Genomic DNA, 280,669 nt, shown 5'->3' with positions numbered 1-280,669 from the left:
GTATTCCAGGAAATAGAGGTGATTCTGCACATGTTTTCAAAGTAATTTCACCACAGCCTGAATACATAATTTACTGTCTTATTAACACCTTGACCTGTCAGATATAAAGGCTTGCCTTGCAAAGTCTTTACCGGAGGAGTGGAAATGATATTAAGTTCCTAGCAGACTTTGGCCTAGGCAAATATTCAAATACAACAGATGCAAGCTAAATGTTGATCAAAGACCTGGCGCCCGTTCAGAAGTCCATTTTGTGCTATTGGATAGCTGTGTCGTTGATATAATCTCCTGGTTATTTGACTAGTGCTCAAAATAATAATCTTTTGCTGGGCGCCTAGAAAACCAAAGAAATGCAGCTGGAAATGCTTATTGACTTTCATCAAAGGGGAAATCCCACGGATTCACTCGAAATAAATATCAAAAATTTAATGTTCTACAGGCTGGCTTATCGCATTTTTGGTTCAATAATCACAAACGCATTGAGATAGAATACCCATATAAATGTGTGAAAACCATTTTAAACTTCCAATGTTTGGTAGATGTATGTGTGGTGATTTTTTTCTCTAGTATCAAATTTGAATGTTGACCTGTATTTTATTCTTGGGATCGAAGGTGGATGGTTTAAAATTTACCCAGGGAACGTTCGAGGAAAAGTCTATGTCTTTCAGACTCAACTGAGACGCGTATGATCATGCTAATACTACGAAATATTTTCCGTTTGAAGCCGATGAGCCATGCAATGCTCACAGGCAATGGACATGATATCGTCTGGCACAGAGATGCACTGGTTGAGACTGGAATGGAATATCAAATACCTACATTGCGGGATTTCACTGTCTGTATGTGAATAAGTCACGAAGGTTTCAATCAACTATGCTATTATTTATTGAAATACGTTCTTCCAGACGGTTCTGATGTGAGTGTCAATTATACGCTGGAGTGTCAATTATACGCGGGATTTAATCCTCTACACCTAAGTGTTTTTATCTGCCGTGTTCCCGGTATTGTAATTTTATCCATTTTATTTTATGCAATTGTGTGGTTTTATACCTTTTCACCTTTATGAAGGTTTTATGGTCTCAATTATACGCAGTTCTTCGCCATTATATTCCCACTAAATTTCATTGACGAATCAGTCCAAACTTTTCCCCGTGTAGATGTGAATCCTGGAGGTTGGCATCACGTATGCACCATATGGTCATCAGCTGGCGGGCGATGGAGTATTCACTTCGACGGTAATATTGTCGGCTTTGGGAAGACCTCAAGACGGGCCGGCTTATTCCGTCTGGCGGGAGTCTCTGGTTTTGGCAAAGCTCATATATCTCAAACAACTACAAGGTATTGAGAAAAATATTTTGAAGTTCAATCTATAGAGCAGACGGCTGGGCACTTTCCAGATTCACGAAATTGCTGCGCATTGCCCCTCGATGAATGAGGTAACAGTTTTGCCCGGTCGTCTGGATATTTAGATCAAAGCACATTGTTCCAGGCGTAGCTGCAAAAAAGCACTGAGACAGTATCTGTTACAGGAACTAATTACTATGAACTAATTAAATGTTAGATATTTAAATTTAGATATAGAAACCATATTTGCTCGTTCAAAAACCAACGCTATAAAAATGCAACTGAGTTAAGTAAATATATTTGGAACTTAAAAGACCAGAACATTGAGTATGGAATCGAATGGAGAAAGGTAAAACAAGCTAAGCCATACTCCAATACCAACAAGAAGTGCAACTTGTGTTTAATTAAGTCACAATAGTCGTTATGTGATTTAGTGATCGATCGTTAAAACAATTACCCGAAGGTATAGTACCTCAGAATATGAAAATTGTTTTACAGGAAGACCTTACTCTGGTATCAAACGTTCTCTCATATACAAAAATACAATTCACCAGTGAATTGTATCTTTCTTGTATTTCAAATAGAATATAGAAATGCCCTTTCTCGTTTTAGAGTATCATCACACTGTCATCTTATTGAAAAGGGTAGAGAGAGTGGAATCCCTCGAGAAAAAAGATTATATCCTTTTGCTTGTAATTTCATAGAGGACGAATATCATTTTGAAATGGTATGTCCAAAATATGAAGCTATTAGGAGAAGATTTATTAATAGATTTTATTATACACCTGTAAGTGAATGGAAATTTTTGCTACTTATGCAATCAAAAAATCAAAGTGTACTGGAGAATCTTGGAAAATATCTCTTTTACTCATTTCAAAAACGTGAAAGTCTTGTAACAAAACAGAATGTTGACAGAGAAGAAAATGTGCTTTCATTGTCAAATAGGGCGACTTGATACTGTTTCTTTCTGTTAAAATTTTGTTGTACATAAAGGCTGGTGGCCTATAGTACTGAATAAAGTACATATCTATCTATACAAAAATACATGCAGAACTCTTTGTATAACACCGCACGTGTTTATCTATGCAATGTGAATTTCGTCACAGGCTCGACCAGCGTAAAACTATATATCTGGCTCCATATTACCATTGAAATGTAAATTTTGTATCTGACTTTCATGGCACGTGAAGTGTACTATCTTTCATATCATAGTAATAAAAGTAATTATTATTATATATTACCGGACAAACAGACGTGATCAGATCTGATTTGCCATATGGAACAACAAATGTAGACTTTTGCCTAATCAATATGAGATTTCTACTTTATCGAAGTTACAGGTTATTTTATGGACTTAACACATGATAAAAAACAAAACAGTAAACCAATAAACTTAATGCATTTGACAATTTATTTGTGTAATAATAATAATAATAATAATAATATTTATTTCTTTAAAGCACACTACACATACACATTTAAAATTGATAAAATACCAGCAAAACATGACAAACTTAAATGTAAAAACAATCAAATTATGCTAAAAAAATTATGCTAAAAACGTACATGGTTAGAAATAATGAAAATTTCTGCAGAGTAAAAAACAGTCAAAATACAAAAGGAAAACAATATTAAAATTCTACAGATTAAGTAGCAGAAAACGTTAAAATAAAATAATAAATAAATAATAAAACAAGCATCAGCGGTTACGGTAAAGTTGTGACCCTTCCAAAACATTAGTAATAGTGCTTTACAAATAGATGAGTCTTTAAAATGCGCTTAAAACAGTCAACGGAGCTAGCATTACGGATTTCTGGAGGCAATGAGTTCCACAGAGACGGTGCGCAGACAGAGAAAGCTCTCTGCCCATATGCCTTGTTGAACATTCCACGCGGTGGCACTAAGCGTAACGAATCACTCGATCTGAGATCTCTGGCAGGGGTGTATATCTCGATCAGATCCATGAGATAAAGTGGAGCAACACGATGAACTATTTTAAAGGTTGTCAACAAGATTTTGAATTTAATTCTAGCTTCAACCGGCAGCCAGTGTAGATCAATGAATACAGGTGTGATATTATCAAATTTTCGAGTACGCGAGACAAGGCGAGCTGCAGCATTCTAAAGTGAACGAAGGCGTCCGAGCTGAAATTTCCCAACACCATACAAAAGACTGTTGCAGTAATCCAACTGAGAAGTGACAAATGCATGGACCATCTTTTCTGTGGTGGGTTTGTCCAACAATTGACGGATCTTGCTAATTCTACGCAATGCATAAAATCCATTCTTACAGATGTGGCTGATATGGTCTGACATCGAGCCGTCATGGGTGAGTTTCACACCGAGATTGCGAACTGTAGCAGAAGGGGCAATATCTGACTCGCCAATCCGTAGACTTGAGAGTATCACTGCATCGGATCTGAGACGAGACGAAAACTGAACAACCTCTGTCTTCTCATCATATAAGTATAAGCATATTGGATTTCATCCAGCAGCGGATTTCGTTGGCGCATACCTTGACAGAAACTCGAACTTCATCAGGTCTGCTACACACAACATAAATCTGTGTATCATCCGCATACATCATAGGATTAAAACCATGCTGGACGATGATGTCTTCAAGTGGTGATGTATACAGAGTAAAAAGAATCGGACCCAGAACTGAGCCCTGAGGAACACCATACTTCATATGTGTACTAGCTGATGCTGATGATAGTTTCATAATGTTTACAATACTCGGTGCTTCAGTCTACGTTTATATCGACATCATAAAATTCCAAATTTCTAACGATTTTCAGTGTGACACAGTAGACTGGCCCCCGTCGCTTGGCTTTTCTCGGCAGCAGGTACTGACTGGCCTAGCACGTTCATCCCATGATCAGCGCAAACAGCCACCACTGAGCGACAGTCTGCTGAAGTCTATATATTCCTTCAAGTTACTCTGTTTTGATTTTTATATGCTCACAGGCTAGGAGCAAGTCTACTGTGACATACTCGGGACTCGACAACTATCATAATGACACTGACAGGTATAGTATCAGCTGCCAATCAGCGTGTTCTATATAGTTTGAGAGCATGGCTAAAACCTCTATAGTGGGTCTTCTGTTGCGTCAGAAAACCTTAATTTGAACCGAAGTAATTTTTTTACGAAATCATTCCAAAAACATTACGTACTTCTAAGCATACTTTTGCTGCATTGAACAGGATAAAGCATATACATCAAAATCGTGAAGGTTAATTAATACATCATGTATTTAACTTTGTCTGTAAGACTTCCTTTCACATTTCCTGGGATACCTTGCACTCGTTGAGATAAGACTAGCATCTTGTTCTCTCAACCAAAAGCTGTATCTCCACAATTAAGCGAAAATGTTTTTTTTCGGAGAACTCATATCAGACCCTAAACAGTTACAGGACTGGTTCCAATCACGAGTCTTCTTTGAAAGGAATTTTTATATTTTTATTTTTTTCGAGGTCACAAGATCAGACAACCGATATTAGCAACAAAGGAAATTGTACATGCAGTAATAATTCTTCTGACACGTAACAATATGACGACAAGAAGTTGACTGCTCAGAACTGTACATTGCACACATCATATTTTTCTGATGCACGCATATTAACATGACAAAGAGGCTGAAGCTACTAGTTTACTATGCAGGGATGGGAAAATGAAATAATTCTTTTTTGGCTTAAAATAGCTTTACAGTTCTGGTTTTCTTTCAAAATAAACATTATCCAAAGGGCCAGTAGCTGTAACTTTTGATGATTGTTTCACTATATTAGTTACAAATTCTTCTTTCTCTCTGCAGAGCATCGTGAAAACAATACTTTTCAGCTTACCAACCTCTATTGAAATGCACTGTTATTGTGTACATTTGAATTGTAGCCCGGACCAGAATTCACTTGTCAACGATAACAATGCAGTTTACACATGTACCAGCTGAGTTGACAAGCTGAATACTGTGAGTCTCAACATGCTTTGGGGAGTAGAAGAAGAAACAGTAGTTGTTGTTTTTTTAAATAGTGAAAATGTCATGACAGCCACGGGGTCTTTAATTTAGAGTGGAGTTAGGCTTTAAACCTCTTAGTGGATATTTACAGTGCGGTCAGTGCAAGCCCACAAATGCCTTGATTAGTTCTGGAAGAACAGCAAATAAATTCCATTTTCAAGTGATAATATTCGAACGAACGGAACTGTTCCCTGTTTTCCCAGGTGCCGAAGATGTATGCCAATCAGATGTTATATGTTATACTAGCCCTGAACAAGGACTCTCTTGTCACTATTGCCAACGGTCATCCGAATCCAGATATAGTCAGGATTCCAGATCCTGTCTGTGGGTCAGATATATTGGAGAGGTCAGTCAAGACACGTTTTCCTATTTATTCAGGTATACCGGCACAACAATATGGGTACCATGACATATGCCGTATCTCGATTGCACATAGAGAAAGGCTAGTTTTACTCCGAAGACGCTATGAACGGTTGTATAACGGTCGGTATCGGGGACCGATCAGTGTCTTCGGCGTAGATCGTTGTTGCACCATCTCTCTGTTAACTGTATTGGGGTGGGGCTTAAAAGTTTCGATTTTCGCAGAAATAAGCCTGTGTAAACTTTTTTTACTAAATGATCTTCAAAATGAGCCATCACAAGTGGTAAACTAAGGTACTCAGTTTGAGAGTCCGAATGTCTGTCCCTGAGGCGCATTCTACCTCGGCAAAGTCAACTCAACCACTAGTAAAGTACAGCTGTGCATTCAGCCACCTAATGCTGCTTTCACAAATAACTGTGAGGAGGCGGGGCTGGCGGAATCGAGATTGAAATCTAATTTTTTCAGATCTCCCCTCAATGCCCTAAAAATTGTGAAAAACTGATCACAATGACCTACCCAAAATATTGTTCAAAAGTACAAGACAAGTATGACTTAGATGCTGCTCAAAATTGACAACGCTGGAAGGTTAAAATATTCCATAAAATAAATGTTTTAATCTCTGGGTGTAATAATGGCAAATTTGGTAAAAAGTAAATAATTCCATTCAGTCGCACAATTTTTATTTAAATTAGAGTCTTTACAGTCTTGAGTTATCTTACAATGAGAATGTAAACATTTAAAAAATCAAGCATGGTGACCTTATCTTTTTTTCGTTAATCATTCTCATATGCCAGAATTCAAAAATTCCTCATACTCAAGTCTCCTGTTCTTCCATATCATGTGTTGCTCTCTGGCCTGATCTTGTGTACAAGTATATTTCACTGTCATGAGCGTCATTTGACCCAAACTTTTCTCAGCTTCAACTACATAAGAGTCAGAGATATCTCTCTGTCACTGGCGCTATGCAGTGATATTAACATTGCAGTAGCAGGGCGGCTGTATTAACTTTGATTATTTTGACAATGTTTTTGTCCAGTGTATACATCCGCGTTCTTGTTCTACTCCCCACATCATCTTTAACTGTCCAGTATTCAGCTTGCCAACACAACCTGTTTTATGTGTACCGTGCATTCGTATAACATTGACGATTAAATGACTTGCAGTCTGGACACTAAACTATCACCCAATACATGCATATTTATATATACAGGCTTTGTTGACAAACTGTCGTGTATGTCAGCATGCTGTACGGAGACTGCTGCAAGAAACTATATTTCATAGGAACATTGAAAAAATTATCAACATTTGCAGCTTCTGTCTCGAGCTCGTTACGAGGCCAACATGTTTGGGATTTTTAACGAAAAATCATACATGTTTCGATTTTTCGAGCAAAATTTCATGAAATGTGACAAAATTGTTCTAGATTTTGCTTAATTATTACTAACGTTATTAGATGCATTGGATAACATTGGAGTGTTATTCATTTTTCATTGAATTACCAACCAAACCTTGGAATCGGAAAATGTAAAAAGTAAAAGGGAACCAAAACATTTTCAGGTCCCCCTATAGGTAGAGTAAAACTTTCAAGTTCCCCTCTACTGTCCCAAAATTTTCGAACCCCCTGAATTCCTCCAGCCCCACCGTTTTTTTGTGAACGAAGCCTAATGATGTCTAAACGTCAAGTATAAATGAAAAATCACAGCTAAAAAACCTCTCCATGTAATGTTTCAGTGCCACTTGCACATGTGAAACACGCAGTTATAGAAAACTTGCAGACTTGCTCCAAGTCCGCGGTTTATAAAATTGAAGGACTAAACAGCAGATCGTCGCGCAATGTTAGAGTGTTGCGTAGACCGTGGTGTGAACGCCTTGGCCAGCCAGTAACTCAGCTGCCGATATAAGCCAGGCGACTGGGGGCCCGGGTCGGGGGCCAGTCTAGTAAAATTGCTGTGAACATGACCACAACCCACCAAGTTTGCGCTAAAAGACACAAAGTGTACATGGAAATATACTTTCATTTTCTTACGTACTTGAACGATGCACTACAGGCCACGCTTCTCCTGATTTGGCCTTTGTTCTTTAGAAGTTGAGTCTAATAGTTGTAATTTTGAAGATATTCTATGTCACTTTATCAAAACCAGGGTTGAAGTTTTTAGCAGCTGGTAGAGTACAGAAAAAAGTGACGATTTGCCGCCATCATTATTGCCGGTTTCACATCGATGATCGACTGCTTCGCAGATATGCATTCATTAAACCTACACCTCACAACATTAACAACAGGCTAATTAGACATTATTTGTGATGATTTTTCCAGTTATGATCAAAAATTAATAATGAATATTGATAAATTATTAATATGAATGTTACAGAATAATAAAATCTTGCTTTTTTACAAGCAATGTCGTCTTTTTTTTGTAAATACCTTCTGGAAACCCAGTTGTTGTTACAATTATGATTATTAATAAATTATGATTATGATTAATAAAATCATATTTTACACATTGTAATCTGCTTATGTAAACAACCCTCTGGAAACCCTTATTTAGTTCACAATCTATGCCAAAATATACAAGTGACACCATTACCCATGTTCAGTCTACTGCGAAAGTTTCTACACAATTAACTTATACACACTTTATATCTAGTCTCATCGAAATTTTCTGATCAAAAAATGATATAGTGCGCCCTCAGTGGCATAACTAACTACTCGTTTGTTTGGCCGGCATATTTAAACAAAATGGCGCTCACGCTGGATTTGCAACCCGCAGCTCCAGTCGATAGGTCTATGCTAGTCCCAGACAGAGCGAGAGCTCAGTGGTAGTCGTCACAAGCAACAAGTGTCGTAAGTTATACAGGGTTGGCGCGTAAGTTATACATGGTTGGCGTTCTCTGTTTAAGCATGGAGGTAGCACACAGCCCACAGGTGCCTGGGTTGCCGGTGTACATGCATAGCAACCAATCACCTGTGACACAGCCATGAGCGACATCATGATGAGTGTGGACTGATACCATTATTACTTAGTTATGTACCAGTAGTACTTTTGTGGAGGGACCACAGTCACTCGTGATCTATTCAGCTCGTGGACTATTCGCTATAGACATGTGTACTGTGTACATAAGCGAGATGTTTTTCTCGCCTATGTACACACGTCTATAGGCGAATAGTCGAAGAGCTGAATAGATCGCGAGTGACTGTGGAGGGACCTAGCTCTGCATGGCAGGGCTGTGTGTTACTGGCGTTATACGGCCACCCACCACATGGGAGGCCGTATAACGCCGGTAACACACGGCCATGCATAAGCTAGGAGGGACCGTGCTTTATCGAAGTACCCTAGCCTCAGTACAATGAACATTCCGAATGCCTAGATTAGATCTGAACATCTGAAGCACACGCTATATGCATTCATTGACTTTGATATTGTTGTATCAGTTCCACATGAAAAAGAGGTTATCAAGAGCATGGAGTTTACTATGAAGAGAGAAATTTGATTTTGGAAAACATTTCCATTTTTCCTTGTAGGACGTGTACCTATATTTAAAATATAGGGAGAGGACTAGAAAATGTAGTGAAACACCAATAGAGTCATTTTCCTCATGGATGTCTAGTTTTTACATCCATGGTCTCCTGCAAATGATAATTTATGATTTTAACATTTTAACATAGCACACTTGCAGTACACAGTGAGCTGTGGTGCAGTGAGGGTAGCACAGTAATACATGTTGCTATGGTGATAACAGCTCTGCCACCATTTTTGATTAGCTACTATAGACTGCTATTGGGATGGGTATCCGTCCGGCGTCCGTCGTCAGTCTGTATGTATGTATGTATGTATGTATGTATGTATGTCCGTTTGTGAGGCGTCCGTCCACTCAAATATCTTGAGAACCGCAGTACTCACTGATTTGATATTTGTTGTGTAGATGAAAAATATGATTTTGAGAAACTGTTTTTTTGGTTTTTTTTTATATTGTTGAAAATAGGCAAATTAATGCCAAAAAAGGTGTTTTTGGTAAAAAATCTTCTTCATAACCGCTGGTCAGACAGCTTTGTTATTTGGTATACAGGTCCCTAGGGATAACCCAACTTAGATTTGTTCAAATTGTGATGAAATATGCAAATGTGTATTTTTAAGGAATTTTTTTGTCATTTTGGTCAAAATTTGACTTACATTGTATGTAATTCTTGTACTGTATAAACCCTATCAATTCACCCAGAAAAAAATAATTAATATGATTTTAAATAATTGAATTTTAGTGTGGAATTATCAGAACGTTCAACTTTTTTGACAGTTCATAGTGAAATGCTTACCATCTTGGAGGATTAAAACATGTAAAGGCAACTTTCCTGAATCCCAACTTTGCATATTCTGAACCACCATTTATGTTATCTAAAAGAAATTGCTCATAATAGTTTGTCAGGATAGGGTGGTCAAATAAATAGAGATAGAGAAAGTTCTAATTTCCATTTATGGTTGACTTGGTAAGGATAAAATAAGATTACTTTTTGAGGAAAAAAATAGAGTGGTCAATTAAAAGAGTGGTCAAAGCACAGTCCCTCCACAAACGGTCAAGAAACGCTTTTGTTCAAAGGTGCTAATCACCTACACAGTTGCAACAGTCCGCGTTGCGGTGGACGCAGGAAGCGAGGCAAGTTAGCGTCTTGTTTCAGTGGCGTCTTGTGACACGGTCCCGCTCCGGTATCCTACGATTTTCAGTCAATCAAGCTACTTTATTTTCATCTTTCTGCACTGTTTCGCATGTATTTGAAGACTGGTGAGAAGATGAGTAAAACAGTTTCTTAAAGATCTAGGTCACTATCGAGAAATCTTGGATGATATTTTATGGCTGAGTTCAGCCATGAGGTGATCTTGACCGACGCCATGCATTTCGGAAACACTGTGAATTTTACTCCCCATTTGTTTTTTCACCTTTCATCAAAAAAGTAAGTCATGCACCTCCTAACAAGGCAAAGACTTCGAAAAAATAGGGAATCGTGTTGTGTTGTTATTTTGAGACCTAATTCGACAAGAAAACTAGTCTTTTTTGCCGCGTTTATATTTTCAACTGAAAACAAAATGGCGTCGCTTGGGATCGACGAGTCGTATCTGCATTACATGGGAAAATCCTAAAATGTCTTCCTTAACTCCCTTTTGATATCGATTTAACATGATAATTCCTCAGTTCCAAACTTTGAGAGTTCGATTTGAAATTTTTGATCGTTTTCAACAAAATTCAATGCACAAAATCAAGGAACTCTTACGATGACCTTGTTTTTGCAAGGTGCTCCCGTCGACCGTGCGTCGACCCATTGAGAGTTAGCGTTATGGTAATAGTGCAATGTTTTTTCCGACCCTTTTTTCTCCTTTATCGATCGTTCAGAGGTGTCAAGTGCGGCCCTACCGATCGTTCAGTCTTCTAAAAAGTAGGCAATCAGGTTCATGACGGAATCTGTTCTTTCTTAAAGACACAAGTTACTGCCGAACCCAATGTTTTGGTGATCTTTGGAATTCTCAGACCGCCAAATTTAGAGAATCTAGAAACCCTACAAGTGTTGCGACATTTTGGTGACATGACCTCCCCAAGCCTGGGTGCCAAACTCTCTGCCATGGATTTTCCTGATTGAGGATCAAGTGAGATACAAATCATGTCGTGTATGGGTTTCGTATGTTACCCACGAGAGACCGTGGTCAATCCATCGATGGGTATTTATATACAAACTGATTGTATCGGTTGCTACACTGTGGACATTGGAAGACCACGCAAGGCTTGGGTTTCATAGCAGTACGTGTCGACGAAGGATTTTTATCTTCCAAAATGAAGTCCCAATCAACATGGGAGTCGTCAAAATTGACGAAATCGTCTCCGAACTTGTACATAGTTCACGCTGCATGACTCCACGGCAGGCAGATGTAAACAAACTTTGGCCTTTAGACTCATGCGCAGACAATAATCAGAATGCATTCTGGGAGAATTAAGTTTCTGCTTACGATAATTTTATGCACGTAACTGTTAACACCTCCCGCCGCACGCGTGATAATCCGGGATTATCCCCATCAGTAAAATCAACAGAAAGCCCAATCAAAACCCTAACCATAATAAAAGAAACTGGTGGCGTTTCTTGACCGTTTTGTGGAGGGACTGTGGTCAAAGTGATAGGGTTTTTATGGTAAAGCTGGGCTGTAAGATTCCTCATGTGCTATTTATAGCAATTATGCAATCTGTGTAAACAGTGCAATGAAAGACTTAGTGTAACATGATTCCTTATAATGCTTTTGATGACCTTGAACTTCTTAAGTTACAAACATTTGTCTCTTCAGTGTGCTTTCTCTGAGTACGTACAGTCTCAACTTATTCAACAGAACTTACAATGTTAATTTGAAAGTTAAAATGTGCTTGGTTAATAGGATGAAAATACAGATATAGATAACCAGCTGAAGATTCTTTATAACGTGACAGATATGCTGTTTTATTATGACGTAAATCTTGATTTAAGCAAGTCTTGTTTACTTTAATTAGAATGTAATTAACTCTCGTTTATTTGCTATTATAGACAAATATAGTCTGATGAAATATGCAAATCTGTATTTTTACGGAATTTTTTCCATTTTTGGTTAGGCCATCCTGAAATGAGCTATCAAAGATATCCACCTTCTTCATCAATACATGTGTCACAAAAGGTTATTCTCTACATAACACAGCAGAGCTCTGTCAACTGTTGAGTCGCTTGTTTTTTCAAAACCGCTGGTCAGACAGCTTTAATATTTGGTTTACATGTCCTTAGGATGACCTTAGTGAGATAATTTCATACAGTCAGGAAATACTTAATTTTGTATCCATGTCTATAGTAGCTTCAGGGACTTTGGCCCTATGTTTTATTAGGTTCTCAGTTGTGGAGTGTTGTTGTTTGCAAACATATGGCATGATATTTACAAAAAGCATAGTCATGGTATAAGCCAAACAAGCTGATTTCCATACCATATGTCAACAAATTTGAATATTGGGTTGTTGCACATCAAGTGACAAATAATTTAATCAAATATACACTGAAGTGTCTGGGGATTTATGTATGTGTACAATACACATATTGTTTACATAGATATGTATATACACATACATGTTTACTATACATACGGTTTTGCATATACACATATATCCTGCTTACAGTATATTCATCAGTAATGGAAGTGTACTTGGCTTTCTTTTTTGAACAGCTTTGATAGTGACATTCTGATCTTTTGGGAGATGCATGAGTACGATGTCAGGATATGGTAGACCTACTTGTCACAGTGGACTGCAAGCTGTCAGTGCCATTGGTAAGTTTACCAGCTATTGGTCAGTTTAATGACTATGTATTGGTAAGAATATTGTTGGAGTAGGTTCTATGAATATTTTAATTAACCTTGTACAGGATAGAGATATTTGACACCAGTAAACTCAGTGTTTCATCCAGACAGGGGGATGGGGGATTCCCCCTCTGTTGACATGTTGGCACCCCCTAGTAATTTGTCAAGGGGGGACCAGCCCCCTATGAAATTGTGAAAGTCACATTTTAGAGATACAAGTAGAACACATGAACTGGTGAAATCCCCCCTAAATTTTCTGCTAAAGGGGAAAAAATCCCCCTGTTGATGCCATCCTGGATGAAACACTGTAAACTTGCCTTTGAAAGCTTAGCAATTATGAATTATTGCGTGTAAATGGGACAGGTAATACTTTCAAATCATGCAGTGAAAGCATCATCTTAGGACGGTGATGCTGTGATGATCAAGTTTAGCATGTGCAGACATGCAAATGCACTTCTTGAATCACTGGCATCAACCAACTTTCCAAATGGGTTGTATTATAAAACCATGGAACCCCTACTCCTCCAAGGGAGAAACTTTATTTCATCAATATGCCATCACGATGCATTTCACATATGATACATTCAACTTTTGACTGTGTTCATGGTGTTACAATTATTTACAAATACACGTAATATTTTTTAATGCTTTTCATTTCATAGGTTTGTCCATTGGGACTTTCCTTGGGCCAAATCAGAGGTACGTGACGTGTATTTCCTAAATTGATCCCTTTCCCAATTTTTTTTCAGTTTCTTTTCATCATAATTGACGTTTCAAAACCCTGTCAAATATTCTCACAAACTTTTCATTTTAGAAATAGTGTCAACATGTTTAATTAAAGGGACAAAGTCGGCCATTTTTCATAAATTTTGTTTGATGCGAGATACTACTTATATTGTTTGACATGTTGAAAGATATTGAATGAATGGGTGACCAAGCATGTATTCGACCCCGGTTTTAGACACGATACATGAAACCATCGCGAAAATGAGTTAATGGTCATGACCATTAATTCATTTTCGCGATGGTTTAATAACAAAAATCCTGAATATTTTTCATTTTGTCTGTCTTTCCAGTGCCAAATGTGCCATCGACGATGCTGACCCAGACAATAATGCCATCCTGACCAATGCAGTGGACTGTCTACAGTTTTTAGACATTGAGGTATGGAACAAAAGGAATCAACAGTTAAACTGTTGCAGTACTCATTAAAAGTGTTTTATATATTGTAGTAATGGTAAGCAAAGATTCTCACATGTTCATTCCAGACAGAATCTTGCCACTGACACCAGAACACAGTCCAAGCCACCATGAAAACCATGTTATTGTGTGTCACAGGTACCAATCAACCTAAATATGGCATATTCAAAACACTCCACCCGTAATCAACAAACCATTACACATGTTGGTTTAAGTCCAAGTGTAATAATCAAGGCTACCTATATAAATATGTATATTTTGTAGTCCTAAGCAAATATTCTCTTTGGTACCATGAAATTTCACAACCATATGTGTGAATTTTGGCTCATACACGGAAATTTCTAAAGTCCTACAATGTTCTTATATCACACTGACTACCATACACTGAACTGGCATTGAAAAGGTGACAGAAACAAACTACCTTTTGACACTAGACCTATACTCAAGATCTTTAAAAAGTCATTATTTCTATCATCGTCCATTGAAATTGTCAAAATACTATTTTGATTGGCACTCTAAAAGTAGTATTGCAACAGTTGATGGCAATTACTAGACCTCATGAATGTCATGCACAAAAACCCAGAAAAGCGAAAACTTTCATCTGCAACATTCAATGTAATATTCAGTTGTGATCTATGGCATGCATAGCAAGTTAATTCTAAATATTTAACATTACATTTTCCATTGCCTTCCTATGACTGCCTTCACCTTCCTCTACATGACCTTTGAACTCACAGAATATGAATTGTATATATGCCTTTGCAGCACCCAGTGGGTCAGTTATTCAATGCAACATGCCAGTCTCATCACAAGAGATACGGCACATCAACCACTACTCTAGCTGCTATGGCTGCATTCTGGTCAAAGGCAGTCATCGGCCTTCTGGATCAGGTAAGACACAAAAACCCATTTCAGATCAGATCCAAGCTCTATCTTTAAAGCTCCATAAGCTGTATCTTTTGGCTATTTTTTCAAAACTTTTGTGATGTGGTTTCCCTACACTTTCTGCATTAAATCCCTAAACTGTAATTTAACGTCAGAAGTAGTTAGCATATCAACACAACCTATATGAGTATAATCTCCATTGTTATTGTTGAAAATTGTTTTCAAGTCCGGACTAGAATTCATTTGTAAACAATAAACAATGATCTATACACACATACAAGCTGTGTGGACAAAAAGAATACTCAAAATTTCAGCATGACAAACGGATTAGGGTCATACACAGTAGTTGATATACAGAAGCAGAATACTGAAAAACTTGCCGCAAGTTACAGCTTATGTCCCTTTAAGGTAGTATGCGCCTTGAAAGTGAAAGACTTAAACTTTAGCTCAAACATTCCTCAATGAAACTTTCAACCATTCTCTTATCAAGTCAAGAATAAATATCAGGGGTCACTGTGCAAAGTTTGATACTAGAGAATCAAATTACGTGACATTTACAGATACTTGAAATTCAAAATGGCTGCCATCCTTGTGCTAACTCTACATGGGGGGGGGGGGGGGGGGGGGAAATTAAATTTTAAATTTTTGAAAAAATAAGACATTAAAAACTTTTATTACTTCTAGTAGACCAGAAAAGAATTGTAAAAATTGAGAGTCTGAATGTCTGTCCCTGAGGCATATTCTACCTTAATATACAAAAAAAACAATTGCCTGTCTGAAATATTCCTGTATGTTATAATGGGAACCACAGGAAAATAAAGTAAAGATATGGTGTTTCTGCCAACGATAAGACAAGTGTAAGACAGACAGGATTTTTCTGATCTACATGTAATGTTGGTGGCAGATAATCGCACACATTATGGTGTATTAAGTATAAAACCTACAATATCAGTGTTATTGTGTTATTTAGGGTAAAGAAACCTTTGAGCAATGCAAAATAAACATGTACTTTTAGCCACTGTAAAGCACCATGCTTGATCTGAAGTGTTTTGATCTTTCAGGGTGTTCCGGTGATGACCATGGCAGAAACCATGTCAGATATGCTGGAAGACTGTACAGCCAAGGCAGTGGAGTTTTCAATTGCAGTTGAGGTTGGTAGAGGTGATGTTGATGAAACACTGACAGCCAGCAGTGACTTGGAAGATGTGCGAGGTGTTGATGATGGAATTGAAGGAAATAGGTGTACACATGCAGAGAAGAGAGATGATCAAGAAAGTGAAGACTTTTTTGAAGTTGAATTTGAAGGAACATCTGGAAAGACCAGTGCAGATAAAGAATGGAAGATGGGCTCTCATGCGAATGATATAATCAGAAATACACCCAGTTTGTCACACACAGTGAATGCATTGACATTGACAGCTGTACCAAAGCCTCCTAAATTGCCAGAACTTCCAGAAATTGCAATGACCTCTCTCAAAGGTGAAAGGTCATATCTGGTTGTTTCTGGAGATCACAGTGAAAGCGATGAAGGTGAAAGTGATGACGATGATGATATTTCCTGGTATTTTGGGGGAAAGATGCCATCGCCCCCCAAGTTTCCAGAGATTCCAGAGCTCTCATTCCTGATGGAAAGCAATACAAGTGTCAGAAGGGACAGGATAGGGAATCACGCTACACATCCAGAAGGGCCTGATGGAGGTAGAGGGGGTATTGTTGACATCACCGACAGGGAGGACCGCATTTCTACATCAAAGACCAGTACAATGCTTACAACACATCATTGTAATAATAACACAACAGCCAAGACAAGCAATACAGCAGACTGTCAGTTGCACTTTCACTTTGAACGAAGTATATCAGGTACAAACTCAGGTGCAATGTCAAAAGAAACGGATATCTGTGCCAATGACAATGATAATGATTGTCACATTGCCAGTGATGAGGTTGGTTTGGCCGCTGATGACTTTGATGACGATTTTGAGAACTGTTTTGTTGAAGGTCACTATGAAGAAGGTTCTGTGAGTCAGGGGAAGAAGACAAGTTCAAGGTCAAAACATTTACAGATCGGTGAAACTGACGGTGAACGTCCTTCAGACATATCACATCACTGTCAGCTAGTTACAAGAACAGAAACTAATGATCGACCAGATGTACACTTTCCCCTTGAAGCAAGCTTTACAGAGACAGACAACAAAGATTTCCGTCCATCTGAGAAGCAAAAACTCACTTCAGAGAACTTGGAGAAAATGCTGTCAGAAAAAATGAAAGTAAAGTCTATCGAGAGAATTAAATCTGTTTGCAATGCAAGTAGACATTTTACATCCATCCAAGGCATTGTTGATCAACAAAGGGATACTGATGTTGCCAACAGTACTGATATTGCACAAAGGACTCTTGAAGAGGCTGATTTGAGAGACAAAGTGTATAATAGGGAGGGACAAATGTCAAATTTAAGCGAGTCATCTTCAGCAAATGTTGAGAAATATTCTATGCAAGAAGAAATTATTAGAATTGAGGAAATGCTTAGTAACTTAGAGAAAGTGAAAGATATCAGGCCGTCAACACTCACTGGTTTGCAGAATAACAGCAGACATTTTAGAACGGTTGAGAGTGTTGTTGCAGAGAAGAAGTCGGAAGATCCCATAACCTCATTGAACATCATATCTGCTAAGAGAGAAATTCAAAACTCTGTGGCCAATGAAGGCAAGTCTAGTGTTGGAATTCTAGAGGTAGGTGGTTTTGGGAATCTATCATTTGGGAAACTAGAAGCAGCTGAGAGACCTTCTCTGACCTCCATTAAGAACAGAAGTCGACACTTCCGACCTCAAGATGACATTCCAAGCAGTGACAGTTTGGATGATGGAATCACAGTGGAAGATCAGAGGACAGGACCTGCTGGTATGATCAAAGGGAATCCTACTGACAGTGTTGGTGAATCTGTCAAGGTTACGGATATCAACAAACTAGGGTAAGCCTTTCATTTACAGATCTGCAAAGCCACAAATTACTGCAACATGATTGTTAAATCCAATTCTTCCAGACTCTGTACTCTCAGTTTGGCAATGTTGATGTGTTATGTTTTAAAATCTCAGGAATCCAAACAAACAAACAAAACTTGAGGTTTTGGTGTTCACCTGTGCAGAGTTGAAAAGTTTCTGGTGTATAATTTTCTGAGAGAAGGCCAAATTGTGTTGCTGTGTCACATGTTTGGTGACAGATTTACTGTGATTTTGTTATTTGACTTTTCAGTAATGCTCTCTGCCATGGGAAACGCCAAATGATGGACCTAGCCATTGAAGCATACAAACAACAACGGCAGGAATGCAAGGACAGGGACAAGTAAGAAAATCTATTTATGACTATCAATGATTCAAATTGTAAACTTCCTTTGACAAATCATTGTTTTTGAAATGACAACATAATCTGTTGATCGTCAAGAAGTGTAATATACATGTGTATACTGGAAGATGCTTAGAAAAATGATGTTGTCTCTTTTTGTGTCCATTGTTGAGAGACAAATGCTGCAGTGTTGCATTTCTTTATTCCTTGATGGCTTTAAAAATTGCATGTGATGACTGTATTGTATAAAATTAACTGTTTGTTTTTTGAATGGAATATTCATGAAGCCCAAAGATGTTATTCTAAAACTGCACAAATACTGAAATATCATCGAGCATTACTTGATAATGCTAATATTAATCATTCTTGGAACTTAGTTTCTTGTGTGTAGATATCCTAAAAAATTGTTCCAATACAGTAGAATTTAGACCAGGCTCTAAGTCTGTCATGGTATTGACTAGTTGTGATATTTGATTCAAAACTTAAATAATGTATTCATTGTAATTTTCATCAATAGATTCACCTTTGACCTGAATCTCATTAACATTTGCTGCATCACTGGTCCATCCATGACACAGTGTCGTCTTGAAAGTGGTCTGGTAATTGAGGTTGCCAGCCGGTACCTTCAAATTATACACTCAGTCGCACACAGAGAACATCACGTTCTGGTGAGCTTTTACATGTATGAATGCTTAACAATTAATAATGACTTAATATCTACAGTCATTGTTGTTTCAGAATTACTGTGTAAATTCACTTGTACACGTGTATTGAATCCATATATTCCCAGCCTTACTTACAAAATGCTCAGCGTAGAACTTGCACTGATGTGTAGTATCTCGGAAGCTGATATCCAATTGGGTGGCTGAATCTTACTGTTATAGTAACATAATACAAAAAGACTCCCTAAGTTGCTGTGAATAGTGGCAATCAACCAATCAGATATAACCTTCCAAGTATGCTGCACATCAGCAGTGGAACTCATGTGAGTTTATTTGCAATTCATACTGTCAATAACTTTTGAAACTATCTATTATGCTGACTATTGTATTGTTTGCATATTAAAGGTATACAGTCACCTGTAATCTAAATATGCTCAAATATGGTCAAAGGGGTGTTTCTTGGTATTCAAAATGCCCATGTGAGGGCGCTGTTTTAAAACGGCCACCCGCTTAAAATCTGTGATTGGTTAGATTTTCTCTTTCCATGGCAACTGTGGCAAAATTGGAACAGGTGATGGTATACCTTTAAGTCTTCTGTACCATGCCATTAAAAAAATTGAATTTAATTTCAAATTTTATACCTCTTTGAAAGCTACAATTCCATAATCGATTAAAGCATTAAATCTCACACATTTGCTTTTACAACACAAAGTCAGCCCTTAGTGATTTATTGCTTTGATCTTCAGCTAATCAACGGTGATGTGAAACCCAGCTTCAGACACACTGGTTACAAGGAATCAGTGTTGATATCATTGGTACAACATCCAGCAGACACAGTCGTGGAGAGATCCTGGTTAGATGATGTCATCAAGATACTCTGTGAGGTCGGTTTGGAATAAAAGTATCACAACAGCCGTGCATGTACATATTTGTGAAACCCCCAATCACATCATAATATGAAAGTATGAAAGCAGAGTCATGCAACAGACATGTCATATCTTTTTTAGCAAAATCATAATATATAATATTTTTTTCAAGAGTTAAATTTGTGTAAATAATGAGAAGAGTGAATACCAATGCACAGTTCAGAGCCAATTTTATCACAAGCTGTTTGTGACTTCAAAATATATGACAACTGAAAAATTTCATCTCTTTATCTCCGAATCTTCAAAGAGGTAGCCATCATGGGCTGGACAGTAAAAGGAGTGATGAATATTTCTCTCAGTATGTTGTGGAAGTTAGCTAACGTGGAAGATATTTATGATTTTACGATTTCTGTTTGAGGAAATGCAGTCATTGAGAACATGTTGTGTATACTTTATTTCATTTCAACAGTAGTATATGACCAGTTTGTGAAAGACAGCATCAGGAAGTTTTTGTTTCATATCTGTATTATGTACAGGTTGGAGCTAGTATTATCATGATGAGAGGTACAGCTGATGATCGTCTCCATGACTACTGCATGACTAATGAGATACTTCTGTTGGAAAATGTCAAGTACACTGCATTGCAGGCATTATCTGTTGCTATGGATACCAATATCCTGACATATATCACAGATGCAAGTAAGGTGAGTGAAACCAAACACTCAAAAGTTTCCCAAAAATTAGAAGTTTGGCTGGTGAAATTTGAACAGTACTCTTTGTTCTTTATATGACTGATTAAGGTGGAGCTGCATGTTGCCAACACAGTATTTTTTCAAAGCAATATTTCTTATCAAAGATGACAGGGAAACCCCCTCATACTATATATTTTCAAAAAGCAGAGACTCTGAAGTTTAGTATGATAGCAGTAGTTTACTTGAAGGATGAAGTGGGTCTATATTTGGGGTAAAAAACCTTAATTTTGGTATTAATGATATTTATTAATTTAAGTCAAAAACTTGACACTATTTTCTGAAACGTAATACTTCACTTGAAAGAAGAGTATATGTAGAAAACAATGACTTTTCTGTTTTGCATTATCTATCCTCATTCTAAAATAGCAAGGGTTGAAAGACTGACCCTCAAAATGATTAAAATCATGATTAGCAAAATTGAAATACCTCCTATTCAAAATGTGAGAAATTTATCGCTTTTGTTACATAGCATTTAGAAGAGATAATGTGAAAATTTCAGAAAATTTGACTCAGCCAGAGTGGAGTTATATTCTTCTGAATTCTTGATATTGGGAGAAAAAAGAAACCAGAAAATCAGGTGATTTGCATATGTTTGCATAAATTAACACTTCTCTATCATGTAACAAGCGACTGCTTGACAAGCTAAAAGGTGAACCCAACCAATATTTTAATCTTTGGTGGACAAATTTATTAAAGTTTAATGAATATTTGCAAAAATGTGATTTTTGGTCAAAATACACTGTGTTTGGTGCAGCACCCCCTTAACTAGGCCTGATAAATTTTAGAAAGTACTTGCCCCTTAACAACTTAAAAGAACAATTGATATGTAGACTTTCTATTCCTCTTTTTATTTTGCCATTGGTATCTAATATTTCTTTCTTTCCAATGCATATTTCTTCAAATTTGGAGAAGGGATTCTATTGGACAAAGACTGTAGAGTTACTTTTCCAACACTGCAGAAATTATGACTTGGAGAAAATATTTCAACATGTTCCTTTGTGTTTTGCATTTATTTTAACATTTCAAAGTCAACTCTTTCATTTCTTCAGAAAATTGATATTTGATATTCTGCATAAAATACAAAGAACAAAGTTGTTAGGGTGTAGGGTATTTCTTGTTCTCACTTCACAATTTGGAAGGTTCTATCGTTTTAACTCTTATGTCTGGACTGTACCTGGACAAAGTGAAGAGAAATAGTGATATTAGGAAGTCTTTCAATCTTAGATTTGTAATTTCTTATCTAGCTGTTTTCACTGTACATCATGCTTACCAGGTTGACTGTGGGAAACCAGTTTATGTTGCATGCTGGGAATCAGGGTGGCAGCCTAAGACTGGGTTGAAAACAACCAATTTGAAGAGAACAGGGTACATCAAGCTGACAACAGAGTGTCACATTCAAGTAAGCATAGAGTGTTTACAGTGTACAGTGTACATCACCCTTTACTGAGCAGCTCTGTTTAACAAGGGTAGCTATGTTGTCTTTTTTCAAAATTTTACCTCTTTTGCACCCATTTCAGATTATATACCATGTACATGTAGATGGAGCTATCCCATCAAAACCATGAGATTGTCAAAAGTAACAGTAGAATGATGAGATGGTCATTGATATGCAGTCAACAGTTGCACTGTCATCTTCCCTGTAGATTTTGAATACATTATGCATTGTTGAAAAGTACAAGAAATGAAGCAATTTCAGTATTGTAATGTTTTGTTATTTGTTTAACAAAATCAGTGCCAGCAATGTACAGGTAGTATGAGTTCAATCATTTCATCACTGTCTCACCACAAGGCTTCAAACCAATCCATTAAAATCAGTGCTGCTATACTGCTTGGTTTTAAAAGGACTAACCGTGTCACCTCACGATTTTAGTAAATAATATTTGTTTTCAATGTCAAAGTTTGAACTTTTTTGAATGAAATGGTGAAGAAACTTTAGAAATTGAGATGCAGTGGTCAACAAAAACACATTGCTTACAAAATTACATTCTTTTTTTTCTGTAGACATTAATCCTGTGTGCACCGAGTACTGTCTTGTTGGCCGGTTTGAAGTATGACTTCCTTAACTGTGCACACAGATTGCAGCATGCAGTCACTGAAAGGAAGCTATTACCTGGTGGGGGCGCTATTGAGTTGAAACTGATCCAGTATTTACAGACAGTGTACGGTGAGTGGCATGTTGCACTGTACATGTATATTTTTCAGAAAAGTATTTCCACCAATGGCCATCCATCTGCTGATAAGTCAAGTTGATGCAAGACAGATATGGAAATGATTCCTTGCGATATCAGAGTTCAATCATGAATGTAAAAAATCAATTTTTGTCTGAAAACTTTGCTGAGTGCTTTTGCAGGAATAGGGATATTGTACTTTGTTGTAGCACTTATTTCCTGATTGAAAACTCTAAAACTCATTTCAAGGAGTCCAACCACATGGTCAAGTAATAAAGTCAGGTGCACAAAGACAAAATTTTTTCAGAATTTCTGTCGGAAGTGACAAATATCTCTTTGAGTCGAGTTGACTGGTTTTATTCAGTGGCAAACCTTTAATAACAATCAGCTGTATTCTGATTGTATGAAAACAAAATCAGTTATCTGTACAGTGACTATCTGTAAATGATAGGTGACAATGAGCATGCCGTCATCCAGACTGAGAGTGTCTCATGGACTATTATGTTTGTGCACAAGTAATGTCCCACACCACAGGTGATGACTTTGCAATACAGCGTCTCAATGTTGACAACACGTGTTGATAGCAAATAACCATTGCAGTAATCGCCATAGTATCACTGAATTATTTCATTATTTGATATAGATACTGCCTGTGGTGAAATTGACAATTGGATCACCACAAGCGTAAAAAGAACATGACTTCAATTTCTGTGTTCTGTATTTTCTAGAACTTCATGATATACTTTGAATAGTCATTCATTAGAAGTATCCACCTAAAATATGCAAGTCAACTGTGTGTAAGTCAACTGTGTGTAAGCCATGTATGGTTCAGTTGACGTGTTGAATCAACATGTTTGTCACTACAGAAATTCTGAAAAAATTTTGTCTTTGTCTTTTTTTTGTCTTTTTTTCAAAGTTTGAGGATGCATGTCTTTCTCATACTTAGAAAACTTTATAATGTACGTTTTCATTGAATGGTATTTTTGTTAAAATTTTCAGGAAATGGTAGAATAGGTGAGATACATGGTTATGAGGGCGTCATAGCACTGGCACTGCAAAATGTCTTCCAAGAATACCTGAGCACTACAATGTTGAACACTGGACATGACAGCAATGTTGCTCACATTTATCACTCAATTCACCAAGCTTTGCAAAATGACCGGCCACACGCCTACATTTTGTCAAACCCAGAGTCTGAGGATTTGACAGACATGGTGTGTGATTGTCTTGGTGCAAAGACAGCGGCGTGGAAAGCAGCCTGGAGTCTAGTGAAGCTCATTTTGCAGTGTGATATGCATATTGTAACTGGTATTGAGAACAAGGCTGGCATTCGGTCCTGGATGCACGGGGATAATTTGATAGGAATTTTGTGATTCTAGCTCTGACCATTTTGATGAGCAAGACATGATCATACTATATGGTACAGATGAAGCACTTAATTTGCATGGAGATGTTAGCTTAGAGGTCATCCCAGGACAGATTATCATTTTTGTTGGGAAGGCTGGCAATAAAGTGGAAGCCTTTGTTACATAATATGGAGGTAAATATATTGATTCCCCATTGACCAGGATGTGTATATTATCCTGGATGATTTTGCTATTAAGACTTTTCTGCCAGTCTTCCTCGCAGAGATTGGTAAAGGAACATGATTCAAGTACCTCTCTGTGAAAGGGAGGTAATTCTAGGAGAACAGTTTTCACATTAAAATTGCTGTTGAATAACCCCTCAAGTGGTTTTAGTCTGTGGTCTAGGAAGAGTTCCCAAGGATGTTTTATGTCATCATTTAAGTATTTCTCGGCAAAGTTAATGCATGTGCATGGTTTTGACATCTGGAGCCTTTAATGCCTCCCGAAATTTCTCTCTTCACCTTTCTGGTAATGCTATCTTGACCATTCCACAGAAATTTCAAGACAACCTGGTATTCAAGGTGTTGCTGTTGTCATCCTCAAAACATAATTAAGCTGAGATAAACGGGACATTTTTGAAACTTGAATTTTCCTTGTTAGGATGAGGCGCCCATTTCTTACATGCCCAAGGTTTGTTCAATTTACCTTATAATTGGTCGGACACAATTAAGTAGTGTTGAACTGGCAATGGACTGGGTTCAAGTCTGTGATTTGTGAACATGTGAGTGGGCTGAACGGCGATACTGGGGAGTTTCACCAGAAATCTCATCCTTCAGAAACTAACTCACTTCTGTGCAGACTCAAAGGTAATGCATTCCATGACTACGAAAACCTGACTTTAGCTGCCAACTTTTAAGTGGTTTTTGTGAAATAGAAGAGACATGAGACAAACTGTTGCAAATGATTGTAATTTTTAAGAATTCAGCGACTTGAACCAAGTCTAAGCTGGTAGTTGTGGGAGATGTAGATTCAAGCTCAACAAAGCCTACTCAACAGGTTTAGTAGGCGTGAATAGTCAAAAAAATCTTATATTAGTATCATAATTATGGAATGTTGATGGTATTAATAAAACTGTCATGGTATTACATCAAGGTTTAGCTTCCTTTCTTAATGAACATTATGAATTATACTTGACTAGTCTATCACACATCTAATATACATGTAGTATAAGTGTACAGTATTTGAAGCTCTGGCTTTATTTTTAGTATATTAGTATTCATAATGTTTCATGATTATGATATTAATATAATATTTCTCAGCCTGTGCCCTCCTACTGAAGTTGGGATTTGATGGGTTGTGTTGGCCATTTTATGTCAAATGGTTTTTTCTTCCTGCTTTTCCGCTTGCCACGACAAAGAGCTTCAGTTTTGTCCTGGTTTGCCTTCAGGCTAGACAGGGAGTTGACTACACTTGTACTCCCATGTGTCGTAAAAGATTGCATGAAGTCTCGTCTCAGATCATCAGCAAATACTGCGTATTTACACAGCAATATTTACATTGTGTATTTAGCTACTATAGACTATAGTCTATAGAAGCTATTGGGATGGGTATCCGTCATCCGTCCGGCGTCAGTCTGTATGTATGTATGTATGTATGTCTGTTTGTGAGGCGTCCGTCCACTCAAATATCTTGAGAACCGCAGTACTTACTGATTTGATATTTGTTGTGTAGATGAAAAATATGATTTTGAGAAATTTTTTTTTTAATTTTTTGATATTGTTGAAATAGGCAAATTAATGCCAAAAAAGGTGTTTTGGTAAAAAATCTTCTTCTTCATAACCGCTGGTCAGACAGCTTTGTTATTTGGTATACAGGTCCCCAGGGATAACTCAACTTAGATTTGTTCAAATTGTGATGAAATATGCAAATGTGTATTTTTAAGGAATTTTTTTGTCATTTTTGGTCAAAATTTGACTTACATTGTATGTAATTCTTGTACTGTATAAACCCTATCAATTCACCCAGAAAAAAATAATTAATATGATTTTAAATAATTGAATTAATTAGGAAATCATCAAAGCCAAAATAATTTTAGTGTGGAATTATCAGAAAGTTCAACTTTTTTGACAGTTCATAGTGAAATGCTTACCATCTTGGAGGATTAAAACATGTAAAGGCTACTTTCCTGAATCCTAACTTTGATATATTCTGAACCACCATTTATGTTATCTAAAAGAAATTGCTCATAATAGTTTGTCAGAATAGGGTGGTCAAATAAATAGAGATAGAGAAACTTCTAATTTCCATTTATGGTTGACTTGGTAAGGATAAAATAAGATTACTTTTTGAGGAAAAAAATAGAGTGGTCAATTAAAAGAGTGGTCAAAGTGATAGGGTTTTTATGGTAAAGCTGGACTGTAAGATTCCTCATGTGCTATTTATAGCAATTATGCAATCTGTGTAAACAGTGCAATGAAAGTGTAACATGATTCCTTATAATGCTTTTGATGACCTTGAACTTCTTAAGTTACAAACATTTGTCTCTTCAGTGTGCTTTCTCTGAGTATGTACAGTCTCAACTTATTCAACAGAACTTACTTACAATGTTAATTTGAAAGTTAAAATGTGCATGGTTAATAGGATGAAAATACTGATATTAATTAAAAGATAATCAGCTCAAGATTCTTTATAACCTGACAGATATGCTGTTTTATTATGATGTAAATCTTGATTTAAGCAAGTCTTGTTTACTTGAATTAGAATGTAATTAACTCTTGTTTATTTGCTATGATAGACTTATAAAGTCTGATGAAATATGCAAATCTGTATTTTTACAGAATTTGTATTCTTTTGTCAATTTTTGCCATTTTTGGTCAAAGTATTTGTTTCTCAAAAGTTAATTATCTGATAGCTTTGATATTTGGTATACAGGTTCCTGGGTTTTATCTTAATGTAATATATTTAAATTATGATGAAATCGTCAATTTTGTATTTTTTGCAGCTAATTTTGCCATTTTTGGTCAGGCCATCCTGAAATGAGCTATCAAAGATATCCACCTTCTTCATCAATACATGTGTCACAAAAACTTATTCTCTACATAACACAGCAGACCTCTGTCAACTGTTGAGTTGCTGTTTTTTCAAAACCGCTGGTCAGACAGCTTTAATATTTGGTTTACAAGTCCCTAGGATGACCTTAGTGAGATATTTTCATACATTCAGGAAATACTTAATTTTGTATCCATGTCTATAGTAGCTTCAGGGACTTTGGCCCTATGTTTTTAAATTGATTTAGAAAATCTCTAAACTAAGAACATACTTAAGGTAGTATGTGCCTTCAAAATGAAAGACTTAAATTTTTTCTCACATTTTCCTCAATGAATCTTTCAAAATCATGAATAAAAATTGAGGGTCGCCAAGCAAATTTTGGTACTGGAGAAACAAATGACCCAAGATTTACCAACAGCTGAAATTCAAAATGGCTGCCCTCCCTGTGTTAACTCAATGTAGAAAAATTAAAGTTTCGATTTTCGATAAACTAAGCCAGTGAAAAGTTTTCTTACACCAAGAGCTTTAAAATGAACCCCCACAAGTGGTAGATCAGAAAAGAGTTGTAAAATTTTGAGAGTCCGAACATCTGTCCCTGAGGTGCGTTCTACCTTAGGCCAAAAATGTGTTTGTTTCTCATCCTCACGTGCGTCAAAGAAATAAAATGAAAAAAATAAATGCAAAAATACACGACAATAGTGCATAATACAGTGCTGTATAAAACAGAACTGTAAATACAATTATTGATACTAACATTCCATTCAGAACTGTAAACATATGTCACTGTTATATTAAGCAGACAAAACTGTGCATTGCTGCACTAAAAGTCAAACCACAGAACTGTTGCTGTACAAAAATACTAAAGCAACACTGCTGTGCATTTATCTCTGCGTGCAGTCCTATGTTGTTTTCATGTTTTTTGCAAGTTCTTGTTGATTGAAGAATATTGAGAGAAAAAACCAGCATCACCGCATCATTTTTGAAATATGTCTAGGATGAGAAACAAACTTTTTATTTTTCTTGGCCTCAAGGTGACATGGAGGCTATCTGGTGAAACCAGTACAGAAACCATTGTTCATCAAACAGCTACACAGATCTGTGTAATTAACTAGGTTATGAATTATTATTTAACTTTGGGTCCAAAACCAAAGATGTTGCATTCCATGATGTAATCCCATTCGAGAGAATTAAAGTTTTTTTTTCCAAAGTCCATTGCTAAAGACAGTATCTTTGGCGAAGCATTTATATCACTGTAAAATTTCCTCAATCAGTCTGACAGTCATATGTGTCTATACCTTTTACAAAGGTCCTCCGTTGACAATCAACTCAGCGAGGGAGGTCCTTCAGCCCGTTGGCAAGACACTTTGATCCTTTTTAAAAACACTGGGTTTTCTAACTGTGGAGGTTGTACAGTTGAGGAATGACAAAAAGTTTGTGGTCACTTCATGACCACTGCGATACAGTTCCACTGTTCAGAACTTGGTCTACCGTATTTACAGGGCTAAACAAGATATCCCAGTTCTCCCAAAACGTTCGAAGATGAAGCAGCCACGACCACTGAAATGCATACAACATGCAGCAGTACTCATTCGCAAGCATTATTGCAATTAGACTGAAAGATCCGTCGCTCGAGGGCGCTCTCTAGGCGACGGATCTTCCAGTCTCTGTAGCAATATGAGTTGCTCGAATTTCGCGATTTGTTGGTAACCCAGGGAAAAGTTGTGTTTGGGAATCTTGCTAATTACTTCGTCAATTTACCAGGGAGAATAATACTGTTTTTTTCTTTGACCCTTATGCGACCACCAACCACTCCTGTTGGTGGCTCTCTCAGGTAAAATAGGTTCCTATGCGTCTTCCAAAACTCATGAAAAGGAGCGTTTTTGTGGGAGGTCTGTGAAAACAAGAAAAAGCGGTACTTTTTTACCAAAGGCTGGTCCTTTATGAATCTTAATAAATAATATTCTCAATTGTACAGCCATGCCTTGGCTAAGTGAAAAAAACACGATTTGAACTAATTTGGGATAATTGGATTTTCATATTTTTCAAATTTCTCAAAAGTGTTAGATGACGTAAAGCTGGATGTTGCAATATCGCAAATTATTCATAAAAACAAGTGTGTAATGTAAAAAGAAAAGCAGATGAGATTACATTTGCAGATTAAATCGGCATTACTTCACCATCCAATCATCCCAAATTAGTTACAATCGTGTTAAAATGAGATTGTTGTACAATAACGTCATCATGGACAATATTCTTTTTCATGGACAATACTCTTTATTCCATTACAATCTGGTTACTCAAAGAGTGTGTCGAAGAATTACTTCCGATATTCACTTGTATGTTGAACTGTTCTTTTCAAAATTGCATTTTTTCCCGATATTTAGAAGGAAGCTATAGTAATACAAAAAGCCAGGTGCTGGTACATATCTCTCCAGATTACCGGTTAGTAACTTATTAAAGCTTTGTTTCAAAGCCTTTTAAACGGGTCGTCTTTGACCAATTAACAGCTAGCTCTAATGAAGCAAAGGCCCGTTACCTGTGTGTCACTCTGCATACAGGCAATATCATAGTACTGAGACTGTACTCAGCAGGGTAACTTCTGACATATTTCAGTGTATGGGAAAACAACAGGTAGCATTGATGGCGTTGCTAGATCTGCCTTTGGCACAGTAGATCACCAAATCGTGCTCAACACTATGAAGGCTGAATTTGGTTTAGACAACACAGTTTTTGAATTGGCTTGCATCTTATCTGAGTAACAGATCACAAAGACTACTGATATCCGACAGTTTGTCTGAAAAGTATGGTATCAGATTTGGTGTTCTACAGGTATCTTGCCTTGGACCGGTTCTGTTTACAGCTTATTCGAGTACATTGTTCCACGTCATAAACAAACTGTCATTTATTATACAGTCATGGTGTTGAAAGTGTTTTCACCGAGAGATAATGATCAAACCAAATCACCTGAATGCGTATATAAACGTGTTCGTGTTTGTGATATTCAAAATTGTACGTTTGAACAGAGGTTAAAAAATAATGATAAGAATACAGAAGTTGTGACTTTTGGTACCAAACAACAGCTTGCCAAATTAACTTGTGACCATGTTCGAATTAGTTGTGACAGCATCAAAATTGTTGATAGGGTTCGTAACCTGGTAGGTTATCATGATTCAAGCTTGTCGATGGAACACCGTGTCACCAAGTCAAAAAGCCAGTCACGACTCATACAACCCCCGACGAATTCGTCAATATTTGAATCAAGACATTACTGAAATTCTTGTTCACGCTCTCATGAGCTCTCATCTCGACTATTCGATACTTTAATCTTATATAGCATGCCAAATTAGCTGTTTAGTAAGTTATATCGCGTTCAGAATGATGCAACAAGAGTGGCGAGTGGCATTTCTTTTTTAATAATTTTATCAACTCCACTGATAAGCTTTTATTGAATTGCTTTTTACATTTCAAACATCTTCTCGTCTTTTGTCTATGGTTCTACTCGTATCATATTCTTGTTCATTGCATATTTTTTCTTGTTCACTTGTGAAGCGCTTTTGAATATTTTATCTTCGAAAAAGCGCTGAAAAAAGCCATTAAAATTAAACAGTAAAGATCCACAGGGTAACTGTGGTACGCAAAGAATATTGATCCTTGATTAAGCTGGTTGCTTATAATGAATGACTAAAATGTGAGATCCATTAACTATAACGTGACGCCGCTTGGTTTACGCCAGAACACACATGCACGACACAGACTTTAAAGAAAAATGAAAATCGTAAAATGTTTCTGATAGTTGTTTATAAAGTCGTTATCGCTGATTAAAATCACTGCAGTTACATGTAAGTAGCGGGGGAGTTAAACTTTAAGCTATTTTTTGTTCAGGTTAGATCCGTCGCTCGAACGTGTCAAAACGATAAACAGAATGCCGTTAAAAACATGCCAATATGTATATTGTACACATTGTCACGTTTTAACGGCATTCTGTTTATAACGGCATTCCGTTCTTGTCAAGAAAAGCAATATGTGAACATGAGCAAAAATCACTTAGAGAACTTTTTGTTGAGGATTGTGTGTCCTTACGGCTGCTAGAATAAACAGAAAAATGAATTGAAATACATTATTCCTAAGCAGCGTCTAGCTGTGACAAATAATGGTGGTAAGAAATGCAAAAAGTACGACAATCGACACCTTCCAAGGCAGAATCATGGCATTCCCGCTTACATCACAAGGCTCGCAAGGTGGCGCTGTTACAGGTTCCTCACACGGCTCGTCTTTGAGCAGTTTCATGGCGTAGTCAAGCCAAAATGTTGTGTACTCAGGTCTGATATCCATACGGACGTTATTATCCTCCGTCATATTCGGGAAGAAATGAATGTAAGTACTGATCCTCGTTGTCAAATGCTTTCCATTCAACGTCATTTATGTACTCTTTGCCGTCTGGTTCATTTGGATTCCTGTGAGAAAAGAATTCAACATGAAAACAGAGCGTGGAATGCCTCATGCATCTAAGTTCGAGTATGGATTTTGTCAACGTTATCAACCCTCCAAACCACATACTCATTATTCGTAAACACAATAAAATTGAGAGTACTTAAATTTCAAGATGCAATACCGTAACTTTTGATTTTTTTTGTTCCACTATTTTTGTAAATGTGAGGTACTGTTCCCTGTTCAATTCCCTAAAAATGTTGAAATACGCAGTATTCAGCATGTCATCTCGACTGTACATGCGCAGACTGCATTGTTACTGTTGACTGGTGAATTGTGGTCCGGACCAGAATTCAAATGTAATTAATAACAGTATATTCTACATCTATAAAGGCTATGTTGCCGAGCTCAATATGGGAAATTTTAACATGCATTCGGGAGTAGAACGAGAGCTTGCCATTGACATAAAATACAAAAAAAAGTGAAAAATCGCCAAAAGTTACAGTACTGGCCCTTTAATCACCACGTCACAAATTATGGTGCAGTTCGAAAAGACTTTACCATGTTTGCAGTTCTTGTGGTTATTATTTAGTCGAACCTTACCACAGAGAGTTATTATCGATGCTGATTCGGGTTCACAATCGAATAAGGTTATCGAATGTCTGATTTCTATTATAGAAGCTGTGTTGATAGTATTTGTTTTGGCCATAGAACGTCGTAGGCACACTAACGGAAACATACACTCACAAAAGCAGATCCAGGTTTGACAATCTGCATTACCTGTTTGCTTTTTATCGTTGTTTGTTTCTCAAAATAAACTGAACATGTCTCTCCCGTCCATGTTCGTATTCGTCTCCGATACTCGCCGGGTATTGAATATTCTCATCAACCTAGCAAAGTGCTACCTATTTACAATATACCGAATACTGATACTGTCTGATAATTCTCCCCGAATAAGTATATTCAACCTGCCCATTAACGGAACGTCGGATGAGAGAGGGCGGGGCATTGAACATATATCGATTTTAATATTGACTAATATTGACTGTGTACTTACCCAGACTTGGCAAAATTGGTCCAATACGATGACATCTGTTTACTCAGGAAGAGTTCCTCCGCTGGAATAGTCGTGTTGACGAACGGTGCGGCGTGCATTTCAAGCGTGTGACTGAATACAAACGGGATCTCCATGGCGTGGCTGGCCCCACTTACGTACGAGGGCCCGGTGTAAAAGCTAGGGCGGAAATCGAAAAAGTAGTGGTAAGTCTTTTTCTGATTCTCCACAGCCAGCCGATCTTTAGGACTTCTGTTTCTGCTTTGTCCATTAGACGGGATGTTCAGCTGCATACCAGTAACCGGAAACGGTAAAGGAATTGGAATTGGCAGGGGTGGTAGATCAGTGGGAGGTTGTGGTGGATCTGGAGGAGGAGGAGCGTGAAGACGAGCGTTGGCCACCGTTGGGGCCAGGAACGTTAAATCGCTGAAGAATTCGTTGTACTTCTCTGTCCTTACGTGCCCATTATCAGGATCGTTCCACTCTGTGTACTGGAAAAGAGCGGCGTCTGTGAGCTTGTCTTCGTTTTGCTCGAAGAACAGGTGCACTTGCCCTGCTATGAGAGCCCTAAACACCGGTTCAGCCAGTCCGTCATCGGTTGGATCGAGTGGATCAGGCAAAATCGGCAGCATCAACGTCCCTTCAAAGCTGTTGCTACCAACCATAATGTCGTAGTCTTTAAAGACGCCATTCTGTACAAAATCTTCCACAGGTTCGGTGATGATTTCGTCGTCGGTGACAGGAACGAGTATTGTACCCGCCTGGGCTTCAACAATTTCTTCGTATGTGGCGTCTCTCAGACACTCGACCAGTTTAGCGTGGTCTTCGACATCTTCACATCCCAAATTCTCACCGACCGTTTCTGAAAAACCAATGGTCATATCCACGGGGGGAACGATCCCGGGGAAAAGTGTACCGCTCTGAGAGATGGCTCTGTGGAAAAGCTCCTCTCCCTGTATGAGCGAAGTGTGGGAGAGAATTGAACAGCTAAACCCACCAGCCGATTCGCCGAATATGGTAATTCGATTGGGATCGCCCCCGAAGAAAGCCGCGTTGTTCTTCACCCATCGGAGGGCTAAAATCTGATCGTGAAGTCCGTAATTACCCGGCAGATGCTCATCTTTGGTCGAGATGAATCCCAGAGCACCAAGACGATAGTTTATGGTTACCACGATGACCCCGTACAAGGAAGAAAGTGCGGAACTTTCGTAGAGCATCCCTTGTCCTATGACAAACCCCCCTCCGTGAATCCACACCATGACAGCGTATGGTTCTTCTGGCTCTTCATTGGGAACATAGATGTTCAGCTGCAAGCAATCCTCATCTACTTCTTCGCTTGGCAGGACTTCCTTCATCCATCCTCCGTATTCCATTGGTTGAGGACAAGACACACCGAACTTTGTTGCGTCGAATTCATGATCCGGGTCCCATGGCTCCTTGTCCACCGGTTTGCTGAATCTTAGGTCACCGACCGGCGGCTCCGCGTACGGTATGGCTCTGAAATACGTCACATTAAGTGCCGACACCTCGGACCTAATGCCTCTGACCGGTCCGTGGGTTGTCTCTACGACGAGATCAATCGCCGAAACACTGACGCACAAACCGGCGAGTATCGCCAAGCAGTTACGAAGCGCTGACATGGCGTGGGTTCAATGATGGAGCAGAGCGCCAACTGAAGTAAGATATCGAAATACGTGTTCAAAACACTGAAGGTAGTCCATGATTTACCTTAACGAATAAGTAATTAACCTTTTACCTAGAAAATTTTATCTTATCGAGGGCAAATGCTTTCAAGGTGTCATGTGAATGAGTGAAATTCTGCAAATTAAACGTGTATACAGACACTTTATTCGATTATTTATATAAATGGAATTTGTAGAGAAAGACACCCGTTAGCGATAGTACTTCAGTATAAGTTGAGAACGTACGAACGAATATCCCTCAATCTAAATTAGATAACTTGACTTTCAGTGTTAGACTACTTTTATTCAAAACCCAACTGACCAATTAAACACACCACCAGTGTTCAATTTGGTTTTCTCCGCCGGACTTGGAGGAACTCTGAGATGCGTGTCAGCAACGGGATGGTGCGAGTTCATGTCATCAGATGTCATCGATAACGAATCTTTTAAATGTTGTTTGTTTAACACCTTCCGTTCCTGTTAACCGAAATAAAAACACCTATTCAAGCAGATCTCTCCATGATTATGACGCTGACCCCTAGAATCGTAAAGAAGGTCATCATCTGTATGTCTGGTATCTTTGCTGTATTTGACTATTTGACTCTAGCGCCTGCTTGATTGGTCATATTCTATCATCGCAGTTGTTTGGGGTATCTGTTATGGTGCCTGTATAGAGTTTAATGTCTCGATAGTCGGGAATACATCTACGTTTAAAAGATTAAAACAACAGGCAGTTCAATTAATCTATAAAAGTTATTGGTTCATGACCATTAATTCATTTTCGCGATAGTTTCATATATCGTGTCTAAAACCAGGGTCGAATGAATATATGCATGGTCACCCATTCATTATCTTTCAACATGTCAAACAATATGAGCAGTATCTTGTATCAAACAAAATTTATTAAAAGTGGCCGACTTTGTCCCTTTAATGTCGTATGAAAATAATTGCAGTGGTAATTGTCTCCATTGACTTCAAGTCTCTTGTTACTCTGTTGTAATTTGACCTGTCGCTGGCATTCCCCTACAAGAGGCATCATACCAGTGAACTGTAATAAATTGTATATAAGGCAAATCGAAAATACAAATTACGTTCTTGGTTAAAAAGTTTACCACCAAGTGGTATACTTCGGGTGCATCTCGGGACGAAGGTGTAAAACCAGCTCAATGCCGTTGACATATCAGCCAAGTTGGCAGAAATAGTGGTTACCGCCTCTGAAAACAATGAAGTGCTCGGACAGGGAATATCCAGAGGTCAATACAATAAGAATGCCCGGCAATGGTGGAAGCGCTAAGCTGACTATTTAGACAACCCTGGCGATGAAAAATAGGCTTACTATAAATATCAATAAGACAAACTATGTAGTTTTCCACAAAAAACGTAGAACCGTGTATTTATATGATGAATTGTGTGTGAAAAATCAACCTTTGATTCGGTGTCATCAAGCGTCATTTGTTGGGGTAATTATTGATGAATACCTTACATGGAAACCACATATTACCGAGGTAAATGAAGTAATTAAGAGGAAAGCTGGTATACTGTTTAGATTAAGAACTTTTGTACCGAAAAGTATTCTACTGTTGTTGTACAAGTCATTTATCCAACCATATATTACGTATGGCTTAGAAGTTTGGGGAAATACGTTTTCATCATATCTAAAACAAATTTACATTACGCAAAAAATGTGCATGAGATGTATCACATTTTCTGAATTCAGAGCGCCATCTTCACCTTTGTTTTATGAATTACGTATTTTAGATGTTAATAAGCTTTATAAATTACTTGTCTGTACTTTCATGTTTGATTTACATCATCAAAATGTACCCCATCCACTATCAGATTACTTCCAAGTTGTAGATCACTGTGCTATGATACACGTCAACAGTCAGCCATGACTTTAGTACTCCCTAGAATGTATACTTCTGCAGGTCAATCCTCAATATCCTACACAGGTGCGAAATTATGGAACACTTTACCGAATCGTATCAAATCCTTAACTTCCAGGTGGAAGTTCATAAGGGACCTGAAAGATCACCTTCTACAAGAATATCTTGGTACAAATAAGTTTATTATTTCAACCAAGAGTTAAGGCAAGTCGTATAGAATGACAGACTATGTATTTTGTTTTTCCTTCTTTCTTTATACAAGAGTTTTCACCATTCACCAGACAGTAGCCTAACATGCTTAATAACGTAATATATTACTGAGTAAGCGGGGCTAGGCTTGACTAGCGTAAAGCTATATTTCTAGCTCCATATTGCCAATATACCATTTGCAACTTCTGTTTTTCTCATTGCCTTTTTGTGGCATTAGATGTGTATTTGATGCATAATAATATGGCAATAAAATGAATGAATGAATGAAAGAAAAAATGAATGAAAAAAACTGCATGAAAGGTTTTGACCTCTATTGATCACGGGAAGCGGAGAGATTGTTCCGGCGCTTACAGAACTAACTTCAGGCTGCTTTCATGGAAACTTTGGAAACGACTTAATTGTTTGTCCTGTATGGTTATACGACCAAGCAATATTTACACTGTAATAAAAACCAGCCTGATATCCGAGAAAGCGTGTAAGATTGATACTGATTTCTCTATAATAGTGTACCACCTGATCTTATTGAGGGCGCTGGTAAAATATGGAAATAACCCAAGGAGTCGAAACCTGAAACTGTTTTTTTATTCTTGCAGGTTTTACAAAAGATACTGACAAGAATGAATATAGATAAAAAAAGATTTTTTTCAAAAAGTTTATATGAGTGTGGTCTGGTTACACCGGGAAAAGAACGCCGATTATGGATGCGAAAAAGGGCATTCTTACCATACTATCAAGATTTAACGGTTAATCCCTTTGCGTTTTTTTATAACGATGACCAGAGCTTCTTGTGTACGGTGTTTTTTTTTTCGACCAGCCAGAGCATGATGCAAACTATTTTTTCCGAACTTAAAGTGGAAACATTTTCATGGACACAACTTTGAATGAGGGCTATGAGACGTGTGAGGAAAAACTTTACTCTGTGCTTCACAATTATGACTTGTTATCAATTTAGTGACCGAAATGTGCTCTCTCTCTCTCTCTCTCTCTCTCTCTCTCTCTCTCTCTCTCTCTCTCTCTCTCTCACAATTATGTCTTGTTATCTATTTTGTGACCGAAATTTGCTCTCTCTCTCTCTCTCTCTCTCTCTCTCTCTCTCTCTCTCTCTCTCTCTCTCTCTCTCTCTCTCTCTCTCTCATTTAAACAGGAGAGCATCAACCTGACCGGATTGTACGACGCTGTAAGGGTTTGTTGTTGGTGTTCTGGATTGGATTCTGTGACAGGTGCACTAAAGTCATAATTTACGCTTACCAACCATGGAATGTGAAGTCAGTCAAAAGTTTATTCAACTCACATGTGTAACGCTTCTTTCACATGAAACCATTAGTAATCTTCACTGAGTTCAACTATAGGTTACCGTGACCGGACGATGACATCGATGTCGTTGACTAGCTTTGACCATCACTTTTAGCGCATCATCGTCATATAAATTCTACGTAATTTTCTATGTAATGTGCAGTAGTTTTATTACTCTTTCGTTTGTTTATTTGTTTATTTTATACCTTTTATCGAAAAAGCTATCGATTCATCAATACCTATTCCATATAAAACAGCTCTTTCTGTAGAAAAATATAATTTTTGTGGTAGAAAATAAAATTGGTGAGATCGTAGCGGAGTTACGTAGTCTTCCTTGAGTCTCATTTTATCCTCTTCTTTGTTGCTTTCAAGCTAAACAGTGGCCATTCCTTTCGTAAGCTGTGTGATGTAATATTGGCCTAATTTACGAAGAAAGACTTAAGGACGCTTATAGTCACTCGAGATCACATCAACCAAAAATGCATCGCATTACTAAATGGGCTCTGAACATACTCCTGTCATGTGGTGTTTCAATATTTATTGCAGTTGTCTGTAAGTGGACACTTTTCTCAGACTGGCTTACATTAAAATGAACAATATCTATCAGCATGTCAATGCCCTGTTGTGATCAACATCGCAAGCAAAGTAGTCAAATTGGTGCAGCTATGCACCAAAGAGCAACACTTCGATTTGAAAAGTCCATGAAATACGAGAATTGTTACTTTGTTGATATGGGACAGTAGGATGGCGTTTAGTTCACCCATGTGTCGTTGTTAGCAATAACTGTGAATTTCATCAAATATTATACAAAAGGACGCGATGTGCCCTGCAGATGCGCTCTCAGTACGCCAAAGAGATCACGTGATGGTGGTCCAAAAAGTCCATGCGTACAAATGCGCATGGAAATACACGTATTTCTCTAAGCGCCATTCACGCACACGAGTTTGTACCGTGTTCTGTTCGAATTCCGGGTATGACCTTGTGTATTTGATGTATTGCGTCAATTGACGTTATCGTCTGCATCCTTCACTTTGTATTGTCTCTGTGTGTTATCAATATGTTACAAATTTAAGGTAAAGTGCGTCTCGGGGACATATATGTAGACTCTCTAATTTTTACAATTTGTTTACTGATCTACCACGTGTTCGGGCTCATTTTAAAGCTCTTCAAATGAGAAAAATTTTCAAGGTTTTAATTTTTCGAAAATTTGATTTTTGCAATGCATTGCAACTCAGTTAAATAGTTTTTCGACAATTTCAATGGACGATGACAGAAATAATGATTTAGCTTGAATGTAGGCCTAGTATCAAAATGAAGGTAGTTGTTTCTGTCACCTTTTCAATGCAAGTTCTGTGTATGGTAGTCAGTGTAATATAAGAGTCCAAAAAAGTGTAGGACTTCGGAAATTTCTGTGTATGAGCCAAATTCGCATGTCTGTAGATGAAATTTCATGGCACCATACATATTTAAGTTAGCAGTCTTGACTGTTATTCAATACGCCACGGGGACATTTTGTCGGGCTTGAAACTTTTACAAGTCCTTTCTGACCTACCATGTGTGGGACTCACCATGTGTGGGACTCACCATGTGTGGGACTCATTTTTAAAGCGGATGGCGGCCATTTTGAATTTTAAATATCGGTAATTTTTTTGTTAATTTGTTTCTCTACTACCAAACTTTGCAGGTAATCCCTGGCTTTTATTCTTGACTTAGAAGGAGAGTTTTTGAAATTTCATTGAGGAAAGTTTGATCAAAAGTTTTCATTCTACCTTAATTAAGTAATAACGCCCGCTGCGGGCGGTATACATGAGATTGGGTACAATGTATGCGCAAAATTTAGCACAAACTACTTTTTATATGACATCACAATCTGTGATAATTGCGTTATCAGTTATTTTCTCCATAGTTTTAGCACAATAAAAGGAGAAAGCAGAATCACATATTGAGTGATTGTCATCTAACAGAAATTCAGCGCCTGGTGCCCAGTGTTGTTGATGCGAAGCGTAGCACGCGCATTTGAAGCGACGAATACGACAAAAAGTGACGCCGCTGATTTGGCGAAGCGCAAGCCATAAGTCGCATAAGGCAGTTCTAAACACCGTCCGGGGGGACTTATAGGTTTGGTCATGTCCGTGCGTCCGTGCGTGCATGCGTGCATGCGTCCGTCAGTCCGTCCGTCCGTTCACGCAGATATCTCAGAGATGCCTGGAGCAATTTCATTCAAACTTGGTACAAGGATTACTTCATACGTCATACATATGCACGTCGATTTGTTTTTTCTTGATACGATCCAATATGGCCGCATGGCGGCCATTTTGTTACAATTTTTTCATGTACGAAGCCATAACTCAGGCACATCTCAACCGGTTTTATTCAAAGTTGGTACAAGGACATTGACCTATCCAATATGGCTGCATGGCGGCCATTTTGTTACAATTTTTTCATGTCCTTAGCCATAACTCAGGCACATCTCAACCGATTTTATTCAAAGTTTGTACAAGGACATTGACCTATGCCATGCATATCCACATTGATTTGTTTTGTGATACGATCCAATATGGCCGCCGTGCGGCCATTTTGTTACGATTTTTTCATGTACGGAGCCATAACTCAGGCACATCTCAACCGATTTCATTCAAAGTTGGTACAAAGACATTGACCTATATCATACATATGCACATCAATTGTACTGCATCAAACTTCATGGAATATGGTACCGGTGATAATCTGTCAGAGTTAGGATAGGATGCAAAAATGTTTGGCAGCATCCTGCCGATTAAGTACTAATTGATTCATTTGAATGACCTTTTGTAATTAGTATCGCAGTATTTTTAATCACAGATCTAATTAATGAAGAGGACTCTTTCCTCTTAGAGGACTTGTAATTAAAGTACAAGTGGAGACTGTGTCATTGTCAATGACTTGTTTTCATAAGTATTCGTCTCGTCAAAAGGCAGTTTCAGTGTTAAGAAACATTCTGGGAGATAAAAATGATTCGCTGCACGATTTCAGTCTCTGTAGTCACTTAACTGTAAGTCTGAACAAAGTATAATTATCTGTCACATGCACATCTTGCCTTGGCAACTCTGAGGCTTGTCTTACTGTAGATCGAGCTCACTGAGGGCAATGAACAATTCCTACTACTTACATATTAAAGATAGTACCATGAAAAGTGAAATTATACTTTTAAGTGAAATTCCAATATCATAATTGTTGTCCACATCTGAACTTTCAAATACCCTATTTGTATCAAGTCTATTTGCATCAATCGTCAAACACCTATAAAAGCACAGATTAAGTTAGTTCATCATTGTAAAAAAATATTCATACTTTTCTCATAGACACCGATGTATAGTGAAACAAAATTTCGGTGATATTCTAAAATCCAATATCTGGCACACATATCCTTTTGTAACCACCCTAGTCTAATCAAGTACATGAATATGAATAGTCAAGAGTACATAAATACACAGAAATTACCTATTTTTGTATCGGAAAAAAATATTCATGATTTCCTCATAGACTCCCATACCTAGTGCATGAACATTTTCAGTGAAATTCCAATATCAGATTTCTTGTACACATAATATGAACCTTTTACTGTTATACTCTAATCAAGTACACTTATGTTGATTATCCAACGTCTGTATATGCACGAGCAAATTTTTCATTGGAAAAAAAAATTATTCACAGTTTTATCATAGACTACCATGTATAGTGGACGAACATTTTTGGTGAAATTCCAATGTCAAATATTTTGTACACATATTAGTTGTAACAACCCTATTCCAATTAAGTACATTTGTGTCAATTATCAAATATCTATAAATGCATAGATATTGCTAGTTTTGCATTGAAAAAGTAGTTTTATCATAGATTACCATGTATTGTGAATCAACATTATCAACAGCTGATTATCAATTAAATCCAAATATCAAAATTTTGTACGCACATGCTTGCGCAAAAATATTGCGATCCACCTTAATTTCTATCCAATCCCTTTGAGAGTTAATTTCCAAATTATAGCAAGTCAGTAGGGGAGATTTGAACATTTACAGCTTGCGAGTTTGTAAGGGGGTAATTTGAAAAAACCTGAGAATCTTTTTTTTTGGATTCTATTGCCACTCCCCCTCCAGAGATGTTTGCTCAAGCAATGGGGGTGTCATGAAAATTTTGTCATCTTAAAAGGGGGGTCATCCATTTTTAGGTGCAATGGTAGGGGTTCACTTATTTTGACTGGTGCGCATGACCTTGAACTCTTTCATGTTTCTTTCATTAACATTAACGACAAGATCAAAACGATCTGTCGTACTGAGAATATCTGATTTCAGAACAGAAAATATTATGCAAATTTGTATTAAATATGCATGCATCGTCCAGACAAAAACTAACTTATCGCCATTTATCTGTGTACCATATTTGATTCTGATGAGGTGAGTTTCTTTAGATAACGAGCCCACGTCTTTTTTATTATTTTTGAAAAAGATAAATTTATTGCGACAAAGTCGCAAATAAAGCAAATCTACATAACTGTGAATGTGTCAAAATTACAATGCAACTTGTCTGAAAAAACAAAAATTCAGTCATTTAACTATACAAAGATCATCATATAAATGCATTCAGGATGCATTTTTCTCCTTCAAGTCTCACAAGGCTTGAAAACTTTGTGATAAATCCTCAGCTTTGTTCACCATGTTATAAGTGAAATATAATGTATTCATCCATGAAGAAAGATAACAATTTCATGGCATAACATAGGATTGAAGGGAAACTTTAATTTTATGAAGAGTAACCGAATTTCGAACATTCCAAACTGTGTATTTTACAAAGTCGCGTTATTATCATTTTCGATTCCTGCTATTGCTTATCTTTTGATATCGATATTGTTGTCAAAGTTGTGCTTTCTGACAAAGAAAGAAATACATTTCTTCCAGATTTCTTTCACATATTTACACTCGAATAAGATGTGTTCCGGTGTTTCTTCTTAGCCACAAATGGCATTTCTCATCACTTAAATTGAAAGTTTTGGCCAAGCTTCCTGTGACTAGGCCTCAATGGAAAATCTTCCAATTTAAATCATTTACTGGATTGCTAACAATTCCTGTTGAATTATGACGACTGAATAAAGTAGCTTTGTAACTGTCAGTGAGAGTTAGATTCTCAGCTCATTTTCGACCAATTTGACCTTTGACTGCATGCCATTACTTATCAACTAATTTCCAATAAAGTGACTTGGCTTTGACATTGCGTTTTGTCAGACCATAATTCTGTAAGTCTAAAATATCATATTTTTCTTCATTTTCGATGTTTCAAGTGCTTATTTGTTTCCAGGAATCTGGAAAAGAATTGAGGAGTGTTTCATACTCTGTCTTAATTTCCTCTTGCACATGTCTATTTGTACCTCCTCTAATTTTTGCAATTATTTCCCATTTTCAATCCAATTATTTTTGTTATCATTCCAGGTGTCTTTAAGCCTTAAAATTCTACTCTTTGACCATTTTTGATAAAAGAGGACACTTCCTTCATTTCTTATATTATATCTTATATACCATTGAACTTCACTAAGAAGATTCTGTTTTGATGTTGGTAAATTCCCTCTTGTAAGTCTAAGTGACTTTCTATTCAACATATTCCCATACACCATTGGGATTCGGTTGTTGTTGACTTTGACATTGAGATGGAGATAGTGATAATCACTTTATTGCAGTTTATTGCTATTGATAAGATGGCCGATTTAGGGGTCCCTTTATCCAGATTTTTCTCGAATATAATTCATAAACCACTTTAATTGGAGTGCATTAATTTTTCGTCAATAACGACAATTTTTTGCCCCTTTTTATAACTTTTCGTTTGCCTCTCAAATAAAATTCCACAATTTACTATTTGCTTCATTTAATTATTTCTTGAGAGATCGACCTCACGTCAGCCGATAAGTTTCATGAATAGCGCCCTCAGTAGTTCGTGATACGTTGTACCACCCTTTCTTCTTTAGTAGCATCATGATTATGGCGAGGATAGATATACAGTATTCCAAAGATTTGATAGAACATGGCCACTAAAATCGGCGATTAAATTGACATGAACGCGCCTCATATGTTCATTGAACAACTGTACTGTGCAAATTTAATTGTCAGCTTGCAATTTTCTTCGAGTCCAACTGTGGTTGGCTTTATGACAAAATGTCGCATTTTTAGCATTTCATGGCGTCCGGCGCCCGCATACCGACGCTGAACTGAGACGCCCATTGGTCGACTTTCCTTGACCACGACCCAGCTGAATGACATATATGGTCAAGGTTTTAACTGTTATGATATGGTCAGATAAAGCCGCAACAAGTGAGGTGCTTGTCATCGAGTTTATCATCCCCCTATGTGATTGTGACAGGTATGACAATCGCATAAAGATTACAAATGATGGACAACCGTAGAAGAGGCAATTTATGTCTTATCTTATCACGATGTGCCCGCTTTATGGTATTTTTAAGTGTTGTTTCGTCTCGCCCTGACATTGGAATGTGCCTCGCCTTTTCTAAATTCCTTCATCGTTAATCTATTAAAAATTGAGTTGTGTTCGTCGCGAGTTTTAAATAGCCGAAATCCAAACTTCACAAAAGATTACGGTTAGATACTGTGCTTATAGTAGAGACAAAACGATATTGTTCTACACAATAATGCACTCTCGTGTTCGTCCAATGGAGAACGACACCTTAAGACTCCCCCTCCAAGTACTATTCCGACTTGGAAATATATTTCCTGAATCTTAGATTCCATCATGGTTGAAAAGCACTTCACCTTGTGGTTGTATACATGGTCAGAGCATAATGATGGTAATTATATTTCAATTGCGCTAACGCCAACTTTGCCAGCCTTTGCTTCGGGTATGTAGTTTACGGTCGAATTGCAGCTAATACTCTGTCCAAGAAAATTGTTTCCAAGGCTACAGTCGTCAGTCAGCATTGCTGTCTACGGCCGGTCCTCAATCAACTCAAAGTATACGCTTCGTACAGGACAAGGAAGGGGCCGTGATTGAATGGACTGAAGTGAAAAATTGTTGCTTGTATCTCAACATCACTCAACATCTCATAGTGAGCTGTGTAAACTGATTACAGGCAGAGACATATGCAAATCATATGCAAATGATTTAGCAATATGAGCCGTTTTACTCTACTTTATTTTCATTGCTATTCAGTAAAGGTCTCGGATCAACATAATGCAATGTTTGTCTCTGCGTGTTTCACATTTCACCCCAACACTTCAGCTTTCTGAGTTCTCGTTTGGCTCAGTACTAATTCGATATTTTGCCAGGACTACACAAAGAACTTGTGGTAGTCGGTATAGTTCAATGCATCCAGAAAAAATTGAAAATAATTTAGAATACGTAAACGTTCTCTAGAGTTAAGGTCTCGAGACAGGAAATCGTCCCTTGCAACTATAAGGTTCTCGTTCAGACTATGCATCAACTCCCCTCTAATCTGTGCATTTATACAGGTGTTTTTTGAAAAACCAGTCGTTAAAATTAAAGCGTTTAAAAAGGTAAGTTGAAGATCAAAGTTTCTCTTCAACATAGCGTTATTCTACTTTCAGGTGATAACTAGGATAATGATGATGGCGATGACATTCATATTGATGGTATGGTGTTTGTTAAATCATCCGACTTTAACAAATCATACACAAATACTGTAAAGTTGATTTCAACAATAATTAGGACCGGGAGACATCGAAAAACATATCTGAAAGCATGTAACATGTATTTTAAGACTGACTTTTGTTAGAAATAAACACAAACTAGAAAAAAAAAAACTTCATTGATAACTGAATAATCATTCTAAATAGCACGCATCACAGAATAGTTTGTGAGATTGCTTACATTTGCCAAATTTATAGACAAATAATTGTGCAAGATACGTACAGTTGAAAAATGTTGATCAGCCCGAAGTAAAATAAATTGGACTCGAAACCAAGCATTTTACGATTTGTTTTTTCTCCAGTGAAATTAAAATCAGCCTGAAGCTCAATGCGGAGCTTTCATTCGCAGTACTCTTGTTAAACGTTTCCCTGCCACGAAAAAAGGAAGTTGATTCGGATAGCTGTACTGACTTTATGCATCAAAGGTTGTTCCACTTATTAGATCACCTTTTAGACGACAAACCAATTTCAAAGGTTCTATTCTGAGGTACAATTCTAAGATATCAATGGAAAAGTGTTTTTGGGGAGTTTAAAAAAAAACAAACGGCCCGCACTGAATGTGTAGTAACGTAATCAATGACTGCATTATAACAATATGACCAACAAATGTACAAATCTAGTTATACAATCAAAGAAATTATGAACTATAGAACAAAAAAACACAATCCATCGGCCACCGAAGGCAGTTTAGGACCAAACTAAGTTGAAACCGTTGTCCATTGGGTGTTGAAGATTTTCAATTGTAAGTTTCTGTAACAAAGGATGAGAACAGAAAAACCGTTGTGACAGCCAGAGACATGAAGAGAGAAACAGCAAGAGACAGAGACAAGGATAGTGTCATTGCAATTAAACTTTTACACTTAAATTCAACAAAAGTGCTTTGAGGAATATAATTGGTACGGACTTCAGCCACGTAGAACATATAGTTCCCCGTGACGTCATTTTTAGTCACACAAATTGGACCTATACCCCTTTCTTCTCGATTTTACTTCCGTCAGATATTCCCAAAGATGCGAAATTAAACATGAAGAGTAATCGTGGCGAAAGGAAGGACAGGGGAGAATCCTGACTCACCATTAAGGTTTCGTCGATGCTCCATTGTAATGGGTTTAATTCCATGCCATCGAGGGTTACAGATGAAATTTCTGTGCTCTCCAAACCCAAGATTGTTACGTCATCCAAAGTCAGCTGATCCATGACGTAATTTGAAACTGTAATCTCTCCGTCCACTTGATTCTTTAAAGGAGAATATGTGACAGCTTTACTGAAGTCGTGCAAGCGTACATTTATGCATAAAGTATGGAACCACATACCACGATTGGAACTAATTTGGGATCTATGGATAGTGAAGTAGGCCTAATGTCGTTTTAATCTACAAATGTAATCTCATCTGCTTTTAAGGTATAAACCTAATTATGAGTAATTTGTAATATTGCAACATTCAGCTACAGGGTATACCTAACACCTTTGAGAAATTTAAACAATATGAAGATCAAATTCTCCCAAATCAGTTCCGATCGCGTTACAGTTTCACATATGGATACAGCCATAGGTGTCATACGTAACATACTTATACATACATGCATCAAATTGAATGTAGACGTGAGTATACCCGTATCACACACGCCGCCTGCCCTTCCACACTTACACGCATACACGCATGCATGCATGCTTGTATAAATAATGTATACCTATACTACCTACCATAGGTATGTACGCAGTACTTAATTACATAGATACATACTTACACACATACATACATACATACATACATACAACATACATACATACATACATACATACATACACACATACGTACGTACATACGTGTTACATACATACATACATACATACATACATACATACATACATACATACATACATACATACATACATACATACATACAGACAGACAGACAGACAGACAGACAGACAGACAGACTGACAGACAGACAGACAGACAGACAGACAGACAGACAGACAGACAGACAGACAGAAACAGAAACGTCGCTTACAGAGGACGCGGTGAAGCTTTCCATAAAGTAGTTTTCGTCTTCGATTGTATCGACCGAATCACCATCGTCCCAGAATAGAGAACCGGAAGCTGTATAATCGTCGCCAAGGGCAACTATCAGACCAAAGGGAAGTTCACGACTGAAAAGATGAAATGTGATCATAGAATTCAGTAATCAAGACAAAAAATGGTCGCATCAACAGTAATAGTGGGTAGTATTTAAAAGACGACATCAAATTTTTATTAATTTGTGTAATCAATAATGAGTCATTTTGAATGAACTTAACATAAAACAATAGCCAATAAGATATTATTGTGGATAGAAATTCTCTCGGAATCAGTGTGCAAGAATAACAGATGTCTAAAAATTGATATAACATGAAGAGAATTGAAAAGGTACAAAAATTTGGGAGTGAATTTGGTATTTCTTAAAATTCCAGGCATAGGTGACTATCGGTTCAACATTTCGAACGCAGTAAGCGCTAATAATATCAGGAGATGTTTTATAGGATTGTATCAAGGTGATTTGTAAGATGAGGAAGAATTGCTAACGCAAGACGTTTCTTCAGTGACGACTTCCTACAGTGTCTTTCATGAATTCTGTCTACTATATATAACTAATCTGGAAAGTCTTAAAAAAGCGAATGTTGTCATGCAAGAGCTTTCGGAAAGTGTCGAAATATCTTGTTCCTTTCATCACCCTGTGACAACTGGTAACGGTAAAACACACGAGGAATAAAAAAAAGTTGTAGCATCTTATTCAATTTAAATGACGTAGCTCTTCTTGTGCTGAATTGAAAAAGTGCAATTTTCACAGTGTAGTGGTTGAATGTGAGTGTATCACCTGAAGACGGTCGAATTCGCCGGTTGCTGAGTCGGGATGATATGTCCACCTCTGACGTGTAATGGAATGTAATCCATTGGTGCGCTGAGCACGTTGCTTTTGCCACGGTAGGATAGCGGTACTTCCTGACCCTTGTTAAATGAAAAGAAAGGTTACACTGAATTAATTAACTTAATTAACATCTGTGATTGACAGTGAAATAGAGAATTTACATAGTTAACGATCATTATGACCCGCTTTTATATCTGAAACGTTTTGGAGATCAATATCTTAGGGATAAGCTGCCTTCCTTTGCCCCCTCCTTGATTGGTCTGCCTCTATACATCATACTAAATCCCCCTTCTCTCTCTCTCTCTCTCTCCTCTCTCTCTCTCTCTCTCTCTCTCTCTCTCTCTCTCTCTCTCTCTCTCTCTCTCTCTCTTAAAATCAGTTTGAACACGTTTTAGTGAACTTTCCAGACGTTGCAATTCGCACAAATCGCCAACCAAGACTATAGCTGTGAGTAACGTTAATATGTACCCTATGTACCTAGATCAAGTTTGAACCAAGTTGGTTAGGCAGTCTTGGTAAGGATTTCAGACCATTATCACAAACAGACAGCCCTTACCGCACAAGGTATTTTCAGCAAAACAAACTGACATGCGTATAGACATCACAGCCCTCTGCGGGCGCAAATTTTAACCATAGTTTAATGAGGATATTCGCTTCAGACATGTGCACTAGTCCCTCAAAAAAGTTGCGACAATGGGTACCAAGCGGTAAATTGGGTGATTGGGCACATGATATTAAGTTGCGTTTGTAGATCGGGGTGTGCTGTCTGAAAGTTTAATTTGAACAAAATCAGTCAAGGCATATCTTGGTTGATGGTATTTATTTCAAAATTATGACAAATGGCAGTAGTAAAGAAAGCGTGGACAACTGGGATTAAGTAAGAATTTTACACCCCATTTTATTCATTTATCTACATGAAGCGAAGGAAAAATTAACCATCCATGTAACTAAAGTATGACCCTGACCTATATACGAACTCACGCATGCGCAGCAGTGCATTGTCCTGAACTAAGCGGGCCTGCTGAGCATGTTTATACACGTTCCGAAGGTGGGAAGGTGGGAAATTCCGTGTGAGTCATCACCATCAAACTAGCCTATATAAAGGGACTTTTACACCCGTTGTCAGTCCGGCCGGTCGCGGAGTCTAGCTGATGTTGAACACGAGAGTTCCTATCGGGGCGAACTTGTTCACCTGATAGATAAAATTTTAGTAATTTCCTCTGAACTTAAAATGTGACGGAAGACCATTACTTCAAATAATATGAGACGTTTCAGATGAATGGTACTGATATCTAAAGTGTTCACTCTTTTATCTCTACGTACAAATGTAGTTCCTAAGTCGTTCTCTATTCTATTCCCACCAACAAAACATTCAATACTCATTTCCCCTCCCCGATCTTTATCGATACTTATGATAATATCACAAGTTGTTCTGTTATCTGTTTTCATAGCATAATATCCAACCAAATCGTCAAATTCATCTCCAGTAGCTAACTTTACACATCTAATGAGAACTGTACCATGTTGAAGTATTTTCATATTATCAGTCATCTGTTGATTTACAGTCTGTAAAGTTAATTCAGCTGCCTCATCACCGACACTTTTAGACCCAGTTTCTTTAAAGTTGTGTCCCAAAATAATCTAACTGGAACTCCGCTAGCTGTATACGAGCAATAATTCTCCCCCTCGTTTATCCACCTTCTTAGTGTATTATCTGCCTTCATTATTGTATTAAGAGGACTAATTTTAAGATGAATCGGTATACCAAGAAGTGCAATGTATGGATTCGTAGGAGTAAGCCAACTACGAAAATCTAACAATTTATATTTGTTTACATTGCTATCAAAATAAATCACATTCGGAGTTCCTGGTGGTTCAGCAACACCTCCTGCAATTTCACTATCCAATATATCTAAGATGTTACGCGGCACATTATAAGGCATGAATTTCTGACTAGCCGAATCCCATGTCAGAGCAAAAGGAGTAGAATCATTCGAAGCCTTTGTGGCGTCAATTACAGTTTCATCAATGTCTTTAAGTTCGGAAAATTCTACAGCATGTTCGTGGGATGGCGCCGCGGCATTGGCTAAAACGAAATATTTTTCGCGGTCTTTATAACGAAGGACGTAATCCTTATTATGATTAGCAGCCATCTTAGTATTATTGTTAACTTTAACATCACTCAGATCTTCAAGCTCAAGATTTTGCATACGAATTGTACCTAGACCGAAGCCACTTGGATCAGACATACTCCGTAGGGACCTATATACAGTGAAATTAAAATAATACCTTGTAATATACAATACACAGTCATGGCTTCAGCAATAGGAATGACAGTTCTCGGTGCTGTATTAAATGCAACGGCATTCACAGGAGGAAATATTATCGGACAAAAGCTTTCTGGGAATGGTGAGGCTCTTATTGAAGAGAAAGTCCGACATGATAAAGCATTAGAAAAATTTGAACATGATCGCAACGTCTGGTCAGAAAAAAGATTACTCCAGGCTGACTGGGAAAGAGAAAATCAAGCAAAGGACGCACATGCTGCGGCAGAATTAAGAGATACAGATGCAGAAATCCTGGAAGAAGCAGAAGCGGTGCAAAGCAACTCTACGTCAGGCCGTTCGAAGGGGCAGTTCAATTCTCAGATTATTATCAACCCAGTCCTGAGCAAAAGAAATATGAAATGATATATATTGCTGGAGGATTGGTCGTGGGATGGTTTATCTTCCGATAGGGTTACACCGGCCCCCGCTTCGGGACTACAATAATTCAATACAAAAGCTAATTGGCCAGTTATTGAAATCGATCATGTTCCCATCCTGATCTGTTATCCAGATACGCATTGAATTCATGTAATCTCCCCCTTTTCTCAATGGCATAGAAATTGCTCCGTTTTTAAAATCGTAAGTAACCTTTTCACTTATTTCTCTCGTATCCCGGATGGGAAGTATTTGTAAACAGTTCGATACTTTCCCTGTATGTATCCTCCGGAGGCACCCGAACCAAATGAAACATAATTTCCAGTAACATCGACTACATCTGAATGAACTATATATTTAGTGACTGTTAAGAAATCCACTTTCTTCGGACTAATAGTACTTTTTATAACTGGGTTGTCCTCAGGTTTATCTGAAAAACCAACTACGTTGGCAAAGCTACCTGTAGCATTGAAATAGACTTTAATATCTTTAGCCAAAGTTAGATAAACATGGTTTGTCGGCAGATGTTTTTCAAAATTAATTTTTTGCTTCAACCCGATTGCTTTGTTTAACGTATCGATATTGTAGTTACCTGGACGTATTGATTTAGTCTTCTTCGGTTGGTCACCTTCTTGATATTTTATTACATTATTCGTCGATGTTATGTTATGCCATGAATTATATAGTCCGCACTCTAGCAGTCTTATCTTCGTAAACTGTGTCGTGTCAATGCAAGGGTAAAAATTAACAGTGACTGGTTCACCTGTTTGGCTTTCAATCCAAATGATCATTGTTGTACGTTGTATATATTACTAAGTATAAGTGTTCGATGAATATTATTATTATTCCGAAGGTGCCCATTACACAGTATAAGGTTCTGCAGGAATAATATTTTTCCGTTCAAGGAGATCTTTGGTTGCAACCGCGGCAGCAGTCGCACCGCCTAATTTTGCCAATCGAGTCAAATTTGGACGACTTGGATCGCCAACCTCTATTTTCAGAAATTTGCTGGAGATCATAAGATATCCCATCGCAAGTCCTGCGATTACAATACCATCGTACATTGTGTTTACAACTGTTTTAATATCCATGATTGCTGACTAGTATATAAAATAAAAAATAAAAATAAAAAATATGGGAGTTAATCCATCTCATACAATGTAGAGGAGCTGGAAACCTCTCCCTCCCCCTCCCCCTCCCCTGTCGGAACTGTTCCGGATGGAGCTTCTACGTGCTCTGTTTTTTTCGCTTTCTGGGGAGGCCGAATGGGACAGGGGGTATGTCGAGCACGCCCCCAATATAGTCCTAATGCAGTCAATGAAACTCCCACAATTCCTAAAACAAGATAACATTTATTATACCAGCGTGAATTATTATCACACTGTTCTTTCATTGTAGGCGGTAAGTCTGCTACCGCATCGCTATCATTCCCCACCATTGCTTGGCGTTTCTTCTCCTTGTTTTGCCTGTTCCATTCCGCTAATTTCTTGCCCGCAGCAACTCTCCCTGGATGCTTCGGCGGCATTGTAACTTTCTCTATGTTGCGCTGTGACGGAGTCGGGAAGGTCGTCGTTTGCGGTGTGGAGGTCGTTTCCGTTTGCTGAGTCGGCGAAGTTGAATCCATTTATTTCAGGTACTATATTAAACCCGATTTTTTTAAAATTTAAATGTTTACCCGTAATTAAACCGGTGGAAACTAGAGCAAGTATGGGGCCCCACGTGTACGCTATCCGTCCTGATAATCGTTTTATTTCACTGTTTAGAATAAAATCCTTTTTAAGATCAGTGGCATAGTTATCTCGATCATCGATGGAACTACCTGACTTATTGCGCGGGCTCCTAGATCTATGAAACTTTGAGTGATATTATCACTTATAAGAGAACTGTATTTCGCTTCATAGACTTTAAATGCTTTATTCACCGTTTCATCTCCCCATTTTTCTACGTCAGCAATTGAAATCTCCTTACCAAAAAATAACTTACTTTGTCCACTTGCGATGACACAGAGTATTTTTTCACGCTTTGTTTCTATTATGGATCGAGCGTCTGAAGGTTCCGAAGACCCTTCGGAACGCGTATTTGCCGCTGCCGATGACTTTATTAAATTCTCCATTGTTTGCAGTATGTTATCTATTCTTAGTAAAAAATAAAAAATTCGTTTAAACCTGAATCCGAAATAAAGTATTAACATAGTCTGGAATGTTAGTACCCTAACAGAACCGTACCGACAGGGATTCCGACAGGGATTCCGAGAAAATTCTCCTCCATTTAAATCTATCTGTATATAGAAACACGAATAATGAGTACAGACCTATTCCCAGTTGCTTTTCAATTGAATAAGACGAGCGTACCGACAGTACAGCATGCTGATACCCCCCCTTCCAAACCGGACGGGGGAATAAAACCTATTCTCATGGACTTAGAAATATATGTAACACCGACAGATAAATTTACTTTTCATCCTCGGGATATATTTAAAGATAACGTAATCACTCATCGAACAGCTAAAGAAAGTAATGTCTGGTTGGGCAGTCCAAACATGAAATACTGGGACCAGCAATTAAATTTCGCCGTATGGTGCAGCACTACTGGTTGCGGTATATCATTCGCCCATCTCTTTGATAAGAAATTTCCGCCCCAAATACGATCATTCTGCCGTTTCCATGTATATTTTACAATACGTCGGATCCTTCACGAAATGGGCGTTGCACTTCCAGACGATACCCACACCTTCAAAGCGGGCGACAATCCATACAATCTCGTCCAATATGAACTTCTCTGTACAGAATTTGGAAATATAAGCCCAACGAAGTCCGACTTTCGTTATCGAAAAGGTCAAAATAAGGTCTGGTTATGGATATGAATATTACACTAATCGTGGGCCTGTTCGACAGCCAAAAGCGATATACAACGGTCATGACTTTTTCCTCTCCTCCGACGGAGGCGTTTTCTATACACATACCATTTTTGGAAAGAAAAAACATGTACTGTCCGACAAAGACCGGCCACACTATTATTTCTTCGAAATGATGGATCGGAGGGGACAATACAATAGTTTCATTCCTCTGAAGGGAGACTCGGGACTAACAAAGGCCGGTCTCGCCCGCCTCAATGAAAGCCTTGAAGCCTACGTATATTGCATACTTGGCGCACAAGCAAATATTCGTAGTACCATAGTGGGCGATACTGGCAGTGCAGAGCAAGTCCGAAAAGAATTCGGTGTTCTCCTCGAAGATGAAATTCGCAATACCGACAAAGTAATCAGTTATAGGCGATATCAAGACACAATAATGAATACTGGTGTCAAACTTGATATGGCAGTTTCGCCCAATTTACTTCTCTTACCGTCTGAGATGGTCATTCTTTCGGGCCCGGCAATCTCGGGTTATAATAATGAATTGCAATACGCAACAGAATCTATGGTCTTCGGAGTGAACGGTGATATAAACACGGAAGTTCGAGAAAGTGCTATACATGAGATGGAAGGAGGGGAGGGATCCTGTGAAGTGGCAGGACGAGCCCGGAGCCAGAAGTGGCAGGACGAGCCGGAGAGTCACCACCACCTCACAATGACACGACTCGGTCCCGAAGGCGCCTTCGGAACGCGGGCAGCAGCAGTGACCGGCGCAGACCCTATTCATGAATATGGTAAAATTGGTTTGTTATCTTTAGCAATATTCATTACATTAATGTACAGTATATAGATCCGATGTATGCAACTGTACCATTCAACATGATTGTAACTGGACCGACAAATTCTGGCAAAACGGAATATGTAATGGATCTCCTCACCGGTCCGTACCTAGGAAAATTCGAATATATAGTTTTCATTTGTCCGACATTCATGAACAATAAAACGTATAATAAAAGATTCATTTTCACCGATGACAATGTGTTTGTGTTTCCAGTCGGACTCGATGCTGTGGATGATACACTAGCCTTCGTACGGAACGAATGGGTCGGTACAAACACTTTAATAGTACTCGACGACTGCGCCGCGTCCAAAGATATGAAGAAGCGCAGTGACGTTTTAGTCAAACTTGGTTTCAGCGCAAGACACGACGGACTATCTGTCTGGGTTCTGACTCAACAATATACTAGTATTAGTAAACCATTTAGGGAAAACATACAGATGTTAGTACTATTTTACACACCGAGCAAGACAGACAACAAAACTATTATTAAAGAATATGGAATGGAGGTGTCAGAACGGGAGGCCACGGACCTGGTCAGACAATTGAAAAAGTAGGCCATTCAGTAAACTAGTATTTCATTTACGGCATCCGTACGACATAAAATTTTTCGTATAATATAGCAATTATGGAAGCTGAAGCCGAAGGTGACAACACCGAAGGAACTCTTAGAGAATTATATTACAACCCGAAAACTGGTTTTGGAGGTGTACAAAAATTATATGACGCAGCACGCGCCAGTGGACTCCACGTTACTAAGAAAGAGGTACAGGACTGGTTAAAAACTCAGCTAACTTATAATCTTCATAAACCGGTCCCTCGTACTCGTGGCGCGTTCCGAAGGGGCCGGCGCGTTTTCGTAACATCGATAGACGCTCAGTGGGAAGCTGATCTCGTGGAATTCCCTTCATCATTCGCAAAAGAGAATAAAAACATTCGATACATGCTAACAGTAATCGATGTACTCAGTAAATACGCATGGGCCAGGCCGATACAGTCAAAAACGGCTGATGATACGTTACAGGCGCTACAAGACGTGATTAAGAAATCCGGGAGAAGGCCCGACAAACTTCAGACAGATGAGGGGCGGGAATTTACTAATCGAAAAATGCAGGGGTGGTTGGAGGAGTCGGGAATTCATTGGTTTCACACCTACAGTGACAAAAAAGCTAGCGTCGTTGAACGTTTTAATCGGACCCTCAAGACGATGATGTGGAAATACTTTACATATAAACAGACACGTTCCTGGCTCCCCATTCTACCAGAACTTCTCGAGAATTACAATAACACCGTTCACGGAAGTATCAAAATGAAACCTGTCGATGTAACAGAGGAGAACGATTGGCAGGCATTTTATACACTATTCGGTCCTGAGTTGGCAGCCGGGGGAGTTAACCCTGAATTCAAGCCGGGAGAACGGGTCCGAATTACAAAATACAAGACCACTTTTAAGAAAGGATATTTACCAAATTGGACAGAGGAGATTTTCGTAGTTTCAAAAGTTGTGTACGCAGCTGGCTTGGGAACACCACCAGTTTACAAAATAAAAGATCTGAATGGAGAGGAAATACTCGGCACTTTCTATTCTGATGAACTTCAGAGCGCCCTTTCGGAAGGTGCCGACGAGCTGTACAGAGTAGAACGAATTTTGAAGACGAAAAAATTAGGGGAAAGAAATATTATCTGATAAAATGGCGCGGTTATCCGGAAAGTTTCAATAGTTGGGAGCCAGAGGAAAATGTTATTAGTACTACGTAAGTACTTCGTAAGTTCCTGTGCTGGTTCTTGTCAAGTACTACGTAAGTTCCTGTGCTGGTACTTGTCAAGTACTAACGTAAGTATTTACGAAAGTTATTCAATAAGTACCATGGAAAAAGTCTTAATTTCTTGAAAGAAGAAAGTGTCAGTTTACCACCTCGCTTCCACCCACCTGGCCAAGTATTTATCATGTACTGTCGTAAGTAATGTTCACTTATTGCATCTTTTTCGGCAGTATGTGGATGAGGTGGTACCTCAGTTCCTGAACATATTAAGTTTGCAAGATCTTCAAAGCGACTTCTCATGTTGCCACGGTCCGTTCTTTCGAGCGCCCCTTTTCAGCTTTATCAATAAGTTCTGGTTGAAGTATAATGTACACAACTGACATGAACCATAGACAAGTAACTCCAAAGTCCACCCTTTTCATCATATCAAGTGCTCGTAAGTCAAACGGAGCATTATAAGCACACACTGTTTCACAAGCATTAAGAAGTTTGTGTAGGTTCTTGAGTGAGACTCGACGTTGTTCTAGTTGTTCTTGACCAGGTGGATAATAAGCTTTTTCAAGTTCCTCCTCCTCGAAACCGTCTATTAAAAATCCCTGGCTGCCGCTATCGCGTGAGCTGCCCCATGCAATTCCAAAGTCAAAAGCTTGTGGAAAATCTACTGGTCCGACTGTCTCTGTATCAATCGTTGGATTAAGTATATTCTTGAGAACTTCAGGCGTAAGGGGCTGACTAATTACCAAACATGGAAGCCTGTAGTCGTGGCAAATTTCTAGAAAGTCTGTTTGAACTTGTTGTGAATCTCTTCTAGTTCTTTTAAGGCGGTTATTTCGTACGACCTGGCTCGAGTCAACACATTCCGCCTGCAATAATCCCAAGGCATATCTTTGAATATGATAATGAAACTATGCAAATGGTCAAATGCTCTAGAAACAATCTTTTTTTCTTCCGCTGCCACGCCCCGGATTCTAGAAAAAGTTAGATGTTGAATTATGGAAGAGTCACAAATAATGTAGCGTTCCGAAGGATCTTTCCCAGCCCGACATTGTAAACTAAGAGTATGTTCTATAAACTGATTCTGAAAATCGGCAATCGAAACGTGGGGCCATTATAAAAGTCGGCAATGTTGCTAGAAAAACTAGTGTCAAATTCTGGTACGTGAGACGCAGACAAATTTACTGCATCGTAACTCTTACCACTTCCAGTTGGTCCATTTATGAATATGTATGACATTTTGGGGATACTATATCATAGAAATTTTTTTTAAAAATTTTTTTTATTAAGATATATACGATAAGACAATGACAATCCTTTCTATTTCAGATGCAATAAAAATACTTGAAACCGGAGAAAACATCAAAATTGATGATGGAGGCAAATTAGTATTTGGTGAATATGTAGATCCTATTATATATGTAGACAGTGAGCTAGAAGTGGTTTTCCCCATCGGACCTAAGTACGGTTCGGGAGGAGATCCTGCTACATGCGATGGGGTGTGTGTCCGTTGGCAACCGAGTCTTCAAAAGTTTACTGATTTAATAATATTCCGTACCCTAGGTGAAAGTTTCGATGCAAGCACTGCTAAAAGTTATGCTGCAAGCCTGGCCGCTCACTCCAAGAATACTACTGGATTTTACAATCCATCTAAAGTGTATCAGAAGCGAGGGAGCGAGGACACAGGGCGTGGCGTATTTTAAATTTCGATTTAAAAGAGGGGGAGGGAGAGGGAGAAATCACGATTTCGCTACATGTATTGATATGGTTCAAGAAATTGACTGGCGTTTTAAAACAGTGAGTCCGTTACTACCAGTCCGAGAAAATCCTGCTATTGTACCTCGTAATATCAGGAAAGGTAGTAAGATAGAATTCTTAGCATTTAAACCGCGCTTAAGTAAGCGTGCTCTTTCTTTCACTGTTGAGAGATTAATATTTTGTGCTGCGCCTAATAAACCGAAATTCAAGATGTGGAAGAACTAGTCGACTTAGAAAGATTAGGTGAGATATATAAACAAATAAATGCTGACAAAAATATTATAGTGGATTTTGATGACCTATCATAGAATAATTATTTTTTCATTTTAAAAATTTTTAGGATAGTATATATCATAAAGATTATTATGGCCCGTCAATTACATACAGCATTCAAGGGAGCAGTTTTACGAAAAGAATTTCCTGAAGTCAAGCGAGTCAAGGATATCGGGGAGCTGGTGGATATTGAAGGTATGGTCAAAGAAACGGAACGAAAGATGTACTCTGTTTTTACCGAAATGGAAGTCAAATTATCGGATCCGAAAACTGGTAATACACAACCGCGTTCATTGTATGTTAAATTAAATGATACATACACAAAAGATGTAAGAGGATCGGGATCGGATGTGGGGCAACAATTAATAGATCGCTACGATCGTATGCTTGATACAATTGAAAATGTTGAGGGTTCTGGTCTCGTTCTCGAGGAGATACTTAATTTTGAAGTAATTCTAGTAGAAGTTTTACTCGGGGCTGGGGCTGGCGCAGTCCAACTTCCCAGATGGTTAAAAAATAAGCATTGTGTGAGCGATCTGGTGCTACCTTCGGGCAGCGAGAACTGTTTTCAATACGCCATCGTAGCAAGTTTAAAGTTGGCCGACCCGAGTTTCGTGAAAAGAAATGTGGTCAGGTAAGGAGAAAATGGAATACGTACGCCCCATTTATGGCTGACTACTGTGGGAAGGTATTCCCACGCCCACGCCCGCCGATCTGACTGTATTCAGGCGCTTCGAGCAGCAAAATCCAGGGGTCAAACTTCAAGTATTTCAGATCTACGAAAATGATCCCGCTCCCCCGTCTGACATAACTGTGTTATATAGTGCCCCTGGCGGAACCGTTCCGATAGGGAAGGTGAAGCCGATAGGAATCAAATAGCAAATATCTTACTGATAGTTGGCGAGACGGCGGCCGTTCTCACTTCGTACCAATTACTGCGGAAAATCGCCTTCGTAATTCTCGTACTAATCGAAAGAATGAGCGCAGACGGAAGTGTATTTGTATGGTTTGTAAAAGAGGTTTTAAGTCAACAGAAGAATTAGAAAAACATCAGGTATACTGTGGAACAGACACTGCCCAGCCAGATTTTCCTAAGGAAGTGTGTCAATTTGAAGGACATCGGAAGAAGGTTCCTTCTCCCTACGTCGTCTATGCAGATACTGAGGCAATTATTGAGAAGGGGACCAGCCGGCACATTCCAATTTGTCTTTCGTATGTTATGGTGGAACGGGGCCGGGCCGACCCACTGTTTATGGTAAAAGAACATTCACAGGTCTCTCCTGTGTTACAGACTTTCTAAAGGATATGAAAGAACGGGCCGAGTATTATTCTAAATCGTATTATTGGAAAATAATACCGATGAGGGATCCTTCTAATTACCGGCGCGACGGATGTGATCCAGTCTGTATTGCATGTGGAGAGCCGGCAGGATACCGAGTAGTGAAGGAGGAGGCGACCTTCTATTGCGAAGGATGCCGGCCGTCGAGAACCATTCCTATCTACTTTCACAACCTCAAGGGATACGATGGTTCTTTTATTTTGAAAGAATTACATGAAATCGACGCCGGAGGGGGACCAGAGCCTAAAATCATAGCTAAGACGAGCAATGGAGGAATTATGGGTCTCTCGAAAACATTTATTTTTCACGCCTCAATTGTTGTTGCCGGAGGGAAGAGGGAGATAAAGAGACGTTTCTTTTCTATAAAGTTTATGGACAGTGCTCAGCTGATGATGGGGTCATTGGCGAAGTTGGCAAAAACTGTGCCGGACCACGGATGGACGGCGGTGCCACTTCGTACCCGGACATTCAAAGGGCGAAAGGTTTCTTCCCTACGAATATTTAGACTCGGTTGACAGACTGGGAGAGGAGGAGCTCCCGGAGAGGGGGGAATTTTATAGCGAATTGACGGAAGAGGGGATTTCAGAGTCGATTACGAACATGCATTAAGAGTATGGGACGAAGTTGGATGTAAAACGATTCGTGATTATATGGAATTCTATTGTGAGACTGACGTTCTACTTCTTGCAAATATTTGAAAATTTTCGCGACACATGTTTAGAAGCGTACAAGTTAGATCCGGCCCATTACATGTCAGCGCCCGGCTTGACATGGGATGCTATGTTACTTTACACGGGCAATAAATTTGGGCTCATTCAAGATGCTGAGCAGATGACTTTCGTACAACGGGGAATTCGAGGCGGTATCAGCCAGTGTAATATTCATTACTTACAGACAAATCATCCTGCTTACGTCGCCGAAGGGGCTGGCGGGAATTACGACCCTGAGAAACCGTTAACTGAAATAAAATATCTCGATGCAAACAATCTCTACGGCTGGCAATGAGTCAGCCAATGCCTACGGGCGGACTTCATTGGATGACGATGGAAGAGTGGGAGGAATGGTCGAAGCGGGAGCAGGCTTGGGAGGGTGGGGACCTGGTTCCACCTTTCCACCAAGTTTTCTAGAAGTAGACTTAGAATATCCGCCGAATTACATGAAGAACACAGCGATTTGCCATTAGCACCGCATCACTATGAATTTCCGAGGCAGGGCGGTCGACTGATTACAAGTGTGTGATGGATAGAGAGTCCTATGTCTTACACTACAAGTTGCTGGAATTCTATCTTCGGATGGGAATGAGATTGAAAAAGATTTATCGGGTGCTTGCTTTCGATGAAGCTCCATGTCTCGCGAAATATATCGACTTTAACACTAAAATGAGGGCAAACGGGAAGACAGATTTCGAAAAGAATTTCTATAAGCTGATGAATAATGCAATGTTCGGTAAGACAATAGAAGATGTTCGAAAGTACAGAGACTTTAAATTTGTTTCGGACTGGAACGGCACGGATAGTGGACGTAAAAAGATTCAGAAGTATAATCCAAAGATGAAACATATAACTTTCATAACTTCCGAAGAGGATGGAGATTCCTGCGACAGTGCCCTACTGGAACTGAAAACGGATGAGCATAGATATGTAAAACCAGTTTCATCGGCGCCGCAGTACTCGAACTTTCTAAGCTGCTTATGTATGAGACGCATTACAATTACTTTCGGGTCAAGTTCCCTGGAATACGATTAGCCTACATGGATACTGAGTTTTGTTTACAGTGTACCAATACCCTCCCGGACCCGGACGTAACTTTCAATGATATAGTCCGAGAAGATGTTGAAAAGAATGGTGAGAAGTCTATATATGATACTAGTGGGATGAGCGGACCCAACTTTCCGAAGATTAATAAAAAAGTGATAGGTAAATTTAAAGATGAGTTGAATGGTGAACCTATTCTTGATTTTGTCGGCATACGCTCGAAAGTGTATGCTTTTCGAACTCCAACTTCGGAGACGAAAAAAAATAAAGGGGTGAAAGATGTTGGTGAAAGATGTTGTGTTTTAGAAACATTTGAACTTTGAAGATTATAAAGATCTATTTGAAACTGGGAAGAAGCCGAGCCGGCACAATTTGTACAGTTTGTACGGAAAAGGCTGGAGAAATCCGTAGTGAAAAGCGTAGTAAAATCATGATGGCGCCAAATGATATCAAACGTGTGCAGTTATACATCCAGACACGGGCGAATGGTTGGCAGAAACATGGCCGATAGGACGGACGACGGGTTTAAAATTGTAAAGACTTTAATCTACTATTTTCAATAGAGACCAGGGCATCACTGATAACATAAATGTGGGCAAATATATTATCATTGTGAGCGTCATCGCCACCCCACGCGGTATCTTTCTTCAGGATCTCAAGTTGAATTCCGTCCTTTGTGTTCATACTTTTAAACCATTTCCATGAAACTCAATATCTTTAAAGCTACGCAGATCGATAAACAGACAGAATTTATTCTTCAAATAATCGGCCTCATCTATATCAATTTCACACCAATCTTTATCTTCAGCAAAATACCGTCGCACCTCTCGCCAAAATTGTCTTGGTATCATCTTCTGAGCGTACACTTTATTTGCAATGCCTTCAATCATTACAGACACAGATTCAATGGATGGGTTAAAGAAAAGTTCACTGTTCAGTTCTGACTGATTCTGATTTTTAGTGAAGAGTATAGCGATACCTCTAATGCTACGTCGTGGTACATTTATATTTTCATTGATAACCGTGTCCGATTCTTTGAATGGGATTTTTCTAAAATAATGTATATGCTCGTAAAGGTAACTTTTTCCACCGTTGTAATAACCAGCAGTTGACCTCGCGAGATCGAGGTCAGAAATTGTCTCGTATTCCATTTGAATGTTTTTTAATTTATAATTGGTTGTAATCAGTTTATTACTGACAAGTAATTGGGGGCGGGTGCCAACGTAATTTCCCATTCAATATGACTCCCTAACGCTTTTGGATATGCAACTCCATGGCCTGTTATGAGGGGATGAGTGAGACGAATAGCATATTTTGTTTTATATGTGTCGAAAAGTAAATTATCGCCCACGACGGCGGCATCTGCATCGGCCGCGCCACTTCTCAATTTTCTTAGATTTTCGTTCTGAATTCCGTACAGTGTCATGTTCGATCTCTCCTTTTTATGTTTGAAGAGATCACGATAGCATTCAATGAGGTTATATTTACTCAAATCGGAAAGTGCCTGGCCCTCAAATGTGAGTTTCATACTCTCCACCAAATTTTTTGCAACATTTTGTACTACACGGGTAGTTCCACCTCCCATTACTTCGAGATCAAAAACCAGGTCGAAAGTATCTGGAACTAAGAGTACTCCGCTTTCTAACTTCGGACATCGTATGATAAGTGTCTGGCCTGGATCTGCCTCACTTGGATTATGAGCAATCACGTGATGAGTTCTTTCTGACTTTGTTCCATTCGGTATTCGGTTGGTGAAAGTCGGTGATAATGTTCTATCGTACCCCATTTTCGTGTAATGTATATAGTAGAAGAAAAAAAAGAAAATAAATCACATCTTACATTTCACTTCGTGTATATAATAACTTAGAAGAAAAAATCACATCTTTACATAAATATTTCCGTCTGCCTGAAATATAAATCGATTACCTGTGTCGCGAATCAATCGAAGAACCCAATATTCTTGGAGATGATGAGCCTCTTGGTCATCCTCAGTATCCTGGAATACAGCTATGAATTCTAGTCGCTTAAAGAAGTTAGTCTTTTGACATTCCTTCACGAAAGCTAATATGTTATGATACAGATTATCATCTTTGAGTCGGACACCTGGATTTGCTCGAAGGATATGTCGATTTACCCGCCGGAGTTTGCACCATTCCAATTCGACAGAGAAACCAAACAGGTCTTTATTTTTAGAAAGAAACTTTGCAATATTCTTTTCACCAAACATGTTGATTCCGTAGGGGTGTGATATATTAATACATAATTTTATTTATAATGACTAATGTTAACCAGTTAAAAATATCCATAGCTGTTCTCCAACAAATCCAACAACTGATCCTGCTGTTTTTAAAAGAAAACTGACAAGGGAGCCGATTAAACCTGGTATTGCAGCAGCACTTTTTGTGGCCAATGTTTTTAACCATTCACCAAATTGCTTTACAATTTCTTTCGCTTTTGTATATACTTTGGGCGGACCTGAACCTCCTGCGTTTGCTCCTCCTCCCCCTCCCCCTCCTCCTCTAGTCACAGCCAGGGCAATTGTTGATATTGTCATTCCAAGGGCAGTCAGTATTGCAGCGATTGTAATACCATTTCGTTTAAATAACTCTGTCAGCTTCAGCCTGAGTGACAATTCTGGATCGGAAATTACATCACGAAGAGACCTAGTCGTAGCCAGACTTTCACGTGCCCTCACTGATCTTACCATGTTCGTATTCAATTCGATTGTCAATTTTAGCTTCTCTTGTTATGAGTTCAGCTAGTAGTTTCTTGGCTTTTCTTTTCCTTGGGTGTGATCTTCAGGAATTTCCTTTAACTGTTTTTCAGCTTCTCTTTTCAATAGCCTTATTTTAACTTTTTCGTTGTTAAGGTCGCTAATACGCATATTCGCAATCCTTAATTCATCATTAATAGCTCTATATTCTGGGTTTAGATTGTTCCATTGTTCGATTTTATTTTCAAAAGCTTGTATTTTATCTGCATTACCAGAAGCATCTTGCCGTAACTCTGTCAGTTCATCTTTGTATACACCCATGTCTTCTGGCGTCATATTCTCAGCTGGTATTTTATCATTTTCCACATCTTTAGAATGCAATGCACGTCCCACAAATTCGGGCTCACTATAATTATATACTTTCCTTACAAATTCAGATCCTCCTTCTACTCCTTTTACTGTCTTGAGCGTTCTAAATCCACGTCCTATATCTTTTGATAGCCTGAGTTCTTTATAATACAGCTTTCCATCCCTAATCTTTGCATTCAAAAATAATTCGTTTCGTGCTGCTTCATCAGTAATATTATTCTCATCTAAGAATTCTTTAGCCATTTGTATTCTAAGTTCTACTTTATATCTAGTCGTAGGATCTACCTGCGGGCTCCGCGCGCTTGAGACGGCCTGGGAAGAATCGGCTTCTGCAAAGGTATCATCATCATAGAAAAGTTGTTTCAGCAGTAGCGTCATCATCATCATTTACATTTGCATCAACGATATCCTGGAGTGGTATATTTCTTCTCCTCCTTCTGCCATATTGTATTTCTATATTACTACAATTATTTTTTATCATCCCTTACATATACAGTAAAAATGCACATCTCAGTTGTTGAAAGCGTTGAACAATTGGCTGATTACATAGAAAGAACAAGTGCTGCATATCGACGAAGTTATAAATTAATGGGTCGAATTGATATGGCTCGAATTGATATGGCTCTTAATATTACTAAGGAATTCTTGTAAGCTCTGCTGTAATAGCAGCAATTCCAACAGTTCCGGTACTGTTAGCCTTAACTCCTATACCAGGTGTTGTTATTGATGTGATACAAGGGAAAACGGGTGTAGCAAAGAGACGAGAGAAATATAAACATTATTATGTGCAATATAAACAGCTGCTTACACAAATACAAGAAAAAGGTGCAACCCTTCGGAACGAGGAGGCTCCGGGGTCAGAACTTATTCAGGACATATTTCATCAGGCGCTAGAAATTCAAAAACAAGAAGGATTTAGTCCGCCGCTGGAGCGATATCTACGATATTATGGATTGAATGGATATGAAAGTTAGTTCGCACCGATAGGAACTTCGTGTTCAACATCAGCTAGACTCCGCGACCGGCCGGACTGACAACGGGTGTAAAAGTCCCTTTATATAGGCTAGTTTGATGGTGATGACTCACACGGAATTTCCCACCTTCCCACCTTCGGAACGTGTATAAACATGCTCAGCAGGCCCGCTTAGTTCAGGACAATGCACTGCTGCGCATGCGTGAGTTCGTATATAGGTCAGGGTCATACTTTAGTTACATGGATGGTTAATTTTTCCTTCGCTTCATGTAGATAAATGAATAAAATGGGGTGTAAAATTCTTACTTCATCCCAGTTGTCCACGCTTTCTTTACTACTAATGGCTACCAGGAGCCTCTCGGGATCGTATCGCCTAAAAAATCAAAATATCTATCTATGTCACGGTACGCATTCTTTGTCTTTGTCCGATTTGAACGATTAAGTCGTACACATTGGAAACGCAATCATAATTTCCTCCTGACCATAAATGACAAGTTTAAAGGCGTACATTTTTGCACAAACCCATGTATTCTTCCCCGTTGCAACATTTTTAACCGATGACTTCAAAGTGAGTGCAAAACATTAGAATACACCGAATAAATGAATGAATGTTAAATATGCTTTAATACTAATAATATCTATACTTACTGTATAGTAATCAAACCATCTTGTGTCTGGTACGTAAACATCCACTTCGACCGCACCCTAGAAAATAATCAGCACAAACGATACAAATGTCATCACATTTAACCAAAGGGCGTCATGGAATTGTCTTATGTAGGCCTAATGGGATTTGAACGTATGATGATAAAATGTCGTCTACTTTACAGAATATGGTAATTATAGATTGCCTACAGCAATGTTTAATTACAGGTATTATGCGCCACGAGGGTGAAAAACTTAAAAACGTTTACCCAAACTTTGCACAATGAAACTTTCAACAACTCCCTTCCAAAATCAGAATAAAAATCAGGATCACCATACAAAGGTCGAACTGGAGGAACAAATTGTTTAACATTTAGCGATATTTAAAACTCAGTATGCAACCATCACAGCATTCTCGAAAAACTTTGAAAACTTTAAAAAACTTTGACTGTAAAAGTTTCCTCATCCAAAGAGTTTTAAAATGAGCCCTTACAAGTCGTAGATCAGAAAAGAATTGCAAAAATTTGAGAGTCCGAATATCTGTCCCCGAGGCGAACTGTAACCTTTTCGTCAAGAAAGTTGCACTGAAGTACTTACTTCGTCAAGCACTGGTGATATCATAAGTGCCGGACCCCACAAGAACTGTCTGTCGATGCTCCAAGTTACGGCGTCGTTTGTAAACCTGACATCGTTAGTGTAAAAGAAATATTTCTGTTTACCTCATGAACTTATAATAGAAACATGCTGTAATTTTAGTGCTTGCATCCTAGTACCTCCTGCCTATGTGTTTACTGCAGCGATTTGTTGTTCAGAAGTTATGAATAAATGCTGTAAAAATAAAACGAAACAAAACCAAAGCTACAGAAGCAAGCGCCATTAATTTCAGTCAGTCTGTTGGTATTCTGTCAGTTTGGCTGGCTGTGACATCTGCCCAGAAGTGTCAATGTCTGTCCCTCGGTCCGTCTGTCAATCCATCTGTCTGCGTGTCTGTACATCATACCTGGATGCAACTTGCCATACTCACCAGTCTCTATGCATTACTTACTCATGCATCAGCGGTCTAACCACCGTTGAGCCAGTTGTATGTGAGTAAAAGAATAGCGTGTAGAGATAGGGTAGCAGTGTGTATCGTACGTGCAGAATTTCCCTCGCTTCAGCTGCAAACTCTGGTCCAAAGGACGCTGGGTCCTGTGGCTGCAGAACAACATTTAGAATACAATTTAGAAAAAACACACGATTTCTTTTGCCCTACACTGTTCGATGCACGTTGGTCGTCATGCATGTCCAGCCTCATCATCAGAAAGTAAAACGGTAAGGCCTACACAGAACCTGATTTGGGAAATATCTTGTCAAAAGATCGGGGGATGCATCTTGGAACTTCAATGGCCCTATGACAGACTTTGAAAGGTTACATTGGAAAAGGTGCTGACCGTAAACCAGAGTTTAAGACCAAGACCCTACGTAGTCAAAGAAAATATACACTGTGCGTGCACTATAGAGCAACCATATCTGCAACATTTCTGTTCATATGCGACTGATATATATTTCCCCATTTGAAAGACTACATGTAATGTCATGCAATAGGTTAAATTGGACACACCCTGTGACAGGGTCTGTCCAGGGCCTGTGAAAGACATAGTAATGTGCCATAGTCCGCTTGTAAATTTGATCATATCCGTGTTCTTACCATGAAGTCAATGCCATTGTGGTTTCGGCAATATGGATAGAATGCTCCTAGCTGGGTCCAACGTCGACAGAGATCTTCAGTGGTGTCTTCAAAGAATCCACATATATCGGCTCCGATCTACAAAGTAACAAAATGCAATTCCTTTTTCATGTAGGTCTTTACTTCCTTATGTGAAAGTAGGCACAGCATGTTAGATATTGGACATGGCCTTTGTCATTTACGCCAATTTCCTACAAAATATCACCGTATCACAAAGTATGGCACATCATAGGTACCGTCCAAATCAGCATAATTATCTCACAAAAGAAGACCTAAATTTAAAAGTAGGCTGACCAAACCACGTCTGAAGATCTGTCCGTGACTTTGCTTGCGTTCATATCTGTTCATCAAAGTTCTTTTGTTGTATCTGTCGATACACTGCTTGCTGAAACATGTCAACTGTCGTCTCTACAGATCCTGTGCGAATTCTAGTACCGAAAGCTCATAAAGTACACGGTACAATTTTATGGAAGTTGGTAAGAAGAGTCTTCAGGAAAAAGCAGTTATTTTTTTTGTTTGCATAATTAACTTCTCATGATAAAATACTTCGGAAAACGAGATGGTTTGCAGAGAGATTGTGGGAGAAAGTTCGATCATTCAATGATGATTCCCCTTGCCCGCAAACAGTCAGTGATTAAGAAGGACACAATGTTTAAACATTAACACGATTGACAAGATTTAAGAAACAATGGATGATTTACTAGTATGGATATAGAGTCAGAAATTTATGTCATATACCGTCTAATGAAACATTGCAAATAAATATCGGTATATCTGAGGTGTTAAAGAGAGGGGTTAACACTTTCGTTTAAAACATTCGTTTAGATTGTGACAGAAAGAACAAGAGACCTTGCTTTCGATATTTCCACTGTGAGATTTTAAAGAAAACAAGTTTATTCGGTACTCGATTATCCACAGAGTACGTTTCTTATTTGTAACACAGTGTTTGGGCCATTTTTTCTGACTAACTTTTAACGTCTTTCTAGTCATTTACCCTTTTACTTCTTGTACAGCAGCTTATTCTGTCAAAAGAAAAGTGATAAGGATGTGGATAAACTTACATATGGGATTCCAAACAAGTTGAACTCCATCATACCTGTAAATGCATTGTATTTAAAACATTGATCAACCATTTCAGGACAATAATTACAGTTCTTTATGGTACCTTTCTACTACAACATTTCTTTTCATGAAAGCATTTATTTTCCAAGTCTGGACTTCATGACAATGGAACTTTGGTATTATATGCAAGCTACCACTAGTTTATTCTGTTCACTCTGCCATCAATGGATATTTCAACAATTTAGAGCGGCGATCCTTCTGTGTCATTCTTATGATAAAATACTAAAAGTGTTTATTTAAAAAAATAATGTCGTATCGAAAAACTCCTCTTGGAATGTAGTACTAGTTTGACGCACGGCGGACGAGCTTTCAAATTATCAAATTCTTTGTGACGTCACCTTTCAGCTAGTTTTATCATGCAACTATAATACTATTTAATATCTAGCTCCATGCAATCACAGGGTCCATCAGAATATTCCCAGAAAAAAATACTGATTTCATTCTCAGGGCAATTGTAAGGTTAAGGAAATTAAGCTTATAACAGTTCAAACTGTTTTCTAGCTTTAGATTCTTCATCGAATGAATTGATCACCTTCAGAGTTGTAACCGTGATCATATTTTACCGAGAAGAAGTCAACGTAAATGTTTTGTAAACAATTATGAGAAATAAATAAAGTTTCTCACCGATTATTGACATGTGCATGTGGGGCCAAATGCTGGTATTATCGCCAAGCCAATGACCGCTATACTTGCCCGAGCTCGGAAAGGTGGATCTTGAGACTACGAGCGATCGTTTACCAGGCGTTGAAAGTCGTGCTGCCCTGGAAATGACACACAAATAAGGTTATTTTGTGTGACGTCGCAAGTGAATGAGAATACCTCAAGAATACCTCACGGACTTCCATAGTTATGAAAAGTTTATAGTAAATCGTTATATTAACGTAAATTAGTTCGATTCGGTGCCTAGGAGGGCAATGCCTACCGTGATGATGAGATCGTTGTCCTCAATGACCGGTTCAGTAGAATATTTTAGAAGAATCTAGGAGGTCTTGTCTGCTAGAAGCAGTTTTTGTTAGCATTGTAAGCAATATATCAATTGAAAAAACTTAAGAGAGCTGCATGTTGGTGTAAAATCTTTGTAGACTTGGTGCTTGATTGTTTTAGTGAATAAGTAAATATTGAAGAATTTCTGGAAACACAGCGTTTTGACTTTTAATAAAGCACTGCAACGGTAGTTAGCAAGAATGGGAAACTTTGACCTTGGTTAAACTTCACTCACACCATAAGTCAGAGGCGATGATTGGGTGTCCAGTGTCTGCCTTGAATCCGATTTCAACTGGTTCCATTTAGAGACTGCTAAATTACATTAGTTGCTGTGCTGCCGTGCTTTTTAAAATGTTTTGTAACTGATTGAAAATCGTTGAAAGAATATACTTCTCCATTAAAGAATTATGTAAGGATATTGTCACCCAGATAATCCTACATGTTCTTAAGGTTGGCCCTGGTTCTATGCTTTATGTTTTTCAAAGAAAGGTTTCTCACCTGAGAGATGGTTCGGTTTGGGTCAATCCAAAAAGACTGTGCATGTTGTATTGAGTAGTCGTTGTCGTCGGTGTATTGTACGTCACAGCCGCCATACAAACCGTTTTATCGGCCAGAACGTCTCCATATATCCCTGCAGACAACGTTACATATGAGGTTATTTCATAAATCGGTTGCTTTCCAATAGTTAAAACACTCAATTAAATAAAGTATATTTGATATTAAAGCATACAAGTGTATTGATGGCATATACATATATATTATATATATATATATATATATATATATATATATATATATATATATATATATATATATATATATATATATATTTAACGTTTTGTGCCAGAATTTCATTGCTCTGTTATCATGAAATAGAAATAAACCATAGCAAGCAACGTGTATACCACTCGGATTTCACTAGTTCATTTCATACCCGCACTGTCGTTCTGTGGATACGTCTTGAACTGGTCAAAATCTTTCGGTATACCTTTCGCTAGAGGTGGTTAGTAGTTTCTTTTAATCATTGTTTATGAAATGCAGTGTTAGCGAGATGTTTCACAAATCGTTGACGAGCCGTTGGGTGGATTCTTCTTCATTTATTTTCAAGGTCATAATATTTCCGGAGCTCCTTAGAGTTCCGATTGCGATGCATTCAAAGTCCATGAAGCCTTACGTCAACATCTCTTCTCGATCTACTCACTCGGTTTGTATGGTGGACTTTCCAAGATATTATTGTAGTCACATCCTTTAGTCGACCCCTTGACAAAATTTGCTGGCTCGTTCATGTCCTCCAAAACAAAAAAAATAAAGATTCATAAGCAAAGCTCTTCAATATGTGCAACGCTGATTGGATTTTGAAATTTTCAAAATAACTTATTAAACCGCGAATGACGGACAATTGTAGGGACGAGTAGTTATCGTTTTGGTGTGTAATCGCGTGTGTGACCGATGCATATTCTGCGCACAAATACACTACAAGCGCGCGCGCCGTACAGACTCTGACGATAGAATCAGCACCCGGCAACCCGGGGGATATAGCACCTGCATGCAAAAATGTTAATTAGAAAACAAAAACTACTTAGTAAAATATACTGACAATCCAGAGTCCATCGAAAGCAAGTGTGTCGTGAAAATCCACAGTATGGTCAATCCACCAATCGGCACAGCCAGGTTTGATCCAGTCGGGAAAGACGGCGTGGGCACGGTAATTCTGTCAACATTAACAAGCGCAAAGTGTATGACATTATACAATATATTATTGAGCAGACTGTAAAGTTTAACCAACATGATTAACAATGGTTTTAGAATGAAAAAGTAAAGAGAAAAATGCACTCATGATTCATGATAAAGATTATTTGGACGTTGCAAATACCGAGGAATGGTTTCCAAGGGTCGTTATAGTTGATTACAGGGACTACCTTATAAGTTATCGGACACTTCGTGTACTTCGGCTGAGATATTCCAAATTTAGTACAAGCCGCATTTTAGGAAGCTGACACGACCAAATCGCAATCAGGGTAGTCTCGACACTATGTTTGATACTTACTTCAACTTCACAGTCCCAGTCTCCCTGACAGTCTATTTCTTGCATTATTTCGTCGATATTCGGAGGATCCGGCCACACCTGTGTTGTCCACAACATCACTCATTACTTAAGCGAATTCGAAAGGATACTGCTTAATACAGATTCAGTAAGGGCATTGAGGTGGCATGGAATACAGAGATACATGTGCAAGAAAACTACTTTATGCTAGTAAGATGAATGGTGCCGCTGAGGGCTACAACCATTCATATTGCAAACACCTCAATCATGGAAATCAATCACATATCATATTTAATTCCAGACAATTCATGTATTTTGAACACATGTATCACAATAAATGCCAAAATTTTACCCAGTTCATGATTGTAGATGTTCTACATCGCTTGTTCCTTACCTTTCCAAGGAGCTCCGTTTCACCGTCTTCTTCTGTAATGAAAATACTGCTGGCCGTTCCATTTTCATAAGGTGCGTATGTACCAACGGTCTCATTCACACTGATAGCAGGGTCCTAAAAAACCAAAAGAAATAGATATTGTACCTGGTCAAAGATTTCAGCACCAGATTTATTTTGAGTAAAATAATGTCAATCAGTTATGCTATCGGTATATCCTATGCAAATCACCTCATAATATCAATCAGTTATTCTATAGGTGTGTTCTATGCAAATAGCCACATCCTTCCATATAATATGAAGGTCATTTTTGCTAAACATTATACGGAGCCCCCTTCTCATTCTAACTGTTACTCACCAGTATGGTTATGTAGTGCGTACCCTCTGCTTTCAATTGATGTACGTACTCAGGTAGGCCGGCGTAAGTGTCGGGGTCATAGGTGAAGTCCAGTTGACGTAGCATGTAGTCTATGTCACCATATTGAACGTCCTGTACACGAATGAAACTCGGTAATTCGCAAGAAATTAAGAAAACTATCACCTTTTTTCATAGAGATTTCACAAGGTTCCACCCGTATTGTTTTGTCCCCGTCTACTTTGAACATTAACACTTGAGGTACTATAAAGTACATTTGAGGTATAAAGTTCATGGCAAAACTCATAAATCTCACCAAAAATATGATAGATGATTTCTGTTTGGTAGGGATTCAGGCCGATTGTACTTCACCAGAAATTTTCCCTGAATTTGTTCTTTATCGTCTGTGTAACTGAATTATACCAGTACATTGATGGCGCAAGCATAGCGATCTGATTTGTCGAGACGTGAAAATAGCCATGCTAAATTTGCCATATAGCACAGTTGGAAGACGGATGAGCTCTCAGATGGGGAAAAAACCTGTGATATTTCACGTCAGGATGATAGTATACTGTTATGATATATTAGCAATAACCCACCGCAGCAACGGGTATACCATTGTCTTTACCAGTTCAATCACTATATTCACTCGCTCACGCTCATGCATTTATGTTGTAAACTGGTCAAAATGTCAAGGTATACCGTCGCTGGTGTGGTTTCTTGCTTAAATATCCCCGGTTTGTCACGTGACATTACGGCATGACCAAGTCATCTGATTTAAAGTATTGCGCACTCACATGAGGGATGTCATACTCTCGCATACCGGCGACGACTTCTTTGACTCGGTCAAGGCTATTGTATCCGTACCTACAGAGTTGAAACCCAAGTGACCAGTACGGAGGCATGTAAGGACGACCAATTGCCTACAGAACAAAAGATTGTGACATTACTGAAACAAAAACCTGTTCATCGACGTGTTTTTATCGAATATTTAACGTGGAAATATTTCAAAATATTTATATCACTCACGAAAAACTGGACAAGGACGGTATGTTTTGAAGATGGTCGTAAAATCAATAACTGTAGCATGTCACACTTTAAAATGCAGTTATTGTTCCTCAAGCAAATTGTCATAAAATTGTGTTGGTTTTTCGTAGCCCAACGTATCCCTTTGGTCGACATGCCATCGTTTAAACAAGCTGATTTAATTCTTCGTGGAAAAGAAATCTCTGCGATATAGGGATATGGTTCAAAATCACATATTATTTCAGCACTTTAATGCGGTATTAAGCTCTCTGCCATTCAGCAAGCGTTTTCATCACGGGTAAAGGTAAGCACTTGTGCTTACATTTAGTCGCGCATACACGAACTCGGAAGATGTGCCCGCCAAAACGCTAAATCCCACTCACTCACCAGATTTCTAAAGGATAATGATGACATTGAAAAGAGAGTTAATTTTTGTCTAATCTCAAGAGATTATGAAACGAGAATACATGTGCTATAATTTGAGTGTATTCGGAAATTCTGCAATATTCATTGATATACTCACTGCTGTGTACTGACCGACAACATCTTCAGGAGTTGGTCCCAAGAACATCCAAAAGTCAAGAATACCGCCAATAGTACGGTACGTTAGAGCGGGTAAAGGCTGCAGAGTGATGTCTATGGCAAAAAAAAAAAATCGTTCTTACACTGTTTGTCTACATCAAACAAGACATCGATATTATTTGTGGAGCCTGAACTGTGAATTCACCTCCGTGGTGGTTACGAAGGAGAAACAAAATTAGGGACCAGCTACTGTAGACAGAACATTTAAAGCATTCTTACAAAAAACTGTGGAGCTAGAGTCAGCTTGATACAGAAACAACTCAGATGTCAGATAATGGCGCCATTGATTACATGAACTTATTAACCCAGTCTCCTGTTTGTGCAAACGCACAATGATATAATGTGACATCTTGATAGAAATTTATCAATTTTCATTCAGCAATTATCGCTACCTTTAATACCTTTTGTCCTGTGCTAGGGAATACCCTACATGATATAAAAAGTCAACTTCTCACAACAGCAAGAGTTTGAAATAATGATCTCATAAATATAATTAACACATATATGATATTTGTCATGGCCACAAGTTCTGTATGTTCGTGAAACTAGCTAAATCCATTCATCTTTTAATCTTTTAGACATTTTTGACATTAAATTCCTGTATAACCTAAAACTTTACTTTTGCTCTTTAATAGTATGTGTTCTACGTGTAGAAATCCGACATATTGCAAATATGGTTGACTGCCTGAGGTGGCCGAACCGCAGACAAGCTTCTCCTCTGAGGAACTTACCCATCGCATTACTGTTCATAAGCAATACGCCATGAGAATTAGTATCTTCCTCCAGACATGTATAGAACGGTTGTACTCCATACAAATTACCTCTCTGTGCGAAAAGAAGGCATAGGTGATAAAGAAATTTTGGGTTAGTCTACGATTTAGAGTTAAGCTTCTAAAAATGATTTGTAGCTTGAGTTAAGTCGACTAACAATTAGTTACTGAAGCAGATTACTTTTCCCGACATTTCTCAGAATAACATTTTCCCTGGTGGTTCAAAGTCATATGCAATAAAACAATGTCAAACATTTTAACACTAACCTGTGAACAATGTACAAATATTTTGAAAATAAATTATCACTTTTTTCTGACAAGATGTAATATTACTCAATTTTCTGCTAGGTGGTTATCTAGAATACATACTACGCATGCACTTAAGGCGGCGTAGCACATAGCACAGCGTACTATTGCTCAAAATCGCTGTCTTACAAAGTATCATTCGATTTCCTTAATTTGTTACCCCAAGATTAAAATATCAGTAGGATTCACCTGTTAGCATGACAAGCAGTCGTAAGTTGGGTGAGAAAGGAGTGTAAATTTATGCAAATATGAGTGCGCCCTCACTTATCACAAGTAAATACGCTTTATGCTACATTCTCCCCTATATACGCATATTGTTGACAGAGTAACTATCTTGTGCTACTGACTTAGATACAAAGACTCACCGACGGTGGTTGGTCTCTTGAAAACATTCCCCATGACTGCCAGTTTAAGTCATGACGAAACTGTGGATGTTCGTGTTCACCGAAACCGTAAATGTTGCTTGAAGGCAGCCGAGTCGATATCGACAAGAACTGATCTGACATGGTGAAGCCACCGATTGCCGTATCCCACCTGATATGAAAGTACATCAAAGTTTAAAAAGTGAGAAGAAATCTAATGTTTTGCATTTCACATAATTTTCACTGACAAATACAGAAGTCCAATGCGATCCACATCCTCACACTGCTTTTGACGACAATGAAACAATCATGTTTAATCCTGCAGATTTTAATGTGCATATTGGAAAACATACATTCTCTGAACTCATTAGACAACTTAACATTTCACTCCATTAGGGCAGAGCGCGCCTCGAGGACAGATACTCGGACTCTAAAACTTTTACAATTCTCTTTTGGTGTGCCATTGGGGCTCATTTTGAAACTAATGCGGGGAATAAAGTTTTTACCGGCATGGCTTTGTGAAAATCGGGAATTTTATTTTTCCCAATAGAAATAACGCAAGGATGGCAGCCATTTTGAATTTCAAATATCGGTAAATATTGGATAGTTTGTTTTTCTAGAACCAACATTTGCAAGGTAACCCCCTATTTGTATTCTTGGTTTTAAAAGAGAAAGGTTGAAAGTTTGCAAAAGTGTCAGTCTCAAAATTATGGAGGCGCGAACTACCTTAATTGGTAAGAATACAAAACCACAAAGAATTGTCCCCAGTAAGAGTTAGCCGTTCTTTTCACCGAAATTAACGTGAAATTGTGAATGTACTATAGCCGGAAAAAGGAGAAATGAAGAAATGACATTTTCTGCAAGACTTGAAAGCCATAATGGTATACTTACAGAACTGTCATAGTGTCTGTACGGATTATTTTCATGGAAAATGGGTTGCTTGTGAATTCTACATCATAGAGAGTATTGGTAGCTTTCGTGGCGGTACTTGGCATATCTATCGGCACTTCGAATCTTTGATTCGATGGATCGTAAAACTGAAAGACAAATACAAATAATGATAGCATTATCAATTAACCTTTTGAGCGCCAAAGTCATCTATTTTTGCCCTTATGAAATATACCAAAGTCAATTTCTTTCAGAGTTTGACAAAATTTTGATAAAAAACTTCAGCTAATGAAATTTGATATCCTTTTGGTCCAAAATTATAAAAAAATACAGAAAAATTCATAAAAATTGCTAAACTTTTGCACTAAAATTTTGGTTGGAAAAATTACAGCACTCAAAGGGTTAATATTACTAGAATTCTGCATCCTTAACATGAAACAACAAAACAAATATTTTGTTCATTTCTTCGTAGCAGACAGCCTACTTATGTGTTTGATAAACGATGCAATAATGTGGCCCCGGATTACATATAAAACCATTTATTTGACGTTACCACTTGAGTGGGACCCCTTCCCTTTCCCACTGAATGCCCCTCATTAATCTCTGCCATGTGATAATAGTATTGACACACTTTAATGTGTAAGGTCAGGGTATACTGGTTTCAGGGCTATTGAAAGGTCTGTAAAGATGTTCCAGGGCCTGTCATACAGTCTCTATAGTGAAATGTTCACGGTTGTGTTTTAGAAGGGATTTAGTCTGAATAAAGTTACATTTCCACAGCTGTCGAAGTACGGACGTTTATAGATTGACAGGTACCGTATGAATACAGTGCTGGGACAGATATCGAAACGATATCTGCCATTCAAAAAAGTGTTCAACTATATTCGCGGTAGATTTTTCAAACCTACGTTTTTCGAACGTAGGTTTGTTAAAACCTTGTCTCCACTTTAAGTGCCATTGTTGGTTTTAATAAAATTTTATCTCTTGTTAATCATAAACTGCTCTCTGCTTGCTGCCGTCGAGCTCTCCGCCAAATCAGCTCTGTACCACCAAAACACAACGATTTTCTGTTTTTATTGAGATTCTGCCATCCCAGACACTGTACCTCCAGAAGGAAGAGGAGGATCCGTTTCCAAAACTACTCCCATCGTCTTCACGTTGGCTTCATTGGTTTTTGCTGAGCAATGACGGTCAAAATTTGACCCTTTGAGAGTCAAAGTCAATTTTTGTCCCCTTTATAAAATATACCCAAGTTTTATTTCCCGATTTTTGCTAAAATGTTGATAAAAAGTGTATCCAATGAAATGCTATGTCTATGTGGTAAAAATTATCAAAGTACAGAAAAAAATCATAAAAATATGTAAAATGTTGCACTAAAATTTTGGCGGGAAAAATTACAGCACTCAAAGGGTTAAAATATTGCACTACAGGTAAATTGGCTGCTGACCCAATAAAATGTATGTTTAAAACATAAGCTTTAAAAATTGCTCGAACTTTAAAGCAAGATTAGCGGGCCAAAAACCCGAGCGAAAGCGAAAATAAAACATATAAGCTGGTGTTATTGGAAATCAAGTCTTTAAGGTTGAAAGTCGTAAATTGATACTATATTCTTACACGAAACCCCAACGACTGGAAGTCTAACCTTTGGATCATCCGATAAAGTAAAAGACAAACATTATTTGAATTTTAGCTATTCCGTTTGGGGACTCTCACCCCACAGAACGCTCGACATCAACGACGCACATCGTGACAGATGTAGACAAAATAGCATTTCGCAAAGGTGATATGCAATTTTTGCAAACACATTTTAAACAACAAATTGATAGATTGAGAAACGATGAAGCCTATCGATCGCTGGTTTGGAACTCGACGTCGAGGGAAACACCATTTGTATCTTTAACGTACGTGCTATGGGGATGGGAGAGATGTTAACAAGGCGAACCATGTATCCCCTATGCTTTTCCGTACACCCGATATGCTCCATAATCGTGCTGTTAGCAATTAGCATGATCAGGGGTGGGGGATCTTTGGACCCAACACAATCATACCATATACACCCTCGCGTCGTCTAAAGGACCGATTTGCTGGCTCCACCAATGGAAATCGAAGCTTTCATTTTTCGGCACTATGTTGACTACGATATCTTTGTTACCTTTTCCGATCGGTCGACCGCAGTATGTAATCGGTAGAACGACTGACCTGACGACAAGAATCGGTGACAAGTGGCGTCCACCCCTTCTGATGCTGTGATACTTTATATACCATATTCCAAAACACGTGTTTTGACATTTTCGATTTGTAATTCCGATTATTTTAATCGTAATAATGAGCAGGGATTTAATCTTTTATCTTGAATAAAACAGAAGGGAGATGCATTATATCCCACTTTTCATGTATTTCAAGACAATGGGACTAACTTTAAATTCAATAACTCAAGTTGTCGTTTTGGAGTGACCAATCACGTCCGGGTGATGTGAAATCTGAAAATTGTTGTTGAAAATTCGCAGAGTAACTATAACATCGTACCTATTGCGTTTATTCCTTCCGCACTTTACAAAATAATATTCAATAAGGTCAACTCATAATCGGTTATCACATGTGGGTTTGACCCCATTGGTTTGACCCGACGCGCGCGCGTGCGCGTTCGTTTGCTCTGAGCTGACACCAGATTACAGGACCATGCTCCTAAAAAAAATGATATGGGTACATTTTTGCTACTCAGCGAGATTTTCGTAACGTTGATCATTTGGTTGCTCATCTTGCGTGGGGAAACTCAGTCATCGTATTGATTTAAAGCTCGATGCCGTTGTCTTAAATCTACGATATGTGGGATATATTGCATCTCCCTTCTGTTTTATTCCATTTAAACGATTGAGGGCTTGTGCATTACTACGATTGAAATTATGGAAATTACTAATCGAAAATGTCAAAACAGGTGTATTAGAATCAAGTATCACAGTATCAGAAGGGATGAACCTAATTTGTCACCGATTGACAAGGGCCAGAATAACTGCGGTAGTATCTGCATCGCCATGTTGCACGGACAACACATTAATGGCGCCGCACCAGCGTTCAATTGTGAATTAGCGAACATCGCCAGAGATGAATATGATAACATATCTACATAGGTTATCAGGTTAGAGACAAGGTCTGTAATTCGGGATTTGACAAGTATGGACAAATTGCAACGCCCTTTTCTTTCCTAGTTAATGTTTCTTTCAATCCTCGAGAGGTCAACAATTCTGCTAGGTCATTTAGGACACGTTGAAGCCCCATTAGGGACTGGTCAGTTTCTTCGGCCTGGAGGGGGGGGGGGCGGTGGATTATTTTTTGCCGATGTCAAAAAGTGGCTGACCCCCCCTATTCCAAATTTTGAAAACAGGGTGACCCCCCTATTCCAAATTTTGAAAACAGGGTGACCCCCCCGCACGCGACAACTGTAATATTGTAATAATATAATACTGTAATATATATATATATATATATATATATATATATATATATATATATATATATATATATATATATATATATATATATATATTTATATTTACATACATTTATATTTTAAGTCATTCTGTGTGTTAATGAAATTGTTGGCATGTCAGTTGTAAGATAGGAATTTCAAAGTGTCAATCTTAAAGTTTGAATACAGTACATTTTGAATGAGCTGTGAATGTATTTCACACTTTCTATGCTTAACCAGATGTCCTGAACTGTTGTACAGAAATGGATGTCAATCATTAATATCAAACAGGAAAAAGCAGTAAATCAAAAACTTTGATGGGTGTTAAGACTTGCCAGCCATCCAATTAAATCTCCCAAGGAGCCATACAGAGGCATTTTAGCCAAATCTGATGTGTGCAGAGTCTGAGATGACCTTTTCTTGTAACATTGATATTTGTGCATGTTGCTTTCTCATACTGAATTCTCATAGAGAGAACAGAAAAGTATCAGGAATTTGTCATGCTTTTCATATGAAATGCAGATTTCATAATAGTACACTTTCACTTAGGAAACATCAAGATATCTCTGACATATATCTCTGATTTATTAAAGTATAGCGCCCGAAGGGCGCGGAGAAAAATATGAACATCCTGATAACTCTGATATATATGTCTTGTATATTAAAGTAATGCACAGGAAGGGTGTGCTGAAAAATGTCTGATATATTAAAGTAATGCGCTCGAAGAGCACGCTGACAAATATTGAATATACATATATCTCTGATATATGTATACCTAATATTTTAAAGTTGGGCGTGCTGAAAAATATGTCTGATTATTAAAGTTACGCGCCCAAAGGGCGCGCCGAAAAATGCAACTGGATGAAATTTGTGGCTGACACGATGCATTTTAGGCAATGATGAGCCAGTGTCGAAATTCAAAAACACACTGACCCCCCTATTCAGTCCGGGTCAGCTCCAAAATTGGAGACGCTATACCATAATATTTACCCCTCTCATTAGCCAATCAGCGGCCAGCGCGCCATCAGTAAAAATTGTATTTCCTGGCAACCTCCACATGCGTCCTTCGTTACGTACGCCATACTGTGTCGAACTCCCGCGCCGTATTCTGTCATAAGGTCGAACAGTTGTGTGGCCACTCTGTCAAAACACAATTTCAAAATCGCGTACCAGTTTTATTCTGGCTAAGACAACCAAACCCCATATATCGCTGTGATTCCTAGACTCTGGCTTGAAGTCCTGCGAAATATAAATCGTGTACCTACACAGATCGTTCAGAATACCCCATTTGTATCGGAGATGGCAGTGACACAAATTCTACCGTATGGGGAACAGTTGTGTGGCCACTCTGTCAACACATTTTCAAAATCGCGTACCATTTTTAGTCTGCGTTTGACAACTACAAAACAGGTATCGTTTTAAAGCTCTGACATTGCTCTTCTTTCTTGCAAAATGTTATACGCGTACCTACACAAATAACCTTTATAACAGTATTTCTAAGAGAGATGACGAACATCCACAAAATGATTCTCGGTACTTGAGCGAAATCGATAAACTGGGGGTAGAAATGAATCGTCAATATTTCGAATATTTGTTCACTAATCGGACTCCTTGTTGGACATGACCTTCTGCAGAACATGTGAATTATGTTGACTGTCGAAATTCGTCGAAATTCACAAGACAGGGGCTTAATAAGCGGCCCAAAACTGCCGATCACACTTAGTGGGTAATTTGGACCCAGCGTGACCTGTACTTTATTAATGATGTAATCTGGTCGATGATGGCTGAATGCCGGAATACATTATCATAATGAGTCTCCAATTTTGGAGCTGACCCGGACTGCTATTGGGCATTTCAAAAAACATGGTGACCCCCCCCTATCACCAAAGTCAAAAACAGGGTGACCCCCCCCCCCATGAATCCACCGCCCCCCCCCGGCCGAAGAAACTGACCAGTCCCTTAGCTCTATATGTGTGCGATTTTGTCGATAAGATGGTTTGTAATCAAATGCAACTTATGTTAAAGAGCTGACCGAAGTGTGACCACTAGACGTTTTCCAAACATTGACAACAAACGTTTTTACTATCTTTTTCATTTTATTGGTTTGCTTTTTGTTCTTACTTATTTCATATGTTCATAGTAGTCTTGCAGTCTGTTTTTATTTGATTGGTCCGTTTATTTCGGGCTTACCGAACGCTTAACTTAACGCTTTTTGCTGCATGTTTTGTGGATGTCACGGTGGTGGGACCATGAGGGCGCAAAGAGAAATTTTCCGATCATCGGCATAAGTGGCCTCGGTCGTCTTGAGTCGTCTCCTCTCGGGTTGGGTCTTCCGGTAGGCCTTTATTTCCGATGATACTGTCATGTTCGAGAAAGATCAGCATGCGTAGTGTGCCTTGGCCACATTATCTGCTTGGTGCCTTAACTTCGCATATATAGTAACACATTTACTGTTGGTCTGGTTGATTCGCGTTATAAACAACATTCACAGGTTTTCAAATACTTAAAAAGGGGCAGTCAATTTTTCTACAATTCCCATTCAACTGTGCGAGTCTCTTCCTCATATTTCGCAAAAGTCATATTTTCAATGTATCTGTAAGTCCCTTGACATGATATAGGTTTGTTTTCCTAATAGAGATTGGTTTTTCAGCGAGAGAAGGTGGAAACTTTGTCTTGAGAATGTCTTCTTATACGTTATCATTAATGAAAGGTGGGCTACTCAGGTCTTATGACTTTCTCTTCTTTTGTTGATTGTTCGAAGTGCTTGTTGACCCTTTGGGTGCTGTAATTTGTCCACCTAAATTTTAGCGCAACATTTTACCAATTTTTATTAATTTTTCTGGCATTGTTTTGATAATTTTGGACCAAAGGTACCTAACTTTTCATTGGCTACAATTTTTTATCAAATATTTTAGGAAAATCTGAAAAAAATTGTCTTGGTCTGAAAAAAATATCTGCGTTATATTTTAAAGACGATAAAATTGACTTTGGCACTGAAACGGTTAATGTAACTATGCATGGAGTGTGTTGTCGGCTCAAGCACTACACCTTAACCAGCCAGGGCCATACAGTTTTGTCGTGTTGTAATGGTGCTGATCCAATGTACCTCTATCCTAGAGTCTGTAGTACTTATCTAGTATGGATTCCATTACGTCATCACTGTACAATGTCGCCCTGTCCTACACCTTATCACGAATATTATGATAGTCGCACGATTTGATCGCATCTTTATGATGATTGAACGTAGGCGGGCTGGCTTTATCGCTTGACAAGGTGTACAATTTGCTGATCTTGCTTCCTGAAGTGCAGTACCCCCATATGAAACATTACGTGTTGATGTCAACGATATTCACATTGTTAGGGTTGCCCTTTTTAACCAAGGTGATGGAGTACCTGTCCTCGGAGATAGAGCTAAACTACGTTCACAAAGCCATGTACAAAGCTTGTGGTCAAGCCTTTAGCCGTTGTCGTGTAGAGGATAACAGTTTTGCGACGCTGTGCAGCGCAACTCTCGTGTGTGTCTTTCTTTTACTTGATTTTATTTTCTGAAAACCCACCGAGATCGTCATTGATACTCACAAGGTCGGTCTCTAATTCTGTGGGTTCACGGTTTTAAATTACGCCGTGAACTAGTACGGAAAATGACATACATGTTTATCACTCTACTGACATAAAGTTGAATTCATTCCTCATCGATGTTAAAGAAGCTCGATGGCTCCATTCACATGTCTATGAAATCAGTCGAAAAACAGCCGAAACAGTCGAAAGGTCAGCTATCTTGTTTTTGGTATCATCGAAGTTGAACTGTCTCTATACGTAGATGGGCAACTGCTAAGTGCCTGTTAACAGTGTAATCTCTCTAATGTAACGCCACAACAGATAGATATGTCCAAATGTTGTCCGCATACGTGATACTATCTTATTGTCACCGGATTATCCCAACTCGTAAAAGATGAATTTATGAGATTCATACAACGGAGTAAAAATACGAAAATGGTATTTACCTTAAAGCGAATAGTTGTGTCAGTGTGATATTCCAAGTCAAGGATAACGCTATACATATCTTTGTCATACATCGTAGGGCGATCTAGTCGCTCCAGTGCTACCCGATAGCCCCAACTGAACTCCTCAGCCTCCCCGACCATCCTGTACGAACCGTAGTCCGATGGATAAAAGCAGTAAGGTGCGCCAGAATTTTCGTCTGTCACCGCATCATCCCAGATGCATCCTCTACTCTCGCAGCTTTCTTGGTCCGCCCCACCCTCGGGATAACAATCGACACGTTCATTCATCGACAGTTCTTCTTCATCTTCGGGGCAGTCCTTCCCGTAGTCGGGGTGTAAGAAGTACGTCATCGGCACCACTATCGCCGTAACCAATGCAGCGGTGACGATAACCGCAACTGTTACAGTTGTTGCTTTGCCCATCCTGTGATACCACTACTCTCCTGCAATTTTTTGCAAAGACAAGCACCTCCAATTCGCTCTTGCTAGAGATTTTACCGTTGTACAGCTGCTCAATGAGACGCCGGGGTGAAACAAATGAACTATGATCACAGACGGTTTGGATCTATGGAAGATACGTAACTTCTGTTCTTACATCTCACAGATACCAGAATATAAATCACAAATTTTGATAAGATAAGACTTTTGGTCGCACACAAGCTAGCCCAGACTCGTCCACGGCTTGTTTTTGTATGGTTAAATACTTATTCGTGAAATGAAAATTTGACAGTAACCCCTTTTTAAAAATGATACTTTATTCATTAAAAGAAACTTTGATAATGTATATATCAAGAATTGAAAGGAATTAACATGTCTGGACTGTAATAAGAAATGCGAACAAAAAAGTGTAACAGCCCCTTTGTCCTTTTGGGCTGCAGAACTCTGCTGCACGCCCTCAAGGATAGGGTTGAGCGAGATCTGGCTGCTGTCGTGCAGCCACAAATCAACAAATGCATGGCTGTGAAAGTTTTAACTTATCACAAGACTGTTCCTTGCTGAAGGTTAACTATACATACATGCATACATACATACATACATACATACATACATACATACATACATACATACATACATACATAAATACGTACATACATACATATATATGTGTGTGTGTATGTTGGTGTGTGTGTGTGTATGTGTGTGTGTGTGTATTATGTGTTTTTTATGAAAGTCCAGAACCATACGTTACTACTGCCCTCTCTATTTAATGGTTGTTACGCATCAAATCTTTTCACTATAATTGGCGTATAGGTGAGGTAGGTACACGCAGACAACCCGAAATTACATGCCTTGTCTGTCACGTAAAAAGCCGGGAAACTGTGAATACCAGCTTAGAGATTCCCACATGTGCAATACAAGAGAGCTCACAGAATTATGCAGTTCATTGGAGTCGTAGACGAGACCGGCAAAAGTCCAACATAAAATATCAAAATTTGGTGATATACATAAAAAACAGAACATTTTTTAATGTAACAAAATAATGCACAATTATTTTGCATGATTCAAGTGATATTTTAATTGTTAAAATGCGAGGAAACAAATTTATTGGATGAAAAAATAGCAACTTATACACTACATTCAATAAAATTTAAAATGTTCACATGTGCATATCATAGTCCTGTCCTATATTATATCCTTATTTTGTACAGGATAAATGATCAGAACTTGAACATCACAAAACGTTTAGGACTAGTTAGCTCTTCATCGTGTCCTTGGCGCAAACTACTACTGTTGAGTTAAAAATCAACCGGAACAACCTATGCTACAGTGCGCGGCAGCCCATAGCGATTGCGTATAGGAATGGATTAGCGCCATGTAAGGAACTGTCAAACTTCAAACTCACACCCTTTCCGAAAGTTGAAACGATGTCTGGGTTTGCACTAAAGTGGTTCCCGTTTGGAAAACTTATCGGCGGGAGGGGATATTTTTTAAATCGTAGCGACAGTGCATTTTGGGAAAGGGTGTCATTCTCTTCTAAATGTTTAGTTTGTTCAAAATATGTCGGAATAATGAAATGAAACACGACTTATGGCTACCATTTCTCAAGCTCGGCTTGTTGGCTGTCCGCATAGGCTTGAACACAGTGTTCTTTGGTCCATTGACTTCATATCATTGAGTTTGAGAAACCCTTGAGTTAAAGTTTAAAACTTCTGAAGTAAAAAATATTGCACAATGACCCCCGATTTTTAATAATTTTGAAAGAGCATGATTCAAACGTTCCTGACGATAAGTTTCAGCAATAGTAGACGCCTTTCATCGGGGCGCATGCTACCTTTAAGTTTTCACTGCCTCTGGAGTTGCACTTTGAATTGAAAATATCGGTAAAACTTGGGTAAATCGTAAATGGTAATTTCTGTGACTCCTAATTTTTATTTTTTATTTTCAAAAAGGGAATCTTTAAAATATTTCTGATGGCAGTTTCAGCAAAAGTATAAGCCTTTCTTTCAGGCGCATACTACCTTAAAGTTTCCCTGCCTCTGGAGCTGTTCTTTGAATTGAAAATAACGGTAAAACTTTGGTCATTTGTAATTTCTGTAGCAACAAAAAATTGCACGGTGACCCCAGTTTTTAATTTGCTTGATAACTACTTTGGTAGTTTCCCATGATGAGTGTTTTGCTTTGTCGTCATTATCTAATACAGTTCCAACAACCCTAGCTCATTTTTCAAAATAAGATCAGCGGCCCTCCCTCCTTCCCTTGCTGGCATTATTCCCGGAGTTCCAGCTGTTGGCCTTGTTAGAAGATGGCAGCAATACATCCTGGTTTTTAGAAGGGGTCTTCGTCAAAAAATATGGCAGGGTATCAAAAGGTTTGACCCTGCCTTGCGTACAATACCAGTTGTAATAGACAAGTCAACAGCTTTACTTTATTCATTGTCATCTCAACAGATAAATTGATGGCGGCAGTGTAAAGGTTTTAGTGTCAATGCATCGGCAATAATATGCGAAATGATTGGCATCTATGTTTATATCATAAGTTTCGGTTATTTTATGTTTATATTATATTTGATGTATATGTATATATTATTTTAGATGCTGTATGAGCAAAATATCTAAAAATAACTGTACTGTAGACGGTTAAGAATATATAGCTTTAATTTTCTTTTTGTTGTATTATTTCAGAATAATTTGCCTTGCGTATGAAAAAAAAATATTTGCCCGACAAAAGCAAAATGGCGAGAACGGATTTGATATCACACCGAAATCTCGCACCCCATGAGGGTGTTACCGCCGGCAGGGAGGGAAAAGGCTGCTCCTAGTCTAATGCCAAATCCCTTCTCCAGGTCAAAGCCTGGTAGCCCCAGCACGAGATTGTTAGGTCGCGCCTGGGAAACGCCTAACTATCGCCAGGTGTAGGGAAGTGCTCCTCTGTATTTAAATGACGGCAAAACAGCAAAACTCTATCATCAGTTTCTTTCAAGCTAAAGCACCCACGATTAAACACCCAAGCAAATTGTAACTCGCGATGTGGTTACTTCTGTCTACACATGGAAAATAGGAAAGAAGGGAGAAAGCGTGGAGAACGTTGATTATAACGTTGAAGGAAATATTTTTGATCGAAATTTTCTTACGCAGTGTTCAACAACAACGTTTCACGTTTGAATGCATCTGCATAATAGTCATAAATTAAGCCAAGACCTAGGTCTTTACACACTGCATAATTAACACCTAATTGTTTGACACCTTGAACGGTGTGGTTAATTTTGACAATGCTAGTCAGGACTCGTCACTATAGAATTCAAACAAAACAATAGTAGTAAAGTCTACAAATACAGACGCTATTTATTTGAACTGCAAAAGAATAAGCGGGAATATTCTGCCAATTCGGGAATTTTATGCGTTTCACATTGCTCCCGATTGATTGAGGGAAAGTATTGAGCCGATGCACGACTCTTTCGCAGTTAGATCTCCTTTAAAAGAATGTGTATCTTCTAGAAAGAATGTAACACTCTTAGAGTTCCAATTGAATTAAAGTTTATCCGCGTGGGGAGGCTAATCATCCAAAAACTGACCTGCAAGGAGGCTGTATGTTGAGAGTAGGTCAATTATATGTTTGAATATAAACTAAATCTGCAAAGCAAGTTTATTCATTTCAATTTTAAGAGAAAAGCGGAAATATTCTGCCAATTGCAAAAATTTTCACAGTGGCCCCGTATTTTTATTCTTACTTTTGAATGAGCATGGTTAACATATTGCTAGAGAAAGCATGGACGAAAGTTTAAGTCTTTCATAGAAGTGCATACTACCTGAAAGTTTTTCCTGCCTCTGGAGCTGCACTTTGAATTGAAAATATCGGTAAAACTAAGTCTGTCATTAAGGCGCATACTACCTTAAAGTTTACCTGCCTCTGGAGATGCATTCTGAATTGAAAATATGATTTAAACTTCGGTAAATTGTAATTCTCTTGTAATAAAAATATTGCACGGTGACCCCCGATTATTATTCTTGATTTTAAAAGAGCATGGTTAAATTATTTCTGACGGTAAGTTCAGCAAAAGTAAAAGCCTTTCATTGAGGTGCGTATCACTTAAAGTTTACTGCCCCTGGAGCTGCACTCTGAATTGAAAATATGATTAAAACTTCGGTAAATTGTAAGTTCTGCAGTAAAAAATATTGCACGGTGTGCCCCAATTTTTAACGATTTTGCAAGAGTATGATTAAAATATTCCTGACGATAAGTTTCAGCAAAAGTAGATGCCTTTCATTGAGGCGCATACTACCTTTAAGTTTTCCCTGCCTCTGGAGTTGCACTTTGAATTGAAAATATCGGTAAAACTTGGGTAAACTGTTATTCATGTATTGAAAACTATTGCACGGTAACTCCTAATTTTTAGTCTTTATTTTAAAAGAGCATGGTTAAAATATTTCTGACGGCAAGTTTCAGCAAAACTATATGCCTTTCATTGAGGCGCATACTACCTTAAGGTTAACCTGTATCTTGACCTGCACTTTGAATAGAAAAGATAGTCAAATTTAGGTCATTTTTTTAAATTTCCCTAGGACAAACATTTGCATGGTGACACCCAATTTTTATTCTTAATTTTTAAACAGCATGGTTGAAATATTGCTTGAGTAAAGCTGGAGTGAAAGTTTAAGTCTGTCAATGAGGCGCATACTACCTTAAAGTTTACCTGCCTCTGGAGCTGCACTTTGAATTGAAAATATCGGTAAAACTAAGTCTGTCATCAAGACGCATACTACCTTAAAGTTTACCTGCCTCTGGAGATGCACTCTGAATAGAAAATATGAGTAAAACTTCTGAAAATAGTAATTCTCTAGTAAGGAATATTGCACGGTGACCCCCGATTATTAGTCTTGATTTTAAAAGGGCATGGTTAAATTATTTCTGACGGTAAGATTCCGCAAAAGTAAAAGCCTTTCATTGAGGCACATACCACCTTAAAGTGAACCTGCCCCTGGAGGTCCACGTTGAATAGAAAATATCGACAAAACTTTGGTAATTTGTAATTTCTGTTGTGCAAAAATTTGAACGGTAACCCCCAAATTTTATTCCTGATAATGAAAGAGTATCATTCCAGTATTATTTTTTAAAAAGCTTGAGCGACAGTTTAAGTTTGTTATTGAGGCGAAAACTACCTTAAAGTTTACCTGCCTCTGGAGCTGTGCTTTGAATTGAAAATATGAGTAAACTTCGGTAAATTGTAATTTCTCGAGTGCGAATCTTCGCACGGTGACCCCCAAATTTCGTTCCTGATAATGACAGAGTATTATTGAAATATTGTTTGCAAAAGCTTGAGTGAAATTTTAAGTCTTTCATTGAGGCGCATACTACCTTAGAATTTACCTGCCGCTGGAGGCTCACTTTCAATTTAAAATATCGGCAAATCTTTGGCAATTTGCAATTTCTCTAGTGCGAAAACATGCACGGTGACCCCCAATTTTTATTCTTGATTTCAAAAGAGCATGGTTAAAATATTGATTGAGAAAAGATTGAGCGACAGTTTAAGTCTTTCATTGAGGCGCATACTACCTTAAAGTTCACTTGACTCTGGAGCTGCCCTTTGAATTGAAATTATCGGTAAAATTTGAGTAATTTGTAATTTCTCTAATGCAAAAATTCGCACGGTGACCCCTAATTTGTATTCTTAATTTTGAAACAGCATGGTTGAAATATTGCTTGAGTAAAGCTTGAATCAAAGTTTAAGTCTGTTATTGAGGCGCATACTACCTTAGAATTTACCTGCCGCTGGAGGCTCACTTTCAATTTAAAATATCGGCAAATCTTTGGCAATTTGCAATTTCTCTAGTGCGAAAACATGCACGGTGACCCCCAATTTTTATTCTTGATTTCAAAAGAGCATGGTTAAAATATTGATTGAGAAAAGATTGAGCGACAGTTTAAGTCTTTCATTGAGGCGCATACTACCTTAAAGTTCACTTGACTCTGGAGCTGCCCTTTGAATTGAAATTATCGGTAAAATTTGAGTAATTTGTAATTTCTCTAATGCAAAAATTCGCACGGTGTCCCCCAATTTTAATTCTTAATTTTGAAACAGCATGGTTGAAATATTGCTTGAGTAAAGCTGGAGTGAAAGTTTAAGTCTGTCAATGAGGCGCATACTACCTTAGAATTTACTTGCCGCTGGAGGCGCACTTTGAATTGAAAATATTGGCAAATCTTTGGCAATTTGCAATTCCTCTTGTGCGAAACTTTGCACGGCGACCCACAATTCTAATCGTGATTTTAAAGGAGTACCATTCCAATATTGCTTGAGAAAAGGTTGAGCGAAAGTTTAATCTTTCATTGAGGCGCATACTACCTTAAAATTCACCTGACTCTGGTGCTGCACCCTGAATTGAAAATATGAGTAAAAACTTCGATAAACTGTAATTTCCTTATTAAAAAATATTGCACGGTGACCCACAAATTTTGTTCCTGATAATGAAAGAGTATCATTGAAAAATTGTTTGAGAAAAGCTAGAGTTAAAGTTTAAGTCTTTCATTTAGGCGCATACTACCTTAAAGTTTACCTGCCTCTGGAGATGCACTCTGAATTGAAAATATGATTAAAACTTCGGTAAATTGTAATTCTCTAGTAAGAAATATTGCATGGTGACCCCCGATTATTATTCTTGATTTTAAAAGAGCGTGGTTAAATTATTTCTGACGGTAAGTTTCAGCAAAAGTAAAAGCATTTCATTGAGGCACATACCACCTTAAAGTGAACCTGCCTCTGGAGCTGCACTCTGAATTGAAAATATGATTAAAACTTCGGTAAATTGTAAATTCTGTAGTAAAAAATATTGCACGATGTGCCCCACGTTTTAACGATTTTGCAAGAGTATGATTAAAATATTCCTGACGATAAGTTTCAGCAAAAGTAGAAGCCTTTCATTGAGGCGCATGCTACTTTTAAGTTTTCCCTTCCTCTGGAGTTGCACTTCGAACTGAAAATATCGGTAAAACTTGGGTAAAGTGTTATTCATGCATTTAAAACTATTGCACGGTAACTCCTAATTTTTAGTCTTTATTTTAAAAGAGCATGGTTAAAATATTGCTTGAGAGAAGATTGAACGACAGTTTAAGTCTTTCATTGAGGCGCATACTACCTTAAAGTCTTGCTGCCGCCGGAGGCTCACTTTCAATTTAAAATATCGGCAAATCTTTGGCAATTTGCAATTTCTCTAGTGCGAAAACATGCACGGTGACCCCCAATTTTTATTCTTGATTTTAAAAGAGCATGGTTAAAATATTGCTTGAGAGAAGATTGAGCGACAGTTTAAGTCTTTCATTGAGGCGCATACTACCTTAAAGTTCACCTGACTCTGGAGCTGCCCTTTGAATTGAAATTATCGGTAAAATTTGAGTAATTTGTAATTTCTCTGATGCAAAAGTTTGCACGGTGACCCCCTTTTTTATTGTTCATTTGAAACAGCATGGTTGAAATATTCCTTGAGTAAACATGGAGTCAAAGTTTCAGTCTGTCAATGCGGCGCATACTAGCTTAGAATTTACCTGCCGCTGGAGGCTCACTTTCTATTTAAAATATCGTAAAATCTTCGGCAATTTGCAATTTCTCTAGTGCGAAAACATGCAAGGTGACCCCTCTTTTTATTCTTGATCTTAGAAGAGCATGGTTAAAATATTGCTTCAGAGAAGATTGAGCGACAGTTTAAGTCTTTCATTGAGGCGCATACTACCTTAAAGTTCACCTGACTCTGGAGCTGCCCTTTGAATTGAAATTATCGGTAAATTTGAGTAATTGTAATTTCTCTAATGCAAAAATTCGCACGGTGACCCCCAATTTTAATTCTTAATTTTGAAACAGCATGGTTGAAATATTGCTTGAGTAAAGCTGGAATGAAAGTTTAAGTCTGTCATTGAGGCGCATACTAGCTTAAAATTTACCTGCCGCTGGAGGCGCTCTTTGAATTGAAAATATCGTCAAATCTTTGGCAATTTGCTATTTCTCTTGTGCCAAACTTTGCACGGTGAACCACAATTTTAATTGTGATTTTAAAAGAGTACCATTCCAATATTGCTTGAGAAAAGGTTGAGCGAAAGTTTAATCTTTCATTGAGGCGCATACTACCTTAAAGTTCACCTGACTCTTGAGCTGCACTCTGAATTCAAAATATGAGTAAAAACTTCGACAAATTGTAATTTCCGTAGTAAAAAATATTGCACGGTCACCAACAAATTTTGTTCCTGGTAATGAAAGAGTATCATTGAAATATTGTTTGAGAAAAGCTAGAGTTAAACTTTAAGTCTTTCATTTAGGCGCATACTACCTTCAAATTTATCTGCTGCTGGAAGCGCACTTTGAATTGAAAATATCGGCAAATCTTGGGCAATTTGAAATATCTCTAGTGCGATACTTTGCACGGCGATCCACAATTTTAATCGTGATTTTCAAAGAGTATGGTTGTGAATATTGTTGAGGGTAGCACACTGTAGATCAACTTTTTTAGTATGACATAAGCTTTCGGAGACAACAGTCTCCTTCATCAGATGTACTTGCAGAATGGACAAAAAGAAGCAAAAGGCCAAATGCATCGTGGGTAATGGACAATGCCTAAAGGAGGTGAGGAGCCTAAAAGAGTATGGTTAAAATATTCCTTGAGTAAAGCTGGAGTGAAAGTTTAAGTCTGTCATTGAGGAGCATATGATGGTGTGTGCCTCAATAAAAGGCTTTTACTTTTGCTGAAACTTACCGTTTATTTAAACATGCTCTTAGAAATCCAGAATAAAAATTAGGGGTCACCGTGCAATATTTCTTACTACAGAAATTACAATTTACCGAAGTTTTAATCATATTTTCAATTCAGAGTGCATCTCCAGAGGCAGGTAAACTTTAAAGTGAACCTGCACCTGGAGGTCCACGTTGATTAGAAAATATCGGCTAAACTTTGGTAATTTGTAATTTCTCTAATGCAAAAATTTGAACGGTGACCCCCAAATTTTATTCCTGATAATGAGAGAGTATTTTTTGCAATTTCTCTAGTGCGAAACTTTGGACGGCGACCCAAAATTTTAATCGTAACTTTAAAAGAGTATCATTCCAATATTGTTTGAGAAAAGCTTGAGTGAAAGTTTAAGTCTGTCATTGATGCGCATACTACCTTAAAGTTTACCTGCCTTCGGAGATGCACACTGAATAGAAAATATGAGTAAAACTTCGGTAAATTGTAACTTCTGTAGTAAAAACTCTTGCACAGTGACCAGATTTTAATTCTTAATTTTGAAACAGCATGGTTGAAATATTGCTTGAGTAAAGCTGGAGTCAAAGTTTAAGTCTGTCAATGAGGCGCATACTACCTTAGGATTTACTGCCGCTGGAGGCGCATTTTCAATTCAAAATATCGACAAATCTTTGGCAATTTGCAATTCCTCTTGTGCCAAACTTTGCACGGCGACCCAAAATTTTAATCGTGATTTTAAAAGAGTACCATTCCAATATTGCTTGAGAAAAGATTGTGCGACAGTTTAATCTTTCATTGAGGCGCATACTACCTTAAATTCACCTGACTCTTGAGCTGCACCCTGAATTGAAAATATGAGTAAAAACTTCGATAAACTGTAATTTCCGTTGTAAAAAATTTTGTTCCTGATAATAAAAGAGTATCATTGAAATATTGTTTGAGAAACCCTTGAGTGAAAGCTTAAGTCTTTCACGGAGGCGCATACTACCTTAAAGTGTACCTGCCTCTGGAGTTGCACTTTGAATTGAAAATATCGGTAAATCTTGGGTAAATCGTAAATGGTAATTTCTGTGACTCCTAATTTTTATTTTTTATTTCAAAAGGGAATCTTTAAAATATTTCTGATGGCAGTTTCAGCAAAAGTATAAGCCTTTCATTCAGGCGCATACTACCTTAAAGTTTCCCTGCCTCTGGAGCTGTTCTTTGAATTGAAAATAACGGTAAAACTTTGGTCATTTGTAATTTCTGTAGCAACAAAAAAAATTGCACGGTGACCCCAGTTTTTAATTTGCTAGATAAATACTTTGGTAGTTTCCCATGATGAGTGTTTTACTTTGTCGTCATTATCTAATACAGTTCCAACAACCCTAGCTCATTTTTCAAAGTAAGATCAGCGGCCTTCCTTCCCTTCCTGGCATTATTCCCGCAGTTCGAGCTGTTGGCCTTGTTAAAAGATGGCAGCAATACATCCTGGTTTTTAGAAGGGGTCTTCGTAAAAAAAATATGGCAGGGTATCAAAAGGTTTGACCGTGCTTTGCGTACAATACCAGTTGTAATAGACAACAGCTTTACTTTATTCATTGTCATCTCAACAGATAATTTGATGGCGGAAGTGTAAAGGTTTTAGTGTCAATGCATCGGCAATAATATGCGAAATGATTGGCATCTATGTTTATATCATAAGTTTCGGTTACTTTATGTTTATATTATATTTGATGTATATGTATATATTATTTTAGATGCTGTATGAGCAAAATATCTAAAAATAACTGTACTGTAGACGGTTAAGAATATATAGCTTTAATTTTCTTTTGTTGTATTATTTCACACTAATTTGCCTTGCGTATGAAAAAAAATATTTGCCCGACAAAAGCAAAATGGCGAGAACGGATTTGATATCACACCGAAATCTCGCACCCCATGGGGGTGTTACCGCCGGCAGGGAGGGAAAAGGCTGCTCCTAGTCTAATGCCAAATCCCTTCTCCAGGTCAAAGCCTGGTAGCCCCAGCACGAGATTGTTAGGTCGCGCCTGGGAAACGCCTAACTATCGCCAGGTGTAAGGAAGTGCTCCTCTGTATTTAAATGACGGCAAAACAGCAAAACTCTATCATCAGTTTCTTTCAAGCTAAAGCATCCACGATTAAACACCCAAGCAAATTGTAACTCGCGATGTGGTTACTTCTGTCTACACATGGAAAATAGGAAAGAAGGGAGAAAGCGTGGAAAACGTTGATTATAACGTTGAAGGAAAGATTTTTGATCGAAATTTTCTTACGCAGCGTTCAACAACAACGTTTCACATTTGAATGCATCTGCATAATAGTCATAAATTAAGCCAAGACCCACACCTTTACACACTGCATAATTAACACCTAATTGTTTGACACCTTGAACGGTGTGGTTAATTTTGACAATGCTGGTCAGGACTCGTCACTATAGAATTCAAACAAAACAAGGCAGTATTGCTGAAGGCAATGAGTACTTGGGCCGTGATAGAGTAATTTTGAGGACAATATATACTACTATTCAAATATGGTCTTGAATTTCCTCCTGTCAATTAGGCATTTGATTAACTGGTTATTAAACGAAGCAATGGCATGACAACGGCAAAATATGTCTAGCAACTTTTGTGGAGTTTGAGGCAGGGGTTCTTTATTTATAGTGAAAATTGCTTAAACTCCTTAAATATTCAAAGTACAGCAAATTTCTTTTGTTCTCGATGGTAGATGTCTAATATTTAGATGGGCATATTTAGATTTCTACCCTATAGTTATCCCTATATACCAAAAATCGGACATCCAGCTCTTATTGGCTTGCTCAGAATTAGATATGCGCATAATTAATGAGGTACAATATGTGGTGTCATAAGGTGTCCCACCATACCAAATATGAAGGGTGTAGCACTTGTGGTTACTGAGTTGTGGACAAATATATCTATTTGAGGTCAAAGGTCATTGAGGTCACGTGACATTTTGTCAAAATAATTGTATTGCTAAGTTATTCCTATATACCAAAAATCAGACCTCTAGCTCTATTGGCTCGCTCGCTTGAAAACAATCTCATAAACCTGGCCATATGGGCAAATGTGTATGGGCAGCTGGATGCTTGACTTCCCAGAGAAGGCGAGCTGTCACGTTCAAGCTCAGGATTATTTGTCGATCAAATTTCAGTAAATTTACCTTACCTAGATGAAATTTTGTCTATAGGCTGAAATTTCGCCGAATTTTGATGAAATTGCATCGATTTTTCAGGTTCATATCCGACATTTTTGAGTTTTGAGTGCAGACAGAAATAAGTTTTGAGGCAACATGGCTGCGACCCCATGTTGACCCCGGTATCTGCTAAAGTGCGGGTTGCGGGCTACGGGCTGCGGGTTTTTAGAATTATGGCTAGATTTCTAATATATGTAATATGGCATTTAGTATATAAGAAATAAAACCTTTAGAATGTGTCTATTATAAATAATGATGATCAGGTCTATCGTACAGTATCCCTTTTCCTGCGAAGTCCATATTTCACCATCAGGTCAAGATGGTTAAAATTAATGAAACACTACTATATGGTGTATTTTAACGTAATACTGTATATTTGAAGGCTGTTGAAAACATCAATGCTGTAAACTTGATTTTTTGGACTAAAGATGCTATAACAGACCAAACCAAATGGGTGAAAATACGTTATGTTTCTGAAAAAAATCAAAATCTGCTAAACTAAAAGCGGCGATTCCGAGGACCAATTTATTTATTCCGAGCTGCCTGGCCATTACAAATAATTAGGGATCTGAATCACTTTTCTTTCTTGCCATGGATGTGAGTGAGAAATATACGTAATACCAGACTGACAAAAAAAAAAAATCGCGCCTCGGAAATGTCGCCACTTATCGCGGAATGAAAATTGTTACATTTCTAGTATCAGGCCATAGGAAGTAAATTCTTTGTAATGCATCCATTCACAATTCGGTTCCAGGGCAACTCATACAGAAAATTAAACAATGCCTAGTTAAATGCAATGCATAAGGAAAGATTTGACTTAAAAGCGTAGAAGTGATGTGTATTGTAAATGCCGTGTATTTTTCATGAAATCTTTAAAAAGAAAAAGACGTACAACAAAGGACTTAGTTTACTTTGCCGTTTCGGTTCAAGCGAGGTCGCGACCTCAGAGAACGACATTCTGCTAACATTTTACGCGAGAATTTCAGTGGGAAAAACACGCCGGTGCGTTGCCTTATTTTCAGGAATCGATCTAATAGGAATATTTTTGGATGAGTTTGTGTTCTGCAGCTCTCAATAATTTATCTCCTAATATCATGAACGTATGACTTGCACCTGCAGTATGATAGTCGCTCCATGCCGGTATGCCCCCTTCAAGCGGGATCCAGCGTGACTTTGAAAAGTTTCCTAGGACTATAATCGTGTTCACCACAATAAAATTATTTGAAACGGCGTTGAAAATGATTTCGAAAATTGTGCTTTTATCGGCGGTTGAACTAATATTAAATGTGAGAAGGGCGAAAATGATATAAAAAAACACATTTTTTCATGCCCGCAACCACAGGCGTGCTGTTTTCTGGGTAGTTTCTATAAGTGTAGTTTATTCTACGTTTCGACGTTCTCTTCCGTAGCCTAGGCTACGGAAGAGAACGTCGAAACGTAGAATAAACTACACTTATAGAAACTACCCAGAAAACAGCACGCCTGTGCCTCAACCCGCAAAATAGCGCATCCGGTTGACCCCTAGCCCTGCGTACGATGCTATGTGCTACAGCTAACACACAGCATCGTACGCAGGGCTAGCGAGAGTTGCCAACATCGACGGTTATTTACGAGAAGTGAATAAAAGACTGTCATTTTTGGAAGCGATCGAGTAGCTGAGGTAGGCTGGGATACGACTTGGGCCCAAGAACGCTGAATTTCGGCAGTAATTTGGCTTTTTACGTCAAGTCCCAAAATGGATTTGAAGTCACCGACCCTACGAACGGGTCTTTGCAGGGCTGTGCTGTGGTGAGCGGGGCGATTAGCTGTAGCGGAACACACAGCATCGTACGCAGGGCTAGTTGACCCCAAGTGAAAATGTGTTCGCGATCAAATCTTCCTATATTTTTTCAGAATTTTCGACAAAATCATAGCTTCTTAAATCTTTTGTAAAATATAAAATAGTAAAATAAAAATGCGATGTGCCATGTCTCCCGATTTCTAAAATATCGTTCGTTGACCGTTCGACGGAATACTCATTTCGCAAACTTGTGACGCAGTTGAAATTCAATACTGACCGCCAAATAATCTTAATGAAACGAGATCATTCTAGACATCCTCCAAATTATCCAACCATTCGCGTTAGAGTTCAGCTCGCTTAGAGTATCATAACATTCTTCGGCCTTCGTTTAGATCGACTCTAATCTCTCCCATTTAGGAAACAAATACACAAGCTACCTCGACAAAACTTCGTGCACCATCCAGGACCAAACGCACTACAAATCTGTCTTGACGTCATCATCTCCTTACATGGTAATCGGCATACCGTATTTTTTAGCAAAGGAGACACAGAATACGTCGGAGTATTCAGTTTCAAAACGTATTACATTGTGTGATGTTGTCAAAAAAAGGTAATGTTACTGCAGTGGTATAAATTACAAAACACAAAAGTTCAAATCAGTTTATTTTGGACTGGCTTTAGGCCTACCCAACATTTCATATTGTTTCTTATGCCAGATTTGACCACGTGCTTACTGGCGACCCCTTTACATGCAAATTTTGTGTCAAATGGTGTGTTCTCCTGGAAAAACAAACGTACGATTTCTAAATGAAGGAGGCGAAATTTGCCCTCAAAACTCGAAACCACCCCTTTATGGGGTGTACCTAGCTATTTTGAACGAGCTTCTCGAATCTGCAGCTCTATTTCGAAATGATGGTCTGGTTTTCTCAGCTCAAGGATAAGTGTTCTCCATCGCTGTGGGCATTACTATTCTCAACTGGGGGTACAGTTTCCAGTCGTAATGTTTTCATTGTGTCCGGGATATAAACCTTTCCTTTTCAAACTTTCAGTTTGATTAACACTTGTCCACATCTTGTCAGTGATTAAACATGTTTCAAGTTTAAATGTTAAATTCTGGTCTCGAGCCCTCCTGTTCGACCAAACTGAAATTACCCCTCCCACTTTGGCTCGTCCAGTGGGTGTAGCAAGGGTCGTGCCATCGCTTAGGAAACGGAGGGTGCATTAATTGTTGCATTCGATGCACATTTTGATTATATTCAGAAGATTTTGTGGCAAAAACTCAGATAGAGAAGCATTTATTTCACATCTCAGTTATTCATGACTGGCTGAGAGCAGCACTTCCATTAAGTTAGCATCATTACGCCATTTATTATGCCAAGAAAGATGAAGCCAAGACATTTTGCCCTCCCTGGTCTCAGCCAGAATGGTTATACCTTACAGAGTTTTTCCCACGGAATGAAAACAAATGTACTTGGGCTGAGGCCCAAGTACAACAATAGTAGTGAAGTCTACAAATACAGACGCTATTTATTTGAACTGCAAAAGAATAAGCGGGAATATTCTGCCGATTCGGGAATTTTCTGCACATCACATTGCTCCCGATTGATTTTGGGGAAAGTATTGAGCCGATGCACCATTCTTTCGCAGTTAGATCTCCTTTAAAAGAATGTATATCTAGAAAGAATGTAACACTCTTAGTGTTTCAATTGAATTAAAGTTTTTCCGCGTGGGGAGGCTAATCATCCTTTAATTGACCTGCAAGGAGGCTGTATGTTGAGAGTAGGTCAATTATATGTTTGAATATAAACTAAATCTGCAAAGCAAGTTTATTCATTTCAATTTTAAGAGAAAAGCGGAAATATTCTGCCAATTGCAAAAAATTTCACAGTCACCCCGTATTTTTATTCTTAATTTTGAATGAGCATGGTTAACATATTGCTAGAGAAAGCGTGGACGAAAGTTTAAGTCTTTCATAGAAGTGCATACTACCTAAAAGTTTTTCCTGCCTCTGGAGCTGCACTTTGAATTGAAAATATCGGTAAAACTAAGTCTGTCATTAAGGCGCATACTACCTTAAAGTTTACCTGCCTCTGGAGATGCACTCTGAATAGAAAATATGAGTAAAACTTCGGAAATTGTAATTCTCTAGTAAGAAATATTGCACGGTGACCCCCGATTATTATTCTTGATTTTAAAAGAGCATGGTTAAATTATTTCTGACGGTAAGTTTCAGCAAAAGTAAAAGCATTTCATTGAGGCACATACCACCTTAAAGTTTACCTGCCCCTGGAGCTGCACTCTGAATTGAAAATATGATTAAAACTTCGGTAAATTGTAAATTCTGTAGTAAAAAATATTGCACGATGTGCCCCAATTTTTAATGATTTTGAAAGATTTTGACGATAAGTTTCAGCAAAAGTAGAAGCCTTTCATTGAGGCGCATGCTACTTTTAAGTTTTCCCTTCCTCTGGAGTTGCACTTTGAACTGAAAATATCGGTAAAACTTGGGTAAAGTGTTATTCATGCATTTAAAACTATTGCACGGTAACTCCTAATTTTTAGTCTTTATTTTAAAAGAGCATGGTTAAAATATTGCTTGAGAGAAGATTGAGCGACAGTTTAAGTCTTTCATTGAGGCGCATACTACCTTAAAGATCACCTGACTCTGGAGCAGCCCTTCGGATTGAAATTATCGGTAAAATTTGAGTAATTTGTAATTTCTCTGGTGCAAAAATTTGCACGGTGACCCCCAATTTTTATTCTTAATTTTGAAACAGCATGGTTGAAATATTGCTTGAGTAAAGCTGGAGTGAAAGTTTAAGTCTGTCATTGAGGCGCATACTACCTTAAAGTTTACCTGCCTCTGGAGATGCACTCTGAATTGAAAATATGATTAAAACTTCGGTAAATTGTAATTTCTCGAGTGCGAATCTTGCACGGTGACCCCCAAATTTCGTTCCTGATAATGACAGAGTATTATTGAAATATTTCTTGCAAAAGCTTGAGTGAAAGTTTAAGTCTTTCATTGAGGCGCATACTACCTTAAAATTTACCTGCCGCTGGAGGCTCACTTTCAATTGACAATATCGGCAAATCTTTGGCAATTTGCAATTTCTCTAGTGCCAAAACGTGCACGGTGACCCCCATTTTTTGCTCACGTGTTGACACACGTGAGCATATGTCGCAGCGATGTCTGTCTGTCTGTGTGTCTGTCTGTGTGTCTGTCTGTCTGTCTGTCTGTCTGTCTGTCTGTGGGTCTGTCTGTGGGCTCAATATCTCAAAAACGGCTAATCAGATCAGAATCAAATCTGGTACATAGATGCAGTTTGCAAATGGTAAGAACTGATTAGTTTTTGGTGGGTGTGGCTTGCTTACTTTTTGCTCATTTGCATAATTAATGATTTTAGAAAAAACGGATATACATTGAGAACGATTGCACGCAATTTGATGAGATTTGCTACAAATGTTGATCACATCAAGATATATCAGCTATGAAAGTTATTAAAGGGCTGATGTGAAAGATAATTACTAATTTGCATATTTAATGAAATTTCCTAATTAGGCGTATATATCTGAATTTACTCAATCAAAATTGACGAAACTTGGTATGCATATTGAGGATACTATGATTTAACATTATTGAAAGTCATTAAGAATTTTTACTTCATCCAAATCCTAATTTGCATATTTAATGACCTTTTGAAAGTAAGGATATATATTTGAATTTACAAGACCAAAATTGATGAAACTTGCTATGTACATTAAAGATACTATGATAGAACATTATTAAATGTCATTAAGCATTTTTACTTCAGCCAATGCCTAATTTGCATATTTTATGAACTTTCCTAATTAGGGGTATTTATCTGAATTGACGAGACCAAAATGACGAAACTGGCTTTGTACTATAATAGAACATTATTGAAAGTCATTAAGCATTTGAACTTTAGCCAATTCCTTATTTGCATATTAATGAACTTTCATAGTCAGAGATATTTATCTGTATTGACTAGACCAAAGTTGACGAAACTTGCTATACGACGTTACTGAAAGTCATTAAGCATTTTACTTCATCCAGCTCCTAATTTGAATATTTAATGAATTTTTGAAATCAGGGATATATATTTGAATTTACATGACCAAAATTGATGAAACTTTCTATGTACATTAAAGATACTATTATGTAGGCTAACATTATTGAAAGGCGTTAAGCATTTTTGCTTCAGCCAATTCCTAATTTGTGTATTTAATGAACTTTCCTAATTAGGGATATATACTTGGATTTATTTGATCAAAGTTGGCATAACATGCTATGTATATTGATGATTACACCAGGTTATTCCAATATTGAAAGTCATTTCGCACTTAAGTTTTCATGTCAGCTAATTAATATTTTGCATATGTAATGAGCTTTCAAAGTTTGGAATATATAGTTTGAAGGACTTGACCAAAGGCAATTACACTTGCTATATAAAGTGGTGATATAATGACAGCAGTCAAAGAAATTAATTATTTCTATTTCAGCTAATTGCGTATTTGAATACTTAATGACCTATAGAGTTTAATCTGTGGTGAATATTGTTCGTTATGTTGATCATAATACTTTAAATGAAGTTTCAAACATGTGTCAAAGGATCAAATTTACACATAACTGCAATATACAATGTAACACGTGAGCATTTACAGTTCATATCTGGTTTATTTATGATCTTATAAGATCTTATATGACGGCAAGTTTCACCAAAAGTAAAAGCCTTTCATAGAGGTGCATACTACCTTAAGTGAACCTGCCCCTGGATAATGAAAGAGTATCATTGAAATATTGTTTGAGAAACGCTGGAGTGAAAGTTTAAGTCTTTCATTGAGGCGTATACTACTTTAACATTTAGCTAAGCTGGAGGCCCACTCTGAATAGAAAATATCAGCAAATTTTGGGTAATTTGTCATTTCTCTAGTACATAAATTTGCACGGTAACCCCATTTTTATTCTTGATTTTATAAGAGCCTGGTTAAAATATCGATTGAGAAAAGATTAAGTGACAGCTTAAGTCTTTCATTAAGGCGCATACTACCTTAAAATTTAGCGGAGGCGGAGGCGCACTTTGAATTGAAAATATCGGCAAATCTTGGGCAATTTGAAATTTCTCTTGTGCGAAACGTTGCACGGTGACCCACAATTTTTATTCTTGATAATGAAAGAGTATCATTCCAATATTGCTTGAAAAAAGATTGAGCGACTGTTTAGTCTTTCATTGAGGTGCATAGTACCTTAAGTTTACCTGCCTCTGCAGCTGCACAATGTGAAGCGCAGAAAGTTCCCGCTTATTCTTTTGCAGTTCAAATAAATAGCGTCTGTTGTAGACTGCACTACTATTGTTTTGTTTGAATTCTGGAGCACTTCCATACACCTGACGATAGTTAGGCGTATCCCAAGCATGACCTAACAATAAAGGCAATCAAGATGTATAACTAGGTATAAACTAAGATGTATAAGATGTATAAACTATGTATAATTAGGAAATTTCATTAAATATGCAAATTAGGAATTGGCTGAAGTAAAAATGCTTCATGACTTTCAATAATGTTGTATCATAGTATTTTTCATGTACATAGCTAGCTTTGTCAAGTTTGGTCGAGGAAATCAAGATGTAGAACCATAATTAGGAAAGATCATTAAAGATACAAATTAGGTATTGGCTGAAGTAAAAAATGCTCAATGACTTTAAGTAATGCTAAATCACGGAATCTTCAATATACATACTAAGTTTCGTCAATTTTGATTGAGTCAATCAAGATATAGATCCCTAATTAGGAAAGTTCATCAAATATGCAAATTAGCAATTAACTTTCAGGTCACACCTTTATGTCTTTCATGGCAGATAAATCCTTATGTGATCAACATTTGTAGCAAATTTCATACAATTCTGTGCGGCCTTTCTCATCGTATGTCTGTTTTTTCTACCACCATTAATTATGCAAATAAGCATAAAATATGCAAGCCACATCAAGCAAAAATACCTTCAAGGACAGTGTGCTCATATTTGGTTTGAATTGGTCCATAAAGAAATATTTAAACCAGGAACACAAGAATGACAAAAGTAAATAAGGTCTGAGACTTTAGGTACTGGAGGTCAACTTTAGGAACAGGCTTAGCAGAAAAATGTTTCAACACAGTCCTTCATGGTTTCAGCAGGTCTGCCAATATGTATCAGTTTATGAATAATGACAGAAAATGACTCAAGGTCAGTGAAGTAGCCTGTTTCAGTTAATGTCACCACTCCAGCACATTTGCAGGATTTCCCCTTTTTCTTATCTCATTTGCATATTTTTAACACTTACATGTTCATTTGAACAACGTCACATCTCAACCCCTGGGTCGTCTACCTGTACACCAAATACTGTGATGGTAGGTGTGGCCGTTTGGGAGCTTTTGCGTGTAACGGACATACATCCGCACATACATACATACAGACACCACTGACTCACCATATAAGCTTTTTTTGGTATTTAGGCCACGTTCAAAAAAAATGGTGAGGGGGGGGGGGGGCCTAGAGGAATCTCGATTGAAATCTTACTTTTTTTCAGATCCCCCCCTCAATACCCTAAAAAATGTTCAAGTTCCCCCCCCCCCCAAATTACCATATAGCCGCATATTTATTAGGAATGCATGCACAGTAAAAAAACATGTAATGTGTAGTTCTGCATGCAGATGTTCAACACTACCACTTATCAGCAGGTTGTAGAGCCATATACCTAGGGCAAGTTCTAAATTGATTCATTTTTAAATGCATAGGTGAACCTTTTGGATTTCTCAGTCTAAGCCGACTTGAGTTTATCCAACTCTTGCCAGTTCAATGGCACCAGCTGAAAAGCACACAAAATGACAATCACGAGAGAGTATGTAAATTGTGTATTCCTAGCTACGCTTAACCAAATTGTGAAAAAATGAGCACAGTGACCTACCGAAATTTTTTTTTTTTGAAAAGTACAAGACATATATAACTTAGATGCCACTTATAAATGTTTTACAAAATTGACAATACTGGAAGGTTAAAATACTCCATGAAATTAATGTTTTAATCTCAGAAATTTTGGGTGTAATAATGGCAAATTTGATAAAAAATTAAAGATTCCATTTTGTCACACATTTTTCCATTTAAATTAGAGTCTTTACTGTTCAAAGTTTTACTTTTGTGTTATTGGTACAATGAGATGTGAAAATTTCATTCACTGCATGAACTTGAAATGAATGGTTTTATATATTGATTTCAAGTGATTTTAGAAAAACTGACTTTTCATCGTGCATTTGTATAAGATCAAGTATGGTGACCCCATCATTTTTCTCTGATATTTGATTGTTCTCATATGCCAGAATTCAAAAATTCATGGAAACTGTTAGTCCCCTAGTCTTCTATGTGTTGCTCTCTGGCTTGATCTTGTGTACAGGTAGATGTATGTTTCACTGTCAATTGAGTGTCCTATGACCGAAACTCTTCTTAAACTACATCAGAGTCAGAGCTACATGTATCACTGTCACTGCCAGTATGTAGTAGCAGGGCAGTAGTTGTATTAACGTTTTATTTTGACAATATTTTTGTTCAGTTTATACAATTACGATCTTGTTCTACTCCCTACAGCATGTTGAGCTGTCCAATATTCAGCTTGCCAACACAGCCTACGTGTTCCGTGCATTTGCATCATTCAGTTATCACCAATATTTAGACAAATGGGCTTTGTTGACAAACTGAACATTGTGTTTTTCAGCAGCATGCTGCAGAGAGACACCAAGAAACTGTGTTTGATACATTGCATAGAAATATTGAAAAATTATCAACAGTTGTAGCTCCTGCCCCATTACAAGGCCAACTTGTTTTACGAAAATTTAATGGCATTCATAAATTTTTAGATTTTTTTCGAGATTAAAGACATAAAATGTGACAAAACGGTGCTAGATTTTGTTCAATTATTACTAACATTAGAACCATTAGACGACATCAACATGTTGGGAGTCAAAATACTTTCAGGTCCCCCCTATATGCAGAGCAAAACTTTCAAGTCCCCACCCCTCGACTACCCCAAAATTTTCAAATCCCCCCTGAATTCCTCCAGCCCCCCCCCACCAATTTTCTTTTGAACGCAGCCTTATATACATACCAAATATGAGCTAAAAACTAATCAGTTCTAATCTATGTACCAGATTTGATTCTGATTTGATCAGCCGTTTTTAAGGTGTCGGGCCCACAGACAGACATCACTGCGACATTAGCCAGTGTGAGTGAACACACTAGCTAATAGCTAAAAAGGGGCGGTGGATTTTTTTGCAGAGACCATACAGAGGCTGATCCCATGGGAAAATAATAAAGCAGGGTATGTCTTAGTTACAGCTCTTAATTGATACAAAAAACAAAGACAATGGCTTCGTGAAGGCCATATCAGATCACACCTCAAAATAATCAGTGTGCATATTTATGACAAAGGTTTATGTCCTTGTACAGACTTTAGAACAAAGCAGTGAAGACACATCTAAGTTTAATGGCTAAACACATGAAACATCGAAACAAAATGGCCGCCAGACAGACATACTGGATCACATCACAAAACAAATCAATGTGCATATGTAACAGGGTTACATCTCTGTGAACAAACTTCGAAACAGGTCTGTCAAGACGTCGCCATGAAAAGCTTGTGGATGGATAAACAGAAGCATGCATACACATGATCGAAACCATAAGTCCAGTAGACAAAGTCTGCAGGGATTTAAAAGAACCACTTGAAGTTGCAGTGTCCTAAATCTTTATTTTTTTATTTTGAATAAATTTGTGAGAGTCTATCACATCAACAGAAGACACAGAACTGAAAAGTCTGTATGAAACTCATTCCAAATTGCCATCAGACAAGACAAGGTGATAAATCTGTATCAAGGCATTTGGGTCACCAAGTCTTGTTTTATCAAAACGGAAAAGTAATACTCTCTCAATGTAATATCAGCAAGTACATCATGCACTCAAACATACATCAATATAGTATTTCATGTTAACTTGCTTACATAAATACAGCAATCACATACACAATACAATGAAAGCAGAATTATACAGAAATTGAGTACCAGTACACAAATCAATTGGAAGAGGTTACAGTTCAAATTAGGGAGTCCCATTTTATATCAAAAAGATAATGTGCCAGTCATGTTCTTGTGACAGCAAAAAGTAATAATATTTCTGAAAATATTACTTTCTAATCAAATAGCATTTAACACTTTTCACCCTCATTGCTATGGGTTTGGATTCAAACACTTGATTGTGAAGAAAGGTGGTTCCAACACCAGGTGTGAAAGTGCTCTGCCTTGGGAAACAGAGTTGAAAATTTGACATTTACTTGGAGTATGATATTCTACACTATTTGTTGGGAATCCACAGTGGAACCCAAGGGATGGGTAACATAAAGGAATACATTCAATAAGAAGTTATATGATTAGAGTGTAACGAAAAAACATGACAAAGTTGAACAATAAAGAGAATAAGAGTCAATTTTGCACAAAGTTATGACTGCAGTACAAAGATCATTATCGCCTTTTGGGGCTACATTAGCCCTTTGAGCGCTGTAATATTCCCACCAAATTTTAGGGCAACATTTTACCAGTTTTTGTGAATTTTTCTGTAATTGTTTTGATAATTTTGGAACAAACAGACATCACATTTCATTGGCTACAGTTTTTTATCAAAATTTTGGCAAAATCTGACGAAATTTGCCTGGCATATATTTTGTAAAATTGACAACAATTGACTTTGGCGCTCAAAGGGTTAACAACATTCATAAACCATACTAGACCTCAACTTTCATACTTGGGAAGTACAAATCAAACACTATGTTTCTTGTGGTTTAGTCCCTTATATCACTATGGTTTGGTCTAAACCCATGGTTATCAATGGTGACTTCAGACCAGTTTCACATTACCTTTGACACTGAGAAAGTGGATCAACAACAGATAGGTGACTATATTGATCTGTGGGTATACAAACTTGGGACCAAAAATTATATTTTCTGATTTTGAATTACATGATATTTTTGACAGAAAAACGCTATCAGTCAGGAAACAGATGATGACTTTATGGCTGGAAGTTGCGCATTGGTTTCAAAGTATAACAAAATTTTTAACTCCTTGTGTACTACAGAACAGTTGGCTTGGAAAAGATACTTGCCTTACTTTAAGAAAAAAAAAACCATATCATTTGACTAACTCCTGACACAAAAATTATGTTTAATCTAGCATATATATTTTATTCATTGGCGATAAACACTTACTTGATCTACAAAATTTGCATAAAAGCACATGCTGGCCAATTTTTGCTCTCCGTCAGCATAGTGTGATTGCAGTATAATTGGATTATGCACACAACATGAAGAAAATACGAAAGGAGCCACAACACATTAGAACATCACCACAGTAAAATGAAGAATTTAAGGAGAGTCCAAACGTTTAAAATAATATTTGATTCAAAAAGTACATTACATGTATATAATCGAATCACAACTGAACGATAATTATATAAAACAAACTTTGATACAATTCTGTATATATTTCAACCCTACATCCAACATTTCATTTCGAGTTTGGAAGTCAAACTGAAAAAAAACCATTTGACTTATACAAAAATAGATAAATAAATGGAATAATTCACCATATAATCCTGATGCCATTTCAATAATCATGTGTAAATATATTAGCATGCATGATTTAATACTATACATGTTTCTAATATATACAAAAATTCCAATTTTATCAGCATTTTTACACTGCTATCAACTTTATATTTTTTTAGTGATTTTTGCTTTTTTAAAGAATATTTATATCTTATATTCAATATTACCCCAGAAAGGCACCATGGTACGTAGTATTTAATGTAGTTAACAGGCTTTTGCATAGGAATGATCATCATAACCTCGATGAAAACTCTTTAATACTTTTCTACATACGACTATGTACTGTGATAACTGAAGAATTCATGAAACATTTTACAATGAGCTGCGTCAGTGTTTAGGCCGAGTGTCAAATACATCATGTACAGTACGACATCAATGTCTAGTGACATATTTCATGCAAGGTACAATGGCAGCAAAACACAACGTCTGCCAATATTTAAGATATGTGTGTGGAGCAAAAGTTTCTAGCAAATATTTGCAGGGGTGAGTCATATCCGATTGCTACCTAGTGGTCCATTGAGCAGCATTAATGTAAGTTCAGCATTGTGAAGTCTAGTACGCTTGTCCTATAGTCTAGTTTGCCAGTCCTTCAATCTCCTGTAGTATAGTTTTCTAATCGAGCTGTCTACTTTCGTCAGTTCTGCGGTCTAAGTTCATCAGTCCTGCAATCTAGTTTGCTAGTCCTGCAGTGTAGTTTGCTAGTCCTGCAGTCTAGTTTGCCAGTCCTTCAATCTCCTGTAGTATAGTTTTCTAATCGAGCTGTCTACTTTCGTCAGTCCTGCAGTCTAAGTTCATCAGTCCTGCAATCTAGTTCGCCAGTCCTGCAGTGTAGTTTGTTAGTCCTGCAATCTAGTTCGCCAGTCCTGCAGTCTAGTTTGCTAGTCTAGCAGTGTAGTTTGCTAGTCCTGCAACCTAGTTCACCAGTCCTGCAGTGTAGTTTGCTAGTCCTGCAGTCTAGTTTGCCAGTCCTTCAATCTCCTGTAGTATAGTTTTCTAATCGAGCAGTCTACTTTCGTCAGTCCTGCGGTCTAAGTTCATCAGTCCTGCAACCTAGTTCACCAGTCCTGCAGTGTAGTTTGCTAGTCCTGCAATCTAGTTCGCCAGTCCTGCAGTCTAGTTTGCTAGTCTAGCAGTGTAGTTTGCTAGTCCTGCAATCTAGTTCGCCAGTCCTGCAGTCTAGATTGCCAGTCCTGCAGTCTAGATTGCTAGTCTAGCAGTGTAGTTTGCTAGTCCTACAGTCTAGTTTGTGAGTCAGAGAGTCTAGTTTTCTCATGCCATCCTATAGCTTGCTAATCATGCTATCTTGCTCACTAGTCATGCAGTCTAGTTTGCTAGTCCTACATTCTACATCATAGAAGCTGACAAGTATTCATTGGTTTGTCATACATACCAATGGAACAACGAATTCCCAGCTCCAAGTGAAAACATGTTGTTATCTCAGCCCTACGATCATTGCATTTACTGACCACTGATTTGGTAACACAAACATTCCAAAGCAAGTGAAAACCAGCTAGAAATCATAAATGTTCCAAGTAAGTAAATGAGAAATTTGACAAATTCACTCATGCCAAGTCCACTTTCTGCTAAGACTAATTTTGCATGTAAATGTAGTAGAAAAAGGTTCTGATCAAATTTTGTAAAAATTACACAATGGGCAAAAAATATTTGCCTATGTCACACACATGATTAGTATTGCCCACAAATAAATGTAATTGATCATGCGCAGCATTTGAAAAACTATCACAAAAATACAGATAACTCACTTCATTGAATTCAGAAAACACATGACATGAAAGGTCACTTCATCATTGAATTCCATTTTAGTTTGAACAAAAAGATCATTCTTTTCTTGAGTAACATTTACATTTGTTGACAAGCGCCAAGAAATATCATTTTTGTGTTTATTTCATTCTGGTTCACTTGTATTTCCAGCCGAGATAGCTGGTTGAAAACATGAGTCTATAAAATACAACATGTATGCTGTGATTTCATCACAATGTTATACAATTATTCTCTTCTCAGTAATACATAGGATTATCACCAGGTCGGACTCCGTTCATGCCGGCAGTGTTCTGGAACTCTGCTACCGGCGGTTGCTCATACTTCCCGGCGACTTGAGCGTGTATGTATTGTGATATGATATTGGAGATTTCCGTGCCCTGGAGTGAGACAAACAGAGAATTGGGATTGTCAGTGGAGTAGGTTTAACAGATCACAGCTGACTACACATGCATGCATGCTGTCTGCTTAATTGGTCATTATTCACCACACATCATGTGCTGTGAACACAACTCAGGATATGTGCAAATCACTCTTCTTAAATTTTAAATACTTATGGGTATAGAGTCTAAACTGTAAGAAATCTTAAGATCAAGAGAAACACTAAGAAACAGCCAATTCATCAATGAATGAGCAAGACTTTTGTACAAAGTCTCTACGTCTATTTTACAAAGTGTCCACGAGATGCCTAATAGCAGCCATCTTTTCTGATGCATGCAGTCACTGAAACAAAGACATGGCTGGAAATAAAACACTGTGTTATCAAAACATCACAATGGCACTTGCATTTTGTATTACATTCAACAATGAATTGGCATTTGTAAACAGAGAGGACCTTATCATTAGAAAAAAGTTCCTTCACTTGTAAATACCAGTATCATCATCAGTCGGCCATATTCATAACCCCATCATGCCCTCAACATCCTGGCATTTTTATAATCACTTAGCAGGCAAGTTTCATGGCTTCTGTGGCCAACAATAGTGAAATTTCTTCTTCTAAAGTGAATTATAGTTGACATTTAGAAATTTGGGATTGAAGTATGCAGAATAGTAAGTTTACTTGTTGGGTCTGATTTCAAACTGATAATGCCACATTTAGTGCAGTACCAGGATGTAAAGGTCATGCAGAGGTCATGCACTTGGCTAGCTGCAGAGATTCTCAGAACACCCTTGAACTTCATATTGGAGCATGCATCAAACCATACTGGCCTTAATCCATTACAGAGTGCTTCAATTCAATAAATTCAATGACATACGTTGGGGACAGATGGTAACAACATGCTTTGGAATCACCAAATTAAAGGGAAACCTTATCGTTTCCTAGCTAGTCCTGTGAATTAATGATGGCTTTGCTGATATCATAGGCATGATCATTGCTGTAACTTTGAATCAGACAATGTCGTGCTGTGGTGAGCACTTCTGAGGTAGCATATCACAAGATTTCAAGTTGATGTGTACAGATATAGGACCTTGTGACAGAGGGCACAAAAAGAAATGCACAATGCAAAGTCTAAATAGAGAATGTGCAAAGACACATGCAAATACATTGCTTCTATTACTTTAAAACCAGTTTATCAGAGTACATGCTGGACAAGTCTTGGTTCATGTTTCTGACGACTGTTTAATAAAAACAATTATGTAAATCAAGCGAATTACTTGATTTTGATGAGCTGTTTCATTGTATCTTGATGAATTTTGCTATACTGATTGATGATGCCAGCAACATGTAATGTCACATTCTGCAGACAGATACAGTGTGTTAATGGAAATGCAATGGAAAGTTTCAAGAAAACAGAAAAGAAAATATCAGGTTAGTTGATGGAGAAGATGATTCACTTCAAATGCTATGAGATTCAGGAGTCAAAAGGGGATACATTTCTTTAACCTGTTCACCCCCAATTGCCTGTAAACAGGTCCACATTTACCATTGATAACAATGGGTTTGGGCCAAACCATGGTGGTGAAAGGGCGAAGATCAGTATCGTCTGGTAGAATTGTTTTGTGATTTGTGATTTTTTTTATTTGTACAAAAAAGTTCTTTATCATTTTCTTTCTCTTATCTCTAGAATCTACCTGAACAATTTCATCTGTTCTGGATATTATAAGCCTTTTCTGGATTTTATAAGCCTTTTATACATGTTTGATGTCTGATTAAACGTTTTTTTTGCATTTCAAAGAATACCAAGAATAATAAGTACAAAGTTGGTACTATGGAAACCAATGGAAGGATTCACTGCTGACTAACACAGCTATACCATCATAAATCCTGAAGTACTCTACAAAAGTCAATATTAAGTCATACAGACCTGGTCTGTTTCTATCCTTGTCACTTTCTGCACCATCAAGTTGCCGTATTTCAGGTCAATAAACCACTTCCCTTGACCTGACTTGAGTCGGCGAGTTGAAACAATCTCAGTGAATGGATTAGACACAAGGATTTCCTGGAAAAGTACATTTAACAGCCAATTAGATTTCTGTTTGCACTGCAAAATCATCGTAATCATATGAACACACATTCCATGCACCCTGATACTGTTAAAAACATTTGATGTTTTCAGTATTTGTTGATGTGTTCTTCAGAATATCCAATTCAAACACTTTCATCATGAATGAACAATTTTGACAAAATTCCTCTTCAAAAGTTGTCGTTACCGGTAAAACAATAAAGTGAACATATTTGTATACAGTATCAACAAAATATTTTCCCTTAAGAGTGTTATTAATGGAGGACCTTGCATCAGATCCACAACAACAACAATATCATTTAATGAAGAACTGTTGAGCTGAGTCATAAGTTTGAATCTGAGATGAAATACTTTATATCCAATATTTGGCTAAACTTGGTAAGTTCATGATAATGCAATTAGTCGTTTTAGTTGTAGCTTTTTTTTTGTAAATCTCTTTTGATTTCACAATCTTGATCACAAATGTTACTTCAACTGAGATGCTCTGTATCGATGAAATTAAGGATGGATAACTGCAGTGTGCTTTTACCACAATCTTTGTATTGTCATCATTGACTCAATGTACATTGCGGGGTTTACCACGGCCATTCTGTGTACTTACGTGTGTGACACTGTGCAAGAAATGTACACCTTGTTTGTTGATAGCCATGATACATTCACCCTGGATACGACTGTCTGAGATGCTCTGTATCAATAAAAGACAGGATTGATAAAACCATGTTATATCACAGTATGATATTATATCATCCAGGATTCAAACTCAGGTGTCATGTCATCAAATTCAATTTACAAGTAATATAGTGAACTGGAACACTGTGTCAGTTTTCACAGATTTGATAATAAATTTTCTGAAAGCGGAAGCTTGTAGGGAACAATAGAAGGTAAGTTGAAAGCCTAATGAATGTTTTGAAACAAGATATTTGCTACTGGCACAAAAAATGTTTGTATTTTCAAATTGACCTCTACAGAAGACAATGCAGTTATGGGAATAAAGCTAATATACTGCTACAAGGGAAATAGTCTGAAGGCTACAGACAACGGACTGCTACCGTTTGCTGCTACCAGTTAAAAAACTAAACTGATCTACGCTACTTACCCTGATATGGAAGAAGTTGGATCCAAACAATGGCCATGACTGTAGAGTTGTCAGGAATTCTACTTTGCATTCATGCGGTGACTGTCTCTCCACAGTTGGCAAGTATTGGTGGATCATATTCACCCACTGCTGTGCTTTCAGTTGGTTGATCACCACCGAGGGCAGTATACCACGTAGATCTCTTCTGCGAAAATGATCCCGAAGGAAAGGTTAAATGCAGTATGTTTGGAAGGTTAGTAGTTAATGCATATCTAGTTAATAACTAGTCACTATTCTGACAAGGTTCTAACCAGTAATACTAGTGACTACCGCAAACAGCTTGTAATTTACTCAGTATGATTATTTTACTAGTTTTACTACTGTTCAACTAATAATTTGACTTTACTCTTATGGTAAGTTAAATCTATGTAAGTATTAATAATGGTAGTTAGCATTGGTGTTGAAAACAGTTAGAGGTGACTACTTCCTGAAAAACGTTCACCGTTAAAACTAGTAGTAACTGAAGTACTGAGTAGCTTGGTTATCAAATAATTGACAAATTAGCAAGGATAACTAATGATGATAATCTTTTGTGAATATTTGATTTATTATTTTGATTTGTCCTTTTTAAAATAGTTTATTAATACTGGACATCCTTTTCTTTTCTTTTTATGCTACACAGCTATGCATACATTGGTAGATCTGTGCTTCATGTGACAAATCTTCCAGTGAAGTCACAAATGAACATTGAATTGGTAGTCACAGAGCACATGCCTGAATCCAACAGTTGCTGACATACATGTAGTTAATTTAGGCAATTCAAAATAACTTGCAAGAGATTTGCCAAAAGAACTTGTTTTGACTATGATGTTAGTCATTAAGTTCAATTTGATAAGCAAAATTACAACCAACTTCATTTTTAGATCAATCACTAATAGTATTTAAAATTAACATACACATTTACAATGTACACATGCTACCAGTAAATGTGTGTTATCAAAATCTTTCATATTGCTGGAGTTAGACACAAACAGAGTTAGTTTCATCAATGCAATACCATGCATTCAAAAGACCTTCACAATAGGAATAAAACCCTCATACCGTACTCCAATCCAATGATAGATTTTACTGTGCTATGGAAGAGTTTTACAAATGTCTGAGATTCAAGAATAAAAAGAAGACTAGAATCACTCTGTAAAGTCCAACAAAGAAGAGATACATAGCTCTAGAGATTTAAGAATAGATTTTACAAAGACCAGGAAAAGAAGATGGGTTACTGCACTCATAAAGAAGATATTTACTAAATTATGGGTGTTATAGTTAATTATTTTTACTTTGCATAATAAAGTGACAAGATTATTCCACATATTTGGAAATTATTGAGTATAACATGCTGCAGGGTGTAATGGGATTTGATCTATTGAACTGTAAAGTTGATTCATAATTTGATTTCTGATTGGAGTTTTTCTGATTTTTGGAGGAAAACTTGTTGAACAAAGACATATATCACAAAAACAAACTGTGAATCAAAACTCATTATCAATACTGTTTGAAATAAAGCACGTCTCTGCAGCAAGTTCTACTTTTTAACAATTCCCAAACATTTGGAACAAGTTTATTGCTATCATGAAAAGTATGTAAGCATGCAAGTTAAGATCCATGGCCACTTTGTGTTCTCTTTTATTTGGTGGTTGAAGATAACCCAAGTGAACAACGTACTATGATCTCTTGATGTGTTCTTCAATAAATTTAATACTTTTAGATACATATTTATACATTTTTCATGCCATTAAAATTAGGTTGTGTTCTTTATAAATTTGTGAGTTGGCCAGTTCCTTTCAGCAAACATGATTTGTAAGTGAAAGTATTTACAGAATACCAAATAACATGCAGTGAAACTTTGGATCAAATTTTCTACAGAAGTTTGCCAAGGACCAACAATAAGAGGACTTGTCAAGCAGTCCTGGGGATCTCTAATCAAAGCAAGACATGCACTGCTTACATGCTTCTCAAACTAAAAGGAATTCATTCCAAAAAGCTGAGAAAAACATAAGTTGACATACGTGGTTGGCATTTGTACAATATCACTGGCTTTGCGTTGCAATGCTGCAAGTCTAGCCACTTCATTCTGCTGTTCTGTTGTGAGTACACCATTCTGCATCACCAGTAATCTACCACTCAGATAGTCTGGTAATACCTGTGTGTGCACAGAAATGAGGGAAAAAAGTAACTTAATGTTCATTTAAAAATAAAGAAAGTTGAGACTTAGGTTTCATGATCTGAATGCTAAGTAACTCAATAATACAAGCAGCTTTGTTTTCTTAAAGCTACAACTTTGGGTCAAAACATTAATTATTAACATACAGATACACAACCCATAACGCAGATATTTGCATAATGTTCACTTTCACAGGCCTGTGCTACACAAGCACCATCTCTTCACAATCACTGTTGTATGGTGTGAAATTTGAAATTCTAGGAAGTCATTCTTCCTTCACAAGAGCAGTGTGCAGTTTGGTTCTGATAGCCTTCTCTGTTATTGCTCTACTGAAAATATTTGGCTATTGTTTGATATGTTCATAATTAATATCATCCTGGACGTTTCCATAGCCCCTAATACTGGAGTGAGAATCACTCAAATGACAGGGGGGCTAGAAATGAGAATGTGAATTGTGCTGCTATGTGTAAAGGAATATAACTACATTGCACCTCTATAGAATCACTGTAACCCATTGTCAGTATAACTAGTGGACCAATGAAAAGCATACAATTATACATCCTTAAAATGATTTAATGGCAAATCTGAAAGGTACAACATGATTGTTGTCTGTATGTCTACTTCATGATGTATTTGTGATTAAACACTAACTTACCTGGTTGTATATTATTGTTACATTCAGTGGATTTTCCAATCTGAGTGGCTGATGCCATAAGACTTTCTTGAAGATCAGATAATGGTCATAGTTTTGCCTTTCAAGCTGAGTTGTCACGTCAATGATATAATCTCCAGGATTCAATGGAAGAACCAAGTTTTCTGCGGAGACAAAAGAAAATAAATTACCAAAGGTACAGACAGGGGCAAACCATGATATCAGGATTATGTGACAGCTGATGTGAAGTGGTCTTGCAACCTACTGACTGATTGATCAGTTTTTTAGTGAAATCAGTATGCACTAACAAACAGGTGTGTTTTATAGCATGAATGCCATTCTTCTTTCTAGGTCGCTGTTCTTGGTTCATTGGTGAAATTTTTGGGATATCATACTTTCAAAGACTAAGTTAGGGCATGTATTGTTATTTGGACAACAGATCCTTGGCATGAAAGAACTGAACATAACTGGAGATTTGAGGAAGGAATCATTTCAAACAAATCAGTACTGTGGCTGTTCATTCCTTTTATAAATTTCTGATTGTTTTTAATCATATCGTAAACTTGACCTTGGAGCTGATTCCTGTTTCAGTAAAAAAAATATAATTTGCTGACTGTGATATGAATAAGGAGACTTTCACAAGTAATTATATTTTAATCTGCTGGTCGATAATATGTAAATACTGACTGACAAAAAGAAGCTAACTTATATATCATAGTAAGGCAAATAAGTAACAACTGGCCCTCAACGCATCAGGAGAGGTCACTGACCTTTTTCTACAACAGCAAAGATGCCATACTCCTCAATTGCTACTTGTTTATGTACACCCATTTCGTAACACAACTCCTCTACCACATCAACTGCCACTGTACACGTCTTTGTCTTCAGCATTGTCCTGATCCCACCCGGCAGGATATACTGCTGTCGTTTCTGGTTGCGTCCGGCCAACAAAGCCTTGACCTCCAACGCACACGGGATGTTCTTACGCCCTCCGTATTTGAAAGTCTTTCTGAGATTGTAGAGACAGACGGCGGCAGTGCCATGGAACTGTCTCTGATTGTCATTGGCTGCCGTCTGCAGGTATTTCACCAGATATGGTTTCAGCAGGGGACTGCACTGGAAGTATGATGTAAATATGGCAAAGAAACGCCATCCACGAGGGCAACTATCACTGAAAAACAAGAAAAACGGAATAAAGATTAATTTATTACACTTCTCCTTTAAGAGTTGGGTTTTCTCTTATTTACATTTTCAATTCACTTTGGCACACCAGAAGGAAACTGGAACATCTGAATTATGGAAACAATGAAGTTTTCTGAGGGGACTTCCTATATCATCTGATAGGACTCGATCCCCTAGAACTGATAACTAGACTCCCCAGGAATATCTTGATATGTAAAATTGTTCGGGGCCAGTAGTCTTGTTCAGTCTTATAACTACTTTTTTTCACAATTTTTTCCTAACATTTTGATCCAAGCAATAAAGAAAGGTATTTGTAGGTTCTGTAAAAATGATTGAAAATATTCAACACCAGAAAGTTTAACTTTTTTCGTTATAAATGTAAGGATTCCCTGTGCCTTCAATGAGGAGAAAAAAATGTCTGTCACAAAAAATTTAACGATGAAAACAGAGAACTTTGATATGAAATTCTGAAAGTCAAAACAAGGATCAAAGAAAACTATTTTTCGTTACTAGGTGAATTTCTGACAGCTAAGCTAAGAGAAACTGTTATGTCTATGGCTACTCTGATAAGGTATTCCTTCTGCTTGTAAGTTCAGTCTGATCACAAGCCAATGAAATTTTAAAGTTTGCCCAAGCAGTTGAATCAAGAAGAGAATTTGATAAACTACTCACACTTTGGGACTCTTGTTACTGGTGGTCTGTTTGCATAGATGACAGTACACCTCATCAATCAACTGCTCATTCTCATGACATGACTACAAGTTCACAAGAAAAACAGAAGGCATATAAATACATCCATGTATTCAATAAATCGTAAAAATAGACACTACACATGAAAAGATCAAAGACAGATATATGCTTGATGATCATTTTCTCTTCTACTTCAGTCATCACCTCTCTACTCATGAAGAACATAAAAATGCTGTAGACCGGGAAAAAAACCCAAATCTCTACATCTGATATTCACCAGATTAGTGTTTACATGTCGTCTGTATATTATGGTCTGAATATCCAGATACACATTATAAATTTTAATGAAAGCATGTACTTTATGAAGATTTATCAAAATAATATTGAGTACGTGCATTTATTTGTCTATGTGGTAACTCTCATTGGTGTTAGAGTCTTGAAAGTTTGTGGCAAAAATATTAAACGCATAAAGTTTTTACAGATAGAGAAAATATGAGGAAACACGGTGTATCCAGCTGGGCTTTGGTCTTGGATCTATGGATCAGGATTAAAATTATGGAAGAGACAATCACATGATGGCAGCAGTGAAAACCATTTCAGATTAAGCTTTACATGCATATATGTGTATTTGGTATGAGTAGCCTGTAATGCTAATCATCAATTTGTGACCAGTTTTGTTATCTTAAAACAAACAAAACTCATTATACAATCTAATGTAATAATTTTGAACGTCACCTACCTTGAGTATGTAATAAACACAGTCCAGCTCTGTCTTGCCCTTCATTGGGTAATCACCCATCAACCTCATCACAGCTGTCAATTAAAACAGATGAAATGTGTCAGACTAGTTTAAGATGATGTGAAATCAAAAAAGATAGCTGACAGTCAGGTGTATTTTTCATAATTAATCATTTCACAGATTCTGTTACTCAACAGATTTTAATGAGAGATTATAGCTTTGAAAGGAAATGACTTGATATTTATATTCCTATCTTTGTACCAAGGGCTGTAGGATGAAAACTTTATCACACCTTAAAAACTACACTTATCAACAATCCATTATAAAAATCTTGGGGTTATACAAAAGCTTTTGGATCAGAGAAACAAAATTGCCTCACATTTACAATATTTTGAATATATTTCTCTGTGTTGGCTCTATGGGTATTAATGGATATTTGATTTGACTTAAGCAAGGAGGGGCAACATTACTTTTCCCTACAAGTTTGAAAATGAGCTTTAATACAAGCTGTAGACCAAAGGAAAACTGTGTTATTTTGAGAGTGAGCCAATCTGTCCTCAATGCACATTCTGCCCTTTTTCAGCAACATGGTTTGGTCCAAACCCATTGTTATCAATGGTGACTGTGGACCTGTTACAGGGAATTAGGGGTGAGCAGGTACAAGACCTACCCTTAAGAAATCAAGATTAGCGTTTCAAACACACAGATGATGTTTATGATCATAAATGATGTCTACAAATCAGCACAACACAAGATATTTCATTTCTTACATGGACTTGTGAATTCAAACCCGACTGAAAACACTGTATTTTGTATTTGGAACACCCTCTATACTCAAAGTGAATTCAACAGTAAGTAACACTCACCAATGAAGCATTCCAAGGCCATTTTGTTGAGATGTCCACTTTCCAAGCGAAGTAGAGACGCAGGTATCGGTGACTTGTTGTATTTCACCATGTTGGCATACTCCTGCCAGGTCCATGAGTCGTCTTTACGTTTCTTAGTGCCACCTGAAATTGAACCAGTCAGACAGAGACATTTTAAACATGAATAATTAGCATATCAACACTGATGGGGACAGGAAATATTATATCTCCTAAAAGACAACTGGTGAAAAGCTGACACATAAAGACTACACAGACTTACCTTGGTTTACAAGTGTACACTTTAAATATTGATATTGATCTTCACACAACACACACTTCAAGGTACATAATATCCAATGCTGATGAACTCTTTATCACCAAATTTGCATATTTACAATGTTTAATGAACTATTATGTCATGCTCAATGCAAATAGATGTTAATCATTGGACACTCAAAGCTATGGCTAGAATTAGCGATCATGCATTCTTCAGTTTTTGCCTTTAGTAAGCAGTACCATCACTAAAACCAGTGTGGTTGTATTCATCTTGACAATATTGCAGCTTTTCCATGATGAAAAACTCCCTTTGGTTACAGTTAAAATTAGACTGACATTACAGTTTAATTTTTATGAATTTAATTTTAATGATTGCAAGATGTCACTTCATTCTGAGTGACAGCTGTAAACTTTGAGTGATGGCACTTTATTCCGAGTGACAGATTTCCAAGTTTGATTGACTTTTACTTTATAAAAAAGACATACCTTTCAGGCTGCTCTTCAGGGTACCAATGAACCGCAGAGATCCACTGATTGATCCGTCCGCTTTGCGTTGCATTTCATACTTCTCCAGTGACTCCCGGAAGTATTTCATGGCAAACTCCATCATGGAGTATTTACCATCCAGCTGGGTGTTACTGGTATCATCACGGTTGTTATCCTGTACCTGAATGAAATAAAAATACTCAAATCAGATGATAAAATGATGTAGGGTGATCAATGATAAACCTCCTGTATATGAATACAACTGTGATTGTTCTGAAAAAAATATTTCATTAGTGCGTATTATGTTGGATGGGTGCATCTGCAAATTTTTGTTTTTGGTAAGAGTGACAAAAACCCAATTTTGTAAGAATTGCGGTTGTAACATGAAACATACACTTATAAATATTCAATAATGGTCTTCCAAATTGATTTTCTTTCATTGGAATTTCAAAAGACAAAATTAATGATTTCACCAAAATGTCAGCTAAGACCTTCTTGCTCTTACATATTATGTACGTGATTACTCTTCAATTAAAGGTATACATTCACCTGTAATCTAAATATGCCCATATATGGTCAAAGGGGCGTTCCTTGGTATTCAAAATGCCCATGTGGGGGCGCTGTTTTTAAAAAGCGGTCACCCGCTTAAAATCTGTCATTGGTTAGATTTTCTCTTTCCATAGTAACTGTGGCAAAATTGGAACAAGTGACAGTATGCCTTTAAAGAGAATACATGTTAACACAAAATGGCTGCCAAAACACCTCTAGAAAATTATGTATTGTTGAATTCTGGACCTTCTCGACCTTGCGACCTGTGCGGCAAATTCCACAGATATTTAAGAGACAACTGCTGGCCTACCTGTCCTGTTTTCTTGACAACCAGTACCTTTTCAGGCATTCTGTTACCAATCTAGATGAAAAATACCAAAAAAGTTGGTTATATCAGTTAAACATACAAGTGCAGAAGTCATCGAAAAAGGAAATTTGAAAGTGTGTGTTATGACTTCTACAAAATGTCACAAAAGACAGTGTATCAAGTTGTCTGATCATAATCCCTATGTAATATTCTTTAAGTCTCTCCAATGGCAAAACAGCTGTAATTTTTGGTGGTATTTTGATAATTGTAAACAAGTAATGTTTCTTATATTAATAGAAATTCAAAGTATGAGTCTTATCAACAATGCACACTATGTGCAATATGTGAAGTTATTGTTGATGATGAATTCTAGTGTGTAATACAATTCAGTTGGCAACAATGACATTGGACATTGTATGGATGCAGCAACAATACAATGACATTGGACATTGTATGGATGCAAACTATGTTGAAAGTTGAAACCTGGGCATTTCAACAAAAAATTAGAACAAGTGACTGTATTTTACAGAACTGAAATACATGAAAATACATTGAAAATTCATAACAATACAGCTTTAATAGACATAATTTGAAATCAATGCCCTTTTCCTGCCAGACAATATCACTTTCCCATCGGCCAAATCAGCACAAAGTTATATTGAGCCTAAACCACATGCATTTTCACCCACTTGGCTTGGCCTGTTATCGCAGCTGTAATCTGTCACTACAGTAGTAGTATCTATGTTTTCAGGGGTCCTCAAATGTTCTAGTTTTTGTTAAAATTCATCATATAAGACATGTTGTGCTTCACTACTTTTAACCAACTTGACCTGATGGTGAAATTTGAATTTAGCAGATAAAGCAGGTATTTCGAGGTATCAAAAACGGAGGAGTGAGGGACATAGTGCGGGACACGCAAACTGCAATTTATCGCACTCTGAGGGACGCCCCGCACTGTGTAAAATATTGGACTCCGAGGGAACGTCCCGCAGAGAGTTAAAAACTGGACTCTGAGGGACGGGGGCGCCCCAACGATGTGCATTGGTATAGCACAAAATCACGATCGGGCCCATGGAGATCGGGCTTACTGAACATTGCGCTGCAGGTCGCTGAAACTGCATGTAATACTTGAAAATTTATCGAAAGGCGTGTAGGTGAAGAAGAGAGTTGCGTGTTCCCTGTGTTGGGGCTGTATGCTATGGGCAGTCTTGAATTAATTGGAACGACGAGGATGAAATTTACGCGAGACATCTTTGCCATGTTGAGACTGCTTCAAAGCATGGACCTTGAAATTTTGTGAGGTCGACAAATTAGGTAACAAAAAACCCTCAAACGCACGTGGATGTCAAATCAGAAGTGGCCGCGATTACAGACGGAGCGATCTGTGACACTGCACCGGCCGCTCGACGGACGACGCGTAAGTTGACATCGCGTGCCAGCCCTTGGAAATATATTGTAACTCCCTGACAGGCAGATGAGATAGTCTAATGGCGTTTGATGCATTGAAAGTTTGTAAAAATAATAAAAAATGACATCACCGATCATAAGAAACGTGGTGTTGAAGATAATAGTTTTTAAGAGAAGACTATGACAACCATATTTCTGTAAGTATTCTCTAACTTTAGAAAACCAACATCTGAAGATGTACTTCAACCAACACTTTTGGATTTGTTCTACTCTTATTATAAGATTTGTCGAATTTCTGGAAAGTAGGTGTACATTTTCGATGTCTGTGTATCGTCTATACCGAAGTCATATCAGAAATTGTATAATCAGTTCGCGACAGCGTAAACCTCTCTCTCTCTCTCTCTCTCTCTCTCTCTCTGTGGCATTTTTCAAGGTTTTATATTGTCGACATTTATATATCAGTCTGAAGTCACTGCTCAATGCAAAAGTTGATGTCAATTTCCCGTATCGGGCATGGTCTCTGTCGTCACTCTAATTGTTATTTTGTTCCTGTTATATTCGATATCAGACTCAAAACACAACGTGAACAACGCTGATAATATATTGCATCTTTCGTATCGAAAACCGGTAAAGTTCGTAACTGGTGACATGTTATGGCCTGGAGAAAGTTCATCACCATCGATCGAATGTCCGTGATGCTTTTGCTTCCAAATAGACATATTGAAATGCACAGGGAACTTCGCGGTATGGTAATATTATATGAATTTTACCGTGAAGAAAGTCTTTGACTTTAAACTGGCCGTACAACCAACAAAAAACATGGCGGAGCAATGATACCGACTTCAGAGACTTCGATTTTTTTTTTCATTGCGACCGCTGGTGAGAGCGAGTCGTCGAATTTTTTCCCACTGGCTATTTGGCTTTGAATTTCCAATTGCCATCATGTGCTAAGTTAAAGCTAAAAACAAGACAGGCGTTCTCTGTAAATCAATAAGCCTTTTGAATATGAAAAAAATCGGACATCTGAACCTCAACACCCAGCTTGAAAGTTGTTCTCCGAATCAGGACAGGGACATCGGCCCGGGACATCGGTGAGGCCGGATTTCACGTAGTAGCTATGGAAACCGACGGCTCGTTCGTTGTAAGAAAGCATGCGATGTACGTCTCATGCTCCCTTGGGCCGTGGATTTTCGCCGTATCCCCTCTACAACACCGTCTATTACCTAACCATGCTAACAATCACACGATAGTTCAGTAACATGTGTCTTCATTAATCTACCGATCATCGACCGTCGAACACTTCAAAAACAATAGTCGCGGTCACGGATTCAAAGACGTTCACAAGAAGACACTATCAATAAGTGGCGCGCAGAATTATTTTTACTGGTTTTGAAAACTTCTAAAATAACTTGTAATCTCACTTTGAACCGATATTGTATACCTCTCACCGTCGAAGTTTATGTCTTTCACTGTAGAGTTCTTTTTATCCAAAACACATATCCAGAAGAGTCCCACAGAGCAGTCAAATGAAAGGATAATTGCTTCAAACGAATGAAATTGCACGAAAGAATGAAAATCAACAGCACATCCTGGACGTGATTTAAAACAATAGCGCTTGTGAATATGACTATTCTATTTGAGTAACAGGGACGGAAAGCACAGAACTGTAAAAGTACTGGAAAAACATGCCGTTTTTCTCGCAATTTTAGCAACTGTAACGACCCTTTATTCTTTACTAATACCTTTCCATAATTGAACAATTCCCTTTTCTGACCCAAGAAATCATATTTCAGGATTTCTGTTGCAATATCTCAATGGCATAGGCACTATCAAAAGGGGACTTTTTGACTTCTGTAAATTGTGAAAATTTTAAAACACAAGACAGGAGTCAATAAACTAGAACTAGTGTTAAAATCAATATATTATTCTCTCAATTTGTCCCAAGGCATTTATTTCCATGATGAATGGAGGCAACACTGGTAAACAGATTGTACATATAGCCTACCTTTGATTAGCAAGCAGTTCTACATATTAGGGCTTACACACACAGTGTACAATGATGTACAGTACTCTGCTGGGAACGAGAAGGTGTTTACACTATAATGGGCGCAGAAAAACAATGGTCACGTCCATAGGTTCAAGGACGTTCACGGGGAGACACGATGACAAAGAGTGTCGTAAAATTGCTTTATATACTAGTTTTAAGAACATACAATACCTGGTCATCGGTGTACCGCTACCTGTGAATCGAAACGACAAGTGTAGGCCTATAGATTCGAAAATTTATGGGAGAGACACTAAGACTGAGACCGACGTAGCACAACAAACTATTCCGAATTGTGCGTCCGTGTTTAATACAGACATCTCTGTAGGTGATTCTGGTTTCTCAATCGAATCAAAAGTCCAACATTGACAAAATTGACATAAAATATGTCCGAAAAGTTATATTTTATTCAACAAACTGATTCATCTCCTATGATATCCCCTAAGCTACATGTAAACAGTCCGGAAAGACTGACATCGATGTCTCCCGGGCCCCCATGCATACAGTATGACCGTACGTGTTCAAATATTTCTTCACAGTTTTGCAAAATATCTCGTCAACCGGGCGCATGGGCCACGTCTTTGTACGTTGGTCAACACTAATGACACTATAGGTAAGGATATAACATCGGTCAAAGTAAGATTGAAATATGCAATGGAAGACGAAAATGCTTTCATCGATTGACAAAAATGAGAAGGACCGAGTCAGTAAATATCGAACCATAAGGGGAGATCGACGACTGCCATCATCCCCTATAATCAACTGGGAACAAAATATATATTTCGATCGACAGACTTATACAACCAGAAACAGCATTTTATTCAGCTCTAAAATAATTCACTGCCTTTCCTATAATAACACCCCGTTTGCGTTTCGATCTACTCTACTCTGTTCCCGGCGTTATACGGCCTACTACATGTGAGAGGCCGTATAACGCCGGGAACACACAGACCTGTACGCAAGGCTAGGACTGTGGTTGCTATGTCATAATCTGTTCACACGAGAAATTACGTCTCCAGACAGATTTTACGTAAAAGCATTTCGATAAACTTCGAGGCACGATCTGCTTGTGATATTATACCATTTCTCACCATGACAGTGGTGGCAATCCAAGCGCCACATCAGACAAAACATCATGAAGAATGGGCTACATAGAAAGTTATATTTTCTTCTTTGCTAAAAACGAAATAAACGTTAGAAGCGATTTCCTGGCGTAGCTGCATCTTTCTTTTCGAGTTCTGTTGGCAGGATTCAAAATGTCGACGACGCTGTTGGCGATCCATTGCAAACTGAAAAGTAACGTGTCAGTGCGTAATGGACCAATGCACATCGTAGTGGGCGCCCCCCCGGTCCCTCAGAGTCTAGTTTTTAACTCTCTGCGGGACGTTCCCTCAGAGTCCCATATTTTACACAGTGCGGGACGTCCCTCAGAGTGCCAAAAATTACAGTTTGCGTGTCCCGCACTTTGTCCCTCACTCCTCCGTTTTTGATACCTCGAAATACCTCGATAAAGGGATACACATATATTAATTCATTGTCACTAAAGTCACACTCTTCTCAAGAGAATGCTACAGTTTTGACAAGAACGTTCAGAGTATTAGAAATTTTGACAGCGTGTTTTGATACTGACCTTGGTGTGTCTGTATGCATCAGGTCCTGGGGCTGCAGTCACATACTCTGATGGGAAACTGCCAGTCCTACCATCCAGCATGCCATACAACCAACCTGTGTAATTGTAGTCACAGAAAAAATACAAATGTAAAATTATTTTCATTCCAAGAAGTATACTTCCATTTCAATACAGGAATCCACAGTCCTGAAAGGTCATGGGGTCAATTGTTCCATCACCTCAGAAAAAAAACCCATGCAAACTCAAGTAGGTCCTCATTTGATTTCATTATTCTTCTGTTAAATACAGAATTCTCCAGGATTCTCAGTTGTATTATCATTTGGTGTACATGTGTTGCAGTTCAGTATGCTGAATGGCACTTCTACAGTGACTACTGCTTGCAAAATCATGGAACGACTGATCCTATGACCTTTCATCTAAACCTATGGCCATGTGCAGAAGTGTAGATTCCCATATCAAATCCTACACTTACATGTCCCATTCAGTGATCAACATCTGTCACGGGTTTATGTTGACAGAAGTTACAATGATTTTACAGGAGTTACGACAAACCGACATTTTTTTTTATCTATGGTTGAACTTGGAGATATTTAACCCTTTGAGTGCTGTAATTTTTCCCTTCAAAATTTTTGTGCAACATTTTACAATTTTTTTGAATTTTTCTGTAATTTTTTTGAGAATTTTAAACCAAATGGACATCAAATTTCAGCATTACAGTATTTTATCAAAACTCTGAAAAAATTTGACTTGGGTCTTTTACCCGTCTTCTATAAAGGCAACAAAAATCGACTTTGGCACTCAAAGGTTAATACGCAACTGACTTATCATTCTGTAGCTGTGCTAAAAACCTTACCATTTTCTATGTTGTCCTGTTTGGCAGTGAGTTTGATGAAATCACCCCTCCTAAAACTGAGTAGAGTGGATTCCCTTGTGATGTAGTCTGCTATGGCTCTCACATACTGTGAATCTTTCTCCAAATCAATGATGTATGCGTCAACCATCTCTTTGATCTGGAAAGCCTGATGAAAATGTAGAAATTAAGTCAAATACTATGTTAGTTAATTTAACCTTCCCACCAACATGGTTTCACCTAAACCCATTGTTACCAATGGTGAATGTGGATCTATTTATAGGAATTAGGGGTGAACTCAGTACAGTGTTAGAGTTGGGAGCTTTGCATCATAGTAAAATATTTGGAGAGAGTTTTGATTGTCACACATATTGCAGTATTTGATATTCATTGAAACACCTATAAAGTGTCTCTTCAACCAAGCAAAATTGATAATTATGCTTTTACATGTTAACCTTGTGATTGGTCAATTATTGTGACTGTGAACAATTGCTTATACACTTATGTAAAAATCAATTCGATTTTAATGATTTTAAATCAGTAAAGTCATGTGATTGGTTAATAATGTAACATGCTGAATTATTTTGATTGGTTTATATATAACTTACCCTGAAAGTATAGAGTGATATGACACTCTGATTGGTCAGTATAATTCGCAGAGTACCACGCTGCGACACTCTGAGTTCCTGGATTTCATTAAAGCTAAATGAATCCATCAAAACTAGTTGATCATTTCCAGCTTCTTTTTGTCTCCTCATAAGCCTGATGCCTTTATCACAGACACCGACGTACTCAACCTGAGGATTCTTTCTGCCTCCCTGTTTTCAGCAATAAGAGAAGAACTCATTCAGAGTGGCATACACAAGCTGATATGCACATTAAGTGTTTACAATCAAATTTCAGGTGTGTGCCTAACAGGCTGCACCTATACAGAAACTGCAAATGAACATTATTGATGTATATGTACTATATAAATTATTTATTTATTTATTTATTTATTTATTTACAGTCACTTTCATAAACAGGAAGAGAACACAGACATAACATTACTGGCTAGTGCTTCTCAACACCTGTTTTGAATCATCTGAATGTAACATTATGTACTGAAACAAAATTTGTAACAGAATCTGAAGTTTCAAACTGGAGACTATCAGTAGTTTCTCTGTTAGTGCCTCAAAGTTAACATATGGCTTTACGTTATTGATATACAAGATATTTTAACATAAATAATTTAATCTGGCAGGCAAAATCAACAACCTACAGATGACACTTCAGAGCGAATGTTATTGCTACTGGGCGTACACCATGTAAATTGTAAATCTGCAAATATTGCTTTGATCAAAGACTCAAGGTCATGGTTTGGCTACTAAGGTAGAATGCACCTCAGGGACAGATATTCAGACTCTAAAATTTTTACAATTCTTTTCCAATCTACCACTTGTTTGGGCTCATTTTTAAGCTCTTGGATTTCTCCGTCTTACTTTTTTGAAAATCAAAGATTTAATTTTTTACAAAACACAGGGATAGCAGCCATTTAGAATATCACATGTCAGTAATACTAAAGGTCAGGTAATTTTTTTCTCTTGTTCAAACCTTTGCCAAATGACCCCTATTTTTATTCTTGACGTGGCTAGAGATTGGTTTAAAGCTTCATTGAGGAAAGTTTGAGCAAAAGTTTAACCCTTTGAGTGCTGCAACTTTCCCACCAAATTTTAGTGTGACATTTTACCAGTTTTTAAGAATTTTTCTGGAACACTTTTTGATAATTATTGATCAAATAGACAGCTCTTTCCACAGGCCACAGCTTTTGATCAAAATTTTGGGAAAATCTTTAAATAAATATTTGGACTTAAAAATATTGTGTGGGTTATATTTCATAAAGCTGATAAATATCAGCTTTGGCAGTAAAAGGGTTAAGTTTTTCACTTTCAAGGTACATACTACCTTTAACTAGGGCACAGGTATACTTTGCAATTTGTCTGACTCTCTGCTATACTTACCGAGACTGGGAAGAGACGACAGAAGTAACATGGCCACTGTCTTGCTGCTTCAATGATTTGTTTCTTTGTCTGCGTTTTGTGACTCATATTGTTCAGTGTAATACCAAGCTCATCTGAAAATGCCACAAAGGTTGGGAAATATTAGTCAATGAAACTTGATAGTTTACATTCCTTTGACACAGATGAAGCATTACAGATCCTCTGATACATTTGCACATGTATATTCTACACTATATCTTACCAGTATATTGATGGCGCAAATGCAGCGATCTGATTGGTCGAGACATGAACAGAACCGTGGTATATTCGCGATATACCACGGTTGGCACAAGCGCAAACTCTCGGCAAGTGCAAAAGTCCTTTTCTGACGTTTCATCCCAAAATTTAAATATACTGTTATGATATAATAGCAATAAAGCACGCCCAGCGACAGTATACCACTCGATTTTGACCAGTTCACTCTATATATGCACTCGCTATTGCTTGTGCATATATGTCGTGAACTGGTCAAAATCTCATGGTATACCATCACTGGGGGTGCTTGATTGCTTAAACATGAAGTGACATTTCAATACCATTGCCAAGTACTTGTAATGAATTTACACTCAACTCAAATTCACAGGTCTGTCTCTGTGAAGCAAAACAGGGACTGCAGAAATACACATATATTCTTTTCTCAACAGTAACAACACGATGCACCACTGATGTGCAAGTTCCATTCTAGTCAATGAAAATATTCCCATCATCATGATGCATTGATAGGAAAAAACTAAAATTTTTCTTCATTAGCTCACAGAGTTAAAGGTATACTGTCACCTGTTCCAATTTTATCAAAGTTACCATGGAAAGAGAAAATCTAACCAATCACAGATTTTAAGTGGGTGGCCGCTTTTAAAAACAGCGCCCTCACATGGGCAATTTGAATACCAAGAAACACCCCTTTGACCATATATGCCAGTGGGCATATTTAGATTACAGGTGACTGTATACCTTTAAAGCTAGAAGACAGAGTGAGATTTTCGGACAGTCCTTTGTGACAAATTTGCATAACAAAGACTTACCAAGCACCTCTCTCATTCTTCTCTTCTCTTCTTTACTGATCCTGATACAACTGTTACCTAGCACATCTTGGACAACTTGACAGAATATCAAATGTAGCAATGTAGGATTTTCAAGCTTCTCACTCGGAGTGAAGACCTGTACACAAACACAGAACAAAAATCTGTATGATCTAGGATGTAATCACGGTCCATCTACCATGTAATACAATGACTCAGGGTGAACAACGTTGCTGGATCATGGTCCCTCTAGACCGTGGCTGGATGAAGAAATTTTAACAGACCGTCCAGAGCAATATCACTTTCTGTGCTTGCTATTACTGGTACTTCAAAGGAAACTATAACTGATAGCATCTTGAATGGTGCATTGTAACTACAGAATTTTTTTTAAACATTGGAAGCTCACCTATACAAAGACATACTCTGAAATTATTGAAGAGTGATCAAGGTGCTACAATGTAATAGGAAGAGGTTTTGCATACAGAAATGAACACTGATGATATATTATGCAGACAGCATAGTAAGGGGGGCAACATTGTTAAATCTTACGCACAATTTCCTAGATAAATGTAATTCATTTATGCAAAGTATATCAATGAACATTTGTGTTAGTATGCAGATAAAAAGACATGATTCATTACAAAATTGGCAATATTCAAATGTTGCACTATCAACATTGATATGCATCAAGTCTTGGAAGGTCACTGGTTCTCTTGCATTGATTACAGTACTTTATGACACAAGTACATGACTTTCATATCCATTAGTTGTCACAGCACATTCCGTACCTCTTTCCTGAGAATCAGCTGCCATCTGACCCTGGTGTATGCCAGGAATGCAGCCTGACTTGATGGGAACAATTCTGTCTTTACTCTCTCCAGTTTTTCCACCTCAGCTTGGCTGAGAGTCCTGCTAATCTGTTCTTGATACGCAGCATGTGTCTTGACCGGCACAGGTGGCACTATTTCCTCCTAGTTACAGTGTGATTGTCAGAGAAAAAAACATGGCAAAATTAGTTTCATTCTAACAGCAGAAGGTAACAATAGCCTTGTTTTTCAAATTGTTGCAAGGAGATCAATGAGGTGAGTGTTTTTTTCATGAAATAAACGGCTACATTTGGGTTGGCCATTATACACTGATTGAAACGATGGCAGTTGCCTTTTGGGTTTGAAAATGGGATAACTGTGGATTTATTTGGTATTCAACAACAATTTCATTTTCTCTCTGCTTGGGTCAACTTATATTTTCACACTCTGTGTGCACAGCCCAGTGAGCTATTTCCAGTTGACAAAATATAAAACAATTTTTTGTTCTGTTGACAACTTTAAAAGTGCAGCTTACTACTTTAATGTTATGCAGTTATCAGCATTGCAATTGATCTGATTTATCTAATCAAAGGAAAGAAAATTTGAACTCAGCATTTATTGAATCCATACTCAAAAACCAGTGGGAGCTGGTTGACACGCAATGAAAGCAGTCACATCAAACTTATACAAAAGTAAAAAAAAACACACAAAGCCACACAAAAAGCCACACACAAAACCATACACAGTCCCTTTGAATCAAAATTACATGTACCAACGATTATCATAGCACACTAGCTATTGGAATGTAATCATAATTCTCATTATCAATACAGTCAACAAGTTCAAGTCAATCTGAAATTTATATATCCGAAACATTTTGTCTGTTGGCTAAGGATTTTCATTCTGTATTCAATAACGCAAATACAGTGTTTCTTATGTTCTCAATATTACCAACTTACTTGTCCAGAATCTTACAGTTTTCAGGACAAAATAACCATAATAGCTGTGAACCTGTGTTTGACTGTTTTGATTTCTCATGAGAATTGTCATCACTTCAATCAGAACAGTCCAGTGCACATTTAACATTAACAAGAGCTGTTGCAGCAGCTGCTTAAAAGGCAACGCATATTTATTACACTCATATCGCATACTGTATGCAATATCATAACTTGAGAATTTACAAGCACATTTCGTAATTTTATATGTTCTCTCTGCATCCTTCTTAACACTGTATTGAAAAGCAAGACACACATAGGTATGTGTGCCAACAGATCAAAAGCAAAATCTTACCCAACACCAACACTTACATTGACAAAAGCACACTACAATTCAACAGATGGGATAGGATGAACCCTAGACTGAAGGATCTGTTGCTCAACGGCGCCCTCTATGCTTCGTAGAGAGCATCCTTGAGTGACGGATCTTTCAGTCTAGATGAACCTTTGAACCAATGAATAGGGAGGCGTCATGATTACTGCTGTGTGGTTCATAATATGTTTGTGTGTGGGATCTAAATTGACGGTGCAGGTACAATGTGTTGGTGGTTTTCTAGAATATGATTACCGCGGTGTCATATGAGTGCAAAAATAAAATAAAATGGTTGTCATGGATACTGTGTTGCTTACCAGTCCACTGTGTGAGGATGGTTTATGATGTACACTATGAGTTGATGTTGTGGTGGTCGTCGTGGTGATATGAGTGTCGCTTGTCTGCTTACTGGGATGAGGGTCAACGTTAATGTATTCATGTGAAGTTGGTCTATTTGGAACATTGTCACTTGATACATCATGTTGCTTGGTTTGTGAGTAGACATATTGTGTCTGAGACGGTCCATTGACATATATGTGTTGTGTTTGTTGTTCGTTGGTCTGTGAACCGACTCCTGGCAGTCGCCGTCGTTTGATAAATATTTCCTCGTCACCTGTGTGTTCAGTCAGCCTGTGTTGTTCTAACAGGACTGTTGCTGATGGTTGCTTTACGGATTTAGTCTGTACAACTGTGTGAGCTTTAGGTGGGATGTCTGTGTTTGTCTGGACACTGATACTGCGTTGTTGGATCACTTCAACGTTAGGGGGAATGAGGGACTGGTAATCGTGTGATTGCTGTCTGAAGTAGTACCGTGGTTCAGTTTGACGATTCTCAGTGCCAACACTTGTCTGTTCCACTTGGATGTTGTACACATCTGATTGTTTTCTCGTTTCTGGTTTATTGGTTTGAACACTGATACTCCTCATAACCTGTACGTCATACTCTGGCTCTCGATGAGGTAATTGTGTTGTTGTCTCATACACATTAGTTTCATGCTGAGTGTGCTGTTCGTGTCTCAGTGATGGCTCTTTCTCTTTATGATATCTGTACTCTTCTGTTGTAACTTCAATATGTTCTTCATTTTCATGATGACGTCTTGGAGGCTCTTTTTGTTTGAGAGGTCTGAAATTCTCTGTTTGGACTTCAATTTGCTCCTCAGTCTGATACTGACGTCTTGGTGGATGTATTTTTTCATCAGGATACTTGTATCTCTCTGTTTGGATTTCAACATGTTCCTCATTTTGATACTGATGTCTGGGAGGTTCTATTTCCTCTTTTGGATATCTGTGCTGCTCTGTTTGGACTTCAAAGTGTTCTGCAGTTTGATATTGACGTCTGGGAGATTGTTTTTCCACTTCAGGATATCTTTGCTTCTCTGTGTGGACTTCAACGTGTTCTGCAGTTTGATATTGATGTCGGGGAGGTTCTATTTCCTGTTTAGGATATCTGTGCTGCTCCGTGTGGACCTCAAAGTGTTTTGCAGTTTGATGTTGATGTCTGGGAGGTTCTATTTCCTGTTTAGGATATCTGTGCTGCTCCGTGTGGACCTCAAAGTGTTTTGCAGTTTGATGTTGATGTCTGGGAGGCTGTTCTTCCTCTCTGTGATGACCATATTGCTCTGTCTGAACTACGACAAGTTCCTCGTCTTCCTCATAGGGTTCCTCGTAATCATGTGACACTTTTCTTATCATGGGTGGTCTCTTAACTATGTGACTCTCATCTTGTCTCTGCTGGTAGTATATCAGTTTGTCAGCAAACGACTTGGGTTCCTCTTGTTCATCCAAGTTCTCCATGTAAACATGATGTATGGATGCTTGTTTCCCAGAGTCTTGCTCCTCTCTTTGTACTTGGTGTAACGGAACAGCATGTTCAACTTGATGTTCAGCAGTAGCATTTTCGTTTTCGTTTTCATAAAAATGCCGTGTACTTTCCATTTGGATACTTTCCTCAAGGTCATAATGCGGTGCCTGTCTTACAGAGTCTCGGGATTTTAAAATGCTGCGATATTCTTCTCGCAGTTCTGCTTCGCGACTCTGTTTTTCTTGAAGTTTTCTCTCCTGGAACTGTTCATCTCGTAACCTCATCCTCTGCAGCTGATCTTGCAGTTGCCTGTTCACTTGTTCTTCTCGGAGTCGCAGTTCCTCTAGTTGTTTTTCACGTATGCGCATCTCATGAGCTTGCTGTTCTCGCATTCTCATCTCCAGCTGTTCTTCTTGTTCTTGTTTTTGTTTACGTTGATGATCTGTGAGTCGTTCTGTCTGCAGTTGCATCTTCTTCATCTGTTGTTCTTCAAGTCTCATCTCATACTGGCGCCGTTCTCTTTCCCTGATATTGTTAAGCTGCTGCTCTTGAAGTTTCATTCCATAGAGCTGTTGCTCTTTCCTTGCAATCTCCTCCAAGTGTTTCTCTCGCACCCTCATCTCGTACAGCTGTTGTTCGCGAACCTTGATATCGTGGAGTTGCTGTTCCCTTAATTTCATCTCCTGGAGTTGTTGATTTCGCAGATTAATGGCCTGCAGTTGTTTTTCTCTGAGTCTCCGGTCAACAAGTTGTCGATCTCGTAATATCTGTTGTTGATGAGGTTCAGGTTGTTCATTATTTATTTGAAAGTGTACGTGTGTTCGACCGCCATCTTGTACATGTTGGCGGTGGATCAGACTTTCAGTGTTGTCTCTGACATGCTCTTCCTCAACAATCTGATTTTCATGTTTCTCAATAATGAAATCTTTCTGATTCATTTTTAGGTCATGAATAGTATCATTGTGATTTTCCCTTTGAATTGTTGAAGTAATGTGCATCTCTTCATTTTGTTGTTTTTCAGGAATTTGGCTAATGTGTTCCTGTTTATGGACATATAGCTCATGATGTGTGACTGGCTGTTGTTGTTCATGGTCGGTTGAAACAACGTGGTTAACTTGTGGTTCCTCCGTTTCAAGAAGAGCTATATGATGCTCCTCATCGATAGTTGGAACGACATCAAGGTCTTGCTGACTCTCAGAGTCACCATAGACAATATAGTGATGTTTTGCAACATTTGAAACAACTTGGGTGTTTTTCTGTTGAGGTTTTGCCACAGGGATTTCAGTGGTTTGCTGTTTGTTGATGTTTGAAAGAACCATAACATTTTGTTGTGGAGGTCTCTCCTTTATCACTTCTGTGAATTTTTGTCTGTCAACACTGATATTTTGTTGTGGAGGTCTTTCCTGAATAATCTTTGTTGTGTGTTGTTTATCTACCACCATATTTTGTTTTGGAGGTCTAGTCTGTATAACATCAGTGATTCGTTGTTTGTCAATATTAGAAACAACACTGTTTTGTTGTTGGTGTGTCGCCTCAATAATTTCTGTGATTTGCTCTTTATTAATGCTCTCAGTTTGTTGTAGAGGTCTAGTTTCAATAACATCAGTGATCTGCTGTTTATCAACATTCCCTGAAACAATCCTGACATTTTGTTGTGGAGGTCTTTCTTGGGTAATTTCTGTAATTTTTTGTTCATTAACATGGATATTTTGTTGTGGGGATCTGGTTTCAATAGCATTTGTAATCTGTTTGTCTACGTTTTGTGAAACAATCCTGACATTTTGTTGTGGTCTTTCCTGAATAACTTGTACAATTTGACTTTGGTCAACATTAGAAACAACTTTGGCATTTTGTTGTTTTGCTCTCTCCTTAACAACCTGTGTGGTTTGATGTCTGTCAACCATGACATTTTGTTGTGGAGGTCTTTCCTGAATAACTTGTATGATTTGACTTTGGTCGACATTAGAAACAACTTGGGCATTTTGTTGTGGTGGTCTCTCCTTTACAACCTGTGTGGTTTGATGTCTGTCAACCATGACATTTTGTTGTGGAGGTCTTGTGTCGATAACTTCTGTGATTTCCTTTTTGTTGACATTTGAAACAACATTTTGATGCGGAGGTCTTTCTTGGGTAATTTCTGTAACTTTTCGCTCTCTAACATGAACACTTTGTTGTGGATGTCTGGTCTGAACAATGTTAAAAGTCTGCTGTTTGTCAACATTTTGAGTAACAACTCTGGCATTTTGTTCTTGGGGTTTTTCCTGAACAACTTCTGTGATTTGCCATTTGTTGACATCGGAAACAACTTTAGCATTTTGTTGTGGAGGTCTTGTCTGGATAACTTCTGTGATTTGCCTTTTGTCAACATTAGAAACAACTTTGACATTTTGTTGTGGAGGTCTCTCCTTTATAAGCTGTGTGGTTTTTTGTCTGTCAACACTGATATTTTGTTGTGGAGGTCTTTCCTGAATGGCCTTTGCTGTGTGTTGTTTATTGACCAAAACATTTTGTTGTGGAGGTCTGGTCTGTATAACATCAGTGCTTTGTTGTTTGTCAATATTAGAAACAACACTGTTTTGTTGTTGGTGTGTCGCCTCAATAATTTCTGTGATTTGCTCTTTATTAATGCTCTCAGTTTGTTGTGGAGGTCTAGTTTCAATATCATCAGTGATCTGCTGTTTATCAACATTCCCTGAAACAATCCTGACATTTTGTTGTGGAGGTCTTGTCTGGATAACTCCAGTGTTTTGTCTGTCGACATTAGAAACGACCCTTATATATCGTTGTGGAGGTCTTTCCCGGTTAATTTCTGTAATTTGTTGTTCATTAACATGAACATTTTGTTGTGGAGGTCTTGTCTTGATTATTTGCTTATCATCAATATCCTTTGAAACTACTCTAACATTCTGTTGTAGTGGTCTTGTCTGGATAACTTTTGTGATTTGCTTTTGGTCATTTTCAGAGACAACTTTGACATTTTCTTGTGGAACTCTCTCCTCTGTGGTTTGTTGTTTATTACCCTTAAAATTTTGTTGTGGGGGTCTTGTTTGAACAGATTCAGATGTTTGCCGTCTATCCACATTTGAAACAACTCTAACATTCTGCTGAGGTGGTCTCTCCTCAACAATCTCTTTGGTTTGTGTTTTGTTGACAGTAGAAATAAGTCTTGCATCCTGTGGTACAGGCCTGGTCTGTATTACATTGCTCTTCTGCTGTTTATCCACATTTTGTGAAACAACTATAACATTTTGTTGTGAAGGTGTCTCCTTGACAACCTGCATGATTTGTTGTTTATCATCAGTAACCCTAACACTTTGGTGTGTTGGTATTGTTTGAATATCATTAATTGTTTGCCTTCTGTTAGCATCAGAAATAACTCTAACATTTTGTTGAGTTGGTCTCTCCTGAATAAACTCTTTGCTTTGATTTTTGTCAACATTAGAAATGACCTTGATATTTTGTTGTGGAGGTCTCTCCCTGATAACCTGTCTGGTTTGCTGTCTATGTTGTGGTGGTAGTATCTGAATACCATCTGATGTTTGGTTGGACAGACTGCGTCTGTCAACATTAGAAAGAACTCTAACGTTTTGTTGAGGGGGTCTCTCATAAATAAACTCTTTAGTTTGTCGTTTGTCAACATTTGAAGCAATGGTGACATTTTGCTGTGATGGTGCCTTCTGGATAATCTGTGTGGTTTGCTGTTTATTAACCTTTGCACTGACATTTTCTGGCTGGTGGTCTGTCTTTACACCATCATTCTGCCGTGGAGGCATATTAACAAGGAAAGTCAGCTCACTGCGTATTTTTTGTTTGGATTTTGGGATTATGCTAACTTGTGCTGTGTGAGAATTATCAGACATGTCATGTTGCTGATATGGGTTTTGCACAACACTGACATTATTTTTAGCGTGTTTTATCTCAGACGTGTAATTTTCATTATGCTTTCTGCTCTTAGATACAATATCAACGTTTTGCTGTGGTCTACTTGTTGTGTGGACATAACTGTCGCCAGATGTGGCAAGGGTAACAACATCAGTATTTTGCTGTGGTCTATATGTTGTGTGCACATGCCTACCATGATGGCCATGAAGTTCTGTAGTTGACATGTCATCCTGTCTCTCTAGCTCTGTTTTCAATACGTCACCTTGGATTTGATTTTCAACATCGGAAGTGAGAACGAAGACATTTTGAGGTTTCTTTGCAATGTCAGAGGCATCAGTGTGTTTGGAAACATCACTCCTCATTTGTTGCTGTTGTGTGAGATTTGAAATGTGCTGATTTCGATTTTCAGTTGTCGACAGACCTGCAACTGAATACTGTGGTTTACTAACAATGTATCTGCGGTCACTCCGTTTTCTAATTTCCTGGTCTCTTTTTTGCTTTTCTGCAAGGGCAATCTTACTTTCTAGTTGCTCTTTGATATTTTTCACATGGTCTTGTTCTAGAAATTCACTCCTAGAACCTGCGCTGACATAGTATTGTGTCTTGTTAGCAGTGTGAATGGGATCAGCATGTTGATGGTTTTGCATGTCAGAGACAAGACTGACGTCTTTCTGTTGGGATGTGACACTGTGATTCTGATTTTGGAAATTCTCTATGTCCCTGACATGAAGCCGTGGCTTGTTAGTGTGGATGACCTGACTGTCGTTTGTGAAAACGCCAATGTCCTGTTGCCGCTGCCTAGCATGGGTGATACTGGCAACGCCACGTTTAGCATGGCCGAGTGAATGAACGTGCTCATTCCTGATGTGACCGTCAGTTGTTAGAGCATGCTTGTTGGAGTGAGTTGGTTCACTACCGTGAGGTTCATTGGGAAAGTCATTGACATAGATGTAAGCAACAGATCTATAGCGACTCACATTTTCATTATCTTCTGAGTTAGGTTCTAGGGAAGACTCAGGGGAGAACTGTGAGGTATGGAAAGATAAACATGAGACATACAGTCACCACGTATGAAGTTTCCTATCGTTAGTTGTTAAGTACTTTAAACCCTGTATAAATACTACAGAACATGCATTTAAGAAGAAAGTCAGGGAAAGAGAGAGCGTTGGGATTTAAAGTTTAAAAAAAAAGGTTAGAAATTATCGTCAGAGTCAGAGAAAGAATGGTATCATTTGGACAAGACAATAGTTATGTATGTTGTGGGTTAGTGTACTGAACAGCAAGTCTGTGAATGTAAAATTGTTAGCATGCAAAGAATATGAAATATCACATACTGTATCTACCAAATGTATTTGTAACATACCAGAGTAATGTGGGTAAAATTCCAATTTAAACGCTGTCCCTCAAAATCACACCTGACAATAAACATTACTGCTAACATTTCCGATCAAAATTGTTTTTTTATGACCTGCTGCCTTTGTATTTGTCATGTGTAGTGAATGGGTTAGTTGCTACACCTGTCCTACACATGGTAATGACTCCATTGTTGTTAAGTTTGCTACAAATCAAGGCCATGAACAGCGTGGCCACTCACTCATCGCATGTTGAACAGTGTACCCATGTGTAATGTAATGAGTAGTGTGCAATTCACTGTTATCATAGTGATCACTTCTGAACAGATCCCACAGTTGGTTTGACGATACAACACGGACAGATACAGCAATTCCTTGACATCAATTTTTTTATGTGTGATGAGCATTTGAGCAAACACCAGAACTGCTTTGTATGTCTGCAATCACAAATACAGCTACATGTAACTAGACAACTGACATCACCAACATGTACGGACTTTGCACATTTATGCACCATAAAAACCTCACCAAATGAGACATCCTTTCCCCCTTTCTCAGACAAGTCAAAAACTCCCACAACAACACAGAACTTTTGAACAAAGCTACTCACCTGCACTGATTTTCTGCGATTCAATATAGACAAAGCTTCTCGATGTGTCTTCTCTTGTTGAAGTCTTACTTTCTCCAACGCTTCGTTGTGTACCGCATCTTTCTGCAGCTGTAGTTTCTCCAGGGCTTCCTTATGAATCCTCTCTTCATCATCATAATCATCAATATTGTAGTCTAGCTCTTCAGCTACTTTCTTAGTACTTGTTGTTGTTGTTGGTGGTGGTGGAGGTGGTGGTGGAGGCGGAACAGTGGATTTTGTCTCCTTGGTGACTTCTGTGGTCTTTTTCTTCTTGAGAATGGCCAGAGCCTGTGCATGAGAATCCTCAGGCTTGCGGAATGAAGTTTGTCTGGAGACTTTTGTCTCCTCTATCAGAGTCTTGCTTTGAGGGGGAGGAGGCGGCGGTATCACAGTCTTCTTCTCTGCAGTTGAATTCTGTTCAACCTTGACTTGAATTTCTGATTTGTACATGAGAGATGAGGGCCTGACAGGTTGGGTTTTCTTCTCCTCTGTACTGATTGGCTTTCCACCTCGCTGTTTGATCAGTTCCAACGTTTCGGCTCTCACATCCTGCTCTTTCCTGTGGGCAGTTTTCATGATGCTTTTGATTTCTGATGTCGGCCTTTCTTCGATGTTCAGTTTTCCAGGCGTCCTGTTTGACCCTTGAGAGCCGCCTTCGCCTTCAATTTCCACTTGCAGCCTGTGAACCTCAGTAACATGCTTCTCCACTTCTTTGGGCTTCGGAGGCCACACAACTTTGCCCACTCTGACAGTCTTCGCTCGAGAGGCAAAATTTTTCTCTCCATCCCTGACCTTAAGTTTGATGACTGTGGGCGCTATTACTGACTTCTGAGGTGGCGGGACAGGAGGTGGTGGAGGAGGAGGGGCAAGTCCCTTGCTGCTTGTATCGGGAGGCGGTGGTGGGGGTGGAACACTGGAGCTTTCAGGAGGCTCAGACTGATGAGTGGCCTTGGTTGCAGTTCTGGTGATTTTAACCACAGTGACGGCGTCCGCAGACTTTGTTTCTGTTTGTGCTGACCTATCTGGCAATGGTGGGGGTGGTGGTGGAGGGGGTGGTGGTGAATCGGGAATGCCATTAGGTACCGGTGGTCCAGCAGATGCCTCGGGTGCACTGGTGGTGCTACTACTGACAGGCCCATTCATAGCACTGGTTGTGCTGGTTGATGGTTGGCTTAGAGAGTTGGATTCAAATTTGCTCGCCATCTTGGTGACGGCGGTTCGTTTGTGCATGGGACTTGTTGCTGTTGTTACTCTGGTTGCTGTTGGTGCAACCGTTGAAGCATTCTGTTTCTGGAGATTTTCTAACATCTCTCTCTGCTGCTGCATTTGAACCTGTTGTGCCTGTTGAAAAAATAATAATCATGTCAAAATCTATTTAAGGTTGAACAGGCCTCAGGGACAGATATTCAGACTCTTAAACTTTTACAATTCATTTCTGATATACCATTTGTGAGGTTCATTTTAAAGCTCTTGGTGTAAGAAAACTTTTCACTGTCATAGGTTTTCGAAAATCAAAAATGTTATTTTTCTCCATGGAGTTAACGCAGGGATGGCGGCCATTTTGAAAATCAAATATTGATCAATCTTGGGTAATTTTTGCCTCTGGTACCAACATTTGCATAGTGACCCCCTAAGTTTTTATACGTGATTTTGAAAGAGAATGGTTGATATATACCTTGAGGAAAATTTGAGTAAAAGTTTAAGTCTTTCACTTGCAAGGCACATACTTCCGTAAAGCAAACACAAGTTCTTGTAATTCTTTCTATAGCTGTAGTACTTAAAGTACTTCATTGAAAGTACACTGAATCACTTCCTATACCTTCTCCAAATTTTATGCAAAAGACTTTTGAACAAAGTCAACTATGCTGGATTACGGACAAAACAAAATAACCCCTTTAAAAAAGCCTGTAATATTGTGCTCTGCAAGCAAAATTGCTACACAACTGACTTGGGAAAATTCCCTTTGTACACGACAACTTTACAATTGGTATAGAGTTTATGCAAAGCAATTTCTAAAAGACTTAGTGTATAAATTGTAGAAATGTCATTAGTCAAATATTATTAACATTAAAAGGCAAACATTTATCACACTATCACTAGGCAAAATTTGAAAATCTCAAAACTGTATGCATAAATATTACACTGCATGCAAAAACTGCTCTTGACTTTCACAAGGTTGGGTAATACTGACCAAGATCGTCTGTTGGTTTAGATATGCTTGTTGTGCCAACATTGATTGTTGCTGTTGTTGATATACTTGCTGAGGATCGTAGGCTGGAACCATCATGGGCTGCTGGGCTGGTACCATCATGGGTTGCTGGGCTGGTACCATCATGGGTTGCTGGGCTGGTACCATCATGGGTTGTTGAGCCGGTACCATCATGGGTTGTTGCATAACTGGATACATGGCTGAAAAGCAAGCAAATTAATCATAACATCACTCACTTTCACTGAAAAACTAAATATTTTTGGTGAATCTTCTGTGATCTCTCATGAGAAACTCTCACACAAAATATTAATTACTTGATCCTGATGACATTTCCAGCAAATATTGCAATTGTAATTCCTGATAGACATTTTAAAAATCTCTAGCATATAGCTCATGTGTACCCATTGCACATCTTCCAAACTCTATCATGCACGTGAATTAGTCCAATCAAGTTTCAACAATAACAAATGCAAAGAATAAACCGATACACAAATAGAAAAATATCCACACATGATGATTAGTGTGAGTACCATGATAGCAAATCTAGGCATGGTTTGTGGGCCAAGGACTGAGTTCTGAGCGTAACTTTGATGTGAGAATTCTATCAACAAAATGTGAGGTATGAAGTCAAAAAAGGCTGGCTTTCGAGAAATATCATTGCATTCATGTTGATATTGCCATGCATTTTAGAAACCAAATAAAAGGCCACACCACATGTGAATTAAACTATCTGAAACGTCCTCTCTGTGACCTGCTAGTTAACATTGTGTCCATCTAAACTTATGATAAACAGAAATATCATGACTTCCGCAGACAAATGATCACCATTAGCATTGTACAGCAGTCGGTTACCTGTAACAACAGGTAATCATACAGTCATTATTTGACATTCCTTGGAGCACCATTTCCACTCATTGGTGATAAAAGTGAAAGGTGAGGCACTCTAGAATATTAAGTCTCTTTTGGTGAAATCAAAGACCCAAGAAAAAAATTTTTTCTAGAGTTTACGGTGAAATCTACGGAACTATTTCCAAAATCTGTTAATTTTGTCCTGATGTTCACTTGTTCAGTTGAGTAATAGCCTAGGGCGACATATTTAGAATATATTTCTTCTGCACTGTGTTTTGGTTAGGAGACAACATTGACATAATTGACTGTTCATGACTAAGAACTCAGAACTCAGCCGTTTGTAGAGGAGTGAAAAATGGGTGGGGTTAATAATGGTTGATTTTTTTTTTGAAGTGCCAGGATGAGTGACCCCATGAGGTCATGCACTGACCCCCAAGCAATGTCTGCTTGGCTGTTAGTAACTGACAGGCTGATGAAAATGGAAGAGACTTACCAATGGGATGAATAGGGGTGGCAGAATGTCCAACAAATAAAACAAATAAAATGTGGCGTCAATGGCAGAAAATGATCAGATATGATGGAACCCGTGAAAAAACCAAAAAAATGGGGATTCTTAATTCCAATGTCATGCACTATTAGGAATTAGTCTTATACTATGATATCATGCTTCATCCAGAAAATGATAAATCAGAGTGTTTGATTGGCTGAGCATGTATGTGCAAACAGGTGTAGCTGCCCACTCGTACATGGAAATGCTTTTTTCCCAGGCCTTGGAACATGAATAGCACTGAAACTGTGAGATGCGGATTTATGTAAATGCATGTTCTGGGGCACACAAGCACTATCTACAACATTGTGAGAAAATTGTTTGTAAATTAAAAGTAAATTTCTACAACACATTGGTAACACAGTGGAAACAAAGGATTTAACCAAGACCATTATGGGATATGATAATGAGTGGATGCACAACAGATTTACAGCGATGCATTGTGTCAGCTCTCTTTAGTTTTTCTTTCTTAACGTCTGATGGCCAATAAAACACTTAAGACCAAGAAATCAACGATTACTGTGCCAAAAAAATATATTAATTACTGACATATCTGCACTGTTGTAATTCATAGCAACGATGTTATCTCCAACATGCCACTTTCAAGTCAGCAAAAATACAAAAGTTTATAGACTTCTTCCTTCAGGAGTTCTGTTCCAGACATTAAATTTTACTAATTTTACTTCAGGCATGCCACGAGAATGGTGGAGGGACTGTGGCAAAACCATGATACTTTTTTATTTGCATCAGACTTACAGTGTCACTACTCACACTAAAACTAACAAACTTTATGTAATGGACTCATGCAGATTACAAGGCTAGAAAACATGAGAAATAGCGTGGGTTTGAATTTCCGTTCATTTGCATTCAACAGGCAAAATTGATGGTCATCAAATAGCAGGTGGGTCTATAATGGCCATGGATATCAACAAACTGCCTACTCATCTAAAATGGGTCTGGTCAGTTCCTTAGAGGCATTGGTCTGATATGAGTAAATTTGGTATCAACTTTATTTGAGCACAACAAATGGGAATGGAGTCGTGGTCATTTTTTTGCCAGTTGTTTTTTAGTAATTTTTTATCACGATATTTCTTGTCTAAATTAATGTAATTTGACTGGTTTACCTTGTATTTCTTACAAGATAGCTTTTGGGCATTTTAGAAGTCAGTCCCACAGAGATTTCATGTTCATTTTTTAACTCCCTTTACATTCCTAATGTTAAATGTCTTTTGCTTGAAAGTTTTGTCTCTACTGATTTTAAGTCTAGGGCGCCCTCACGTGGCATTTCTTGAAAATCATTGTAACTTTGCCAACTCAAGACCAGTACATAAGCGCACAATCTAATAGGAATACCAACAAGCATAATGACTTGTGATGAGCAACAAAAAGCCAGGTAGTGATTAAATATGCATTTTATACAACTGTTAAGGGGTTGCAACGACAGGCAGCTGTGTGGTAATATCAAATACACATGTAGCAAAGCCACTGTCAGTGTATCAATGTATTAGAAACTTTGTGAGAATCTCAACACACAATAGCTCACACAACTCTAAGCTATACCACACCTTGCATATTAGTGACGGGCATGCTTGGCACTGTTGCCATGGGTGCCATTGGCGCCATAGGTGCCATTGGAGCCATTGTGGGCATAGGTGCCATTGTAGGCACACTTGGTTGTAATACTACACAGTAAAGGGAAAAGAGAAAATACATCAAAAAAATCATTAGATTCAAAATAAACAAACAGGAAAACAAAGTCCCAGTTGGTTGCTACATATTCAAATAATGGTCACAAAATTGTTTATATTTTACAACAACAATACAACCTCTCCAGTCCTTTGTTTTCCATTTCTTCTAGGCTATGTCATAGGCTATGTCAAGCAGCTTTAGCTGCCACTTAGCCTTGTCTTAAAGACCAAGAATTATTTTTCTTGTATAAAATATTAAAAAATAAGTTATTAACATGCATTATCATCATATTATTATTTACATTATAATAAGCATGCAGCAGGCAGTTACAAGTTATGCAAAGTATAAGACGTTTTCAGCATGCTGGCAAAATTATAGGTATACGGTATTTGCATAAGGGTTATTTGCTTTTTACTTCTATATATAAAACCAATCGATATATGTACATATAAGGGCAACATTGACTGTTTCATTTCAGCATCATGCTGTATAAATGTTCTTTTACAATAAGAACATATTGATAAGGATATCATAAGTGCCTTGTATGTCCCTGAAGAAATATCGTATATTTTTTACACACTGGATATTATCCTTAATGAACAATCTTGTGAACAAAGTACAGCCAAGATATATGCAACTTCTGTGTGCATGTATCTGTTCCTTCAACGGAAACAGTACTGCTATACCAACACCTGAAATCTTTCCCCAAACAGACTATACCTGACAGTCATGCCACCCATCATAATAAGATTCAACAAAGAAAAGTAAAAGATGCATGAGGCGTTGCATATTCCTACCTGAAAGAAACTTCAGGTAGAACTGACCAGCACACCGAGATCTACTAAAGCATGCCATATCTTTGTTTGCAGCCAACCATACACATGCATATCCCCACATACTGCCATCAATGCCACAAATATCTCTCACACACTGCCACCAATGTCATAAATATATCCCAAATACTGCCACCAATGTCACAAACATACCCCAAATACTGCCACCAATGTCATAAATATATCCCACATACTGCCACCAATGTCACATTCTCAAATATCCCACCACTGCAACCAATGTCGCATATACCGGTACAATATATCTAACACCTGCCACCCATGTACTGTAACATCACATCAGTAATTTATCATATCTATTAATTTCATTGCAGCATGAACAGTAACATTAAAACATGTACAGACAAGCAAATCAATGATAGGAATTACAAACACTTGTGAAAATAAAAAAAATATTGTGCATCACTTCAGCAATTTCTATTCTTGTGCCATATTTCATGCATTATATTCAATGCTGTATCATGCATTAAATACAATGTGACAAACATTATAGAACAGATGCTGCAAATGGCTGTTGAATTGAAATAATTTTCTTTGTATCTTTTAATCGTTTTTATCCATGTTGCCTTACATAGCCAATAATAGGAAGCAGCAGTGTCCTGCATGGGTAACTTACCTGGTTGTTGTATCTGTACAATTGGTACACTGGGTGTCCCATTAGTCAGTGTACTCCCTGAAATGAAAGGCAAAAAATAAGTTGAGTCAGCCATGCTACAATAGGCTAAGGGCTTAATTGAACCACACCGGCAGCTTATACTAAAGAGGTAGGGGAGGGATATATCTTGATGCATGCATTAACTTGGGAAGCTACGGGAGTAAACTTATCTTGGCCAAATGTATCTTTCTTCAGGGTAGAAAAAGGATAGGAGAAGTTGATGAAGCCGGAATTCTAATTCCCCTGGTAATTTCCAACCAGGGTATGAGAGACATAGGACACTCTGTAATGAGTACAGAAAAGCCACAGCATTTCCAGCTGTTGCATGTATGGTACTTGAAAGGGAAACCTGTCCAATGAATGATGCGACTACAAAGTCATCCTCACTATTCATCAGGGGTAGTTATTTTCATTATCAGTCAGCTAGGGTCCCCTATATTAACCCCTCGAGTCTTTATGGAATATAATGCAGACAATTTTTCCCCAGATCAAGAAAATTTTATCAGGTTTTCCCAAAATTTTGATCAAAAACTGTAGCCAATGAAAAATTATGTCCATTTGGTCGAAAAATTATCACAACATTATTGAAAAAAATCATAAAAGTTGGTAAATGTTGCTCTAAGATTTGATGGGAATAATTACAGCACTCAAAGGGTACGATTAATGTGCATGGAATTCCAGAAGAAACCTGAAGAAGATACAGCCATTATATTGACTACTGTAGTAATGGTTATCAGGTTGTGGGATTTCTACATTGTCTAGTAGACTATCTGTGAGTATCAGGAGGTAGCATTGTATATCGGAAGTTTGTTACAATTGCGACTTCTACACTCCATGTTGTTTACATCGCCATGATAAAGGCATTAATGTAAGGGCAGCTGGGAATTGGCACAAGCATTATGAAATGATTGTGCCAATCATTAACACCAGTATATGTTATTGAGATACCCTTTAGTGTACTATATACAAAACCATTACGACATGTACACTGAATTTTCAGGAAAAAATCATGGCATAATTGATGATAAGAAATATCTTGCAGAAAATACACATGAAGATAAGCATAGTTGTTTCCATGGTGACATTTCAGCAACCAATACCAATGGCAGTTATATTTCCATGCTTTCAAGATTCCAGCACCACTGACCAGTTTTGACTATTGACATATTTAATATGTCACTTGACAGCATACATATAGATCTTTTGTCAGCAAAATTTAGACAGTAACATTCAGCAAAGCATGTGATTGCAATCAAAGCTTGGTCAATTTCTAAACACCGCACTTAAATGAACCACAGTGCCTTCCCGTAGAAACTGAATCTGTCCATTGACAAATCTATACCATATGATGGACCTCATCCAACCCTATCTGACATTTATCAGAGTGTGGCAGAAACAGACATTGGAGTCAGTCACAATCAGGGTGCGCTAGATGATTTCATTCGTTATGGACATATATCTGCTATTCAGACTGATATTATATTGCTTATTTGTTTCTAATAAATAGTAATAGTTGTATCTAACTTGGTCACATAAAGAAATATTGCATATATTGTGCAGGTTTGGTTGTACATCCACAAAAATGCCTTTAAAAACTGTAAAAAGTAGCGTTATGCTGTTTCACTTCAAAATGTACTTAATTTCAAAATGTTTTTTGGAACACAGTGTTAAAATTGTGGAATTTTTAGCTTACATATGTTATTGCAGAATACCTAATCTTTCTTTCACAAGTTATTTCATGTGATTATGTGCATCGGAACAGAAACTGTGGTATTTTTACCAAAACTGTAACATCGTTATGTTTTTTGCGTTTTGTGACCATAAGTACATATACCTTTAGTTTATATCTAGACAAATGGGTAAAATATTGTAATATTGAATTTAATTCCAACCTCAACATCCATGGCAAGCATTTTATACACCAAAATTAAAATAAATTGCATATTGTATTGTTTTGTGAATAAATGAAAATGGAGATTGTTGTGGTCGGAATTTCTTGTAGCGTCCGTGACACGCTCATATCTTAAGGACAACAGGAGTTATAAAAGATCTGATGTCACAGGCCTAAGTGTCAAAAGGTGCCTACTATAAATAAACAAATTATATAATTACTGTCCCTTGCGTTCACTATTAATATTCCTAAAATATGGAAATGTAGCATCCGTGACGGTGTAGCGTCCGTGACGGTGTTTACTACATAGTCATAATTAATAACTATTTAAAACATTTTAAAGCAGTTATCCACTGAAACATATAAATACTAGTGTGTATTGTGTGTACATTCATGGAGTTGGGTTACAAAATGTCTTCAAGGCATAAAATTGTAAATTTGCACAAAATTGATTTTTTTTTAAGTAATAAAACACTCAAAAAGTTATGTTGAGCCTCAACTGTAACACTTAGATTGGTGTTTTTTAAGAATGCAGTAATTATATTGATAATGTTATTAGAATTCTAGTGAAAAGAACAATGAATTCTGTGCTGTATATGCATTTATTATTGTGTATTCCATTTCAAGTCATTATGTCACGGATGCTACAATAAAATGCAAACATTGTTTTTCAGATTGTAAGCCAATCTAAATGTGAAATAACCACCACATTTTATTGTTTTGTTATCACATTTTGAATTTTAAAAAATCAAGGGGGTAAGAAATGACATTTGTGTTAACTCTGTCTCTACCACTTTCACATATTATGAAGGCAGAGAGTACGAACGTCAAGTCGGCGTCATCCTCATCCTCATCCTCATCCTCATCCTCAGGTGACCTTTCTAGCTGACGCTAAAATGACGCTACTCAGCATCAGCTTCAGCGTTGTATCCAAATATTGCGGAGGATACGCTACCCAATGATGGATAAATGATAAAATTCGCCCATAACATAAGAAAATAACAACTCCATTCTTTCTCAACTTTCTTGTGAATCCTAAAACTGGTTCGCAGGTAATATTTTATCGTTAGAATATCTCATATGGACTAGTTTTTTGGAAATGTTCGTAATTTTCAGTCCATGGATCCGCAGATGTGTTTGTTGGTATCCTCTTAACTCTTGTGTTAAGATTTTCCAAAAATTGGTGCAAAAAAGGTATACATGGTCCGAAATGTGTAAAAATCGCCACCATGAGAGGTGATATGAAAGCCCTGATTATTCAAAGGACATATAAAACAACTAACCTGTATAACTATGACTTGAGGCCTGAAAAGTCAAGGTATTATACATATAACCTTTGAACTTTAAGGAAATTAAGGGCTAAGAATGTTGCGTTATAACTACAACGTGAGAAACGGGTATTGAGAGGAGAGGTAACTAAATTTTATGAAATGCAAATACCACTGTGTTTTAATTAATATTTACGGTGATATGAAACTTGGAGCACATTTTTAAAGTTGTTTTTACACTTATCATTCCATCAGACGCATTCAGGAATAATCAGATGTGACGCCGGTGAAGCTGATGCTGTAGCGTCATTCTCATCCTCATTTTCGCGTGACCTATGAGGCTGAGGATGAGTATGACGCCAACTTTACGCTCGTCAGAGAGTACAGATATATTATAGAACAGAGGTCAAAGGTGTGTGTGCGCCCCATCCTGACAGGTGTTAGAACAGATGCCAGCCATTTGGATTTCTTGGGTGGTGTGTCAGATACATTGTAGCAAATTTTATTGTGGGACCACAGGTCAAAGTTTAACAACCTGTCGTTCTAGCGTGATCTAGGTGTCTACTTTTATCTTGGTTTTACACTTTAAGTAAGGCACAAACAATGTTAACTTCTGTGTTTTTTGACGTATTGAAAGTTTATTACCAGTATAGACATTTTTCACAAACTCCAACTGATTTTTGCAGTAGTCGCCATAGCTTTCTCGTTCAATTTAAAGAAATTGTCAATGTTTTGACACAATTTTCACAATTTAAATGTTTGATAGAGAAAGGTTTTGGAGAAAAGAGAAAGAAAAAACCAGATTGTTGATTGCTTTTTATATTTCAAATTGACCTAACTTTCAAATTTGATTTTGGTAGCGTCCGTGACAAAATTACATGTCATACTATACAGAAAATATTTTAGAAAGAAATTCATTTTGATTACACTGAATGGTATTAATATTGTTGCTATAGCATGGTTAATTCATGGCAATAAAACTTTTAAGTACAGCATACCAGCGGAAGGACATAGAGAAGTTGAAAGTCCTATTAAAAAAATATGATCAATATTGTTGTATTTCTCACTAAACTTGAGGTTGTGTTTATTCATGGAAAAATTAAGTAAATCATACCAAGTATAGCTTATTTAATGCCAATATGCATCTTTTATATTGTAATAACATAAGAAAGCATTAACAAATCATTGTTTAAAATTTTATTATGACATTTGTGTTTCATGTTCAACATTTCTGTAGCGTCCGTGACACTGCGTCGACCATATAAAACAATGTGCACTGTGGTAAAACTAACGAAGTTTGCTTCACCAAATTTTAGGAAGATATGCCCCATACCATAACCTTTCAACATATTATTTAACTGGACAGTTATCATGAACTTGAAATTTTGACCTAAGTGACACACTCTAGCGCACCCTGATTGTGACTGACCCGGACATTGCATTTTAACCCTTTTCCTGCCAAGTTCATATTTCACCATCAGTTCAAGTTGGTTAAAAGTAGTGAAGCAAAACATGTCCTATATGGTACATTTTGACAAAGACTTGAAGATTTGAAGGTCTCTGAAGACAGAGATACTGTAAACATGATTTTTACAGACTAAAGCTGCTATAACATACCAAGCCAAGTCTGTGCCAATACATAATATGGTTTTGGCTCCTAAATACTGCTTTTTCCTGACTTGGCAGATGGGGAAGTGATACTGTCTGGCAGGTAAAGGGTTTAAGTTGCAGAAAACATTACAGACTTTCTACAGTATTAAGCGATTCTGTCTGAAAACAGCCTTTACAACCGATGTATACATAACCTGCAAGTTAAAGAATGCACTTCTTTCGTTGACTTCTCAGAAGCAAAGTCACTCACACTTCATTGGCAAGATGAAATGTCGAATGAAGTTCTTGTACAATATGTGATTCACTCATTCACCACTTCATGAACCAAATATTCACTGATAGTGTGAAAACCAAAGGCAACAGATGGTTTGCTATTCAAATTTGTACCCTCTCTTGACTTCTAAAAGAGGAAATATGATGTTCAGATTGTCAAACACAAGAGCATCTATGAATATTTGACGTGCCTGTATTTTAGTCTGGATATTACAAATAATGAAGTGAGTTATCTGAGAAATCAACTAGTGAAGTCTGCAGAAGAGAAAAAAGCCAGTTAACCTTTACAGTGCTGAAATATATGGCATAGTGATTAGTACACTGTGTTGTGTGTCTTTTACTGGGTGCATTGTAATCGACTGATTACCTTGACGAATGCTTGTCATTGGGAAACGTCTATATCCTGTACCAAAAATGCATTGGAATAAAAATCTAAAACAGTTAGTGCATGTGTACCTAATGTGTCAAAACCCCAAGATTTGTGAAACATGGATCAACTACTAGTATGTCTGTGAGATGACTGACAAAGACTATTTGTGATTACACAGACTTAGCAGTAGTGTGTCTTTTGCCAAGATACAATTCCTGAAATACAGAGCTTTTGTTACGACTACATAATTCCTTATTATTTTCAGAAACTGATGCATATTGTTAGAACATATATCAGAAATTGGTTCCAATGTAACTAGAAATTTTTTGTGATGATAATTTCATTTCTCATCAATACTGTTTATGTCCACCTCTATTCAGTGTTGTGCATTGTTTATCAGAAAATAGGAAATGAAGTTCAGAAAATTAAAGTACATTGTGTGAAACAAGATAAATTGTTTGTGAAATTCGCATTTGGAGTCAGAATAGAACAAACATACTAATCTGTGACAGCTATAGAGAAAAATCAACACATACCTGAAGAGCCTGTTGAGCTGGACCCCGGAGGACCTCGGCCACCACCTTTCAACTTCTTGTCCATGGCATTAGCATTCGTGAGTGGCTCCATGTTGGCAGATATGACAGGATCAAACAGTCTATCCAAGTATTCATCCATGTCTGATGGTGAATTGACGCTTGGCACTGGAACCATACGTATCTTGGTTCCAAGGGTTACCTCCGATGCCTTAGAGACAGCTGACTTGGTATCAGAACGATCACTGCGGTCACTCTTGTCACTGCCAACAGAGTCAGATCTGCTTCTCCTCTTATGAGCTCTGCTGCGCGGAGGTGAAGCTTCCTGAATGGGTGCCAACCTAGTGTTAAAATAATCTCTCTCTGGAAACGGCTGTCCGCTAGGATCCACCATTCCATTCATCACGTAACCAGAGGATGTCGGCAGAGACTTCAACTTTTCAAAATCTACGCCCTCATAGTCTGGTTCTGGAATCAAGTACTGTGGTTGTTCTGGTGCACGGTTTGCAGCTGAGTTCTGATGCACCATCACTCTGTGTGTCACTACACTTGTTGGTTTCACATTGTGGCGTGCAGCAATCTCTTCATTTTCGAGAAGTTTCTCAATATCCGGCATTTGGCTGCAGATGGAGATATTACACGGACAAACAACATCCGATGAAACATAACGGCACATCATGAACGGATCACAGGTATTTACATTTCTCTTGTGTCATCTCATCTTCCAAACAACAATTTGCATGTAATATATATGACTTACTGTCGGTTTTATCTTATGCCTAATTTTAAACATGACCAACTAAAGGTTCACAAATTAAATTCACCAGAAGCGCAAAGTGAGAGTTTGATACTGTTGACAGCACCCTCATATTAACATTTGACAAACATGAAAGAACCTGTCACCAGTCTTTCACTCATTCCAATCTGCAAGTTTCTAGAATTACCAGTGCATATGACAAAATACAAGCACAATACATCCATTCGATTGCCTCAAACAAGTATACCTCTAAAATCAGTCTTAAACTTTGCTCGTACTTAGCTCAAACAAGTTTACAACCATTCAAAGTTGATCTCAGAAACAATCTTTCGATGACGCCATTGTGGGAAAGTAAATACATATATCAGTCAGAGGTGTGTTATCAACACGACTCAACACGAGCTCTACAACAGCTAAGATTGGTAAGAGTTCAAAAACATTCACTTTAAAACATTTATTTCCTGAACATTTATTTCAAAAGCTAGTGTAACTTAATCCTGTACTTACTTGGGTGCTAGTGTCATTTTTCTCTGTGGGGGTCCCTCTCTGGCAATTTCTGAGGATACCAGAAATTGTGACTCAAGGACTGGAAAGTCTGGAGGTACTTCCATTTCACCAATCAGATCTAATACATAGTCATAGCCTGCAAGCTCATATCTTTCGTTTTCGTCCTTCATCCATACTGACCAACCCTTGTTGCCTTGTAGGACACCCCTGGAAAAACAAAAAAGGTAACAGTTATGAGTATTCTGTGTGGAAGATGGGAGAGTACATGTATGTTTGCTTATATGAAATAATTAGGCAATATCAAGAGCTATTACAAGGACGATGAACTTTGTTTTGGCAAATGTAAGCGTATAAACATATTGCTGGACAGAACGTGTAATTATATGATTAATTAAACAATTAATTAAATGGTATGAAATATATCAGTTAAGTAAGCAAACCTACAAAATGACTGTGGCAAAGGATTCACATCTGAGCTTTGCAAGCACAAACTTATATGTACACCTGTATTTCAATACATCAGAAAGACAACATGGCTAATATTTTTATCTTCACTGTGACAACACCAGTGACAAGTGAATTCTCAGTTTTCTTGAGAACTTCACTCTAAACATGTGAAAGTGAAGTGAAGAGATCAGATCAACAGCCTTTCATTTGCATCCATACAAAGCTTGAGTAGCATTGTCAAAAGTTAAATTCAAGGCAATGTTCACTCTCTGGTGTAACAAACATGAGAACAGAAGTTGAACTTTCCAATTACAGCCTGCATGAGTTCTTACAACCTTTTTTACCCATCATAAACCTTCATCAGTATTTATTTAAATACCATACCTGTTTTTCAGGAGGGCAGCAGCAAACTCCTCTCCAGTCGTCCAGGAATCAACTTCACCCATGACTTCCTCACCATCAGGGTACCTGGCACTCAACGCCATGTTGTTCCTCTGTCTGTTTGCCTTCAGTTCCAACATGCATGGTGGATAGGTTCTGGTCAGGCCACTGTTGATGGTGTCACAACTCAGCAGTTTGTGCTGACAGTGGATCTTCCAACCATCGTACGCGTGGTCTGAGACATATCTGTCAAAACATTGGAAACATAGTCAGATGAACCATTTACTCTGTTTTAGTGATCAACATACAGTATTACTTCCCTTGGTTGAATAAACCGTTGTTAAACACTATCCCCTCCAATTTTAACCTATCACAACTGCAAATTTTCTCTCCTGAATCAGTTCAGAATTGAAAAGAAACAGACGGGTTTCATCATCTTCTTTACAAGTAAACAGGCTAGGCAATGTATCAAAAAGTTGCCAGGTAAAGAAAGAAGTGTTAATAAGTATCAACTCTGAATTTAAAAAGGTGAAGTTTCCGTGATCATTTTTTGTCATATAGTATTTTGCATGGTAATCACACAATTTCACACAATCTCTTTCCATATTTGAAATTTGTTGACTGGAAAATCTTCCGTAGGTATTGAAAGTGCAAACAAAAATCCCCTATGACACTTTATGAATGTTCACAAATCAAATTGTTTTCCGGATATTGGAGAAAGAAATCAAATGAGTACAATCAAAGTTGCTGTCATAGTTTCCTTGCCTAGTACTCAACAACTGTAGACCTGTTAGTACCATTCACGAATATTGCAGTAGTATATACTTCCAAATTAAAAGACTTCAAATTTGTTTCTGGTTAATCAAGAATAAAAGCTCCGGGTCCAAGTATATGATTAGTGAAACAAATGTCCTAAAATTTACTGATATTTGAAATTCAAAATGGTTGCTATGCCAGTGTTAGCTCTATGGGAAAATGTTCAACTTTCACTTTTCACAAAACATGGAAATAAAATCAAAATGTCATATACCCTACAAGCTTCACAATAGAAATGCATTGTAAAAGTTAAAGTGTCTAAAAATGCTGTCCCGCGAACACATTCAAACTGAACGCTTTCACCCCAATTTCCTTCTCCAGAGGTCCAACTTTACCATAGAAAACAATGGGATTGGTTCAAACCACGGTGGTGAAAGGGTTAAAGTTCAGCATCTACACAGAATAAGACCGATTGTAGTGTTGAAAGGTTAAAGCTACTCACTTGAGGAGGTATTTGTACATCTTGGGGGACGGTGGAAACACACTGAGACAGTTTGACATGAGTATCCAGGCACGTTCATTCTCTTCATTGCGATCATTCTGCCAGGTTTGGTTACAGAGCTGACTGTAGATTTCATCCCGTAAGGCTCCGTTCTGAAGACCCTGTGAAAACATAAATATACAATACAATTCAACGTTTGCATTTTCCACCAATTTGATCTAATGGTTGCACATGACCTTAGTTGAAAGACAGTTAACATCGACATCTGCAATACCAAAGATGTACCTTCTTCTACAATTTAACCTTTCCTTTGTAGTGTTAGACAACATTTGCTACTAAAATCACCAGAGGACAAAGATTGGGTTGTGAAAAGACTACATTATAGTCTACTGTGTGTATGAAACACTGAACCTGGCCATCCCTACCTTCTGTGCAATAAAGTTTCCCAGGGCCACCTCTCTGTCTTTGTTGATGTTTAGATCAGCCATGTATCGCTGGATCATCTTGAAGAGAGCCACCGCTTCCTTGTCATCAACGTCATTAAGTTTTAGAAATCCTGTGTCTATTGGTTGATACATCATTCCGAATGTCTTTGTCTGAAAAAGAAGAAAGTGCATGTACATGTACATCACAGAAATTATGATTTGAATTGATTCATATTATAAATAAAATGGCTGTCATTTAAGGTAGAATGAGCCTCGAGGACAGATATTCAGACTCTCAAACTTTTACAATTCCTTCTGATATACCACTTGTGGGGGTTCATTTTGAAGCTCTAAGAAAAAGAAAAAATTTCACCTGCTTAGTTTTTCAAAAATCAAAAATTAATTTTATTTTTTCTCCATACAGTTAACATGGGGATGGCAGCCATTTTGAATTTCAAATATCGGTAAATCTTGGGTAATTTGTTTCTCTAGTACCAAAATTTGCATGGTGACCCCTGATTTTTATTCTTGATTTTGAAAGAGAACAGTTGAAAGATTCCTTAAGGAAAGTTTGAGCAAAAGTTTAAGTCTTTCACTTTCGAGGCACATACTACCTTAAGGTTGAAAGTATCCCATGGACAATTATTCAGTCTCCAAGTTTTACAACACTCTGTTTGAATGCTGTTTGTGTGAACTCGTTTTGAAGCATGTGGAGTTTATGAAGTAATCACCATGCTGTTTTTGTAAAAGATAGACATTTTATTTTTCCCCATGGAGTTATCATAAGGATGGAAGCCATTTTGAATTTCAAGTATCAATGAATTTATGATAATTTGCTTCTCTATAGTACCAAAATCTGCACAGTGACATTGGTTTATATTCTCAATTTTGAAAGCTAGGATATTTTTTAAAGTTTCCCTGACAAAAATTTATGCAAAAGATTAAGTCTTTTGGTTTTGAAGGCGTGTACAACCTTCAACAATATTTCACCTGCAAGTATTAAGCAAATTGGTATGGTGTACATGAAAAGACCAGAGAGAAATTCATACTGTGTGGCAAGACAAGTGTTAAATGAAGACAAATAAAACGCTGATGAGGTTAGAATAAACTGCCCTGCATTACAAAGCTGACATACCGTCTAAATCAAAACACTTCAATGGCACTAAAGACTGTGAGGTTTATTTTAATTGACTGCATTATTTCAATTGCCTGACTCAGCTCTATTTTGATATTTCCCTGGACAACGCTGAATAATATCTGAGCTGACTTACCTTGAAGTAGATATTTGCATATTTGGAGAATGGATGGGCATTGATATCAGGTGGCAGGGCATACTGGTAGTCCTGCCTGGCAACTTTACCCACTACCTTGACCACATTACGTTCACTGTGCACTGGAGTCCATTCTGTAGAATACAGTCACAGCAAATGATCATGCAATGATCTGAACAAATTATCATATAATACTCTGACAGGATTGGAATCACAATTCACTAAAACAGTATACTAATTAATTTTGTATTAAACACTATCACCAAACACTATTATAATTACAGTGTAGTCATTAATTTGGCAACATCATCACTACACACTATCACAGTGCACTAATTAATTTTGTAACATCGTGGCTATAAATGTGGACTCATACTTGAGGACTCTCTTCATTGCACTTGGCATAATGATAATCAGGCATGTACATGTATGTATCCATTCACAGTAATGAATTATGATCTCATCATGGAATGAATAGACACCCATCAAATCAATCACAGACACAACTCTTCATTAATTTTGATCTGACAATTCTGATCACTAATCCTGGTCACTAATCCTACCCAAGATTAAAATACATCATGATGAACATTCTGTTTTAATCCTCTCATCGGATAATTTAACGATCTTCATAAAATAAAGAATTTTCTTTCACGAGAGTGTTCTTGCATTACTATTGTGGTTTATGTCATAATTGGAAAACATAAAAAGGAATTTCCTATATGTGATTGTTCCTGGAATTGGAAATATCATACCATTTTATATGATTCCTTACCATCAATTTTGGAGAAGATAAAGGCCAATTCATAAGGCACTTCTAGATGAGCTACACCGGAGTGTTTTCTGAGTATTGGTTTGATTGGTTGATGAGCATCAACTGATGTTGTTGTTGTTGTTGTTGTTGTTGTTGCTTTTGCTGTCGCAGCTCTTCTCTTTCTCTCCTCTTCTCGTCTTCTGTTTTCTTCAAGGAACTGAAATTGCCGCACAATTATAACATCTTGTCATTTATAAATGTCAATGGAATGATGAAATATTGTCATTGATAAGATGTCAACACTTGCTAAGGTAATGCTAGCAGCTAAAATGTGTTATAGATAAATGTAAGCGCAATGATATCCTGTTCTTGATAAATGTCACTGCAATAATGTTGTCATTGATAAATGTCAGCGCAATGATATCCTGTCATTGATAAATGTCAGCGCAATGATGTCTTGTCATTGATAAATGTCAGCCCAATTATGTCCTGTCATTGATAAATGTCAGCGCAATGATGTCCTGTCATTGATAAATGTCAGCGCAATGATATCCTGTCATTGATAAATGTCAGCGCAATGATGTCCTGTCATTGATAAATGTCAGCGCAATGATATCCTGTCATTGATAAATGTCAGTGCAATGATGTCTTGTCATTGATAAATGTCAGCGCAATGATGTCTTGTCATTGATAAATGTCAGTGCAATGATGTCTTGTCATTGATAAATGTCAGCGCAATGATGTCCTGTCATTGATAAATGTCAGCGCAATGATGTCTTGTCATTGATAAATGTCAGCCCAATTATGTCCTGTCATTGATAAATGTCAGCCCAATTATGTCCTGTCATTGATAAATGTCAGCGCAATGATATCCTGTCATTGATAAATGTCAGCGCAATGATGTCTTGTCATTGATAAATGTCAGCCCAATTATGTCCTGTCATTGATAAATGTCAGCCCAATTATGTCCTGTCATTGATAAATGTCAGTGCAATGATATCCTGTCATTGATAAATGTCAGTGCAATTATATCCTGTCATTGATAAATGTCAGCGCAATGATATCCTGTCATTGTCAGCGCAATGATATCCTGTCATTGATAAATGTCAGCGCAATGATGTCCTGTCATTGATAAATGTCAGCGCAATGATGTCTTGTCATTGATAAATGTCAGCCCAATTATGTCCTGTCATTGATAAATGTCAGCGCAATGATATCCTGTCATTGATAAATGTCAGCGCAATGATGTCTTGTCATTGATAAATGTCAGTGCAATGATGTTATGTCATTGATAAATGTCAGCCCAATTATGTCCTGTCATTGATAAATACCTATGCAATGGTGGTATCTCATCATTAATAAATGACACTGAAATAATATATTGCGTCAGTGATAAATGTCACTGCAATGATGTTGTCATTTATAAATGCCAATGTAACTTTGACATTTTGTCATTGATGTATGTCAGTGCAATGTCGCCGTCATTGATAAATGCCGATGCAATGATGGCATTTTGTCATTGATATATGTCAGTGCAATGATGTTGTCATTGATAAATGTTGATGCAATGATGATATTTCGCCATTGATATATGTCAGTGCAATGTTACAGTCATTGATAAATGCCGATGCAATGATAGCATTTTGTCATTATGCAATGACGGTATTTTGTCATTGATATATGTCAATGCAACATCTTATAAATGCTAATGCTATCTTTTCACGTCAACACAATGATGACAAATTTTCAGCGATAAAAATAAATATGATGATGACATTTTGTTATTAATGAATGTGCATACAATAATGGCATTCACTCATTTATAAATATCGACGCAATGATAGCATTTGTCAATTACTTTGGCATCAGATGACCATTACTTATCGGAGTCAAGGAATATAGTACTTAGTATGAATTAAGTCCATAATTCTTGCTGAACTTTGACCTCTATATAATTTAAATATGTATTGTACTCTGGACCGTTTCGATAAACTTTTCAGGTGCTATGTAGGGTAAGGTTACAACATTACATAGAGTAGCACACAGCATATTCCTGTAGTTCAATAAAGCCAAGGACTTCCCTTCTTCAATTATTCAAGAATTGTCTCCTCCAACGAAGCAGACATACAGACAGAGATTGACTGACACACTCACAGACAACAAATCGACTCAGCTCTATGTCTCTTGCACTGACTTACCCTAAGATATGCCTGTCTCTGTCTCTTTGCTTTGTATAACGCCTGCAGCTTGATGTATCCCTGTCTCATCTTCTTGTAACGTCTTCTTTCAATCATCTTCCTGGTGTAACTCTGTATTGTGACAGCAGACTTCTGCATTTGTAAGTAATGTTTCCTGGCAAGGTAGGCCCTGACATACTTCTGGATGATGATGGTGGCGTGTTTGAGCAGAATGGATCTCTCGTATTCCAGGTCAGCTTCTAAAGCTTCCCTCAAGAAAACCTACAGGTGCAAAACATACAGACCATAATCGTTAAACACTCTGGTAAAGTTTTACATTGCTTGAAGGATCATGGAATGTCAGGAAGTGGCTTGCTTTTTTTAATTTATGATCTGTAGAGTTTGCCAATGTTTAGTACAATTTAATATTCCCTCTTCCCTCCTCTTCTGTGCTTTCTTTGAGTTGCTTCCTTCAAATCATACAACACTGACATACATTGATCATTTAAATATTGAAATTCAAATGCATAAACACTGCATGTTAATTCTGGTTAATATGTGCAACATAACTTTCCAATCTATTTATCAGTATTTGTTTTCCAGTATTTGATCATTGTCTGTTGATGTCTGGGAATGGTAATAACAAAATCTGACAAAATCAATGACACATAGTGACAGAGAGAGGCAGGCAATATGCACACTTGTATTTTATGATAATGGTGTTCTTAATATGCTAATCCCATCAAAGCACCTGCAATATTCATTAATGTTTGCTTCACTTGTGAGTAAACTTCATAAGGTGTGAATTGTGGTCTCCCTCTAAACCTTGAAACTTGGCAGATGAACATTTTTAACCTGTCGATTCAGATATTTGTATTCGGCAAAGGCAATTAGTTCTGTTGAATGAGACACTGGCATGTGCCACTAATACATGAAGAGGGATAGAAGAATCTACATCACTAAGACAACCAATAATTTGGTATAACATCGCAAACAGCCTAGTTTTAATTAATATCCCACACACAGGGAACTGGTATCTGTGTGATATGTGATTACTACATTGCTTTTGCTTACTCTAAGTAAAAACAAACAAGTCATGACTGTGTAAAGTGGAAAACAGACATTCTCCCTTGATCGTTTGCCTTTTTAAGTTTACATAATCATGGCTGGTACAAATAAGCTAATATTCACAAACTTGGCCTGACTGTCAGGGTATACATTACCCCTACAGATAGGGGCTCACTTGTTTTGGTTAACTCTTTCAGCTCTCTGACTTTGTGGGCTGAATATCACCTCTACATAGGAGTTCAGGCCTGAGAAGGTTAACCCTTAGAGCGCCAAAGTCAATTTTTGTCACTCTTATAAAATATGTATGGTGATACCTAAGTCATTTTTGTCAGATTTTTGCCATAATTTTGATAAAAAATTCTTGCCAATGAAATGTTATGTTCATTTGGTCCAAAATTATCAGAAAAATTACAGAAAAGTCAATAAAAATTGGTAAAATGTTGCACTGAAATTTTGGTGGGAAAAAATACAGCACTCAAAGGGTTAATGAGTTCTCTGTTTTTGACCAAGCTTCAGTCTATATAGCATTGTGGACAACTTTACCATAGACATGATTAGCAGAACACCTGTAATGCATTGGTTCAAAGTGTAATTTCTGATCAGGAGTTGTTACAGTTGCATGCTATATTGTCTCAGCTTACCTTTGTGCTGCCAAGCTGGTACTGTTTTTCATACTTCGATCCCATCCTGTTCATAATGGTCTGGCAGATTTCCTTGGGGTGAGATCTTGTATGGAACGATGTAGGTCCAATTAAACACCGATACCTGTGGTGAAAAAATATAGGTAAGACTTGCTGTTTTTCTGAAGTACATGGATGTTGCCAAAATAAAAGTAACTGTTTAGATTCAGTCAGTTGATCGTTCTACTGTCTCTACTGAAAAAATTTGTGACAATATAACATTACATGTAGACCAACAACATTAGCAGATGTTTAGCGGCCATAAATATTACAAGTTAGAATTCGAATAAGCCCAGCAACAGGAAAAATAATATTTAAGTATAACACTGGCAAGCATGAACTACTTAGAATGAACTTGACCTTGAAGTTAAAAAATATACATGTATTACTAAAATGGGTACCATCATTCTGTACCATATATAATATTGCCAACAAAGACTATTAATATGTTTAGATCATTTTTTAGAATTAAACAAAATGGAAATCACGCATGACAACACAAATATTGAGGTTTCAAAAGTTTGAAACACATTTTAATTGAATAATTTGTTCCCTGGATATGGAACATTGCAGCATACTTTGTGTGTCACTTTGTTGTCTGTGCATTCCACGTCTATTTGTTTCTGCCATGATCAATCAGCCAGACAGAAATTGCTGGTAGTGCGGATATTGATAATGCAAACACTGGCATTCAACAAGATACCACAGCAAACTATCAACCTAGCTCTTTCTACATTTACAAAATATTATCATAGGCTATGACCTATCCTTATGGCACAGTGTGCACAATTGATCCTCTTAAGTCTCACAGAAAATAAATATTTTGAAAAAAGATTTGGACTCGAAGGTTGCTACACATCATTATTCACTGTCATATTTGTACAGATCTAAGGTGCAACAAATGATCAAAACCTGTATATACATGAAAAGAGATGGCCACACACAAGATGGGATGGACTAACGCTATCTACTGCTGAAACCTATATTATATTAGAATCTATGTCAACTTGACATGGCCCTGCAGGCTGCATCTCCTTGCAGGCTGGAAATATGGGGAGAGAAGCTATGTAAAATATCTAACTTTGGGAAAAAGGCAAATTATTGAAGACATATATTCCGATGAAGTCCAATTTCCCATGACTAAGTCAAACCATAACTCTGTAATGACAATAGAGTCTGACCAATGTTTGGTGGTTGTAAGCTTAAAAGTACAGAAGAAATCATAACTTCTAAACATCCACATTGAAAATGTGTGACACCCAGAAAAGGTATGAATATTTTCATGATCTTAAAAACAGAGATAATTGCATTAAAATGAGTAACAGCTTAGCTGAAGGATTAGAAAAAAGGCACTAACCTAAAGCCGTGACTGCCATATCCTTGAATGAAATGAATCTAAGGAGCACTTTAATAAGAGACTGGATTGGGGTGCTATGTACATAGCTGTGAGTAATACAACTTACCTGTTTGCAAAGGTTATGAAGTTCAGTCTGATTGGGTAACCCATTTTTCTGATGCGAATGGTCTCCAGCATACCAGAGTACCGAAGTTGTTCCAAGACAAGTGGTGGTTCAAACAGCATCGGTGCTTTGTCGTTGTTTGGTTTGATACAACGTACAAAGAAAGGATTGCATCTGTAACGGAAAACAATGGAAAATGCGACCATAATGAAATTTTAATCCTTTTTTGCTATATTGTTAAGTCATGCAAAGAAAGACAAAAACAGTCTGTATATATCCTGTTCTGACATGTTAAGACAAAATGTCATGGGGCTAAAGTACAATATGATATTTATTCCTTTTACTGCAAAATCACGAAAACTTTCTCTATTGATTTGGCACTTATCAGTTTTTCTTCCTTTCATTTGTTAAGTTCATTAATTCACACTCCTTACATAAAGATATTAACAAAACCAAATCTCAAACAATGTTCCGACACAATATATCAAAAGCAAAGTTATTGAAAAGAAAGCAATTATGAAATCAAATGAAATAACTTTTTCAAAACAGCCAGTAAGACTGCATATTAAAATAATATCCTATTTTACTTCCCAGTCACAGGACAGTCATTGTTTTAAATTCAAACACAGATGCACATTTAAAATCTACTAAAATCTGCCTAACAATGTAGTCTACCAAAATAGTTTCATCATTTCTTGATGCTCAGGCCATACAAGATATACGAGATCACTGGACACTTACTGAGACATGGCTTCGATAAGCTCTGAGAGAGAATCATGGAACTTGGTGGCCACTGTGGACGCTCTCATCCTCTTCAGAGTGTTGGTAGAACCAGTGGCTCTGCTGTAAGTCCTGGCCATCTCATACTGACGGTGACTTTTGAACATTTGAGCCACCATCTGAACAGAAAATATCGTGAGGTCAAAGGTCAGCTTTGATGTCACTCTTACTTTCAAATTAACACTAAGTATACTGTACTAGAAACATTATTGTCTGTTACTGATAGCATGTAAGTTGGACTCCAATTCAGATATGTATGATATAGCAACTCTGAGTGCTGTATGCACCATGGATGAGTGAGGAAACAATACCAGTATAAAATGTAATGACAATTACTGTGTTTTGATATTAGGCAATTGGAAAAAGCAAGTTTGTCAAAGGGGGAATTTGAAAATTTCCTAGTGTGTCCATATTTACAACTGTATACAACTGTAATTTTCAGACAACAGCCACATTTTCAGGTTCTCATTGCAGGTGTTTATAATCAATGATTGTGTAAACAGAACTTCTCAAATAATTGAAACGAGGAGAGCAAAAAAGTTGAAAAGTTTTAAAAACAAATATACTGAACTTACTGGAGAATGACTTTCTATAAGCATATCCACCACATCAGATCTCAAATGATCTCTGTTTTTGTCAAGGAATCTTGTCACTTGATAGAGGACAGGCCCTGCATAGTGTTTGATGCCAAATTCTGGTCCGGGCATCTTGGGTTTGATGTAGTATATGTTCTTGGCATGTTGCTGATTGGCTTTGTCCAGGAAGGATTGATCTGATGCCTGTTATAAACAAATCAAATCAAAATAACACAATTTTTGCAACCATTCACTGGCTCACATCTCATACTGGATAATAACACCAGTACTGAAAATACTATCACAGAAAGTGTACCAATGGGTGTGCCCTCAGAGCTATGTAAGTCAGTTAAAAACATCTGGATTTCAGATTGTTCAACTTCAAAGAGCTACCGGTAACAAAAGACAGGTCAGGATGAAAAATACTTTCAAATTTCTGTGCAGCCATGGAAGGCTAGAAAATGTACCTATCACCATGACTCCATAGTAATGTATTGATCTCAAAGGGTAGTGTCCAGCCACCATGCAAACCAAAAGAGAAGAGAAATATTTTGTTTGTGTAACTGTTTTTTGAATAGACAAGTGTTTGACCATAGACCCTAAAAACGGATGGTTTGACTTACCTTTGGGAAACTGCTTTCATCGTCCAATAGATGGATGATACCAATGGGTCTCTTACTGATCAAATCAAGACACGGCTGATTATCAGTGTAACTGATGAACTTCCAATGAATTTTCTCACGTGTATACTCTTGCTACAATGTTGCAAAAACAAAAAGTCAAAAATTAGATTACACCACTGTACAACTTTTATATGAATTCCTTGCGAACATTCAACGTAAGGAATAAAAGTTTTCATGTGAAATGTATAAATAATAATCACTCACTGGTTACGTGATACTGAACATTTTTCATCTAAAAACCTAGCATTGAATTACTTTTATTAATTAATTAAAGTTCAACATGAAACACTATACTGCTTCCTTGATTTAGAGATTCAACAAAAAGAGGCCACCAGAGGGCAGCAAACACATCACTTCTGATGCTGAATAAACACTGAATGGCTCTGAATAGTATGAGTAATGTATATCATTGCAATATGTATATATATATATATATATATATATATATATATATATATATATATATATATATATATATATATATATATATATATTTGTGTGTGTGTGTGTGTGTGTGTGTGTGTGTGTGTGTGTGTGTGTGTGTGTGTGTACAAGCAACAGAAGTGTAAACATTAAATATTGCTGGTACTTGTGACACAGGTTCAAGGACATTCCAGGAGACTATTCTCATTTTTGCTACAGAATTTATGACTTTCATGAAGTTTTGGTACAATCATGATACTTTGTAAACATTCGTAAAGAGTTTACAACTTCCTGTTTGTTTTTGTTTTTTCATTGTTTCCTGTTTACTGTGTTAATTTCAATGTACTGGCTGTACATATTTCAAATATTTTTACACTGTTACACTTCCCATATTGCCAAGATACGTACAACCACATACAGAAACGGTTCCCAGAAACATTGATAATGTAGCTCACCTGTTCCAGTTTGAATATGTGTTTATTGAAATAGTACTGTAGAGTTTCATTAGCATAGTTGATACACAGTTGTTCAAAACTGTTCCAGCGGAATACCTAGGACCAGACAGAAACCAAATAAACATAGGGCCAAAGTCCCTGAAGCTACTATAGACATGGATACAAAATTAAGTATTTCCTGACTGTATGAAATTATCTCACTTTAAGGTCATCCTACGGACATGTAAACCAAATATTAAAGCTGTCTGACCAGCGGTTTTGAAAGAACAAGTTACTCAACAGTTGACAGAGCTCTGCTGTGTTATGTAGAGAATAACCTTTTGTGACACACGTATTGATGAAGAAGGTGGATATCTTTGATAGCTCATTTCAGGATGGCCTGACCAAAAATGGAAAAAAATTCCGTAAAAATACAGATTTGCATATTTCATCAGACTGCCGGTATATTAGTCTATAATAGCAAATAAATGAGAGTTAATTACATTCTAATTAAAGTACACAAGACTTGCTTCAATCAAGATTTACGTCATAAAAAAACAGCATATCTGTCAGGTTATAAAGAATCTTGAGCTGGTTATCTTTTTATCAGTATTTTCATCCTATTAACCAAGCACATTTTAACTTTCATATTAACATTGTAAGTAAGTTCTGTTGAATAAGTTGAGACTGTACATACTCAGACTCTCAGAGAAAGCACACTGAAGAGTCAAATGTTTGAAACTTAAGAAGTTCAAGGTCATCAAAAGCATCATAAGGAATCATGTTACACTTTCATTGCACTGTTTACACATATTGCATAATTGCTATAAATAGCACATGAGGAATCTTACAGCCCAGCTTTACCATAAAAACCCTATCACTTTGACCACTCTTTTAATTGACCACTCTATTTTTTTCCTCAAAAAGTGATCTTATTTTATCCTTACCAAGTCAACCATAAATGGAAATTAGAACTTTCTCTATCTCTATTTATTTTAGCACCCTATCATGACAAACTATTATGAGCAATTTCTTTTAGATAACATAAATGGTGGTTCAGAATATATCAAAGTTGGGATTCAGGAAAGTTGTCTTTACATGTTTTAATCCTCAATTCACTATGAACTGTCAAAAAAAGTTGAACTTTCTGATAATTCCACACTAAAATTATTTTGGCTTTGATGATTTCCTAATTAATTCAATTATTTAAAATCATATTAATTATTTTTTTCTGGGTGAATTGATAGGGTTTATACAGTACAAGAATTACATACAATGTACGTCAAACTTTGACCAAAAATGACAAAAAAATTCCTTAAAAATACACATTTGCATATTTCATCACAATTTGAACATATCTAAATTGGGTTATCCTTAAGGACCTGTATACCAAATAACAAAGCTGTCTGACCAGCGGTTATGAAGAAGAAGATTTTTTACCAAAAACACCTTTTTTGGCATTAATTTGCCCATTTTCAACATTATCAAAAAATTAAAAAAAAAAGTTTCTCAAAATCATATTTTTCATCTACACAACAAATATCAAATCAGTAAGTACTGCAGTTCTCAAGATATTTGAGTGGACGGACGCCTCACAAACGGACATACATACATACATACATACATACATACATACATACATACATACATACATACATACAGACTGATGCCGGACGCCGGACGGATACCCATCCCAATAGCTTCTATAGACTATAGTCTATAGTAGCTAAAAACAAAGATTAATCAAGGTGAATAAAAGTAAACTTGAACTGGCTAGGCTGAATTCTACACAATGCTAAATGTGAAATATTGACCAGATTCCGTCATTTGATATGTGATCCAACTGTTTAGGATTTAAAAAAAATGTCCTTTATGTTCAAACTTTGATGGACAGCATTCCACTGACTTACCTCAAATCCAAAAATATCCAATATAGCTATCGAGGTGATTCTCTGTCCTCTTGACACTATAGAATTGACTCTCTCAACCAACCAGGAAAACAAACGGGCATACAATGCCTTGGCTATAGCATCTCTGAAAACAGACAACATTGGATCAATCCAATTTGCAAGAATATGTCTGATATGTGGTAAATATCCAAGAAATGTTTAGTTTGTGAGAAATACCATCAGTTTTACAGAGTACATAATCCTTTTTGCAAGAACTGCATGAGCATTACCATGTTTCATTATTATATTTCATTAACATACATATATGTCATTTCATATTTGTAATTATATCATACCAGTATATTGATGGTGCAAATACAGTGATCTGATTGGTCGAGACGTGAAAAGAACCGTGGTATATTGGCGATATACCATGGTTGGCATACGCACGAGCTCTCAGCTTCAGCAAAAATCCATTTTTTGATGTGACATGCCAGAAATTCAATATACTGTTATGATATAATAGCAATAAATCACACCCAGTGACAGTATACCACTCGATTTTGACCAGTTCACTTCATATTTGCACTTGCTATTGTTCGTTCATAAATGTCGTGCACTGGTCAAAATCTCATGGTATACCGTTGCTGGGTGTGCTTTATTGCTTAAATATCCACTTCACATTTCATGGTAATGATGCAAAAAGGCTTACTCTCCTGGGACACAAGCTGTTACTATGTGATATAATTTACTCTAGCTATCAAGTGAATAACTTCACTGACAGTCTCTTGCACATCATCAGTTGATTCCCGGCAGAATTACTCACCTGGCGTCAATGGCTTGTTCATATGTAAGGGGCGTCAAGATTCTCTCATCCCGAGTTTCCTAGGAGAGTGATAACGGGCATCAGAATGTCAAACACTTGTGAAGTTCACGTTCAAACACAGCTAAATTTGCAGCAGCTTTGGCTTGGGGTCATATCTACTTTTCAAGGGCATGCACAGTAACTTATTAACCCAGTCACAGACAATTCTCTGTACATGGGGTCAAATGTGGAACAGGCAACATATGTTCAGAATAAGCAGTGACCATCTTATTGTTTTACCAGGAAACAGGACAACAACTATGAATTTATTAAATATGATTCCTGGTTGCTGAACTCTGTTGAGATACTACCATGTATTAACCCTGTGAGTGCCGTATTTTTTCCCACCACAATTTTACCATTTTTTATGAATTTTCCTGTAATTTTTTTGATAATTTTGAACAAAATGCACATCATTTATCATTGGCTACAGTTTTTTATCAAAATTTTAGCAAAAATCTGAAAAAAATCGACAAGGGTATATTTTGTGAAGGCGACATAAACTGACTTTGGCACTCAAAGGGTTAAGCAGTCATTCTGACTTTGTTAAATTCTGTTACAATGACGTACAAGTGATATGACGGAAACCAAAGCATTGCAGGCATACAAGGAATTTAGTGTATTCTAGCGGTCAATGTACATGTACTACAGAATACTTACTGTTAGCCTGTATGTGACTGATCTTTCCAGGGATTCTTGTGGAAGTTGTAAAAACTTGGCAGCTAGTTTGATTTCTGACTGGTTTTCTATGATTAGTGTTTCATGGCCACTCTGAAATTCAAAAATAGTGACCACGATATAGATAATTTACTCAATCAAACCATACTTTGTCTATTTTTCTGTGCATTTGATGTACTTAAGTCTACATTAACCGGCTCCACATTGAAATAATTTGTACCATTGAATACCCATGCATGTCAAAATTAGTCCATACCTCATTAAGCAATGATTGTGGATATGAAAAAGTTGGAAAAACTGGCTGGATATCAGCCATATGGGATCATGTTATAAAACAATATAGGGTGTATGCATGAGTCATGGTACTGTACTTGTACAAAGTCTTTACTGCATCGGTCTGGAAGCGACTGGCTATTGGGCATTAGATGAATATTCACACATGTGTAAGGCAAACCTTTCAGTGAAATTGCAGATTTCATCTAATGGGAACTGAACATCTTTATTCTGGAAACAGATGTGGATCCAATGAAATAACACAAAATGATGACTGCTCATTAATTCTTACATTTTCATCCTTACAGCTTGCAGAAATCAATTGAGAAGACTGTACTACGAAGACAAGAGTTCTCAAAAAGATATTATCTGGCTTCATTATCACATATCTACCCTGAAAAGCACAACTGTCACACCCATGAATTCAGGCAAGCAAATAACAGCTGTTGGTAATGAGTTGGAGTACACCAAACAGCTCACTGACCAGTGTATTAACCCTTTGGGCGCTGTAATTTTCTCCCGCCAAAATTTTAATGCAAAATTTTACCAATTTTTATGAATTTTTCTGTAATTTTTTGTAATTTTGGATCAAATGGACATCATGTTTCATTTGCTACAGTTTTTTCTCAAAATTTTGGCAAATATCTGAGAAAAATTGACTGGGGTTTATTTTATAAAGGGGACAAAAATAGCCTTTGGCGCTCAAAAGGTTAACACCAGTGAGCATTGCCATAATAATACTGAGATCTGCATCACACTCTGAGTTGACCTCTCACCTTTGGGTAGACTAATTGTACATTTCCTAGATGCAGTACTGATGCCAAGATACCAAAGATGGTCTCTTGTTCATTGGGATGAAATCCCAACACTTCCATCGCAGACACCAAACGTATAAAGTCTTCTGAGTCCTTCTTGTGTTCTATTCTAACACTACCACCCTGAAACAATAACGAAATAAATAATGTCATAACAATGAAAACAGAGCATCCATGGTGGGTTACAGCGGAGGCGACTGGAAATGGGACACCCAATTTGCAAATTACCCAGCTGTATTGCTGACCATATAGCGAATTAACTTGGTAATTAGCGAGGGACTTTGTTAACTTGCCAGCGATATCGTTTTTCATTTCAGTCAGGTGCAGACACTTTGTGCAAGCAGGGCGAAGTTGCCACAAAGTTTATCTGGGTTTGTATAATTCAGTATAGGGGTGGCTGCTTGTTGCTTCATGGGATTCAAAATGAATAAAATAAAAATAATTATGATATTTGTGTTGATATAATGGGGATATAATATACTACACTACTGAAATGAAGATAATTTTTCAATCTACACTTGTGGTCTCATTCACTGCTCTCTGAATTTCAATAAAATTATTTTTGTTTGTGTCGATTTCACGTGTTGTAAATGAGTGGTTTCTTCCAAATAGTGCAGCTGGTTCCCTTCTGAGTGGGGTGTAGTCATGTGGAGACTCTTTGTCTGGCCTCATTCGTGGTTTCAGTTTACACCCAAACAACCCAAACGAGTTTAAAAACCAGCTCTGCCAAGGGTTATAAATGAGAGTTGATGATTGGCACTCTGTGGTGAAGATTGAGATAACATTACCACGCACTGGTCCATGCACTAGTCTTATTCAGACAACTTATTTGTCCTACCTATACCATAATCAAAGGAAAAAACTGGTGTCACTGTAATTTATCCTCTGCAGACCAAACAAAATTACTTGTACATATTTTGACCTTATCACAGTGTCTTGTTAGTTACATATGAAGATCAGTGCAGCTGTTTTTAATTTCCCCAGACAGACTGTCTGCAGTGCAGTTGTTTTCAATTTCCCCAGACACACTGTCTGCGTGGGACACATTGTTTTGACTGATCATCGGCCTCTGAAGTTTTGCCGCCAAAAAGTCATATCCAATCATTGGCTGTTCTATTTGGAAGAAACCACTCATTCATAACACAACACTTACAGTTCATGAACATGATGGAGATTTTGTTGAAATTCAGACAGCAGTAAATGAGACCAAATGTAGCTTGATGAAATATCTTTATTGAGTGGGTTTACTTTGGCTCCACTGTATGATATTATTCCAGATATTGTGATTATCTTTATTCATTTTGAATCCCATGAAGCAACAAGCAGCCACCCCTACACTGAATTATACAAACCCAGATAAGCTTTATGGCAACATACCCCCTGCTTGCACAAAGTGTCTGCACCTGACTGAAATGAAAAACGATATCGCTGACAAGTTACCAAAGTCGCTTGCTAATTACCAAGTGAATTCACTATATGGCCAGCAATACAGCTGGGTAATTTGCAAATTGGGTGTCCAGTTTCCAGTCGCCTCCGCTGTAAAAATCTTTCAAGTGGTATAAATGTAAATACTGGTGGAATAGAAGCACATAAGCATGAAGATCATGTGCTGATTATGTTTTGATTGACGGTAAACCAACATTCTTCCATTGCGAACTTTCCTTGACAAAAATATAATGACCCATGAATCACGGCTCTTGATGATCATACTTTAGAGATCAAAACCGAAGAAATTGGCTGTCAGTGAGTCTGGAATCTAAGATCTTGTATCACACTCCCCAAGACATAATATGCTCAACATGATGATGATAAAATAAAGAGTTAAGGGCTGTAAATTTTGACGATTCTGTTAAAGAAACAAGGTAGACATACCTGATTAAGATAGTTGTATTTATCAGCACTATGTAGGCCATATTTGGCTCTCTCCTGGGGAGAGAGACCTGCCAACATTTCGTAGAACACATGGTAATTTCTTTCCTCTGGGGTTTGATGAACTATTCTGGACTTTTCAAGTAAATAATCTGTGGTTGCAGCACCAGTAATTATACCTCTGTAAAAGGGAAACACAATTATTGTCAGCATCTCATCATGTGTAATGTATCATATGTTATGTTGTTAATTAGTATAAAAGAGTTGCATTTTATGAAGTAAGCCAAACATAGTATTACATGAATCCGCAAATCTTCAGTTTGGTATTATTTCACCTTTTCACCAACATGGTTTCACCCAAATGAATTGTTATCAATGGTGAATGTGAACTTGTTTACAGGCAATCAGGGGTGAACAGATTAACCCCACTACCATAGAGATTAGGTACGTCCCCACTGTTTTAAATGAGACGACTGGACTTACATACAGAGAAATGGGGTTGACAGGGTTCAGGAATCTATTGATTGTTAGTACCAGTACAGTATCACAGACTATAGATAACATTTCATGCCTTCTGATATATTTTCTGAAGATATGACGAGATTGTGTGATATTCTAGAGTCACCATTGAACACAAAAGAGTTCAAATCTGCTTGGATATAACCATGGCAACAGAGGTATGCATCATCAGGTGACCTGTAAATAGGATCTCTGGACCAATTGCACACTTACCCACTGAAGAAGACTTCAATGTATTTGCCAAATCTACTGGAGTTGTCGTTGCGTATGGTTTTAGCATTGCCAAAGGATTCAAGCAGTGGATTGGCTTCAAGGATCTGAATAAAATAAGGAACATTCACATCAAAGATGGACATAATGGTGGATATAACTGAACATGTCACAGGAATTATAATATTATAATTATAGTACTAATAATTGTAATATTTCTATCACAAAGAATGAAATTATGAACACTAATAGAAGTTACAAGCCCATTTACAGTATTTGCCTTTACGACAATCACACTGCACAGAAATTTCAAACTTTGACAAGACTAAAGACAATGCCCGCAATGAACAATTTTACTTATTAACATAACCCCAGGGGGGTCTAGATGTTTCAACAAGATACAGGGTGACCCAATGGAAATTCCATTGTCTGTTAATTCAAAGACTTAATTAAGTTTCAAATAACACATCAATAAATCAATACAAAAAATATAAGAAAATGAGGGAGCTCCATGACAGCCAACCGTAACTCTAACAATTTTTGTATAAGGGACATATCTACAAAACAAGGTACATGTAATCCTCTGTGATTAACTGTAGGATTAATCATGTATAACTACTATATCAAACTCAACATCGTACAGATGAGAGATCTGTCAGTGTCGTGGTTTCGTTGCACCCTCATGCTTTGAATTCCAAAGTTTCTAGTTGATTCTCTCATCCAATACACCAAATAAACAGATGCAGCTTCATTAATGTGATTCCATGAAAATTGTTTTTGTGACATGACATGTGGACCTAAATGCACCCTAGTATGTATCAATATAAGAATAAAAAAAATAATTTTTGTTGGTTTGCAAAAAGACTGCCAGTGGCTAGCTGGTACCTGTTCAGTAATGATGTTATTGGAGGATTTGTTGACAGCTGCAAGGTACTGCATTATTAATTTAGTACTCTCTGTTTTGCCAGCTCCACTCTCGCCGCTGATAACCACCACTTGATTCTCATTGTTTTTGGACATTCTTGCATAGGCTGCACTGCCAATGGCAAACAGATGTCTGCAAATAAAAACAGTAATTCAGTCAAGTGTGAGAAATCCTTTTTAAGTGTTAGAATCCTGGTTACCATTTACACTCACACTGCACAATGCTTGCACAGATCAGAGCCATGGAGTAAATAAAGATCACTATTTTTCCCAGAGACATGTCAAATATATGGTGCATTTTATACAGTTTGAATAAAGTTGTGAATTTTTATACTGCATAAAAACTTATTATTATAAGGCCAAATATAAAAGATTGTGTGTTTTAAGTAACATGCCTCTGAAGATTAGGGTAGGTAGATCAGACAAAATTTTTTATATTTTTATTTTTGTTGACTACAACCACAATCACAGTAAAATTTTGAGAATTTACTCAAAATTTTTTGAAAATGCAAAAAAAAATCTAGGGTCCGTGGCTTTTTCAAGGGTAGGCTGGGTTACTGGAAGTACATACATTTTTGTAATTGGTCTAATCTTATTATTGCTTTCAAAGTGGTAGTAGATCCATTTTCCAATAATGTTTGATAGTCTCACTCTTCATATGGATGCATACTTCAAAGAGCTTAAGTACTGCCTATATTTTATATCCCATGCAGTTATGTCTAAATAAACCCTACCATAGTCATCAATTGAAACTAACACCGTATTGCAATATATGAAAAAAACAACAAATCCACTTTGCAAAGAGTGTAATATCTAGAAACCTTCCACAAGAGAGTAATTTCTGAAACGTTGATTTGCAGGTATGACAGAACTGAACCATTCACCACTGTATATATATCTATCCCTATCTTTCTGCACTCTTGAATGTACATCGTCATTTGAGTTTCTTTCAATGACGGTGATTTTAGTAAAAAGACTGACTGAGTCCCATTCATTGACATTTCTCACATTCTACTCTGTACCTGGGATGAAAAGTTTTGTCCATTAACAGTTCTTTGGTTATGTTTGCTCAATTTTCCATTAAGCCGTGCACTCTATTAGAAATGAATACCTTTTTTGTTATTTTTTCAATAGAAAAATATCAATTTCACCGCCGTCATAAATTTAATCCAAAAGAAATCTAACAGGCGTGTATTTACATCAAACTGCCATACAATAGATAGAAGTCCTTACATGCTAGTGACCCCAATTACTTTAAAGTTGGCAAACATAGTATTCTTTATTGAATTACAGAGCTATTCCCATTTCTGTGATAGCATTGTGCTGTATGCAGCTAGTGAAATTAACGGAATTGTCACTTCCAGTTTCTATTCCAATTTTTCACCTCTCTGTTTCGATATTGAATTACCACAAATAAAGGAGCTGAACAAACAGTTTCCTGTGATGCATCAAAAATTTTGATATTTGAGAGAAGCACTTGGTATAACGCCCATATCAGTGACAGCTAGAATTTTTCTGAAGTCATATCAAATTTAACTCAGGTTAACATTGTGTTGAATACACCTACAAGACTGCAATATTTTTGCATGATTTTTAAAACTATTTGCAATGAAATTTCCAGGTTCCACAATTAAACTATTAATGAAATAGTGTTCATAACAGCATGGCATTAATAATTGTCTGCAGGGAATGAATATTACTTAACACCTTTCAGTGCTTTTGCTGAAAAAACAACAGTTGGATCAAATTAAAATTCCAAATTAATGTAACAGTTGCTACCTAATTAAGCAGCCCATGCATTCAGAATAATATTAATATTAATATTAATGGACCAAAACCATTCAGACTTACGGTGGAAGATGACCGATTAGCTGGCCTTCATATTTCTTGACCATTTCAATGCCATAGATATCAAACATTCTGTAAGGGTTGACTGCTACTAATATACTACCAGTGTAAGTCTGAAAAGAGAATCATCATAGTGAATATTCAATATTTCATTAGCTCCATGAACATCACTTGATACGATTATTTGCAATGCTCTCTGTGAAAAGACAAAACACAGAGTACCACAAACTTGATTCAGAAAATTTATACTGTCTCATATTAATGTTGCAATTTACAGCAGTAACTGATGACAGAAATCCCAGAAGTTTAACTTACATAGATCTGTTTTTTCTCATATCTGGTTTTGAGATTGACAAGCAGGGCACCCTCATGGAGGTCTCTGAAAGTATAACCAAAAAAATTACTGGTATTACATTTGCCAAAAAATGTAAACAAAATTCACAAATTGTAAGTGAACCCAGTATCCGAGCAGACCCGAGACAACTGGTGCATGAGATATGACACAAAAGTCAGTTGTAGCATTTACATAGTATTGAATTTAGCTAATTAAATTGAATTTCCAGACCATCAGCTTCAAAATACACGGCATAATGTATAGTTTTCAAACATCAGTAATTTACTTTTAGTTATCAAAACATCACATCGCCTTATGAAATACAAAAGTAACACCAACAAACAGATGAAAACAGCACATTACTATATGAATGAAAACATAACAGTCACATGGGACTGACAGAACAAAACATCACAGGACATCACATGATATTCCTGTCTCACCTCAACTGTATCATGTCATCGATGCCACTTTCCACGGAGTCATATCGTATCCGTAAGCTGTTTGGATCCTTGATTTTGTGCACCTGTAGGAAAAACATTCCATAATTTGAATCTAAACGAATGGAAATTCCAACAGGTGGTATCTAGTGTGTACAATGGTTCTCAAATAGCTTCACTGTTTAAAAATACAACATTGCTTTCCATGGTAGTTTCTCAGTGAGTTTAAAAATCCATCTTTGTAATGCAATGGTGCTTCATATCTTGTTTAGTTCCTACACCTTGGACACTCACTCTGACTGAACAGACATACCCACAGATAGTGTCACTTCTGCTTATCCATTCATTTGGTATGATAATCTTGAATTTTGCAACTTTGTGAAAGAAAATTGTCTGCATTCCAAAAACCTCAACAGTAAGGGTGAGTTGACTAGAAGTTTTACACTGGTTGAATTCAAACAGATAACATGTCATGGTTATAATCCAAAGTTTCAGTGGCAAATGTGAATAAAATCATTGAAAATATGCACAAGAACAACCATTGCTGAGGAAGCTTCCATAAAACTTTCATTTTGCACTAAGCTGGTATACACTGCATGACCAGCACATGCTTTAACAAAGTGTTTTTAAAATTTATTTGCAATTGTTGCATTAAGGTAGAACGCGCCTAAGGGACAGATATTTGGACTCTAAAACTGTTACAATTCTTTTCTGATATACCACTTGTGGGGGTTCATTTTAAAGCTCTTGGTGTAGGAAAACTTTTCAATGGATTAGTTTTTCAAAATTCGAAAATTTAATTTTTCTCCATAGAGTTAACACCGGGATGGTGGCCATTTTGAATTTTAAATATTGCAAAATCTTGGGTAATTTGTTTCTCTAGTACCAAATTTTGCACAGTAACCCCAGATTTTTATTCTTGATTTTGAAAGAGAATGGTCGAAAGATTCCTTGAGGAAATTTTGAGCAAAAGTTTTTTTCACTTTTGAGGCGCATACTACCTTAATGTAGCTGTATGACTATAGAGGAAACAGTTTTTCTTTGTCTTTTTTACAGTGGAAATGGTATTTGTTTTGGCTGGTCTCTTCACTATGAATAGCTTCAACAGACAGGATAGACTTGTGAGTTGTAAGGAGTTGAATAAGATGTTTTAAATCATTGCAAAAACCCACATAGGAACAGCACACTTCTCCTAAAACGCATCAACCTTATTATGATAATAGAGATCTGTATTTTATAGCATTTCTAGTCTGTCTGTAGATCATTGATTTCTTGCAGTGTTTTATGACTTTGCTGCTGTATACCCTTTACAAGTGGCCCTAACAATGGCAGCATTGTCCGTCATCAACTGGGACAGTTCACATGTGACCTTCAAGTGTGAAAGAGTTGCATGTACCTTCATTATTTGATCCCATCATGACAGGCATTCACATTATCAGAGTGTTACAGTTAAATTCATGTTCAACAATAATCACTCTAAGAAACTAGCAGTATCACTAGAACTCTGTATGCTAAATACTTTGCCAACATATAGTGTTCACAAGCGACTAATATCGATTCTTTAAAGTATCACATTTTGTGAAATAAAGAATAGGGATTCTGACATTTGAGTTATGTGTGTAATAAAAGTAAGAATATCTTTGACATGGAGATCAGAAGCTATTTGCATTTGATGTTGTCTACACCAATGTATTGATTTGACCCAAAAATGGCAGGAACTTGTCATTAATCATGTCAGTTGAGGGGGAGAACTAAGCCCACAGATGTTCCAATACACAGTCTGACCCATATATCAACCACTTCTCCGATGCAGTCATGCCTGAGCTTAAGGAAACTTTGGCCGACTTTCATTTCAAACTGCTCATGAAATTTGGTCAAAGCTTTGACACCTGTTTTAGGATTTCTGCAGGTCTGTACTTGTGACCAGTGAATTATCATAGATCACTTACTCTTCAAGTTATACTCTGAACTACTGAATACTGTATAAAGAACTTTTAGAATACGTGAATACTACATGTACAGTAGCTTTGTGTGTTGATACAAATTGATAGATTACCATGACGTGTTCAGGATAAGTTTGCATCATACCGACTAGATTACTTTAAATATCTGTAAGGGCAATAAGTTCATGTCCATGAATGTCACTGAAGATTCATGGTAGATGATGTATTGATTATTGTTTTCATCAAAACCACCTGAATTATTAGTCGTAAGTGATCTGATCTAGCAGCAGATGTATCAAGTGCAATTAAGATGCAACAGATACCAGTACTGCATGAGGGAACAATTCAAAATAAATCAAAATAAATAATGTAAAAACAGAAAATTTGTCAAATACAAGAATATTTGAAGGATAGAAGGTTTACAGCAAAACAGTTTTAAGGATTCCTCAGTGTTCCCTATGAAGATGACGATGAGTCCTTTTAATTTCTATTTGCACTTGGTCTGTGAATAGATTATGTTTGCATTTGAACTTACCCGTCCATCCAATGAACTCTTGACTTGCATAACTTTGCCTGCGGAGTGGACAACTTCCCCTGGTACGGGGAATCCAACCCCACCATCAAACCATACCATTTGACCCTGAAGACACAATAAGGGAGATAAGTCAAATAGTTAGCACACCTGATGGTTTAAATCGAAGATGAAGAATTCTGGAAAGTGTGTTGACCTTTAACCTTATCTGCTGGATAAACAACAACCTGATTGAATGTAGTTACGTTTCACCAAAGATACTATGTAGATGAGGTGTGTAAAGGCTCAATAAGTTGAGCACTTCATTTTGTCCTGGTTGGAAAAGACAGAAAGGCAATTTTTACGGATAGGCTTTAAAAAAATATCACTTTTTTGAGACCATTGAGGAACTTTGACTGAGCTACTGATATGTGAGTACCATTTTCTAGTACATTGACATGTATGGTTGCAACTGAAATGCAGACAGAAGTTCGTTTTCATTGTTTTGAAGTTGACACACCCATTCAAGAAGTGATTTGTGTGGTCAGTATGCTGTACGTGGCCGGCTTCCATTGAAACCATCCAATATGAAACTCAGTATGTGGCTTCGTGGAAGAAGTTAGCAATGCATAACTAATATACAGGTATCAAATGAACACGTCAAATCAGAATCCTGACACCTGCGTTACTTCCAGAATTATGGCCAGGTTGATTGCAACTGACAGATTGTAAACAAGAATTTGATAACATCAAAAGATAAAACAAGACTAGTTTAGACCGAACTCTCTGACTGTCAAACTTGTCACTTAAACTGTCACCGTGAGTCAGGAGCATGGTTTACGATACAGGTCCTTCAACACAACAACAGACATGCAAGGAGCTATTCTCTGCACACATACAACAATCATAGTCTTGGAGTGGCACATCCCACAGCACAAATCATCCATTCTTCTCCACAGCGGAGCCACATCTATGTCATTTCCACAGTCTCAGACCAATCAAAGACAGCGACTGTTCTTTTGCACAATGCCATATGCCACCATAACTACACCCTGCTGTTCCACATCTCAGAAATTGTCATCCATTGAACCGGACAGCTGAGTGAGCTTTACAAACTCAATCACTTCACTGCGTGTTTCGGACTACTTTCTGATGAGTTGTTCCTTTGTTGTGCTAACTTGCCTCCTTTGTACGTATTATTTACCCATCCATTGTTTGACCGACTCAAAATGGACGTGGCTTTCTACCTGGCGCTCTTCCACCATCTGGTATTAGCCATATCCGTGAGAGAATTCACTGAGATTTACTTCATGCATCAGCCTGATACTGTGATAGGTGTCAAAGCTTCCGGTACTTTCTTCAGGTAATGGTTATCACACATTCCATTGGAATACTAATTTAAACAGAGTCAAGCAATAGTCAAACTCTGAACATGACATTTCCATCAGAAAGTTCCAAATTTTGCCTCTGAAACCCAAAGCAGAGTACATTACTGGTAGAAAAGCAAGCAGTAAGTACACTTTTCACAGTTGCAAAGGCATGCCAAGGCATGCCCTGTGAATATGCACTCTTCATACTATAGTCACTTGCTGCATATACATTGTAGCCCAGTTATTGGAACAACATTTTGTCAAGTTTACACGAAAAGAAGGGAGGCACTTCAAATATGATTTTCCAGCTTAAAATGACGAGTTCTGACTAAGTCTGAATTAACACAATGTACTGATTCAGTGATTATATTTGCCAGGACAAACATATGGAATGCAACTTTGGAACAGAGAACAAAATTTGATTCTCATTAATTCATAAATTCATAGGATTACATTTTCTGAACAAGTCATCCAAAAACTTCTTTCCAAAAAAAGATACCGATGTCATTTGAGTTAAATCACTAGGTTACAGTAAACAATATGATGTTAGATATACATCATGACCTTTGCATTTATCTGGGCCAGACAGCTTCAATGTTTAATTCCTCAATATGCAAATAAGTAGTCAAGAACAGACTACTTTAAACAGATGTTGCAAATTATGAGTTGACAAAAGTAACAGATGAAATGTGCCAATCAACTGCATTCCTTGCCTTTCCAGATGTGAAAGCAATGCCCTGGTATACGTGTGTACATACTGATTCCTGTTGAAGGTCCATGCATCTAGTATTGATACAGTAAATGTTACAAAAATATTAATCTACTATGAATATGCCAGATATATGAACAAACAACCCTGTGCCTTTTGGGTAGCTATGACAACACACTTGCACACCTGAATTCACAGTCGATGACATCAAATTCTTTTTTACTCCCAACTGTACCATCATTGTAATGACAAATAGGTTAGTTTAGCTTGATCGGCCTATTATCTTTTCTTGGCATTTAAGTACTGTACATTTTAGTCACACTGTGTATAAAAATCAATAGGCTTGCAGCAATAAGATCAAAGTGCATCCATGCAAGGTCTGGAAACAGCACTGTTAAAGTACTTGATAGATTTCTGAATAAGAACTGCAATTTTTGGGATAAACTATTTCCCAAATGTTCTGTTGTTGCATGTTAAATACAAAGTGTACGATGATTATTGTGACTGCAGCAGTCCAAACTTACACACTATGATGACATTGACTGTCTCAGAAGCCATTGTATTACACATGGAATAGATGAAAAACTTCCGAAAGTTATCAACAGTACTCAACAGTACAATTCAATCATCGTTTGCACACATGGAGGGTGTTTGCAGTGTAGTGCAAAAGCCATTCCTTGTGTGATGAAGTATGCTATACTGTGACATATAACATGCTGTATTTCATCAAATGTAACACCTTCATGGTAACTTACACTCTGTAATTCATCCTACATCACATTACAGTGAGGTATATTGTGGGATAATTACAGGTCTAATCATGTGATTTATAGTCAAGTACAATACATGATCAATAATGCCATTCCTGCTACACTTTATTGTACCCCTACCTACACAGCATTTCTAAGCTTCACTCTTAAGAATCTGTCCTTTCCTCCCATAGTGTTTGTACATGTACGTGTGATGTCAAGGGACTGAAAACTTGATACATTAGTAATGTGTACATGATTCAGAACCAATTCATTGGTGAATGTTATGATAATATACCAGTACAATATATCATAATGGAAATGTACGCAACCGTTTCATTTTACACTGGTAGACTTTAAAATGCTTGATATGCCAAAATTTCACTTCATCCTCATGACCATGAAACAAGTACATCTGATGACTGATCTATTGTAACATGTCACTGGGCCTGGACAGACACAGAATTGATCAACAACTTGACCTTGATGGCAATTTGGAATATGAAATAAGGGACTGATATCAACACAGAAAAACCTATTAAAAGCCTTGGAATAGAAACATATACAGCTTTACTTTATGAGGGTCAGTGATGACCTAGTGGAAGTTGTCGGGCAGCTGAGAGGTGGATATATGCAGACACACCCACTATAAACACCTGTATGAGTTCAATGACTTTGTGGAAACTCAATAACAAAGTTACGAGTAATTTCAAATTCATTTATTATGAGTCATAGGGAATCAAATTATAATATCACAATTCCTGATATGATATGCTAAGTGCTCTGCACCATTTTTCTGTTGCGTATCTGGGCACTCAATGTTTCCCATGATGCAATACAAAACATTTCCTACTATACTGTACATGTACACTGTTCACCTGTGCAGTGTATGTAAACAACAAATGGGGCACTAAATACTAAAATGCTGAACCTTCAGTCAAAGGCGCTTAGAATAATTCACTTCGTCCTTATATAGCCAACCTTGGACAGGTAATTGCAAGTCAGTTACAGTCACACTAGCTGAGCTCTTTTGGTCAATTACAGACTGATGACACTCTGAGATATAACTAACATGACACATGTAAAATCTTGCATGTTATTTAGCCAGACATGTTCACTACAGAGAATAGAGCGATTGTAATCTTTGTTCTCTTCTGAACAATATTTCAACCTTTGTATCTAATTTAGAATTCACAGAAATATTGTTGGTCGGCCTTGGATCATTATTAATAAACACTGCGTGTTAGTTTCCCTAATCCATACGTAATACAATAATTCTTCTCACAGTGAAATGGCAACCTCCAACATTTAAATATGCAGGCACACTTTCTATTACTGGCCTGACTTTGACACATTTAAACTTCAAATACTCTTAATACCGTGTGAATACGTGTAATCTGTCTATCCTCAGATTGCTTCAATATAAAGCATTAATGCATATTTGTGATGTTATTATGCTGTATTATATATGTATTGATATTCTAAATAGAATAATAAAGCTACACATAAACCCTAATCTATTCTTTATAATATCCGCTTAACTAAGTGTGTAGTACTAACAGTGTATGCCCTACGCCTCACTTAAATGCACAGAAATTTTCAAAATTTATGCTCTTTTTTCAAGGAATCGTATTCCCATTCAGATATCAAACAATGGAAACATAATTTGGGAAAGGTTAGTGGTGTAAGTGTATTCTCTGTTCAAAGAATGTTGCATCCACAATGGAATTATACGGTTTGCCTCACAGGAACTGATCAAATACTATAGCTGAATTTGATTAACAGCATAAATATTAAGAAGACAGTTGCAGCTAGGACACTGCAATTCCAATATTGGCAATGAAATATCTTTGGAGACTTACAGAATGGGCTTATTTGACTCTACTGGACTTAAATCAGCACATACCCTGCTTGAGGAAATATCAATGTAGACTCTTTCATAGAAAGTTTAACCAATTAAGTACACAGGTACAATTACATTTAAATTTAACATGGTCTAATGGACAACTATATTATTACTGTTAAGTCTACCAGCATTTATATTGGTGTGTTTGTTGGCACCATGCAGCATCTATTAAACACTTAATCTTGTTGAAATTATTTTGCAAAATTATTAAAAGAGTTACTATACTGATACTACATTTTCAAAGCTTTTTTCTGAAATGCAAAATATTTTACTCAATCTTTAGTAAATGTAGTCCTGTAATGTTTACAGTTCCTATGCACAGGTATAAAATGAGGTAGCTACATTTGCAGAGCTTTTTCTCAAATGCAAAATATTTTATTCAATCATCAAAGAAATTTAGTCCTTCATGTTTAAGAATCCTATGTACAGGTACAACTTCAAGACTACATTCATGGAATAGTAGGGGTAGTTTATTTACTTTTTATCACAATATTCTTCATGACAAAAAACCCTCTATACATAAATTTTTATTGGCTCTTCATCAAGTGATTGACCTACTGCATCTAGTTTGGAAACATTGATGCTTTGACTCGAGATACCAGGTAGATGTGTCTAGCTTCTTCTACAGTTTGATATTTTCTTGCTGTCAAACAGCTGGTGACAAATCATGAGAGAATATGTGTCTTTTTTCCATCACATTTCAAGTAACAACTGAAAACTATGGACAGAATATTTCAGCACTTTTCATACTATAAATGAAAATCACCACTTCCTGAAAACATGAGTGATTGCATATTTTTCCCAGCCAACCTGTTTCCATGTCAACATATGTTACCATGACAAGAACCTTGAACAACAGGGGAGTCATGTTAATTTCCCTGTGAAATGTACTGCTTTCTACCTGCTGTTTAACCAGCTCTGCTTTTGTAATGGTTTAAGCGACTGTCTTTGAAAATGCAAAGTCACAGAAAATTAATTTCCTTCATCTTAATCGTTAACCCATTCAGACCTAAACCTCCATAGTTAGGCATAGTGCAATATACTAAGAAAAGTCAAGATCTGAAGGGTTAAAGTCAGCTTTCTGTTCTGTTTCAGTCCCAATGCAATAACAGAGTGCTCTCTTATGGAAGCTGTTAAAGGTAATTTAAAATTTCTGGAATTGAATGGGTTGAAAAAAGAACAGAAAGCCTCATTACAGCGTCAGATTTTCCATGTATAAGTTAATGTGTTGATATTAGTCTAATACATTCAGGATATAATCAAATAAAATTGAAAGTTGAATAAATTCTGCAATATTAGATTTGATTTATACATGTACATGGACAGTACAAATTTATACCAAGTTTCACCCATACCCCCCGTTTCACCCTGTACCCCATATATACATTGAAAGTAGGTTTATACCAAATTTCACCCAATGCCTTCTACAATGACGAAAGGTTTATACCCATGGCAGTTTCCCCTAATCAGTACCTTGATCATGGACAGTAGATTTATACTCCGTTTCACCCAGTATCTTATGGATGGACAGTAGATAAATATGTATATAGGCACTTTCACTTGGTACCTTTATATACAGGGACAGTACATTTATACCCAGTTTCACCCAGTACCTAATACCCAGTTTCATCCATACCCAGTTTCACCCAGTACCTTATGCATGGAGAGTAGGTTCATACCCAGTGTTACCAAGTACCTTATACATGGACAGTGAGTTTATACCTAGTTTCATCCAGTACTATATACCCAGTTTCACCCAGTACCTTATACCGGTACATGGACAGTGGGATTTACCAAGCCTCCTAACTTCTTTTCTTTGCAATCCTTACTAAGAATAAACATTCAATATGAATGCACTTGCCACTGGAAAACACCTGCATAACTGGAATCAGTCTTAAACAACAAGAGTGATTGCTGTACAACGCATACCATAATGGAGAAATTATTTTTTACAGTTTTATACTGCAACAAAAAAAGTAAATGTTGGTGACAGGTTTACTATAACACTTTTCCTGAGCAATATATAGTGTGCGTTGTGTGATGTGTTGATGTTTTAAAATGTCAAATACTCTTTTGTTCTAGAGATCAACAAAACAACAGCTGCAGCATGTTGCACTTCTAACGACATTGAAATACCTGTGAAATCAAACATTAGCAGTCCTTAGATTTCCAAAGCATCTGGATACTAGGCATCTATCATGCTACTGCAAGACCAGACAACCGGTTACCAAGCAACACTGGAACTGTTGCTATGCATCAGCTGTAAAAATAGTGAACCAATAAAGCAATGATTTGTCAGGATTTCCCAGGCAATGATTTACATGTACAGATGACTTCCAAAGGCTAATACAGGCTTCCATGTTATCGTTGGTCAATGACATAACAAACAGAAAATCAGCATTTCAAAAGCAGATGAACTCATTCCCACTCTGTGTAAAAACCATAAATTTGATGTATCTGATACTGGTATGGGACATTTCTGGACAAATATAATTATCAGCCGGGTTATCTGATAAAACACTTAAGGTAGAACGCACCTTGGGGACAGATAGTCAGACTCAAATTTCTACAATATTCCTTTCTGATCTACCACTTGTGGGTGCTTATTTTAAAGCTCTTGGAGAAAGAAAATCTTTCACTGGCTTAGTTTTTTGAAAATCCAAAATTTGATTTTCCCCCATAGGAATGGCGGCCATTTTGAATTTCTAATATCGCAAAATGTTGGGTAATTTATTTTGCTAGTCCCAAACTTTGCACGGTGACTCCCAAGTTTTATTGTTGGTTTGGTAAGAAAATGCTTGAAAGTTTCATTCAGGAAAGTGATTGAGCAAAAGGTTAAGTCTGTCACTTTCAAGACGCACTACCTTAAGGTATATTACACCACAATTCATTCTGAAACATTTGTTTAAAGGTAAATGCACAGAGGAAGATAGATGCTTTTAACTGTCACAAATTATTAAATATTCTATTCACAGTGTCCAAATGATGATTTCAATTTGAATTCCTCTGAGCTGCTTTAATCCTGTACAAAATGTCAACCAAGCAAATCAGCTACAAGTGATACCATAAATCTCAATTTTTAACACAGTCATGGTTTTTGGCGTCACTTTTAACTCACTAACAGACAAGGAGATTGAGTTTTAAGCTCCATTGAAAGTCAGCAGATTGTAGTAAATCTTGCTAAATTGTGTATTCTCATACTACTAGGACACAGTTGAGGTCAGTTCAGCATAGCAATTGCTGTGATTTAAATCATGGCTTTTTTTTGAGGTGTTCTTTATAACAATCAGCAACCACTGATTTATTCATCATAGGTAGACAAAAGTATGAAAAGAATTTCAAGAGGAAGTACATGTTTTGACGTAATACAAGTACTGCTGTGTGTGTGTACTTATTTGCAAGCCTTTCCTTTGTTTAATATCCATTAAAGTCCATGGAGATAATTTGCTTATCATCTCATCACAAATATGCTCTTTCACGGAAATAAAGTACAGATCGTACCAGACCTTTCATGATAATTCAACATTTACAGAAGTCAATTTGAAAACAGTAGCTAATTTATAAATTGACCATTGAAGCTAAATTGAACACACAACAGACTGGATGGAGCTCACTTTGATGCAGGAAAATTTCATATTTCACATGTCATGGTATTCAGAACTTATGCAAAGGAATGTCCAGAAAACTGACTCAGAGAGTCCAGACATGTCGTAGGTCAGAGGTCAGAGCAAGCACACTGCTGACTTTGCATTATGAAGAATCCTTGATGGGATGCTACATGATAAATGCATATACAGGATTATCAATCCATTAGCAGATAAGTTTTGAACATCATGCTAATCCTGAGATGGGTTAAGAATCAACAGACTACATGGAAATGTGATACTGACTATAAGTGACAACAGGTTATAAGTGATAGATTTTGCATCTGAAATACACATTCATAATTGTATGTGACAGAATTTAATTAGATGAATAATAATTATTACATGTGTAACATTGACTTTTAACTTTGTTATCTTTCTTCAATCCTGTAACACATGTTACTAAAGGTTTATAAGATTGTCAGACTTAATTCCAGTGAGCAATGACACAAAATGGCATACTAATAGACTCTGGCTGATATTCAAAACTAGGCATCATGGGTAAATCACCTGAGACTATAGTATATTTGTCATGCTCAGACAGACACTATTAAAGATGTGCACATTGGTTTATTCATCATGATTTTTAACCAATGACATATTTGCAACTAGTTATCAGCAGACAAATAGAGTTTTTGTAGAAATTGGAATCTGTAAAAGTAACATTGTAGTGTGCTGGAAATATGAGGTGTACAGTGTACATATACAACAGAATCAGTGTACACCAGCAAAGGTACAGTGTGAGTATTCTCAAACAAAATCTGCAATCTACTGACCACTTTGAGAAGACACATAAGTCATAAAGAGAAACAATATTGTACACATTTGGCGGTTATTCCTACTCAAACTGCAGTGAAGTATGAATGACAGGACCTCAATAAAACCATGAATTTTCAATGACAATCAGTGACCTCTTCAAAAATAATGAAGGGCACTTGTATGACAAGTTTTTGCTGCCGTTACCTTACGCATACTGCAATCACATGTTTGGACATGTTGTGTCAAATCTAGTTCATAGTGTTAATATTCAGTGTACTGATAAATGTCAAATAATGAAATCATGGTATTTATTCAAACTTCATTTCAAGAATAATAGGCATCATTGTGTATGATATGTTTCCATGTATTGGTGCATAATAGTCAACTTTGAGGGAGTAATTGTCAATATAGCATTGTCAATAGATTGTGGAAAGATCACAATTCAGCCATATTTGAATATGTACAATGCCATATTGAATTCAGATCAGGTTGCAACAGCAGAAAACAGTATCAGTAGATTGAAGCAGAGACCTAGATCAACGTGCTTGAAAATTTAAAACATCAGCTCATGTACCTGCATCACATATGCATACTTTTCAATTGAAGGAGGCAGTACTTTTTAGGTTGTGTTTTAGTTTTCTCTCATGAAGTTCACAGACATTTACGAAAATACTGTACTGTACAGTGAATACGCAGCATACAATATCCTGTGCTGTAGGAATATCAACAATTTGATAGTGTTTCTTCTGTTAGACAACAATACTTGGAGAAACAGGTGTTTCAACAATGGCATATTTCGACTTGAATGGGCTAACATCCTGAATTTGTTACACAGCAACCTAGCATGGATTTGTTTCGCAAAGCGAATGAATTTATCCCAATGATAAATCAATGCCATTGGTTTTAGCAGATACACTAATTAATAACACTTTTATTCTCTAAATATCAATTTTGTGCATTTGAAAGAATAGCCATTTCAATTTGAAACATTAGGAGAGGTTTCACTCTCTTCCAAGTGTTTTAATTGTCACTTAAAGACAGCATAGAAAGTATACATCTAAAATGTTCAACAACAGATAAATATTTATCAGATGAAATTCATGCTTTGATTAACAAATTGAATTCCTTTAATGATAAATTGATGACACAGAATGTGATTAATTTTAATTTTGCAATATGGTACAATCCTCTGGTGTCAATTTAGTCTTACATGGAGGAATTATCAAATGCCAGCCAAATGCTTATTTGAGCAAACTATTAGCCTTGAGAGATGACTCTTGACCCTTGACCTATGTCCTCATCAATTGTTTACGATGTTCAAATGTTGAAGCCCATAAAAAGCACTCCACTTTTAGCATTGAGCAGGGCTGAAACTTACAGCATAAAATATATACACTTTATTTTGATTATGATTTCAAAAGCATTCATAGCATACAGTGATATCTCTGTGTAGGAATGATAGGTGACTTTACAGAAAACGTGAAATAATCATACTGACAATGACATCAAGATGATACTCATGTTGATCAGGAACTCAGCTATATCGCAACTAACCTTTGTTGAGTATCTGTATAAAATCGCTATCGTTGATACTGTGCTCTAAGTAATTGAGTTATTCAAAGACATGATCTAATTGAAGCAATTCAAATTCTGTATGTACACATGCAGTACACAAACAAAGACACCATTATGCACAGATATGTTTTGTTAATTGACTTGCTGATTTTTATTGATATTTCACTTCTGCCTTTGTACAATTTTTTATTATTAACACAAATTTCATGGGTGCTGATGGACTACTTTCAAATACAATGAATAGTTAATCATCAATACAGCTTTTTCATTCAAACTGTTGACTTTAATTTGTTATTTGTCTTTATTGATTTGTTATTCAATGCAGTTCAACCATAGACTCTCAAGAAAAACGGGGTCTATGGTTCAACCCAATGATCAGACTGAACCAGTTCTTTTCAAAGGTTCACAGGTCAAAGTTCAAGTAATCATGATTAACTGAACAAATCTTATAAAGCGATGGTCAAAGTGGGGCGATCTAAACAACTACTGCAGACACAACATCATTAAAAGCCTTCATCAATTCCTAGACAAGTCTCTTACTTTCTGACTTTTACACTGGCCTTTCTTGACTTTTAAACTGGACTGTTTGATTTACTTGCAAATGGCAGTACATAAGAAACCTTTGCAATGGGTGTGGCAGTATACAGTATCTTGCTTACAGACAAAAACTCACTACTGCTAACCCACACAATATTGTTGATATTCAAACACAATTTATTTGACATTCTGGGAAGAGAAGCACAGAAAAAGTAAACATACCAAAGTTGTTAGCTCACTACTGAAGGTTGTCTTGAATCATCCAATCCATATGGCTTGACATTCTTTCAATTATATGAAGTATAAAGTAATGCATGCACCGTAGGTAGTAGCACAGACTCACAACCCTTTAAAATCACTTTTATTCAATTTCCGTGTAAAAGAGTATAATCATCAGTTTACAAAATACAAAACATACAATTCAAGCAGTTTTATAGATTGAATTGCTTTACTTGTAATAATGCACTGACCGAACGTTTTCTCCAAATACAATGACAAAAGCATTTTCCACACAATTAGGGCAATCACAAATTTTCATAGGCTAATTTGTTACTTAATTAAAAAGTTCAATTAAGTCACCGGTAATGGTGTTTAATCATTTGTAGCGTGATTTCATCTGATGTCATTATCATACAGGAACAGGCCGGGTCATCATTGCTGCTGAGCACTATGGGTAATTTAGAGAACAGCAAACTTTCTTGAACCAATGATAGCTACTCAATGGGCATGTTGAGTTCATAACTGGTTTTATTACCTTGGCTGCAAAGGATTTCACTTCTACCTAATCTTTTGCTGTACCGGACATCAAACTTTTTATTGCTGTTAGTTTTATGGTGATGAACAATAGAGGTCATTGAAAGCTTTTTTGCAATAATCCTCAGATCACCAATTACTTACAAAACATTCCAGCAGCTACATGATCAAATCATGACTGAGATCAATAACATTTACACATATTTCCTTTCCTATTCACTGTAAACATTTAGCACAAATACTTTTCTAAGGTAGAATGAGTTTTAACTTTTGGACAAAAATCCACACAAAATTATACAGTATGTATTCCAACTGCATACAAAAACGCATGCAATTAGACTGCTTGGAAGATGGCTATGAGGGCTGTCTGAAAACTGGTTACATTCCCTGGGACATTGCAGAAGAAACCCGGAGAAGAAATCCACAAGACGTGGCCGGAGAAATCCCCGAGACATGGCCAAAGAAATCCCTAAGACATGGCCAAAGAAATCCCTAAGACATGGCCAGAGAAATCCCTGAGACATTGCCAAAGAAATTTCAGAGAAATTGCCGAAAAAATCCCTGAGACACTGCAAGAGAAATCCCTAAGACATTGCTGGAGAAATCTGACAAAAACAACTAGTGCACTGTTCATTGGATGAATTTTGTACGGCATTGCAGTAAACCTAGGCATATGGTACATGTATGTACAATAGCTACTAGTGTGCTGTTCTTGATGTTTAATCATTTTGATGGCTTACATTAAGTAAATTTAATATACTTATCTTTTGGCATATTTTCAAAGCTACTCCCCTTCTGTCAATTTTTTACATTTAGTATTCGCATCATGTCAGCTACATGTACAGTACTGGGAAAATTTCAGTATCCGGCATCCGGAATATGGCATATACCTTTGACTCATTGTAGGTTTCAGAATTACAAAAGAGAAGTTACAAAAAAATCCACACACTTGATTTCATGGAGTAGCACAGGGGATTTTAAAGAGACTAAACTTTCAAAGGTTGATTTTGGAGGAGCACTACAACATACAAAGGTACATATTTCTGTATCACTGAGTGTATGGCATTTTGGACATTTTCCTACTCAAAAATGTCACGTCAAGAAAATCAACTATTATCAGCACATGAAATTGCTGAAATTCCAATAGCACCATGCACATCTATGATGGGTTGAAAGGTATCAGGTCACAGTGGAAGTGCAGAAACAGACTTTGACCTTTGACCTGAATTATTCTTAACAGAGCAGGTAGATCTGGAGTCTTTTATAACAAGAGTGATAAACTGGTTAGGTGTGGCAGTCATTGTTTGAGGTCATGGTAGGAATGCACAGGTCATAGCAGATAAGAAGGTACACACACAGCCTGTAGATACAAGCCATTGTCCCCTATAGTTAACGTGACTTGGGGAGAAGGCTGGTTAACCAATGACCAAAACTTTGCTTGTTACAAATGGAACTTAAGTCATGCTTTGGTCCCAAGGGATACAAGTTGAAATGCTACATTTTGACACAATACGATTAAAATTGCTCATTTGTTTCAAGGTCTTTTTTCACCATAATTTCATGTTTTGAAATTGAATGTTGATGAGCAAACTTGGCAATGATCAATATTTTATTAGTTTTTGATCAAATGTGTTAAAACCAATTACTATACCCTCCCTCTACAAAGTATACAATGTACACATGTATACACACATATTAGAGTATGTGTTGGCACATGTACAGGGATATACAATGTTCTTGCTGAGTCTAGATAAATTGTGTGGGAAATCTGATAATATTTCTGCTGTCCTCTGGCAACATGAGGGACATCACGAGGGAATCTTTGTGGAATTACAATGTGATGGAGAAGAAGCTCACAACAATTACATTCGTTTCCTTTTTGCTGCAAGGTCATACGTCTCAAAAATAGTACACTGAGAGTTACAACAAACTGTTTGCTATGTCTTGCACTTTGATATTTGTGGCTTTCCTGACCCCCTTCTATCCCAATATTGTTGAGGCAATACACTGTTTATCAACAGGAAAGTTGCACATCATCAGGTTTGACATCACAGCTCTTCAAAACAAACACAGTGATAAATCTACTCACTTCTATATAAACAAACGAGGACTAAAATGCTCTTCCATTTGATGCTCTGTATGAAACTAGCATTTCAAGCCCCATTAGCAGCATCTTTTTGCGTTTTACTCATCAGGAAATACAATCTTCAGAGAGATGAATTTGGATTCATATTATCAAACCATATTGTCTTTGAAAATACCACTATTTCAATCCTGATGATGGATTGGTCAATTAAATTCAGGCACTTATGTGTACACAGTGGTGGCCATATTTGAGTTGCACCATGAAAAAATATTTAGTTGCTAAACTTTAAATTATGTGATCATCATCAATGTTTGAAAAACATTTTGTGGTCACATTCCGGCATGTATCTTTACATAAGTTGCATTTTATTTCAAACCATCTTATCAAATAATGTGAAAAGGTACAACTAGTAGAAGTCTGTCAGTGTCTGTGTATGTGTAATATTTGTATACATATTTGTATCAATCTCATCCCCATCCTGTAGACATTCTATGCCTAATATTACGACTGAAACATGTTGAAAGGTGAAATTTGCAATTTTGGACATGTGTGTTCATCCATCAATCTTCAAGTCATCAAACTTGTAATTGACAGATTCAGAAATGTTATTACTAAGAGGCACCGTGCCCAAAGTTCAATGTGTATACTGTATTTACTTTTATACACTTCATGATTGTTATCACCAAAGCCTAGCAGACACAGGTTAAACATACCTGGAATTTTTTTTCTACATCCTTGATTTCAGATTAAGTATCCGGCATGTTACATAAGGATTCTCGCAATCATAATAATCCGTCACAACAGTGAACAATCGGTTTGGGTTTTATATTCGTCTATATCCTTTCTCAATCATAATAAATCCATACGAAGACAAACTTGAAATAAGCAAAACATGATCTCTGTATACACAGGATCTGTTCATGGGCATCAATTACTGACTTGTATGACAGTGAGGAATATTACTTACTAAACGGTTTTCCTTAAAGCTGTTGCATCAATCCCTGTGCATGAAACTGCCACAAAGGGACACCTCTTACAATGCTGACTGTGCATTGTTCACCGACAATTCAGAAGTCCCTGTGGCTAACTGGTATGGCCGTCAACATAATGTGGTTTGCGGAAATTATGAAAGCTATCAATAAACTGACAGACTAAACTGAATTGAAAGTAAAGTCTTCAACAACTTACCAGCTCCATGGTGAGATGTTCAGTGCACTGCTTCAGTCCACCTTCAAGTTTGTAATTCCACCAAAGTGGTCAGTTTTGTTGAGTTTTGGGGTATTTTTAAGTTCCAGCACCACTGCACGTTCCTGTGTACGCCATTGTTAGTTGGTAAAAAAATCCAAGTAGTGGGTTGTGCCTTGTCTGTTGCAGGTTACACTGAGGGCATACGGCCTTTAGTACAATGTCAAACTTGCTCTGTACCTATCAAAAGAAACAGTAGGGGGAAAGAAATTAATTGACAATTCATGCACATACGTATGCATGGCCACTATCATATCAGTTCAGTGATAAGGTTCGAAATGAGCCAATCACTCTAGCTGTAACAATCTCGCTGGTGCTATAAAGGGGACACACCTATGCAATTATTGTTTTGTTTTCAAACAATATCAGGGAAAACTAAGTTGGCTGTACTTGTGTACAAAAACCTTGAGACAACATCGGGTACAGTTACTCGATTGCTCATCTTCTTTCAGCAGATTCTTCCAAAGAAGAAGATATTTTGTAATTCAATGCAGTGACGACACTGATAAAAGCAAACATTCATAACATGGCACACTGATTGCCTTCATGATATTTTCCCATTTCTGGTTGCTTTATAATCAATGTCAATTTTCCATACAATAAAAACTCATTTTTTATTATCTTTAATACTGGCAGAGACACCGTAAGATATCATGCATTACATTCATGTTATTCATAAAAAATGTAGCTGACCCACCAAATGGAGAATTTATATCCACTTTTATTACTTTTATTATTTCTATTTACAACATAAAGGTGTCTCAAGCTACCAATGGTTGGTCTAACACTAGAACTGACATAACAGCCAATGTTTCGACGGTTTCATTTCAATCTCTATACTAAGCAAGTTATGACTAATATTATTAACAGACGAATGTATGACCTACATTAGCCATAAAACACTAATCAACTGAAAAGTTGCCACTGCTGATCATTTACAAATACTGTACATGTAATACGCAAAAACATGGAAACACATAACTTATTAATTTTTAAACATTATTGCCATTGTTAATCATTTTTAAACACAATTGTGATAGTTACTGAGTAAATGCATTTAGTAATTGTAGTTTAAGGTAAATAAAATTTCAATTCACTGCAATGCATGATGAAGATAATTTCAAATAATACTTCAATTTGTACTTGCAGTGACATTTTGAATAATAACCACCACCCCCTAAAGAAAACAAACTTCATGTGGAATTGACAGGTCAAAGTGCTAAGCCTGGAACTGCGTCTACTGTAGATTAATGCAATGAATAACTAGTAACATGAACATAATCTGATTTGGGATTTTTGGCAAAATAACAGTTTTCTTAACGCAAACAATACAGAAACACACTGGTTCACGTCCAGGGTGATGGTCAAGGGTGACGGCAATACAAAAAGTTGCCCATGAAATTGGAAAGGTGGACAGTCTCAGCTATTCACCTCTGGCAACTTTCTGACATAGGAGCTGGGTATTTCGTTGATGTAACAGAATTGTTTTTACAAGAAATGACAGCAATCTCTTTAGTATAATACAGAGTTCATACGTCATGTGACAAGACCAACCATTTAAGAAATTCTATCAGGCACATCCAAGTCAATCACTTTGTCACATTTCAACAGCCAATCACAGGGCACATATCAAACTTATTTGAATGATTAATTGCTACAGGTATATCTTTCAAGTTTTGCACATACAACTTTTAAAATCTTAAGTGCAAACTTACACCAAGTGTGATATGTATAGCAGAGACAGAATACATTTATAAAACTAATAAAACGAAATAAATTCCATGCAATTTTCATTTTATTTCAATATTTTGTCACATGAGACACCCGCAGGCACACTATGCTCATTACACAGCTATGACCAAACCAACATATTAGGCTATCATAGGTAGATATAGATTTGATTTTATTCTTATCCGATGAAAGATGATATGACAGCCAGCCAATTTACATCACAATTTATGAGCCATACTCATATACCCTTGGGTTTATTGTGTACCTATCTATCAAAATATTGAAGTACTTTCAGATACCTTCCAGCTATCAATATGCCATCTCTGATAATGATACACCATGCTGATAGAATACATTTCCCTTTCAATACCCACAGTGACAATATCTCCCCTTGGCTACAAGTACGCATCACTGCATGCCTTAATGCTCTGTATTTCTCATTCCCTGGTTTTTGAAGATGACTGATATTAATGCAATTGGAGATTTGTTAAGTGGAATTTTTCCACTAAGAACCATGTCAACTTCCACCTGATTGGAATATTTAATACTCATACATGTTGGCCTCATCGACACAAACCACTGTGTGAATAGCATACTACCGGGGTATATGTGAATTATGATATTAGTAATAGTGGCGCTTTTCAGTCAGCTATCAATATGTACATGTGTGAATGTAATTTGTGTATAAGAATGACATCCAATGTCTGTGTATGTGTATGTGTGTAAATACAGTATAATATTTGCCGAATTTGTTGACAACTTTTGGGCATGCTGTAATAAGGATATTTGGCAACATTCTAAATTAAATATAACATACAATAGTTTGTAAATGTGGCATTGATAGTGATAAGAATGTTTTTGTGAAAAGATGAATCATCTTGATCAGACGATATGAACGTACAAAGTTTTGTTTTTAATGACGGCAAAAACATGTTTTATAACAAAGAAGTATAATTTTTAGTTAATATTTTTAGTTATCATTTTCAGTAACTTCTAAGTCATTAGTTTGTTCTCAAGAACAAACACTGAAATTGTCAGGCCTAGACAAGTAACATGGTTACAGGCAAGTACTGGCCATCAGTGCATTAGATTCCCAGTCAATAATGTGAACATCAATAGATGCTATATCCACACAATGCATGATTATCACGCCGCTCATTTGAATATATCACCATGGTGATAACATAACCTGATCTGATGCAACACAAAAGAATGTCTGCTGATAACGCTAGGTTCATCATTCTGTGGATTTTATCATCAAAATTTCCTGCATGTTTCACTTATTTAAAGAAGACAAAAGAGACTATGGTATGCAATGCACTTGCTGATGCATGATGGAAACAGATTTGCACGCAGATTTGCATGTATTGCAACCAGCAGGTACACATTACATTTGCTGCACTGGATAATTCATTTATGAATCAATTTCACAGGGAAATACATGTAGGCTATGATAATATTTCCAAAATACATTTGCTAATATTTCCACTCTAATCTCTCAGGCCTGTATCACAAATCAGTAAAGTGGCTGTTTTTTAAAAAAAGTATTATAGGACATACAAGACAACATTCTGTGCTCACTTATTTGATAAACCAAGTACTGCAGTCAGAATACAGGTTTGTCAGTACAATTCATGGCTTACAGTTATCTGATAAAGACAACAAATGCCCCTATCAAGTTTACAAATAAACGACAAGCGTACTAAAATTCAAAGCTTATATAGGTGTAGGATCTAGGTCTAAAATCTAGGAACTAAGATACATATCACCAGGCATCATAAACCATTTCTATAAACTTAGCACTGTTTTTGCATTTACTTCATACTGGCTTTAGACACAGTAAATATCAATATATTGTCCACTTCAAAATGTTATTGAATATTTAAATGAACTATTGGGTACCTTTTAATCCATCATTTCACAGTACATTTCACATACAAAATAAGTTTACTTTCAGTTATATCTATATCAAGGACAAAGTACTTTCAGTTTGGCCTTAACACTCTTCGTACTTTCAAAATGCCTCTATTCCCTATTGTAATATTTCAGACACAATCCAACAAAAGCAAAATATCTTTGCATTAAACGTTATCGATAATTCAATCAATGACTGTTGATGGTTTCTATGGCTATGCCATATCTTGGACAATCGCACAGTGAAATTCCTGGGCACACCAAAACAAATTTTGTATACTCTAGCAATAAATTTACTGTGGCAACAGTAAATTTATTGCAACAACAGATTTACACACACTGCATAAACCTGTTTTAGAAACAGTCCTTACATGTACAGCACCTTTTCTGTTCATTTATGTAAACTATTAATGTCATCGAACATGCTGACAACAGGTACTAGTGATTGCGATCCCATTTACTAAATTGCTATCAAGAATATTTTCAGTTTTACAGCTATTATACACTAGAGAACACCTACTACTATTTGCAGGGTTATTTAACTTATCTTATCTTTTAGTTCCAAAAAACAATAAAAATTCAGTCATTGTTAAAGAATGCCAGGGCAAAGGTTAATATTACATTGACAAGTCTCTCTATAACATTACGTGTAAGAATTTCAAGAAACCAAGGGTTGGCCCCCTCTGTGCTTGTCACCAAATCATTCCACAAGTGACTATGTTATCGCATACAAGACCTCCCTGTAGCTGTATTTAATTTTAACACTTTGAGCGCTGCAATTTTTCCCACCAAAATTATAGTGTGCAACATTTTACCAATTTTGTGAATTTTCTGTAATTTTTTTGACAATTTTGGACCAAAAGATCATCACATTTTATTGGCTTCAGCTTTTTATCAAAATTTTGGCAAAAATTAGACAAAAATTGACTGGTGTATATTTTGATATAGACGACAAAAATTGAATTTGGGTCTCGTAGGGTTAAGCTACATGTTAGAGAGTACAGTGAAATCTATTGACTCTGTATGCAAACAGTGGAAACTGAATTCAGTGTCTGCATGATGTTACAGAACATCAGATACATGATGCAAAAACCACCTGTTCACACTTCAAACAGAAATGCAAGCTCTTTAGTTTACTTACAGAATTCATTTATAAGGAAGTATTCGGTCGATTCGGAAGAAGATACTTAAACATTTACATTCATAGAAGACATCACCAACAACATATCCAACCCAAATATCAAATAGGATACTCAAAACCTGTCAGTTTTTCACATCAGTGTTCATTGGGTTCATTCATAGCTGTTGTTCAGTGATGATTGAGTCAATTTTTGTTGACAGTAGCAGCACAATCAAATGCTGTTGAGACCTGGTTGAAATGTTGTTTTGGTTCCCATATCCTCTACAGATGTTCCTGAATGTCAGCAAAAACTATCATGTTAACAGTTAAGGTATTGGAAATACCTGACTTTCACTTTGTTTACTGGAAAACATATCTTTCCTGGCAATGACTGCTCAATGATATATCAAAGCATAGACCCCTAGTGTCCATGATCAAAGCATAGACCTTTAAGGTCTATGATCAAAGGCTTGCTTGCATACTGGAACAATACATAGCATTCAAAACAATCCATTGACAGCTAGAATGACCATAATACTACTGATCATCACCTTCCTTCATTTGTTCTGCACTTTAAAAACAATGGGCTTAGCAATCCTTGATAAACAGTGTTGATGGCCAACTTTCCTATTTTAAAATTAAGCATTGTTAGTTGATTTCTAACTGTCTAGGCGCAACAAAAGACCAATGCTGGTCAATGACAAAAATATTTTTAAGTTTGCCTATTCATGTTCTTTTCAAAAGTCACTGTGGTCAATTGTGACGTTGATGCCAATTGGATGTTATGATCAACAAGTCAATCTGTTCTGGTGGTTCTATAAATATTATACTCCATATTTCTGACTTGCAATGATTTACAACTCGGGTTCCATGTGTGATACACTTGCAAACTGGTAAACTTCATCCACTGTTGATTGTTCCAAGTGAGAAGGGACACTGTACAATGTACTCTTTGATATACGATGATTAACTCAATGGTTACGTCTATTGGGATTCCTGGGGCAAATTTCTTTGTTATATAACTTATAAAAGGCATTCTGCAAGTCTTGCATGTTAAATTCAGACTTCTAAACTAGATAGGATTGTACCATGCATGCACTGAACGCCTCTCCCTGACCTCGTTACGAATGCATACAGCATTGTCACAGCAGTTTTACAAACTCAACCTTCAGGTCATTGTACATTGTGAGTGTCAAGGTTGCAGCTACTGGTACACATAAAAGAAAAGCTGTGAAACAGACATAGCTGAAGTTTCAACATCTGACACTGTCATTACACTTGAATGTTTGTGCAGTAAACAGTACCTCCAAAAAATACTGAAATTTATGTGTACATGTTTTAGAACACCAATGCTTTTTACAAAAAGATGAGTGTAATCAAGGAGCAATTCCAGTATTGGAAACAACAGGATATCATTGAAATAAATATCAGGATATGATTAAGCTACTTGCAGTTTGCAGTACAACAAAAATTATATGTGATAGTACTCTGACCGTGGCTTCACAACTTAGGAAATGAAATGAAAGTAAAATGCAGGTTCTAACAAACAACAAACAATCAGTGTTTAACCTTCTCTGCTAAGTCTGCATTTGTCCTTTGTTAAATAAATTGTTATTAATGGTGCAAAGGTAATTCTTTGGTTTCACAGTTTCCATACTGTTGTGATAATCATTTCATTTACTATCATTATTAACGCCTCTGTGCATCTTGCCAAGTTCATTCAAATTACATAATTTTCAGTGGGCACATATGGAGAGTCATTCTGCGATAGGGATACGAAAATAGACTTTCATCAGCCAAAAAGTGGTCTCATTATCCTACAGATTTGAAGCAAATGTAAAATATCAAAAAACACAGTTTCATATGCTTGGGAGAGAGTTTCTCTCCTTCACAATACTTTTTCTCATACCATTGAAATTACACTGGGATAAGAACTTAGAGTGGCAAGTGTAGATATTGTTGGTACAGAAGACCTTCGCAATGTGGGCTCTGGGGAGCTGTTTTAACTATATTGCCAGTGTGATTTACTGTAATCTTCGATAATGTCGATGGATATAAACACTGGACAGACCAGAAGTGATATTATTGTGTGAAAACAGTGACTTGCATGACACTGTCACTATTCATTGCTGGGTTATCATTTCACTGATAGTCAGGTCAAAGTGAGATCCTGAAAATGTCACATCACTGTTTAAAATGCAGTATTAATTATATTGTTGAATGATAAGAACCTAAGAGCGTCACTTCAGTTACAACAGATGACACACATGTACCTACAGACTTACTGTATAAAGTTAATATTGAAAACTGGTTAAATTATCACTCATGACAGTAGAAAGAAGAATTAGAGTATGAATGCACGTTTATCTGACGACGGTTCGACCGAGCAACGTATTTGTAGATCAAATAGTCGTCAACCTATTTATATTTAAAAACTTCGCAAGTAAAAACCGATGGCCTAAATATGGTAGGTTTAAATCATCAACTTTTGTGACCCTTGAAAATTTGAAATTGAAAAGCCGGCTTGTAAAATAAAGTCCTTTGAAATGTCGCACGTTAAATCAATAAACGTATCTTTGTAAAACGATCCGGGAAGGGCAAATGTTTACGACTCTGGTGATGGCATATGCCGGTTTTGTGGACGCATAGCATGAAACTTCACGTCGTTTTTAACTTAAGAACTAAGTTTTTGCTGTCGTAAGACTAAGTTACGGCAGTGTGCTGGTGCTGAACGAAAACCAAGATGGCGAAGCCGAAGCAACGAACAGGAGAGTTTGTGTGACCACTGGGAAGTTTTTACCCTTATGAGCTTAGGGTGGCACGCCCTGTCGTTGACACATATTTGGGAATTTGGAAGCAAACAACAAACTGCACTATAACTGCACTTAGCTTTAGCACCAGACTAAATGAAGTTACAGATAGCGTTGCCCTGAAGTAAAGCTTATCACTGCCAGCACGTCCAGTCTGTTTGTATTCGATGGGCTGAAACGCCGACTGCACCGCGACCGCCCGGCGTCCTGGGATGACTCACCTTCGATCCGGGACGCAAAGCTTCCCCCACCCGGTCCCAAAAGCACTCGCCATAGTACGGCGATCACACCATAGACACAAAAAATTCAACTCTCTCTGAAATGTCATAGAAAGTACTACTCTTACATGGTAAAGTTTGTGACATTCTTGCTATGGTGGTGGAATATAACTGCTCATGTTTATGTTTGCTTGCCACCAGCATTGCGATATTTGGCACCACGGTAGCTGTACACCTACCTGTTACGTGTAGGTATCGCTATCAGATATGCATTGGCGTTAACCTGCTAGCGGCGTTCCGTCGCGACAAATTATGAACATTATCACAAGGTGAACTACTCCACACTTACCCTAAAATAAGACTGGTGGACTGCTTGACCAATAATCTACTATTCTTTGAGGTTATTACCCGCACAGAAGTGTTATATGCAGTTGGAAGTTGGCCGCTGAAACACTGGTGGCCGTGGAAATTTGATGTACGATTGGACGAATCTACTTTCCTGCGGGTGTGGGCGGTTTATTTGAGGGACACAATAATGGGCGTTTCCAATGTTACGATTCATCATTTCATGACTACTTCGACGTTTTCGGAATAACATTTGTGAGAGACAGGACATTTTCTATCACCTTCTTCATGTTTTTGTATCATCTTGTTTTATCAAGCTTTTGTATTTGAGATACTTCCGATATTTACTCCGGGAGAAAAGTACCTTTCGGGTTGGTATAATCATGGTGGTAAGTGACCGTGACACATTAAGGTCACATCTCTTGTCAGAGTTGGGTGTGGGGCGCTGTCATTGTTCAGTCACCTGTGGTATTTCTCAACGAAGGGTGGAGCCGATCTTGCAGCTACTCAAGTGAGATGATAATGCGGCAAAACAAACGCTGTTAGTCTAGTCCCTAAATATTAAAAAAAAACTTTGGATCACAGAGAAGAAATAAGCTTACACTAATTTGCGGAACGGAATGAGCGGAACGGAACGGAATAGCCACACCAAATAAAAAATTAGCTTCTCTTAATTAGAGTCCATTTTTTCGCCCACTGGATTTTTGAGCGGAAAAGAATGGAATTAAGACAGACATTTTGATTTAAATAAAATATATCATTTATTCAACTCTACAAGTAAGGCACCTTAATTTTTAAAGTTTCCAAAATGAAAATTATGTCAAATACCACAGGAAACGAGGCTGTAACTTCAATTTGAAGCTACATCTAAATTTAAATCTAACCTCGAGAATCACACCTTATAGAGGGCACTACCACAGTGTGGAGGGGATGGTCAACCCAAAAGAGGGCGTGTCTATGGCCAACATGTAATTGTGTACTCTGTTTTGTTACGTACGATCGCAATTATGTTTTAAGATGTCACCGCCACACAAGCATCTGTATATTTTTTCGAAAAACAAGAGGATTTAGAGTACAGGATCTGAATGTCTTTACTTTCGTAAGTTTGGACAATTTAGATGAATTAATCCAGGAACTCACCATGACGCACTGTCAGTAAAACTTATAAATTGCTGCGGGTGTACCTGGCCCTGCCACTCCGCGCCCTGCCTGTTTGTGGGACTCTCATCACGCTAGTCAGGGGTTGCATCCGCGCCAATGAACACACAGTCAGCAATGCATTTACAATGTATCAGAAGTTAGAATCCGTCACCACCTCCCTTGTTTTTCACCTCCGCGCCAAATGTAATCTGGCGCCATGCCATCGAGGTGAATATTTCATACACAGACCGCCACCTCACGGTAGCCATAGCATCCTCCAGCAGATGCGATATCCAGGGTGAGGTTTGGATTCAGGTGTAGTTTCAGAGCGTCAGTCCAGTAGTCTATTCATTCCCAGCAGCAGTCGAGGGAGCAGTCTTGCCTGATTATATGTGTGATGTTTGATTTATTGTACTTGCTCTACCACACTTCCCAAAGTGTGTTTCTATGGAATAAAATTCTTATTAGTAGTCTTATTCACGATTTTCATCACGGCAAGAAAAACTTCGAAAAACAGATGTATTACTTTAGGCCTAAGGGTTGAAAAAATGATATTTTATTTAAATCCAAATTTCTGTTTTAGATCCGAAATTCCATGCTGTTCCGCTCCAAAATTCGGTGGACGAAAAAAATGGACTCTAATTAAGAGAAACTATTTTTCTTTTTGGTGTGGCTATTCCGTTCCGTTCCGTTCCGTTCCGCTCATTCCGTTCCGCAAATCAGTGTAACACAGAGAAGAAATAACCAAACCCTAATGCCACAACGATAAGTGAAAATGCACCTGAAATGTAGTGAAAGATGAATATTTTAAAAGTGTAATAAAACTTTTGTTGGCGTTTGTCAAGCCAACCTTGTTGGTATATCGGTCCATGAACAGAAATTTAAAACGCTTGATCATTAGGAGACCAATATTACTTAAATAGTGCTACAATTAACTTATGTCATTGTCGTTCATTTCATTTTGATTCATTTATTTTAAAAATAATACGGATAATGAGATGCACGTCTGTTTTGCAATATGCATCAGAGTCTCACCGCATTCAGAACATAAGACTGCTGAACATGAGGCTTTCTTCACATTGATGCAAATGTTTTTGAAAAATATAAACTGCTGTGATTCTTGAATGACATAGAAGTTAAAATAAGAACGACTACAAATGGCATAAAATGTTTGACATAACTTCACTTTCTTTCACTGGTCTTAAAATTTATAGGGTAGAGGCTGTTTGTGTATGTTGAAAGGTATTATGGAAGAGAATCACTTTGTGTAGAGTTTATGAAAGAAGAGTTTTAATATAAATGCGGTAGGTGTGTTTTGATGAATGCAGGGTGTAGTAGGCGAGTTAGCTTCACATAAAAACGATCCGATGCAATTGTTGTGAGTGTCACGGTAACCATACCCTCACAACTATGTGTGCGTTCACTGAGATCATCAGTGTGACAATGCAATCCACTGCAAATATAATTTTTACGGCAGGTTAAGGCTGTTTCATTTTATTCATAAGTACAAGAAGATCGCAGCTTCTTCAGAAAATTTCTCTTCCTGGTAGAGCTTCAACTTCAAAGAATGCTTTCTTCCCCCAAGTATAAAGAAATGTCACTCAGTTCATTTGAGCAGATTTTCCATTTCCGTATGTTAGAGTTTTCTGTGATGTATGAAGCAAGATAGAGGCTCAGTCAAACTGGTCGCAAATTTGACAGTTGTCATTTAACACTATCCTTGTATACGAATGTGTATTTCATTGTCTCTATTGAAATGCATAATGAAAACAAACTTCTAACACGTTACAAAGCATCATGGTAAAGCTCACTGAACAGACCAGCGGCCATTTTTATAACAGGTTTTCTACCTGAAGTATTAGGCTTTTTCTGAAAACGTGAGCACCTTTGCAATAATACATTCCTTCAGCTAGTTTTTGAACAATACCTCTCAACAACCACTGCAGACTAAAAGGGACATTCTGTTATTTACCAAGACGACCACTCCTCTATAGAACTTTTCTTTCAGCATGCAATAACTTCTGCCCTCATAAGAGTTGTCAGATACAAATGACCTCATAATTTCAAGCAGTGGCTATCTTTCTTCCATGGTACCACCCCGGTGTCGAAGTCCATATACACCATGTCCAGTGGCAGATATACCACTGTCAGGCATGGTGATATACTTTAGAATGCTACTGGTCCCTGTGGTGCAACTTCAATTTTAATATCAAAATGTGGATAGCTAGCTTGATGTGCAGTCAGCTGTCATTAAAAAAAGTTTTTTTTTAATTTAAAATAAGACAGGATTTGCATATTTTGAAACATCTAAACATTTGATATGGTTTATAGCTTGCTCTTGACAGGAAAGTTTGCCAGCGTTAAATGGAAGACACAGAAATGGTGAATAAATCTCCCTTGAAGGTTCAGATGTTTGTTTGAATTATCTTGTTTAAGTAAAGATTGTACAGTGACCGAACCATTCTGAAATATATTTGGATACCTTAGTTTTCTAGTATCTCTAAATCATGACTAAGGGACTATGAACCGTGCCTTATATGTCTGAATCGGGAATAAAGCATTCATTCAATTAAATTGATGGTAAACCGTAGTCAGGCAGAGTCTATACAGTTGGTTGATGAAGGACAGTTGTCACAGTAATACATTGTTCTTACCCACTGAGTTTGTTATACTACTCTTCTTATGCATTGCATTGTTTCATTTAGAGTGTATCTGTCCTGGAAGTGTATTGAGGCAGGAACAGGCATTGTTGATAAGATTTGTATACATTTTATGACAAAAATCATAACATGATGTATGTCTATAAAAAGTTGCTCCTATGGTCTTGACTATTACTATGAAAATTAAGCACCAGTCTCTGTGATCAGTAGGTTATGGTTGTAACAGACACACAAACATTGGATAAAAAACTTCTAAATTCTTCATTTCAATCAATTACATACTACATCTTCCATATGAGACTAGGACTCAGGATTTGGATATTCTCAAAGGATTTCAATTGATTAGGGTCCAGCACAATGACTAGAAGATTGGACACTATCCATTTGGTTATTTGAAGAGTCTAATTGATATCAATAAACAACAGAATGAAGCAACATATAGAATTGTAATATTGATTTTAATGTCAAAGAAAAAACATGTGTCTATGTTAATTTAGATGGTCTAGTTTATTGTGAGAATGAACAAAGATTGTTAAGCTTTTATGATTTATTGTTCATTGTTCACCATAAAGCAATACAGTTGGTTCTTTCCCTCTGCATAGCATTTCATTGAATAAAACATGACAAAGTGATTTACATTATGTAAACATATAATTTTTCTTCATGCTATGTTTCTTTACAACATCTATGGCGATAGAAACAGTCCATCAACCAGTTTGAAACTTCCAAATAGCAACAGCCAGCTGACAAAACTCATGAAGTTAATGTTTGTCACTTGTTTACCTGCTAAAAAAAGATAGAGGTCACAGAGGTCATCTTGAGGTTTCTTCTTGATGTGTTACATACAAGAGTTCAATTCTATATCTTAACTGACCAAATCTAACATTGAAGACAATATGTCGGCTAGTGACTGTCAGACAGGAATGCAAAAGAACGTCTCTGAATTCACATTCCATTGGGGCTGCATTTTGTTGCTAGCTGTTGATCACGTTTTATTCCAGTGTTTGTCGGCCAACATCCTGATGATACAATTCCCTCATCTGATTCCATTCTCAGAAGCAAACAATAATCAAAGTAGTGGGCTGTTTTAACCCTTTATCTGCCAGACAGTATCACTTCCCCAACTGCCAAGTCAGTAAAAAGTGGTATTGAGCCAAAACCATATGCATTTCCACCAACTACGCTTGGTATGTTATAGCAGTTTTAGTCTGTAAAAATCATGTTTACAGTATCTCTGTCTTCAGGGACCTTCAAATCATCAAGTCATTGTTAAAATGCACCATATGGGATATGTTTTGCTTCACTAGTTTTAACCAACTTGACCTGATGGTGAAATATGAACTTGGCAGGAAAAGGGATATTGGTTCAAAGACAATTGGCAAATGCATCACTGAATAGCTTTCCTGATAAAGTTGGGATTGAGATCACAAGTACTGTGGTCACTAAATCAACAACTAGTTCTGTGTTATTTCTTTATAACTTGAATTACGTCTTCATGATGCATGACATGCTGTAAACCAACCCTTTGTGGACTGTATTTGACACTTGTTCCCTGCAAAAGAAACAGGTAACAAAATTATTACACTATCCATGGAGATTGTTATAATTCCCACCTTACCAATTTTTGTTTTCAAAACCTTCACAGTACACGTGTTTCAAATACAGATCAATTCCATATGATAATCACTGGGCTTTCGGCGTTTCCTCCTTACACGCTTCACTGTGTCTCCAGTTTACTGTTTTCACCATCTCTGGTAGAATTCTTGATTATAAAACAAAATACTGTAAAGTTTCCTATAGCAGAATATCAGCAAAGTTTGTAACTCTTATTTTTTGGGGTGTTTATTGACCTTGAGGTGGAATGTGCCTCAGAGACAGATATCAGACTCAAATTTTTACATACTACGGTAGTCTGTCTACAACTTGTGGGGGCTCTTTTTGAAGCTCTTGGGGTGAATAAAATTTTCATGGGCTTAAGTTTTGTGGAAATTAGAAATTAATTTTTCCCCACCAGAGTTATCACAGGGATTGCAGCCATTTTGAATTTCAAATATCGGTACATTTTAAGTTAAATTGTTTCTCAGGTACCAACATTTGCAAGGTGACCCATGATTTGTATTTTTGAATTCGAAAAAAAATGGTTAAAAGTTTCCTTAAAGAAAGTTTGAACAAAAATTTAAAGTCTTTCATGTTTAAGGCGCATACTACCTTAAAGCTTTATATGCTTTATAAGACTTTGTCATATTCACTTTGAGCCTGGAGATTGTTTCATTTTTCATGATGAATTTTGTGCCTGTACAGTATTGAAGAAAAGAGACTATGAAAAAGTTACATACCCATACTAAGGCATACTTGAAGACCTCAACAATACTTCTGTGAATTGCATGACACTACATCAATGAAAAAATAATAATGGCAAGATATTAATTATAATAGCAAAATCTTTTACAGTTGACAGAGAGAAGACCGTTATCATTCACCAGTGATCAGGAAGGTAAGTGTACCACAATGGATTATCTAATTACATCAGTCCTCTGTCTCTGTTTTTAATTATTTCAAAAGATTGACCATTTTTTCTAAAGGAAAGAAATCTATGTCACTTTTTTCAACTCGACTGAACAATTCTAAATGTATCATCATGAATTCTTTCTGGCTTACTATGGTATCTTCCATTCTCCAATAATTCAGTTATTCTTTCACTAAAGCAGAAAGCTGTGAGTACCATGGCAAGTGTAGTCAGCTTGTATCAGAAAATACCATCAAGAGTAATGATACCTACTAAGTATTTTCAAAGTTTTCAAGTTTTTGCTCTTACTTCTCTTCATTGATAATTTCTCACAAAATATATGTGTATCTGTCTAACACATATTAAATGCCAATATTACAACCACAGGGATCTTATTCATATTATTGTACAAGTATACTGATGGTGCAAATACAGCTATGTGATAAGCCTGACTATTCAAATGACAGTGCCATGTAAGTGATACACTGCAGTTGGAACCTGTACACATGGTGCTAATTGTGAATTCCTACAATCAAAAATCAGGATTGAAACATTTCTGGAGAAGTTTATTTGGACAGAAATTACATCTTTTGTCACTGAAATTAATAAGTTGAATGAACTTCAAAAAACTATTCATTTTTTGCTATAGCACTTATAGGTTCTCAATGTTGACATTATCTGCCACGGAAAGTAACCAGTGTGTGCAGGGAGGTTACATGCCAGCTGCACAACACATAGATCAATGGGTACCGGGTAAATATACATTCTAGATCTCATATAATACATAAAATTTACTTGATCTTTCAGTACAAGAAATGTCAGTTTTTTACACATTGAACACAACAATTTCAATACACAGGAAAACTATAATTAAACCATCCTCCTAGAGAGTATATCGGTTCATTCCATTATCACAAGTGTATCTAACTCATGAACCAGTCAAAATTTTGTTACACATCCATCTCTGAGAAGGTTTATTGACAAATTATACACGCTACACCTGTACTGAAAAAAAAACAAAAACGTATTGACGAGCATATTCTCAAATAGAGACAATTAAAATTTGACTGTTTTCATGTAAATCTTGTTCATCATGGTTTTTCTGTATAATGGTTTTTCGGTATAATGGAAACTAAGGAATAATGAAAAGAAAATAGGTAAGCTAGTTGACATTGCAATAGAGTAAAAGGTCAACTTACAACATGTTCCACAGTGCTATTTCTTCGAAGAATGAGACCAGCTTCTAAATCAGGATGGTCTGTGTATTCAACAGTGATGGCATGAGAAGAAAAGAAGAGGATGTCAGCCATTATTCTACACTCTTTGAAGGGATGGCAATTGTTCACAGACAAATAAAGCTTCTAAAAATCTAGGACTTGTATAGGAATGACGATCTGGCTCAAATTTAGTCTTCTGCATCCTGATTGTCAAGTTTTTATGGGTAAAATTGAAGCCGTCTCTGAGGTGTTTGTCGACCAATATTTTACGTATTATTATCAAAACATGTACAGAACAAGTGAGGCTATTCTGGGTTAAACATGACAATATTTACAGGGGCATTATCTGTCGAGAACAGACTTCAAGATCATTGATTGCTACATTGTCATAAAGATTGTCATGCATTCCCGATCCTTTAGAACGCAGTGTTTGAAAATCTGACAGATAAGCCATGTAATGATGTAATCACTGAAGGTGAATGTTCACAAAGCTAAATGAGTATCCAGAACATTCTTTGTGTGTTTCTCAGGGTACATCTCACTGGCTGTTTGCCAATTGTAAGACAACTACTGAGCACTCGATCTGAATACACAGTATGTGTGGATCCTGAGAGGGCGCCCTCTATGGCCATGCAGGGATTTCAAGGAATCATAATCAAACTGATTTTGGATAATGAAAGCACTCACAAAAGCGGAGCTGCTGATCTAGACTCATTATGGCAGAGCTGAAAATCACAAACAGCAACTTCTATGTAACAGGAAAATGCAAAAAAATACTTGACAGATTATACCCTGATGCTTGATATGATAAACTGATGTACCCAGGACGGCAAAAATTCCATGGATATAGAAATACATTTTGGATTAATGTTATTCACTGTGAACTTGTAGGGAACTCGTGTACATTTTACTTAATAAACATTTTGAAATTCAAATTGTGCACTGGATGCAGGTTAAAGACTGTCATGTTTGGTCAACTCAACCAATCACATCCTTCACATCAAATACAATGAAAATCTGACAACAGAGAGATAACCAACTCATTGAATCAACATTTGACAGTCTTACCTCCTCGTTTCTTTGTGTACACTCTGATGAGAGCCAGGTATTCCCAAATCATATCAATTAAGTAATCTAAATTGAGTTTCATTTCACAGCTGATCACTATACAGTGCGGTTGATGGGCAATCCTATCAACTTCCTCTATTGAAATCTGGTCAATTTTATTGTAAACCTGAAAAAACATCAATACTTTGTGAATCACAACATGACAGTCATACACAGATTTCTAAGTAACATGGTTTTCATTTTTACTCACTGAGATCTGATATTGGTAATCATAACATTCACTTTGTCAAAGGACAGAACTCCTGAAAAGATTCACTTTTTGCCAATTTTGTACGGTGCAAAGGATAGAGTAATGCCAAATTTACATTTCTCAAAATCAAAATTCTGTACATACTCATTATTTTGAATGGGGTTGGTAACCCTCACAACAGCAAAATTGGAATGACGGCTATTGTCAGCTAAGTGGAAACTATATCAATTTGAAGAAGGTTATATAAGAGCATGCAGCCACTTACGTACTTTACAAGGCATTGAAGTATGGTACACACTTGCCAAGAACTAATTCATCGCCATGCCAGTAAAAGGCTTCACTACTGAGACTTGAGAAAACACTGACATGAAATATATTGTGACATCCAATAATTGAGAATCAGACTTAAAAGAAAGCTGGGTCTGATTAGGAATTGAAATTTTGCAATCTGAAGTTTGTGTATCCAACAATTCTTATCTCTGTCTGTATTTCTATTCATATTCAGTTCATGTGTTGTCAATCAACAACCTCTGAAATTTCTCTTCAATATCATTGACAGTGAAAGGTACTCACATACAGGCAAGGAAATTACACTTCAATATCATTGACAGTGAAAGGTACTCACATAACTCTGAAATTTCTCTTCAATATCATTGACAGTGAAAGGTACTCACATAGAGGCAAGGTAAATACACTCTCCTTCCAACAACAACATCAATGAATTCATCCGGAGTGCAATCTTCACGGAATAAAACTTCTGCATTAAAAATTTCTGAAAACAGCTGAGGAATTTCTTCCACAATGATTATTAAACTTAAAAAGTTTAACAGCATGAAATGGTTTTCATAAAAGGTTTTATTGCATCTCTCTTGCTTTTTACCGACTTTATTGACTTCATAACAATTTATATCATTCAAGCCCTTATTATTCCCCTCCCCCTCTATCAACGGTTGTAAATGTTCATTCATTTCTGCAATCATCACTTCTGAATCTTTTTCATCTCAACGTCTTCAAAATATCTTATTGAAACTCTTGTCAAGCTCTTCACTTCAGGTGAAAGGTGATAGATAGCCTACAGTCTACTTCTAAATCATTACATCAGGAAACTACTTCTAAATCATTACATCAGGAAACTAAGTCTGAGAGACGTCAGTATCAGTTGGGGTGCCAACTACACCTAGTCTTATTAAATTTAGTTGCCTTCAACAATGGTACATTCAAACAAATATCAAATATTGTGCAACAAGACATTTTCATGTACATTTTACAGTTGTGAGTTCAAATTCCATCAAAAACCTACTGAATTTACAACAATACGGTGTGCAATGACAATGATACCCATTGTCAGTACCAAAGTCTACTGGCTGTGGAAAATGTGATGTCATTGATTTACAATGGCCATAGTATGGCTATCTTATTATGTTCTAGTCAAGTTTACAGAGCCTGGCAACCAAGCAGTCACAGATACATAAATTTAGCAGACATACTTTTCAATGTCAAATGAAATCAAGTTGTCTTCTCACTATTGATTTGGTATTCCTATGGCTCTTAATTATAATAATATTTTCTTTTTTTCTCTTTTTCTATTATTAACCAGATCAGTAAAATGTATCTTGTTCTGGCAAAAATTTTAGATGGTACAGAACTCTGACTGCTTATCGTTAGACTATGTGGGTATGACGGCATTATTATTTAGACTGACAGATCCAAGATGCTCTGTCAGAGAGATAATACCTTTCTGCTTCAAAAGGATACTGTATTCATGTAAAATCATCTGCACTAACTTTTCATTACATTTTGTCAGTGGACACGTTGAATTGAATGAAATTCCTCCTCCTTTCTTTTGCTGAAAGATAAAAAATATTTTTTGTTATCAATAAATTATCACTATCATGGTCATACCATTGTAATTTTAATGAATATTAAAAAAATGTACATATTTGGATAAAAAATTACAGGAATGTTTTTTTTATTTTTCTTTGAAAATTCTTCTTTCCCGAGACTTGCCTTTAGCCTTTCTTTTGAAGGATTTGCCTCAACTCGTAAAATAATTACTACAGGACTCCGTTTGAACCGGAATGATTTCCTGATATTGGCAATAAATAATAGCAGGTACATGTTTAAAGTTCTGTAACTGGGCTCATCCCTGTTTCTCAGAGCTTTGTGGGTCAGCAATGTACTATTTCACTACAAACTCATTGTCCATGTATTTGATTGTAAGGTTTTAAGTCTATTCAGAAAGCTTGTATCATGTCAATACTCACTTTAAAATATATATTAGGTTTCTGTTTGTTGAGCCTCAAACCCACAGCTTCAAGTTCTTGTTCAAGTAAGTGTCTGGAAAAAAAAAAAGATTTTTATCAGTTGATAAATGAAATTACGGCAGCATGGCGTACAGTAAACTTACTCAATGAAATGTTTGCTCCTTGCGCTCAATGGATAAGTTGTCACACAGAACCTGAGCGTTGATTGCTTTCACCCTTTAACAAACACATTTTGGAACAATCCTATTGTTTTTCTATTCAAACAGGAACTTCCATTGACAGAAAGGGTTAAAGCATGCATATCTTTTAATGGTGAGAAATTCATGAATTGGACAAACAGAGTATGGCTCTGCATACTTCTGTGTAGCTTTGTCATAGTTGACTTGCTAATGATATAACCAAGGAAATGTACACTATTACATGATGACACATAATAGAATTGACTTCTATCTACTTAAACTTCCATAATATTTATTTTATGGAAGTTATAATTATATCTACATTTTTCTTTTCTTCTTTAAATGGAGTTTAGGAAGTTTCAATAGCAGCTTTGAGAAAAGAAAAGCAAAACTTACTTCTGAACATCTCCTTTGGTAGCATCTAACATGATAATGACAAGGTCAGCAGTTCTGGCAACAGCTATGACTTGGCGCCCTCTACCTTTGCCTGAAAAACATCAAATAATCACACTGGGTCATTTCTTTCATGTTTTTTCCTTGACAAAACATTTCAATGCTATCACAAATCTCTAGTTGGTAGTCATACATAAGCTATTCTTTGTCATGAAAATACTGAACTGTTTTGATTATTAAAACATGTCTCGATGTTCAGAGATGTCTGAAAACTGCATATTCAATAGAAAACATATCCATTCTACAAATATCACATTCTAAAATGTCAAATGTCGAGGACTGTTTGGTTTTTCAAGGAGTAAAATTCTACAATGTCCTGAGAGAGGATATTCATTAAGCTCTGAATATTCAGTTACCTTGAGAAGCCCCTTCAATAATTCCAGGTAGATCAAGGAGTTGGATGTTGGCACCATGGTACTGGATGTTAGGACACAAAATGACACCGTATCAGTATTATGGCATGGGACATGCAGGTTATTATAGATGTCTACTGTGTTATGAATAATCTAATTATAGATAATTGGTAATAATTGATAATTATAGATGGTTTATTATAAGAACAAGTATAGTTACTATAGATCAAAATACTTGCGTTTGCAACTTAATTATTTGCTTTAAAGACAGATTGAAACAAGTGTAAAGAATCTTTGGAATGGAATATTCACTTTCTCTTGTATTCCATCCAGGCTGTGGGATTGTGAATCTGAAACTTAGGAAGCCATGCTCTGTCTGTCAAACACTGAACCAGGACTATTTTCATTAAGGCTAATCATACCGCTACTTAAATATCATTATATAATACACTTGGCAGTGCTCACTGACAGCTATGTAACAATTACACTTTAAACTTTACGAGGTTTCAATCAAAAATAACAATTCAACGCCTGTGATTTTGTTACTCTTTATGAAAAGACTTTCCAAATTATTGTTCTATGACTAAAAATTATTTTTGAACAACTTTCAAGATCACGTTGTGCCATTTTGTAGGGATCGACACAATTAGGTCTAAATTGATAGAGACATGAAGCAATAAGCAGATATCTACCTCTATAACACCTGGGATGCAGGTCAGTGTTGTAAATTCATAAGACGCTGATTCACTGTGAGTCTTGGTGACAGTATTCAAAAGAGTAGACTGAAATTGGAAGTGCGAAGAATTAGAGTTGGAAATCTATAAAAGATATTTATCAATGTGTTCAGTATAATGATTTGATAATCGTGACCATCGAGTGGTTTTGACAGTTGGTATAAGAGTAATTCTTTAATGTGTGACCACTCTTTCAAGCAAGAGTACATGATACTGAACTGTGTTAGCGCTGGGTTTGGAAAGCTGTTAGCCACTGTGGCGAATAGTTTCAAATTTTATTAGCCACAGACAAATTTTATTAGCCACACATTTTTTACGAAAACAAAGCTTTCTATGATGCTATAATCTCCAATGTCGGTTGCATGCACAAGAATAAACTATCAACACATCAACCTTGTATCCAATTGTCTTCATTTTAACACTGGAAATTGCTTGATTCTGGACCCCGATGTAGCCCTGCGTACGATGCTGTGTGTTCCGCTACAGCTAATCGCCCGTGAGCGGGGCGATTAGCTGTAGCGGAACACACAGCATCGTACGCAGGGCTAGACCCCGATGGCGATGCAAATCGAAAGCAGCACGCAACGTTGAGACCACGATTAAAATGAACTGCAACACGGAAGGTTGGGACCGCGATGCAAATCAACAGCATGACAGCAACACTGAACGTTTGGACTGCGATTAAAATAGAAGTTTGGTTACACGTAATTACGTTCCATCAGTACACGTAGCGTCTTTGTCACGTCATACAAGACGTCGCGTAAATGTGGCACAGACGTTCGGAACGTCATCAAACGACACTTCACATGTAGTCTTAATTCCGTGTAGTAATTTTTAGATTTTCATGGTGATTTGCGGGAATTTAGACAGGATCTCTCGTTAAGTACTAGTATAAGTATCATTGTAAATAGCCTTGTTCACGGTTACAGGTTTGTTACTAAATATAGCTGTACGCGCGCGACATCGGACACGCAGCTTGAAATGCGGACAAATTTTATCAATGTTGTATGCGTGGCTGTTTTTTGCAGCTTGTACTCTGAGTCGCGAATATGTTTTTTAGTATTCACTGTTACGCTAGCAGTCGCCCACTTTTCGTCGTTCTTGCACGGGTAATTTTCAAAAGCGTAATCTAAAAATGCGGACAAATATTTATTTTTGCATATTAATGAGAGAACAGTGACGTAAACTGTGAACGGCCCTATTAGCAAACATCTTTGATATCAGAAAATTCCGTAGAGTTCACCTGCACAAGACGTACGCGCTAAGATTTCCTGACAGAAATGAAATGTTTTCGAATTCACCGTTTTACCTGAAGCTGTCACAAAAATTTCCGTAAACCACATAAATAACTGTATTACAGAAAAAAGGGAAATTTAATGCGAGGATACAACGAGCTTGAATAGTCCTCGCCTAGAGAAATTAATTGTTTCTTAAAACTTAGACGAATTTCGTATATTTCTGAAAAAACATTACGGCAAAATCAACCAAAAACTTACAACTGAGCATGGATACGCGGAACGTCGAGAACGGAACGGAACGTCGAGACCGCGATGCAAATCGACAACAACACGGAATGCGTCGCTGGGATGGCGATTTTAATTAACATCAATTCTTGACCACGGAGTGACGTCACTTTCACCTCACGCACGCGAGTGAGGTGAAATGGGATTTGACTTCACAGGACAATGAACAATGCAGAAATTATGTGACAAAGTACAGAACTTAGTGTTTATCATTGACATGATGTTGAAACTTTGAATACTGCTGTAAATGTTGAAAAATCCACACTTCAATATTTTACTCTCTCGGCAGTGTGACGCAAAAATGACGTAAAAATCCGCAAGTTCCCGGATGTCCGCGGTCAAGAATACGGGACCATGACCGCGATGCAAATCGACCACCATTAAAATAAGACCTCGATTAAAATGCGCAACACGGAACGTCTAGACCACGATGCAAATAAATTTCAACACCGAACTTTGTGACCACGATTAAAATGCGTGTGTCTGCTGTAGCAAAAGTTTCAATTCTCGCGAGTGTTCGCTTTGCTTGCTGTACACTAGACAAAATGACGTCAAATTTATCGCGAGACTAGGGCTCGATTGCGTCTGCCTGCATTTTCAATTCTCGCGATAGTCATTTATGTGCATGCTGTACACTATACAAATTGACGTCAAATCTCTCGCGAGACTTGGCTCGATTGCAATTGCGTACGTCGGAGAGAACAATACAGAATGGTATATATTTTTTTCGCGAATCGCCGAAAGAGAAGCGCAGATCAACAAAGACTAAAAAACCCCACGTTTTTGCTTATTTTGCGGAATTTTTTCAACTAAAATCATCTTCGCCACTGTGGCGAATTAGGATCGATTTTTCTTCGCCACTGCTGATTTCAATTCGCATTTGCGAACGTGGCGAATGGGCAGCGCGAACACAGCTGAAAACAGTTTTAATTCACAATGCATGTTGCTATTCATAATTGATAGTCATGTGATACAATCACTTTTTTCAGTGAAGTTAGACATAGGTCTATCAGAGTAATGTTATATAAGTATGTTGACAACGAAGTAACTCTAAAGCATTTGTTATTGCCTTTTCTACAGGTGTAATAAAGATCTTGTATAATGTCAAGTGATACACCATCTGTATGAAATGCTAATCAAATAACATGGTTAGATCTCCTACCTTGCCAACAGAAGGAAATCCTATAAGTGCAACTCTGGCATCTCCTGATTTCATTACATCAAAGCCCTCACCCTGAATATCAACAAAATAAAGATGTTGATCATTTTTAAAACTTTATGTGCGATTTTTAAGTAAAAGATCAACACTGCTAAATGCAAATGAATTGTTAAAGCAAATGAATAATTTCATGATTCTTGCAAAGGTTCACTGAGCCAACCAAACTTGTTAGAGGTCTCTGATGGCTCTTTGTGTCAATGAATTTCCTGATATTACTGCTTTGTACATGTAAATATCAGTCTAGCAGTCACATACATATACATTCTTTCTTAAAGTTTATTGACAAATTGATTCCCATAACGTTATCATAGACATATACTCAAGTGTTAAAGAATATCTCTCAAGGTTTGATCCCAGCAACATGATTTTTAGACACCAGTCAACCCAAATCCCACCAACCCATCCCACCACCCCCATCCATGTATCCCAATCTTATGTTAGGGATGTGGAAATCAGTCTTTTGAAATTTGCCATATGCCCCACCCCTGGGGTAAGACAATCAAAACCCCTACCCGGTGACACTTAGTAGACTCTTCATATCAACTGTCCTCTAACATGGGTCCATGTCACAGACAATGGATGCTATCAAATATTGGGTACTTGTCCCACGTACCCCTTTGTGCTCACTTTCACAGTCATAGTCACTCATGTAAACTGTTACATCAGTCTGTAGGTCATTGATGTCAGTGTATAGCAAAAGACGACTCTACTATATTATGTAGTCTCACAGGCTACATTTTACCAGTGGTATAGCCACAAACTGATGACTTAAAATCGCCATATACAAAACTGAGATGGTTAAGTTGGATGGCGCCCTCTCTGGTACTTTAGGAAGAGGGGAATGCTGGGTAGACTAGAGTGAGGTGGCCATATTGTTGTTGGTGGTGTTAGCTCTCTGTATCGTGTCAGGACGTGTCATATTATTAAAGCATAATTTAGAAATACCAATCCAGTGTCTCTGAGAGGTTTCAATGGTGGCAGCGGTGAACAATGGCAAAGAAACTAGAATATTTCACCGGAGAGGAGAAAGACGAGTTGGAGCCATGGCTTGACAGGTTTGATGCAATCATCGAGGCGGAGGGCAAGGAACAAAAGGCTGCAGCTATTATGCGCACGTGTTTGAAGGGAGATGCTGCAATGGTCATACAGTCGATGTCAGAGGATGACAGAAAAGATATTGGCGCCATTAAAGAAGAACTAAGGAAGAATTTTGGAAAGAAGAAAGATGAATTAGCAGCCCAAAGAGAATTTCACAGCCGTAAGTTGGAACCCGGTGAGACAATTGGAAAATATGTGCGGTCATTGAAGAAATTAGCTGTCGAGGGATTTCCGAAATGTGTTGGCAGTGGGCTTGATTCTATCATTAAAGGTCAGTTTATTGAAGGACTACCAAGTGAACTTAGCGAACAGCTTTCTACAGCACTGCAGTACAAAGTAGCTGAGGCCAGTTTAGACGATGTTGTAAATTTTGCTTCAAATTGGCAGAAGTACCAGACTAGAGAAACCCCTCAACCGTGCGGGAAAACCATTCAGGTGGCTCAAGTTGAAACCGATATAAACAGAATTGTTTCAGAAGCAGTTGAAACAGCAGTAAAGGGTCTAGAAGACACAATATTGTCAATGGTAGATGCTCAAGTAAACCGAATATACAAGAGCACCAGTTCAAATACAGAAACGTACGACCACAGTATAGAAGACCAGATCAAAACAGTAAACGGTGTTTTGAATGTAATAAGATTGGTCATTTAAGAAGAAACTGTCCTCAAAGAATGCAATGTTTCCGATGCCAACGTTTCGGACATAAAGCAGCTAATTGTCCTGCTTACTACCCAAACTAGATAGAGGTCAGGTAGGCGGCCATTTCTTGACCTCACAGAACAGCATGGCCGATGAAGGAGTGGTTACTGAGACTGTAAAAGGGAGTGATGTCTTGGGGACTTCAGTACTGTCTGACTGGGGCCTTAGAGCTCAGACATCATCACCTGAAATTCAGCACCACTCAGGACAACCAAGAGCAGTCGCAGAAGACATAAACTTAGAAACAACCCCTCAGATACTGACAACTACAGGTACCAAACTTTGTGGTGACCAATACAGTGTAATCGGGACTCTTAATGGAGTGCAAACTACCATGTTCGTAGATTCTGGTTCACAGATAACGATTGCCAGGAAAGATTTACCTGTGTTACGTGATCTGCCTCTTAGTCCTGTGACAATACGCCCTGAAGCAGTGAATGGAACAGCTGTCCAGTTTATGGGACAAGTGCAGGTAAACATTGCAGTTCAGGGTTGTTCACTAGGACCAGTGTGGATTTATGTGATGTCACCAGAATTTATGCGTAATGAATTTCTACTTGGAACTGATATTATGGAGAAACTTGGTAAAATGGAGGTTGACTTCATCAACAAAACTGTACGATTTAAACAACAGACACAGAAAACTTGCACTACATTTCTGAGTGACAGCCAGAAGACCATTGCTCCACAGTGCTGTCGAGTGACATTGTTACAGACAACTGTGATACCACCTAGACATGAGAAAGTTTGCCGCGTACAAGGTACAAGTTCCAGCTTTCCCTGGACAGGAAGGTGTCATCGAAGGAAATGAGCAGCTTTTTGAAAGTAAAAAGGTTGCATGTGGTGCATCGCTGAATCTTGTTAATGATAATCAAACCACATATGTGAGACTATGTAATCCACATCCTAACAAAGTTAAACTGTATCGTGGATCTAGTATTGGTAACTTTGATTCTAGCATTGGTATACCAATACAAATAGGACAAGTTCAGGAGAGAAAAGATAAAGAAATATCCAGGAAGGAGGACAACACAGTCCAAGAAACGATTGCAGCTATGGTGGACGGAAGTCAGATTGATCAGGCAAGAAAGGGAGATCTACACAACATGTTGAATAGGTTTACGGACACCTTTTCTTTGAATGGAGAAATGGGACAAACAAACATAATTAAACATAGAATCCATACGGGTGATGCATATCCATTGAGATCACGTGCACGCAGGACAGGATTTCATGAGAGAGAGGTAGTAGACACAATTATTGACGACATGTTGGAAAAGGACATAATAGAAGAAAGTTCAAGTCCATGGGCAAGTCCTATTATTTTGGTCCCCAAGAAAGATGGCTCAGCTAGGTTCTGCGTGGACTTTCGCCGTTTAAATTCTGTGACTAAGGATGATGCATTTCCCTTACCCAGAATAGATGATGCTATTGATTGCCTTGGACAAAGTAAGTGGTATACCAGTTTAGACATGGCAAGTGGCTATTGGCAAGTACGTATGGATGAGAGTTCAAAGGAAAAAACTGCTTTTATAACACACAGAGGACTACATCAATTTAATGTGATGCCATTTGGCCTTAAGGGTGCTCCTGCCACATTCCAGAGGTTGATGAGCTCCATATTTAGTGAGGAAATGTGGCAAATACTGCTAATTTATTTGGATGACATTTTGATATTTTCAACTACAATTGACGAACATTTAGAACGTTTGTCCCATGTTTTGACCAAAGTGCGTGAGGCCGGTCTTAAACTTCAACCAAAGAAGTGCCATTTTTTTCAAACTGAGATTGAATATTTGGGACAACACATATCACCACAAGGGGTGTCGCCCAGTCTGCGCATTGTCAGTGCCGTTGAACAGTTTTCCTAGACCTACAACATCTGCAGAGCTACGACGATTCTTAGGACTAGCCTCATATTATAGAAGGTTTATCCAGGGATTTTCAATGATAGCAGCACCGCTCCATAAACTGACTTCCAAGGGAGCATCATTTGTCTGGACTGAGCAATGTGCACAAGCTTTCTATCAATTGAAAGCAAAACTTTCAACTGCACCGGTGTTAGCATTTCCAAACTTTAACGAGCCTTTCACCTTAACAACAGATGCAAGTGGTGTGGGTATTGCTGCCGTTTTAGAACAAACTGTCGATGGTATCACCAGACCTGTAGCATTTGCAAGTGCCACTCTCAATAAAGCACAAAGAAATTACTCTGCTACAGACCGTGAATGCTATGCGGTGGTATGGGGCATAGACAAGTTTCGTAGTTATCTATATGGCACCAAGTTTTATGTGATGACAGATCACCAGGCATTGACGTACTTAAAATCAATAAAAGAACCAAGGGGTAGACTAGCAAGATGGCAATCAGAATTACAAGCATATAACTATGAAATTGTATATCGTCCTGGAAAACACATTCCACATGCTGATGCCCTGTCACGTGCACCATTAGTAGATGCTGTAATTGTTCAAGGAAAATGGTCTTTTGATGAACTGAAAACCTTGCAAAACGCAGATCCTGTCATAACCAGGGTATATGGTCTGGTAAGACTTGGACAATGTTGTTCACCAAATGAGGGAAAGAAGGTCAAGGAGCTAATGAAACGAGCTAAAGGTCTCCATATAGATCGAGGTACTGATCTCCTGTGTTGTAAATACAAGATGGGAAGTACAGAATACATACAAGTAGTTTTTCCGGATGCCTGTGCAGCAGAAGTGATGCCATTGGTACATGACCAAGAAGGTCACCTTGGAATTAAACGAACATTAAGCAGGCTAAAAAAATCGTTTTATTGGCCCAAAATGAATGTGCGGGTACAAGAGTGGTGCCGCAGCTGTGTTGAGTGTAGCCATAACAAGTTTCGAGTGAAAGGAAAGGCGCCATTGCAGCGTATGCCAGAACCCTCGAGCCCATTTCAATGGGTCAGTACAGATATAGTAGGTCCATTTCCGATAACCAAGAGGGGAAATTCCTGCATCATCACTATAAATGATGGATTTAGTAAATTTGTGGTAGCGAAGGCCATTCCCAATCAAGAATGTTCTACTGTTGTTGACGTCTTTATCAATGATTGGTGCATGATGTTTGGTCCTCCAGAAGTTCTTCATAGTGACCAGGGCAAAAACTATGAAAGTTACTTGCTGGCAGAGGTTTGCAAGATATTCAACACCACTAAAACTAGAACATCTGGTTATCATCCTTCTGGCAACGGGCAGTCTGAACATTTTAATTTAACGCTAGTTGATATGTTGAAGAATTATGTCAGTGCTAACCAGGATGATTGGGATATTCACTTGCCTAAGGTTATCCATAGTTACAACACCAGTCAGCATGATGCGACAGGACAGTCGCCATACTACCTGTTGTATGGACAAGAAGCCAGAACAGCACTGCAGCCGGTACCAACTGAAGATACAAAGTTCAAAGGGTTATCCACAGCCCGTAATAGAACCAGGACACATTTTCAGAAACTCACTGAGGCTAGGAAACTAGCTAGTCAAAGACTAATCAAACTGCGAGACAATCGTTGTGAAAAGTCCAAGAGAAACACTAGATTTCACAGATATAAAGTTGGTGATGAAGTAATGGTTGCAAATATGGTAAGAAAGAAAGGTCTATCTCCGAAATTGAGCGCAAGATGGCTAGGACCATATACTGTCATAAAAGTTGTCAGTGATGTGTTGTATAGAGTCAGCCAAGGAGGGAGACGACGGAGAGTTGTTCATCATGATCATCTTCGTTTGTTTACAGAGAGACCAGAACATTTATTATCTTCAAATACCTCAGATACCCAAGATTATGACATGGATCAGGAGTGTGATAATGACAATCAGCCTGAGAGTGTGTGTGAGGATAGGACTCCAGATTCCGAATCTGAATCCGAATCTGAGGATGAAGACACTACATCTGCATATGTACCTGAGCACCAGTCAGCAACTGAACAGAGGGATACATCGAGACAGGGAAGTCGGTCACAAGATAATACTGTGGATAACCAGGAACAAAGACAATTATCTTTGGGTGAAAGTACAGAGGGACTAGAATTGCGTCGTTCTACTAGACAGCGCCGTATGCCGATACGATTTCAGGACTATGTGCTTCAAGATGAGGACTGAAAATGTAAACAAAATTGAATTTTGATTTTGATGCATTGTGTGATTACAATTGTTGCGATTAATGTTTGTTGGTTTAAAAAAAAAAAAAAAAAAAAACTCTGAAATTTATGAACTATGAACAATAAAAAAAAAACTCTGAAATTTATGAACTATGAACAATAAGGACTGCAAGAGATTAAGATGATGTATAAAAAATTTATTGGTCAATTTCACATGTGGCCATGTGCAGACAGAGGGGGAGGTAATGAGATGGTTAAGTTGGATGGCGCCCTCTCTGGTACTTTAGGAAGAGGGGAATGCTGGGTAGACTAGAGTGAGGTGGCCATATTGTTGTTGGTGGTGTTAGCTCTCTGTATCGTGTCAGGACGTGTCATATTATTAAAGCATAATTTAGAAATACCAATCCAGTGTCTCTGAGAGGTTTCAAATCGCCATATACAAAACACAGACGCCTTGTAATTATGGTACTGTGTATTGTGTATGGCGATTTGACGTCATCAGTTTGTGGCTATACCACTTGTAAAATGGTGCCGTCTCACATATTATGAGGCGGAAAATATTGGAGTTGTCACCATACCTTTGCTGCACTCTTACTGGTTGGCTCTAGGAGCTGCTGTCTGTACTTGGCAAGCTTTGCTTTGAGCAGACCAAGATGATACTCCGTCGCTGGATGGAACAATAATATTAATTTACGCAGATGAGATTTTTATAAGTAAATGGATCACACTTTCGTCTTATAGGAGACAATATCATACAGTTTTAAAAAAGTGTCACTAAAAAATATCAAAATTCAATGTTAAGTTGTACCACACATCTTGAGAAACACGGTGGCGATGTTAGTCTTTATGGAAACTCCAATATCAATAAAATATTCTCCTGTTCGACTGTCATATGCATACCCATGTATATTGTACCGACGATAGTGAGTACATACATGTACTATTACAGCATGTACAGAAGACATTGTACATACAGTGAGTGAGTGTACTCCATTTCGAATCTACACCTGATGAGTGTGTACTGTCTGGAGATCAGATCTACATACCCTTATTTTTCTGAGTACGGGCGATCTCTTTCTCAACTTCGGAAATCTTTTCAAGAATTCCCATCTTGAATGATCTGTAGCTTTTCCCACGATCAGAAATTATATAGTTAAGCGAAAGCACCCAGCTATCAAGAGTCTGGTTATTGAATTTACGCACGCCACACTGCCAGTGAGTTCACCATATTGTGAAACTTGAAGATGAGGCTAAGGTCACCTTGAAAAGGTCAGTCCACTGTCCAGTATATGCGACTTCATGACAGATACTATGCCATTTTTGTGTCTGTTATTTCAGTATTTTTAAAAAATTCTTGGACTTTTTTCAGAGCGGACACAGCATTCACTTATTTTCTTTACTCCCCTCCTTCGCTTCCTTGCAACTCTAGAGAAGCGTACAACCCAACAAACGAACAAACAAAATGGCGGCGTACATTAGGAGCAAGGTGATTATGTATCCGACAACTTTTCTTGTTTGTCTTGTAGTATCGCTTCACAACACTTCAAATCCTCTGTACAAAGAGGGCGATTTGTAAAACGAACCGGTTAAAATCAGTATCTATCAGATTTTATTCTATTTACCTGTTCATAATTGCTCACGAATCCTGATGTAGTGTTGTGTAACCATACCGGCCCTGTGAACTTTGTCAGCAGATCTGGGCCATGGTGTCACGCACGTATGCTCCCATACAGTACTTTTCACAAAACTTCAATTGTTCCATCCTGTTATCCAAACCAAATGATTAAGGCTTCACATGGCTTCAGATATGACGTTCATCGAAATCCAAGACTAGGACACAGTACTTTTTTAATGTAATATCCATGGCGTCTGCATAATTTATGGTCCATAGCGGGATGGGGGGGGGGGGGGGGGGGGCATGTATTATCTACTGTACTTGTAGCTCTGCATGGCAGGGCTGTGTGTTACCGGCGTTATACGGCCTCCTACCACAGGCAGTATAACGCTGGTAACACACAGCCCTGCCACATAGAGCTACTGTACTTGGTACTCGTAATGGTACCACAGATGCTGTACTGGCGCTGTGCATGCTAACGGCTAACGACGCACAACCCTGTACACAGAACAGAGCCACCTGCAGCTCTGTGTGTTGTCATGATGTTTCTGGTCTTCCATGGTGTTGTTAACATCTACGCCTCAAACTGATTCAATGTGGAGGCATAGCCCTTAACAACACACAGACTGCACGTAGAGCTAAAATTTAATTTATTTCACATTAAGAATCCAAGTTCAAGTTCATAGAAAGATTGGAACTGTAATTTCAATTGAAAGTGACAGTTCAATGTTCATAGTAGTTGTTATGTTTGATAAAAATATTTTTAGGGATACTCTTATCACTCTTCTTTGTCACAGACTTTGTTGATTTCTCACTGGCTTCCGTGAACAGTGGGGATAGTAGAGCAGGAATGAGTCAATGTGTGCTCCAGGCTCCCGCATGTACCCGTACAGCAGCTCCCTAGCCCTAAGCGTGCTTGCCTGCAAACTTTGGGCTAGGCCAGTGAACCTTGATCCATGTCATGAAGTTTGCTATATATATTTTGTATTAAACGAAGATATATTGATGCATTTGCAATTTTTTTAAATTCCAAAGTTATCATAGTAACTCTACAACTTTTGTGATCGCAAATTTTGATCAAACATAAAAAATAATGAAGTTTGGGCTGTGAAATATGATTACGCATCTACAAGCATTGTGGGATTGCGATGCCAGCAACCATACCACAATTTTTAGCTCACATTTGGTATACCAATGTGAGGTTATCGTATAAGCTGAATCAGTTCATTTGCATCCATTTTGCATGTCTGTATGTATGTATGTACGTATGTATGTATGTATGTATGTATGTATGTATGTATGTCCGTCCACATCAAAAACACCTAAACCGCAGCACCTACTGTCTTAGTATTTGGTGTACAGGTGCACCTAGGGATGGAGATGTGAATTTGTTCAAATGAACTTGTCAGTGTCAAAAATATGCAAATGAGGGGAAAAAAGAAAAACACTGCAAATTGCTAAAACTCTGTAACCGTTGGTTAGATTGGGCTGAAACTTGGTGTGCAGGTTCCTTTAGGTATTCTCAATTAGGTCTTTAAAATTTTGGATGAAATTTGCATGTTTCTATTTTTGGGGTAATTTTTTCAGTTTTTAGTCAAAAAATGTTTTTCTCTAAAACCACTGATCTGATTGCTTTGAAAGTTGGTATACATGTTCCTCAGGATGACCTCAGTCAAGTTTATACAAATTGAATTGAAATTTTCATATTTGTAATTTTGGGGCAATTTTCTAAATTTTTGGTCAAAATTTTTTTATTCAAAAACTACTAATCTGATAGCCTTGATATTTGGTATACAGGTTCCTCAGGTTGATCAAAATCAGTTTTATGAATATTATGAAGATATCTCAAATTTGTATTTTTGCTGAATTGGTTACTTTTCTAATTTTAAGTAAAATTTATTCTTCTCTGAAACCGCTGACCCAATTGCTCTCAAATTTGGATTGGATGTTTGCAAGGATGTTACCCTTCTAATTGTTGAAATTACGACAAAATTGGAAATATTACTGTTTTGGGGCAATTTTTGTCATTTTTGGTCAAAAAATCTGAAAATATATTTTCTTTTTAAAGCCCCTGGACAGACAGCTTTTATATTTGGTGTACAGATGTCCAGGGATGACAATAGTTAGATATGTGGAAATTGTCCTGAAATAAACAAATTTGTATTTTTAAGACAATTTTTTCATTTTTGGTCAAGAAAACTTGTTCTCAAAACTACTTGTCTGATAGCTTTGTAATTTGGTACAAAAGTCCCGAGGGATGTTATTAAATAAATTTTCTGCTCAAAGTGTCGGGAAACCCCCAAATTTTTATATTTTAGGTAATTTTCTCAGTTGTGACCCTAAATGACCTACACCAACCCATGATATGTTGTGAGAGAGTTTCGAAGGCTGTGAACATAATTTTGTCATATTTAATATCAGTTTGTAGTAAAATTTGATCCAGAAAACAAAGTTGAGGTAAATTTTTTCATTGCGAACCAATTTTTGCAACTTTTGCATGTAAGACACACAAGAACTGATGAGAAATTTGGATCCAGGATAATTCCAGATGTCGTAATCCCTCCCACAGTGGAAGGCATTTCACTACCTGTAACTGATTTAAGTGCTGTTTACATTCGAATGATAGCACTCATAGCAGTAATTAAAACATCCCCAAGTTTGTAAATACATTTCCTGCCAGCTGGTCTTATGTAAGGGGTGGAACATTTGATATTCAGGAGGGGGTAGGGGCTAGAAGATTGATGAGGTAGCATTACTTTTTACCAGATCCCTTGTACATTTTTTCCCACTCTTTATTTTTTCCCTACTCTCCCACCTTTTCTTTTTGTCAAGCTTCTCTGGCTAATTTTTTTGTTGACATTTGCTTATGTATGTAGGATCTGCTTGTCCCATTGCTATAGAAGTTGATATGCATGTTCCTAAAGATGACTTCCAGTACCTAAGTTGCAGACCTTATTTGCTTTTGTCATTCTTGTCTTTCTGGTTTAAATATTTCTTGAATTTACCAATTCAAACCAAATGTGAGCACACTGTCCTTGACGGTATTTTTTTTTATCCTACTGCAGTGATAAATGCATATTAGTGAGCTGCTTGCCTCCCCCAACCACCACCTTCGGCGACCCACTGACAAGCTATTATACACAGGTACATGCCGTGATTTACAGACATTCATATTACACAGTGTACAAGCATGGATAGACTAGCTATTTGGTGAAATCAGGATCACTCATTGTAGAAATCTATATCTGTAGCATAGACTGAATCATTATCTGGTTGGACAAAAGAGCACTTTTTAGCTCCGCTGTCAGCAACGCGGAGCTTATCAAATAGGTTGATTTTCCGTCGCCGTCCGTCATGGTCGTCCGTCAACAATTGCCTTCTCCTCTGAAATCGCAAGTCCAATTGCTTTGAAATTTTATATGCAGTTCACTTGGAGTGACCTCACTTAAAGCTCCATAAGCTGTATCTTTTTGCTATTTTTTCAGAACTTTTATTTGTGCTTTCCCTACACTTTCTGCATTGAATCCCCAAACTGTAATTTAATGCTAAGTATTTAGTGTATCAACATAACCTATATGAGTATAATCTCCATTGTTTTTGTTGAAAATTGTATTCAAGTCCGGACTAGAATTCATTTGTAAACAATAAACAAATATCACTACCAAAAATAAGCAGTGTTGACAAAAAGAACACTCGAAATTTCAGCATGACAAACAGATTAGGTCAGACATGATAGTTGATATACAGAAGCAAATACTGAAAAACTTGCCACAAGTTACAGCTTATGTCCCTTTAAGTTTGTTCAAATCGTGGTGAAATTTGCATATTTGTATTTTTGGGGCATTTTTTGGTGTTTTTGGTAAAAAAAATCTTCTCTGAAACCGCTCGTCTGATTGCTTTGAAATTTGGTATGCAGTTTACTTAGGGTGACTTCAGTCAGATTTGTTAGTCCCCACGGACACCGTCCGGGGGGACTTATAGGTTTGGTCATGTCCGTGCGTCCGTCCGTCCGTGCGTGCGTCCGTCCGTCCGTCCGTGCGTCCGTCCGTTCACGCAGATATCTCAGAGACGCCTGGAGCGATTTTGTTCAAACTTGGTACAAGGATAGTACCCTACCTCATACAGATGCACGTCGATTTGTTTCACAATGCGATCAAATTTGGCGGTGTTAGAGGACTTTTTAGTTTTCACCTCCATAGACTCCCATGTATAAGGCAGTCAGTCCATAGACTCCCATGTATAAGGCCGTCCATAGACTCCCATGTATAAGGCGGTCCATAGACTCCCATGTATAAGGAAGTCCATAGACTCCCATGTATAAGGAAGTCCATAGACTCCCACGTATAAGGCAGTCCATAGACTCCCATGTATAAGGCAGTCCATAGACTCCCATGTATAAGGCGGTCTATAGACTCCCATGTATAAGGCAGTCCATAGACTCCCATGTATAAGGAAGTCCATAGACTCCCATGTATAAGGCAGTCCATAGACTCCCATGTATAAGGCCGTCCATAGACTCCCATGTATAAGGCGGTCCATAGACTCCCATGTATAAGGCAGTCCATAGACTCCCATGTATAAGGAAGTCCATAGACTCCCATGTATAAGGCAGTCCATAGACTCCCATGTATAAGGCAGTCCATAGACTCCCATGTATAAGGCGGTCTATAGACTCCCATGTATAAGGCAGTCCATAGACTCCCATGTATAAGGAAGTCCATAGACTCCCATGTATAAGGCAGTCCATAGACTCCCATGTATAAGGCAGTCCATAGACTCCCATGTATAAGGCCAAGAAAAATAAAAATTTAGTTTCTCATAGTATTCATATTGCAAAAAGGATGCAGTGACACAGTTTTTAGTCCCCACAGATAAAGTCCAGGGGCTCATAGATTGGGTCATGTCAGTCCGTGAGTCCATCCATGTGAGTCCATCCGTTCACGCAGATATCTCAGACACTTTGACAAATGTCACGTGACCTTGGTGACCTTTGACCTCAAATATACATATTTGTCCATAACTCAGTAATCACTAATGCTACACCCTTCATATTTGGTATGATGGGACAGCTTATGACGCCACATATTGTTCCTCATTAATTATGTGCATATCTAATTTTGAGCGAGCCAATAGAGCCAGAGGTCTGATTTTTGGTTTGTAGGGATAACTTAGCAATACAATTTTTTTGACAAAATGTCACGTGACCTCAATGACCCTTGACCTCAAATATACATATTTGTGCATAACTCAGTAACCACAAGTGCTACACTCTTCATATTTGGTATGAAGGGACACCTTATGACGCCACATATTTTACCTCATTAATTATGTGCATATCTAATTTTGAGCGAGCCGATAGAGCTAGAGGTCTGATTTTTGGTATATATGGATAACTTAGCAATACAATTTTTTTGACAAAATGTCACGTGACCTTGGTGACCTTTGACCTCAAATATACATATTTGTCCATAACTCAGTAACCACAAGTGCTAGACCCTTCATATTTGGTATGATGGGACAGCTTATGACGCCACATATTGTTCCCCATCAATTATGTGCATATCTAATTTTGAGCGAGCCAATAGAGCTAGAGGTATGATTTTTGGTATGTAGGGATAACTTAGCAATACAATTTTTTTGACAAAATGTCATGTGACCTCGGTGACCTTTGACCTCAAATATACATATTTGTCCATAACTCAGGAACCATTAATGCTACACCCTTCATATTTGGTATGATGGGACACCTTATGACGCCACATATTGTACCTCATTAATTATGTGCATATCTTATTTTGAGCAAGCCAATAGAGGTAAATGTACGATTTTTAGTATATAGGGATAGACTATAGGATAGAAATTTTTTGACAAAATGTCATGTGACCTCTATAACCTTATACCTACAATACACGATAATGTCAATAAATAAGTAACCACAAGTGCTATGTCCTTTATATTGAGTAGGTTGGAAGAACTTATGACAACACATGCTTAACCTCGTTAATTATGCCCATATATAATTGTGGCCAAGCCAATAGAGCTGGAGGTCTGAATTTTGGCATATATGGATTAATTAGCAATACAATGGTTTTTTTTTTCAAATGTCACGTGACCTTGATGACCTTTGACCTTCAATATGCATATATATGCATATCTCAGTAACCACAAGTTCTTTACGCTTTGATTTTGATAGGATAATAGACCTTAAGATGTCACATCTTGTACCTCATTTATTATGCACATATGTATTTCTTGGCTGGCCAATACAACTAGAGGTCTGATCTTTTTTCCTGATTTAGAACCATAACTTATACATGCCTCTTGTTTCAAATTAGGAACAATGACATAGACCTATGTGTCCATAGATCTGAACGTATACACTCCAGTGATACTTCTTAATGACCTCATTTCCCTGCCCCATCAAGACTAATACTCCTATTACAAGTGGGGACTATGTCATTGACAATGACTTGTTCAAATCGTGTTGAAATTTGCATATTTGTATTTTTCAGGCAATTTTTGTCATTTTTGGTAAAAAAATCTTTAAAAATCTTCTTCAAAACTACTGGTCAGATAGCTTTGATATTTGGGACATATTTACCAAATATCAAAGCTATCTTGCTTTGAAATTTTATATGCAGTTCACTTGGGGTGACCTCACTTAAGTTTGTTCAAATCGTGAAATTTGCATATATGTATTTTTGAGGCATTTTTTGGTGTTTTTGGTAAAAAAAATCTTCTTCTCTGAAACCGCTCGTCTGATTGCTTTGAAATGTGCTATGCGGTTTACTTAGGGGGACTTCAGTCAGATTTGTTCAAATCGTGGTGAAATTTGCATATTTGTATCTTTAAGACAAATTTTGTCATTTTTGGTGAAAAAATCTTTAAAATCTTTTTCTTCAAAACTACCAGTTAGATAGCTTTGATATTTGGTACATATGTCCCTAGGGATGATCTTTTTCAGATTTGTTCAAATTGTGCAGAAATATGCAAATTTGCATTTTAAAGGCAATTTTGGTCATTTTTGGTCAAAAAATGTATTTCTCAAAAAGAACTGGTCAGATAGTTTTGAAATTTGGTATACAGGTTTCTATAGATGAACTAAGTAATATATATTGAATTTCTGATGAAATATGTAATTTTGTATTTTTGGGGCAATTTTTGCCATTTTTGGTCAAAAAATGTGTATTTCCAAAACTACTCATCTGATAGCTTTGAAATTTGGTATACAGGTTCCAATAGATGATCTAAATGATATTTATTGAAATAATGAGGAAATCTGCAATTTCATATTTTTGCAATTGGGGCAATTTTTCCATTTTTGGTCAAAAAATGTGTTTCTAGAAAAGTACTGGTCTGATAGCTTTAAAATTCGATATGCAGGTTCCTACAGATGAACTAAATTTGATCTTTTGAAATTATGATGAAATCTGCAATTTTTATTTTTGGGGGCAATTGTTGCAATTTTTGGTCAGAAAATTTTATTCTCAAAAATACTCATCAGATAGCTTTGGTTGACATGTTCTTAGGGATGATCCGATGTGATATATTCAAAGTATGATGAAATCTTCAATTGTGTATTTTTGCAGCTATTTTAGCCACTTTTTTCTGGCCACTGCATCTAGCTATCAGAGATTTCCACCTTCTCATCAACATGAGTCAAAAATAGTTATTCTCTACTACACAAACACAGCGGAGCTATATCGGCTGCTAGGTCACTTTTTAGAATTCAATTGTTGAATTAATTACACAGATTGGTGTTGCAGTGAAAAAGTACAGATTTCATACAGCTAATGTGTAGCTTTTTGGTGGAAATTGTGACCCCAAGACCCCATCTCAAACACTGGCCTGCTACAAGGCTGATTATTCACAGCAAGAATATCTCAAAAACTAACGTCTAAGTTGTTGTGCTAAAAAGATAACATCTACATTACTGTACATATATTGCAATCTTTTCTCTACACAGGTTCTATGTGCTACACAGAACATTATTGGAAATTATGGAATCTACTGTGCTACTAATAACTTAAACAATATTGGGAATTCAAGGGGATTTTTACAACAGGCCGGTCAGATAAGAATGTTACAAAGGTACCTCTCAAAAGTTAACATCAACAGCTGTATGAGGACAAATCCATGCTGTAATAGTTTACTGTACAGATATTCTCATAGGACGTTTCAAGGTTTGAAGCAAAACCAATACCAGGGACGTAAACCATGCAATACATTGATACCTGTCACTGGGATATGGATGCAGCCACTGCAGAGTTTACATACACTAACCATAGGAAGAAGCATACGTGACTGTCAAATACTTGGAAGTCTTTACAAGAGGGGACATTTAAGATTTAGGCATGCACATCCCAGGTATTCAGCACGGACATTTCAGCAGCGGAACAAGACTGTGATGATCTACATAGCATCTATAGCTATTTTGATAGGTGGACTTTCATATGCAGCTGTACCATTATACAGCATGTTCTGTCAGGTAGGTCCCTGCAGCTTGCGTGTTTTCTAGTGTTCTTGTTAGTGTGAAGTTTGATTTGCCGAATTCTAAAAGAAAATAAATCACAGACTCAGACAGACTGTCTGTCCCTCTACAACTTACTATTAATAATCCATCACCAGGAAACATACACTCTAAACATTGTAAAAGCTTTCTACTTGCTGTCAATTTCTACACCAAGATAATGACTTAAAACATGTAAAACTAGAATTGAAATAAAAGCCAAAAGTTAATGCATGAATCTTTTCAAGCATGATATCCTCCTTTGAATTGAGTCTTTCATTTGGACTAACCTTCTGATATGCACCAAGGGTCAGTGCACTCTGTTTTTCCCTTTGCAACACCAACACTGGAAAATCATGATTCCCAAATATTCCTGTGGACAACTTCACTGATTTCCATCATCATTAGTAGACTCCAAGAAACAATTTTTTTTGCATATCATATGTATGATGAGTATGTACAGATAATGAATAGACAGCCATTTTAGAGTTACTCAGTAGAGTTACAGATACTAGCATTGAGTCTACTAATCATTAACACTTGTCTGTGTGTCATAAAATGTCATAGAATCAATTGGTTGTTCAAGCCTCTTCCTAGTATGAACTATTTCTCTCTGTTTCTCAGTTTTATTGTCTCACACAGACTTACTAGGATGTGAAGCCTGCCGTGCACGAGAGAAATTAGCTGAGCAAAATTTCATTTGAGGCTGTTTGCTTAGCTAGTTTACTCTCTCATTTGCAGGCAATTTTTAGTGAGTTCTTTCCTCTCAAGCCATTGAGCAAAATATTCAACATGTGTGATACTTTTTGCCTCGTGAGGCAAATTCCTAACCGTGTGCGCCAGTGAAAGTGATTTCCCTGACGTCTTTTTATTAAAGCATGTATGTGGAGATCACATGATAGTGCAAAATGACTGCCGGCCCGTAGCCTGGCCCGTAGCATTGACAACACAGCCACTTGGGGTTCAATACACAGCGAATGCTGTCTAAATACATGGCAGGTAAGATAGATTGGCCTATCTTTCTAAGCAGCTTTCGCTGTGTATTGAACTACAAGCCACTGTGTTTTCAATGCTACGGGTCAGGCTATTGGCGGTCATTTTTTAAGTCATATGATCTCCACACGCATGCTTTAGTCAAAAAGACGTGAGGAAAATCAACTTTCTCCGGTGTACACGGCAAGGCAAAAGATATCAAACATGTTGCAGTTAATACTGTGTATAGAACTAATAAACTTTGCATTGTATTGTATTGTATTACCATGTAAGGTGACTGGATTGGGTGGACAAGCCACACTTGGACATGACAGTGACAGAGTAGAATCAATGACAAAAGTGCCAGATAGGATTATTACTGTCAAATTCAATGCTGATACAGCATCCAGTATGAGATGGAATTTCAAACCGCAAATGACTGAAGTCAAGGTAAGTTTCTAGTTCTGAAATTGGCAAGGCTGATATAATGAGGCTATTACGAAAATATTGCAAAGGATGCACGAGGACATAAGCACATTGTATCATTGAGGTTGATGCATGGCACCAATGTCCTAGTACATTCATTTGCGGTATTTTCATAATAACCTTATTATTGTACATCTTACCAGGGCATCAAAAACGCTGAGTATTGACTATTTTCGTACAATGCCTACAATTGATTTATAGCGCAAGTATGAAAGCTTTCTTGAGCGTCTTCTGGATAGCCTGTACACTATACACGTACAGAGCGTGAGAGATATTCTTAATCATCCAATGGGTCCCTTTAAACTGTTCAACAGTGAACGTGCAGATGGAGCTGCAGAATGCACTGCACATGGGGGGATGGGGCGCCTGGAAACTCTGTACATGTAGCCAAACAAGTGTTCCACACAGCTTTTTTAGCACATGCAAATTTCTATTGTCCTTGATAGTAGAGTGAGTGTATCAGCAGATTGAGAATCATGCTGATGTCATCAGTACCTGTCTTCTCTGTATTAAAACAACATGATATGCGACCATTAGAGTTCAGTTTAAATGAACGGAAATGTTTCATGTAACGTTTACTGATACAGGGTTGAATCACTCCAAGTTTCAGAAATTCTTACACCCAATGAAAAGAGAAATCATTGATTGATACTTCATGTACAGCTAATATACAGATGGACATTTCATGGCTTCTAAGGATGCTAAATACACACTACTAGTCTGGTAGGATATATTCACCACAAGCTGAAGTATTGAAGTGTTGTGAACTGTAAAAACATTTGTCTGAAGGTTTGGCTCTCTTCTGATTCATTCAGTTGTTTGTTTTTTTAACAGGTAGCACCCGGTGAAACAGCTTTGGCATTCTACAAGGCAAAGAACCCAACAGACAAAGCTATCATTGGAATTTCAACATATAACGTCATCCCCTTTGATGCTGGGCAGTACTTCAATAAAATACAGTGCTTCTGTTTTGAAGAACAAATACTTAACCCGCATGAAGAGGTGTGTCTGTGTTTAACTTTATCCTGCTAAACTTTTGTGCAGTTGTGGCTGATTGATTGTGTATCTGTGAGTTGACACGACTCAGTTTACGATTCATCATGTTGCCGTGTGCAAGCCATGAAAAATGCGTTTACACTGGAGTAAGAATTATGCCTATATAGCAATATACAATCCAAATGGCAATATACAACCAAGCAGAGAAAGAGTTATTGATGTCTCTGTGTTATTAATTTATTCAGTACTTTGGCCTCCGACTGATAGTGTTTGACAACATTGGGAAAGCTCTGCTCTACTTAACACAGTCGTAGAACGACTATTCTCTCATTTTGGCTTGTCATTTTCCCACCAAAGATTTTATCACCCAGGAAAGGTATACACTATACACATATTGACTGGCCATGAGGGCAACAGCATACGTCTGTACCCCGAGGGACTGTGAGTCACCCCCAAAAACAGACTGTTTCCCGAGGCCGTAGGCCGAGGGAAACAGTCTGTTTTGGGGGTGACTCACAGGCCCGAGGGGTTAAAGACGTATGCTGTTGCCCTAATGGCCAGTCAATATGTGTTTTGTAACACACCTCATCCGTAGTCATACATAAGAACGTACCATACACAAAAGTTGTCGCATGTAAGCTATATGATGTAATATGTTGGAGTGGTTCAGCAAGAAAAATTTTGCCGACAGGGTCGCAATACTTCTGCAAAACGTTCAGTGCACCTTTGATTATCGTCTTCGTTCGTTTCGAGTCCTTGTTTGAAACCAGAGCATTCAGTTCTTCTTCAGAAAGTAGGATAAACCGAAAAATTTCTCGACTATCGTTTCGCTCGTCCGCAGACGGCATCTTTGTTTACATTCCAGTTCGCGCATGCGCCAATGTTTTTTTGACGTCAGCGGGCATCATTTTTCGGAACTGATGCCTAGCAGGCAACAGTTCCGACAAATGATGCCTGATGACGTCGTTTATGTGGATCAGCACAAAAAGAACGCATCCCACGTGACTGTCAATTGGCGAATTAGAACACAGACTGCGGATGAGGTGTGTTACAACAGATGTTGTAACACACCTCATCCGCAGTCTGTGTTCTAATTCGCCAATTGTCAGTCACGTGGGATGCGTTCTTTTTGTGCTGATCCACATAAAACGACGTCATCAGGCATCATTTGTCGGAACTGTTGCCTGCTAGGCATCAGTTCCGAAAAATGATGCCCGCTGACGTCAAAAAAACATTGGCGCATGCGCGAACTGGAATGTAAACTGTTACGTGCAGAGAAAACGAACAAAAGGGTGAACTCAGCAGTTAACGTTTAAACAAAAGTTATTACGAAAATAAAACTAATTGCTAAGTCAGGGATAGAGTACAAGCTTTGAAAGTGTACAGACTACTTATCTCAGCTGGGACGGCAAAGCTCCAGTCTCAGAGTTGTAACAGTCAGTCGGATGAATGAACAGTCCTTCGGCTTGCAGGCTTGTAGTTGCACAAAAAAGTCCACAGTATAAATCCAGCGTTGACAGTGAAGGTCTTGAAAAGTCTTGAGAATGACTACTGCTGGAGTTTTAGTAACACACAAGAGACACGATCCCAAAAGTCTGACTGGAAGCTGTGCACGTCCCTTTTATAAAGGCATGTAAGAACAATCTAGAACTTTTATTGACATGCTAATTACTGTTCTAAAATTATCTCCCTTACACAACTAATCAACTTTCCAGAACATTCCAAACATGACTAATTGAATTCAAGGTTGTGAGGTCATCAAGGGCAGTGACCTTGGAATGTTCTAGACTAATTGAACTCAGGTCATGATGAGTGTGGGGGAAATGACCTACATAACACACCCCTCTTCAAAAAAAGAAAATTTTTCAAAGAAAAATCTTTCTTTTACAAATGTAATCTTAAAAGTGTGAACAACATAAGTTCTAAATACGAGAGAGACAGTCTGCAATTAAATTGTCTCTGCCTTTGATATGTCTAATGTCAAGATTAAACTCCTGTAACATTAAACTCCATCTTAGCAATCTCTGATTTTTGCCTTTAAATTTCTGCAGAAAAACAAGAGGGTTGTGATCAATATAAACCACTATTGGCTGATTTGAAGAAGTAACATAAACTTCAAAATGCTGTAAAGCTAATATCAAAGATAAACACTCTTTTTCAATTGTAGAGTAGTTTCTCTGGGATTTGTTAAATTTGCGTGAAAAATAGCAAACAGGATGATCTACACATGACTATCCTCTTGCAATAAAACAGCACCAGCAGCCGTATCACTAGCATCCACAGCTAATTTGAATGGCAAAGTGAAATCTGGTGCAGACAACACTGGAGCACTTTGCAGTATGGCTTTAAGTGTATCAAATGCCTGTTGGCATTGCTCTGACCAAACAAACTTTACTTTCTTTTAAGTAAGTTAGTCAAAGGCTCAGTAATTGTGGAGAAATTTGGACAGAATTTTCTGTAGTAACCAGCCATACCGAGAAAGCGCATCAGTTGTCGTTTGCAGTTTGGTATGGGAAAACTTGAAATGGCACTGATTTTAGCATCAACAGGTTTTACCTCACCCTGTCCTACAGTATGTCCGAGGTAAGTTACCCTTGCCCAACCAAACTCAGATTTGGCAAGGTTGACAGTCAACATTGCTTTGCTCAGTCTCTCAAAGAACTTCCGCATGAGAGCTTGATGTGTTCCTCCCAGGTGTCACTATACAGGACGACGTCGTCAACGTAGGCTGCACACCCGTCTAGCCCGGATATGACGTCGTTGATCATCCGTTGGAACGTTGCCGGAGAGTTCTTCATTCCGAATGGCATCACCTTGTACTGGAACAATCCGTCTGGTGTAACAAAGGCGGATATTTCACGAGCACGATCCGTCAGAGGGACTTGCCAAAATCCCTTCAGTAGGTCAAATTTCGTCACATACTTGGCTTTTCCCACTCGGTCGATGCAGTCATCAATCCTCGGGATTGGGAAAGTGTCTGTCTTTGTTAAAGTGTTGACCTTCCTAAAGTCCGTGCACATACGATAACTGTGATCTGGTTTGGGAACAAGTATGCACGGCGAACTCCAGTTACTTTTACTGGGTTCAATAAAGTCATTGTCCAGCAGGTATTTGACTTCTTCCTGGAGATATTTCGCTTTGTTGGATTCAGTCTGTATGGATGTTGTTTTACAGGCTTACTGTCCCCAACATCAACGTCGTGATAGATGACGTTTGTCCTCGTTGGAACATCTTGAAACAGGTGTTTATATTCATGGAGCAGTTCTTTCACCTGTTGTTGTTGTTCTGGCTGGAGGTGTGCCAACTTTGTAGACTCCAGCTTCTCCAGGATTTCTGAGTTCTGAAGCTTGACCGAGCCCAGCTTTGAGTTTAGAGTATTTTCACTCAAGTCAGTTTCAGTATCACTATCTTCATAATGGCCAGAACTGACTGTACTGACAGGCTGAGTTATAGTAGGATTATCCCTATCCAAATATGGCTTAAGCATATTTATGTGACATAGCTGTTTTTGTTTACGCCTGTCAGGTGTTATTATGATGTAATTTAAATCACTCAATTTCTTATCGATTAGATATGGCCCAAAGTAACGAGCATGGAGTGGTTTGCAGGAATTGGAAGTAGAACAAGAACTTTTTGACCTGGTTCAAACTTCCGTTTTGAGGTGCTTTTATCATATTTGGTTTTCATTGACTGCTGAGATGACTCAAGATTTTCTCTGGCTAATTCACATGCTTTAGAGAGTTTCGTACGAAAATCTGGCACATATTGCAAAATATTCAGACAATCATCGTCGTCAGACAGGAATTTCTCTTTAACGAGCTTAAGAGGGCCACGGACTGTATGTCCAAATACAAGCTCAAATGGGCTAAAACCAAGAGACTCCTGAATTGACTCTCTAACAGCAAAGAGCAAAAAATGAATTCCTTCATCCCACTGTTTCTCTGTGTCAAAACAGTAGGTCCTAATCATGTTTTTTCAAAGTTTGATGAAATCGCTCAAGAGCACCCTGACTTTCTGGATGATAGGCGGATGCCTATACTGTTTAATGCCTAGCTGATCCATTACTTGTTGAAAAATCCAGACATAAAGTTGGAGCCTTGATCGGACTGGACACATTTAGGGAGGCCGAATAAAGTGAAAAATTTGACTAAAGCTCTCACTATAGTCTTTGTCTTTATATTTCTCAGTGGTATGGCTTCTGGGAACCGAGTTGATGTACACATTATTGTCAGCATGTACTCATTTCCTGATCTTGTTTTTGGTAGGGGCCCAACACAGTCTATTAGTATCCTACTAAATGGTTCTTGAAATGCAGGAATTGGCTGTAAAGGGGCCTTTGGAATGGTTTGATTTGGCTTTCCTACCATTTGACATGTGTGACAAGTTTTACAGAAATGTGCTACATCCTGCCTGAGATTAGGCCAATAAAAGTGACTGAGAATTTTATGATAAGTTTTCCTGACTCCTAAGTGACCAGCCCAGGGCGTTTCATGGGCCAGGCGCAATATTTCAGCACGGTAGGGCTTTGGAACCACAATTTGATGTTTTATAGCCCAATCGTCATCAACCAAGACATCTGGAGGTCTCCATTTACGCATGAGAATACCAGATTTTGTATAATAGGAAACAGAGCTATCTGAAGTTTTACCTTCATCATCTACCCTGTCAAACAAAGACAAAATATCTGGGTCTTTGTGTTGTTCTGCAATGAGATTTGATCTAGAAAATGTCTGACTTTGGTCAGCAGAAGTTTTACTGGAAGTTTCAAATCCACGAGGGATAACGGAATGATCCGTGTCAAACACCTGACTGAGAAAGGTGTCATTTAAGTCAACATCTGTGACATTATTTTTGAGAGTATTTGATTCTCGGAAGTTTTCTTTGACATGGCTCGAGTAATGGCACATGAAGGAAATAAATCGGGTATCTCTTGTTCAATTGGCTCTTGATCCTGATCTAAACTAGGATTATCAGTCACAAGTGGATTAGTAATGACCTTGTCCCCAGCAAGGTCGTTTCCAAGAAGAAGGTGAATCCCTTCAAAAGGCAAAAAAGGCCTAATACCTAAAGCCACAGGTCCAGAAACAAAGTCCGAAGACAAATGAAGACAAATAGACATTATGGAGAGGAACAGGAATGTAGTCATTACAATCTACCCCCTTAATAAGAACTTTAGAACCTGAAAATGACTTTTCAGAAAATGGCAGGGTATCTGCCAACAAAAGAGACTGGGAAGCCCCGGTATCTCTTAAAATTTTGACAGGGGTAGCGGAAGAGAAATCACTAGAAAGTGATATAAAACCATTATGAATAAATGGCTCGAAAATACCCATAATGCTATCTTGAGAAGAATTGACCTTGACCTCATTAATTGGGGATGAGAGGGGTTTAACCTCAGAAAATGTGTTGCACACATTATTAGACTCTAATTGAGTTGATGAAGAAATAAAGCCGGTTGGCTTAGATCCACTTTGACCTTCACGTTTTCTTTTCAATTTGAAACAATCTGACATTAAATGGCCGTCTTTCTTACAATAATTACAAGAAAGTGTACCAAACTGTTTGTCAGAAGGAGATTGAGACTTGGGATCTGATGATGTGGAAGTGTTACTTGAATTTTGTGAACTGTTGTCATTTGATTTCCTACTCTCCTTTGAAAAATTCTTGGATGAAAAGGAGGAGTTAAATTTACCTGCATTGTTTCTGTAGGAAAAGGACTGGGATGGTTTGCTGAGAAATGAAGATTTGTGGGTCAATGAATAATCATCGGCCAAACGTGCAGCAACCTCTAATGTATCTGCCTTTTGTTCATTGATAAACGTCTTGATGTCACTCCGGATGCACCTTTTAAATTCCTCAATCAAAACAAGCTGTCGTAATTTGTCATAATTCTGACTGACCTTTTCAGAAGAGCACCAACGATCAAACAGTTGTTCTTTCGTTCGAGCAAATTCAACATACGTTTGATCTTTCGCCTTCTCACAATCCCTAAATTTCTGACGGTAAGCTTCAGGCACCAACTCATAGCCCTTGAGAATTAATTCCTTCACAGAATCATAATCTGAAGCCTGCTCTACTGACAACTGAATGTAAATTTCTCTGGCTTTACCCACCAAAGCACTCTGCAAAAGCATAGACCAGGACTCCTTAGGCCAGTTCAGACTCTGAGCAATTTTCTCAAAATGGAGAAAATATTTGTCAACATCCTTTTCTTGGAAAGGGGAACTAACCTGAAATGCTTAGTGATGTCAAAACCGTCTGAAGGGAAGAATTTTCCTGACTTTCCAAGCTCTAAACGTCTCATTTCTAATTGCAGTCGGTGTTCTGCTAATTCTCTTTCCTTTTCTTTTTCCTCTCTTTCTTTCTCTCTTTGTCTTTCTTCCATTTCTAATTCTTTTCTCTCTCATTTGTAATTCTAGTTTCTTGATCTCCAAATTTGTCTGCATTTCTAATTCTAATTTTCTGAGTTCAGAGGTAGACTCGGGCTCATAATCTTTTAAGGCAGACTCCTCAAAATGGCCTGATTTAACTAAATGTTTTGCAATCTTGAACTGTATTCTCGCTTGCGCATAGATCGTCTAACTTCTACCTTAAGGAAATTGGCCAGTGTTATGAGGTCGTCTTTTCTGAGGGAATCAAATGTGTCCTGATCAAGGTCATCCATTTCCTCTGGTTTAAATTCCGCCATGATTAAATTTCGCTGAGTTCACAGTATACAGTAGTTTTGAAAAGGCATGCAAAATGTTGTCAAACGGCTCAAAATATTCGGACTCCCGGACAGCCCCCAATTTTGTTACGTGCAGAGAAAACGAACAAAAGGGTGAACTCAGCAGTTAACGTTTAAACAAAAGTTATTACGAAAATAAAACTAATTGCTAAGTCAGGGATAGAGTACAAGCTTTGAAAGTGTACAGACTACTTATCTCAGCTGGGACGGCAAAGCTCCAGTCTCAGAGTTGTAACAGTCAGTCGGATGAATGAACAGTCCTTCGGCTTGCAGGCTTGTAGTTGCACAAAGTCCACAGTATAAATCCAGCGTTGACAGTGAAGGTCTTGAAAAGTCTTGAGAATGACTACTGCTGGAGTTTAGTAACACACAAGAGACACGATCCCAAAAGTCTGACTGGAAGCTGTGCACGTCCCTTTTATAAAGGCATGTAAGAACAATCTAGAACTTTTATTGACATGCTAATTACTGTTCTAAAATTATCTCCCTTACACAACTAATCAACTTTCCAGAACATTCCAAACATGACTAATTGAATTCAAGGTTGTGAGGTCATCAAGGGCAGTGACCTTGGGAATGTTCTAGACTAATTGAACTCAGGTCATGATGAGTGTGGGGGAAATGACCTACATAACAAAACAAAGATGCCGTCTGCGGACGAGCGAAACGATAGTCGAGAAATTTTCTCGGTTTATCCTACTTTCTGAAGAAGAACTGAATGCTCTGGTTTCAAACATGGACTCGAAACGAACGAAGACGATAATCAAAGGTGCACTGAACGTTTTGCAGAAGTATTGCGACCCTGTCGGCAAAAATTTTTTCTTGCTGAACCACTCCAACATATTACATCATATAGCTTACATGCGACAACTTTTGTGTATGGTACGTTCTTATGTATGACTACGGATGAGGTGTGTTACAAAACACATATTGACTGGCCATGAGGGCAACAGCATACGTCTTTACCCCTCGGGCCTGTGAGTCACCCCAAAAACAGACTGTTTCCCTCGGCTACGGCCTCGGGAAACAGTCTGTTTTTGGGGGTGACTCACAGTCCCTCGGGGTACAGACGTATGCTGTTGCCCTCATGGCCAGTCAATATGTGTACACCATCTGTTGATGCCCCCAAATCCCGGACTGCGTCAATCATGATGTAACATCGAATGTTGGTGACCACTAATTCGTGCAAAATTTCTAACATTTGCTATTTTGTGTGAATCATTCTGTTCCCAACTGCATACTTCATTCCATCGTTTGCAGTTACAATTTCCTCTGTGTTCGACACACTGCAAAAGACTGTTTTTCATACTGCAAGTGATTGTGGTTTTTTTTCTAAATGTCTAAATTCTTTATTTCCCCATACAGGTGGACATGCCTGTGTTTTTCTACATTGATCCAGAATTTGCTGAGGATCCTAAGATGCAGCATTTGGATGCGATGACCTTGTCCTACACTTTCTTTGAAGCCAAGGAAGGTTTAGAGTTGCCTCAACCATTTACCAAACAGAATATACATTGAATGTTAAGCTGTAACATTCTCATCGGAAACTCAATTTTACTACGTTCATCATCCAGTCTTTGTTTGAAAGTACATGCTTTATGACTGAAGTATCGGTAAGTGTAGGTTAGTGCTCTGTCTAATGAAACCTAATGGTGGTCAATGGACAAAAATGGCACAATTTAGCAAAAGACTTGTCATGAAAACATTTGCAGGCGGTGTGTATAGATTATTGTCTTGATGAACTATCATCCAAGCGGTGTTAGTCAAATGAAAACCTATATGTACCAGGCTATCAACAATGTCACACATCAGGTTTGGTGTCACGTGCCAATGCAGTGCAATGTTAGAATCATTTGTCTTTGTGAAACTCATTCTCAAAATACATTGAACCCTCGAATATAGAAAAATTCCACAGCTTTCTGATGATAGGAGCATACGGAAGACCTGAAGACTTAGAAATCATTGTCCATGTAGTGATGTAGAAATCACAATGGTTTGTACATGGTTTGATTTTGAAAGGCTTTAATGCAGTGTAGCAAAGTGATGATCATAGTTGCAATGGCTTTATTTGTATGACCATTTTGAATCATATGCATTTACCTTGAGTGTGCTATTGAAAATTTTATACTGGAATCTTACACTTTTCAATGATATCACAGAGGGGCAGTAAGTCTCTCAGTTGATTATAGGCTAGGCAATATCAAATATTCAGACATTCATAAAGGCATAATTATTTGTTTATACATTTTGCTGTTGACCACAAGATAAATCTGCTTATGGGATACAGATACGTTGTTGATTATTGACCATGTAATGTCTGAGAAATGCAAACAAGCACATCTAGTTTAGAGAATGATTCTGTGATTCAATCCCTGTTAAGTTTAGGACATTACACAAAGTGTATCCTCCATGCCCTGATGTAGCTTAGACGTAGCTCTAACACAAGTGTGTATATATAACACTGTTCAGTTTTAATACGCTTTCCATCAAACCTTAAAATACACGGAGTAATTTAGACATCCTGCTTGGCAATGTCCAACTTTTTTATGAAAATTCATCAATGAAGCTTCAAATTTTAAATGTTGTTAGGCATACACTACTTCCCACAAAAGATATCCATGTCAAAAATCTGTGGTAAAGACAAATTTTTCTACAAAATGACATGTTTGCCATCAAAGACAATGTTGTGCCATTCTAGCAACTTACGAGTATTGATAATGAGATTTTCAATGCAAGCAAACTGAGTGCCTTGGGGAACATATTCACCCTCAAATTTTTATAATTCTTTTCTGATCTAACGGTACCTCTTGTAGGGGCTCAATTCAAAGTTCTTTGAGTAAGTAAAATTTTCAGTCTTTTTTTTCAAAATCAAAAATTTCATTTTCCCTATAGGGTTTACACAGAGATGGCAGCCATTTTGAATTTCAAATATCTGTAAGTGTCAGTGCAGGAAATTTGTTTCTCTAGCACCAAACCTAGCACAATGACCCCTGATTTTTATTTTGGATTTGGTAAATGAATGGTTGAAAGCTTCAAAGTTTAAGTCTTTCACTTTCAAGGCACATACTACCGTTATGTGTTCTTGGCAATTCTTGCAAAAGTAGGCTCAGCAAATACAATATTCAAGACTGTTTCTCAGCCATATTTTGGGAGGGAGCTTTGGAAAGTAATGGCATCATGACCAATTCAGGAAGGGGAAGCTGCCTCTCCATCACCACCACACATCCTATTGCCATTGTGGTATATTCCAAGCGTTGTCTTTCACTGTAGATTTTGTGTGTTATTTCAGATAATGTTAGCCAGCACTCAGCAATGTTAGCCAGCACTCAACAAATACCAACAGACAATGACTACTGTAGAGTATCATCGTCGTTCTTTCTCAGAAGCATTCATTTTTCAAAAACAAAAAACCAAGTAGCTTATTATGAAATAGATGTGGAAGACACTCCGTCAGACATTTTATACTGAAGAATGGACTAAGATGGATGTATGTACAGACAAAGAAATATTTTGAATACTTTACTGTATGTATGATTTAATGTTTAATTTACAGATTGTCTTTTGAAATTGAAAAGGTATTACTTTATTACAATACACAAACTCACTGATTTTGAATGTTACTGGCAGTATTTCAATTATGTTTTGCATGATAAGTGAGGTGTATTTTTATTCAGGAAGTGGTATGCATGCGAACAGTTATTTTACCTTTCCACTTGATACATCAGAAAACAGTCACTGCATTTTTCATAATTGTAGATTTCAAACGGAGACTTTCAGGGCAAATGTTTTATTGTATCACGGAAAATCATCAAAATTTTTTACATAAGTGCATTTAAATATGTGTCACGTTTTGAATAAATACTTTGCAAGTGAACCATTGTCATATTTCAATCAGTGGAAAAAATATCGCTGACTTTTCAAATGAAACAAAGATAATAACAATAATGTCAACAGATGGCAAATATGTCTGGGTACTTCTGTAGAAGTGACAGAACTTACTCCCAGTGTCTGAACTGTTGAACCCATGTATAGAGAAAAGTGAATAAAATTATTACAACTTCATGCACCCAAGTCAAATGTGTGATTGTGCATTATTTAGTATAGCAGTATCCATTTTGAAATGTGTGAATGAAAGTAATCAAAGATGTTGTAATTATCCATTATTTGATCCATGTCTCAATCTTACATTGTCAGATTATTCATCTTTTGGCAATTCCTTCATTTTCTAATCACTATCATTTAATGTTGCATGCCATTACACTGCTTTACAAGGTACTGAGTATACCAGCATTGTTCATGTAGTACCAGTATTGATAAGAATTACAACTTTCTACCACAACCTCATTGATGAGTAACTGAAACTTCCATTCTAATACCTGACTTGACCAGAGTTTGTGAATTTTAGAAGAATCAAGTTGTTTGCCAATAAGCTTCTCATAACTGTATTTTAACTTCTGTGTAGCTTAGTTCAATGAACACATAGGTCTCTGCAGATTGTCTTACTTGACTTGCAACACAACTCAGCTGTATTGCATCACCCCATCAGTTTCAAATGAAACAGTAAAACACAAATGGCTATATTTAAAACTAATGTACAGGATCAAGTCAACTATGATACAAACAGGCTCAGTTATGTCATCAGTTATGTCACCCATTTCTTCATATATGGCCTCATGTGATGTAAAGTTATTGATCAAGTTAGCCAAAACATTTTGCATTTAGTTTTTTCACATACTGTCAACCAATTTTTCTCTAATTTCCTTTAAAATACAATACATTGTAGAATTACAACCATTATCAATGTTGCAACTCCTGTAGGAGACAGGCTTACAACCTTGATAGAAATATATGGCAGTAAAATTTCCACATGACAATTAGCTGACACAGCCTCAATGACACATATATGTAATTTTGCTCATTATTTTTCTATACTTTTCTTTGGTTAATATTTCAGAAGTATTGTTTTAATTATGTTTGCTTATTAAAAATAGAACATGTTTACAGACTTTCAGGAATATCATTTGAAGGCAATATTATGCCAACAATGAACCTGTTGTCACAAACATCAATTTTGGTTCTGTCAGAGTAATTTTTGACTCATCAAAGTGGATTATCCTAGCTGTTCTGAAATGGTTCTACGAATCAAATCCTTTCTTCCAATTTATTATATGTGACTGACAAAAATAAAATTTGGAAGTATAGGGCTCATTGTAACACGTTTTGTGTTTGTAGGCATTCCATCTTTGCTCAATGGCTGTGCATGATTTTCAAATTTACACCCCCCTAAAAAATAAGGAAATAAAAAATATGAAATTATGTACTTGTGCAAGGCTTGAAGTATGCTATAGGAAAATAAAATAGGCCGCTGTTGACAATCTCTATGTTGACAATACGAACAAAATTTCTTACAGTGGTATTGATCAATATATTAATGTTGCCAAAATATGTGTGGTCTGTTAGCCAGTATAAACCAACATTATCATAAAATCATGTTGAGATCTACTTAACCTACGATGGTAGTATTGTTGGTTAAGTAGATCTCAACATGGTCATCCCAAATTTAAGTCAGAACATAACACCAGCGAACGAGTTGTCTTCAATGCAGCGTGCAGCTAAAACAAGTGCAGCAAGTTGTTCAGAGGCATGCAGGATACAGTTGGGAGTAACTACCGGTATACACAGAATGAAAGATAGTGTAACTCAGCGTAATTGAGAAAAAGAAAAATTGGAAACAACAACAAAAATATGTGCTCGAGCAATTACCGATGATAAAACACAGCCAACACAAAAAAGAAAGCAAAGAAAAAGAAAAAGGGATTGAGTCCGACTGTTTTGGTCGGGCTGCTAGCCGTCGCCTATTCACGGGCGCGATCCCACTACTGCTCCACACGGGGACTTTTGTCTGCTGCGTTTCCGCCCTGGACCGGTCCGTCCCTCATTATGCGACCTGGTCGTCCCTGCCTCCGCGAGGCCGACCATATCGATGCCGAGCTTAGCGCGGACGCCTGATCTACATAGAACGACGACTAACAGGACCCCCGTCCTCAAGCCATCCAACAATCCCGGCCTCCAAGTAGCTAGATTACAGGCGCACGCCACAACGCCCAGCCGAAATTTCAGGGGAAAAATTCAATTCATGAATGTAGCCCTGCCATTTAGCTAACAGCTGGCTTTTATATGACGCCCTCTATAGACCATATGTTGACTCCTTTATTTGCGGTCAAAAGTTGCTATAGCAATACATTGCTGAATCACCGGTGGGTTTATAACCAAAGATTAACACTTCACCATTATAGCACAAAATTTACTACTCTTCTCTTTTACTAAGCCTTTATAAACTTACAACTACATCAATTACCACAACCAACAAATAATATCATGTGTGCATTTTGGGAAAAGAAAAGTTTAGATTTTTTACAGTGAAAAACAAATATAGCAATAACAAAATGCTCAATCCTTATTTGATATCAATTCCTCCGGGTATTTCAGTTCACTGCCAGTATATAATCGTTTTCACTCCATTCAAATGTTTTTAAGTACAATCATAAACTATTTTACCATCTGAAGTCATCTGTCTTGGTAAAATCGAAAACATTTTTTTCATGAGTAAAAGAGCAAAAGGACTAGAAAACAGCACAGCATTGTTCTTGGTTTCAGGTTTGTCACTAAATATAGCTGCATGCACAAAACATCGGACACTACTGCTGTAATTCAGACAAAATTTATTGTTGCAAGCGTGGCTGTTGTTGCAGCTTGTTGTCTGAGTCATAAATTATTGTGACTTTTAATATCGATTGTAACACTAGCAGGTTTTATTTTCATCGCTCTTGTTAAAAAAGCAGACAAATATTTAATTTTGCATATTAATGGAAGAAAAATGATATTATTTGCAAACAGCGCTATTTGATGTTCTTCACTTAATTGTTTTAGAGTATTACATAAACCCACGTCTTGACCTGGATTTACAGCAAATGTTAAGGTCAGAGTGGGAGTAATTTTCTCTCAGAGGTTTTATGAGGAAGAAATACTCAAGACGTTTTGATATCTTGAAATGATGAATGATTACATCATTTGTTTTTAAACATTTTTCAGTAGTTCTTTTTGTCAAAGTGAGTCTTTTAAGATAGTTTAAAGAACATGACTTTATTACCAGTACAATTTTGTTATATGTAAAACTATAATATTATGTTGCCATACATTTTTGCATGCACCAAGTATATGGAGTGCCTCGGTAGTCAACTATCTGAATGTCAGTATATTTGATAAGACCATAAAGAATACATTAGATTGTTCCTTGGAATCACCACTTCTACTTCGGCAAATTTGACCTTTTTATGAAATTATAGCCAATATATGTGTGTGTATTGCAACTTTCAGGGCATTTTTGCTATACATACATATTTTTACTTTTTTTGTTTTTGTTTTTTTGCATGTGTGGAAATGCATACAATATGTTTTATCAGCACTACCTGTATATTAAATGCCCCTATCATCGTGGATGGTTTGTAATATCTAGAATTAAAATCATCAGTGACAATGTAAATAGTGAGAGATTTTGCTAGTTTGTAAAAAAATAAACATTTCACTTACCACCTCTGCAGCCTTGCTAAAACATCAGAGGAACAATTTTTTTCTCTCTAGCCTGAATTCCAATACTTTTATGTGTAAGACAGGTTTTGTATAATTGTTATGTAAAAGATTATAAGAATTTTATCCAACAGGGGAAAAAATATATGATCTCTGATGAGAAGTCTTTCAAACATGGTGATTCTATTACACTTATGGACCTGTAACTTGAATCAATCAAATAAATTAAAAGTAATTAAAAGAAAGTTTGAACGTTAAATGTTCAAAGTGTATGCAAGTATCATATAATGACACTTCACACCAAAATATCACTTTGAATTCCAAGTGTTGAATTTCACGGTCACACACTGAGCAAAGTGTCAGTGGAGTTTTGAAAGGCTTAACACTTGTCATACATTTTGAAGGTTATAGGTACAATTAGGAACAGGTATTAGGAGATAATACTGGTATATAATGAGGACTCTCTTCCAAATACAAAATTAAACATCTTCTGCATCAGAAGAGGGAATGATTCTTTTCCTGCCTTTCTCTTTTAATAAACTTACGATTTTGTGGAAACAACCAACAGAATGAGCAAATCTATTTTTATCAGAAAAGACTTGTTCATAATAGGGCTAACACTGAATCGTAATGTTCATAATAGGGCTAACACTGAATCGTAATGTTCATAATAGGGCTAACACTGAATCGTAACACAGTCTCTCAGTTGTGCAGAAACAAAGAGCAAGTGGCAATTAACGTCAATTCCAAGTTTTGAGAGTACGTGTGCAAATACTGCGATAAAATGTAACATGATACCAACCACACATAGCTGGGTCACAGTATTATTGTGTTACATCTCAGCAATGTCAAGGTTAAGTTGGATGATGAATTTCAGTTACTAATTTTTGGCATGACTAATTTGCAAAAATATTTGTCATTTAATGGCATCAAAATGTCAGTTTGTGTGAGTTATGATATTCGTTATTCATACACAGGGAGTCAGATCATGGTGAGATGAAGGGCGTGACGTAAAAGCTGAGGGATGATCATATATTGAAGAGCGCCCTCTACGATAATACACGTCGCCCTATAGTTTTAGGGTGTATCCATATTGCTGCAAATATCGTGATAATATTGATGATTCACATGTATGATTAAACTTGGTGCTTGACTCATGAAACTATTATGCAACACTGGAAATTTATTTTCAGATTGACATTTTGGATACTGAAATGCCCTAATTTCCATGTTTGAGATTTCTCTTCAGGCAAACAATGTTCTCCGTATGTGGCCTCAGAATGAGTCATAATATGAATACTCATGTTTAATATTGTGCAAAGAGTAAAATAATCCAGACTTTTTTTTGAAATTCTAATGAAACAATCAGTATGTGCAAATGAAGCCTCTAAAGCTTCTTCAACAAATGTTTTTGTATGATGAAATATATACATGCCACAGTGTGTTGTGGATAGAATAGATTTTGTCAAGATCATGAAATTTTAGCAGTTTATCGATCATGACATTTTTAGAAGCTTATCAGGCGACAAATTTTGGCATACACAACTTGAAAATGTAAATATTACTTAAATGATGCTCAGTCTGTCCATGAGCTCATTAACTTGTGAAGAGAATTGAAAATTGAGGGTAAGTTGTAAAATGAAGACCTATAGGCGTTTATGGTTCACAAACTTGACTGGCCTGCACTTTACATTTAAATTTCGTTTTGAATAGTTTAACCTTCATGATATGTAAATATGGTTGATGGGCAGTAGTCATACTTCATGAATATTAATTTTCAATGTATTTTGTTTTCGTGATTCTGTGAAGTACACTAACTGAGCCTGTCTAGAACAGGAATATATTGCCATAGCAGCAAATCAAAAATAAATATAATTCTTGATGTCCATTAAATCATGTTGTTGCAAATATATTGATGTTATTCCAATGCTTGCTAAGACTGCTGTCTTGAAATTATGCAACTTTGTGGTACAGAGCAGCTATTTTGACACAACAACTGCTCTATCCCCCTAGCATAATTTGTATCTATTGTTGTCACTTAATTCCCAATGCACTGACCACTTCCTGCTTACGAGACCTTTGATTTCATTCATTGGTTAACTAGCTCATCCTGTTATGAAGGTCTCACTGTCCATTTAACACCAAAATCTCTGTGCTTTTCTTGCATTTTTTTCTCTCCATGCTGAGGATGGGGTAATCATACCAAGATTACCAAGAAGTTCTCGACAATGCTGAGGACCACTTTCATTGTATTAATAAACACCATCTACATACAATCAAAATGTTAGTCAGTTTCTCTCTGCTGAGCCTGGAAGGCAAAAGTCACTAGTTCCACATTGCTCCTTGCAATGTGTTCCCTGATATCTACTGTTCCACCCAATTTGAATAGAAATATCATTTAAATAAAGAATTAGATCTGAATCATAAAACAGAATGCATGAAAAATGGGTGTGGTGCAAAAGCTAAGCTAACATTTGTAACTCTTGGCTTAGCATATGTATTTTAACTAAACCAAGTGTTTATATATCGAAGGAAACTGCATCATATACTCTACACTGCAGGAATGTTTGGTTTTGATTGGAATATTTTTCAAACCCTGGGAGGAAATTAAACAATGTCAATACAGAGTTCTCACTTCGGGAGCAAATTTATTCAGTGTAATTGTAGAGCTACATAAATCCTGTACACCTGACAATGATGGTTCTCTCTTTGTGTTGCAAATTACAAAACTTGACTACAACACAGTAACAGATGAAAAATAAATTTAGGAAAACAATTCCAGGCAAACGGGAAGTTCTTGGCTATTCTTTTGAATTGTATTTTATCTAATTTGTTACAGAAAAATGTACATACAGTATGAAATTATATCTCAGATCAACACTTTTTCATGGAAATGCAATATGTAAACTTTCATTAGCATATACTGCTGAAATCAAAGGATTTGATTTGAGAAATTCACCACCAATCAGGAAAAACACACAAAAAATAAAACCAGATATTCAAGTCAGGTCAGATTTTAGGAATCAAATTTTGAATCTGATTTTGTGGTCAAATCAGACTCATCGTCCTGCCATCATGTTAACTCTAGGATGTCGGTACGACTGTCCTGCATTATGTTAACTCTACGATGTCGGTACGACTGTCCTACATTATGGCAACTCTACGATGTCTGTACGACTGATCTCTGTTGCAATTCCTCAATATCCTCAGCCTGTAGAACTCGATATCTCGTTCCTTTACGGACCTTGACCTTCAGTTTTGGTTCTTCATCAGTTGACACTCCAAGTTTTTGTCTCTGTTGTATGACCATGGCTTTCAGTAGAGGAGGCATGTCAGTTTCACTCGGCGCAAGACTAAAGTCCTTTATGGGGTCAGCATTGTAATGACAGAATTCTTTTTCTTCACTCTTTCTGACAAGACTCCATTCTTTCTTGGCTGCGGCACCTATCATAACTTCCCCATCTTGTGGGTAACCTGAAATGAGAAAGTGTTGACAAGATGAGTCAGCACAATTTGCCTATTTATTTTTCTATGGTTTTGCAACAGGTATACTTTAACAAATATGTATTAGATCATGTGATCCATTGGTTGTAGGGGAGGCTATGTGTGATTGATGTATGCATGAAACCTCAGCTGGGTCGCAAGTATTATGTTATGATACGTAAAACCTTTTAGTTCCAGGAACGACGTGATTCTTTCCAAACCCTTGATCAAGTATATGATCTCACTCTTGATTTTCACTCAATCCTGATTAAAATCCGGCGTAGAGATGGGTCAGTCTTTTACACAATCGAGTTGTGGACTATATTTTTGCAAGTGGACTGTGGAAATAACAACACAACACAACATAACAATACAACAACACATTTGCCTAACAGACAGATTCATCTCTACATTGGATTTAAATCAGACTTAGTTTCACCAATAGGTGACAAAAAATTTAACTGACAATTTTTTGGCTTGTGATTTCCTGTTTGTACCGTAACAATCAACTCCTGTAAGAAAATCTTGAGTCAAAAATTTTCACACTGACAGTATCACTTTTCTTGCAAGTGTAACATAAATAATAAGACATTTTTCTGGGTATTAGATTGATCAGAGTTGCTCTGCATATCACTATCAAATTATACAGAACACTGCAAGTATGATTGATGCCTTCTGTGATGTCCATTCAACCCTTGAACTGAACTGTGTTTGATATCTTTGACCTGAGCACATACTACATAGAAAATAAAATTGTTCAGGAAAAAAAAATGTTATTTGAAAGACAGAGCCGAGCCATCCTTCCTTGTAAAAGGGGCTATACTTGATAAATATTTACAATAACCTCCCACCAGGTCTAGTTTTGCTGTCAAAAGGACTGGATATAATAACAGCGTCCTTGCCTGGTTTATTTTATGGAATATTGGCAGATACAACCAATTGGTGTGATTGTGAAAATAAATGAACATGATTTATGGATGTGCTTGTGAACCAACGACAGCTACAGTATTTCTACCATTCTACAGAAGTTACATGCCAAACTTGCTATTTGACTTGGAATTAACTTGGGCTGGCCTTTTACAGCCTCCTCAATCAAATGATTTGAAAAAATAGAAGTGAGTAACCGACATACCATAAATTTCTCACCCTTTGCAATGTCATTCAAAAATTTGCAAATGAACGGTCAGCAAACTCTGACATTCTTCAGTTTGGTAAACATGAATACATCACATCACATCATATCAAATGGCCAGTGCTTCACGACAGTAACATTTACACTGTCTGTATAATATGGCATATTACACCACATGTTGAGCCATGTTGATCAAGGCTACAGAGTATGACCTTTCACTGGGTCAACGACCATGCACGCGATGAAAAGTAGAGCAACTTGGCTCATCAACAGAATAAGATAATACTCTAGGCAATTTAACCCTTCCACCACCATGGTTTCACCCAAAACCATTGTTATCAAAAGTGAGAGTGGACTTGTTTACAGGATATTGGGGAGAACAGGTTAATTCCTGTTAATCTTCCTGTATGGTTGATGTGTTTAGACAATGGGAACTAGGCTAAAATGCTGCTTACATATAAATATCATGAACAAAATTGTCATGCACGATACAAAAACAGACTTCCTACCTCTCCAGGTAAGCTTTCCCCATATCCTGCCACCATCAAGATTCTGCAGAAATAAATGAAAACAGAGAATTATAAAAAGAAACAAAGTTAAGTCAATCAGTTCCTCAGTATTTGTCAAATACGATATGAGAGTTTTCTGATGATCTGGTCATTCCTGATGCAATAACACCACAACCTAGATCCATGTTGTGCACTGCATGAAGTCAGTTCTACTAAAAGAAAACTTCAAACTATTGAAAAAGTACCACCCTTCAAAGGAACTCCAGTCTTACATTACTTATCATGACTTCAAAATAAACACAACTACCAGCATGTAAAGAAAACCCCATCTCTATTTCATTTGACAAAGTAGGTTTTATCACAAAGACTGACTCACATTACTTTATGGATTTTGAAGTGCAATGTGAGAGCTCAGTTTTGTTGTCAAGTACCCAGCCCTCATTCCGAAGGTTAAATCTAAACTACAGTGTTGACTCTGAAATGAGGTCTAGATACTAGTTGAAGCCCCATTAGCTGTATTGTTTTGGGGGTTTTTTGATAGGATGGTTTGAAATCAAATGCAACTTTATGTAAAAATGCTTGCTAAAGTGTTACCACAGAGCATTTTTCAAACATTGGCGACAAACGTATAACTTACACTTTAACAAGTAAATAATTTGTGATTTGCAAGTCATATACGGTCACAGTGAGTGCACAAAGCTGTGAACAATCCACCGAATCCATTGCTAAATATTGAAAAAGTTACGTTTTCACAGACAATATGCCTTAATAATGAGAATCGAACACATCTCTCCTTTGGAGCAGATTGGATCATATTTTTAGGAAGCGCAATGCAAATAGGGCTTTAATTAGTCTGTAACTACAGCTTGGCATCAGACATGTTCATAGTCGTACGAAATGAAAAAAATTTGTGGCTCAATTTTGCAATGTGAAATGAGTTTTACTCTGACTCATCTTCAAGTGTATTTGCTCTGAGCAGTACATAACCATTGATAGCATCCCTTGGACTTTCAAATACATATGTCACAAACAGAGAAGATAATTTTCTCTTTTCTACCATACACTAGAGACTGCCACCGTGACACATAAAATTGCACCATAAAATAACAGAGATCCACATTACCAATAAGCTCAATTGTTGGTAGATTCACTAATATTAAATAATGTAAGTCTCACTACTAAGCACAGGAATCCTTTTTCTAAACAAAGGATATTGACACTAAGTTTGAATGTTGTATAACCTAGGTGCAATACTCAATGAACTTGCAATGTGCTTCTCATATAATTATCAGTCCATTTTATTTCACACACTTTCCATCCAATACCTAGTAGGTCTGAATATTGATGTATTTGTTTGTTGCTGTTGTTTTTGTTGTTGTTGCTGTTGTTGTTTTGATCTAACTGAGAGCCTTGTGGAACCATCAAAATTTGAAAAGCGGCCAAAAATGGTAAGTGCAAAAAACAGGCACAAATGGGTTAGTACATCTGTATCAAAAGATCTGCAAAAGTTGCTAACAAGAAGATCTTGGGTGCATGGGAAGACAAGCGGACAGTAAATTCAAACAAGCGTAGTTCTAGAAATACCAGTATATACTGAGATGGAGATTGGTATTTGACATTGATATACTGTCAGCATGTAAGTGTCCACTAACTGATGATGGAGATTGGTATTTGACATTGGTATACTGTCAGCATATAAGTGTCCACTAACTGATGATGGAGATTGGTATTTGACATTGGTATACTGTCAGAATATAAGTGTCCACTAACTGATGATGGAGATTGGTATTTGACATTGGTATACTGTCAGCATATAAGTGTCCACTAACTGATGATGGAGATTGGTATGTGACATTGGTATACTGTCAGCATATAAGTGTCCACTAACTGATGATGGAGATTGGTATGTGACATTGGTATACTGTCAGCATATAAGTGTCCACTAACTGATGATGGAGATTGGTATGTGACATTGGTTTACTGTCAGCATATAAGTGTCCACTAACTGATGATGGAGATTGGTATGTGACATTGGTATACTGTCAGCATATAAGTGTCCACTAACTGATGATGGAGATTGGTATGTGACATTGGTATACTGTCAGCATATAAGTGTCCACTAACTGATGATGGAGATTGGTATGTGACATTGGTTACTGTCAGGATATAAGTGTCCACTAACTGATGATGGAGATAGGTATTGACATTGGTATACTGTCAGCATATAAGTGTCCACTAACTGATGATGGAGATTGGTATGTGACATTGGTATACTGTCAGCATATAAGTGTCCACTAACTGATGATGGAGATTGGTATGTGACATTGGTATACTGTCAGCATATAAGTGTCCACTAACTGATGATGGAGATTGGTATGTGACATTGGTATACTGTCAGCATATAAGTGTCCACTAACTGATGATGGAGATTGGTATTTGACATTGGTATACTGTCAGCATATAAGTGTCCACTAACTGATGATGGAGATTGGTATGTGACATTGGTATACTGTCAGCATATAAGTGTCCACTAACTGATGATGGAGATTGGTATGTGACATTGGTATACTGTCAGCATATAAGTGTCCACTAACTGATGATGGAGATTGGTATTTGACATTGGTATACTGTCAGCATATAAGTGTCCACTAACTGATGATGGAGATTGGTATGTGACATTGGTATACTGTCAGCATATAAGTGTCCACTAACTGATGATGGAGATTGGTATGTGACATTGATATACTGTCAGCATATAAGTGTCCACTAACTGATGATGGAGATTGGTATGTGACATTGGTATACTGTCAGCATATAAGTGTCCACTAACTGATGATGGAGATTGGTATGTGACATTGGTATACTGTCAGCATATAAGTGTCCACTAACTGATGATGGAGATTGGTATGTGACATTGGTATAATGCCAGCATATAAGTGTCCACTAACTGATGATGGAGATTGGTATGTGACATTGGTATACTGTCAGCATATAAGTGTCCACTAACTGATGATGGAGATTGGTATGTGACATTGGTATACTGTCAGCATATAAGTGTCCACTAACTGATGATGGAGATCGGTATGTGACATGATATACTGTCAGCATATAAGTGTCACTAACTGATGATGGAGATCGGTATGTGACATTGTATACTGTCAGCATATAAGTGTTAATAACTGATGATGGAGATTGGTATGTGACATTGGTATACTGTCAGCATATAAGTGTCCACAAACAGATGATGGAGATTGGGATGTGACATTGGTATACTGTCAGCATATGAGTGTCCACTAACTGATGATGGAGATCGGTATGTGATATTGGTATACTGTCAGCATATGAGTGTCCACTAACTGATGATGGAGATTGGTATTTGACATTGGTATACTGTCAGCATATGAGTGTCCACTAACTGATGATGGAGATTGGTATTTGACATTGATATACTGTCAGCATGTAAGTGTCCACTAACTGATGATGGAGATTGGTATTTGACATTGGTATACTGTCAGCATATAAGTGTCCACTAACTGATGATGGAGATTGGTATTTGACATTGGTATACTGTCAGAATATAAGTGTCCACTAACTGATGATGGAGATTGGTATTTGACATTGGTAAGTGATGATTTTGCAGTTCTTGTGATAGGCTAAGTTTGCTTGGAATATACATGTAACAATATTATTGAAGTTGAATTGTTGATAAATTTGGAGGTGTGTTTCAGGCACACACATGTATTCTAACAAAATAAGAAGATACAACTTACATTTTGCCTAAAATATGTTTATTGTACAAGTCGGTTGGAATACAGTAGGTGCTGTGATTTTTGGTTTTACTCTGCTACAAGCCAGTTTAATTGAAAATTGCATGGTAATCTTACTGTTGCAAATTTGCCAGTACAATTATTTTATCAGTACAAAACCCCTTATTAGTTTCAGTATGCACAAAAAATAGCCAATGTTCTAGACTATTTTATTACAAGGTGTGAAGCACCATTTACTGAATTAATCCTTTCATAAACCATGGTTTGGCCAAAAGCCATTGTTATCAACTGGGCTTATGTGGATCTGTTTACAGAAAATTGGGGAGAACAGGTTAAAATGGAAAGTTTTTGTGCATACCTTCAAAGTGAATTTATCAAAGTATTACCTGTTATGTAGAACTTTTAAGATAAAGTTCAGCTTTGGTCTGTTGGACACATGTCTTTCCGAACAAAGGTTGGGCAATCTAGAGAGACTGTACCATCTACCAGTACATGTAGTTTCCTTGGTTGATGGGATGCTATGTGAGGTTTTGTTCACTGTGAATTGCCATTGGCCGTTCCGTTCTCACTAATACTTGGGGACCACACAGGAAAAAGTTTGGCTACGAGTGAAGTAGTGTTATGTGTGTACCTTTTGGCGATATTTGGTGAACAAAAAGCCTCTAAGCAAAATTGATACATGTACATTAACGGCTTGGAAGTAAAAATAACCCACAAAATGTAGGATCAACACTTTACGCATATCTAGAATATCCGGCCTGTTTTGGTTGAACTTGACAAGCAAACACAATGTTGGCCTTTCTGTATCCAGTCATTTTCATATTGTTCCTGGGGATCTAAGGTTACAAAATCATATTACACTGTCTTAATAATGACATTGAAAATGGGAAACCACTAAGCACATTGTCCAGTCTTGTTGCTTTCCAAAATTCAATGAACCACATGCATTGTCTCTCCTGTGCAGACAATTCAATCATTGTAATAAAGAGGCATTTCCATGGTAATGAACTAAGGGGCTCAGGATAATCAATATTCACCTATGTCAAAGAAAACACATTATGCCTATTGGGAGGGGTTCAGCTCTACTTTGATTTTTGGGTGCAAATTTGCACTAACTATATGCCAGGGTTACGCCACCACTGTGGAAACCATGAATATACCTGATCCTCATTCCCCATTCATATTTTGTATTCAAATGTGTTTTTGTTGAAATATCTTTCAGCAGTTTAAACTCCAAACTACATATTTCAACAATTTATCATTTACTAAGAAAATTAAAATTAGAATTTATTGCTGACTTTCTGCACTTCAAAACTTTTGTTCGGGGAGAGGTAGGGAGGGGGATATGGGCCAAATGCGTTGAGTTTTGTTTACCATTCGCATGATTTAATTATCCATGGTCCCTAAGGTACTGGTAGTTAGTTCAATGATGGTATGTAAACACATGTACACTGGTAAATTTGTATACAGTATCTGTGCTGGCGTTTATGTTATACATTCCATATACAGTGGGCATCAATAACTTACAGAGGAGACACTACACATTATAATTTTGTAGTAATTTAGATGGGGGATATAATGCTGGACTGTGAACATTGGGGTCAGTAAACAATAGTCTACTGCACCAAGGGATTTGTTACTTCAAGAAGCACTCCCTAACATTGTCCACTGGAATTGTCAGTAACCTTGTTCACATCAAACTACAAAGACACTAAGGGTTCAACCTAACATGTTGACAATAAAATAGCTAGCACAGAATATAGCTGGTTGTTTTAAAACCCAGAAAAATTGAGCACTTCTTTGTTCTTTGAAGGGCTTGAAAGCAACCAATCACATTATACATTATGAAATAACTAATTTCATACAAATACTAATTTTTATTCAAAATTATGCAAGGACAAGAATGGTAGATCTTCAAAAGTAAACAACACATATGACACAAACATTTCTGTTCTTCCATAAACATGTACAATGAAACCTGTCTAAACCAAACTGTTAAGGGACTGAGAAAATTGTTCGGTTTGGAGAGGTGTTCAGTTTATAGAGGTCTTTTAACATACATGTAGAGTTCTGTAGGAATGGGACTTGGAAGAGGGTTCAGTTTAGACAGGTATCCAGTTTAAGCAGGGTTCAGGTTAGACAGGTTTCACTGTAAATGGCTATGATCTTCAACACACACAGACAACAAACTATCAAAGTCAGCTTTGTCCTTTAGGCTTACTTAACTGAATTCGACATATCAAGATCTTTTTGAAGATCTTTATGACTGTGCACGCCCAACCCCTCTAGAACTTATTAATTACTTTTGGCAAAAACAAATAATGTGTTTTGGATAAACTGGTCGACCATTATGTAAACCTGTCTAGCCTAACCTTTTCCGAAAGATAATGGAAAACTGCAAATAACTTCCCACACACTGAACTGTCAGGCTTCAAGACAACAGATCTGCACAATGCAGAGTATGGATGTACTTTGAAAGATGTATTCAACAAGGATGAAAAATTTCTCCCAAGCTGCCCTATTTCTATTGAAAGTGTGTTATTGATAACATCCATTTCATGTTCAGTTAACTAAATACTATATCTTGAGGTGAGTTTTTAGGATTCATGTGTTTTTCTGCCTCATTCATTGACTCAGTGTTGTTGTGTAACAGTGCACAATGTCTCCAGGTGAAGAGTAACCACATGGACAGATGTGAGAGGTGAACCAGTGGTGAAAAACTGTATCCGTTGAGAAAATATTCCTTTCGCGTTGGCGAGAGTGAACAATAGTGCCATGGTATGGGCAGCTGAGCATTTTGTTTCAATCGATTGTCACCTAAGAAGTCCATTGATATTTAGGGGTAGTCCATAGAGTACAAGAGGCCCCCAAAGAACAAAAGATTTTTCCACTAATCTGTACTCATCCTCTCACGTGTAAGACTGTCCCATAAATAAATGACCCCACGGGTTACAAATTAGCAGATCAGACCATGGAGCCATTGGAGGGTCTTCTAACAAGTCCAGCAGTCCATGATCTGACCATGGAGGTAGCACAGTGCCGGTCCTACTCAGGGGTAGCGCTAGGATTTCAAAGTTTTTAGCCACAGATTCCTTGTGTGGCGAATTGGTCATACATCTTGTTAGCCACACACAACTTTCTTTAGCCACACAAAACTTTTGTACAATAAAATCAAAACAAAAATATTTTAAGGTCTCATCTTGTTGAAGTGCCATAGACCACAGGGTGTTGTCTAAATGTCCGTTCCCAGGGGTGGGTAGGTGTTTCGTTGTATTGCTAATAAAGATATATTCTACCAACCTTTGGTGTTTTGGTCTTAAACTTAGCACTGCCCTTGACAATCTTGCGTTAACGTTTTATCAACATGCTGTATCTATTATCTGATGAGTTTGAGTGCCTAATTGGCAAAGTAAGCAAGGGTAAATTACTAAGCTGTGGACGCTGTCACCAGATTATCACCGGATTAAATTTGACAAAGTCAACAACGAACGCGCCAGTAAGGTATAACTGAAGTTATACCTTACTGGCGCGTTCGTTGTTGACTTTGTGTTTGGACCAACTGACATTAGTTTGATTCACGTACGTACAACATATGCTTTCGATAACTTGCCTTGATTTAATCGTGTCTCGTAGTCATACTGTGTTACAGTCAATCTGTTTTCAAAGTTGGATCACGTATTTTGACAAGCATACCAAAAGCGGTCTTTAGATAGAAAGAAACCACAAAGTATTGAGATAAAAGTTTCATGCCCGGTTTATTTTAGTTAAAAAATACAGTGTTTTCAATTGCCTTCGAACTCACAAAATACGGTTTCCAGTCATCTTGTGGAGATGCCACAGACACATGTCAGACGCGACGCGACGTAGGAAACAACACATAAATTTGTAAACAAACTAGGTCGACCGTCATTGTTCTCTCGCTACAAGCTGGATAAGGCTACGATATGAACAGCTTGCATGAGCTTATCGATTGTAAGTTGCTTGAAAATCAACAAAATACACTTCAGTTTATCTAAAATCTTGCAAATTTCTTCATCATACGCATTGAAAGAAAACCTCAATCGGGAGCGTTCAGCGTCACGCAATGATGGCCATGCTGCCATCCAACGCTACGTACGTTCAATTGCAATCAACTTGGCTAGCAAATCGCTCCATTTTTCCATAGAATATTATTAAAAAAGTGGTAAAATCTACCGTTTCTATCACTCAGAGAGCAATAACTGTGCATGATATAATCGTCTTCTATGTCTGAGTTGCGGAAAAGCTATCATAAGGTCTCTCGACTCTCGTTGTGAGTGCAAGGCAGCGGAGCAGCCGACCTGATTAAATATTCACGTAAATCACTGACCCCTTCTCGGAAAGTTTGCATAAATTACTGGAACTCTGTATCGTTAGGGTGGATGATGTCATTATTTTAGTCCTTATATGGTACTAAACTGGGTTCAAAGGGTAAAGAAAAATCTTTATGGCTTGTCGAGTTCGGCGGTGCGTACCCAAGCTGGACAGAACGCATAGTACGCAACCATTGTCGTGTATCGTAAACTTACGTGGCGCTGAGAGCGAGAGTATAGTCACATTGATTTCATCACCTGATAGTATCGCATCGTCCACCGTGAATTTGACCAGGGTCTTTGAGTTTGAGGCCAGTTCGCCACACTTTCATGAGCGTGGCGAACCAAGAAGACATTTTTAATGATTTTATTCGCCACCCAGCACTTTCTGTCGCATTTTGCGAATGTGGCGAGCGCTAGTGCGACCCCTGCTATTAATTACTGCCCGTCCACTGCCCGTTGGGAAATTAGCCTTCCAATTACTCTATTCAGTCGATATTCCAATACCAAAGACCACTTCTATTTATGAAAACCTACAATTATTAGTCCTCGACCAAAAAAAAACATGATTTTCAAATCAGTAGAAACGTTGATTGTATGATCGTTATTACCAGTCACTGTACTGCCCGTCACCATTTGAACACTGCCTGTCACTGTCGATTGAGAAATTGGCCTTCCAATTACTATAATCTGATGATATTTCAATATCAAAGATCACTACTATATATAGAAACCTACAAAATGATCAAAATGATAGTCTACAACCTGAAACCTGGAATTCAGAACCACAGGTTACACTGATCCAGACAGGTAGTAGATGGGCAGTACTGTGTTAGGACATGGACAGGCAGTGACTGGTGATATGACCATGATCAGCGTTGCTATTGGTTCGACAAACAACGTTTTTAGAGTCTTGGCATCTTATTTTTTTAGTATGTTTTTAAAAGTAGAAGCTGTCTTTGGTATTGGAATATCGACTAATTACAGTAATTGGAAGGTTAATTTCCCGACAGGCTGTAATTAGAAGCACCCACACAGTGCTACCTCCATGATTTGATCATTGAGGCAGCACACACCTTCGTGGTATCACCACAGTCCCACCCCGGCTGACTCGCAGCGTGTTTGCAAGGTTATATCTGATTGGTCGATTGTCACTATTCACAGCAACTTAGGGAGTTTATTTGTATTATTTAATTGTAACGGTAAGATTCTGCCAACCAATTGGATAACAGCTTTGAAATCGCTGCAAGTCCCACCAACCCCCCCCCCCACACCCCCCGTGTGTGGAGGGTCTGTGATCTGACCAATGAAAGTTATCGACAGAATATTGTCATTATTGATACATGAACTCGGTTGTATCAATATAGCCCATAGCGCTAAACTTAATGCAATTATCGTTGACGACAACTTCACTTACCGGACGACCACAGTCTATTCTCACTCGTGTTATAACATAGTAACTGGGCTCTGGATACAGCAAATTCCACCTCCGTCGGGTCACAACACGGCCAACACCAAGTCGATGACACTCCGTACAAATATTGAACAAGTTCTTCCCAGTGAAAAAGAACTTCTCAAATATCTCCTTTCGGTTGAATGGTGATAGATTGCTAACCAAATGGCGAAGGTTGCTTATTTTTCTGGACATCTTTGGCAGACTAGTAGAAAATTCAGTAAAAAACGTTATTCGGATATCACCACATGGAGGTCGCCATTTGCAATAGCATAGTGCGCACGCGCATGAACTGAGCCGTGTTTAACGTTTGTGCATTATATGTGAGCTGTGCAGCTGTTCCATGTTTACCCCTCACGGTATGCATTGGGCCTCCCTTTCACAAATGCACCAGTCCACGCACCTTGAACTGTTAAAGGACCACACCCTCACGAACACGGGTTATTTTACTATATGCCGGGCCCCGACGGCACTCCAAAAGACGAACCTAAAAATTGCCTTCCCATGAAGAAGAATATTCCAACATTTTACCCTATCTGTTTCTCTGATGATTTTTGCTGACTCACGTCGTGTGACGGTACATATTCTGTAGAAAATAAATATGAGTTCATCGCCATGTCTTCGATGCGTAGTTTTACAAAATATTTTGCGGAAATGTCCGACAAGGCATTTATTTTCTCTGAAGGTTCGAAGCATTGTGTACATAAGCGTAGACCAAACGGTCAACACAAATGCATATTTACAGTAAATGGTTACCATTGGCAACCCCATTACGCTTCAGAACAGTGTTAATATTGGAGAGACAAACTCATTAATAATTTGTTTATTCTAAATCGAGCCTTTTTTCTTCCGCGGGCTTTTCATGTCAGATAAATGACGATTGGAGAATAGGGTTTCTTGGTAACGAGTATAACGAGATGGCATCGCCAGGATCTCCGGAGTTGAACGAGAAGGCGTTCGACTCACAACATGTCTTTATCCGAGAGAACCAAACTACCATTTATATTAAATATTTATGACCCGTTTTTTTCAATGTCAGAATTAACACAATATCACCCAACACCAAAAGTAGATGTTTTCATAATACTAATATCACAATATATATTTACATTTATCATGCGTTTTACATTCTCTCTATTCGGTTCAAGGTAGTCCAGTGGCCATAACAAGGTCTATCTTCGAGAAGATAAATCAGATAAAATATCATGAGAAATGTACTGTCCGCTATTTCTGAAAACAAATGCTATTAGTGAAATTGGAGCACTGGAGTGCCTGTTTTCCAGCTTGAGGCTTAACATTTCAGCTTTGATAGATGCCGTGCAATAGCAATAGTGTTGCTGAGAGCTATATAAGCTTATGTACTGAAGACGCTTGAAGGTGGTGTATGCAAGGGATCCACCTGTATTGTGCGAGCAACTGCCAAAGTGTTACTGGGCGTCATCATTTACGGCAAGGAGGGGGGTTTGGGGTTGGAGGGAATTGCCTCGGGCATTCAGAAAATTTGAGTTGCCCCCTTCCAAACGTGCGAATTTTCAACGACCTTACCAACTCGATGTACATACATATACATATATTTGTATATATATATATATATATATAACCGTACACTCTGTGCCCAAGTTCAGAGGTTGCCATAAAGCCATTATGGTGATAACCGGGAGGGCACATTGTATACATTTTGTATATATATATATATATATATATATATATATATATATATATATATATATATATATATATATATATATATATATAAACTAATTACTACAAGTACAAGGTAATGATATTTAGAAATCTATTATATATATATATATATATATATATATATATATATATATATATATATATATATATATATATATATATTATATATATATATATATATATATATATATTGTATTGTATGTTATTATGTTATTATGTTATTCAAAAGTGATAGGGTATATTACACCTAATAGTTGCTGTCTTGCACTAAGCCTCCGTAAATGTTAGCCTTCAATTTATATCAGATTTTTCATGTATCCTTCCTATGTGAAAATTATATAATCGAAAACTCATGCATTTGTCTCTTATTCTTATGAGTGCAGTAACCGTGCTACGAAATGTTGGAGAAACTTTAAGATGGTGGTCTACTAAAAAATTAAAAGTAAAGTCTTTTTTCTGATTTCTGTATATGTTATGCTCTGATTAATTATAAGCTTAACAACAAATAAACAGAAACTTGGTTCCCATCCCTGAGTTTAACAGTCCTGAACTACCCCCATTCTACGTTCCTGAAACACACTTTTTTCTCATATTTTGATGATTTTAACAAAGACAAAGGCGCAAACTTGTCAGAGAGTAGGGTATGTAATTTTTGTTAATTTTTAATTTTTGCATATGCTGTGTAGGATACAGTAAGAATACAAGAAAATTACGAGAAAAAGTAGAATTCTCACCTTACTGTTAGAGATGTATAACTTTAAAATACGCAATATCTTTTGACTTGATGCGCTTCACGCTGCTTTAATTTATAAGACAAGTTTTAGCCCTCAAATGTGAAGGGAGGTAATTCAGACTGAAGTGTAACGATTTCCTGCAGTGTAGAATTCTGAAACTATAAATGTCTTTCAGATTGTACTGTTGTACGGGGGAAATATGTGTTACTGAGCACACAGAGGGTATATTATGTGTGTTACGGAGCACACAGAGGGTATATTATGTGTGTTACTGACCACACAGAGGGTATATTATGTGTGTTACTGACCACACAGTGGGTATATTATGTGTGTTACTGAGCACACAGAGGGTATATTATGTGTGTTACGGAGCACACAGAGGGTATATTATGTGTGTTACTGACCACACAGAGGGTATATTAAGATATATTTATCAAAAGAGCAAAGAAAACTGCCAAGTCAGCAGTTTCATCGCAATTTCCTTGACGAATTGTCTCTGAAGGGTTACACTTTTGCATATGAAATGTATAAAAAAATCGATGAATCGTAATGTCCGTTACCATGAACACGATTGGAACTAATTTGGGATAATTGGATGATGAAGTAATGTCTGTTTGATCTACAAATGTAAGCTCATCTGCTTTTCCTTTTAAGTTATACACTTGTTTTTATGAGTATATTGTGATATTGCAACATTAAACTTTAGAGCACCTAACACTTTTGAGAAATTTGAAAAATATGAAGATCCAATTACCCAAATTAGTTCCAATCGTGTTCATGTTTCATACGCACTTTCAAATACATGTACACAGTGTGTGAGAAGTGCCTCTTTGGATTTACTAAAACCCTGCCGCATTGAATTAACATAATGTACACGCTTTACCCGATATATGCTTCAGTGAGTAGTCGTCTGTTTGTGCAAAATCTCAATTGTTGTATTCGAGAAATAAGACGCACTCGGAGACGTTTCCGTCACCCGTTCGTCTCTTGAAAATCACGGAACCTGGAATCTCTGGTATACATTACATTTGAAACCACGAATACATGTTTGCTTATTTTTATTCATGGAGAGACTTTTACTTCACATATATAGAATTTCAAAATTAATAGACGCAGTAACGTTTAGTCATACCACACACCGAAAGGAGGCTAGGAGCTGGTATGTTTGAGTGAGTTTCAATATTATTCACTGATGTGATGTACTTTGTTCTGACGATGCTGTTGTGCTAGAATTGGTTCAAGTCTGTGATTTGTGAATGTTTGAGTGTAGTGAACGCGATGATATGTGTTCTGTTTTCATGTAATACGCGTGAGTGGGGTGAACGCGATGAGTGGGGTGAGACAGGGCCGGGGAGTTTCTCCCGGAATCACTAACTCACTACTGCGCAGACTCAAAGGTAACACGTTCAATCTCTTGGAAAACCTGGCCTTCCAAACTCCAATAGGTTTGTATGAAATGGGAGGGACACAAGAGAAACTATTACAATTTATTTTATTTTTAAAAATTCACCGACTTGAACCAAGTCTACTTGTCTGCCGCTGGTAACTCATTACTGTGAACATAATAAACTGTGCAAAGATTGGGGGTGGCGCCAAGAGTGTGAAATCTATATCATTGTACCCCATTTCTCTTTTTGTTGTTTACAAACAAGTATCATTCGATAAGCTGATGGTGAAGGCATGGTGGGCTAAACTGAACGGATTGACAGATCAGCGGGAAATTTCTAGAGTGGATTTCGTTTTCGAAATGTGAGGTTGCGAAAAATTATGTAAACAGTGGTGAATACTGGTGGGCAGTTGCCATATGGTCGCTGCATCTCACACCAGTTGAACTATTTCGTCTAAAGTTGCAAGATAGAGCATAAACACACAGTAGTTGTAGCAATATCCAAAATTCAACATAATGACATATCTTTCAAGCTCCTGAGTTTATTTAGTTGTGACGGCTATACGTGCGTTCTCTCAGCAACATTCCAGGGATCGTATTAACACTTTTAAGAAGTTTCTCCCTCTGAGTAAGCTCTACACCAGAGTTGATTAGTCCCCAAGGAAGGTACAGCGAATATCGACAAGTTAAAGGTGGCTATGGTCAGTTGCGAATCAGTCCCCTGGGCAAGTGTTTTACTACAAGCTCCAAGCTAGGGCCAAGTGGTCTGCTTCGAGTTTTCCTTTATCTTTGGACTTTATCGCATGTCACATGAATGATAAATTTTAAAGCTTTTGAAGTTTTACCAGTGAAAAAGAACAGCAAAGACGAACACCAAGCGTTGAGCGATTGTCCCTATTGCAAAGTAGCAAAGTTTAAGTGGGCATCACGGCAGTTAACATGTAAAGGCCCTGTGTTCAGTGGAGTAGTGTGTGCACGGACTTTGCATGCAGTCGGCGTCCCGGGCCGTGTCCTTATCGTAAATCATGTTGCACGAATGGGCCAGTATTTAAAGAGCTACTATCGACATACAATAATACCAAACAGTGAGTATTCTATTCAGATGAGATGTACTGTTGATTTATACCCAAACAGCGACAGACGATGGAGTTGGATTAACTGTGACCGCGTGACCCCTCTCCCAGCATGAATTATACCAACGCCCCTCCGAGTGTCCCCAAATGATCTTCTCACGCAGCGGGGAACGGGTGCACTACCCGTATACGCTCACACATGGCAGCCTAGTTTATGTTACTTCTTTCAGGATAAACGATCTCTCTTCCTAGTTCGTTTTATGTCTTTTTCCATGCAGTATGAATAACACAACTCCATCGCCGGTGGCCAACAGAAGTGCCCGCAGTGACGGTCATTACGTTGCTCACAGTGCTGCACGATACTCGACTACATCAATCAAATGAATAGTGCAGGCAACAGTATCGCACAGAGTTAGCCTCTTTAATTTCCGACCTGAAATCCGAGGTGTATGGTTGACTGAGTATCAAGTAACAGAGAACTATGACCTCCCTGGTATTATTGCTTTCTTGATCCGGGCATTTTGCACTCTTTTGAGCTACCCCCTTCGAATGCTTTATCTGCGGAAAATATAACGATGTAGCTGCAAGGAATATTGAACTGCCATCCGATCGCCGTTACGAGCATTTATGCATTCGAGCGCCATTAATTTCCAACATTCTTCTTTGCTTACGATTCACTTTTTTTGAACAAGACTGATATTGACAAAGATTTGAAACTCATGACACAACGAACACATTCACGGACGCAATATTTCTGCATGACATGAAATGTGTATGCAGAAGGCATTTTAGATCTTTGCAATATTAAAGCGGGATATCGTTACTCTAAATTTTACCAAGTATGTTGCCTCCTCTGCGATTCCATTTTTTTTTTTTTTTTTTTTTTTTTTTTTTTTGCTTTATCGGGAAGGTAAATGACCTAACAAGGAAAATGCTTTCGGACTTCGTGATAATGTAAACAGTAGACTGTCTACGAACAAACAAACAGAAAACCAAGAGGCCAGACGCGCTAATTCATCATCGACTTTATCATGATTGCCCAAAGCTACAACAACTTACCGTCAGTGATATCCTGAAGAGTGTACCATTACAGTTTGCGAAGAGCTTGTCGAAAACAGGGAGATTCGTTGTGTTAACATTGATTAAAACCTTCCAGCTTTTCTTCTGTCTCAGAAATATATTGGCTAAACTTAAAACTGGAAAAAAAAATGTGAAACAGGGTTTGGGGTGATACATGCACTGTTAAATCCGAAGAAAATGCCAAGTTTTGAGGGCGTAAAATGATAAGCTTATGGACCATTCTAGGCACCCCTCCAATGATGTAATGGTTCAACCCTAATTCATCGATCGGTAAAACGTCGCTTTAGGACATCTCACATGTAAGATTTGGAAGAGTGCCAAGTCCCCTTAGTCACAATGTTAAATAATAAGTTTAGCATTTTACGAACTGTTTTACACTCTGAAAATTCACATTTGCTATTTCATCATTTTGAATTGTGAACAGTCTAGATTAGACGCTAGTTTTACTGAGCAATATGCACAATCTTCTGTTAAGCTGCCATTATTATGAATTGTTAATCATCATCGTTGGTGTCGCCTTACAAAGTTAGCAGTTTTAATTTCCGACCGACATTATAATGTCAAATTGTCCAGCCTCTCTTTCTGAGCAACCGTGACAAATGGTGTTAATCTATGGAACTAAAATGAGACGTAATTGTTTTCAGATGTCCCCGTTGCTGAGATGAATTACATTTTAAATTCATGGAACAAAAAACCTATAGGTCGCAGAATAGGACTTACTACAAATGCATGCAGATTCTGTAATCGAATTATTATGTTTTGGGATTTTTCTTTGTATGTGATATTCCCTAGTTTTATAGTAGTCCGACGTTTCACCTGACGGTTACTGATTACATCGGTTTTTGTTGACCTTGCCAAACATTACTGAATACAGAATATATTTCCTTCACCAATTTTCTGCAAATTAAATCAGTCCGTTCTTCGGAGACCTCGCAACTCGAGTGTTCCGAAAATCGGTCGTGCCACTTTCAAACGCAATAGACGGTACAATAAAGTCTAAAAATAAGCACTACAAGGTTTACTAGTATCGCCGTTACAGGGTCCTTCATGGTTCACCCGTCAATCGGCGGCAATTTGCGTATCTGGGCAGAAACACTCATCTCCTTAATTGTCATAACACGGCGGTATCCTCGATGCATCTTACAGTTTTTATTATAAATACCCTAGACAGTCCATATGGCAAGAAGTCATCGGCCTTCTCCCAGACAGGTCAACTCATCCTGGGGCAAAACTTTTGTTCTCGAACGGCATGGTTTCTCAGGTGCAGACTGTTTACTTCGCACTTCAGACACCAGTGTCTTGATTAAGCATCGATGCCTTGACGATAGAATGGGATGTGTTTTTTTGTGTGTTTGGAACAATGCAGCAAATGAAAGACTTGTTTCCGCAATGTGCACCCGGTCGGTGTGTTTGGTTTTCAGAACAATGGCATGGTAAAACGTCAAACAAAGCAATGACAATGTTGCCATACAAGTCCATACTGAGTAAGTGCATATTAGGCCTACAAGTGAAAGAAAGTAACACTGGGCATTCGAATAGTAAAATTGGTCCATTGTGACTACCTTTCTTTGTAATGTCATTGGAAGAGAACAAAGGATGTAAATAAGTTCGCTTGACAATTTTATTCATCTCTCTCTCTCTCTCTCTCTCTCTCTCTCTCTCTCTCTCTCTCTCTCTCTCTCTCTCATCGTACACGCGCGCGCTGACAGATGAGTGACAAATATAGAAATAACGGACGACGCGCTGACCATTAACGTTTATTTATGGGCGCGGGCGAGAGGAAAGCCAAATTAACGTGCTCGGCTTGTCAGCGCGTCGTCTGTTATTTCCATCATATTATCAACGAACCCCGAAAAACTGTCAAAATTTACAAATATTTCCCGTGCGAACGACAACGGGGCCCCAGAACCTGTCAGTGAGTAGTGCGCGCGCTGCAAAAAATTTGCAAATCCGGAGATTTTTTGAAAAAAGCGTCTAAACTTGGCCCACAAATGCTCCATTTTATTTTGTGGTTGATTATGATCTTTGTACAAATCACAATTTTCGTTTTAGCCGTAAAGTTACTATGTTTACGATATTATTCATATTCACGGGCATGAAAACAAACCATTACTGTGTATTGAGGGCAGTCACGTGGTTCAGCTCGACCAATTAAAACGCGATGAACAGGGCATGTAATATATGACATTTATTGTGAACAGCCAAATTGTTTCGCGTTCTCTCGTCGATGCTTAAACAATTTGATATATTTCCTCAAATGTGATAGTCATATTCCAATATTTGTCGATCAACAAGTACACGATATCTTGCAAAGACACCATGCAGGTACGCATCGGTGGTGTCCTGTGTTATCAACTATGCAAGGAAACTTGCCCTTTCAGAACTGCATACTGATGTATGTTGATGTATGTAAACAATATAATGAATGAACTTGATGTTGCTCTAATGTTTGTGTGGTTATATTCTAATGTATGTAGGCCTGCTCACCGCAAATTTCCAAATACCCATGTACAGCATAAGAGGCGCGTAACGTCTAAGTCAATTACTAAAGAAACGCCAATAGCTGGACTCACATCCACTTTTTGCGGAGAACTTTTTTTTTGTGTGGCCTCAAGTGAAAATTATGATTGGTCATCGTAATTGCTGTTGACCGAGTGTTTTAATAGTCTTTCTGTCAAAAGCAGAAACTTTGCCCCTGAGCATGATATTATTTTTTACTGCCGTGACGTTTGTTCCTAGAGCATCTTCGGAAAATCGCTGGACCTCAACACTTTTGTAGTCGTTTTAGAGATGTTCTCATTTGGAAGAAATTTTCAATAACTTAAGTGACTACAGTGATGACGACAAATGAGACAATTGTATTTTCTGGAAATCGCCCATCCGAAAATTTCAAAGCTGTTCAATAAAGATGAAAATAACATACTCAATACAATCTTATCCTTCCTGAAGGCCTACGATAATTTTCTTAAATTCTGTTAAAAACTAGACATCGAATGCTGTATCGAATTGCAAGATATGTGCTCCTTGATTGAAAATAACAGGTTTTATAAGCAAGGCTGCTAGATGATGCGGCAAGTTTTCAATCGGGTTCAAACTCACAACATACGGTATCCAGTCACCTAGCGGAGAAGCAACAGACAGAACTGCCAAATCCAAATAACCATCTTAATTTGCTACGTCGATGTTGTGTCGCGGTAAAAGTTTCATATGCAGTATTTTAATTCCTTGTTTATCTAGGTTGTGATGTCTGCCTCTGTGTCGTCTGCTATTAATATCCTTGACTCTTTATTGATAAGTCTTTGTTGAGGTTGGTTCTCGAATGAAAAAAGTTTAATTAATTATATGGTATTGCGCCCATAATTGATTTGGACGAGTGCAAATTAATGAATTCATCCGTTGATATCGGCGAAAACTTCCAAATGACCCGATATATATAAAACCAATGAAACAAAACCAAATCCTGCAAACCGTTGTCGACTATATCAATTTAAATTCTACATGGTAGATTTTTTGCGCTTCAACAATGTACCGATTTTCCATACGGTGACATAAATTCGTAAAAAGCTTATTTTGCCCCCTTTTGTAATAATAATTATAACGAAGGTACGCAACTTTATAACGAACTGTAGACACCATTTTGGTTTTAGGTTAGAAGATCCGAAGAAAGATTCGTTTTAAATCTATCCGAACATATAACGCAAAGCGGTACGTTTGTGACGAACACAGTCACAGTGGTGAAAGTCACGGTTGGAATCATGCCAATTTTATCTGACATTTGTCAATTTAATGAGGTTCAAGTACATCGTCGGTTTGACCGGACAATTACGACAGTAATAAGGCGACTGTCTCATTTGCCCCTGAGCAGCGATATTAAATGCTGGTGCACGCACCATGTGTCCGTTTACATTCATGTCGTTATCAAACAAACATGTAAATCATATTTGATACCACACAGCGAAAATTAAAGTGGTAACAGCACAAAAATTGGCAATGGCTTTATTGTCAACCGACCTATTTAGCATATCATTGTCATAATAACCTTGGTTTTGTGACTATTGACGTGAATATGACGCTTGAAATATTATTTAGGGCACTGAAAAATGTCAGAATGTCTGACTTTGTATGCATGACGAGTATTGAATTGCCTGCGGTCCTTAATAAGAACTGAATATTAAAGATGTAGAAACAATTTGCTGGCCCTGAAAAACTAAAAATAAAACTCCCAAGGATGGTGACAGAATAACATTGGCTGGTTGTAATGAAGTGTGTCACGCACACACTATTCCAACGTTGACGGTGTGATTTTTCTCCATTAAAGGTTTAGCTGTAGCCTCACGACAGAGAAGGTTTCGGTACAAAGCCGGAACAAACACGAGACTATTGCACGGCTAATGGAGAGGCTAATCTACTGAGACAGGTCAATCTGGAGAGTTAATCTTGCCTGGTCTGACGGCGATGTTTCTTGTTCACAGTAATTTAAAGCGTTCCGAATTACACAGTTTATTTAGCTTCAAAATTGTATTTATAAGATTGTAGTGGCCACAACCCCAGCCTACCCCGGGCCAAAACCACATCTCTGTCGCAACGAAGCCGATCTTTGCATGTGACATGCAAAACGTAATTTTGCAAAACGTGATGTATCATTGTGATAAAGCAGTCAAGCGTACAATCGCAGTAGCTCTTGATTCCCGGCCCTGTAGCTTGTAGACACAAGCATCCCCACAACGCAGACGGGAAGTGCCAATGCAATGGGATTTCTATATTTGTAATAATCCCAGACAGTAGATATGAATGTCAAATATCGCCTTAAGTCACTGACACATGTCTGGGTATCGGTGACTCAAAGACTTCAGAAAGATCCTTGGCCACCGTACGCATTTTACTAGTCACACAGTAGCAAGAACACGTTAATATTATCGATCACTGAAATTAGATATCTGTGATTTAACAACGTCTTTCTTTTCTACATTTGGCTATAGACAGTTGAAGCGAGATCTCGCTGCTTGATTTGGCAGTGCAACTTGTAGCCCAATATTGGATGCGAAAGCGACATCTTTCGATTTTACATCGCAACACTGGTGGAATGTGGTGTTTGCTGTTATATAACTGATACTACGTCAATCCTTTCCCAGTACGAAGTTTTAAATCTGCATTTAAATCAGTGAAAATAAAGAAAGACGTTTAATTCGACCATTCCAAACAAAATCCCTACTTTAACGTGGATTTGCACAATGGTGGAAGAATTGTCAAGGGATGGACAGCGGCCAGGCTCAGTGAACTGTTTCATTGACGTCTTTCCAAATGAACTGTTGTCTTTCTTTTCAACAGTCACTACAAGAGAGGTTTTAGATGATGGCAATAAATTGTTCCGGTTGGATCCTGTCGAGTAAAATTACATCTGCATGGTGATCGAGGGACCGTGGTTTTTATGCCTGAATTTTTCACGGAGAATTGTAATCATTCAACGAGAAAACAATACGCCACATTTCCAATCAGCGATATAATAAGAAAACAGCAGGGATCCTTGATTTCGTGATAAAATTATTTTATGACGTAACAGTGAAAACGATATGTAGAAATTTAATCGGATATTAGAGGCGCCTTGTTCACTTTTAATCGCGTTTATTGTAATTGCTTCGGAACTGTTCAGAGAGACGACATTGAGAGCCGGAAAGAAAAATTGAAACTTCACAAATGAGAAAACCTATTTCTGTGGGGCTGTACTTGTATTTTTTATCTTGCGAAAATTTCTGTTTGTTTGGTGAACTCCCGGCGTAACGTTTGACTTGATGGTCAAAACAGTATAAAGGTTCTGACACCAGATTTCATCTTTCCTCGCCTTGTGGTATCTTTCGCATAACAAACAGAGCGACTCGATTGGCTTGCTAGCTGTGACAGAATGTTGTACATACACAATATCCAGTGGCGGGGGCCATGTTGCTACCAGCTTCTCGTCAGGCATCGACTCGTGCGGGTCATCTCAGCATCTGTGTGTTTATAGAAGATGGCGGTTGATGATATCTCACTCAAACCACTTTCGCACATGACTGTTAAACACCGAGCTAATGAGGCTGAGATAAAAATACTATAACGTGCCAATGTACACAGTGGGCAAATACTAACAAACACGGCGATTTGTGAAGGGGACAAACACTGTCCAGACTGTTTAAAAAACTGTGAAACCAGCACAGACGAAGTTTGTTTCTCCCTGTCGTTTGAAAACATTGTTGAGTAATGATTTGTGTTCACAAGGACTCTGGTTTCGCTACTCCTCTTCGGAAGGTGAAAGAGTGCATCTGGCCCCAGTGTTTAATCACTGAATGGACATTGGCAATAACACCATCCCCTCGCTCTCAATCCTCAACCAAGACTTGGAATTCAGCCATCCAGAGCGAACGGGCATCAATGTAGTGAGTCCATTAAAGCGTCCAGGCGATGCTGCGAATGAACACTTGAAGCGGCATGATATGGCATGAATAAACTGTGTACCGATAAAATTACAGAGATGAACTTCCGCAATGACGAACCACACCTATTTTATGAGGAACATCTCATGTATTAACAAGCTGCGATCAGAAGATTGTGATTATCTCGATTTTTAAGGGGGTTTCCTATATAAATACAAAACCCTTAATAGGAATTTCCTTTGGTCCGATGGCTACATGATATGATATACAAGTCTGCTGGCCATAAATTATAAAATTACGCTGACTTGTAAACGTCGTGTCACAGTATACAGAACGTATTAAAACAGTTAACGCCTGGTTCTGTGTAAACATGATACACTGTCAGCTGCTCGACGTTTAATCATAATTTTTGTGTTTGTTTTTCGTGTTTTGACATCATCAGG

At 37.5% G+C, this 280,669-nt stretch overlaps 7 protein-coding genes across 22 annotated transcripts; 2 read left to right on the top strand and 5 right to left on the bottom strand.

Moving 5' to 3' along the window:
* Positions 1 to 8,427: 8,427 nt before the first annotated feature.
* On the top strand, positions 8,428 to 25,422 carry LOC139150912 (uncharacterized). 2 transcript variants are annotated; one of them, XM_070723374.1, is made up of 13 exons: positions 8,428 to 8,578; positions 12,926 to 13,027; positions 13,720 to 13,756; positions 14,134 to 14,221; positions 15,023 to 15,148; positions 16,204 to 18,110; positions 18,392 to 18,481; positions 18,999 to 19,149; positions 19,890 to 20,027; positions 20,546 to 20,713; positions 22,035 to 22,160; positions 22,763 to 22,925; positions 23,929 to 25,422. In XM_070723374.1, the coding sequence occupies exons 2-13, from the start codon at positions 12,961 to 12,963 to the stop codon at positions 24,300 to 24,302; spliced, it is 3,435 nt and encodes a 1,144-aa protein (XP_070579475.1). In that variant the 5' UTR covers positions 8,428 to 8,578; positions 12,926 to 12,960; the 3' UTR covers positions 24,303 to 25,422. The 2 variants fall into 2 exon arrangements, with proteins under 2 accessions (XP_070579475.1, XP_070579476.1); XM_070723375.1 differs by having other exon boundaries at positions 8,436 to 8,556.
* Positions 25,423 to 30,181: 4,759 nt separating this feature from the next.
* On the bottom strand, positions 30,182 to 34,559 carry LOC139150911 (neuroligin-4, X-linked-like). The gene is made up of 2 exons (XM_070723373.1): positions 32,809 to 34,559; positions 30,182 to 31,777 (listed from the first exon to the last, which is right to left on the bottom strand). Exons 1-2 carry the CDS (start codon positions 34,443 to 34,445, stop codon positions 31,666 to 31,668), a joined length of 1,749 nt encoding a protein of 582 aa, XP_070579474.1. The 5' UTR covers positions 34,446 to 34,559; the 3' UTR covers positions 30,182 to 31,665.
* An 11,043-nt stretch (positions 34,560 to 45,602) lies between these two features.
* LOC139150910 (sucrase-isomaltase, intestinal-like) lies at positions 45,603 to 85,100 on the bottom strand. The gene is made up of 22 exons (XM_070723372.1): positions 84,472 to 85,100; positions 77,005 to 77,150; positions 76,117 to 76,285; positions 75,407 to 75,500; positions 74,617 to 74,729; positions 73,865 to 73,990; positions 73,071 to 73,202; positions 72,716 to 72,829; positions 72,325 to 72,402; positions 71,875 to 71,988; positions 71,479 to 71,566; positions 70,776 to 70,908; positions 69,918 to 70,054; positions 69,233 to 69,267; positions 68,133 to 68,249; positions 67,491 to 67,639; positions 67,043 to 67,127; positions 66,449 to 66,505; positions 48,420 to 48,550; positions 47,577 to 47,715; positions 46,636 to 46,797; positions 45,603 to 46,311 (listed from the first exon to the last, which is right to left on the bottom strand). Exons 1-22 carry the CDS (start codon positions 84,892 to 84,894, stop codon positions 46,249 to 46,251), a joined length of 2,805 nt encoding a protein of 934 aa, XP_070579473.1. The 5' UTR covers positions 84,895 to 85,100; the 3' UTR covers positions 45,603 to 46,248.
* Positions 85,101 to 107,404: 22,304 nt separating this feature from the next.
* LOC139150916 (unconventional myosin-XV-like) lies at positions 107,405 to 204,941 on the bottom strand. Of its 15 annotated transcripts, XM_070723388.1 has the most exons (52): positions 204,798 to 204,941; positions 196,599 to 196,835; positions 181,347 to 181,451; positions 178,872 to 178,954; positions 178,410 to 178,473; positions 178,098 to 178,207; positions 176,208 to 176,379; positions 175,326 to 175,429; positions 174,597 to 174,774; positions 172,686 to 172,847; positions 171,619 to 171,729; positions 170,920 to 170,978; positions 170,115 to 170,238; positions 168,226 to 168,321; positions 167,288 to 167,419; positions 166,665 to 166,868; positions 166,051 to 166,208; positions 165,313 to 165,483; positions 163,811 to 163,934; positions 162,123 to 162,383; positions 159,946 to 160,141; positions 159,171 to 159,304; positions 157,900 to 158,070; positions 157,475 to 157,635; positions 156,220 to 156,462; positions 155,389 to 155,595; positions 154,128 to 154,744; positions 153,589 to 153,624; positions 148,140 to 148,196; positions 146,549 to 146,665; positions 143,570 to 143,787; positions 141,361 to 142,719; positions 140,376 to 140,423; positions 132,391 to 132,573; positions 131,606 to 131,741; positions 130,545 to 130,657; positions 129,153 to 129,362; positions 128,548 to 128,713; positions 127,695 to 127,789; positions 122,617 to 122,667; positions 121,758 to 121,938; positions 120,996 to 121,139; positions 120,130 to 120,203; positions 119,373 to 119,455; positions 118,289 to 118,689; positions 117,522 to 117,682; positions 116,712 to 116,845; positions 114,670 to 114,853; positions 114,175 to 114,258; positions 113,415 to 113,549; positions 112,765 to 112,847; positions 107,405 to 111,488 (listed from the first exon to the last, which is right to left on the bottom strand). In XM_070723388.1, exons 2-52 carry the CDS (start codon positions 196,605 to 196,607, stop codon positions 111,413 to 111,415), a joined length of 8,685 nt encoding a protein of 2,894 aa, XP_070579489.1. In that variant the 5' UTR covers positions 196,608 to 196,835; positions 204,798 to 204,941; the 3' UTR covers positions 107,405 to 111,412. The 15 variants fall into 15 exon arrangements, with proteins under 15 accessions (XP_070579489.1, XP_070579483.1, XP_070579484.1 ...); XM_070723382.1 differs by lacking the exons at positions 196,599 to 196,835; positions 204,798 to 204,941 and adding an exon at positions 182,222 to 182,421; XM_070723383.1 differs by lacking the exons at positions 196,599 to 196,835; positions 204,798 to 204,941 and adding an exon at positions 182,222 to 182,421 and having other exon boundaries at positions 114,670 to 114,850.
* Positions 204,942 to 209,032: 4,091 nt separating this feature from the next.
* On the bottom strand, positions 209,033 to 227,699 carry LOC139150918 (developmentally-regulated GTP-binding protein 2-like). The gene is made up of 13 exons (XM_070723398.1): positions 227,321 to 227,699; positions 226,853 to 226,941; positions 220,303 to 220,374; positions 217,576 to 217,665; positions 216,887 to 216,947; positions 216,474 to 216,564; positions 215,899 to 215,971; positions 215,390 to 215,480; positions 214,309 to 214,406; positions 213,385 to 213,550; positions 212,299 to 212,357; positions 210,930 to 210,983; positions 209,033 to 210,145 (listed from the first exon to the last, which is right to left on the bottom strand). The coding sequence occupies exons 1-13, from the start codon at positions 227,382 to 227,384 to the stop codon at positions 210,059 to 210,061; spliced, it is 1,095 nt and encodes a 364-aa protein (XP_070579499.1). The 5' UTR covers positions 227,385 to 227,699; the 3' UTR covers positions 209,033 to 210,058.
* Positions 227,700 to 227,727: 28 nt separating this feature from the next.
* Positions 227,728 to 249,650, top strand: LOC139150919 (cytochrome c oxidase assembly protein ctaG-like). Its single transcript, XM_070723399.1, has 5 exons — positions 227,728 to 227,760; positions 235,856 to 236,377; positions 237,665 to 237,820; positions 238,691 to 238,858; positions 246,945 to 249,650. Exons 1-5 carry the CDS (start codon positions 227,737 to 227,739, stop codon positions 247,095 to 247,097), a joined length of 1,023 nt encoding a protein of 340 aa, XP_070579500.1. The 5' UTR covers positions 227,728 to 227,736; the 3' UTR covers positions 247,098 to 249,650.
* A 6,144-nt stretch (positions 249,651 to 255,794) lies between these two features.
* LOC139150909 (small ribosomal subunit protein mS34-like) lies at positions 255,795 to 268,128 on the bottom strand. The gene is made up of 3 exons (XM_070723371.1): positions 267,806 to 268,128; positions 258,291 to 258,333; positions 255,795 to 256,640 (listed from the first exon to the last, which is right to left on the bottom strand). Exons 1-3 carry the CDS (start codon positions 268,034 to 268,036, stop codon positions 256,327 to 256,329), a joined length of 588 nt encoding a protein of 195 aa, XP_070579472.1. The 5' UTR covers positions 268,037 to 268,128; the 3' UTR covers positions 255,795 to 256,326.
* Positions 268,129 to 280,669: the final 12,541 nt, after the last annotated feature.

This window comes from Ptychodera flava, chromosome 15 (genome assembly GCF_041260155.1).
Source record: "Ptychodera flava strain L36383 chromosome 15, AS_Pfla_20210202, whole genome shotgun sequence".
NCBI classification, from domain to species: Eukaryota; Metazoa; Hemichordata; class Enteropneusta; family Ptychoderidae; genus Ptychodera; species Ptychodera flava.
The sequence above is the reverse complement of the archived record's forward strand: the minus strand, read 5'-3'. Positions and strand labels throughout refer to the sequence as shown.

Bases quoted from the DNA above. Each gene is read 5' to 3' on its own strand.
- LOC139150912 (XM_070723374.1), top strand. From the start codon at position 12,961: ATGAGTACGATGTCAGGATATGGTAGACCTACTTGTCACAGTGGACTG. The intron at 19,150-19,889 runs GTGAGCTTTTAC...TTTGATCTTCAG, and splicing joins ACAGAGAACATCACGTTCTG to CTAATCAACGGTGATGTGAA. The intron at 20,714-22,034 runs GTGAGTGAAACC...CATGCTTACCAG, and splicing joins ATATCACAGATGCAAGTAAG to GTTGACTGTGGGAAACCAGT.
- LOC139150911 (XM_070723373.1), bottom strand. From the start codon at position 34,445: ATGTCAGCGCTTCGTAACTGCTTGGCGATACTCGCCGGTTTGTGCGTC. The intron at 31,778-32,808 runs GTAAGTACACAG...CTTTTCTCACAG, and splicing joins ACCAATTTTGCCAAGTCTGG to GAATCCAAATGAACCAGACG.
- LOC139150910 (XM_070723372.1), bottom strand. From the start codon at position 84,894: ATGGGCAAAGCAACAACTGTAACAGTTGCGGTTATCGTCACCGCTGCA. The intron at 75,501-76,116 runs GTGAGTCTTTGT...CTTTTCGCACAG, and splicing joins CAAGAGACCAACCACCGTCG to AGAGGTAATTTGTATGGAGT. The intron at 47,716-48,419 runs GTGATACACTCA...TCATCTTTTCAG, and splicing joins GCGAATTCGACCGTCTTCAG to TCGTGAACTTCCCTTTGGTC.
- LOC139150916 (XM_070723382.1), bottom strand. From the start codon at position 182,269: ATGGATGATTTGTGCTGTGGGATGTGCCACTCCAAGACTATGATTGTT. The intron at 153,625-154,127 runs GTATGTGTTGAT...TTTTTGGTACAG, and splicing joins CAGCTCAACAGGCTCTTCAG to GATATAGACGTTTCCCAATG. The intron at 113,550-114,174 runs GTAAGTACACAG...GTACTTTTCCAG, and splicing joins TCTTGCACAGTGTCACACAC to GAAATCCTTGTGTCTAATCC.
- LOC139150918 (XM_070723398.1), bottom strand. From the start codon at position 227,384: ATGGGAATTCTTGAAAAGATTTCCGAAGTTGAGAAAGAGATCGCCCGT. The intron at 217,666-220,302 runs GTAGGAGATCTA...TTCCAATTTCAG, and splicing joins GATTTCCTTCTGTTGGCAAG to TCTACTCTTTTGAATACTGT. The intron at 215,972-216,473 runs GTAAGTTTTGCT...TTTTTTTTCCAG, and splicing joins ACCAAAGGAGATGTTCAGAA to ACACTTACTTGAACAAGAAC.
- LOC139150919 (XM_070723399.1), top strand. From the start codon at position 227,737: ATGGCGGCGTACATTAGGAGCAAG. The intron at 227,761-235,855 runs GTGATTATGTAT...TTCTCTACACAG, and splicing joins CGGCGTACATTAGGAGCAAG to GTTCTATGTGCTACACAGAA. The intron at 236,378-237,664 runs GTAGGTCCCTGC...TTACCATGTAAG, and splicing joins TATACAGCATGTTCTGTCAG to GTGACTGGATTGGGTGGACA.
- LOC139150909 (XM_070723371.1), bottom strand. From the start codon at position 268,036: ATGTCCAGAAAAATAAGCAACCTTCGCCATTTGGTTAGCAATCTATCA. The intron at 258,334-267,805 runs GTAAGTGAAGTT...TTATTTCTGCAG, and splicing joins GAATAGACTGTGGTCGTCCG to AATCTTGATGGTGGCAGGAT. The intron at 256,641-258,290 runs GTAGGAAGTCTG...TTCTCATTTCAG, and splicing joins GGGAAAGCTTACCTGGAGAG to GTTACCCACAAGATGGGGAA.